At 39.6% G+C, this 214210-nt stretch overlaps 1 protein-coding gene across 2 annotated transcripts; it reads left to right on the plus strand.

Annotated features, from left to right (window-relative positions):
- The first annotated feature begins 89720 nt into the window (after positions 1-89720).
- Positions 89721-205589, plus strand: FAM124A (family with sequence similarity 124 member A). Of its 2 annotated transcripts, XM_043995045.1 has the most exons (5): positions 89721-89855; positions 106861-106892; positions 154807-154907; positions 155031-155540; positions 203944-205589. In XM_043995045.1, exons 1-5 carry the CDS (start codon positions 89785-89787, stop codon positions 204706-204708), a joined length of 1479 nt encoding a protein of 492 aa, XP_043850980.1. In that variant the 5' UTR covers positions 89721-89784; the 3' UTR covers positions 204709-205589. The 2 variants fall into 2 exon arrangements, with proteins under 2 accessions (XP_043850980.1, XP_043850979.1); XM_043995044.1 differs by having other exon boundaries at positions 154807-155540.
- Positions 205590-214210: the final 8621 nt, after the last annotated feature.

Below are 214210 nucleotides of genomic sequence, written 5' to 3' on the forward strand. Positions count from 1 at the left end.
TATTCAGGATATGGATTCAGGATATCCCATTATTCAAAGATTCCCTCACAGTTATCTTGCCCTTCCTTCTGCTTTGTTTTGTATGTTTTGTAAACATACAAAAGAGCAGGTCTTCTCTCAGTTTTCCATAGTGATCTGTCACCCAGCCATTTATTCCTGTCTCCTAATAGATCTCTTTTTATTTTATAAAAAAAAAAAATAACAGGCAAGATGATTTCAGAAAAACCTTGAAAGACTTATATGAACTGATATATAGTGAAGTGAGCAGAACCAGGAGCAGAACCAGTGTTGTACACAGTAACAGCAATATTGTGCAATGAAAAACTCAATGACTTAGCTATTCTTGGTAGTACAATGATCCAAGACAATCTCAAAGGACTCCAGAGAAAGAACTGATATTGATTGAACACAGACTGAAGCATGCTATTTTTCACTTTCTTTCATTTTTTCTTTTATACAAGTTTTCTTAAATAAAACCAAAAAAAATGACTAATGTGGCAATGTTTTAAATAATTGCATAAGTATACCCTGTATCTGATTAGTTATCATCAGGGGGAGGGAGAAAGGGGAAGGGGGAAGAGAGAGATCGAATTTGGAACTCAAAACTTTAAATAAAATGTTTATTATTTTTAAAAAGTAGTTTTAATTAAAATCTTGAAACTGATTTATCCTACAAGATTCCCCCAAACAACGCTCTTCTTGTCAACTGGTTCACAAATCCCCCTATTCCTCTATGGTTAAGAATTTCCCTCTGCCTAGACAAAAACCTCTTTCTCCTGCTGCCTCTGCCCGTATTCTCATCCCTATTTGGCTCATCCCTACCCTTCCCCAGTCCCTGCCCTTATCTGCTTCTCCTTTCATTGCGGCCCTTGAAATGATCTCAATACATTGTGAATAAACTCCTTCATCCTAGAGCACACTTCCTTCATCTTCTGGTGCTCCCAGAAATCTGTATTCCTTATTCTATCTCTTGGCTACTTCTCCCACTCCTATCCACTGCCTTCCCCCTTACCATAACCCACCCTTCAAGCACAAAGCCAAGAGAGGGTGGTGGCATGGTCCTTTCTCCCCATTGCCACTTCCAAACTCTCTCTTTGCTGGCATCACTCAAAAATCTCTCCTCCTTAGAACTTTGAGGAAAACCTACACTTAGGAGTGTGATAAAGATGAAGAACCAGCCAAGGAGCTGCTTGACAAATGAAAATAGAACTAACAGAACATCGTCATGGAAGCTAAGGGAGCAAAGAATATCCTGGAAGGAATTGTCCTTAGTGCCATATTTTACAGAAACATCAAGGTGGAAGGGGACAATTCTATGATTTGGCTCTGAAGGACTGAGCAAAGGCTACTGGATTTGGGGGTCATTGGTGACCTTCCAGGGAGCAGTTCCAGAGAAGTCAGACTACAAGGAGGAGTGAATGAGTGATGCTTTCTAGGTGGTTAGCAGTGAAAAGAAGAAACGATTCAGGGCAGTGACTTTTCCAATCCAATTTTCACAGTTACTAAAACTTCTTGCTGGGGCAGCTAGGCGGTACAGTGGATAGAGCACTGGCCCTGGAGTCAGGAGGACCTGAGTTCAAATCTGGCCTCAGACACTTAACATTTACTAGCTGTGTGACCCTGAGCAAGTCAATTAACCCAAATTGCCTCACCAAAAAACAAACAAAAACAAAAAAGCAGGTTTGACAATGAGCAGTGATCTTCAGTGACACCTATTACTTATAGGATAAATTATAAAAATATCTTAACCTGACATTTAAGGCTCTTTGCAATATGGATTCAGCTGATCTTTCCCCTCTTATTTCATAATACTTTCTTTCATGCACTCCACATTGCACCCACACTGACTGGAATATGACTTCTAAATGTCCCTTGAATATGATATTCCATATACCACCTGTATATATTCACAGCTTAGCCCTCATCCCTGAAATGGACTCCCTCATTATCTCTGTTCTTCTGCATTCTTATCTTTGTTCAAGTCTCTGCTTAGGTGCCATCTCTTCGTGTAGCATTCTCTGATTCTCCCCAGAAGAAAGTACTTGCTCCTTCATCACATACTTCTATAACACTGAGTCTGGATGTCTTTATTGGTACCATCACTCCCTATTTTGTGTAAGGAGAGAGTAAGGTTTTTTCATTGGCCAAATAGAGCACAAAATCCAGAGTTTATTTTGGTTGCTGGTATTCTCTCTCTCTCTCTCTCTCTCTCTCTCTCTCTCTCTCTCTCTCTCTCTCTCTCTCTCTCTCTCTCTCTCTCTCTCTCTCACACACACACACACACACGCACACACACACATACACACACACATGTTATATAGGTATATGTGTATATTTATATTCATACATGCATGTATATGTGTGTATGTGTGTATATATGTATATCTGTGTGTGTATAGACACACAGAACTAGGTGGCACATGGTATAGTTTGCTGGGCCTAGAGTCAAGAAGACTTACTGAGTTCAAATCTAGCCTCATATACTTACTAGCTATGTAACCCTGAACAAGTCACTTAATTTTGTGTGCCTCAGTTTCCTCATCTGTGAAATGAACTGGCAAAGAAAATGGCAAATCACTCCAGTATGTTTACCTAGAAAATCCCAAATGGGGTCATAAAGAGTAGGATATGACTGATCAAGAACATATATATATATATATCCTATCATCTGACCTGCCATTGTGAGGTCAGAAATAAAAAAAAGACAAATGCTTGCTCCTTCCTTTCAGAAGCTGCCTGTGAAACTAGGAACATCCTGTGTACACACACACACACACACACACACACACACACACACACACACACACATCTCCAAGCTAATTGGCTGGTAGTTTTGATAGACAGTACCCACGAGCAAATGTCACTTCCTGACTCCAAGGAAAAGCCACATAGGTTGCCCTCAGACACCTTCTCCTCATGGCAGAGCTTTCCTACAGTAACTCTCCACCAGGTGGTGTCATTCCAATTGTTACTATGTGTGTGTGTGTGTGTGTGTGTGTGTGTGTGTGTGCGCGCAGGAATGTGGCCCAAGAGGCATGGTCTTCTTCAAATAGTTTTTGTTTTTTCATTTGCATGTTAATTGAAAAGGATCTTGTGATTTAAGGGGACTTTGTGGTATTTTGCCTCCTCCCAACTCCTGTGGGTTTTTTTGTTCAGAATCCCTAAAATAAGGGGGAATAATAAATGTTAAATGAATGTTACAATGATTTTTTCTAAACTTGATAGTTTTGGAAACTAAGGACTACAAATCAGCAATAGACACAAGTAGGAAAAAAAGGATAGATAGATCCAAGCTATTAGTAGCTATATGAAAAAGTGTTCTAAATTACTAATAATAGAGAAATACAAATTAAAGGGGAAAGAAAATGGAATAAGTATTTATTGACCACTTATACTATGTACTAGGCACTGTGTGGAGCACTTTTAAAATATTATCTCATTGTATCCTCTCAACAACTTTAAGGTACCTACCACTTCGGAGGTGACAAGAAGGAAAAATGATAAATGAAGGAAGGATTGTGGGAAAACAGATAGCTTGATGCACTATTGGTAGAGCTGTAAACTGCTCCTATCATTCTAGAAAACAATTTGAATTATTCCCTAGAAGCTACTGAACTGTGCATATCCTTTGACCCAATAATACTTCCACTAGGCCTATACCCCAAAGAGATCAAAGAATGAGGAAAAGGACCCATATGTTTAAAAACAAAAAAGCAACTTTTTTGGTAGTGGCAAAGAATTGGAAATACTGAAGTGGTGCCTATCAATTGGGAAATGATTAAGCAAGTTTTAGGATATAAATATCACTTAATACTATTGTTCTGTAAGAAATCACAAAATGCAAGATTTTAGAAAAACTTGGTAAGATTTTACAAACTGATAAAGTTTGTAAACTTCACAAAGTGAAGTGAGGTTGAATTTTATAATAACAAGAAAATTGCAAAGATAATCAGCTTTGAATGACTTAGGAACTCTTATCAACTACAATTCCAAATGACTCATGATGAAATGTGTTATCTAAGTATAAATAGAGACCTGATAGACTCAGATTACAGATTAAAGCAAAATTTCTTTTCTTCCTTTTTTCTTTGCTTTTGGAAATGGCTAATGCAGGAATTTGTTTTGCTTGACTATACATATTTATAATAGGATTTGTTTTCCTGGTCTTCTCAATTTATGGGGAAGGGGAAGTGGGAGAGGGAGAATTTAGGAGATGAAAATTAAATAAAATTGAATTTAAAAAACAGACTATCAAAGCCTGGAGTACCCAAATTACCTTTATCTAGGTGTGGTAGCCTTGCTGATATAGGAATTTGTTTTGTTTACTGTGCATATTTGTCACAAAGGTTTTGTTTTCTTTTTTTCTCAATGAAGAGTAAAGAGGGAAAGGAGACCTATAAGTAGGGTTACCAAAAAAGAGGGAATAAAGAGAAGAGAAGGAAAGGCAAAGGGAAAGAAGAGAAAGCAAGGGGAGAGAAGGGAAGGTGAAGAAGAAAGGAAAAGGAAAGGAGACAGGAAAGTGAAAAGAAAGTCATTAAAATGTTTTTGAAATGCACAACAGAGAACAGAAAGAAGGATGGGAAGAATTATAAATAAGGAGGACAGCTTTGAAAGTAATATTTTGAACTTTTATACTTAAAAAAGAAAAGCAATCTATAGAAAATAGAGATTTGCAATTTTGGAGACAATTCCAAAGATGTCTAGATAACTGAAGTCTCCCATACCTATTTCGGTATGCCTTTGTGTCAACCTTGTTATCAACTTCCTGAAATCCTCATCTATTACCTTTTTCTGACTGGTCAATCTGTAGTTTATTCCAATGACAAAACTCCTTCTGTTCTCTCAACTAAGATAATATTTGAAAGGTGGAGCCAAGGTGGCAAAGTAAAGGCAGGGACTCATCTGAGCTCTCCAAAATTCCCCTCTAAACAACTTTAAAATAATGCCTCAAATGAATTCTGGAGTGGTAGAATTAACAAAAGGACAAGGTAAAATAATTTTCTAGCCAAAGACAACTTAGAAGGTCAACAAGAAATGTCTGTCTCACTGGGGTGAGAGTGGAATGCAGTCCAGTTAATGTAAGGCTTTGGGGGTGACTGAATCAGGGGCTCAGAAGTAGCTTTGAAAACAATAACACAAAAAACCTGAAGCTTAGTACAGTGCCTGTTCCACCACAGGAGCATAGCCTAACTTTAGCATAAAGTTAAAAGTCAAGAAATAAGCTAGGGTAGGAAAGCAAAAACTGGGGGAAATTTTTATGGCAAGGATCTCTGATAGAGGCTTCATTCCTCAAATATATAGAGACAATTTGTAAGAATACAGTCATTACCCAATTGATTACACATTACCCAAAAGAAATCAAAGCTATCTGTAATCATATGAAAAAATGCTCTAAATCACTATTGATTAGAGAAATGCACATTAAAACAACTATGAGGTACCATCCCACACCCATCATATTGGCTATTATCAGAAAAAGACAATTATAAATATTGAAGAGAATATGGAGAAATTGAGACACTAATGCAGTTGGTGGAGTTGTGAACAAATTCAATTATTCTGGAGAGCAATGTGGAACTATCCCCAAAGGGCTACAAAACTGCACATACCCTTTGACTCAGCAATACCACTTATAGGTCTATCCCTAAAAAGACAAAAAAGGAAAAGGATCTATATGTACAAAAATATTTATAGCAGCTCTTTTTATTGTGGCAAAGAGTTAGAAATTGAGGGGATACCCATCAATTGGGGAATGACTGAACAAGTTGTGATATATGATTTTACTGGAATACTATTGAACTATAAGAATTGATGAGCAGGATGCTTTCAGAAAATCTGGAAAGACTTACATGAACTGATATAAAGTGAAGTGGTCAGAACCAGCAGAACATTGTACACAATAAAAGCAATATTGTATGATCAACTGTGAATGACATAGCTCTTCTCAGCAATACAATGACCTAAGACAATTCCAAAGGATTTATGAAGAAAAATGATATCCACCTCTCAGAAAAAACTGATGGAGTCTGAATGCAAATTGAAGCATATGATTTTTTTTAACTTTTTACATTTTATGGTCTGTTTTCTTTCACAACATGAATAATATGGAAATATATTTTGTATGACTGCACATGTATAAACTGCATAAAGCTGCTTGCTGTCTCAAGGAGGAAAAAGGGAAGATAGGGAAGGACATAATTTGGAACTTAATTTTTAAAAGTGAATTTTGGGGGCAGCTAGCTAGGTGGTGCAGTGGATAAAGCACTGGCTGTGGATTCAGTAGGACCTGAGTTCAAATCCTGCCTCAGACACTTGACTAGCTATGTGACCCTGGGCAAGCCACTTAACTCTCATTGCCCCCCCCCCAAAGAGTTAATGTTAAAAATATGTTTGCATATAATTGAAAACAATAAAATATTTAAAATTTTAAAGTTTTAAATTAATTTGTAAAAAGAAAAAATGTGAAAAGATACACTTCCCTGCTTTTTTTAAAAGTTAGAGGCCATGGGCCACACAGAATCTAATATCAGACATTTAAAAAATATTATTTCACTTTGTTGAACTTTTTTGCTTTCTCTCTTTTATTTTGTTCTTCCAAGGTATGGTTTTCTGGGAGGGGGTGGGGAAGGATAAATTGGTTAATATAAGTTATGAAAAAAGAAAAGACATTAATAAAAAATTTTGAAGAAAAGAATGAGATAATATTTTAAGGTGCTTAACATGTTACCTGGAATATAATAAGCACTTAATAAATGCTTATTCCCTTTCTTTTCCCTCTTTACCCCAATGTTCTTTACCACATTTTCCCATTCTGGTTCCTGGATTCCCATTTAAATGTAAACTCCCTGGGTCTGTCTAACTTTTATATTTGTATCCTCAACATTTAACATAGTGCTTTGTACATAGTAAGAGCTTTATAAATGCTTCATTCTTTCATTTTCTTATGTGATAGATTTGGGGTTCTTTAGGTTATATATGTACAATCATGTGAAAAATATTTCCACATTAGTCATATTGTAAAAGAAGACTGAGAACAAAAGGGAAAAGCCACAAGGAAGAAAAAATAAATAAAGTGAAAATAGTATGCCTTGATCTACATTCAGACTCTATCAGTTCTTTCTCTGGATGTGGAGAGCATTTTCCATAGTTAGTCTTTTGGAATTGTCTTTGATCATTGTATTGCTGAGAAGAGCTAAGTCTATCACAGTTGATCATTGTACAATGTTGCTGTCACTGTGTATGATGTTCTCCTGGATCTTTTCACTTCACTTAGCTTCAGTTACTGTAAGTCTTCCCAGGTTTTTCTGAAATCTGGCTGCTCATCATTTCTTTTTTTTGTGTGTGGGGGGTGGTGAGGCAATTGGGGTTAAGTGACTTGCCCAGGGTCACACAGCTAGTAAGTGTCAAGTGTCTGAGGTCAGATTTGAACTCAGATCCTCCTGAATTCAGGGCTGGTCCTTTATCCACTACGCCACCTAGCTGCGCCTTATTTTTTTTTAAATTTTTGTGGGGCAATGAGGGTTAAGTGACCTGCCCAAGGTCACATAGCCAGTAAGTGTCAAGAGTCTGAGGCTAGGGGCGGCTAGGTGGCGCAGTGGATAGAGCACCGGCCCTGGAGTCAGGAGTACCTGAGTTCAAATCCAGCATCAGACACTTAACACTTACTAGCTGTGTGACCCTGGGCAAGTCACTTAACCCCAATTGCCTCACTAAAAAAAAAAAAAAAAAAAAGAGAGAGTCTAAGGCTAGACCTGAACTCAGGTCCTCCTGAATCCAAGGCCAGTGCTTTATCCACTGTGCCACATAGCTGTTCTTTTTTTGTTTTGTTTTGTTTTTGTTTTGCAGGGCAATGAGGGTTAAGTGACTTGCCCAGGGTCACACAGCTAGTAAGTAAGTGTCAAGTTTCTGAGGCCTGCTCATCATTTCTTACAGCATAATAGCATTCCATTACATTCATATAGTACAACTTGTTCAGCCATTCCCCAATTGTTGGGAACCCCCTAAATTTCTAATTCTTTGACACCACAAAAAGAGCTGCTAGAAATATTTTTGTACATGTGGGTCCTTTTCCCTTTTTTATGATCTCTTTGGAATACAGACCTACTGCTGGTATTGCTGGGTCAAAGGGGATAGATTCTTAATATATAACTGCTGTCCTCCTCCTCCTCAACTTTTACCTATTCTGTTTCTTTTGAATAACTATATCCATCCAGAATCATATTTCAGTTGTGGTTTTTATCCCACCAAGTCTCAATGATATTTTTGAGGTTTAGTTTTTTCCTTATGTTAGAAATCTAGTTCTTTCTGCTCATTACCTAAACATTGGGCATTTATGAACAGATATTTGGGGCAACAAGGGGTTTATTGCTGTCTCCTTTCTTAGCTTTTATCTCATGTGAACTTCTCAGTGTCACAAATTCTATCCTTCCTCCATTGTAGTTTCTCTCTATGGTATCTAGTTTGGGGGCTAAACATAAACAATTTTCTCTCACACCTATTCTGTTTATTTTAAAGCCTTTTTGATTAGATTTGCGAGACATCAGCCAAATACATTCCTTTTAAATGTTCTCTATCCCTTACCAGGAATCTGTCACTCATATTTTAAACCATATTCCAAAAATCCAACTCTCATTCTCGATTACCACTTCCTTAGTCAGCTGTTTGCTTCCCATATCATTTTTTCTAATGAGCAGCAGGGAGGAAAATATAGCCTACATCCCCATGGTCTTCAATTTCTTGCCCAAGATGTCATAACATTGGGTAATACTTTTAGGTTTTGTTAGACATTTTAGTTTTTGTACAACTTAACTAATCTGGGGAACCTGAGGTGTTCTTACTTGCCTCTTGGAGGGGTGAGTTGAATCTTTCTAATCTCATGGGGATAGAATTATATCCCCTCAGTATTCAGTTCAACATCAAACAAAAATCAGAAAATCTTAGTCTGTAATTCTACCATTTACTGTCTGTACATTTTTATAAATACACACATCCGAATGTGAGTATGTTTAATGTTTTACTGACTAAGAGAAACTACCAGATTTCCTGGATACTAGTGGATTGTGAACATGAAGCTACCAAAGAAAGAACATAAAAGGGGCCAAGAGCAGGGGGAGAGTAGAGAGAGGAAAGGGGAAGACGTGGGGGAGCCTGAGTAGAGGAAGAGATCAAATAGTCCACTGTAAATATTTAAAGGGGTGTGAGATTACAGATATTGACAACATGTATCCCATGTCATCTTGGTTCATTTGGACAAATGTGTTGGAACATTTTACTTTAGGGTTATTCTATGAACTGTAGGGAAAAGTGGTTTCCTCTGAATACATGCTTCTCTGGCTTTGGGGCAGTGATCCTCTCAGCCTTGGTTTATTTCCTCCTGGTGGGATCTTTCCCTATAGAGCAGCTCTGCTGGTCAGGGTTCACTAGTCAATGACAGCTCAACTCTTTGAAGAGCAAAGCCTTCTGGAATCCTCAGCAGCTCTGTAAAACCACCTGTGCTCTTCATTTCTACCCACAGAGAGCTGAAAGGGAATTATTTATGATCTTTCAATCTCTTCTTACTTTAACTGCTGGGAAAGATAGTTACAAGTGTGACTGCAAACAGACATCAGCAGCAGCCCAAGCCTCTCACCCTTGGAAATGAAAAGAAATAAGGTGTTAGGACCTAAATCCTAAAACTTCTTTGGACTTCAGTTTCCCCATCTATGAAATAAAGGTGTTTTGACTCAATGATCTCTAAAGTCCCTTGTAGCTCTAAATCTGTGATCCTATGATCCATGGCTTCAGACGGTTAGGAATGACATATATCCCTCATTATATTGCCTACTCCTAATTCCTGCAACATGGGAATTACTAGAACGGAGGCACAAATAAGTTTGGGAAAGGGATGAACATCTGGGGCTTTGCTTGATTAGGGAAAAGTTGCCATCTTGAAGAGTGAGATTGTCTTAGAGATTAGAGGAGGAGAAAGAGAGAAATGAGAGGCAAGTGATTGAGAGAGGGTCTCAAAGGACAGGCCATGGAGTTTGAATTTGAACTAATGGAGTGCTTCTTCCAGGTTCTTGAGCAGGGGAACTATACCTACAGTTCATTTCACATAGACATAGAAACTGGAATTGTGATTTTATTGATTTCTCTCGGGTGAGTAAATGCCCTCTCTCAAAGTAGGATGGCACCTTCTCTGTAATTTATAGTCTTAGAGAATTGGCCCCTTATAACTTCTCCTTACATTTTATCTATTTTCTATCTCTGGTCTCCTCTTTTTCTTTTCATCTCCTCTCTCATTTTCTTTTCTCTCTCTTATCTCCTCTGGGGGAAGAGATTTAGAGAATGGCTCAAATATTATTCTAGGTATTGGGGATAGAAAGGAGAATAGTATGGAGGGAGTAAGAGAACCTCTCAAGTTCTTATTTCCCCATCTTAAATTTGCTTCTATGGAAATATTTCATAAACTCTGCTGGAAAAGAAATAGGTTTCCACATAAGGTCAGTACAAGCTACCATAGAAATTTTCCAGAGGAAGGGGAGGAGCAATAGTGTCTATGCCTTCTATTCCTTGTCAAGCCACTCTCACTAAACCACCTTCTCACCAATTTCCAGAAGATGCTCAGGAAAATGGTGGCAAAACCTGATGGTGCTAGTTTGGGGCCTATGAAATAGGTTCAACAAGTATTATTATCCTTATTTTGTAGATGATAAAACTGGGGTTCACAGAAGTTAATGGTTCTTGCATGGACACAGCCCATAAGGAGAAGCAAAATTTGAATCCAGTCCTTCCTGACTCCAAATCTCGCCCTCTATCCACTAGATCTATATCTCTCCTTCCTTTCATTTCAAACTCCTAAAGAAATGGACTTTCATTGCCTCCATTTTTTCATCTTACTCAATTCTCAACTTACTACAATGTGATTTCTTATTTTACCAATCAATTTAAACTTCTTTCTCCAGGTTTATCAATGATATCTTAGTCTCTAAATCTGGTGGCCTTTTCTCAGTCCTCATCTTTCTTGAAGCTATTGATACTGTTGGCCACACCCTTCTCTTGCATTCTCTCTCTTCTATAAATTTCCATGACACTAATCTCTATTTGCTGGATTATCAATCATGCCCCACTCCATTTGCATGGAGGTACCTCAGGGTTCTGTCTTGGAATCCCTTTTTATCTCTCTACTGTCTCCCTTAGTGATGTCAACATTTCCCATGAATTCAATTATATCTCTCTGTAGATAACTCCCAAGTCTAGTTATACAGTCCTCAACCCCTAAACTCCAGTCCCACATTGTCAACTGTATACTGGGTGTCCACTAGGATGTCCCATATGTATTTCATAAAACTTGTTATCATCCCCCCTCCCCCTTACACCCATTTTCTTCATACTGCCATTCTACCAGTAACTCAGACTTGAATCTTCTAAATCATAGTCAACTTTTCATTCTCCCTCACCCCACCCTATAGCTAATCAGTTACCAAGCTTACAACTCTATTTGAACAACATCTTTCCTATCCACCCCCTTCTCTACATCTCTCAGCCATCACCCTATTGCAGGCCCTCATTGCCTCTCACATGGATGACTGTAATATTCTCCTAATGGTTTCCCTACAACCAATTTACTCTCCACACAGATGCCCAATGTATATTCCTAAAGTCCAAGTCTGACTGTGTCACTCCTCTGCTCAGGCTGCCTTGCCTCCAGTATAAAATAGGGAGAGGCTGAGGAGCCAATCAGACAGCTGGAACTCAGGGGGCAGGGCAGAAGAGTAGGGACTGGCTTCAGCGCCTTAGGGACTTTTTGGCACTTCCCTCCTCATCCCAAAATCAGAAAATGGCAGGATACTGTCAATGGAAATGACATCAAAGAAAACAAATTACCATCTACTTTGTCATATTGAAGCCCTTCAAAATCTTACTCTAACCTAGCTTTCCAGAATGATTTCACAATTCTCCCCTTCACACATTCTTTGTTCCAAACTGGCTTACTTACTGTTTTATGCACATCTTCCACTTCCCTGCCTTTGACTGACACCCTATGCCCCTCCATGCTTAGAATATTTTTCTTCCTCACATCTGCCTAATATAATCCCTTACTTCTTTCTTTTTTTCTTTCTTTTTTGGTGAGGCAATTGGGGTTAAGTGACTCGCCCAGGGTCACACAGCTAGTAAGTGTCAAGTGTCTGAGGCCACCCTTATTTCTTTCAAAGCACAGCTCAAGCACTACCTCCCATAAGAAACCTTTTCAGGTCTCCCCAGTCATAATTGCCCCCTTACATACAGGGCAAAATTATTTTGAATTTTTTATATTCATTTATCTGTGTATATACTGTATCCCTCTGGTAGAATGCAAATTCCTTGCGGGTAGGGTTGCTTAATTTTGCCTTTCTATTCTCAATAGAATGCAAGGATAAGAGATAAGAACTGACAGTGTAGCATTCGCTATAAATACTTCCTGGTTCTCCTTTCAGAAAATTGATTTTCTGCAGCCCTGAAATCAAAGCATCACCCCTAGTAAATGGTGATCATATTGGGCAATTTAGAAACAGTCCTGTCCTTTTCTGAACCATGATGATACTAATTTTCTGAACTACTTATGTGGCACTTATTACATATGGCTTTGAAGTCTAGTTATCTTGGGTTTAAATTCCTCCCTCTACTATTTATACTTATGTGACTATGCACAAGCCACTTAACCTCTCTTAGCATATATAGTAAACTGAGCCAAATTTATAAAAAATAAGAGCCATTCCCCTGTTGATAAGTGGTCAAAAGATATGAGCAGGCAGTTTTCATAAGAAATTAAAGCTATCAATGGACATATGAAAAAAATGTTCTAAATCATTTATAATTAGACAAATGTTAAGTCAAAAAAACTCTGAGATACAGCCTTACACCTATCAGATTAGCTAGTATGATAGACAAGGGAAAAGGACAACTGCTAAATCAGATGTGGAAAAATAGGAGCACTAATGCACTGGTTGGTCCAACCATTCTGAAGAACAATTTGGAACTATGCTCAAAGGGCTACCAAATCACACATACCCTTTAATCTAGCAATAGTAATACTAGGTCTGAATCCCAAAGAGATAAAAGGAAAAGGAAAAGGAAACACATGTACAAAAAATATTTATAGCAGATTTTTTTTTTTTGCGGTGGCAAAAACTGGAAATTAAGGGGATGCCCATCAATTGGGGAATAGCTGAACAAGTTGGAGGACATGGTTTTGATAGAATATTATTGTGCCATAAGAAATGACAAAGGGGCTGATTTCAAAACCATCTGAGAAGAAATATAGGATGCACAGTGAAGTGAGCAGAACTAGGAAAACACCGTACATAGTAACAGCAACATAGTATGATGATTGCCTGTGGAAAGACTTAGATACTGATCAGTACAATGATCCATGATGATTACAAAGGACTCATGATTAAAAATTCTATCCACCACCAGAGAGAGAACTGAGGAATTCTGAGTACAGATTGAAACATAATTTTTTTCACTTTCTTTTTCTTTTCTTTTCTTTCTTTCTTTTTTTTTCAACATGGCTAATATTGAAATAAATGTTTTGCATGGTTTTACATGTATAATGGTCATCATATTGCTTTCTCATTGGATGGGGGAGGAGCTGAAGGAAGGGAGAAAATTTAGAACTCAAAATTTTAAAAAGTGAATATTAAATTTTTTCAAAACCTCTCTTGGCCTTAGTTTTTCATATATAAAATAAGGAAGTTGGATAAGATGGATTCCAGTTCCCTTCCATCTCCAAATCTTTGATTCAGTGAGCTGTGGCTGTGTCTTCTCTTGCCCTGGTGACCAGACTATAATATCCTAGAGATAAGAACCCTTGTCCCATAGGTCTATCTTCACAGGGTTGTGCATCTTTTAGGCACCTGATATATATTTATTGACCATGTCTTGCACAGCGAGGAGGCCAATGCAATGATTTAGGAGTTTAGGTCTTGCCCTTTTGCTTCCTTCTCACTTTCCAGAGGAAAGGGAAAGAAATAGTCCCTACTTTTTCATTATGGACTCAAAGATTAAAAAGAAGCCAGACATTTTTTCTTTTATAGGAAAAAGCTTGGATGTTTACTATGTTCCATCTCAAATCTTGGGTACTAAAAATGCCTAAGGAATTTTATGGGCTTTTAAAAGGTCCTGCTAGGATCACTCACCAATCAATACACTGACAATATGTTTTATGGGCAAAGGTACTGGGTTTATTTGTGACAAGTAAATTAAGAGTAGATTTAGTCGAAAGTAGTAAGTTTTTCATATTAATTCAATTTTCAAGAAGGCTGGCAAATGGGCCAAAGACCTGCACATTCTGAACCCTAATTATATTGTTTTTCTTTAATACAATTTTGTTCTCCATGTTGCCCTTTGCAGCAAAACATGTGATTCCCTTCTCTTTGGAAACCTTGAAATGATACAGAGTTAGATTACTGTGTACTAAATGTTAATACCCCCAAAGAATCTGAGTTTCAGCAGCATTTCCTCCACTTGTTAATCTATAGTTACCTTAAATAGGAAACAGATGACCCTTTCAGTGTTGTACCTCAGCAGTCCAACTGTGTTATCTCATTCTCTCTCCTAGTCCCTGTCTAGTAGTGATGGCTATCCTATGTGACAAGAGGAAAAAGTAGCTATTGGAAAAAGTCTAGATCATCCCAGAGGTTCAGTGCATGATTGTTCACGTCATCCAGCATCATTCATCACTGAGCCATTAACATCTATAAATAAACTCATGGAGTCAGCATAATCAATCAATTAGTAAATATTTATTGAAGAAATGCTTGGTTCTAGCCACTGTTCTAGACACTGTAAAGGATGCAAAGACAAAAAGCGTCCCCTCTACCTTCAAAGAACTTATAGTATGGTTCGGAAATTATGGTGTGTGTGAGGGGGGAGGGAGGGAACAGAAGAGGAGAGAGAGAGAGAGAGAGAGAGAGAGAGAGAGAGAGAGAGAAATGCATCTATATGCATACATATAGATGCTTGGTTGGGGGGCAGCTAGACGGTGAAGTCAATAAAGCAGTGGGTCTGGAATTAGGAAGACTCATCTAAATGAGTTCAAATCTGGCCTCAGATGCTTACTAGCTGTGTGACCCTGGGAAAGTTGCTTAACCCCATTTGCCTCAGTTTCTTCATCTGTAAAATGAACTAGAAACAGAAATGACAAACTACTCCAATATCATTGTCAAGAAACTACAAATAAGGGTCACAAAGAAATGACTGAACAAATATATGAATGTCTATCTGTGATTATGAACATTTATACACTCACATAAGAGCTAGCATTTATATAGCTTTTTAAGGTTTGCAAAATTCTTTACAAATATATCTTTTTATCCTCACAATTACCCTGAGAGGTAGATACTATTATTATTCCCATTTTATAGATGAGCAATCTGAAACAGAAAGAAGTTAAGAGAATTGCCCAGGGTTATACAACTAATTAGTATCTTAGGCAGGATTTGAACTCGGGTCTCTTCACTGTGTCATCTAGTTGTCTATATGTATAGGCCAAGGAGGCATATAATTCTATGAAACTGAAATTAACAAAAGATGGAAGGTCTAAATCTTTGTTTACCTTATTTATAAATTATTTGCCATTACATTTTACAAAATAGTTTTTTTTAGTTACTAGATATACTCAGCCAGAAGGTTAGCAGAGATTAATTATTGTAATAATACATTTTGTAAGTTGTTAGCAAAAGGTTATTTTTATATTATATTGTATTTGATTATCAGTCTTAGCTTGTCCTGGTTTTTACAATGTCACAAAGATTCAGTAAGTGCCCTGGAGCAAAATTAAATAATCACATGGATGTTACTTTAACATTTAAATTCAGCTAGATATAGAAAACTATCAAAATCTATGTATATTTTATAATATTTGAACTGCCAATAAAAACAAAACATGTATATATATGTATGCACACATATGTAATATCATTACATAAAAAGGTATGTATAATAACAATACAAAGCAAGATATGCTAAGTGCTTAAATTAATAGTACAGATAAAAAGTACTCAATGAATTCAGAGACTACTGTGAACTAACACAGTTCCAGAAGGCATCATGGAAGGTGAGTCTCAAAAGATTCACATAGGTGGAGGAAGAGGTCTTTCCAAAATGAGGAGAATAGCACACACAAAGGGGAACTAGTAGAAATGCACAAATATATTTTAAAGGGACAGTGAATAGCTAAATCTGCCTGGAGTAGAGAGTTCTGAGGAGGAAGTAATGAAAAGTAAGCCTGTAAGAGTAAAGTGGGGAAAGATTGAAGAAAACCTTGAATGTTGAATATAGACTTGATCTGACAGGCAGTGGACTGTGAAGGTTTTGAACAGGGGAGTTGATCAAGAGACATGATTAAAGTGTTGTTTTAGGAACATTACTCTGGCAGTGGTATGCAAGATGACTTGGCAGGGTGACAGAGAAGGGAAACAGGTACACTCATCTGAAAGCATTGCAATGCTAAGGAAGAAGAATAAGGAAAAGATGAAAAAGAAGGAAGGATGGGCAGAATTTGGTAATCGAGTGGATTTTATAGACAAGGGAGGGAGAAAAATAGAACGATGACTCCAAGGTTTCAATGCTATGACTGACAAAAATAAGTAAGACTAGTAGAGGACCTGGTTTAGGGGACAAAATGATGAATCTCATTTTAGGGATATGTACTTCCAAGTGTAACTGACCAGCAGACAAGTGCTCAGGAGAGGCGCTGACACCAGACAAGGATACTTGGAAATCAGCTTCATAAAGGTGATAGTTATAGCCAAATGGGAGCCAAAGAGATTACTACAGAAAACAGTATAGAAAGAGAACACAGGGCTGAAGACAGAACTTGGAAAGTGCCTACATTTAGAAGACATGTTCAGTTCAACTGACTTCCCACTAGCTTCTGACCTGTTGACCAGAGATCTCTCTTTAGACTTTGGATCTTGGTTTTAGTGGGTTGACTTGCCAGTTCCCAAAAGAAATGGCCACTTTCGCCACCCCCCTCATAACCACTTTTTCCTATTGTCACTTAGGATAGCCATCACTACTAGACAGGTGCTAGGAGGGAAGAATGAGTTGGCCTGCTGAGGGGTGGCACTGAAAGGGTCATCTGTTTCCTGCCTAAGGGGAAAAGAGGGATTTAGAGACAAAAAATAGATTGGCAAGTAATGGAAATGGACTTATGGACCTTATTCAGTCTGGCCCTATCTGCATCTGGTAACCTGTTCCTCTCCCCAATACAAAATGATACCCTGATGAAAAGATTGAAATTGTCCAGAAGTCCCTGTTTGCTTCCCTGCCTCCTTCCACCATTCTTCACTCCCCCACCCCCACCCCCTTGTTTGCCTTTCTTCGGTCAGGCTCTACTGTCCTAGTTAACCACTAAAGTCTTGTGTTCCCCTGGGATATCTGACACCTATCCTCTTCTGACCACTCAGAAGCAATCCTACCACTTACTGATGCTTAACCCTGATGCTCCCATTCCATCTGCACAGGACACCTTAAACCTCCAGAAGCCTCATAGAGGAGAAAACTTTCCATTGTTCCTTTCAGAAAGCCACATTCTAAATTTGTGGAAGGCTTCTCTCCTTCAGCCCCATTTCCAGGTCAGTGAGTCATGGAATTAAGCTCAATGATCATAAAGAGTTACATTCCCAGATATTCGTACTCTCCCTCCCCCCTTTTAAGCTTTGTTTCTCTTTTGCATAGACTTATATACAAAGACAATGTGGTCTGATGAGTGGTGTACAGGTGTCAAAGCAGAAATACCTGAGTTCAAGTTCCCCTTCAAACAGATGTCTTTGTGACTCTGGGCAAGTGATTTAAACTCAGTAAAACTACAATTTTCAGAGCAGGCAAGGAGACAGATTGGCAGGGACCTTTCCTTCCTTGCTTGCTTCTTCCTCCTCCTCCTCTGTCTGTCTGTCCCTCTGTCTCCGTCTGTCTCTCCCTGCCCCCTTTCTCTGTAGCTCCAGTCTATCACAGTTCCTGGCATTTAGCAGGCTCATTGATCGAGTGATATGGAAAAGAAAAGCCATGGCTAGTGTGAGACCACAAAGGCTTTGCACAAGGGTAGGGAATTTGGAATAAGGGAAATTTTGAAATTTAAAAAAAAAAGTTTTGCACACTATTCCTTCAGCAAAATAGAAAACTATGTCAGGGGATGATCAGATGTATCCTGAGATAAAAAGGGCTGGAGATTTGAGTTTCCACCAGCTGTGGGGACAGTAGATTTCTCCCCTGTTCAACTTCTTCCTTTCTTCCACAGAGAAATCCTCCATATACCTTCTCTTCTTTGACTCCCCAGGGCTTCCTCACCTGTCTTCACCGCCTAACTCCAGCAGCAAACAAGACTTTCCCCAAGGGAGGACTATTAATAATCTCTGGGGCAGCTAGGTAGTGCAGTGGATAGTACACTGGCTGTGAAGTTGGGAGGACCTGAGTTCAAATCTCACCTCAGATACTTACTTGTGGTTTGGCCCTGGGCAAGTCACTTAACCCCAACTGCCTTTAAAACATCTGGGGCCATCTTCAGTCTTCCTGAGATATAAATAGATATAGATAGACACATACACATATATATGTATATGTGTGTATATAGATATGTATATATACATATACATATATACAAATATACACACATAGATATACATATGCACACATAGATATAGATAGATGTAGATATAGATATAGATATAGAGATAGAGATAGAGATAGAGATAGAGATAGAGATAGAGATAGAGATAGAGATAGAGATAGAGATAGAGATAGAGATAGAGATAGAGATAGAGATAGAGATAGAGATAGAGATAGAGATAGATATATAGCCATGGGACCCAGATGGCTCTGAAGGAGAGAGTGAGGTTGGGGACCTTGGACAACCCTCCCTCACTAAAATCCAATTCACTGCAAGTCATAACATCATCCCCATGTCATGATACTTTTCGAAAAGGAAGGACAAACAACAACAATGAATCATCTCCCTGCTACTCTGCTGACTGCATATGGTGTAAGAGACAGACTCCCTAAGACCTCTCTGGTGGAAAAGCAGAAAAAAAAAAGAAAAAGGAAACCCTAAACCTTAATGGTTGGACTAGATGACTTCAAAGGTCCATTCCATCTCTAATATTCTACTCTCTCAGCCATTATAATAACTAACTCTCTCATTCAACTGAGCATGTCCTAATTTCTCTATTATTCTCATATCATGAATTACAAAGTTGATTTGAAGCCACATTTCATGCTGTTTGCCCCAACTTAATGTCATTTACCTTGAGCAACAATTGTCCCAGGTACCAAAATAACAAGTTAGGGCTCTATGGGAAAGATATTAAGTGGTGAAGCTGGAAAACTGCAAGGCCTGTTTTAGATGGGTTTTTCATTTGATCTGGCTGAGTGCAAGGTTCTATGACTCCACCAGATGGCCCCCCATTTAATGCAATCCAGTTCCAAATGTGTTTTTCAGCACAGGTTAGAGAACAGCTACATAGGAAAATTCTCTTACAATGGAAGAAAAGGAGAAGAGTGGAAAGAAGGAAGAGAATTCTGTCAAAAGTAGTAACAAGGGGGTAGCTAGGTGGCACAGTGGATAAAGCTCTGGCTATGGATTCAGGAGAACCTGAGTTCAAATCTGGCCTCAGACATTTGACACTTACTAGCTGTGTGACCCTGAGCAAGTCATTTAACCTTCATTGCCCCCCACAAAAAAGTAGTAACAAATCTAAATTATAGACTATCTTTAAAGAAAAGTAGGTTTTTTAAACCTAGATAAATATTCTTCAATAATTCATTTATTGTTCTCCCCCCTTAATGAACAAGTGAGAATAGTTTCTGATTGAGACATTCTTATATTCTAATGGTATTATTAAAGTGAAACAGTCCCTGCCCTCATGGTGATTCCATCCTTTTGACTTCCTATTTTTAAGCACTTAAAAACCACCAGGGCTCTAGATCACCATTGATCAGAGAAATGCAAATTAAAACAACTCTGAGGTACCATCTTATACCTATCAGATTAGCTAATATGACAAAAAAGAAAAATATTGGATGTTGGAGGGGATGTGGGGAAGCTGGAATGCTAATCCACTGTTGGTAGAGTTGTGAACTGATCCAACCATTCTGGAAAGCAATTTGGAACTATACCCTTTGATCCAGCAATACCACTGCTAGGTTTATATCTCAAAGACATTCCCAAAAGAGAAAAAGACCTATTTGTACAAAAATATTTATAACAGCTCTTTTTGTGGTGACTAAGAATTGGACATCAATGGAATGCCCATCAATTGGGGAATGACTAAACAAGCTGTGGTATATGATGGTGATGGAATTCTGATTCTTAGGGAATTATTCTCCTTTTCCAATTTTCCAAGTGTATTTTTAAGACAATTTTTTCTTTTTCCAAGCTATTGACTTTCTCTTGCATAACTCTCATTTCTTTTCTCAATTTTTCTTCTACCTCTTTTATTTGGTTTATAAAATCCTTTTTGAGCTCTTCCAGGAGGGCTTTTTGGTCTCAAGACCAATTCTTCTTCCCCTTTAAGGCTTCACATGTAGGAGTTTTATCATTGTTGTCTTCCTCTGAGTTTATGTTTTGAGCTTCCCTGTCACCATAGTAACTGTCGATGGTGAGAGTTCTTTTTTGTTTCTTATTCATATTTTTATTTTTAGTTTAGCTTCTTTTGTGCCTTCTAAGGTTGAGTTTTGCTCCTTGGGTACAGCGTGCACTGTCTGGAGCTCCTTTTGCTGAGGGTCAGGGGCCCAGTCACCAGCTTTCTGCTCTGAGGCATCAGCAGCTTGCGGCTTCTCACTTCATTGGAGTGGTGCAGCTTAGCTGGGCTTGTTGGGTAGCCTATACCCCAGCTTGCAGATTGCCTTCTGTGTTGGGGTTGTAGCCCTCACAACTGGCCTGCTGTGCCACTAGCTTGCTGTGCTAGGACCTTGGGTCCTCAGCAGCTGATCTGTGTTGTGACTAAGAGTCTTTTGTTGGCTTGTCCAGACACCCTCTGTGCTGAGCTGTGCTCCACTTTTATCCAGATGAAACAGACCTTTCCTGAATATCTTCTAGGTTATTTTAAGTCAGAAGATTGTTTCACTCCATTTCTTTTTGAAGGCTTTACAGCTCCAGAATTTGTTGAGAGGTTTAATTTCATAAGCACACTTTAAAAAGAAATTTGGGTTAGGTTTTTAAGTTTTAGTTCTTAGGTACTTTATCCTATAAGTAATGGGGAACTATCTTTGGTTTTTGACTTGGGGAATGACATAACTTCTCTTACGTGCCATAAAATCTGGCACTTAATTATATTCTGCCTGGTATTGTTCTTTGTCTTATCTACCTACCACAATATGGGGAAGATGGACCATGTCATTTACTTCTCTTGTATAAGTAAGAGGCATTTGAGAATTAACTGGAATTTTTAGTAGAGAGACAAACATTCTCTCTTAGCCCAGAAATTGACTGTTGACTATTGAGTATTTATTTAAGCCAGAAGGAGAACTTGAAATCACTCCTGAGAATTTTTAAAGGGACAAGCACAGTCTGTGACAGAGAGATTGATATACTAGCAGCAGTGGTGGTCAGACTCCCTCCCAGAAATTAATAAGATGAGCTGGAAAGTATAGGCAGCATAGGGGCAAGAGTAGAGGCTGAAAGGAGAAAGCAAAAGCGGGATTAACTGTGGCAGAAAAATAAATGAAAAATCAAAAAGGGCCAATGGCCCACTCTAGGTATCTTGGAGCAGGATGAAACTACCATTTGTAATAACCTCTTCCAAGGTTGGGGAAAGTAAATGTAGATACAGATTTATAGATATATGTGTGTGTGTGTGTGTGTGTGTGTGTATACTCTTTTCTCAGATTCTCCTCACCATGCCTGTCCAATAACTGACATTGTAATATAGTCTGCTTACTTCTTTTTGGTAAAGCATTTCCTATATGCTGAATTTTGCCCCAAACCTAAGGATTAGCTAGAGGGAAACATAAACTTAAAATATGGCAGAGAGCCAAACCTCTCCTACCCGGGGGCTCTGACCTATTGATTATACTCCAATTATTTGTCTAATAGAAACTCCATAAAGCAGTTGAAAAGGGGACCTTGTTGACCTGAGGGGGTCATTAAGCTGCTCTTTGGCTAAAAAATAAGCCAATTGTTCTAACAAGGTGTAGTTGCTTAAATCTCCAGAGATAAAGGGAGTAAGGAAGAGAGATCAATGATGGCCACCTCTTGAGGCAGTGAGGACCCTGTCATTAAAAGTCTTAAGTGGCAGTTGGATAATGCACTTTGTTGGGAATGTTATAGTGAGGTTTCAAGGTCAGGTACTAGTTGAACTGGATACCCTCTCAGGTCCTTTCTAACTCTGAGATTCCATATGATTCTATATAATCAGAATTCAAGATCGATGAGGGCAGGGGATAAGGATAGGAGTGGACAAAGTCCAGAGACAGGGGGATCAGTCAATCTCTAAGGATTTTTTTAACCATTTTAAATCAATCATGACTGGGAGGGTAAATACTACATTTATCTTCTTTGAAAGTTCTATTCTCGTTTATCTGTCAGATTTATGGGCAGGGGAATAATTTAGGATCAAAGAAGAAATAGATAATAAAATTAAATGTAAAATAGATCATTTTGATTATATAACATTTAAAAGCTTTTGCACAAACAAAACTAATGTAACCAAGATTACAAGGGAAGTAGAAAACTGGAGAAAATTTTTTGAACCAAATATCTCTGATAAAGGCCTCATTTCTCAAATATATAGAGAACTGTGTCAAATTTATAAAAATACAAGTCATTCCCCAATTGAAAAATGGTCAGAGGATATGAACAAGCAGTTTTTAGACAAAGAAATCAGCTATCTATAATCATATGAAAAGGTTCTCTAGATCATTCTTGATCAGAGAAATGCAAATTAAAACAACTCTGAGGTATCACCTCATACCTATCAGAGTAGCAAATATAGCAAAAACAGAAAATATGGGATGTTGGATGGGATGTGAGGAAGCTGGGATGCTAATCCACTATTGATGGAGTTGTGAAAAGATCCAACCATTCTGGAGAGCAATTTAGAACTGTATCCAAAGGGCTATAGAACCGTGCTTACCCTTTGATCCAGCAATATACCCCGCTAGGTTTATATCCCAAAGATATACACAAAAAGAGAAAAAGACCTATTTGTACAAAAATATTTAAAGCAGCTTTTTTAGTGTTGGCTAAAAATTGGAAATCAAAGGGATGCCCATCAATTGGGGAATGGCTAAACAGACTATGGTATATGATGGTGATGGAATATGATTGTGCCATAAGAAATGACAAATAGGTTGACTTCAGAAAGACCTGGAGAGACATGTATGAAATGATGTATTGTGAAGTGAGCAGAACCAAGAGAACATTGGACACAGAGACAGCAATGGTGTTTGATGAAGAACTGTGAATGACTTGATTATTCACAACAATACAATGATCCAAGACAATCCCCAAGGACTATTGATGAAACATACTATCCAACTCCAAAGAAAGAAATGATATTGATGGAACAGATTGAAGCATGCTATTTTTCACCTTTTTTCATTTTTTTCTTTTAATCAAGTTTCCTTGTACAAAATGACAAATATGGTAATGTTTTGCATAGTCACACGTGTATAACCCATATCTGATTGTTTGCTGCCTCATGGAGCGGGGAGGGGAGAGAGGGAAAGAAGGATAGAAATTGGAACCCAAAACTATAAATAAAAAGGTTTATTAGTAAACAAAAAGAAAGCTCTATTCTCCCACCCTCCAAACGTGCACTTGTTCAAGCGCGAGCGCGTGCGCGCACACACACACACACACACACACACACACACACCATACACCATAGTAGCAGCACCAAATGACCATCTGTCAGCCGTAGTGGGGTTCCTAAGCCTCAGATCAGATCCCAGAGATGGATGCTTGTCCCCTGGGATGGATAAAAATTAAGGGCAGGCCCTATCATTTTCCTTCAGGGACAAGTCTGTGGATTCAAGTATCAGAAGAATTTTAAGAGGATAAGAAGAGGAAGGGAAAGATTGCAGCTGAGAGCATGGGGAACCTCACCTGGGAAAAGGAGAGAGCTGGGAATCATTGGAGTTCAGTTAACTGCACCAAGAGTCAGGAAATCTGAGCTCAGCCTTGTCTTTGTTACAAGGTTACCTAGTTGGGTAGCCTTGGGCCCATTACTTAGGTTCTCTGGAACTCAGTTTCCTTATCTGTAAAGTAAGGTTGGACTAGATGATCTCTAAGATCCTCCCTATTCTAACATTCTCACAATCCTGTGAAAGGTAAAATAAAGCCAGGGAGGAAGGATATGTGCTGGGATGGGTTGTGAGCAGTTCAGAACTCTGACTCACAAAGAATTAGAATGAGTATTAATGGAGAATGAGATAACTCTAGTTCCAATCTGTCCCCAAATTTCTACCTCTGAATGCTCCTATTGAGAATTTAGACTCCATCATTCTTTTTTTAAATTTTTTATTCATTTTAAACTTAAAAACAAAAAAATTTCCATGTACACAGCACAACATAAAATTCAATATAAAACTATGAATTTCCATTTCACAGTTTACTTTTTTGGAAAAGCTATGTAATAAATGTTACACATCCTTTTCAAAACTACCCTGCTTTTCCATGCTTCCTTCTAAGTTTTATTCTGTTCTCTGCTGTGCAATTTTCACTCTATTTTTTCTTCTTCCCTCCTCACCCCATTCTAGAGAAAGCTACCATTAGACCATACATATTGTATATACCACACATATATGATATAGCCCACATATGTAGATATAGTATATACTGTATGTGTATATGTATATATGATATACAATATTTATGTACAAATATAAAAGCATACTGTACAAATTTCTGTTTATCAGTTCTTTCTCTGGAGGTGGATAACATCTTTTTTCACAGGTCCTTTGTAATTGCTTTAAGTATACTCAAAGTGTCTTAGTCATTCAAAGTTGTTCTTAGAACAATGTTGCTATTTCTGTGTACAACATTCTCTTACTTCTGCTCATTTCACCCTTCATTATTTCATGCAAGTTTTTTCATGTTTTTGTAAAATAAACTAACTCATCATTTCTTATAGCACAGTAGTATACTATCACAATAATATACCACAACTTGTTTAGTCATTCCCAAATTGATGGGTATCCCCTTAATTTCCAGTTCTTTGTCACCATAGAGAGCTGCTATAAATATTTTAGAACATATAAGTTATTTTCCTTTTTCTGTAATCACCTTGAAAAACAGACCTGCTAGTGCTATTGCTGGGTCATGGGTATACACAGTTTTATAATGACTTGGCCATAATTCCAGATTGCGTTCTAAAATTATTTGTGTCCCAATTTTTCCACATCCCTTCCAACATTTGTCTTTTTCCCCTTCTACCATTCTAGCCATCTGGTAGGTATAAGATCATATCTCAAAGTCGTTTTAATTTGCATTTCTCTAATCAATAGTGATTTAAAGCATTTTTATGACTATATAGAGATTTTATTTCTTCATTGAAAAACTACCTTTTCATATCCTTGGAACACTTTTCCATTGGAGAATGATTCATATTCTTATAAATTTGACAAAGTTCTTTATGTATTTGAAATATAAAACCTTTATCTGAAAATTTTTCTATTAAAAATTTCTCCCAATTTTCTGTTTTCCTTTTAATATTGGTTATATTGGTTTCATTCATACAAAACTTTTTAAATTTAATGTAATCAAAAATGTCCGTTTTACATCTCACAATGCTCTCTCTTGTTTATTCATAAATGGTTCTCCTATCCATAAATCTAAAAAGTAATATGTTCCATGTTCTAATTTTCTTATGATCTCTCCCTTTCTGTCTAGGTAATTTATCCATTTTGACCTTTTCTTGGTAAATGGTATAGGATATTGGTCTATGTCCAATTACTGCCAAACTGCTTTTCAGCTTTCCCAACAATTTTTTTTTAAGTGAGGCAATTGGGGTTAAGTGACTTGCCCAGGGTCACACAGCTAGTAAGTGCTAAGTGTCTGAGGCCGGATTTGAACTCAGGTACTCCTGACTCCAGGGCCGGTGCTCTATCCACTGCGCCACCTAGCTGCCCCCCCAACAATTTTTTTAAGCAAATAATGAATTCTTCTCCCAAATGCTTAAATATTCACATTCACCAAACACAAGGTAACTACAATCATTTGCTACTGTGTATTGTATGTCTACTCTGTTCCACTGATCTACCTGTCTATTTCTTAGCCAGTACCAGATAGTTTTAATATATACTGCCTTTGGTATAGTTTAGAATCTGCTACTGCTAAAAACCTCTTTTCTTTTCTTTTTTCATTAATTCCTATGATATTCTTGACCTTTTGTTCTTCCAAATGAATTTTATTTTTTCTAGCTCAGTAAAATAATTTTTGGTAATTTAATTGGGATGGCATTGAACAAATAGATTAGTTTAGGTAAAATTATCATTTTTATTTTATTGGTTCTGCCCACCCATGAACAATTACTATTTCTCCAATTAATTAAATTTGACTTTATTTGTAGAAAAATCATTTTATAATTGTGTTCATGTAGTTCCTGGGTTTGTTTTGGTATGTATGATTCCAGATATTTTATACTGTCTACAATTATTTTAAATGGGATATCTCTCTCTCCTTGCAGGGTATTGTTGGTGATACATCTAGAAATGCTAATGAATTGTGTGGGTTTATTTTATATCCTGATACTTTGCTAAAATTAATAATTGTTTGCATAAACTTTTTGGTTGAATCTTTAGGATTTTTTAAGTATATCATCCTATCATCTGCAAAAAGAGAGTTTTATTACCTCATTGTCCCTTCTGATCCCTTTAATCTCTTTTTCTTCTCTTATTGCTATTGCTAGCATTTCTAATACAATATTAAATAATATTGTTGAAAATGGGAATCTTTGTTTCTCTCCAGATCTTATTGGGAAGGCTTCTAGCTTATCACCATTACAAATAATGCTTGCTGATGGTTTTAGGTAGATGCTTCTTATCATTTTAAGGAAAAATCCCTTTATACCTGTGCTTTCAAGTGTTTTTATTTTGTGTTGCATTTTATCAAAAGCTGTTTCTGCATCTATTTTTATTTTTATTTTAAATTTATGGAATAAAACAACCATTTCTATAACATAGTACAATAAAAAGATGGTTACACATGAAACTGCAAATCTACTGTGCACAACTTGCTATTCCTTTCAAATATATAACATTATCATGTAAATTTTCTCTTCCCTCCCCTCCACCCTAGAGATGGCTACCATTTGACACAAATAGATATAGATATAAATATAGATATAGATATAGACACACTCATCAATGTGTATATATACAACATATATGTATATATACATATATATGCAAATTTATTCTATACATACTTCTATTTATCAGTTCCTTCTCAGGTTGCAGATACCATCTTTCTCCATATGTCCTTCATAGTTAATTTGGATGTTTATAAAAGTCAAAACAACTTATTCACTTAAAGTCATTCTTGTATACAATGTTTTCTTGGTTCTTCTCATTTCACTGTTCATTATTTTATACAAGTCTTTCACGTTTTTCTAAAATCATTGAACTCATCATTTCTTATAGCACAGTAGTATTCCATCACAATCACATACCACAACTTGATATAATCATATGATTTAGTTAATTATGTTTCTGATACAATTATGTTAATAGTTTTCCTTATGTTAAACCACCCCTGCATTCCTAGTATAAATCCCAATTGGTTACAATGTATACTTTTTGTAATATTTTATTATAGTTTCCTAGCTTGTATTTTATTTAGGATTTTTCTGTTCATATTCGTTAAATAAATTAATCTATAATTTTCTTTTTCTGTTTTTATAGGGCTAACTCCTGAGAACCATTGTTAGTATAGTGATGATAAAGGATAAGGACTGTACTGGTATCAGGAACTCCTGGGTAATAAAGCTCCCTATACTGACCCAGAAGTCAGTACCTTCTCTGAATCTTACAGAGCTACCTGAGTCACTTAAATGAAAGGTTAAGTGACTTGTGTAGGGTCACACAGACAATATATGTCAGAGGCAGGATTTATCCCCATCCCTTCCTGGGTCTGAGGCTGGTTGCCCACACACTCCTCCACACAGTCTCACTTTATAGGCAAGTAAACTAAGACTAACTCAGAGGGTTAGGCCAAGGTCAAATAGCTAGTAAAGGGCAGAAGTGAGTCTCAAACCCACATGTCCTGATTCTTAGCATCCTATACCTAGGATGTGACCCTGAGAGGACTTCCATAATGTTGCTTCATTTTTTTTTTTTGTTCAGTTGTTTTTCAGTCCTGTCCAACTCTTCATGACCCCATTTGGGGTTTTCTTGGCAAAGATACTAGAGTGGCCTGCCATTTCCTTCTCCAGATCATTTTACAGATGAAGAAACTGAGGCAAACAGGGTTGAGTGACTTGCCTAGGGTCACACAGCTACTAAGTATCTAAGTCAGATTTTGAACTTATAAAGATGAGCCTTTCTGATTCCAAGCCCAGTGCTCTATTCACCATGCCACCTAACCGCCCCAGTGCTTCATTATTTTTCCCTGTTTCATTTTACTGTGCACCATACAGTGGAATAGGACAACAACTAATTGGTGGCTAAATAATACAGGCCCTTTGGATACACTGGCCTCCCATAAAGGTGATCTTAACATCAAGGGAGCTTTGCATGAGAGAATCAATGATCCTAAAAACAAGAAACAGATTGTAGCTAATGGACCATGTGATTAAATTATAGTGTCAGCTTTGAAAAGAGAAAAAGATTTCCTTAAAACTACTTTTCCCTGATGTAGTTACAAAGCTGAGCCCTTGGCAAGTAGAAGGTTACCCAAACATGATGGTACACCCACACCTGTGCCTTCTTCATGCTTTGAGCTTTCTTCTATTCAAAGATGACTAAAATAAAAATAATAAAGATGTTTTCATCTATTAAAACAAGCGGTTTCATTTTTCCTACTTCCTCAAAAAATCTCTTTAATCTGGGATTGTCACTCACATCTTAAAAAAAAAAGCATCTTCTATATATAACCTATATCAGATTGCCTGCTGTCTGGGGAAGGGGAGAGAGGGAGAAGAATTTGAAATCGGAAATCATATGTAAACAAATGCTGAAAACTATCTCTACATGTAACTGGAAAATAATAAAATACTTTTATTAAAAAAAATCTTCAGGCAGCTAGGTGGCACAGTGGATAAAGCACCCACCCCGGATTCAGGAGGACCTGAGTTCAAATCCAGCCTCAGACACTCGACACTTACTAGCTGTGTGACCTTGGGCAAGTCACTTAACCCTCATTGTCCTGCCCATATTCTAGGTTCTTAATTGCATACCTACCACAATTAGCTTTGGATAAAGAAAACCATATAGGTAGAATCCCTGCCCTATAGAAGCTTCACTTATTCTGTAGGCCTAATACAGTGAGTGCTTAATAAATACTTGCCGATTGATGGATGGAGATAAATATTTTAAGGTTAGTTCATGCAGTGAAGGAGAAAAGGTGGCAAAGTGGGTTGTGTATAATTTATACTGGAAATATAAGGAGGCAGCATGGTATGGTAAAAAGGACACTCGGAGGAGAGTTAAGAGAACAAGTTGTGTTCAGCTCCCTAAGGGACATTCTGCTCCCTGTTCTGCTCAAAAGACATGTCTAGACTGGAGCAGGCCTTCAGGATGTATCAAGAAACATACTGAAAAAAATGTGTTCATCTGTGCCTTGGAGTGTTCTGAAATGGGAATCAGGAGATCTGGGTTATAGCTCCCATCACTAATCTGATGTAGGATCTTGAGGTTGTCTGTGAATCTGTTTCCTCATCTGTAAAATAAGGGGAAGAGGTTACTAGATCGTCTCTAAGATCTCTTCCAGTTCAAAAGTGTGTCTATAATATGAATTGAGTGAAACTATCTTTACGTGCATGTTTCAATCAATATTTATTTGCTGTTGTTCAGTTGTTTTCAGTTGTGTCCAACTTTTCATGACCTCATTTGGGGTTTTCTTGGCAGAGAAACTGGAGGGACTTGCCATTTCCTTCTCCAACTCATTTTTAGAGATGAGGAAACTGAGGCAAACAGGGTTAAGTAATTTGCCCAAAGTCCCACAGCTAGTAAATGTCTAAGACCAGATCTGATCTAAGGAAGACTGGTCTTCCTGATTCCAAGCCCAGTGTTCTATTCAACACGCCTGGCACTTTATGCACTGTGCCACCTAGCTGCACCAAAATATTTATTAAACACCTAGTATATGTCATAAAGAAAGGCAAAAGACAGAACCTGCTCCCCAGGATCTCAGTCTAATGGTGGAGACAACATGGAAACAACTATGAACAAATAAGACACATATAAGATAAACTGGAAAATAATCAGTAGGGGGAAGGCACCAGATTTAAGGGGGATTGGGATTGGAAAAGGTTTCCTGTAGGAGTTGGGATTGTTGCAAGGACATGAGTAAAACTTCAGGAATTTGGCCATGTGATTAGATTTCTGTGTCAGCTGAAAGAGTTAAAGAAGAAAAATGTGAGATGGCAGCCTATTTTATCCTGTGCCATTTCAGACACTGAATAGGGACAGAAGGATAGCAGAATAATACGGTAATAGAATGTTATTAAGTAGTACTTCAAATTTTAGAAGTTTCCTGATACAACCTGGCAAAGTAGGCAATGAGAATATCCATCTGATACCTGAGTGGAAGGTTGGTATGTGCTGTTGGCAGTACAGGAAGAAGAAAAGGATGCCATGAGTCGGGAGACTGAAGGCGCTACAGTTGGCACAGTGTACAGTGTGTGAGAGAGGCTTCTCTTATATATGTATCTTCACTCCTTCAGGGAAGAGCTGAGGTAAGTGGAAGTTAATGGGGCATGGGCATTTCTGCTGGAGTATGGAATGTCAGATGGTAGGAAAGGGGCAGATATATGCAGAAACAGTCCTCCACTTGGGTGAGGTTGGAGGGAATGTGATTCCTGCCCCAGGCTCTACTGATATCTCACAGGGTTTAGTCAAGGTGGTAACAAGTTATGTAATGATAAAATTGAGGTCATATCTTTATGAGGAGCTATGAGCAAGTTCCTTGAGCTATTCAGAAGAGAGCCTCATGATTGAGGAGACAAATGAACCAATCTCTCTGGAGGCTTTAAGTAGTTAAGCCAGGGAAAATTTTAAGGGGAACAGACTTGAAAATGTTTTATGGGTAGAAAAAAAACAACCCTTGTAGGGGTAAGGTGGAAGAGGGAATTTATTTCCCCCTTCCTCCATCAGTCATGGTATCTAGCAGTGCCCAGAGGGAAACATCCTGTCCTAATGATTCAAGATTTCAACAGTTTAACTTAAAAAATAAGCAAAGTAAGCAACTGGATGGTGCAGTAGATAAAGCACTGGCTTTGGAATCAGGAAGACTTGACTTCAAATCCAGTCTCAGACACTTATTACCTGTGTGACCCTGGGCAAGTTAGTTCACCTCTATTTGCCCCAGTTTCCTCATCTGTAAAATTGAAATAATAATAGTACCTACATCCCAGAGTTATTGTAGGGATCAAATGAGATAATAATTGTAAACAGCTAAATGCAGTTCTTAGAACATATACAATATATCATTATATTATTATCATCAAATGAGATAATATTTGTAAGGCCCTTAGGACAGTGCTTGACACTTAGTAGGAGCTTAATAAATGCTTGTTTCTCTTCCCCTTCCCTGAGCGATTTAATCTTTCCTGATAGAGAATCACTCTTGAAGGGGAGGAAGTGGCTTTTCTTTCCTCTCTCTTCTCAGCCACTTTGAAATGGAGTTAGTTTCCTGACAGGAGACTAACTGTGACCCTTAAGGAGTAGAGATTCACACTCCAAACATACAATGATGTGAAGAGATGGTCACTCGAGGGTACAAGCAACTTTGAGGAATTGAGCCCCTGGCAGCAGAGAAAAGAGTCCTCTAAGTAGAAGAGCAGACTCTGGGAAGAAGCAACCTGGACAGAGGAGATATTGTACCTAAAGGGAGCTGCATAAAGATCCTAGAAAAATAATCAGGATTTCCAGGCCCTATAGCCCCAGAAGTTATGAGTTGCCTTGGCCATATGTGTACCATGCATACATACATATTATATTATATTATATTATATTATATTATATTATATTATATTATATTATATTATATTATATTATATTATATTATATATAATTTCTCATGCATGCCTGCTTCCAGGTAACTTGGGAGGGGAGTGTTTTGTAGCTACTGTTTTCAATATGTCTTCTTAGTAAGAGCTTATGCTAAGAGTTAATGGCTGGTGAGCTATACCCACAGAATTACCATTAGAACCCAAAGTAACATCCACCCTCTGGGGACCCAACCCATGAGTGTATGTTAAGCATTCTGGAGAAGGTATTATACTTCTAACATGATCATTGATGAGAGGAAAGTGAGCCCTATTCAATAATTTTCCCGAACTCAGCAACAAAGAGTCAAAAGCACTTTTATTTCTTTCTCATGAGAAAGGTACCTTGAGCAGTGATTCAGTGTAGTAGCAAGTGGCTGCAAAGAATAGGAGTGTGCAAGTTCCTTTTATCCTATTCTGTAACACATGTTAAGTCCCTCCCATGTTCATCATTGGCCAGTTACTAGAGAATTACAATCTGATCCTGAAAGGGAAAATTTAGAAAACCTGTTTACATAATTATTCAACTTCTTAACATCCAATCAATTTAGAGTATTTCTCAATCCATTGGTTTTGCATATCCTCCTCCCATCTAAGTCCTCTTCCACTCAGATTGCCTCATGTGACCATGTCCTGACATTATTTCAGGGAAATTACACCTTACTTAAGCTCATCTCAAAACTTGAATCTCTTGCTTTATGAGTCCTTTTCCTTTTTGAGAGGAGTACAGAGCCTAGTCTCACAATTGAGATTTTGATCTCCTAACACTGCCTTCTTGTTACCCTTTTGCCTACTTAGTTTCTTTGTCTGTTTTGTCCCCATTCTCTGGCAGTTGCTTTCTCTTAGATCCAGTTATTACAAAAATCACTTTTATTTCATGTCATGACCAAATGAAAAATAATTCAACAAGATTAGGAAAAGCAAGGTAATATCCACTAGGCACATAGTTAGAATAGAATGCATCGAACACAATTATTTCTTCTTCCCAATGTACCACCCCCATTCCTAGCCCAGCATCTGCCCCTCAGTTCCAGGAAGTTAACAGGGATAGGGTGTTCAATGAGCTGCAGATAAATGGAAAAAAGGGAATTGTGACCCAATGCTTAGGTCACTGTGCCCTTACAGACCCCTTAGAGTTTATGGTTCATACTGGGTTGCCACCCAGATAATGAGAAATTAGGAAGCAAATGCCATTCCTGAGGCTGCTGTTGCTGCTGCTCCTGCCAAAGAGAGAGGGAGCAAAAGGAAGACTCTTATCAAGGTTGGGGAGCTCTTGCAGAATAAAGCAAGTCACTGAGGGATCTTCCTCTCCTGCTTATTATCTCCTCGGTTGCTTTCATTTTCCTGCTAGAGCTCATTTTGAAAACCTTGCCACCACCTGATCTACTCAGCTCCCATTTCTCCCCTCCTTCCACCAAGCATCCCAGAAAGAAAGAAAAAAACAGTCAGAGCAAATCATTTAAGTATTGGCAAGGTACCAATTTATTTGTCAATGATCAGAGAATTTGGGAAGAGTAAATATAGTCAGTGTAGGATAGAAATATGAGTGGATAGAGTCCCAGTGTGCATGTATCTACAGTGCTTGTGTTTTGGGGGCCTGTATACACATCCTTTGGTGCCATCACTGTGGTGTCATCACCCATAAGGCACAGGACCTTGAGGCACCAGGCTCACTTTGGGAGCAAACTCCAGTCAGGTCCAGTCTACCTCAGGCTGTGTAGAGATGGTCTCTTTTCTCTGGGACAAGACAACTTCTTTATGTTCAGGACTATCCAAGAATTAATCCAACAGTCCATTTAAAGAAAGAGGATGGGGCAGCTAGGTGGCGCAGTGGATAGAGCACTGGCCCTGGAGTCAGGAGGACCTGAGTTCAAATCCGACCTCAGCCGCTTGACACTTACTAGCTGTGTGACCCTAGGCAAGTCACTTAACCCCAATTGCCTCACAAAAAAAAAAGAAAGAAAGAAAGAAGAAAGAAAGAGGATGGATTATGGTCCATCTACTCTTTCCCTCTCCCGTTCTCAATTCTCTTCTCCCCTTCCTTCTCCTGCTCCCTTCCCTCTCTTAGCTCCCTTCTTGTGTGCCTGTTGTCTTACCAGCCTTTAAGCCCCCTGAAAATTCTTTGTCAGTTCAGGAGCACACCAGAGTTAGTGTCATATGAAAGGGGTGGGAGATGAGTAGGAAGAGAAGGGAAGTCATTCTTAAGTCTTCAGTTTCCCTGGCTAGAAGTATACCTTACAAATCACAGTCTTCAGTAAAGGTTTGTTGAATTGAATAGGAATAGTGGTGTGAGTGGGTGTCTCTTTTACCCTCTAGGAATGGTCTTTGAAATTAAAAAGGTTAGGAACCATACACAACCTTAACCTGACATAGCATTAGGAACAGATTTGTGCATCAAGGGGACTCTTCATCTCATTTCAGCATCAATGAGCTATGTTCCATTTGCTGCAAAATGAGCCTTGAGCATCTCCTCAAATACAGACTATATCATTTCATGTCAAGGATGCTGAAATCCTCCTGGGCCATGAAAACTTATCAAGTACAGGAGCTTAGTCGAGAATAATAATAGCACACATTTATATAGCATTTACTATGTGCCAGGCACTGTGCTAACTACTATACACATATCTCATGTAATCCTTGCAACAACCTTGGGAGGTGGGTACTATTATCATTTCTGTTTACAGATGAGGAAACTGAGGCAAGCAGAAACCAAGTGACTTGTCCAGGGTCACACAGCTAATAAATGTCTGAGGCCATATTTGAACTCGAGTGTTCCTGATCCTAAGCCCAGCACTCTATTCATTGTGCCATTGCCTGAGCTTTCTGTACAGGTCCAAGAAGCCTATTTCCTTCCTATGTTAATTTCATGGTTTAAAGTACCCCAACCAAAGTTTATCACTACTCTTTGAGTCCAGGGACAGTTTATTTTATTTTATTTTATTTTATTTTATTTTATTTTATTTTTGGTGAGGCAATGAGGGTTAAGCAATTTGCCCAGGGTCACACAGCTAGGAAGTATCAAGTGTCTGAGGCCGGATTTGAACTCAGGTCCTCCAAAATCCAGGAACGGTGTTTATCCACTGTGCTACCTAGCTGCCCAGTTTATTATTTTTCTGACTCGTCCTGGAGATAATAAACCCTTCTCTCATCTTGTGTGCATTTCAATGACCTTCTTTTTTTTCTTTTTTATTCTTTCTTTCTTTGGGGTGGTAGCCCTAATTCTAGGTTCCCCCACAGACACACAAAAGGAAAACAAAACCTTTGTAACATATATGGCCAACAAAATTAATTTTTTTCATTGGCCATATCAAAAAAATATGTGTATCATTCTGTCATTTCAATCTATCACTTCCTTTTCGGGAGAGGGATATTAGATCCTCATCTTCAGTCCTCTGGAATCAGGGTTTGTCATTCCATTAATCAAAATTCTTAAGTCTTTTAAAGTTGCTTGTCTTTACAATATGATGTTATTGTATAAATTGTTCTCCCAGATCTGCTCACTTCACTCCACATCCTTTCATAAAAGTCTTACCAGGTTTCTCTGAAACCATCTCTCCATCCATTTTTACAGTTCAGTGATATCTGATTACATTAATATTTTATTACATTAATGTAACACATTTCCTCAACCATTTCTCAATTAATATTCACCCCCTTAGCCTTCTTTTCTTCTTCTTTCTATAAGAAAGAGAATAGCTGTAAATATTTTTATAGACTCCATATTTTTTAAAAATCAGGGCAACATTTACCTGTTTCTAATATCATGCTGCTCTTCCCATTATATGGAAAAAGGAGTATTTGGTATTTACAGATCCCTGGAGAGAGTCTAGACCCTACCATATACTGCCCTGTTCAGTTCTCCAGAGACATATCCACAGTATAGCAATCCATATGTGTGTGTGTGTGTGTATGTATGTATGTATGTATAGAAAGAACACGGGGGGGGGGGCAGCTAGGTGGCACAGTGGATAAAGCACTGGCCCTGAATTCAGGAGGACCTGAGTTCAAATCCAACCTCAGACACTTGACACTTACTAGCTGTGTGACCCTGGGCAAGTCACTTAACCCTCATTGCCCTGAAAAGAAAAATAAAAGTCATCGAAAGAACACTGAACTATGACTCAGGACACCTGGGTTCTAATCCTGGCTGTGCCACTATATATCTATGTTATCTAAACTCTTAGAGCCTCAGTCTTGTAAGATAAGGGTACTGAACGAACAGATCTCTAAGGTTCCTTGAGGTTTTAATGTTTTGTGAGTGTGATAGAGCCATATGGTATTTCTGGACCCAGTGGATTCCCCGGCCTTCACCCTCTTTGCCCTTACCCTTTGAGTCACATAATGTTCCTTGGAGGAAAATGGAAATGAAAGTGGATTTATAGTGAATGAAACATTGCATGAGGGAATTAAAGTGCACTTAATGTGTTCCATTTGTACAATACTTTCTTCCAGCTGTGCCTTACAACAAACCCTGTGAGGTTAAAAAAAAAAAAAGTGGGCCTCAGAATGAGAGAATGATAAAGCCCCTTGGAGATCATCTAGCCAAACCCCCTTAACTTGGGCCCAAAGAAGTAATTTGATTTTCCCCCAGGTCACCCAGATGGTGAGTGACAGAATTAAAACCAGTACTCAAGCCTTTTCCCTCCAAGCTCACCACTCTTTCCCATGCACTATCCTGTCTCTTTGTCCACTTATAACGATTGGACTGGTTGTGCTTGGTGCTACCCCAGGACTTTATAGGCCACAGTGTGAACAGGTGTGAGAAATGATTGTTTTTCACGCAGTCATAGGCATACATATACTGCCCGTCCCCGTGCTCATTAATGTCAACCCCCCCATCCCCACACCATCTCAATGTCCTGTGCAGGAAAGAGAATCCTCAATCCCTGTGGATATGTCCCCAAGCTCATCACACAGAGGAGAAACCTGCTATTCCATGAGCACTGGCTACAGAGACTCATAGATTGTTTGTGGGGAAAGGTCCTCAGAGATCATCGGCTTCAAACCCCCTCATTTTACAAAGGCTTGGAGGTGGGAAAAGCTTGACAATTTATCCCCACTTCCATTCTATGTTTGCTTATCCACAATGGCTTTGTGAGCCTCAGAGAAATAGGTTTTGCAGATGTCACCCAGCCCAGGGCTCCAGCTTAAGCTCTTCTTGCAATATTAATGGCAGAGCTGATATGTTACCAAAGCATGGGGAGAGAAGGCCAAGGCCGGTTTCCCCAAGGCTTTCTCCTGTGGAGGACTCTTATGAAATGTCATCTTTCGGTGAACTATCTGCTGCTGCTTCTAGGTCAGGCTGTCATAGCTTGGGCAAGTAAGGCACTTTGCCCTTTTGCCCCCCATCCCCTGAACCTCAGCCCCCTCATCTGTGAAAGGAAGCAGATTGATCTGGACAACCTTTAAGATCCCTTTTGGCTATGAAAACAACATGTAAGTCTATTTGTCAGAGATCAGGTATCTTTAGCATCTTTTCCCTTATATACACACAAAAAAATTCCATTTTCCTTCCCACTGAGAGTTTGGATCAAGCGTAGGCTCTAGACTTCTCTCTTTTTTCTTTCTGGGAAGAGGAGATGAAAAGGCTGATTGATTCCTTCCAAACCCTCTCTGTCACATGGATTAAGAACTGAGGGCTCTTGAGGTTTCTTTCTGGTCCTGGGCTTACTGGATGATGCTTCTTTTCTTTTACTTCCTTTCCTGCTCCTGGGGGTTACTGACGTGATGCTGTTGTCTCAAGGAACCGCAGCAGCCACTTTGTTTTCTCCCACTAGATGGAGATCTTGTTCTCTAAAGTTTGGGTCTCATCATTTCTAGGGATTTAATTGGACTATGAAGGTTTTGAAGAGAATTTTTAAAAGATGAATGTAGAAACACTGTAAACAGGCATTATTGCCCACAGGTCTGAGTGAGGAGTCAGTAAAACCTGCATGGGTCATTGATTGGATATTCAAAGACCAAAGAAAAGACAGAGACATGAGAAATTAGGTTCTTTTAGTTTGTGGGTCTTCTTTAACCTGTAGATTTAGCAAAGTGAGAGATGTTTGCACAGGAAGCCCAGCAAATCTAAACTGAAAATACAAATGAAGTCAGCTAGAAAATTTATTCCCATTGCCACTCTTTGAGGAAAGGCCTTAAATGAACTTTCTCTGGGGGTAGAAACTTTGTCACCTGAAAAGGGAGGTCAGAAGCACTTCTCTGAATAATTCTGATTAGAGAGAAAATAGCAACCAATATTCTGATAGAATTTTCTAATGATTGATTCTGTTTTCATTTTGTTTTACCAATGACAACCTGGCTCCAATTAGTCAACCATATCCTCCAGACATAAAACAAGGTGATAAAGGGAGCAGAATTTCAGAGAAGTGGAGTTTGAAATTTTATTAAGCAACGGAGAAGAAAAGGGCAAACCTGCCTTTCATAAGCCAGCATTTTTATCTGGTATTAAACACACATATATTATATAAATGGATACCTATTATATTATGTGTGTATATACATATATAATACTGTTACATATGCATATATGTATACATGCATACACACACTCATGAACTAAAAAATTAAAATTCATTTGTGAGCTTGTCAAACTGAATGTTCTCTCCAGAGATACAGCCCACAAGACAGGTCAATAAACATTTAGTAAGCCCCTAATGTGTACCACACCTGCCCATTCTGAGTAGCTTTTGTCCATGTCCTCCCCTTAATTTGTAGACCTTATCTCCTGACGCTGTGAGCACACAGTAAAGCACTGGCTGTCTACCTGTCATCTCTCACCTTTGCCATATGACAAGCCCATCTTCTCTTCCTATCAAACATTTCTCTAATGGCATCTTTTACTCATGTCTTTCTTGGTTCTTCATTGATTATATGTTACAGGTATGCTCACATCCACCATATGCCTCTCCATTGCTTCTGAGGTGATAGAATTTTCAATTCCATAGAGAAAGATGCACCTGATGTCTTTCAGCCAAATAACACACCAGTAAAATATTGGTATTAAAAAATATGTACTTTTCCAATGCTTGATAGATATTTAATCAGAAGGTAGGAATAGGTAGTTCTCAAAAGAATTTCAAACTATTAATACCCATGTAAAAGAATGCTCCAAACCATTAATAATAAGAGAACTGTGGATCAAAAATACTCTGAGGTTTGACATCTATGGTAAAAATTAGAGAACTCTCCATAGACAGCTTTTGAAGGCCTTCCCCTTTTGGGGAAGGAAAGATTGAACACTCCCTGAAGAGAGGCAGAGGGTGCTTCCGAAATGCTAGGCTGCTTCCAGAACACTAGGTGTCTTCTGGGACTCGGCCTTTTTCGTGCTTGGCCCTTGTGGTGGTGGTGCGTGTTAGCTCTCTCTGGTGGTGCAAGCAACTGTAAACTTTCAGGTTCGGTGAGTTAATTACAGAAAACCCTAAATTCCTTTGAACTAGCTTAATTAGAAATGGTCTGGGCAATGAATAGGTTAAGCTTAGAGTTAAGAATATTTATCTGTATTTCTATTTTCCTATTTCCTTATCTTTGATTTTTTATTAGTTTCACCTTTGTTGTTTAATTAATTCCCAAGTAATAAAATCTGATCCTTTTGTGAACTAAAGCTTAGAAGCTCCCTTCTTATTGGCCTGGGAGAAATATCTAAAAAGGGCAGTTCAGAGGGGAGGGTGAACCTAAAAGGTCCCTCATATTTTTGGGACCCCAATATTAAGGTGAGTCACCCAAATAACGCTCTGTATATCAAATTTTGGCCCTCACACATCACACCTCATAGATTGGCAAAGATGATGAGAAATAGGAATATTCAATGTTGGATGAGGGTTGGAAAGACAGGATGCTGATGCATTGCTAATGGAATTGTGACTTGATCCAACTATTCAAGAAAGCAATTAGAAATTTAGTAAAGAAAGTGACAAGAATGTCCATAGCCATTAACCCAGAGATCTCATTTCTAAATATATACTCCCAGGGAGGTAAATGCTAGAAAGAAGTCATATACATAAAAATATTTTAGTAGCATTTTTTGTTAGAAAAGAACTAAAAATAAAGTATATTCTTGTTGACTGGGGAATAGATAAACAATGAATGGAATGGAATATTACTATGAGGCAGTTAGGTGGTACAGTGGATGGAGCATTGGGCCTAAATTTAGGAAGACCTAAGTTCAAATCCAGTCAGAGACTCTATTTGTGTGACCAGGGGCAAGTCACTTAACCTTTGTCTACCTCAGTTTCTTTATCTGTTAAATGGGGATAATAATGGCACCTACCTCCCAGGGTTGTTGTGAGTTTCAAATGAGGTAATACTTATAAAGTACTTAGTACTTAGTGCCTAGCACACAGGACAACTTAATAAATGCTTGTTTCCTTCTTTCCTACTAAGCTATAAGAAATGATGATCATGATGAATACAAAGAAGCATGGGAAGAAATATAACCTAATGCAAAGAAAAGTAGAACCCAGAGAACAATATACATGACCTCAACGATGTAAAAAGAAAGGACAATAACAAAAACAACTGAAACTGAATTCTGTGAAATTATAATTATCAAGCTTGATCCCAAAGAAGAGATTTGAGGAAAACTTTTCCTTTCTTTACAGTAAAATCCACTTTATAAGCATGTAGCACTATATAAAATATCAGACTTTTGGGATGTGGCGGTTGGTTTTGCTGAAATATTTTTTTAAATTTCCCTTATTTGTCACAAAGATTAACTCTCTGTAAAATGGGGAGAAGTTTAAAACAAAGGATATTGATAAAATGTATTTAAAAAATGGACTTTGTTTACAGGAGAGGTTTGGGTTCATTAGAGGAACTTTCCAGTTTCAGAGAAGCAGTCCAATCTCTCTTTTTCCCACTTAATTCTGTGCCCACCTCAGTGTCTATTTATTACATCTGTCTCAGATAGATATACTGATAGAAAAGCTCTATAGCCTATCCAATTAAATGTTATAATTTGTGAAATATGCATTTTTTCATCCATTTGGTCTTTCTTGTGTAGATGATCTGGCCAAGTTCTTTTGAATGATTGCAAATATCTTCCAAGAAGTTTTTCAATGCCTTAGGGCTTGACGCAATCAGGACAATGTCATTTGTAAACAGGAACATCTGGAGAATCTCAGTAACTACAGGGAATCCTTCATATTGGCTTTAACAGAAATAACATTGGCATCTATTGTAAAGATTTTATACAGAAGTTTAACCAATGGCTATATACAGTGTATATGTGTGTGTGTGTGTGTGTGTGTGTGTGTGTGTGTGTGTGTGCGTGCGCGCGCGCGTTGTAAAGAATTAATTGTTATTTGAGGTTTTTATTGCCTCAGTGTGCACTGGCCTGGGGCTCCACAAACCACCCACTGGTTGTAGCCATTGCCAGGGCTCTGGCACCTCACGTCATCACCACTCGCTGATGCCTACATGGGCCTGGCAAAATTATAATGATTGGAAGCCTAGTGAGGGCAGTCATGTGACTGTCAGAGCAGCCATCCCATTGGCTGGGACTGTGTGGGGTGTTTCTAGGTTTGGGGGAGGAGAATTGGGCATTCTGCTGTGTATTTTCAGCTGATTCCTGGGCGGTAGTATTTTTTCAGGTATTATAATTTCCCTTTCCCCATTTTATTTCCTTTCCCTTGATCCTACTGATCCTGTTTGTGTTTGTTTTTTTTTTTTTAAGTTCGTTCTTCTTAAAATAAATCTTGTTCTGTTTTGAGGGAGGCTGCCGGTCTCCTTCCTTGCCCCAATATTGTGGTGAGCCGCTTAGCTATTAAAAATTGGTCCCCACAGTTTGTGTGTGTATATACACACACTATAGTATATAGTACTATATGGTATATATACTATAGTGTATCTATATATACATACACATATGCTATGTACCATAATATATATATGCATAGTATATATAGAATACATATGCCCACACATAGAATAGAGACTGTTAATCATAAGAATGAGCCCCCAAATCTGAAATAGTTTAAAAAAGTAATTTATTAGGTTGTTTGGTAGAAAGAGAGCTGGAAAGATGGTTCGGCTCCCTTCATGAGTCTTTGTAAGGTTATACAGATTTCAGACAAGAGTATAAGGACATTTAGGGCAGCTAGGTGGCATAATGGATAAAGCACCAGCCCTGGATTCAGGAGTACCTGAGTTCAAATCCAGCCTCAGACACTTGACACTTACCAGCTGTAGCCTTCATTGCCCTGGAACAAAAGAAAGAAAGAAAAAGACCCTGGGCAAGTCACTTAACCCTCATTGCCCTGCCAAAAAAAAAAAAAGTATAAGGACATTTGTCTGATTGGCCTTATTTAGAGACAGTAAGTTGTCTCCAAAAGAAGGACAATTTGAAGTATATATTAAAAGGTAAGTCAAACTAATTTAGGGAACCCAAAATTTTGGTTGGACCTGAAACAAGGCCTAAGCAGACTCAAAACAAGCACTGGATAGGATCTAAGCATTCCTTCCAACTATCATGCTTCCCTGGAGTGTCTCTGAGTTCAGCCTGACCTCTATATAAGCTTTGGGCTTAGACAATTTTCTAGCCACATAAAGCCAGGGTTAACAATATTAATGAAGTGTAAATGATAAATATTTTCTCCACCAGACAGAGAGGGTGGGCGGGGGGGGGGGGGGAGAGGGAGGATATAAAGCTACCCTTGGAGTCTGAAAGAAACCTACCTCTGACACATTGATATGTACTCACTGTGTGACTCTGGACAAAGTCACTTGACCTAACAGTATCTCAGGCAAACTTATATGACTATAAGTTGCAAAATACTTGCTGATCTGCATTGGTGGAAGTTTCTTTACCAAGAATTCTCTACACTAATGAAATCAGAGATTTAAATTTATATGTAGGGGGCAGCTAGGTGGTGCAGTGGATAAAGTACCGGCCCTGGATTCAGGAGGACCTGAGTTCAAATCTAGCCTCAGACACCTGACACTTACTAGCTGTGTGACCCTGGCCAAGACACTTAACCCTCATTGCCCCACCACGCACAAAACATTGTTAATTTTATATCTACATATAGAGAGAGAGAGTTAGTTATGGTTATATATTATTTGTTATATATATATATATATGTATATATAGTGTATGTGTTCATGAGAAACTCTCTCAAAGTCATAGTCTGTTTACAACAGTGTAGAGGGGACCATGAGTTGTCAAAAGTTCTGTCAACAAAGTACAAATGCTGCAGGTTCTATCAAAGTAGCAAGATTTCAAGTATGGTTGCAGTGACTAACTACATCTGCTCTCCAAGGACAAGCCTCAGTAAGTAGAGTTGCTTATCACCATCAGGTTAGCCAATAGGTGATAAATTTTTTGATTATGGTGCCCCATGGCAACAATCAGATTTTTTTCAATGCTGTCACCCACAACCAATATTATTGGGGGGGAGTGTTGTGGTAAGCCTTAGCAATACAAAGAAGCAATACAAAAAACTTTCAAGGAGGTAATAATTTAGTTGTTGAAACAGGGCACGACACAAAAAGATAAATAGCACCATGTAAGTTTGGGATTTTGAATGTCTAAAAAACAATCCTTAGACATATTCCTATGGGTACAGTGTGAAGTCTTGAAATGCCTCTATCCAGTTTTGAAGAAATAGCCAACCCTCACAAAAGCTACAAACAGTAATAACTCACATTTTATAGAGAGCTTTCAGGTTAACAAAGAACATTAACAACCCTGCTAGATAGGCGGTACAGGTGATTGTCTCCACTTTATAGATAATAGAACAGTCTCCACATGGTCACATAGCTATTAAGTGGGGGTGGGAGAGATGACAAGCAGGAGATTCAAACCCAGGCTTTAGATCTTTTACTTCTTACAGTATGTCTAATAGGTAAGTTTTTAGGCAGAAAGGTTATTATTCTTCAGTTTTTCATTTATCATAAAGCCTGTTTATGGGGACCAGTCATAGTTCCATAAAATAGTATTCTTTTCCATAAACTATTTGAAAAGTTTTAGTCTTCATGCTCCAGTCTTTCCAGAGTTGACATTACCACACAAATGATTCTCCATCCCATAAGAAGCAAGGGATCGGGGGATGGGGATGGGCATGGGCATTGTTCTCCTTTGTCTGTCTGCCTGTATATCTCTCCTCTTTCTCTCTTCCTTCTTTCTTTCTTTCTTTTCTTTTCTTTTTTTTTTTTGAGCTTTCTTGTCTCACCTACCAAGGTTGGAAGTGAAATGGGCTGCCGTGGGCCAAATCTCACCACTGATTGGCATGAAAGCCACAACTATTCCATTTCCAACCTGGACCAATTCACTCCTCCTTCGACAACTTGGTAGTCCCCTGCTCTCCATATTGAAGGAATCTCCTTATTAGTGCCAGACAGTATGGACACATAGTCAGCATTCTCCTTACTATAGCTCAGATCTCAAAAATGCAAAAAGTCCATCAGACTGTCTCCCCCAACATCAAGGACTATATGTATGTGCTACCCTACAAGGCTCCTTTATCTTTCAATAAGGATTTAAAATAATCCTGTGGGAAATGAAATTGGTTTTAATACAATTTAGCCCCTGAGGAATATGGCCTCTGTTAAGTACAGCTCCAACATTTAGCCTGCTTCTCTGGTGCAGTAGCTTGCCACAGATATTCCATCCCAAATGTGACACAAACATCCATATAAATTACATAAAATTTCAGCAATGGGCCAAAAGCATTTCCCCTCCATTGAGGTTACGTTTATATAAAGGCAAGTGCTATAGGACACCATACCCCACCCCAATCATTTCATTGGTTTGGCACAGATTTATAATTAAATGAGAAGGAAAACAGCTCAGTCAGGATCTGCATAGAAATTGGTTCTTTAAATGGCATGCACACATCCATCATCAACAGCAACAACACCATCACCCTAAAAGCCAGTCATTTCTTTAGTTTCACATAGATATAGCCTATGGGCATGTTCTAGCATCATAAGGGCATTACCCTAGAATTTATGGACCATATGTGACTCTTGATAATGTTAAGAAATGCACAAGACATTATTTGTTGCCTCCCTGCCTGGTGTATGGTGGTCAGAAAGTATATCGAAAAAGCCAACCAATGTCTACAGCTAGGCATTCGCCAGCTCCTTTGAGCATTAGTTCCAAGCTATGTAGCCAACCATAAGCTATATCAATCAATCAATCAATCACTAGTATTTATTAATTAATCAACCAATCAATGACAAGGATCTATTTATAGTTATTATTCCTTTTTGTTGTTGAGTAATTTTTCAGTCATGTCCAACTCTCCATGATTCCATCTGGAGTTTTCTTGGCAAAGCTACTCAAATGGTTTGCCATTTCCTTTTCCAGCTCATTTTACAGATGAGGAAATTGAAGCAAAGAGGGTTAAATGACTTGCCCAGGGTCACACAGCTGGTAAGTGTCAGGGGCTAGATTTGAACTCACAAAGAGGAGTCTTCCTGACTATAGGCCCAGCACTGTATCCTCTGTGTTACCTAGCTACCCCCTCCTCCCCTCAAAATGTGAGTTGCAGAAAGGCCATTATTCTAGCAGCTTCATTTTTGTATGTGAGGCAGGAGCAGGAATGATTTTCTGCTCCTCCTATTAACCTTTCCCAAGCTTCTTCAATTTAGCTCTTTCTCCATTCCAGGCACACACATACTCCTACACTGTCTTCCTTTCTCCATCCCAGAACTATAACTAAAGATTTTCGTGCCTGGGGTAGGGAGAGAGGCATTCAGCTGGGTTGCAGCCAATGAACAGGGAAAGGAAGGAAAGCTCACTCTGGGATGGTACTTTTGGTGTCTTATTCACTGCAGCACCCTAGAGGCACATACCCAGTTGTCCTGACAGAGTTTTGGCTTTGTCGTGTGTGTGTGTGTGTGTGTGTGTGTGTGTGTGTGTGTGTGTGTGTTTGTGTATGTGTGAAGGAATAGGTTGAAAGTGAGGGTAAAAGAGTGGTGAGAGCAAGGGTAAGAGTGAGAGTGATCTAATGGTGATGGTGAAAGTGACAAGAAAAACGATTATTAAATAGCCAATTGTTAATATTGGAGAGAGCTAGGATTTTTTCCCTTCCTCATTTAGAGATCAGGTCAAACCTTAATTCTCTGAAGGACAGGATGGATGATGAGATGAAAGCTTGGAACTGTTACTCCACCCAACCAGAGAACCTTACAAAGAATTTAATCTAAGGTGAATTCCAGTCCATTGTGTTTGGTCAGGTAGATCCTTTGTCTGAGTTGCTAGAGGCTGGGTGTGGTCTGGGAGTGAGAGTGATCAAAGTCATGTCACCCAGCCCTTCATTAGAATGGGTCCACCTTTCATTGTTTTTTTTTTTTTCATTTTTTTTGGTTTTTTTTTTGTTTTGTAGGGTAATGGGGGTTAAGTGACTTGCCCAGGGTCACATAGCTGGTAAGTATCAAGTGTCTGAGGCCAAATTTGAACTCAGATCCTCCTGAATCCAGGACGATGCTTTATCCACTGAGCCACTTAGCTGCCCCCACCTTTCATTGTAATATTCATTTTCCTCATTAATCATTAGCCAATCAGAGCTCATTAACAGTCTCAGGAACACCCACTCTCCCAAGGGCATTTAAGCTTTGAGTAGGTTCCATAAGGGATCTTTGGCATTCAAGAGTGTCACTCACCCCTTTTATTAATTATCTGCTAACATGATTAATAAAATGATTAATTAACCAGAAACTATACATCACAGGGAGGCTGATGGTGAGGTTTAGGGATGGAAGTGAACATGAGCTTGGGAGGTGGACAATTGCCGCCAATTCATCTCTGTGGCTTCCAACCCTCTTTCAGACAGGTTGTAATTATTCAGCTTTCCAAAGCTTGACAAAAGCAAGTTTTAATGACTTATCCAACAAAGTCAATACATGTGTTAGGAGTAAGATTCTTGTTCCCTGATTCTTAACATTCAAAACTGTGCTCTTTCTCCCTGCATCCACTTTTAGCATTTGCAAGGACATCCCTTCCAGTAGAGCAGAGGCCCCGTAAGTGAGTTTTACGTAAGCGATTAATTCACTTGAACTTTGTCATTAAAGATCATCAGACAGGGGGGGCGGCTAGGTGGCGGAGTGGATAAAGCACCGGCCCTGGAGTCAGGAGTACCTGAGTTCAAATCCGGCCTCAGACACTTGACACTTACTAGCTGTGTGACCCTGGGCAAGTCACTTAACCCCCATTGCCCCACAAAAAAAAAAAAAAAAAAAAAAAAAGATCATCAGACAGTATCTTATATAATATGAATTCTAATACATTTTACTCACATTGACTCCTCTCTAGATTGACGGATCTCAATCCCATTACAATTTGCTTGAAGAGCCAAATCTTCAAAGCAATGAATACTACTAATCTTTTGTCTTCTGCCAGCAGTGAAAATGGGTCAGGGTAGCTCAGGTGGCGCCATAGTGCACAGAGCGCGGGATCTGGAGTCAGGAAGACTCATCTTCCTGAGTTCAAATCTGGCCTCAGACACTTACTAAGATGTGTTAGCCCGGACAAGTCACTTAACCCTGTTTGCCTCAGTTTCCTCATCTATAAAATGAGCTGGAGAAGGAAATGGCAAAACATTCCACTACCTTTGGACAGAAAACCCAAAATGAAGTCGGACGTGACTAAAAACAACTGAAAAATTCAAGCAAGTAAAGACCCATAATTGTCGAAATTCAACATCCCTGGCTCTGTGCATAGCACCTGCAGAATAGCTGCATCTTCTCTATCCCCTGCACTGCATTAGACTTACACAGAGAGCTGCTGAGTGTCTTTCACTCCAGGAAGGAGAGAACGTTGGGGGGGGAGGGGAGGAATCTGGAACATTCACCATTTTTCAGTGATTGACCTCTCCCCCAAGTGTGGTTACGGTTTGTGTGTGGTCATTTTAAATGATGGCAATAGAAAGGCTGCCAAATATCTCATTTATCCTGCAGCTCATTCACAGTTTGAGGGCCGTGTCATCCTGCCATGGTTACCAAGCCGGGGTCTCCTTTGTTTCACAACAGAATCTGGATTTCTTCCACTAGAGCAGCTAGCTACTTGCAGCTACTAGTTTGCAATGCAGGGTTTGCTTACTATCTGATCTTGTTTATAGACCCCAGCCCACCATGGTGCTGAGCCTTGTCATAATCAAAGGGAATCCTTTGAGTTGATAGCACTGTTGATCTTTTGCCTAAAGATTAAAAAAAAACCATAAAATATTGCCTCCTCTCTAGTAGGTATTGTCATCCCTCTGATGCGTTCTCCATGTGGGCTAGGCATTCTTAAATTTTTTTATGACATGGATCCCTTTGGTGTTCTAGTAAAGCCTATAGATCCCATCTCAGAATCAGGTTTTCAAATTAAAGAATAAAATACATAGCATCACAAATGGAACAATTATATTGAAATATAGCTACCAATTTTGTAAAAAGCAAAACAAATCCAAGGACACCAGCTTAAAAACCTCTGGTCCTAATTCCAAATGACCCATGATGAAAAATGCTATTCACCACCAGAAAGAAAATTGATGAACTCTAAATGCAAGTTAAAGCATTTTTTTCACTTTTTAATTTTTTTTCCTCTTTTTTTTTTTTTTGCAACATGGCTAATGTAGAAATGTTTTGCATGACTTCACATAAAAAGGAACATGGGGGCAGCTAGGTGGTGCAGTGGATAAAGCACCAGCCTTGGATTAAGGAGGACCTGAGTTCAAATCCGGCCTCAGACACTTGACACTTGCTAGCTGTGTGACCTTGGGCAAGTCACTTAACCCTCATTGCCCCAAAAAGAAAAAAGGAAAAAAGAAAAGAAAAAAAGAAAAAAAAAAGGAACATCTGGTCTTGGACAAGAAATTGAGGCACAATTTGCTTTTTCAAAATGATAAAAGTCTAATTCAAAGAATCTGAGAAACAGGTAATCAATCCCTCTCACATATATAAATATATTATGTATATGTATATATATACACATGTGTGTGTTGAGTAGGATGACAGGCAGTGTCTTAGCCTGGAATTAACATCATACTTGTATACATAGGTGCTTCATTCAACTTTGATTCAGTGATACTTTGCAAGGATATGTGTTCCAAAGCCAGAGTCCTTCTCTGCCTCAGTTGATCTTCATACAAATATTCCCCACCGTGTTTCCCCAGTCTTGATCTTCCATTTCCTCGCCTGATTGTAAATCTTCTTAATATACATCCTTCTCATCCTTTACCTCCAACCTATCTCCTCTCCCCCAACACCAACCTCCCCTATCTCTTCCAGATCAGGTATACTCTTCCCAAGCCATATTCCAATCATGTCTTAATGACACCTGGGAAATCAAATTTGCCTTCTTGCATTAGGAGTTCTAGTTCACCCTGCTTGTCACCCCTATTTTGTATACCTCCTCCACAGGATCCTTCTTGATTATACCCTAATTGTTACTGCTTCCTAGTTCTTGTGATTACTTTCTGTTGCTATGCATATAGTCTATATTTACTAATCTGCATACATATTATATTCTCTAGAAGAAAGAAATCCTCCTTGAAATCAAGGACAATTTCATTTTTGTGGGGTTTTTTCCCCTGAGGCCTAGCACAGTGCCTAACATGTAACAGGCATTTAATAAATTTTGTATTTAATACTAAAGGGGAAGCAGTGATACATGATCTTCTTGGACAGTTAATGCAATCTAACTATCCATCTCTGTTTTCTTCTGCTTCCTTCTGGAGTGTTTTCTCTGACCCTCTGCTTTTTGATCTCTGCTTTTGGCTTTTCTGGATTTTAATTGGTGGGGAGCTGGGGCGGTTTCTACTTCCCATATTTTTAACCTTCACTTGAAAGTGCTTTGGCCTTCTGACTAATCACGGCCTTGTTTATGGGATTGTCCCTTGGCACACAGCCTGGGCCTGCATGGCCTTGGCAAGACTTTCTATTTTATCCAGGACGAGGACCTTTCAGGAATATGGCTGGGATACTACCAACAAGTGAAACCTTTAAAGATGTGTTTCACCTCATGATACACTCATATTTCTTTGACTTTTAGAGAAGAGAGAATAGGGCACAAATCTCCCAGATAAGGGTGTTCCTCTTGGTTGCATCAGACACGATGCTTTCCTAAATTTCAGGACAAAAACACTCAAGGGTTTATAAGAGTCCTAGATGGGGACTAAACCTGTGAGTTTAGCTGTTCAAACTTTACATGCTCTGGGTCCATGCCATAGTCGTCTTTGTGGTCTTAATCAGACATCTTAATATAGTTACCAAGGGTTTTCCCCAAAAAAACTGTGCAATGAGTAACTGGCATAAAGTTAGGAAGAGACTTCACTCAGGCTTCTAGCTGCCTGGTCCATAATCCAGCAGCCCTAGTTAAATTTTAAATGTGTTTGTTTAAGCCAGGGATAGCAGTAAAGTGTAGTGGGAAGAACAAGTCAAGAGTCTGAGATTCTTGTACCACCTCTGCCATTTAGTAGCTGCATAATCAACCAGTCAATCAATGAACAAATATTTATTAAGCCTAACTACGCAGTAGGCACTGTGCTAAGTACTGGGGACTCAAAGAAGGACAAAGAAAGTCTCTTACTTAGGAAGTTTGTGCTCTCCTGGGATAACAACATATACATAAATCAGTATATACAAGAAACACGTAGCGTAGGTGAGAGAAGAAGGCAATAGTAGCTGAGTGGATTGAGGAAGGTCTTTTGCAGGAGGTGGTATTTCAGCTAAGCCTGGGAGGAAACCAGGGATTCCAGGAAGCTGAAGTGAGGAGCAAGACCATCCCAGGCCTTGACATAGAATCAATGATACCATGGTACATGTGAAGAATAGAGAGCCAGCCAATATAGGCGGGCCATAGAGTGCACAGAGGGCAATAATGTGTAAGAAATCTGAAAGGATAAAAAACTTTAAAAATCAAACTTAAAGCATTTGCTTTAAAAAATCCAAACCAACCCCTCCCCCCCAAGTTCACTCCTAAATACAGTATTTTTATGGTATTGTAAATACAGTAAAAAAAGCTGGGCCAGTCACTTCCCTGCTTCCAGAGCAGGAGTTTCAGCTACCTCATCCAGTGACCTGCCAGGTCTGGTTGCACAGGAGGCTCCTGGGAGTTGTGCTCCTCACCAGGTTGTGATGCTGGCAAACTCTATGACAGACTCTAGTTTCTGGACCTCTGATGATTCTTCCAACATTTTGGCACTCTCGGGGTCATAGCTTAATCTGTCCCCTCTCCAAAACACATTCACCAAAAATCATGAAAGAATGAGGGGCAACTAGGTGGCACAGTGGATAAAGCACTGGCCCTGGATTCAGAAGGATCGGAGTTCAAATCTGGCCTCAGACACTTAACACTTTTTAGCTGTATGACCCTGGGCAAGTCACTTAACCCCAATTGCCTCACCAAAAAAAAAAAAAAAAAGCATGAAAGAATGAGACAAAAGAGAAAGAGTCACATGTGCTTGTAGCTTCATTTCAACCCAAATATACAGAACAGGCTGGTGGTGCTAATTTTGTCCCTATCCAGAGGCTTATAGCTATCTTTGCTTTTTAAAAAAATTATATCTTTGTTATTGTTAAAATATATTCTCCTCAATTACACGCTAAAACCACTTTTAACATTTGTTTTTCCTTACTTTTATCGCTACCAGAAAGAGATTGAGTTGGTCTTTTGTATATATGATTAGTTTCAGCTCAACAGTCAGTCAAAAAGCCTTTCTTCACTCATCAGCAGACAGGAAACAGTCATTGGGTGTCTGTGTACACCATGGAGTAGAGAATCCAGTCTCCACACTTCCAGAAGTCACATGACTTGGCTTCCAGCAGGGACCCCTGTTCATGATCTCAGATATGGGACTTCACTGGACAGCCTCTATTACTGATAAAAAGAGACCAGTTTATAAAGGGCTTTAAATGCCAAATGGAAGAGTTTATATTTGTTTCTGATGGTATAGGTTGCTACTGGAGTTTGTGATGAAATAATGGGATTTAGCAGATACTCAAAGATGCACCTGGAGATTAATCTAGACTGATTGAACCAAGTGAAAGTGATTGACTGCTGATTAGCCTACTTCAAGTTAACTGGATTGTAATCACACCTGGCTAGCCCTTAAGAAGGTATGGTTCTCAGAAGCTAGACTGTGAACTTAAGTTGAGAACACCTTCAAGTTCAATGAACCAATGGATTTGGAGGACATCAACCAATCAGCTTGAAGCAGTGTGTAAGCCCCGCCTCTGTTCCAGACCTATAAAAAGCTTCCACAATCAATTTGCTAGGGAGTTCGTGGTTGAAGCAGGATGGTGATGGAGGACTTGAGGAGGAACCAGAAAAGGCTGGAACTCTAGACTAGGTAGGCTTTCTTTTTCTTAACTTTCTGAACTCCATGTGAATACCTGTATGCTTTTAATAAATGTTTAATGCCCAAAGACTGGTACTGAAGCTTTTTTTTTTTAATTTAAGGTGATCACACAATTTAGATTTTAAACGTCACAAGTTTATTGAGTGGAGGAAGGGGTAGTGACATGGTCAGAGCTGTGCTCCAGGTAAATCACTTTGACGTTTGTGTAGAGTATTGATTAAAGTGGGTAAGAGACATGAGGTAGAGAGACCAAAAAGGAAGCTATCATAGTAGTCCTGGCAAGAGGTGTCAAAGTCCACAATAAGAATGCTTAGGCATACCAGTTTAGTTTTCAAAGCCTCAATTTTCTAATCTATAAAATGAAGTTGAACTAGGGGGCAGCTAGGGGGCACAGTGGATAAAACACTGGTGCTGGATTCAGGAGGAACTGAGTTCAAATTTGGCCTCAGACACTTGACATTTACTAGCTGTGTGAACCTGGGCAAGTCACTTAACCCTCATCGCCCTGCCCCCCCCCATGAGGTTAAACTAGATGATCTCTCAGATCCCTTCTCATTTTTAATCTATGATACTATGGCCTTTGCCTCCCCCTAAAGCACAGGTCTTTTATCATTGGCAAGCTGTCTTTTGTCTTCCCTTGTCATTGCCTTATACAGGACATGGAAGGCTCTTAGAGGTCAATCTGTCTCACCACCTTATTGGACAGATGTGGATTGATTGATTGTCTTATACAGTGTACTTTCTCTGTGTTTTTGTGGGATTGTATTTCTTGAGCAATAACAGGACAACCAGAGTGGCCTAAATTGACCTGAAACAATCAGTCAATTCAATGAAACAGCTGCTTTCATTGATTTTTTTTTGCCCCCTCTGTTGGTTGTTTCACTGAATTGATGGCTATTCCATTGGATAAACTACATCGACTAGTTGGTTTGCCAGCAGGTGGATACCTGAGTAAGAGTGCCTCCTGGGAAAGGAATAAGTCCTTTTGCAAAAGAGGCTATTTGGGTGCCTTATTCATTTCTAAGATGGTGGCTACTTCCTTCTAAAATCCCCATATGTTCTTCTATGTTTGGAAAGGGATAGACAAAAATGTTTTTTGGAGGAACAAAAAGAAACCAGTGACCACATGACATGCATTATCTTATGGCTCTGTAGATTACAAGTTGGCCCCTCTTTTACTTTCTCTTCAACACCATTTTCAGATACTGACTAGATCACTACCCTTCTAATATGAAAAGCTGTGCCCGTATCTGGAGAAAAAAAAAAGAAGCTGATTTCTAGCATTCAATGGATATCCAGAATTTCAATCAAGTCCAAGTCACCAGCTGGCCTTAGAGTAGTGATGTGCTCTCCTAAGACCTCTGGTTTCTTCCCCTGATGTAGCTTTTCACTTGTCTCAGACATATTTGTCAGTACATTTGTGTTTACTGACAGTCATTTGATAAAGTAGATATCAAGAGAAAGGCTAGAAAGGGGTGGGATGAGAGGGAGGGGTGGTTAAGTGATGGCCAAAGGACAGATGCATTAGAGTGAACCCCAGAATTCTTCTTCAGTTTACTCACCACCACCACCACCACCACCCCCCACCCCCCACCCCCCGCCCCGGGCCTTCTATAGTCACAGTGTGAAACTGAGAGGATGACCTCATCTGAGAAATAGAGTATAGGGATATGATTGGCTGTCAAAAATCAGAAACTGGTTCTTCTTCTTTTTCTTTCTCTCTCTCTCTCTCTTTCTCTCTCCCCCTCCTCTTTCTGTATCTCTTTCTATATCTCTGTCTCTCTCAATTTCTCTCTCTGTATCTCTATTTCACTCTCAATCCCTTTGTCTGTCCCTGTCTCTCTGTCTCTGTCCCTTTGTCTCTCCCTCTCTGTCCCTTTGTCTGTCTCTCTCTGTGTCTGTCTGTCTCTGTCTCTCTGCCTCTCTTTCTCTGTCTCTGTCTCTCTCTGTCTCTGTCTGTCTGTCTGTCTGTCTCTACCTCTCCTTCTCTCTCTGTCAGCCCTTGCTGCTAATGCTGGCATAACTGTCATATCATTCCCTGAGCATCTCAGGGTGACTGTAATTATGAATGCAAATGAGATTTTTCCATGCAATGAGTGGTCCAAAGTCATATCAACTGTGTGTTGATCATGCATTTCGAACCAATGCTTTTTATTCTGGACTGTATGCTTTCAAGAGAGTCATGTTATCATCAGCAGGCCTTAGTAAACCATCTTTATGAGGCACTGTAGTGTAAAAACAAACAAACAAATTAAATTGCCTGTGGTGACCCAATCTAAAAGAGGGTAAGCTGATTCTCAGATTCCCATTCATCCTTGGATCATGTTTGGATCTGTGCTTGAGCACTCTTCAGCTTGGAGGGACCTGCCAGAATTTACTCTCTGCTAAAAGAGCCTTTTGCTAACCAGAGTCACTTTGATATCATCAACAAGGCATTGAATCAGAATTTTAGTGGAGGATAAATGTATGTATAAGGCTTAAATAAAGGATGCCAATTAAAGGACAAGAATAGGAACCTGTGCTTCCATTGGTACAGAGAATTCCAGGGTGAGAAGATGGAGGTTAGAACCTTCTCTGTGGCTTATTTTCTTAAAGAGCCACCTGGACCACCGAAGGAATTAAGTGACATGCCCAGAGTCACACAGTCTTCCTGATGCTGAGGCAAGCTCTTTCTCCACTGGGCCACATTCATTGCCTCTACTTAAAGAGATACACATTTAACACTATATGACATAATTTTTCTACATAAGGTATGTATTTTTTTCACTTGATTGGTTACTCTTTATAAGTATTTTTCAAGTCTTAAAAGTCCCTGTGAATAGTAATTAGTGTTACTATGCTGGTTATTTCTCTATACTCTTTTTTTTTGTCATTACATGCTAAAAACAAGGCAGAGGATGAGCCCAGCTACCTAAGAACCAATAAGGGGCCATAATCTCAACAGAGGCAACTTGCTGATTGTCAAGGCATTGGCTTTTATTGGGAAAATACCTCCTCCAAATTGCAGAAATAAATAATTGACAGCAAAGGTATAGGCAATAACAACATTATTGTCAAAACAACTCTGAAAGACATAAGAATTCTGATCAATGAAATAACCAACCATGATTCCAGAAGAAGAGAGATGAAGCATCTTATTCACCTCCTGATAGAGGTGATGGAGTCAAGATGAAGAATGAAATATACATTTTTGGACATGAATAATGCTGAAATTTGTTTTGATGATGAGTATTATTCCAAGTGTTTGTTTTTCTTTTGTTTTTAATTGGAGGGAAAAAGATAAATTCTCATTAATTAAAAAATGCAATAAAAAAATTTAAGCCAAAAAAAGGAACAAAAACAAAGGTATAAATGAAGGTTAAGAAAAATGATAGAAACCATTTGGACATTGAGATACTGCCCCCAGTGGCGGTGTGCTCCACTCTGTTCTCTGCCCAAATGTTTGCAATGTGAGCATGCTATAATGGCTGGCCTTGAGCAACATGGTACCCCAGACTGCTAACATCATGCTCCTGGAAGCCCAAATTTCCTCTGTAGAATTTGCTTCCTGCTCTGTCCACAGCCTCCTCAATATAGCCAAGAAGCAGATAAATAGCAATCTTACCTTGTTAAGAGTATCTGACACATTGAGTTGGGGAATGTTTCTTTGTTAGCATGAGAAAGCCAACCTGCATTGTAGCCTTGAACCCCCATGCAAAGGTGGCCACTTCATGATTTTAAATTGAACTGCAGCCACTCCACAGGCTATGAAAGTACAATAGCAACATCCTATCAGGAACCCTCATGCATGGGACAGCATGACCATTGTGGAAATCTCCTGGTCACCGCCCCACCAGAGTAGCAGCTGCCTCTAGACCTCCTCCATACTTCATCCTTGGAGCCCCAGCCCTTCTCTGATTCCCAAAATGTTATTTGGGATGATTGTATTTTATTTCAGAGATCCATGTGTTTTCTATTAAACAGGAAAAATACATTAAATAAAGCTTTGTTCCCATGACTTCAAAACATTAGGTCATCAAATTATAAACTTCCATCATTCACAGTTTAACAAAAATATGTAAATGAACTTAACTTAATCTGACTCGTTCTCTTGGTTTATACTCCACTTTCCTGTTTTCTGCATATTTTATAGATTTTATTACTGTTATTGTTATTATTTATGTAGCTGCAATCATTTTGGCTACTGTTATTTTTTTATTCTATTTTCATCACTCTGAATCCCTTCAAATGATCATCACTTCACGCCTGGATTATTGCAACAGCCTTCCAGCTGATCCCTCTACCTCATTTCTCCCTACTCTAGGCCATCATCCACTCTGCTGCCAAAATGATTTTCCTAAAGCATGAAGCTGACCATGTCACTCTTCTATTTAATAGGCTCCAGTTACTACCCATTGCCTCCAAAGTCATTTATAAAATCTTCTGTTTGGCTTTTTAACCTGGCACAACATATGTGTGTGTGTGTGTGTGTGTGTGTGTGTGTATAGTTGACTTGGTTGCTATGCTAATAATTATGTATATTGTAAAATTTACTTTAAATAGACATTTTATAATAATTAAATATTTGAAAATATTTTATTAATTATATAAAACATTTTTGTCTCACTAAAAATGATGAATAATATCTTTAGTGAGAGTGATTTGGCTATGTTTCATTATTTTTGAAAGTTTTGAGCTAAGATTTTATGACAGTGACTCCAAGGTCTGATTTCAAGTTTACTTTATTTCAAAATTTAGTTTTAATAACATTTTGGTTATCAAAGCTGAAAGAAAAACCCCACAAAGATACATAGATTCAAATCGAAGAACTACATCTTTGGTTTTACTTACTAAATCATGGTACTCGTTCTTCAATCCCATCTACCAATTATATTAAAAATTCTGCTGCAATTTGTCTAGTAAATTTTCATCTTTGTCAATGTTGATCAATTGTTCTTACAAACGAATCAAAAATTGTTACATTTTTATATCTTTAGCAAATAAGTTCCAAACCCAGTGTCCAGAGAGGAGAGGATACCTATCCAGGAGAAGAAAGTGGTCAATAGTGTCATAAGTTGTGAAAGGGTTAAGAAGGATGAGAATTAAGAAGAGACATTAAATTTGGCAATACAAGGACCTTTGGTAAGTTTGGAGGAAGAAGTCTCAGTTGAGTGATGAGTCAAAGGTAAAGAAGAGGTTGAGAACCTATAAGACAGGAAGATGTGGGTGGTACCAAGGACAGAAATAGGGAAATACAGAGGAGGGATGGTTTGGGAGGAGAGAAGGGGGAGTATTATAATGAGACCTGTATGTGGTTCTCCATCCAACTATGCCTTTTCATAGTGAGCTCTCTGTCCCATTCAAAATGTAAAGGGAAAGTAAGGAAAGATAGGGCTCTTACTCACCAACCACTGGTCTGGAATGCAGACCCCAAAGAGGAACTGAGTGCAGCTACAAAGTGATCTTGGGGACAGTCTTAGTACCCTGGGTGGGAGGAGAATGGGAGTATTTTTTCCCAATATTGATGGTGCTTGGGTCATACCCTAAGGGCTGACTCTCTGAAGGGAGGGAGATGATGAGACTTGGTACTCTATAGCCACAGAAGGCCAGATGTAAGAAGGGGCAGAGTGGGAGAGTTTTACATGCTAATGGTGAGAGTAAAACAAAGTAGTTGTGTTGCAGATCAGCCCCAGACATCAGTTATCACAGAGAAGGTGGAATGTGCACCATCTTCCCACCTTCCAATCGGTTATCCCTTGGAGTGATGTTCTCTTAGAGCTATGCCAGAGCCTACTGGGAGTATGCAGCCTACGCTTTGGAGACCGCTGGTACGGCAACAGCCAGTCAGGAAACTCCTTCCACCAAAGGAAACCTGCAATTAATCCTACCTCAGACACTAGCTGTGACCTTTGGCAAATCACCTAACCTCTGTTTGCCTCAGTTTCCTCAATTGTAAAATTAGAATAATATTAGCACCTACCTCCCAGAGTTGTTGTTGATATTCCATTTTGCATCTGCTGCCCTGACTGGTTTCAGCTCCACAGAACAAGAAACCCTCTGGTGTCTCATCCCTTCCACCCACTTTCCTGCTTCCTTTTGTGTGTAAGCTCCATGAGGGCATAATCTAGCACAGTACCTGACACATAGTAGGCACTTAATAGTAAGTGCTTAATAAATGTTGATTGGATTGGACTGATCAAACGAGATAATATTTGTAAAGCACTCAACACAGCGTCTAGCACATAATAGGCATTATATAAATATTATCTATCATCACTGTTTAGAATCATAAAGAGCTGAGGGCAGCTAGGTGGCGCAGTGGATAAAGCACCAGCCCTGGATTCATGAGGACCTGAGTTCAAATCGGGCCTCAGACACTTGACACTTACTAGCTGTGTGACCCTGGGCAAGTCACTTAACCCTCATTGCCCCGCAAAAAACCAAAACAAAACAAAACAGAATCATAAAGAGCTGCCTGGGGCAGCAGGAAGTTAAGTGGATGACCAAGGATCACATAACCAGCATGAATCAGAGGCAAGACAAGAACTTATGACTTCTTGATTCCAAGATCAGCTCTCTATCCATTGTACCACACTGCTTCTCTAGAACTGGTCATTATTGAATGTTGGTGATGCCAAAGGAATGACAATCATTATTGATTACATTTCTTCAGCCTCTCAGTTTCCAGGAGTTTATGACCAATAATGCATTTAAGTGACATGGTCTTCAACCACCAGCATCATTCATGTGATCAATATTCCCTAGACACTTTACCTCCTAAATCAACGAAGGTTAGAATTTGTGTGGCCTGATACAGGCTGGACAGCTTAAGAGAATGTGGAATGGGTGGTCATACAGTTGTTTGGTTAAGGCAGTTCTTTAAATGTTCTATGAACTGCTGCTGCCTCAGAGATCAGTTTCCTATCCCCTCTCCCTCCATTGCCTATCTTCCTGACTACATAAAAGCTTCAAATTAGACTGTTCACAACTTAGGGAGAAGATCATTTGTAGGACTCAAGCATTAACAAGTCACCTCTGACTCCTCAAGGGTATCTGTATAACCCCAAAGAAGAGATGTAGCCAGCCTAGATCTGGAAATCTGACTCATCAGTGGGAATGGGAGTGGGGCTAAGGATGCTTAGAGCCTACATGGGCTAACTTCGTTAATAGAGTTGTAAGGATCAAATAAGGTAACATCCATTATGCATTTTGCAGAATTTAAAAGTTCTATGTACATGCCAACTATTATTATAAAAACATTATACATTATATAACTATACCTGATAGCACTCTGAAGTGACTCAAAGTCCCCAAGTTTATCAGTTGAGAGTCATTTTAGTTAGTCAGCCTTAAATAACTTTTCAAAAGTGGTAATCACTTTTTATTGTTGTTGTTGTTGTTGTTGGGGTTCATCCTTTGTTGTCAAAAAGGACCAATGACATCAGGCGGGTGATGTCTTGACTTGCAAGTGAGTTGGATTTAAGTGATGCAGGCCTGTACAAAGTCATCAGCCTCACTCTCTCCTCCAGAATCAATGGAGTCCAGTGGCCAGACATAGTTCAGGATGACTGGCAATGGCTGGTAATTACTAAGGTGGTACAGTAATAATAGTTGGTAGAAAACATCCCCCCAAAAGTCTGTGACGCACTTTTCCATATGTAACAGTGACTACTCTAGACCCTATTGTCTGAAGGTCAAGAGCATTACATCTCACCCCTCCTTAAGGGTTTTCCACTACCTTTAAGGGTGTCTAGTATTTTTCACTGGCTCCAGCCCCTATCACTTTTCCTTCAATTTTAGGGGTCCCCAGAAACTCAGTTCTATTTCACCACTCAACAGTCAAATTACCTTCTACAAAGGAATATTTGTTTCAAAGGGATAATAAGAATAAGTAAGCAAAACCACCCCTGCCCCTTGGGAGAATAATCCCCACCTCCAAACCACCTCAGCCTTTGCGGAAGGAGTAAAAGATTAGGTTCACAATTTATCTCAGTTCCAAGTAGCCTAATTAAACCAAATTCTAAGTCCAGAGCTTCTAATCACGTAGGACTCATTTGCTCAGAATCTTCTAATTTTCTAATTGTTGAGCCAGAGGAACTATTGATGGGAGCGGGAGGGAGCAGAGGGGAGAGAGGGCACCACAGTCAGTTGAAGAAGAGGCAGCTGGTGGCCCTCTTGGATGCATACCTTCAGGTTACAAGAAGTGATTTCAGTAAGGAGTAAAGGAGTGCCCTTCTCCTCCCTGAAATCATGGCGGTAGGAATCATGTGCTCCAATGTGTTCCATGGACTAAACTAGCTGGATTTGTAGTGGGCCTTGGGCAGCCTCTGCCTCACTTCAGCGCCTCCTTCCTGGAACATCAGAATGTAAGCTGGTTAATTATCAGTCTTGCAAAAACTGTTTATGCTCCAATGAGACTTGAATAGTATTAGCCTCCCAGTTGACTGTACTAGTAGTAATTAGATACTGACTTGTATTTAAATTGTTCTGTTGATATACACTATAATTCTCTTATGGTTATCACTGCTTTCTGTTTGGCAATAAATGGCCAGTCCCATACCTAATTCATATTATACATTTGGATGCTTCTTTTACCTCCCCCTTTCAAAGGAAACCCTAATCTTGAGCCCAAGGTGGCACAGTGGATAGAGCACCAGGCCTGGGATTAGAAAGACATGAGTTCAAATCCAGCCTCAGACACTTACTAGCTGTGTGAACCTGTTTGTCTCAGTTTCCTCATCTGTAAAGTGAGCTGGAAAAGGAAATGACAGACCACTGCAGTATCTTTGCCAAGAAAACCCCATACGGGGTCACAAAGAGTCAGACACAACTGAATAATCTAGATCCCAAATAGCAATGGTTCTTCTGTGCTCTTAAGGGAATGAAAAGGACAAATTCCTCACCAGCAAAGAGGTGACTCTTAAGGTTGCGGCAAAGGACTCATGGCTTTATACAAACATAGAGTTATAGAATTCTAATGATGGAAGAATCCTTAGGGATCCAATCTAGTAAATTCAGCCTCCTCCTTTTTTATTCCAGGACTTAATGTAAATCATGGTCACATGTTTAATGGCAGAACCATCCTTAGAACTCAGGTCTCATGACTCCCAGTTCAGTGTTCTTTTCATTGTACTACAGGATATGAGGGAGGGCTTCCTGTGGAGTCAAAGGGCCTCTCTGATTGCCAAGCATCTGAACATAACAGCATGTCCAGTATTAGAGTTTTCTGTTCTACTCCAAGAAAGCTCTACTGGGGCAACCCAACGTGCTGTGTTTGAAGATGGAATCAGAAAGTGGCCTGTCTAGGTACATGACAGTGTGTTCCCAGTGTGATGATATGATAACAGCTGGAAGCAAAGAGAAGAAATGTGCACCATGAGCTCACAATATACTCTGCCTACCAGATGTAGTTGGAACTTAACATGAGCTTTACTTATTTAGGAAAATTTGCCTGAAAAAAATGTAGCGTACATCTTGGGAAATAGAATGTCATGTAGTTCAATTTGTCCCTCAATAATACAAAATTTATCAGCCAAAACAGATGGTTGGGATTCTGGAAGCAGAGGCAGTGTACAGGGTTATGAAATCATTATTCAAAGTATATGAAGTGCATGATCACATGTCTTTTACAGCTATGGGTAGGAGATGTATTCTTAATCAAACAAGGGAAAGAGGCAATTACAAAAGATAAAATAGATCACTTTGATTACATAAGACTGAGAACTTCTTTACAAAGTTAATGCATCTAGGATAAGAAGGAAAGTGGTCAAATGGGAAAAACCCTTGCATCAAATTTCTCAGATAAGGGTTTGGTATCCAAGATATATAGATAAATAACAGTTATACATACACATACACAAATACATATACACATGCATATACATAAATAGCCAAAAGTCATTCCCCAATAGCAAGTAGTCAAATGATAGGAAGAAACAGTTCTCAAAAGAACTTGTGAACTATTAACCATATAGAAGAACACTGCAAATCACTAATAAGAGCAATGCAGATTTTTGGAGAAATCATTCTCAAAAGAAAAATTGCAAATTATTAACAACCATATGAAAGAATATCATAAATTATTAATAAGAGAAATGCAAATCAAAACAATGCTGAGGTTTCACCTCATAACCTCACAATTGGCAAAGATAACAAGCACTAAGAAGAATCAATGTTGGAGGGGCTGGAGGAAGATAATGCATTGGTGGTAGAGCTGTGAATCAGTACCATGATTTGCAAAGTGATTTGCAATTAAGCAAATGAAGTGACTAAAATGTTCATACCCTTTGAACCAGAGACACCACTACTAGGCTATGCCTCAAGAAGGTCATCAATAAAAAGAAAATCCATATATCCACCAAAGTATTCAGAGCAGTATTTTTTGTGGTAACAAAGAATTAGAAACAAAATAGATTTCTATTGGTTGGGAAATGGCTAAAGAAATCATGGCATATGAGTGTGATAGAATGTTACTGGACCATGAAAATTATAAATATGATAAATGCAGAGAAATATGGAAAGAATTACATGATCTCATTCAGAGTGAAGCAAGCAGTGCCAAGAAAACATATATAAACCATGACTGCAACAATGTAAATAGAAAGTACAACCAAAAAGTGGATAGTGGATGTTGCAAAATTACAAAGAACAAGCATGGCTACAAAGAAGAGATATGGGAAGATACTCCCACCCCACTCCCCTGGACAGACAAAAGGTGCAAGGGCATGGCAAACAGCATACATTTTCAGCATTGATCAGTTTTGCTGATTTTTGTCTCTTCTTCCTCTTTTCTTTCTTTCTTTCTTTTTTTTTTTTTAGTGACTTGCCCAGGGTCACACAGCTAATAAGTGTCAAGTGTCCGAGGCCAGATTTAAACTCAGGTCCTTCTGAATCCAGGGCCAGTGCTTTATCCACTGTGCCACCTAGCTGCCCCCTCTTCTTCCTCTTTTTTACAAATATTCCTCATTTATATGGAATAATTCTTTGCAAAGGAAGAAGGATACTGTGAGAAATTCTGGTGACGTAAAAAACAAAAGATATCAATGATTTTTTAAAAAATTTTAATAGAAAGAAATATGTATTAAGTGCAATTCAAGGTATTTGAATTTAATATGTTATATTTGACATGCTAAATACACACCTATACACATATACATGAGATGAGGAGAAAAGATAACAACTAAAACCAAACTTTAAAGCAATCATACAATTGTGTGGTGTTCTTATATTTGTATGTTCACTGTCTGTTCCATAAGATGCTAAATTGTAGGAGTTGGATTGAGTATCTATTCTATACACAACCTAGCACTATGTAGGTGGACATCCAAAAAACAAAGAGCAACAATAGAAGCATCACCTTTTTCTAACAAAATCTCTGATTTCCACTTGGAGTCATCCTTGTGCCTTCCCAACACACCACGGGAAGGGTATTGATGAGATAAGGTAGACCAGGGACCCAGAGAGGCAAGTTAAGGAAGTAGCCACTTTGTGAAAGGAAGAATGCACAACTGTATTCTTCCATCAATGTTGCATGACTGTGAGCCATATACTAAGGAGTATATACTTAGATAGTTCTGTACTATACAAAAAGTCATTCTTTCAAAGACAATGAAGGGGAAACCATTAACTTTTGCTAGGCCATCTCTCTGATTTGACACTCATCGACCACCATTCTCAAAATTGCTTTTAATTTTGTCCTTTTAAAGTGTAGCAGCTGGATCCCTCTGACATGCAGATCCCCTGAAACCTACTCTAGGTTCAAGGTACATTGTAAGTTGACATTCATTTAAATCCTTAATGCATGAACCCCAACTAATATACTTCCTTCACCAGTCAAGAGAAGACATTTTTAAAACAAAAGACATTTAATTAAATGACATAGAAAAAAAATAATACAAATTCTCCCCCATATACTCAAAATTACATTCTCTTATGGGTTACTATAAATGGGCAAGGGTACACACATTGGTTACCCATGTGACTGAGAGACATGAAAAAATAAGGCATACATGGGGGAATATGTGTGTATGTATACATATATGTATACACATACATGGGGAAATCTATATACACATACATATATGTAAAGATATATACCTATATAAAGTTATATTCTTTAAGGGAATGGGGAGGAAAACATGTAGATAATGTATATACCAAATGTATAAAAATGTATATAAAATATATTAAAAATATAAAGTAATTTGGGGAAGGAGTCACTAGTATTTGGGGGGAATCAGGAAAGGTATATGTGAGGTAGTGTTTGAACTGAGCTTTGAAAGCTCAGTTTCAAAGATTTGAGGAAGTAGAGTTAGAAAGTAGTGTCTATGTAAACATAGGGCTATGAAGGACAGCCTATGTGAAGGTACAGACATAGTGATAGAACATTGTATGTGATGGACAACCATAGAATGTATGATGGAGAAGAATGTATATAATAAGACTAGAATGAGAGACTGGAACTACATTGTGAGGGACGAAATGTCAAATAGAGGAGTCTGTATGTGATCCTAGAAAAATCAAGTAAAGACGGGGTCAATTGTGTGTGGGAAAATGAAAAAAGGAAGAGGAGCAGGTGTTGAGTGTGTGTATGTGAGCGCAGAAGTGTGTGTGTGTGTGTGTGTGTGTGTGTGTGTAGTCAGATTATCTTCTGTGAAAATACAGCCCCTAGAAATGTTGAAATCAGCATATTCTCAATGTAGTGTCACATCCTGCCATACACACATACAATGAATGAAATTGTAAAGAGCAATATGGCAGCTTCCTGTTTCTTTGCTCCCCTTCATTTATCCCTACAGTTCCCTTTTCTGATCACATCAGGGTTTCTTTTGGCTGTTCCCGGCTACATCTCTATTGATCATTAGTTATAATAAAAAGCAAACATGGGGCAGCTAGGTGGTGCAGTGGATAAAGCACCGGCCTTAGATTCAGGAGGACCTAAGTTCAAATCTGCCCTCAGACACTTGACACTTACTAGCTGTGTAACACTGAGCAAATCACTTAACCCTCATTGCCCCGCCCAAAAAGAAAAAGCAAACAAATAAAAACTGTTCATATTCAGACAGTTTCCAACGGGACAAAATATTTTTCATTTGTGACTATGTTTATTCAGAGTGTACAAGGTAAGAGCTACCTAGCTAGACAAAGGCTCCCAGCTCTGAACATACAAAGCTATATTAAGCTCACCTCACAGAGGTTAATCATTTTGAAATCTAGAAGCCAGAGTCCTAAAAGAATCCTTTTCAAGTTCAGACCCCAAGGCTGTGTCAACACTAGGACCTGTCAGTTTGGACAATCTGTGGGCAATGACACATCAATTTATTGGATAACCACAGTCATGGGAATATGGAAGTTCTGTGCCACCACCTGTCCTTTGTCATCAAGGTGACCTGCAAATATCTCTAGGGATCAATTGAATAACTTTTCAGAGTAGGAAAGGAAGAAACTTGACAGAGCTTCAGAAAATAGATAAAGTTGCACAGCACCCTTTCAGATTTCATTTTTAAAAAACATATGATATTGATTCCATCACGTAATTTAGTTCTGTGCACACAATACACCAAGGACCTGAGATTTCTCAGGTATAGAAAGACTTATCTATAATTTGTGATTTTAAAGGGTTTCCTAAGGGGTAGGAGAACAACCAAGCCATCTATAACCATATTAAAATGCTCAAGGGAGCAGCTAGGTGGCTCAGTGGATAAAGTATCGGCCCTGGATTCAGAAGGACCTGAGTTCAAATTTAGCCTCAGAAACTTGACACTCACTAGTTGTGTGACCCCCGGCAAGTCACTTGACCCTCATTGACCTGCAAAAAAAAAAAATGCTCAAGCTCCCTAATAATTAGGGGAATGAAAATAAAAGCAACTGTGTAGTTCCACTTCATACACATTCAATTGGCCATGATGAAAAAAAAAAAGAAAGAAAATAATAAATGATGGCGGGACTGTGGAAAACAGGTATAATTAACATCCTGCTGCTGGAGCTGCAGATTAGTCCAGTCATTCTGGAAGGAAATTTGGTCTTCGTTCTTCTCAGTCACATACCCTTTGACCCAGTGATCCTCTACTATGTATATACCCAAGAGAGATCAAAGGAAAGAAGGGGGGAAGGTCCCATATGTAGAGAAATATTTGCAGCATCTCTTTTTTGTCGTGACCACAAATGGAAATGAAGTGAGAGCTCATCCACTGTGTATGGCTGAACATATTATGGTATGGGAATGTAAGGGCCTACTATTAGGCTATAAGAAATGATAAAAAGAATAGATTCAGAGCAACTTGGGAAGACTTGTATAAACTCATGCAGAGTGAAGTGAATAGAATCAGGAGAACAATTTTTACAGTAAAAACATCGTAAAGGTAAACAACTTTGAAAGACGTAAGAACTCCAACAAATGCTATGACTAACCATCATTCCAGAATACTAATGATAAACTGTGACACTCACCTACTGGAAGACTTTATTTTTGGAGGGGGGGGGGGTGGTGTGTGCAGGGCAAGGAGGGTTAAGTGACTTGCCCAGGGTCACATAGCTAGTAAATGTCAAGTGTCTGAGGGCAGATTTGAACTCAGGTCCTCCTGAATCCAGGGCCGGTGCTTTATCCACTGCAGTGCCACCTAGCTGCCTCTGAGATGATGGACTTTAGATGAAGAATGAGACATATATTTTTAAACATGGGCAATGGGTATTTGTTTTGTTTGATTACATATATTTGTTACAAAGACTTTTTCCCTTTTTAAATTGGAGAGAGGTCAGAGGGAGAGGAAACAAATAGTTGTTAATTGAAAAAGAATTTTACAGAAGAGTTAGTTACCTCAGGTAGAGAAGTTAAGTGATTTACTCAGTCACACAGCTAGAAAATGTCCAAGGCAAGGACTTGAATCCAGCTTTTCCTGAGTCCTTCAAGTTTGCCATTCTATGCTCTATGCCCCACTGATTCCCATATATACAATAATTCCCACTATACTCATTGTGGTATGGAAGTAACTCAGATCACAGATGTGGGTTTTTTTTTACTTGCCCAGGGTCACACAGCTTGTGAGGACAGATCTTGATGTGGCTGCTAAAGGAATAAGTCTTATTCCACTATAGCTATTCCTCATATCTGCTCAAGAGCTTGGGGTGAGCATGTTCATTGAGCTACTTACACTAACGTTTTTATTACTAGCATTCCTATTATTACTAAATTAATAACCACCATGAGGCTGCATAATTCAGTAATCCACTTCAGCAAACCGACTATACGGTATTTACTGTGCATGAAGCACTGTGCCAGGCAGTGGAGGAAATACAACATTTAGATAAGCCACAAAATATGGTACCTACCCTTGCGGAGTTTACAGGCTAATAACTCTATAGCCAAGTCATCTAGCATTTATTAAGTGCCAGCTATGTGCTGGGCACTGTGTTAAGCCTTAGGAACAGAAGTGAAAAGTGTGCTGGGGGGCAGCTAGGTGGTGCAGTGGATAAAGTACTGGCTCTGGATTCAAGAGGACCCAAGTTCAAATCTGGCCTCAGACACACTTACTACCTGTGTGACCCTGGGCAAGTCATAACCCTCATTGCCCCACCAAAAAAAAAAAATTAACTATTTAAAAAAAAGAAAGAAAGAAAAGTGTGCTGGATTTGGGATCAGGAAAGACTTGAATCTGAGTGCTGCCTTTGACATTTATCAGCTGTGTGACCACGGGCAAGTTATAGTCTCTGTGACCTTCAACTTCCTCATCTGTAATACCTCTAGTACCTATCATGAAAGCTCTTTATGAGAATCAAAGATTATCTGGGCAGCTAGATGGCGCGGTGGATAGAGCACCGGCCCTGGAGTCAGGAATACCTTAGTTCAAATCCGGCCTCAAACACTTAACACTTACTAGCTGTGTGTCCCTGGGCAAGTCACTTAACCCCAATTGCCTCACTAAAAAAAAACACAATAAAAACAACAACAACAACAAAAGATTATCTATGTATGAATGTGTGCGTATATATGTATATATGTATGCATACCACTTTATAAATCTTAAAGTACCACAAAAAAGTTAATTATTATGATATTTAGAACACAGATTGGGTCATTTTAAATTTTTGCTTGTGCCTTCCATTAGGTAAGGATCTAACTATTCATATTAAAGTATGTTTTAACATACTGTTAAAAAAAAAAATGCCCCTACTAAACCAGGCTCTGAATTTAAATATGATTTGTTCTATGTTTGCCCTTTTCTTCAACCAAGTTTCAAATGCTGACCTAGTTAGCAGGTAAAACTAAGAGATCCAACTGTTCAGAGAATCCTCTTTTCTTCTTTTTCAGCTTCTCTTGATTTTCAGAAACACTTTCCCGTCAGCCTGTTTCACTGAAGTCTTCTTCAATTCTGCCTGTCCTCTTGCAATCCTTGACCTTTGCTTCTCATGCAGTTTTCATTCCCAATGACTGTTTGATCTCTGCCGTAACATCATCACCATTCATCTCGAGCTAGCAAAATTTAAAAAAAATCTTTTTGACAAATTTCCCAGACCCTTGTCTGGCTTTCATCTCCTTTTTGGCTGCCTTTGATTTCTGCTAACATGGAAGCCACATTCCCTGTATGTTTTCGAGTCAAAATCAGAGAACTTGTCCAAATTAAGATTCAGTATGGAGAGATTCATCTGTCATTTACAATCTTTCCTGGCTGTGTCTACATGACACCAAAACATCTGGATAAAAAGGAGAAAAGTTAGCCAATCATCAGCTTCTAACCTTCAACAAGACATGTTAAAATATCTGTTTACTATGCAAAGAGTAGCTATTAGGCGGTAAGTGGGAAAAGTAAAATATTACAGAAATATTAGCTATTATTGTGAGCGATGTTATTATTTAAAATTTTAAAAGATTTGGTCCTAGCCTTCATGGAGCTTCAGGGAGATAGAAATGTGGACATGACACTTCTGGCTCTAAATCTGTGACCCTGCAAGCTATAAAACAAAACAATACCAGGGGCAGCTAGATGGCGCAGTGGATAGAGCACCGGCCCTGGAGTCAGTAGTACCTGAGTTCAAATCCGGCCTCAGACACTTCACACTTACTAGCTGTGTGACCCTGGGCAAGTCACTTAACCCCCATTGCCTCACTAAAAAAAAAATTAATAAAAAAAAAACAAAACAAAACAATACCTACCAATTATTTGGCAGCTAGGTGGCGTAGTGCAGTAGTTCTCAAACTTTAGTCTAATGATGCTTTTATTATCTCAAAAATTATTGAGAAACATAAAAAACCCTTGTTTATGTGGGTTATAGCTATTGATGTTTACCATATTAGAAATTTTTAGCAGCTAGGTGGTGCAGTAGAGTTCTGGGCCTGCAATCAGGAAGACAGTTCAAATATCACTGCAGACACTCACCAGCTATGTGACCCTGGGCAAGTCACTTAATGCTGTTTGCCTCAGTTTCCTCATCTGTAAAATGAGATGGAGAAGGAAATGGAGATACCTCCTGTATCTTTGCCAAGAAAACCCCAAATGAGGTCAATGAAGAGTCAGACACAACTGAACAACTTAACAACAACAACAACATATTAGAAATATAAATGTCTTAGCATTATTATAAAAATAGTTTTAACCTCATAGGTCCCCAACAAGGTCTTAGGGATATCTAGGGATCCCCAGACTCCACTTTGAAAACTACTAATGTGGTAGATATGGCTCTGGACTATAAGTTAGGAAGGTCTGAGTCTGAATCCTTAATCATATGTCTATTAATCATGGGCAGGGAAAACTGGAAAATAATATAGCAGAAACAATGCATAGACCAACATCTCATAAAAAATACCAAGATAAGGTTAAAATGGGTACATTAATTAGACATAAAGGTGATACCATAAGCAAATTAAGAGAGCAAGGAATCGTTTACCTGTCAGATCTATGGAAAAGGGAAGAATTTATAACCAAACAAGAGATGGAGAGCATTATGAAATACAAAATGGATAATTTTTATTACATTAAATTTAAAAGGTTTTGCACAAACAAAACCAATGCAACCAAGATTAGAAGGAAATCAGAAAGCTGGAAAACAATTTTTACAACCAGCATTTCTGATAAAGGCTTAATTTCTCAAATACATAAAGAATGGAGTTAAATTTATTAGAATACAAGTCATTCCCCAGTTGATATATGGTCACAGGATACAAATGGACAGTTTTCAGATGAAGAAATTAAAGTTATCTAGTGTCATATAAAAAAATGTTCTAAATCACTGTTGATTAGAGAAAGAAATTAAAACAGCTTGGAGGTACCACCTCACACCTATCAGATTGGCTAATATAACAGAAAAGGAAAATGTAAAATGTTGGAGAGAATATGGGAAAATTGAGACACTAATGCATTGTTGGTGGAGTTGTGAACTGATTCAACCAGTCTGGAGAGCAATTTGGAACTATGCTCAAAGGACAATGGGCTGTGCATACCCTTTGACCCAGCAATATCACTACTAGTTCTGTATCCCAAAGAGATCATAAAAAGGGGAGAAAAGACTCATATGTACAAAAATATCCATAACAGTTCTTTTTATGGTGGCAAAGAAATGGAAATTGAAAGGATGTTCATCAGTTGGAGAATGGCTGAACAAGCTGTGGTATATGAATGTAATGAAATACTATTGTGCTATAAGATATGACAGGTTGTATGATTTCAGAAAAACCTGGAAAAAGTTTTATGAACTGATGCTCAGTGAAGTGGGCAGAACCAGAAGAATATCATACACAGTAACAGCAACATTGTGTGATGATCACCTATGATAGACTTAGCTCTTCTCAGAAATACAATGATCTAAGACGATTCCAAAAGACTCACTAGAGGATATTCTGTCTACATTCAGAGAAAGAACTATGGAATCTGACTACAGGTCAAAACATACTATTTTCACTTTTTTATTTTTGTGTTTTTTCATGCTTTTCCCCTTTTGTTCTGTTTCCTTTTTTACAACATGACTAATGTGAAAATATGTTTAACATGATTGCACATGTATAACCTATATCAGATTGCTTGCCATCTTGGGGAGCGGGGAGAGAAGAGGAAAGGAAAAAACTTTGGAACTCAAAATCTTTTTTAAAAAAATGAATGTTGAGGGGCAGCTAGGTGGTGCAGTAGATAAAGCACAGGCCCTGGATTCAGAAGGACCTGGGTTCAAATCCGGCCTCAGACATTTGACACTTACTACCTGTGTGACCCTGGGCAAGTCACTTAACCCTCATTACCCCACCAAAAAAGAATGAATGTTGAAAAGTAGCTTTCTGGAAAAATAAAATAAAATAAGAGAGTTGGTCTGTCCAAATCTAAATTTATGATTCTATCTTAAGCAGGGGCATAAGTCTACCTCTATTCTGAGAAAGCAGTTTCTGAGTTAGGTCTGCCTCCATGTTCTAACACAGTAGTTGCTCATTTATATATGACAGGCTATAGAACTTTGGTGTGAATATGGAAGGAGAGGATGGAGAGAGTTATTATAAACAGCAACATTAAATCTTCAACCTTAAGCATTACTTTCAGGAAAACTGGTCAAATCATCTTCCATATCTTTCTTTTTGTCAGGATCTCACCCAAGTCATCTCTAGTAGATGTGGACAAATCCTATTTTAATAACACCCATAAGGGAGATTTTAAATTCTTCCTCACTGACACATTTATTTCCTTCTGCTTCTAAGTCTGGGCCAACAAATAAATACATTGACTGTGCAAAAAATGGAGCCATCAGCATGATCTAATCTTTTGTTTTTAAGTGTATTTTCTACTTAGCAAGACAGTGTGGCATGGAGTCAGAAAAACCTGTTCAAGTCCTATAGCTGACACTTAACAGATATGAGACAATGAGAAAGTCACTTAACTTTTCTGTCTTTTTTTTTTTTTAGTGAGGCAATTGGGGTTAAGTGACTTGCCCAGGGTCACACAGCTAGTAAGTGTTAAGTGTCTGAGGCCGGATTTGAACTCAGGTACTCCTGACTCCAGGGCCGGTGCTCTATCCACTGCACCACCTAACTGTTCCATGTCACTTAATTTTTCAACATGGTAAATTACCAATCTACTGTAGCAAGGAGCTGATGGGGAGGGAGCTCCTTCATTCCAATGAAATCTCTGGTAGGTCTAGACCAAAAAAAAATTTTTTTTCAATTTTCCATGTATGATTTGAAAAGAATAGTAAATAATCAAGGTGCTGAATTTAAGGATGTCATAGATTTGACCATGATTTAACTTGGTGTCATTCCCCTTTCCCCTCCCCATCTCTCCAGTTTTTACAGAAACCTTCTCACTGGCTTGTCTTTGCACCTAAATTTATGGTCTGGTCTAGGTGAAAAATTATAGCAAAATTACTAATCTTGTCATTAAATGACATATCCTAATATTTTTATCTTCCTCCCTTTCCAAACTCCAAGTTTTGCCTTTCAGAAGGTTTAATAATGGTAAATAATATATGAAAAGCAAATAAAGCAAAGTGTGTTTAAAATCTGGCCTTGGAATTAGCCACCTAGCTGCCCCATGAATTTTTTCCCCAATTTTTTGTTTTCCTTCTGCTCTTGGCTACATTTGTTTTATTTATATAAACCCTATTTAATTTAATGTAATAGGGGGCAGCTAGGTGGCTCATTGGATAAGCACCAGGCCTAGAGTCAGGAAGACCACAGTTCAGATCCAGCCTCAGACACTTACTAGCTGTGTGACCCTGGGCAAGTCACTTAACCTCTGTTTGCCTTAATCTACTAGAGAAGGAAATGGCAAACCACTCCAGTATCTTTGCAAAGAAAAAGCCATGGACGGTGTTCACATGGTAACATTCTAACTTAAAATTTGGGGTTGGTTGGAGGTGGGTGATGGTGTGTCTTTAAGGTCTTTTATTAATACCATCCTCAAAGTACCAGTAAGAGTTCTCTCTCCACACTCTCCATACCTCAATCAAGTTTTTTTGGTGCCAAGTGTGAAGAAACAACTGACCTTAGCACCTTCTTATCGTGATTGATTTATTAAAATACAAAGCTCCCAGATGCTCTCCTTCCTCTTCTTGTGGACAGCCTCATGGGGTTCGGGGGTCACCACAGGAACAGACGGATGCCCTGGGATTTCTGACTCACCACACATTCCTGAGTATTCACTCCCTGCCCCCAATTCCATTATACTAAGAGAAAGTGTCTGTTGCTTGTTCTGAACATGATTTGTGATATTCACCCCAGGTACAAAAATTCCTAAGTCTTTATACAAGGACTAGTGATAAGAACTGAGTCTTGGCCATATCTCAGAAGAATAAATCTCAGCCTATATACAAGATAGGAAGGTGTGAGTAGACAGATTCAGAATTGGTTGAATAAGCAGAACCAAGAGTAATGATTAATGGACCTACTTCAAGCTAGAGAAAGGTCTCTAGTTATTGAATTAAATCAACTACCCAGATGGAAAAGAGATGGCTAAAAAGACAGAGATATAAATGGACTGCAAGTTCAATATGAGTTAGCAATGTGATTCATCAGACAGACAAAGCTATTGTGATCTTTGGTTGCATTAAAAAAAAAAGTATAATGTCCAAAAGAAGGGAAATTATTTTCCTATTTATATGTCACTCTGGTTTTAACATATCCTGAGTACTGTGTTCAGGTATGAGTGCCATATTTCAAGAACATTGACTAGCTAGAATGTTGATGTTTAGTTATGTCTGACTCTTCATGATCCCATTTGGGGTTTTCTTGGCAAAGATACTGCAGTGGTTTACCATTTCCTTCTCCAGCTCATTTTACAGATAAGAAAACTAAGGCAAGCAGGGTTAAGTGACTCGTCCAGGGTCACACAGCTACTAAATGTGTGAGGCCAGATTTGAACTCAGGAAGATGAGTCTTCCTGACTCCAGGCCTGACACTCTATCCCCTGCAACATCTAGCAGCCTTTGATGGAGTACCTCCAGAGAAGGACAATCTAGATGATGACAGGACTGGAAACCAAAGACTGGTTAAAGGAGCCAAGGATAATTATTACAGAGAAGAGAAAACTCTGAGAATGAGGGATGAGGTGGGAGAAACGATAACTGTTATCAAGACTGTGAAAGGTTGCTGTACAGAGGAGATTAAACATTATTCTTGGATTTAGAGGTCAGAATTAAGACATCTAAGATGTCTTTATTGTACCTTGAGTCAGCACCAGATGAAGTCAAGACTCCCCTTCCCACTCAGCTATTTGTCCTGAATTATGAAAACTGTGGCTGGTTCTGTGGAAAGGCCAGTGATGAGGACTGAGATTTGACCATATCAAAAGAATAAATTTCAGCCACTTGGCCAAAAGAGCCTGGCCTGGGAGTGTATTTATTAGATTATTTGAGACTAGCTATTTCTAGCTAAAGTGTTGGGGAACTAGACTGGATTTTTTCTAAATTATTGCTACTTATAAATTAATAGCTTATTATACCTATTTTTGGCAGTAAACATTTTTTATTATTAAGGTATATTAAATACTAGAACATTGACAGCATGGCAGTGAACCCAAGCTGAACCACCAACACCCCGCCCCCCATATTTCTAAGAGAGAGAGCGCATGGCCTCAAGCCCTACATTACCTAATGAGGAGAGCCCTTACCACCCAACAGCCTTCTTCACCTAGAGTGCCAGCCCAGAATGGTGTTTGCCTCATGATATCAGTCTTTTTCCTCTTCTGATAGAGGTGGCTCTTACACACTGATCAAAGCTAATTGGCTAGCATCATTCAATTCCATTGGTTGACATGACCTGAGGGTGGTTCATATGAAAATGAGCTCTACCATGATGACATCAGGGTCTAGTGGAAGACATACACCCCACCCCCACTCCCACCCCCAGGGCAAAAGCACATTCAAATAGGTGTGGTTTTAATCTCCTTACTTCACTGAGCTAGTTGGAGTATCATCTCTATTGTACCTTTGGTTTGTCTCTGAAAGAGACAAGCTTAAAGTTCCTGAACTAAACTTTTGAGTGGGGGGGTCCCCCCCAAAAAAACATTATTAATAATTATTTTCTCACAGGAGTTATGAGACATGGTTTCTACCCTCCGGTCTGACCTGAATTTTCGGCCTCTACTTTATCACCCTTTATATTATCCCCTCTAAAATAAGGGATTTGAATAAGGGAGGGGTAAACAAGCTTAGTTTTTTGACATTTCTTTGACTTTTGTTGGCTATTTGGCTGGGTCTAATGGCTCACAGCCCTCAGGGGCATGCACAAAAAGAGTTTCACCCTGGTCCCATCAGCAAGAGCCTTTCTAAGTACTGAACCCTGGTAAGGGCAGCAAAAACAGTTAGGTGATCATGAGGCCAATAGAGATGGCTAGCAGAGATAATATGACCAGGAGCAATGGAAAACGGAAACATGATGCCCAACTGAGAGAAGTAGAGAGCACTGTGATGATGTCATCAGAGGACACTGGCAGCTCCACAGAATCAGAGGTGTGATAAAGATGCCATGAATGGGCCCAAGCTATGCACGTCTCCTACATGTACTCTGCAAATGTGTGCACATGGGGTCTTGGTATGTCCTCCTTTATACATGTTCCCTACATGTGTACCCTCTGTGTATAGTCCATGCTCACACAAGTCCTAAGTAAGTGTGCGCTGCCTCACTGGCAGTATGGTAACTTGAAGATCAGAGGACCCTATTTGCACAAGGGAATGGGGGGAATGGGGTCTTTTCTGGTCATTTTATTGACCATATTGTCTAATAGTAGAATGGGCTGCTTTGAGAGATGGTGGGCAGGTCCACAGTCCTGGAAAGTCTTCAAGCAGAGACTGGGTGACCTTTTGTTGGGTATGATATCATGAATGTGCATTGTAGGAGATGACCACTGACTGAAGCCCATTCTAGTCTTCAAATTCTCTAAGTGAAATAGCTTTTTGTCCTGTGGCTGGTTGGTAGAAGCAAACACATCAGTGGAAGATTCTGAACTATGGTTTTGAGTGAGTTACCAAAGCACAGAAGAGCTTGAATCTTGGGTAGCTTTTCTGGAGCCCTACTGCAAAGGAGGGGGTTACCTAAATGATACTGATATTTCTATATAATCTTGTTTACTTTCTTTTTGCCAATATTCTATTTGTAGTATTGGGGGGGGGGCTGTTTGGTGCTTTGTTGGCATTTAGTTTCTTTCACGTTTCCTTTAAAACTCTGATGTACCACCATTTTTATTGTAAACCCATCAGGCAATTTGGTGAAGCCTATAGCCCCCTTCTCAGAAGACCATTTTAAAGATAATTGAAGGATATATTAAATTTTATTTAGAGGTTAGTGAAGACAAGAGATGTCATTTTTTTCCTATTCAAGTTCATGAACCTCCCACAGTCTCTTCATGGACAGTCAACCCCAGGTTAAGAACCCTAGCTAATAAGACTGCCCATGAAGCTCTGGACAGCTGTGAGTGACCATAGGGACAGAGCTTCTCACGCTTCCTCTAATTCTGGTGAGCCCAATTCTGTTCAGGCCACAGCTTCTGTTTCCTCTTCGAAGAACAGGCATAAGAAGAACCTCACAATAAGGGAGCCTGGCTAGCCCCAGATCCCTTGGAACTTGCCATTACTATTCCTCTGAGCATAGGACTTTTCTTCCCTGTGCTAATTGTGTGTTCAAGGAGTGCCTCACTGTTGGACACAGTCAGGCCCCCAGGAGCTCAGCCAGAATCTTTCCCCCTGCTGAGATTCCAAAAAGGCTCTTCTCCTCTTTGTGACTGAGGAATGCATCGAGGATTACACAAGAAGGCTCCATTAACTGAATGCTTATTGAATCAAATTGAATTATTAATCCAATTCTGCCACTGTGCAAATGGTACTTCAGAGTACTATTTAATAAATTACAGTTTCAGCATGCTATCTGCAGAGATATTAAACATCTTCATTATTGAAGTAAGAAAATGAGAGATGGAGGGACTAGCCCTGTCATTCAGGGGCACAATTGTTCGATCTGGATGTACAACTAAGGCTTTCCTTCAGGCACACAAATGTTTTCAGAAAAAAATCACTTTTAAATCTACCTTTCCTCCTTCCCTCCTCCCTCCCCCTAAGCTGGTGCAGGAGACTGGTAGTAAACTTGAAAGCCTGCAGTCCTAAGGAGGGCATTACTAAATATTAGCCAGTGTTTTATATCACTTTGGGGGTTACAAAGTGTTTTACTGGCATTCTCATTTGATCCTCACTGCAACCCAGAAGGGTAATAATAGGTGTTATTATCCCCCATTTTGAAGGTGAAAAAACCAAGAGGCTCCATTCTCTTACCATCATTAACTGCCTCCTTGCCTCAACCAGGTTGCCAAACCCTTTCTTGAAGCCCCTTAGCTATTAATGCTCCCTCCCTCCACGAATAAACTTGTATTTACTTATCTGTTTACATATTGAAATCTGCAAAAGAATGTAAGCTCTTAGGGGCAGCTAGGTGGCACAGTGGATAGAGCACCGGCCCTGGAGTCAGGAGTACCTGAGTTCAAATCCAGCCTCAGACACTTAACACTTACTAGCTGTGTGACCCTGGACAAGTCACTTAACCCCAATTGCCTCACTAAAAAAAAAAAGAAGAAGAAGAAGAAAGAAAGAAAGAAAAAAGAATGTAAGTTTTTCATGGAAAGACATCAGTGAACTGATGCAAAGTGAAATAAGCCGATCTAGGAAAACAACCTATACAATGATATTGACAACATAAATGGGAAGAAGAACAATCATGAAACAATTGAAAGTGAATGTCGCTAAATTACAAACACCAAGCTTGGCCCCAAAGAAGAGACATATGAAGACACCTGCTCCAACTCCTGTGGGGTAGGGTAGTCTCTAGGTACAGAACATTGAATCTATTTTTTTTCAGTGTATCATTTGATTTTGTTTATTTTTTCTCTTCTTTTATTTTTATAAAAATGTATTTGTTATAAGGAAAAGTTCTCTGGGAAGGCTAAAGGGAGAAATGTGTTGATTGCTTTTGCTTAATTTTTTTTCTTTTCTTTTTTTTATTCTTTGTTATAAGAGATAGCTCTCTTGGAAGAGGAGAGGATACAAAAGGAAATACAGGTGATATAAAGCCAAAATAATAAAAACTTATTTTTTATATCACCTACATTCCACCCAGTATCTCTTCCCTTTCTTCTACAGATATCCCTTATAACAAAGAATTTTTGGAAAAGAGTAAGAGAAAAATTTCAGCAAAACTAATCAACATATCAAAAAAAATCTGACATCATATTCGATGTCTGCACCCAAAGACCGCTCACCTTTGCAACAGAATAGGGAGTATATCTCTTCACATATCTCTTCTTTAGTACCAGGCTTGATTTCTATAATTTCATGAGAGTTTCTATTGTTTCATTGTATGTTTCTTTCCATTGACATTATTAATGTCATTGTGTACATTGTTTTTCTGCCTCTGCTTACTCTTATTTAGTATCAGTTCTCACGAGTCTTTCTATGTTTTCCTATGTACACCACACCCACAATTTCTTACAGAAGCATGGCATTCCATTACATTTATGTACCACAATTTATTTAGCCATTTCCCAATTGAATGGGTATTTTGTTTACAGTTTTTTGCTACAAAAAACAAAATGCTGCTTTAAATATTCTGGTGTATATGGAGTCATTCTTTTTGTTCATGGCCTCTTTGAGGCATAGGTCTAGCAATGAAATCTCTGCGTCAAAGGGCGTGAGCATTTTAAGCCACTTTATTTGCCTAGTTCCAAACTATTTTTCCACAATGGTTGCATTATTGAATCACAGCTCGACCAACAATGCATTCATGTGCCTCTAAGCATTGTGAAAAACAAATTATATCAATGAGAAATCTTTTTTAATGTAAACTTCTGGAGGGCGGGGACTGTTTTCCTTTATATCCCCAACAGAGAGACTATAGTATACAGTGCCTATAGACTATAGTCTCTCTCTTGGGGATATAAATGCACTTATATAGGAGGCACATAACAAATATTTTTTGTTGTTAAGTAATTTATCCAATATTACTCAGGTAGTGTGAGGAAGAGGATTTGAACCAGGTCTCAATACTGGATTGTTCTTTCTACTATATTATGGGGTCTCCTAAAGATGGGGACCCTGAAATTCAAAGAACATAGGGACTGTAAGTTTTAGAGCCATAAAAAACCTCAAAGAGTTCATCTGTTCTAATCCCCTTGTTTAAAGATAAGGAAACCAAGGCCCAGAAAGATTGAGTGACTTGCCCAAGGTCACTCAAATCCAGTCCTCTTTCTAACATACCTCACAATTTCTCAGTTGCCTTAAATAGGGCTGATACATGCTGATAGATGGGTAATTTGAATGATCCTAATGTTGTTGTTGTTTGGTCATTTTCAGTCATGTATGATTCTTTATGACCCCCTTTGGGGTTTTCTTGGCAAAGATACTGCAGTGGTTTGCCATTTCCTTTTCCAACTCATTTTTACAGATGAGGAAACTGAGGCAGAGTTGAGTGATTTGCCCAGAGATACATAGCTAGTAAGTGTCTGAGGCTAGATTTGAACTCAAGAAGATGAGCCTTTCTGACTTCAGGCCCATCACTCTATCTACTGTGCCACCAACTCCGACTGTGATCTCAAGTTATCTTTACTCCCTATTCTGATTCCAAGATCCTATTAAAAATTCAACAGAAAAGATGTCTACATTGTACAATTTTATGGACACATATTTTTTTCTTCCTAAAGCTGACACTGGGAAAAAGGGGGGAAATATATCTTTTTATTTGTTTCCTGAGCATTTTTTTTCAGTGATTAGGGAAACTATTTCATCACTTAGGATGCTGGCAATGCCAAGATAACTGTAGGTCTTGTAAGACTTATAATACTGATTTGGTATTTATCTTAGATTGGACTTCATGCTATTAGAGAATATAGGCATTAATATGTTTATCTATGAGTCTGGGGAAACTGACATTGATCATTCCCTAGTTAGTGATATATGAACCCTGGCATGAAACTGAAGAGGTGGGGCATTGGAGCAGTCTTTTTTTTATATATTCATCACCATACCAAATTTATTATTCCAATGGCACTAATATATCTGTAGATGTTCATGATGACAATCACACTGCACAACATTTTCTTGCCTTTTAGTTTCTGGCCAACTAGAATATATCTCCTTAACTTTCCCCTCACCCTTCCTGAAGATCCACTACAGGCCATTTACACCAGCAAAACCTCTTAATGCACTCATTTGCAATTTGGGGGGCACTATGTTTCCCTTTGAAAAATGAAGGAAAAAAATGTTTAGTACCCATCCCAACTCACCCCCTTGGCCAAATATACCCTGCAAAGAGGACACGGAGCAATCATTTTGAGAAAAGAAATTATGATTGGGAAAGTCTTAAGCAAGGCCAAAACTAAGCTGAATCATGAAAAAGTCCATTAGATGTTTGTGTATTTTGTTTACATGATGCCAAACATCTAGATATTTTGAAACATTCAAATATTTAGCATTGCATGGACAAAAATATGTGGATGTGTTTCTAATTTTTCTTTTAAAATTTTCAATAGCAGGGCAGCTAGGTGGTGCAGTGTATAGAGCACTGGCCCTGGAGTCAGGAGGACCTGAGTTCAAATTTGACCTCAGACACTTGACACTTACTAGCTGTGTGACCCTGGGCAAGTCACTAAACCCCAATTGCCTCAAAAATAAATAAATAAATAAAGATAAATTTTTCAATAGCTCCCTTTCACATGCGTAGAGAAACACTGATGTCTTATTGCATTTAACAGTTTCTTATCTGAAATTCCATATACATGGCCAGTGGCTGTCTGGTAGACCCATAGACATGTCTCTACCTTGCTAGCTTAATATAAGAACTCTGCCTTGATCTTTGGGGTTTATCCATTCCCTAAAACTTTCCCAAACACTATAGTTAGTCACTATTACTAAGCACATGATTAGAAACAAAACAAAACCAAAACCCCATATATTTTTTTTCTCCCAATTTATTCAACAATAGAAAACATCAGAAGCCTCATAGAATTGCTATAAACTGGACCTTCTACTGGACATGGAACTGTGGGATCTTAGGCTCATAGATCTAAAGCAGAAAGGGATCTCAAAGGCCACCTAGTCTAATCCACACATTTTATAGCTAAGGAAACTGAGGTCTAGAGAGTTTAAGTGACTTAAGCCATAGCACAGGAGGAAAGGTTGGAATGTTAACTAATCTATCCCATTTCCTCAGACAGAACTACACAATCCAAGTGTCCCATGGGGATGAGACAGGGAGAACCAGATGAGACTTCTGGGTGTCAGGACAGAATGGGGTCAACAGATCAAGGCAATGCTAGGAATCTTGTCCCTGGGTTGCTTTTCCACTAAGCCGTCTGTGTATGTCAGTAACCATTTCCAACATTTAACAACCTTTATGCTCCTAGAGGGCAGCTAGGTGGCACAGTAGAGAGTGTTGGGGCTAGAGTCAAGAAGACTTATGTTTCTGAGTACAAATCTGGCCTTAGATACTTAGTAGCTGAGTGACCCTGGACAGTCATTTTAACCCTATTTGCCTCGGTTTCCTCATCTTTTCCCAAGAAAACCCCAAATAGAATCATGAAGAGTTGGACATGACTGAAACAACTAAACAACCACCCTCCCAGAACTATGTATGCTGCCACAATTAGAGATGAATGAGCAGAAAGGCTGAGAAGCACCAAAAAAAAAAAAAAAAAGACTGAGAAGAAAATGAATTCATTTGCAAAGAAAATACCAAAACATCATTGTATTTTTAAGGTTGTTTATTTTTATTTTTGGTTATTCTGAACTCAAAAACACCAACAAAGATGAACATTATGCTTAGAAAGAAGAACAGAAAAATAGGACTAGATATAAAACTATCTCAATTGTATACAGGTTATAGATTTTAAAAAATATATAGTAAATTTGCCATACTATTGTCAAAAATTTACTGCTTGTTTATATCTTCCCCTGAACTATATTCTGTTCTCTTTCATAAATCTTTTTTTTTTACAATTCTTTAATAACACTCCTTTCTTTTGTTTTATTTCCATTACTATCATTATACTCCTCCCCTCACACCCAATCTTTTCTTATAACAAGGAAACATAGTCATATAAAACCAACCCACCAAATTGGCTATGTCCAAAAATAAGTGCCTCATTTAACAGGTTCAGTCCATTACTTCTCTGTTAGGAAGTGGGGAGCGTGTGTCATCACCAGTCCTCTGGCTTCCTAGTTGGTCACTGCATTAGTCATTGTTCTTAAGTTTTTCAAAGTTATTTTTATTTACAAAGTTGTAGCCATTGTATAAATAAATTGTTTTCCTGGTTCTGCTCATTTCACTCTCTATTAGTTCATATAAGCCTTCCAAACTTTTTATGAATCCATCCCTTTTGTCATTTCTTAAGGTACAATACTATTCCATTGCATTAATATACCTTAATTTGTTAAAAAAATTCCCAATATTTAGGTACTTCCCCCCCTTAGTTTTCAGTTCTTTGTTAGAACAAAAAGTGTTACTATGAACATTTTCGTATATATGAGTTCTTTGATCTCTTTGAGATATATGCCCAGTAGTGGTATACTTGAGTGAAAGGGTATTCATACTATAGTGACCTTTGTGACAAAATTCCAAACTGCTTTCCAGAAGAGCCATTTCAAATCATAGCTTCACCAACAGTACACCAGTGTTCTTACTTCCCAGAGTCATTCCAACAATAGTCATTTTCCATTGTCATCTTTGCCAAACTGATTGGTATGATATGGAAACTTATATTGTTTTAATTTGCATTTGTCTTATTATTGATGATTTGGAACATTTTATTATTTCCCTTATGGTTGTTGATAGTATAGGTTTCTTCCCTTGAGAACTTCCTATCCATATGCTCTAACCATATATCAAATGGAAAATGGTTCATATTCTTGTGTATCTGAATCATTTCCCTATAACATATTAATATTTCATACCATTATCAGAGAAACTTGCTTTAAAGATTGTTTCCAATTTCCAACTGTTTCCCTTCTAATTTTGACTGCATTGATCTTAGTTCTGCAAATACTTATCAATTTTACTCAATCAAAACTGGCCATCTTATCTCCATTGATTCTCTCTCTCTTGTTTGGTAAAGAAAGTTTCCCCTATCCATAGCTGTCAAAATTATCTCCTCTATTCCTCTAATTTGTTTATTATGAGACTTGCTATATCTTGTTCCTGTATCCATCTCACTTCCTGGTCACATTAATGTACACATAACCCTCCCATTTCCTGCTTTTCAACCCCCTTAAATATGCTTTCTTATCCTATTAGTACATTTCATAAAGTCAGAATCTGTATTGCTTACTGATATACGTATCTCCAACACCTAGCACAGTGATTAAAACATAGTAAACACTTCTATCTACTCAACTCTGATCTTTTTTAGAAATGCTTGAAAACCTTTTCTATTCCATCCAAGATACACTACTCCCCCCCCCCCAGGATTATATTTTGTCTTGTAGGCTAAATTATTATGATTGTAAATCTTAATCTTTTGTCTTTTGGAAAGAAAGAAAGAAAGAAAGAAAGAAAGAAAGAAAGAAAGAAAGAAAGAAAGAAAGAAAGAAAGAAAGAAAGAAAGAAAGAGAGAGAGAGAGAAAGAAAGAAAGAGAGAGAGAGGGAGAGAGAAAGAAAGAAATAAAGAAAGAGAAAGAAAGGAAGGGAAAGGAAAAGAAAAGGAGGGGAGGGGAGGGAGGAAAGGAAGGAGAAAAAAGAAAGGATGGAATGAAGGAAAGAAAGAAAGAAGAAAAGAAACTCTTGTCAAGCACTGATTAAGTGCATGGTAGTTAATGGGGTGATACAATGGCCCTTGGATCCATGTTCTTTCTCTGCTATTTTATGTAACATACAACAGATGAAAAACTCTTAATAAGATCACAATAGCTCAAAGCCCACTTAAGAAAATTTTTAGCATTCAGAGTGAGGTTTGGCCCACTGGTCTAATCTCACTTTTGTCTAGATCATCACTGATTTCTTTCCATGTGAGACAAAATTGAGATACAGGAAATGTTTAAATAAAAGGAGCAGAGAAGATATATTATGGTGTTTGACTAGAAAGGTGCAGGGAAGAAAATTGTAGGCATAGACCTTTTGGAAGTTCCTTCTGTCCTTGAAGAGGCAATTATTACCAGAAACTCTAATCTAAGTTCTCTTTTTTTAAGTCACCTGCAAGGGCCCATTGACCCACCTTGGTCATAATTCCAATCTCCTTTCAAATTCTCATTTTATCTGTTATTCCCATGTGGCTAGTTCTTTCCCACTCAGCTCCTTACGTCCCAAGCTGGGCAAGGACAGTGTTTCTATCCATGCTGTTACTGCTTCTGCTTAGCTCTTGTAGTCCCCATGCCTTCCTTTCAGTCTTTTCTCTCACAGACTGTGGATGCCTCTTTTAAAACCCCTGTGTATGACTTCACCATCTGCCTTCTGGCTCAGAGATTCCCCCAAATGCAAATCAGTCTCAGTGCTTATCCCACTGAATTACAAAACTCAAGTTGCCAGTTTTCAAAACCCTATTATATATCTATATCTCTATCTTTATAGATATACATAAATAGATATCTTCTTGTTATTGTCATTTCAGTTGTGTCCAGCTCTTTGTGACTCCATTTTGGGGATCTTGGCAAAGATACTGGAGTGATTTGCTATTTGCTTCACCAGCTCATGTGACAAATGAGGAAACTGAGGCAAACAGGTTTAAAGTGGCTTGCCCAGGGTCACACAGCTTGTTTCTGAGACCAGATTTGAACCCAGGAAGATGAGTCTTCCTAAATTCAGGCTTGGCACTCTATTGTCTGTGTCACCTAGGACCCCCTACTATCCTTTACAAGGTTCAGCTAGGTCACTCAACGCCTAGCAGAGGTGAGCCTTCACATTTCATTGTCTTGGTTACTTGCCTTTTACATTCTATAATTTCATTAGGTAGACTGGGAAGACTCAATTGATCAGTAGTCTCCTGATTAACATAGCTCTTTGCCCAAGCCCGTTTGTTTTTTCCAAACATTTTAATAAATGTTATTTCGCTGTGTCCCTGGAAGTTATATATTATAAACGTGAGAGTATGGGGCTCAGAATCTAGACTGATACCTTTTCACCTTCTGAGAGTGCCTGGTTCAGGGCTGGATCCACTGGGAGCAGGAACTGAGCTCTCATTCATTAAAAAAGAGCTATTGGTATTGTCCTGAGACTTTGTAACTCTTAACAGCTTCTCTTTAGCTTCATTTATCCTTCTGCCATCTGTTCTCCTTCCGCTTACATGTAGGGCTAGTGGTTTCCTTTGTCTAACTAAATTTGCCAATAGTTGATCATTTTTCTTGTCGTGGTCATAATATTTACGTTCCATGTGGCAGGCTCTTCTAGGACTTGGCAAAAAAAATTATTTTCTGGGTTTTTCTCATTTTTTTCCAAGACTTTATTTGTCTAGAGACTTTTCTAAAACAAGAAAATGGCTCTTTCAGCTCTTCCAACACCTAGCACAGTGCCTGGAATATTGTAGTTGTTTAATAAATGTTTATTGACTGATTCGAAATACTGTTGATTTCAAAGATAATGAATATTCGCCTCACTTAAAAGTGTGCATGGTTACTGCTTTCATGGCATCAACTCAGGTAGCAAGGTTGGAAATATGAAATGGTAGTTAGATGGCACCATGGATAGAGCACTGGGCTGGGAAGCAGGAAGACTTCTCTTCATGAATTCAAATCCAGCCTCAGATACCTACTAGCTGTGTAACCCTGGGCAAGTCACTTAACCCTGTTTGCTGCAGTTTTTCATCTGTAAAATAAGCTGGAGAAGAAAATGGCGAACCACTCCAGTATCCTGCCAAGAAAATCCCTAATGGGTTCACGAAGAGTCAGATACGACTGAAATGACTCAACAAATTTAGCCTGTTTTAACTCCTTAACCCTGAGTTTATCACCAGACCAACTCATAACCTCTTGTTTTTTAGGTTTCTTCTCTCCTCCTAAAATTTTTTTGCTCTAAAATTCATAACCTATTCTTTCACCAAAACAAAGTTTAAATTGCCCAAGGGATATTGGGATGCGGTGGCCAAGGAGTATACTTTGGTTTGGAAAATGACAGGGTTGATTTGGAGCATTTTTTGTACTAGGTTTCTTCCCTGAGAACTGCATGTTATGCTGTATAGCTACTCCATTCCACAGACTGTGCTCTCTATTTTTAACCAGGACGAAAGAGCTTTGAGAATTACAGCACTGTAGTATAAACTGAGGCACAGTTAAGCCTCCTTTGTTCTTACTTCTTTTCATCATTTCAAAACAATGAAAAACTACTCCAAGTCATTATTAATTAGAGGAATGCAAATTAAAGCAATTCAGAGGTTCCCCCTCAGATCCATCAGATTGACAAAGAGAACAAAAAAGGGAAAATGATAAATGTTGGAGGGGATATGGGGAAATGGGCACATAGATGCACTTGGTGAACCTGTGAATGGGCACAACCATTCTGGGAAACAATTCAAAATTAAACACAAAGAATTACTAAAGAGCTCTTCAACCCAGCTATACCCCTGCTAGGCCTGTACTCTAAAGGAATCAAAGAAATTGGAACAAGTCTTACACATAAAAAATATTTATAGCAGTTCTTTTTTAGTTATGGCAAAAAGCTGGAAACTAAAGGGATGGTCATCAAAAGAACAATGACTGAATAAATTATGGTATATAATTGTGACAGAACAACATTGTGCTCTCAGAAATTAGGAAATACATGATTTCAAAAAGACATGGAAAGACTTGTATGAGCAAATGCACTGTGAAGTGAGCAGATAATATATATATAGATATATAGATATATATGTATCTGTTTGTATACAGCCAATGAGAAAACTTGTTTTGCTTGACTATGCATACTTGTTACAAGGTATTTTTTTCTTTTTCTTTTTTCAAAGAGGTGAGGGAGGAGGTAAGAGCGAAAGAAAATAGATTTCTGTTCATTAAAAAAATTAAAAATAAAGAAACTGGGTGAGTTCTGCAGGTTAGCAGAGTTTTGTGGCATCTGCAAATTTGCCAAATATATAACTTTATTTTCATCCTAATCACTGATAAAAATGTTAAACAGTACAGTGCTAAGTGCTCATTTCTGGGACAGAATCAGAGACCTCTCTCCAGGGTGACATAGCATACACTATAGACCACTTGAACTGAAAAGGAAAATAGATGAGAAATTAAGAAAACAGATCACAAACACTTGACATAATAGTGATGAGGTGTGGGGGTGGGGGACTGCCTTCTATTATTTGGACATCTGCTGATGCACTATCTCCTCCTAAAGCAGAGCAGCCAATCATTTATGGATTTACCTTAGTGGTAATTTTGTAGAAAGTAGAGAAAAACTAGGAGGAAAAGTTCGATTCCTCTCCAACAAAGAGGAACTAGGGTGGCAATAATTGGAATCTTTTAGGGAAGCCACAGTCATTCTTTCCACAGGTAAACATATCACCTATGCTGAGGAAGAGAGTTAGGCCGTTTGATTAAATGGTTTTTGTTTAATGCTTCCTCTGGCTTGCCTACTGGCAAAAGGTACATACCGTAGGAGTATGATTTACAGCTATAATTTAGAGTGGGTGCTGACCCACAGAATGTCTCCAAACTGGGAAAGCTTTGCTAGGGGCCCAGGTGCTACATATACAACATCGATCATCAGGAGACTAAGTCCCTTAGAGGCATTTTCTTATTCAACTTCATCAGGTCCCTCTGCTGGTCTATTTTACCGGCTTAAAGTGAAGAATTTGGTTTAAGCTTTCCCCAGAGTCTTAGTAAGAAAGAAAAAGCAGAAGCAGGCTTCTTCCCTGCACATAAAGGCAGTCATTAGAGAAATATCCAAGTCTGCAGGATTTATACAAGACCATATTATGGACATCATCATTGGGTAATTTAAATGAACTCCAACTTGCCAGCTGCCAGTGAGCACTACCCTGACCTCTCCAGGGCTTTTCCAGCAGAGGAGTCTGCTAATTACCCTCAAACAGAGTAGCCTCCCACTTATTAGGGCTTTTTTCTCGGGAGTTCAAGGTGATTTACTGATATTGGTGACTTCATTAATACAACAAGCTCTGGAGACAAGTATGATTCCAGCCTGCTTGTTTTAAAGAATGCTTTTTAAAATAGAGCCAAATTAAGATAGAGAGGGGGGCAATCTTGTGGGGTGGATGGCAGTTAGACTGATCTTGAAATAGGTAATAATGAATTCAGTGTCGCAAACTGCGAAGAAAAAGGGAGAAAAACACATAGGTGTCAAACCAGGTCACTGGTAGAAAAGAGATGCTGGAGCATCTTGTCTCACCTTCAGAGTTCTCCTCTTTTTCTTTTCTTTTTGCGGGGCAATGAGAGTTAAGTGACTTGCCCAGGGTCACACAGCTAGTAAGTGTCAAGTGTCTGAGATCGGATTTGAACTCGGTCCTCCTGAATCTAGGGCCAGTGTTTTATCCACTGTGCCACCTAGCTGCCCTCTCTCCTCTATTTCAAACTTGTAATTTGGGGAGACCAGGGAGCTTGGTAAGGGTTGATATTAGCACTCTCCTCCAACTCTCCATCAGAACATTTGAGACTTAGAGCTAAAAGGGAATTTAGCACCTATAGAGTCCAACCCTTTCATTTTGCAGATAAGACCACTGAGGCAGGGCATCACTGATTTAGAGCTGAATGGAACTTGAGGCCATGGAATCCGGCCCCATTCGTTTTGCACCACATTACAGGTTGAGAGCTGGATGGAATATTAAAAGCCATTGAAGCTAGACCTATTCATTTTGCAGAAAGGGAAACTGAAGCTCAGAGTGATTTGCCCAGGATCACATACCTAGAAAATAAATGGGATGGAATTTGAACTCAGGTCCTCCTGCCTCCAAGACTCGACGTACTACATCATGTACGCTCTCTTACCACAAAGAGTCCTTGAGCTGAAGGAAACTATGGACAGGAGGAAAAATGTACACAGGCGTGGGCAGCACACAAACGTCCGTCCATGCACACGCACGCACGCACACAAATGCATACACACAAACACACTCACAGAGCTCTGGGAGGGAGGAGCGTGGCCAGAGAGGCAGGAGAGGAGGTGGGAGGGGGTGGGAGGGGGTGGGAGGAGGAGGGGGAGCAAGAGGAGGGGGAGGAGGGAGGGGGACGCTCTGACACCCAGTGTGCACAGCCTAGCGAGGAGAAAGAAGGAGGCGGAGAAAAGAGGCAAAGGCGCCGGCCGCCGCCGCCGCCGCTGCCTGAGCACGGGTGCGAGAGTTGTGGTCCGAGAGCTGGGAGCGACCCCAGTGCCCGGACGAGACCCAGGTGGGCCCCAGTGGGAAGGAAGGAAAGAAAAGCTAATGCCACCTCTGCTGCTACCGCCACCCCGGGATCCCAAGGAGGAGTCGTGAGTCGAGCCTGCCATGGACCCGAAGGCGGGCGGGGGCGAAGAGGAGGAGGATGACTGTGTGGACTCGGGAGCTGAGACCGGCGGGTGAGGAGGGATGGGAGGGATACGGATCGCAGAGCGCAGTTGGGACGCCGGGGGAGCGATCGCGCAGGCTCAGCTGCGGCTGGGGACTCGACGAGGGGGGGCGGCAGGGGCTCCCCCAAGATCCGCGGGGAAGCTGGCGTCGGAGGGGCGCGGGGACAGGGCGGTGGGGTCCCCCCTCCATCCTGGGAACTCCCCTACTCCATCACGGGGGGAGGGGGGAGAGCTAGAGTGGAGTAGGGGGAGTTTACATGTGGGTGTTAACCTGCTCTCCGGGCTGGGCTGTAGATCAAGCACCCCCCATGGGGAAAGATCAGTCCTTCTCGAGAAGCAGAAGTTTTAGGGGTGGGGTTGGGGGCAGTCGCTAGGGAAGGAGAACCCCAGACCCGAACTGAAGGGCGACTGGGGGCTTGGGACCTGCTGGCCCGAGGCCTGGGGATAGAGTCTAGGAGTGGGTGTCCAGGGGCACGAGAGTTCTAACACCGTTCACTCCACCACCCACCTCCACTGTCTTCTGTTTCCTGCCTCTGAACCTCCTACCAAGAAGAACTGGAGATGCTGTTGCACTTGTTGCTGCCCATGGCTGGCTTTCTTGCCCAAGCTACTAAATTCTGTCTGGGATGTTTGGGCAGGAGTAGAAGACTGCTGGCATCTGGCACCTATAAATACACACACACACACACACACACACACACACGGTTTTGTATGTATATATGTATACATGCATGTGGAGGCATAGCTGTATATTTCTATGGATACATACATGCTAAGTATTTAGCATTTTTCCCTCTGTCTGGCTTTAGAGTGGGGCTTTAGTGCAGACTTCCTGGCCGCCACCACCCCCCCCCATCCCCCAGGAGTCCTCCCCACCTCAGTCGAATCATTAGAGTGTCTCCCTCCCTTCCTGAGACTCAGACTCTCAACTTTTCAGATAAAGGGGAGGTGGGTTAACCTAGTACAATAGGCTTGTGATTATTTAAATGACATATCATTTCCTATCAGTTAGCAAAATAAAATAATTAGCTCAAAATATCAGTAGAAGAATAATTACTCTTTTCCTAACCACCACTGTTTTCCTGTGTAGGACAAAAGGCTGACTGCTCCTGCCAGTGCTTCCTACCCAGCTCCTATCTCGGGCTGGGTTTCCCCGTGTCTCCCCTGCCCAACCCTCAGGATATAGCTTCTGACCTGGGATGACCTAGAGGGGAAAGGGTGGCATCTTTTCCGGAGGGCTTAAGAATCTTATTTCCAAATCAGAGAATGAGTCTGGGACCGTTCAGGACTCCTTCTGGGGTTTTGCTGAACTTGGGGAGTTCCTAGAGGTACCCTCTAAAAGCCTTTGAATGGGCCTAAATAACTGGACTATTTAGCACTGGAGTTGAACTAATGTGGGACTGCAAGCTCTTCTTGAATTCCCCATCCCAAACCTGAACAATTTAACCATGATGGTATTGGCTTTGCAGGGTGAATTCCCAACTAGTATTCAACTTTAACATCAAAAGTTAATTATAATCTAAAGAGACAATCATTTCTCATTTTCAGCTCTTTTTTTTTTTTGTAAATTTGGGAAGTTTATCAACTTTTAGGGTTTTTGTTTTCTACCTCCTGTGACCCTGAATGTGAATCCAAGAAGTTATACTAACTAAGCAGCCTATTTCTTGGTTGGTTCAAACCTCTGACATTTCAATTCACTTCCAATTTTTGCACTTCCCACCTAAAACAGATGAAAAAGGATTTTGGCTGGGCTGGTGGAAGGCACTGACCCAGATGGTGGCATTATCCTTAAGACTTAGACAGTCAGCAGGACATCTGCTTATGTCTGCCAGCAATGGGTTGTTAATGCTGATGGTTTTATGGAGCTCTTTTAGAGCCCCTGGTACTAAAACTGGGGCTCCCATCGTGAAGGCTTCGAAGACAAATTTTTCTTGTTTCAGCATCATCCTTAAACTTTGAGGAGAGAAGTGAAAAAGATGCATTTAAGTAAGCTATCATGAATTATATTTATTAGGTTGCCTGATCTTTGGCAGGCAGGTTTTATTTTCTCCTCTTTTAAATGAGCATTTGTATTTAAATCTTAGTTTTGTCACCAAAAGAACTCTAGTTTCTAAATTTTTTTTCAGTTTCTTGTCACAAAGCAAAATTTCTGTTTGTCAGATTATACCAGCCTTTACTCTTCTCTCCAATAAGTATTGGCTACTTCAGAATTCAAGTCTACTTAATGGTTATCTCAGTCAAGAGACAAAATTTATTAACGCTTGGATTGAGTTTTGCAGGAAAGCTTTCACGGCAATTTTCTGTCTATCTTATCTACCACATCCCTTATGTAGTTTTGTGGAGACCAGTGACTTCAATCCCCCTGGTGTGAAAACTTCCCCCTCCAATGAATCCGTAACCTATCTACGATATAGGGTTTTTAAAAATAATAAACATTTTTATTTATAGTTTTGAATTCCAAATGTTATCCCTCCTTACCTCCCTGTGCAATTAGGTAGAACATTGCCATATTAGTCTTTTTGTACAAGAATACAATATAGTTTTTGTTTTTGTTTTGTTTCTGTGGGTTTGGGGGGAGGGTAGTGAGGGTTAAGTGACTTGCCCAGGATCACACAGCTAGTAAGTGTCAAGTGTCTGAGGCTGGATTTGAACTCAGGTCCTCCTGAATCCAGGGCCAGTGCTTTATCTACTGTGCCACCTAAATGCCCCACCCTTTTTTTTTTTTTTACAATATAGTTTTAAAGAGCTTGATTTACCCATGTTCACACAGCTCATGTGTCAGAACCTAGTCTTGAATTATAATCAGTACTGCCATTACCTCTGGAAAGGGTCTGCCCTATCATTCCACACAATGTCTTTGTGATTTCCCAGACCATAACACCACTCCTTGGCCATCATTCCACTCCATGTGTAGTCTCTCCCACTAAATGCAAGATTCTTGAAGTCTCTTTCATTGGTAACTTCTTTGTTTCTCACTCCTTCCATCTTCTGCCCTTCAGTGTGACGAGGCTCCCTGCTAGCGACACAGCTCCCTTCACCACCTTTTCCAGTACTTGCCACACTTCTATACCCCTATAATTCATTGGTTGTAAATCAGAATATTCTTAGCTCATCATTGCCATTTCTAAACAACCTTTTTCCCCTTTTAGGTTCATGATTTCCAAATTTATTACCCATTCCAGATGCTGGTGGCTATTGCCTATTGATCCCCAGATTATTCTGTTTCCTTCTGCAATGGGTTCAGTGTTTGGTTCATTGTCTTTCTCACCTTCTCATCTCCTTCTCTTATACTAGGGGTCTTCAACATGCATATCAATATCCCTTCAAACACCTTAACTTCCCAGTTCCTTGGTTTTACTCAGTTTCCATGTTCCTTCACTCCATCTCAAACAGAGATGATCAAACCCTTGATCTTGCCATCACGCAGAAGGGGTCTACTTTTTTCTTCATGGCCTCTGAAATTCTGTTCTCTGATCATAACCTTTTATTGTTTCATCTTTTCCTATGCCTTTTTACTGTCCCTACAACACACATTTCCTCCTCACTATGACCTCCATGCCCTGCACCCCTCAGTTCTTTCTCAGGTAACCACTCTGGCACTAGCTACATTCTTCTTCCTTCTCTCAACCCCTTGTTTAACCGACTCTTTATAGTGAACTTGATAGTGGAAAAATTTGATAGTGAACAAGTCTTTACTATCCTCTTTGGGTTTTTGGTTTGTTTGTTTTTTGGTTTGTTTGTTTTTTTTGCTTTTGTGGGGCAATGCAGGTTAAGTGACTTGCCCAGGGTCACACAGCTAGTAAGTGTCAAGTGTCTAAGTCCAGATTTGAACTCAGGTCCTCCTGAATTCAGGGCTGGTGCTTTATCCACTGCTCCATCTAGCTGCCCCAGCCTCTTTGTATCCCTTGCCTACTTGTCCTGTTGCTGATCATGCCTTACTGAATCCCAACCTGATTTGAATCTCACTGCCTACCTCCTCAATTATTCACATGCTGATAAATGGAGCTGGAAGAAATCATGAACCTATGCAGACAGATTTTCAAATTTTTGTTATCTAATCTCACCTGGGCCCTCACTTCAGCAAGGCAAACATTCTAATCTCTACAGCTGTGCTAAACCTTCTTGTCCCTTCTTAAGTCTCCTACCCTCTCTACTGATGACTAACTCATATTTCACACACATGCGCATGCGTGCATGCACATGCACCTACACACACACCATTTGGCAATAAGTTCACTCTTCTTCACACCTTTCATTATCATGTCCTCTCCAGTCTCAGCTCATGAGGTAGCCTTTGTCCTTACCAAGGTAAACTCTTGTGCCCTTGATCCCAACCCTTCCTGACATCTCTAGCAAATGTCCTCTACTATCACCACTCCTTTCTTCCTAATCTTCAATCTCCCTCTATCTACTGGCTCCTTCCCTTCTGTCTAGAAACATGTCTATTTCTCCCCCATCCTTAAAAAACTCTCCCTGATCCTACCATCCTCACTGACAGTTGTCCTATATGTCTCCTCCCATTTATAGCTAAACTCCTTGAGAATGATGCCCTCACTCATTGCCTTTACTTTGTCTCCTCTCTCTCACATCTAAACATTTTGCAATCTTGTTGCTGATTTCATTATTTCACTGAAATGTCAGTCTTCCAACTTACTGATGATCTCTTAATCACCAAATCTAATGAGTAGGAGAACTGGGCTTGGAATTATGAATCCCTGAGTTCAAATACAACCTCAGACATTCGCTAACTGTGTGACCCTGGGCAAGTCATTTAACCTTTGTCTCAGTTTCCTTAACTGTAAAACAGGGATAATAATATTACCTACCTTTTCGAATTGTGACAATCAAATAGAGAATATTTGTAAAGTGCTTTAACACAGTGCAAATCAATAATCTACTTCCCCCTCATCCCTCTCATTTTAAAACATCTTTTTGTGTTTCTGTCAGAGCACCACCATCCTCCCAGTCATCCAGGCTCCCACATTGAGTGTCATTGTCAACTTCTTGCTCTCAATTGCCCGGCATATCCTATCTCTTTTCAAATCTTCCTTCATGACATCTCACATCCATCTCTTTCTCTCCACTCATATAGAAACAATCTTAGTTCAGGACCTCATTGCTCCTTACTTGAGTTACTACATTAACTTTCTAGTTAATCTCCCTGCTTCATCTCTCCCCCCTCCAATCCCTCCTTTGCTAAGATGCTACGGTAATTTTTCTTATAAAGATAGGTCTGACTGCGCCACTCCCCTGCTCAGTCTTCTCTGGTGACTTCCTATTATCTCTGGGATCAGATTTAAACTTTGTTTTGAGAATTAAAGCCTTGCATATCCTAGTCCCTTCTTAGCTATCCCGTCTTCCTACACTTCACTCTATTCCATGCACTCTGCTAGCAGAGACACTGACCTTGCTGTTCTTCATGCTCCATCTTTGACTCTGACTTGTCACTGGCCATACCCTCAAGTCTAGAATGCTCTGCCCTCTCATCTATACCTCATAATTTCCTCAGCTGCCTTAAAAACTCATAACAAAGTCCACCTTCTGCAAGAGATCTCTTGAGGTCTCTCTATTCCCCCACCCACACCTTTTCCTTCCCCTCTGAGGGTATCTTCCATCTACTCCCTGTATATCTTATTTGTACTTATTGATTTGTGACACAGTAGATAGAGCATTGGACTGGGAAACAAGAAGACTCATTTTCATGAGTTCAAATCTGGCCTCAGACACTTAACTGAGTTAACCTGGGCAAGTCACTTAACCCTGTTTGCCTCAGTTTCCTCATCTGGAAAATAAGCTGGAAAAGGAAATGGCAAACTATTCCAGTATGTCTGCCAAGAAAATCCCAAATGGAGCCACAAAAAGTTGGAAATGACTAAACAACAACATATAATGATTTATATGTCATCTCCCATAATAAGAAAGTATGCTTTATGAAGCCAGGGACTAGTGTTTTCCTGCCTTAATTTGTATCTTTATCATTTAGCACAATCTAGTATATAGTAGACACTTGTTAACTGACTCATTAAGGGCAAAGAGTATCTTGCTTTGGCATTTGTATTCCCAGTGTTTATCACAGTGCTTAGCACATGGTAGGTGTTTAATAAATGCTTTTAATTAATTCATTTTATTCATAAACGACTTGACCATAAGGCCAAATAGAGGTATCTAGTAGCTCAGTGGATAGAGACCTGGGACTGAGGTTAGTAAGCCCTGAATTCCAATCTGCACTCTGACAACTTATTAGCCATCTGACCTTGGGCAAGTCACTTAACCTCTGCCTCAGTTTCCTCAACTGTAAAATGGGGGTCATAATAGCAGTTCCCTTCAGGGTTGCTGTTAGGATCAAATGAGATATTTATTAAAAGTGCTTAGCATAGTGCCTGGCACATAGTAGGTGCTTAATAAATGCTTATTCCCTTCCTTCCCGCTTCCCTCCCAAATCTCTATCTATATTATAATAATAGCTTACATTTATCTAGCAGTGTAAAGCTTATAGAGACATCCCTCAGCCTTTGTAACCTTATTTGCATTAGTCACCTTCACACATGTTGTGTTTTAACTACACTAGTCTTCTTGCTGGTCAGTGCCTGTGACATTCTGTCTCCCATCCCCCATGAGTGAAAAGTACACCCTCCTCTCCTCCAGCTCTTAGAATCTCTAGCCCTTTTCAGAACTCAGCTCAAGAGCCACCTTCCACACAAAGCCTTTCTGCATGCCCACAGTTGCTATCCCTCCCCTCCAATTGTTGTTCTGTTGTATCTGACTTCTCATGACCCCATTTGGGATTCTCTTGGTAAAAATACAGGAATGGTTGGCTAATTTTACAAATGAGGAAACTGAGGCAAACAGGGTTAAGTAACTTGCCCAGGGTCATACAACTAGTAAGTGTCTGAGGATGGGTTTGAACTCAGCTCTTCCTGACTCCGAGCCTGGCACTCTATAAATATAGATTGCAGTTAATCTGTTTGAATGAAAGTGACAGTTTAAAATGTACCTTGTGTAGATGTAAAAAAAGATAGACTTTGTCTTTTCATTAATACTCGACTGGCTTTTCGCCATTTGCCCAGCAGCAAATGTTATAGATCAGAATAAACAAAAAAACATCTTCTGGCCAGTATTATCTCCCCAGCTACCTATATACTGTTCATTTGTTTAAATAGTTGTACCCTTTCAGTCTTTAATTAGTTCTCATGTTTTTTGCCCCAACATTCTTCTCTTTGCTTGGTAAGGCATCACTGCTGCCCAACATATCCCACAAGCCAAGATTGTAAGGAAGGCGGTATTCTTTGCTGGTAATTGATTTCGGTTGGAAGCCATAATTTCCCAAATCTACTTGAAAGCAAGCTTTGTACTTCAAGCATGCTTTTTAGTGCCTACAGCTGACAAGCAGACTGCTAGACAGTAGTAAACTATTTTAAGTAACCGAATCCCCTTAACAAAGGGACAGGCAAGGTTGTTTTATATCTGCATAAAGGACATAGAACAAGTGAGCCCTGGCTTTAGAATGGCCATTAGTAAGATTTGTCCACTGAACCACTCTTTCAAGTAGGACTACACTAAGTGGATTCATTTCTTCTGACACTGTAATCAAGCATTACAGAATCGCCCCCTTCACGTCATTCCTGAACCACTGAATCAAGGTCATATGGTGCCTTTTACGAATGGCTCCTCTCCAGTTGATGATATCATAGAACTAGGAGATGAGAGCCAGGGCCATCTAGTGTTTTTCGAATGGGCAGATAGAGAAAGAATAAACTGAAGAAACCAAGACTGAAATAGATAGGGAGAAATCAGTGTTTTTTCTCTCTGATCAAGAGAAGGTGATACATTTATTACTGTAGACCTTTGTTTTCCTTAGTTAGCTAAATTTACATAGTATCTGGTCCAGTGCCCTGGGCACTTGCTGAAAGGTAACACCAATGAGGTTTGTGAAGCAGTGATATGCATAAAGGCAAAGCGGCTCATCAATTACAATCTTAAGCTTTATGCCAATTTCCTGGAAAAGAAAATTTTAGGAAAATATAATTGGAAACCCAGAGATTAGACAAAAAAAAACCCCTTTACTCTTCACTGTTTGTGCTTACCTAGTGTGCATATGATGTAAGTGTAAGTGAGGGAGAAGAGGGTGATGGGGAGTTCCCAAGTCAACTGGATGACCTTACAAGCTGTGATCTTTGGTGTGGGACTTGTCTTGGCTCTAGGGCACATAGCTAGTCAGTATCAAACATGGGATTTGAACCCCAGTCTTCTTGATTTCAAGACCAGCACTCTAGCCATTAAGCTAAACTGCCTCATATCTGTTATGGACAGATTAATCCAATTTTGTTCCATCTACTAATTACATAACTATGGAGTCAATCAATCCTAATTTTCCACCCCCTATAGTGTTGAGTTGATACTAGGTTATGCCCTATTGGAGGCTTCTCAAGTGGCTCCTGAATTAGAAACAGGCTAGAACAAGAGGCTCTGATATGGCATCTAGCTAATGTCCATATCTATTTATCTGTATCTATAGATATTTGTTTGTAGAAAGATATAGATATATGTATTTATATATTATGTGTATGTATGTATATGTGTATATACAGACACAAATATCTTAGTTGTTGGTTCTAAAACACAACCATACCACTTTGCTATTCATAAAATGTGTCCCATACAAAAGTCATTAAATATATTAATCAATCGATCAATAATCATTTATTATATGCCTACTGTATGCCAGGTACCATGCTAGGTGCTGAGGGTGCAAAGTCAGAAATGAAGCAGGCCCCATCTAAATCCACTGAGACTAACTTGAGATGAATGTGGGGTGATAAAGAGTGAGCACTAGTTCTGGAGTTATAAGACATGGGTGCAAATCCTGATTACTTACCACCTAGTTGATCCTAGGCAAGTCATGTTGCTTTTTTTGGGCTTGAGTTTCTGTACTTATAAAATGAGGGAGTTTGATTCCAATTGATCTTAAAGATCCCTCTAACTCTAAATCCTATGGTTATACTAAGTCCTTGCAGCTAGGTGGCACAGTGGATAAAGAGCCAGCCCTGGACCCAGGGAGACTCATCTTCTTTTTTTTTTTTTAAATTAATAAAGTATTTTTTTCCCATTACATGTAAAGATAGTTCTCAACTTTTGTTTATACAAGCTTTCCAATTTCAGATTTTTCTCCCTCCCTTCCCTCCCTCCCCCCTCTCCTAGACAGCAGGTAATCTGATATAGGATATATAGAGATATAGATATAGATATATACACAATAACATTAAACTTATTTCTGCATTAGTTATGTTATAAGAGAAAAATCAGAGCAATGACGAAAAACCTCAAAATAGAAAAACATCAGCGCCCAAAACAAAAGAAATAGTATGGTTCATTCAGCATCTATACTCTACAGTTCTTTTTTTTTTTCCTGGATTTGGAGATCCTCTTCTATCATGAGTTCCCTGGAACTCTTCTGTACCATTGCATTGGTGAGAAGAATATAAGACTCATCTTCTTGAGTTCAAATCTGGCCTATGATATTTATTAGATGTGTGACCCTAGACAAATCACTTAACCCTGTTTGCCTCAGTTTCTTCATCTGTAAGATGAGCTGAAGAAGGAAATGGCAAAAGCACTCCAGCATTTTTACCAAGAAAACCCCAAATGGGGTCATGAAGAGTCAGACACAACTAAAATATGACTAATCAACAAAATAATTATTATATGATTATTTTATAACAACCCATCTTATATATGTGCAATCTATTGTATCCTCCTATGTGCTTCAGGATGATTTTCGTAATCATTTCAGCTGAAAAAACTAGAAAATTATTAAACATTTGGTTACAAAATTGTTACCCTATTTTATCCCCAAAAGTCATCAAACATCTTAAGAATCTATCTTAATCTCATAATTATATTAGCCAAGTAGATTTGTCATATTTTGGCATTTACCAAAATGGACATTCTTTAAATATAATGTTGCTTTTGTATGTTTAAAATGTTCAAATCTGAGACTGTGGTATAATAAGTCCAGAAAACTTAGCTCTTCCCTCAGCTTCATCATAGCTGACATAGTAAGCTTGGGAAATTTGCTTAAGTCCTTTCTGGGTTTCAATTTCCATATGCATTAAACAAGGTAATTGGACTAGATGATCTCCAAGATTTCTTCTATTTTTCAAATTCTTTAATTACTAAAGAATTTCATTTGATAAGAGAAAGCCAAATGTTATTTTCCTTCCATTCTGTTCCATTGACATCACGTTCTCTGTTAGGTCATTTAAATAAGCAAGAGGAATACTTTTGAAAATATTTTTAGTTCAATATGTTCACATTTTTTTTAATATGGAAAGAACCATGACATTTTAGCTCTGAATGGCAGCTCTGGAGTTGAGAGAGTATAATTGAGTATATACTTCAGTAAAAGTAGGAGGAATCCAGAAATTCGTCCTAATGCTTTTGTCATTGAGTTGCCTAAGACCTTAGTTGACCAACAGGGCTGACTTGGGATCTATGAAGAATGGTGTGCTATTGTAGGCCTGAGTGCATGTCATAATGAGAGAGTGCAGGAACTACAGTCAAAAGACTTAGCTTAGGGGCAGCTGAGTGGCACAGTGGATAGAGCACCAGCCCTGGATTCAGGAGGACCTGAGTTCAAATCCAGCCTCAGACACTTGACACTTACTAGCTGGGTGACCCTGTGTAATGATTGGAATGACGCCACCTACTGGAGACTTGCTATGGGAAAGCTCCACCATGAGGAAAATGCCTCAGAGGCATTGTGGCTTTTCCTTGGCATCAGGAAATGACGTTTGCTCATGGGTGCTGTCTATCAAGGCTACCAGCCAATCAACTTGAGGAGCCTCCTATGGTCTGGGAGGAGACAGGAAGGAGGAAAGGGAGCCTTCGCAGAGAGCGCTGGGGCTTTTTGGCTTCCGGACTTGATGGTGGTGGCGGCAGAGGACTTCACAGGAAATTTGAGGAAAGATAGGAATGCCAGGCTGTTAGAATTCTGTTCTCAATCTTTTTCTTTCTATTTTCCAATAAACCCTTAAAAACCTAAACTTGTTTTATCAGTGATTTTTAGTCAGTTTCCCCCAAACTGGGGGAACAGATTAGAATCCACATTTAGAATCTTAAATGACACACCCTGGGCAAGTCACTTAACCCCAATTGCCTCACCAAAAAAAAATGAAAGACTTAGCTTAGAACTGTAACTCAAACATCTGCAGGCTATGCCACGGGGCAAGTCATTTCACCTCACAAACCTTCAGTTTCTTCATCTATAAAATGGGAATTATATGTCTGTTATTTACCTTACAAGCTGTTGTAGGGAAAGCATTTGGTAAATCTTACAGCATAATAAAGATGGCCCAACACAACAAGCTCTCGTTTTATAGAAATAACAATTTACCTAAGTGACCTTGGAGGCTGAACCAAGGAATTGTGGACTTCAGCCCCATACCTAGAGAAATCTCAGAATATATCTTGTGTCTAAGACTCTATGAATGAGATTCACAGGGTCATAGGTTTGAGTCGTAAGCGACGTGAGAGACCATCTAGGTCATTCTCCTCATTTTACAGTGTCTCCCAGATCCCATATAAGCCCTGAAGGAAACAGGGATTATATTGGGTTCAGGGTTTAGCCCTGACTGCCTTAGTTTTCTCATCTGTAAAATGAGCAGGGGGCAGCTAGGTGGCGCAGTGGATAAAGTATCGGCCCTGGATTCAGGAGGACCTGAGTTCAAATCCAGCCTCAGACACTTGACACTTACTAGCTGTGTGACCCTGGGCAAGTCACTTAACCCCCATTGCCCTGCAAAAAAAAAAAAAGCAGGAGAAGGAAATGGTGAATCACTCCAGTATCTGTCAAGAAAACCCCAAATGGGGTCACAAAGAGTCGGACACAATAGAAATGACTAAACAACAATAACAGGTTAAGAAGAATTTCAAAATTGAAGCCTCTAGCAACCAGGAGGATCCAGATAGGCCTTCTGTAGGAGCACTTGAGTGGAGCTTTGAAGTAAATTAGGGATTTATGAGGCAAACCCAAGGAAGTAGTGCATTTTCAGGCATGGGGACCAACCTGTGCAAAGATCAGAGATGGTTTGTCAAATATAGAGAATAGCCAGCAAACTTGTTGCTCAGTTGGTTTTCAGTCAGGTCTGACTTTTCATGACCGCATTTGGGTTTTGTTTTTTTGTTTTTTTGTTTGTTTTTGGCAAAGATATTGGAATGGTTTGCCATTTCCATCTCCAGCTCATTTTACAAATGAAGAAACTGAGGTAAACCAGGGTTAAAGTGACTTGTCCAGGGTCACACAGTTAACAAGTGTCTGAGGCCGGATTTGAACTCAAGTCCTCCTAACTCTAGGCCTGGTGCTCTATCCACTGTACCTCCTAGCTGCCCCCAGCAAGCAAATAGGCAGGTTTAACTAAAACCTAGAGTGCATGGGGGAGAGAAATGTGCAATAAGCTTTCAAATGTGTACTGGAGTTATATTGTAAGGGGTTTTTAAAGGCAAACAAGTAATGGCCTTGATTAACTACACTCTTGCCCCAGTTAATTACCAGTGGCCCCTGACAGTCAAATAGCAATGCCTTTGGGTGCATTAGCCCATAACCTCAATTTTGAGCCGCTCTCTGGAGTTGTGGAGGCTGCACAGTGTTGGGCAGATCACTTGATGCAGGCGCTTCCATTTCAGAGATTGCTTTCCCCAGAGCTGTCTCTGCATGGAATCCACTACAGTGTCCATGAGACACTATCTACACATATGTGTATATGTATATATGTAGCATGCATGTATATAGTGCTTTAGAGGCTTGCAAAGAACTTTACCAACATCCCATTTGATCCTTATAGCAACCCTGGAAAATAGGTGCTATTGTTATCCCTATTTGATAGAAGAGGAAACTGAGGCAGGCAGAGGTTAAGTGACTCACCCAGGGTCTCACAACTAGTACATGTTTGAGGGTGGATTTGAGCTCAGGTCTTCCTGACTCCAGGCCCAGTATTCTATACACTCCTCCACCTTTCCTTTTTCTGAGGAAAGCAAAACTAAAAAGGAAAAGTGAAACTAGACACTTACATTTGAGGGGGAAAAGGCTAAATGAAAAAAGAAAAGAAGAGACTTCTCTTCAAAAGAGAAAGCATTTGGGGATTGCTAGGGAGTCCATCAACCCCCTTCCTATCGACCTGAACCCAGCAGGAATTCCCAGATATCCTTGTGTCAGACTGTCTTGAGGGTTGGATCTTGGGCACACACTACACCAAAGAAATAAGTTTAGGTCTACAAAATAAAATCAGAACCAAAAAAATCAATCCTAGCTGAACTGCTTTAATTCACATGATGCTAAGGGGAGTAATTCAGCTCCAATGGCAACTCTTAAGTCCTGGACTCAGATTCAGGCTTGGAGGATACCCCAAAATATCACTGAGCCCCATGGCTCCAGTCCTCTTACCAAAGATGTTAATAAGCATGTCCATACCTGCCACCGGCATATACAATCACAAGTCCCAAAGTCTTACCACCCTATAAACTCATCAAAGGGATCAATTCAGCCCCCTCGATCATCCCCTACATATAAGTCACTTATTTTCATGAATCAAGTTCCAAATTGGGCATAACTTTGAATCCATACCCCTAGAGTAGGAACTTAATGGAGATAAAGTCATAAATGTTTCCTAGGCAGGTTCCTCTTCTCAGGGAGACAAATTCCACTCAGCAGTTTTTTCAGTGTGGATTCTTGCAATTGGCAGTTTCCCATCAGCTCTCACATCACCTCTCTCTGCCGCTATTTCCCTGGTATTCTTGCAGTTTCTTATTGAAGTGAAATATGTCAAAATGTCCTTCCTCATTGTGCCAAACAACCAAAGATACAATAGTGGTACCTACCTTCCACTGCCAAAGTAGAATGTTGCATTGTGAAGGATTTATTCTGGCACTCTATCTACAACATTACGGGAACATTTCCAAGGTTTGTATTTGTGTTTCATATTTATGAATGTGTTTCTAATATAACTGTGCTGCAATTTTACATTTCCATAGAGAGGCAGTTGGAATGGGTACTGAAAATATCAAATTAATATTACCTTGGTTTTCTTCCATATTGCTTTCTACAATGTATTTGATTTTATGGTTTACGGTTGACTATGCATCTGTCTAAAGTCACCTTTCTATGCCCTTGAGTTGAGCTCAGGAATTTAGCTTTCCCTATGAGTTAGTTTAAAATCACAGTTAAAAGGTTTTATCTCTATACAGGTCACCCATAAGATGCTTATAGGACATGTTTGTTGTCTTTAAACCCTACAAGTTAACTTGGTACCATCTCCAAAAGATATTTCAGCTGTCCTTCACTGTCTTCGTGCCATTAGGAGAGTTTTTACCTCTTCCAAGGAGACAGTAAGTCTGGTAGTTTTGATCCCCTTGCAAAGACTACAAGATGCAGATGGGTCCCATAAAACAATTAACTTTCCTTAATTGCCAGAGAGGTGAGGTTACTAGTCTTACATGGGTGCTAGCTTGCTTTCTTTGATGTAACCAATCATGCTGTCCCCATCCCCATGATGCTGTCTACCCTGTAACTAATTGCATTGTTTTTCCCACCTACCCAACACTGTTCTTTGTTCTCTTCTATTTCCCAAAACATACAAAGCCTAGAAAGCCCTATCTTGGGGCCTTTTGTTATTGAGAGCTCATAGAGCCAATTTATTGGTTACTGCTAGACTAAACAATAAATTGATCATGTGCAAACCATTGTCCCTCAGTTTACCTTAATTTTCAAATGCAACAGTACACAATACATTGGTCCTGGAGCCAGGAAAATTGGGTTTGAAACCTAATTTACTACTTATGAGAGCACAGCCAAGTGACAACTTCCCTGTGTTCTATTTTCTTCTCCACATATGGATTATGGATGATAATCATTGAACTACAGAGTTTACAAAATTATAATAAGGCAAGCTTTTATTTGTTTTAATACCTTTTGTTTTTTATATTTTACCCATTTGTCTTCCCATAAATTCCTCACCTTTAACAAACAATAGTTAAGCAAAATCATGTCAGATATAAGAGGTAACATTCCACACACGCAGAATCCTCTCCACCTAGAATAAACTTCAAGACCAATTAATGAGTGCAAAAAAAAAAAGCATTAATAAGTGTCTTCTAAGTGGCAGTCACTGTGCTAAATAAACCCTGAGGCTACAAATACAAGCAAGCAGGATAGTCTTTACTTATAGTCTAATGGGAGAAGACAACTCCTAAGAGAGAGCAGGAAGTAGGGAGGGGTGGATTTGAGTACAGCCCCATGGTTTAGCAATGGCCCAGAGGTGGTATGGTGGGTTGGCTCTGGGAAGGTTAAATCAAAGGTCACCTTTCAGAGCTGAGGACCCTGGGGACAAAGTCTGAGTTCCTACTGGATGGGGATGAAGAAGATAGCTAGAGTGTGGGTGGAATGGCTTGGAAATGGCTGAAAAGTGATGGGTCATTGAATTTAATCTGAGTTTGGTTGATATTTAGTGTTGCTTTTAATTTATTTTATGTAGTCATTATGTATATTATTTCACTGTTCTTTCTTTGTTCAGTACCAATAATCCTCCTATGTTTCTCTGAATTCCTTGTATTTGTCTTGTCTTGTAGAGGTGTAATCCAATTACATTCAAATCGCACAGTTTATTAAGCTATTCCCCAGACCCTGGACACGCACTTTGTTTCCAGATATTTTTTCTGGGCAGCTAGGTGATGCAGCACATACAGCACCAGATCTGGTGTCAAGTAGACCTGAATTCAAATCCAACCTCAAACACTTACTAGCTATGTGTCTAGACAAGTCACTTAACCTTTGTTTGCCTCAGTTTCTTCATCTGTAAAAATGGGGATAATAATAACCCTCCCAGGGCTGTCATGAGGATCAATTGAAATAATATTCATAAAGCACCTGCCACATAGTAAGCGCTATATAAATTTTAGCTCTTATTATGTATATAAAAATGATACTATGACTATTTTGACATATGAATTGATCAATAAAAATTTATTAAGCACATAGTATATACCAAGCACTGTGATAAATGCTGACTTTACAAAAAGTGGCAAAAGACAGTCCCTACCCTCAAGGAACTTATAATCTATTGAGCTTGTCTATCCTGGATTTTCTCAGGATATTAATCCATTAGTGGGATATTTCTAGGCTAGCAACCGTTTAGTGACTTTTATTACATAATCTTGAGGAATGTTTACATATCAATTGAATATCAATCATTTATTAGACCAGTCTTGGGTCTCTCTCATCATGTGATCCTGATTGCTGGGGGTTGGGGGGGGAGGAGCCCGACATTAATTGTTTCTCAGACAACTTCAATCAGTTTTTGAGGGGGGCCCATATTTTCCCACAGGCCTCTATTCAAGGTGTTTACATTCTCATAAGAGAGACACAAGAACATTCCCAGATCTGTGCCAAAGAAGTAAGAGATGCACTAAAGACTGAATTCAAAGCAAATGCTGAAAATGCTTCAGGCAGCAGCAGGAAAATAGGGAAAGTTAAAAAGAGTAATATAACCCAATACTACATTTTCAAGGTGAAGCTTTTTAGTTCTATGTTATAGCAGATTGGGAACTGTCTCACTTCATGTTTTTCTGTTGAAAGGAAAACACCTGTCTGTTTAGATTGACATGCCAATAAACAGCCCTGGTTCAATATATTTTTTAAAAAGACTATATGCATAACACTCATGTACGTGAAGCATCAGACGTAGTAGAAACAGCATTGGTTTTAGAGCTGGGAGTCTTGGTTTTTACATTGTGGCTTTGTGATTAGTTTACTAACTGTATGGTAATGGGCAGGCTGCCTACCTCTTCAGAATCCGTTTTCTCATATACAACATGGGGAGGGGGAATTATATTACCACATGAGGCTGTTGTTGAGAAAGTGCTTTGGAAAGCCTAATGTGCTCTATGAGTATGAATTGTTGCTATTGTGTGGATAAAGAAAACTGGATGGTACAACTATATTTACACTAAGGTTTTTATATTTCAGGTCGGATTACAGCCATATGTCCTCTACCAGCAGTAAGTATCACTTAAAAAATCCTTCTTCACTTTCTTAAAAGTTATTCCTCTCCTTGTTTCTATCCCTCTAATGTATATATGGGACGGTGGGAGGACCCGGATACCAGTCACAAATCTGACACCTGCTATTAGTGGGGCTATGGGCAAATGTGTTAACCATTCTGATTATTATTATTACCTTGAAAGTATTTTGGTGGAGAGCAACTAGGTGGTGCAGTGGATAAAGCACCAGCCCTGGATTCAGGAGGAACTGAGTTCAAATTTGCCCTCAGACACGTGACACTTACTAGCTGTGTCACCCTAGGCAAGTCCCTTAACCCTCATTGCCCTGCACAAAAAGAAAAAAAAAAGTACTTTGGTGAAGTAGGCAATCTTTTTTGGGGGGGGCAATGAGGGTTAAGTGACTTGTCCAGGGTCACACAACTAGTGTCTGAGGCTGGATTTGAACTCAGGTCCTCCTGAATCCAGGACCAGTGCTCTATCCATTGTGCCACCTAGTTGCCCCCAAAGAAGGCAATCTTTAAGAGAATTATAGGCAGCATGGAATATGTGGGGAAAATCACTGGAACTGGTGTCAGAAAAAAAATTTTCAAGTAAAAAGGGTGTGCATTTGGAATCAGAGCATCTAGATTTGAATCTTGACTCTGCCTTTTACTATCTGTGTAACTTTGGACAAGTCACTTAGTCTTTCAAGGTTTTAGTTTCCTCATCTATGAAATGGGTATATTGGCCTTGATGGTTTCTAAGATTGCCTCTAGATTTAGGTCTATGACCCTTTGACCTGATTTTAAGCCCTGATCCATTATTTTTTCACTTATTAGTATTTTTTCCCAATTATATGTAAAGATAGTTTTCCACATTCATTTTGTAAGATTTTGAGTTCCAATTTTTCTCCCTCCCTCCCATCCCTTCCCCCTCCTTAAGCCAGCAAGCAATCTGATATAGGTTATAGAGTACAATCATGTTAAACATTTCCAAACTAGTGTTGTTGTGAAAGAAAAATCACAACAAAAAGGAAAAACTTTGAGAAAGAAAAAAGAACAAAAGAACAAAAAAGTGAAAATAGTATATCTCCATCTGCATTCGGATTCCACATTTATTTTTCTGGGTGTATATAGCATTTTCTATCATAAGTCTTGGAATTGTCTTGGATCATTGTATTGATGAGAAGAGCTAAGACTATCATAGTTGATTATCACAGAATGTTGCTGTTACTGTGTATAATATTCTTTTGGTTCTACTCACTTCACTTAGCATCAATCCACTTAAGTCTTTCCAGGTTTTTCTGAAATCTGCCTGCTAATAATTTCTTACAGCATAATAGTATTCCATTCCATACATATACCACAGCTTGTTTGGCCATTCTTCAATTGATGGGCATCCCTTCAATTTCCAATTCTTTGCCATCACAAAAGGAGCAGTTATAAATATTTTTGTACATGTGTGTCCCTTTTGTTTTTTTAATGATCTCTTTGGGATACAGACCTGGTAGTAGTCTTGCTGGGTCAAAGGGTATGCACAGTCTCCTAGCCCTTTGGGCATAGTTCCAAATTGTTCTCCAGAATGGTTGGATCAATTCACAACCCCACCTACGATGGATTAGTGTTCCAGTTTTCCCACATTGCCAACATTCATCATTTTCCTTTTCTGTAATATTAGCTAACCTGATAGGTGTGAGGTGGTACCTCAGAGTTGTTTTAATTTGAATTCCTCTAATCAATAGTGATTTGGAACATTTTTTCATATGACTATAAATAGGCTTTAATTTATTCATCTGAAAACTGTCTGGTCATATCCTTTGACCATTTATCATTGGGGGAATGACTTGTATTCTTATAAATTTGACTTTGTTCTCTGTGTATTTGAGAAATGAGGACTTTATCAGAAACACTGGCTACAAAAATTGTTTCCCAGCTTTCTTCTTTCCTTCTAATCTTGGTTGCATTGGTTTTGTTTGTGCAAAAACTTTTTAATTTAATGTGATCAGAATTATCTGTTTTGCGTTTCATAATGTTCTCTCTCTCTCTCTCTCTCTCTCTCTCTCTCTCTCTCTCTCTCTCGTTTGGTTTGATGCCATTATTTATTATCTTTGGGTTCTTGGAACTAACCAAATTCTTTTATTTGATCACAATCATTTCACCTCTCCGTCTGCCTTGCAACCCCAAACCCTGTTCTTTGTCTTCACCATGATCTCTGATTCCTTAAACCCTCAGTTCTTTGCCAGGCCATCACTCCTGCACTGATTTCACCCTCCTCCCTCACCCATCTTGACTCCTTGATGAAACAGTTCAACACTATACTGTCCTCTTCTCTTGAGTCCCTTGCCCTCTTGCCCTCTTGCCCTCTTGCCTATCTTTCCCTGACAACCCTTGCTTTGGATTATTCTCAGATTTGCTACCTTAACTCCCATCTACATGTTCTTGAAAGAAGCTGGAGACAGTCATAAAAGTACTGAATGGGTCTACTACAAATTTATGTTGCATAATCTCAGCTCTACCCTCCCTGCAGCAAGGCAATAGTCCCTAGTTGATTCACTTGATGGCAGCTAGAATAGAGCACTGGTCTTGAAATCAATAAGACTCACCTTCATGAGTTTAAATCTGGTCTCAGACACTTACTAGCAGTGTGACCCTGGGCAAGTCATTTAACCATGTTTGCCTCAGTTCCTCATCTGTACAAATGAGCTGGAGAAGGAAATAGCAATCCACTGTAGTATCTCTGCTAAGAAAACCCCTAATGGGCTCACAAAAAGTCAGACGTGTCTGAAAAGTGACTGATCAACTACAGTGACAAATTGACTCACTCTCCTATTTACCACAATGTCTTTTGTAAACTTTTTGATCCTTCCTCCCCCCCCCCCCCCGCAAGAATCTTACTTAATATTTCACTGAAAAAAAATGAGGCCATTTGGCAAGAATTCCCTCTTCTCTCGTCTTCTTCATTTCACATCACTCTATTCCCTTCTGCCACTATCTCCTTCACTGCTATCTCACATGAAGAGATTACCCTTCTCCTTGCCAAGGCAAACCCCTATTCCTGTACAAATGAAACCAACCCTTCCTATCTTCTCCAACAGATTGACCCTCTTCATCCTCACTCTATCATTTCTCTTTAATCTCTCCTGTCTACTGGCTGTTTCCCTATTGCTTACAAACATGCCTTTTTCTCCCTTATCCTCAAAAAACCCTCACTTGATCTATCCACCCCTGCAAGCTATTGTCCCTCCTATCTCTTAACTAAGAGGGGGACAGCTAGGTGGCACAGTGGATACAGCACCGGCCCTGGAGTCAGGAGGACCTGAGTTCAAATCCGGCCTCAGACACTTAACACTTACTAGCTGTGTGACCCTGGGCAAGTCACTTAACCCCAATTGCCTCACTTAAAAAAAAAAGAAAGAAAGAAAAAAAGAAACTGTTCTCTCTAAATTTACCTATGATTTCTTAGCTGCCAAATCTAACAACCTTTTCTCAGTCCTCATCCTTCTTGATGTCTCTGAAGTCACCCTCTTCTCGCTGATACACTCTTCCCTCTAGGTTTCTGTGACCCCACTGTAGCCCATCTAACCACTCCTCAGTCTCCTTTGCCGGGGCTTCAGGTAAGTCACACCCAATAACTGTGGGCATCTCCCAGGGTTTTCTGTGTTGGGCTTTCTTTTTTCCCCTCTAGACTATTTTGTTTGGTGCTCTCATCAGCTACCATGGATTCAATGATCATCCCTCTGATGATGATTCTCAGATCTAATTATCCAGCTCTAACCTACCTCCAAACTTCCAGACTTGAATTTCCTACTGTGTATTTAACATCTTTGACAGGATATCCTATAGACATCTTAAACTCAACTTATTGAAAACTGAATTGTTTATCTTTCCCCCCAACCCCCTCCCTTTCCTATTTTTCCCATCACAATGGAGGGCACCACCCTTTTTCTAGTCACCCAGGCTTACAATTCCAGGTGTCATCCTTGACTCTACTTTCTTTCATCCCACACATCCATTCTGTGGTCCAGTCCTGTTGGTTTTACCTTCAAAACATCTCCCATATATTCCCCTTTCTTTCTCTGACATTGTCCCCACCCCGGGGCAAGCCATCATCTTCTCACTCTTAGACTATTTTGAAAGCCTGCTGGTTGTCCTTCCTCCCTCTAGTCTCTCTGTATTCCAGCCCATCTTCTACTCAGGTGTCTAATTCATCTTCCCAAAGCACAGATCTGAGCATGTCATCCGTCTTTTTGATCAACTCCAGTGCCTTCCTATCATTTTCAGAATAAAAAACAAAATCCTCTATTTGGCTTTTAAGACCCTTCATAACCTGCCCCCCTCTAACCTTTCCAGTCTCCTTACATGTGGCTCCCACCTCCCCCATACTTTGTTTATTGATTTTTTGTTTGATTTTTGGTTGGGCAATGAGAGTTAACTGACTTGCCCAACTTCACACAGCTTGTAAGTGTCAAGTGTCTGAGGCCAGATTTGAACTTAGGTCCTCCTGACTCCAAGGCCAGTGCTCTATCCACTGCGCTACCTAGCTGCCCCCCTCTCCCCAATACTTTGTAATCCAGTGACACTGGCATCCTTGCTGTTCCTCTCATAAGATTTTTCCAATTCCTAACTCCAGGCATTTTCATTACAGTCTCCCATGCTCAGAAGGTTCTCCCTCCCCCCGCCCTCAACCCCCTGGCTTTCCTGGTTTCATTCCCAGCTAAAATCCTGCCTTCTACAAGATGCCTTTCCTTGGGGCAGCTAGATGGCAGAGTGGATAGAGTCAGGAGTACCTGAGTTCAAATTCGACCTCAGACACTTAACACTTACTAGCTGTGTGACCCTGGGCAAGTCACTTAACCCCAATTTGCCTCACTTAAAAAAAAAAAAGATGCCTTTCCTGATCCCCCTTAATGTTAGTGTCTTCCCTCTGAGATTATCTCCAATTTATCCTGTTTTTCATTTTGTTTGTATATAGGTTTTTTTGCATGCTGTCCTCCCCACTAGACTGCAAACTCCATGAGAGCAAGGACTGTCTTTTGCCTTTCTTTGTATCCCCATTGTTTAATAGAGTGCCTGTCACACAGTAGGGGCTTAATAAATGCTTCTTAACTTGATTTGAGTTACCCCCTTAAGAATCAGTTTCCTCACTTATGACATGAGATTGTGAAATGACCTCCCTTCCTTGCTCTGTGATCCTTGAGGTTAACTAACTGAGGGATGAGGAATATGCAATTTAGGCTGAAAGAAAATTTGTTAGGGTTTTCAGCAAGGTCAACTTCTAATAAAGCTTCTGAAGCCTGAAGTCCATTAAGGGCAGATGGAAATTCACATGGTTATACTCTCACCTAATTTACCAAGAATCCTTATGGGATTTTCCCCTCTACTGTGTCTATATTTGGAGAGAATTGTGGTTGTGTTTAAAAGATGCTCAGTATTTAGAGAAACTTTTTCCTGCAAATGAGTCCTTTAGACATAAACATCAGTATAGATGGGGAGAATGTAGCCAACTTTTTTTTTTTTACCTTTAACATGATCTAAAACAAAATCAGAAGAATGAGACAGGAGAGAGAATTTTGAAAAAAGAAACCTCAACTAATATGCTTCCATTTATCTCTAAAGTCTTTTCTAAGTCATTCTTAGATGAAGTTGGCTTTTAAATGAAAGCAACAGAAACATGATTGTTTTTGTTAGAAAAGAAGAACTGATTACACTTTGGGGACTGTTTATTTGTCTGGTTTGTTGTCCCTACCTATGGGGACTAGCTTGTCTTATACGCAGTGAGGCTCACCAGGGGAGAGGCCAGTCAGACAGTACTGCCCTGGGTGGGGGCTGGGGGCAGTAAGGAGGGAAGATTCTTCACAGTGGTACTGTTTGGGGCTGTACAGCTCAGCCTCAGGTCTCCTCCTGAGAGGAGTGGTGCCTCCCCCCCACCCTGCTGGCCTCCCTGTCTCCTGTAGCCCCTTCTTGTCTTCTTTCTGACGGTGCTGCTCTGCTGTTATCAGCTGCTCCCTGCAGAAGAGCTCTCTTGGAGCAGATGGTGCTTGCTAGGGACTCTTCCGGGACTCACGAGATGAGTAGATGGGTAGCCCTTTCCAAGCTTAAAGACTTGTGTTCCCATTCTTTTTTGTTTAAGCAGGCTTGGGAGCAAAACATTATGACTACTCCATATCAAACAGAGACATGTCTCTTGTATACCTTGACTCATGAATGCCTGACAGATATTTCTTTTTCTTCTTGTTTACCTTTCTAACTTTGGACTTGCCCAACCTCAACAAACATGAACATTTCAATATGTAGAAAACAGAAGAGACCTGGATATTAAACTGTGAACTTCTATGACATATTTTGGTTTAAAAAATGCAGATCAAACTTAACAATAGCAAATTTTTTTCCTATGCTGCCAATTATATTTTTATTTTATTTTGAACTTATGGAATAAAACCAGCATTTCCATAACATAGTATAATCAAAAGAATGATCAGGGCAGCTAGATGGTGCAGCAGATAGAACACCAGCCCTGGAGTCAGGAGTACCTGAGTTCAAATCCGGCCTCAGACACTTAACACTTACTAGCTGTGTGACCCTGGGCAAGTCACCTAACCCCAACTGCCTCACTTAAAAAAAATGATCGCACAGGAAACTCCAAATCTAACAAATAGCAAACTTAATAGCAACACAATTTCCCTGCTGTCTGTGTCCCTCCTGAATTCCCTTCTGCTTTCTTCTGTGCATACTTTTAATGGCTCATTAGCACTCCTTTCCTTTCCTTCTGTGTTTCATCACTACCACTACCAATTCCTCAAGACCCCCTCTCCCCACAAACAGAAGACCTCTCTTGTAAAAATAAAATAAACATAGTCAAGTGTAAAGTTGAATAAAAGAGTGTTTCTGACATGTAATGTATGAGTCACGGCTCCCCATGATTTAAGAGGCTTGTCCCAGTCTCCTGCATATAAATTTTGAGAAGATTGGTCTCTTTGGGAGAGACTAATAATAATTCCATGAATACTAGCCTCCATGTATAACATAAAATACTGGTAATGGGTGTAGACATGGAGTGAGGGGACTGAGCAGGGTCCCTCACTCTACCAAGTATCTTCACCCATCTGTTAACTGCTCTTTATAGGGGAGGTAGTTCTAGGAAGGGAATCCAGTGTGCACCAGTAAATGATTCCAGGAGGACACTCCTCTCTTTCTTCGTCCTGGTTAGGCTATTTCTCCTTACCACCTACATAGGCTGGCTAAGGAATGCTAGCTATAGCAATGGAACTAAAAAGGTTTGTAATCTTCCAGGGCTGAAATCACTGTTTGACTACTTCCCATACTGTGCCTTATGTTAAGTGCTAGTTGTGCCATTGACTTTTCTCGGGCTGCACCCCCCCCCCCAGTTTCCATTTGCCATTGCTGTGGATAACATTATCCACACAATGGGGGTTAGGAGACACTAATTTCTTCTTGTAAAAATGGAAATAAACAGCAGTGAGGAAAAGAACAGAGAAGCAATGGGGGAAGGGAATAGTCTCTGGGTGCATTCAGGCAGCATAGCATAGGATGCTGCCAACTGCAGCAGAGAACTAGTTGGCTGCTTTATTTAACTCCTTCCTCTCCCAGAGAGAGGTCAGGGCAGTTGTTCCCTTATCCAACTTAAAATTCTGGGAGAGGGATGTTGTCTTTAAGGGGTTAATGAGACCATCTTACCAAACCAGGTCTAGTTAGCCCTACACTCACTATTCACAGACAGCTTAATGTTAACTGCTTTGTTAATGGTAGCCATTGCCACAGCTATCTCTCAGCATCTTTTAGGAAGCCCAGAGGAGCAGAAATCAGCGGCCAGCTAAGTGCTAGACTCTAAAAAAAAAGTCCACACGGGGCCAAGATGGAGGAAGAAACTTCACACTCTCCAGACCCAGCTTCTCCTTTCTTCTCCCAAGATTCACTGCAAACAACCCTAAATACCCTAATCCCATGATATCACAAGCCAATGGATTTTGCATCTCTGCCAGCATGGTAATTTTGACACAAGGTTACACAAATAAAAGAAATCCAGGCATTTGCTGTGTCTGAAAACATATGTCATTCTGTGCCTATAGTCCATCTCCTCTCTGTTGAGAGGGGAGAGTAAAGACTGGCTATTTTCCAAGTTGTTTACATGAGTATAGTCATTTTTTAATTTGTTCTCTTAGTTCTGTTCACTTTGCTCGGTATTAGCTCATATAAGTCTTCCTGAGTTTCCCTCAGTCTACTTGGTATATGTTTCTTCTATACTGACAAATGCCCTAGTAGGGTCCCAGTGATACTTTGCTCTCCATTTCCCTTGTCTTGCTATAAAAATCTTGGTTGTCTGGAACTAAATCGTCCCTAACTTTATCCCTTAATTTTCAGTTCACACAAGAACCAGCCCAGGACAAAGTCTTTAGTCTTTGTTGGAGATATTGGTGAGGTTGAAGGAGAGAGTAAAGCATCCTTCCCTACCCCAGTGATCATAACTCCCCAGTCTCCAGCTCCTGCCATCCCACAGTCTCTTTAACCAAGGGACTTTATCCCTCCCACTTGTTTTCCAAATAGAACACTAGATTTGAAGTCAAAGAACCCACATTAGAATCCCAGTCTTGTCCCCTTACTACCTTTGTGATCTTAAAAGAACACACCCCATGGGGGACGGCTAGGTGGTGCAGTGGATAAAGCACTGGCACTGAATTCAGGAGGACCTGAGTTCAAATTTGAGCCCAGACACTTGACACTTACTAGCTGTGTGACCCTGGGCAAATCATTTGACCTTCATTGCTCTGCAAAACAAAACAAAAACACCAAAAAAAAAAAAACCCCAAAACAAAATGCCCTCTGTCTCAGCAAAATGCAGGGGTTAAACTAAATGATCTTTAAAGTCTCTTTCATCTCAAAATCTATGATTCTTTAACCTTCTAGCAGTCACTCTGCTGGAGCCCCATGCCCAGAGAGTCACTGATAATGTCTTGCAGGGAGGGAAGTCCCTAATCCCACATTTGGTTAGGACAAAGCTTCTTAAACTGTGGGTCACAACCCCGTATGGGGTTGAATAACTGAATGTGAGGGGTCACGAAAAACTTGGCAATAGTAAAAGGTTAAGCATATTTGTTATCTACCTATATATCTGGGATCACACAAAAATTTCTTGGGTGAAAAGGGGTGACAAGTGGAAAAAGCCTGGGTTAGGAGAGAAAGTGGGAAAAGTCACTGGTACCATTGCAGGGAGCAGGATGATGCTCTTCTGGCATGACAAGTTGATATTTGGAATACATTTTCCCATAGAAAATGGGAACCCTTAGAGGTTTATGCTGTACTCAAGTACCATAGTATATATGTCAGGTGCATTCTGGGTCAATTAACTTCTTGTAGGTTGGTCTGGGACCAGAAACACGACTTGTTAACATTCTTTCTGGGAGAAAATATTTTTCAAGTTCCAACTAGATACCATTAGTAAATTCTCTTCTTTTCATGAGGTATTCAGAATGATTACTGTCACTGCTTGGTCATTTTTCTTTAAATAAATATAATGAAATAATTGTGAAGCAATGAAAGATTTGAATCTTTCTTAATGAATCAGTAAACATTGTTTCTAGTCCTGATCTGATTTGGGTTATTTCACTAGCATACTAGGCTATTTTTAAAGGGTAAATACCTAATTAAATTATTTTGTTCACAGAGAATTTGATTTGTTCCTTTTTTTAAAAAAATTTTTATTGATTTTTAAATCACCTTCATTTCTCCATGTATTTTACCGCCCTCCTTCTCCCATGGAGCCATTCTTAATAACAGATTTTTTAAAAGAAAGAAAAAAATACCCAGTTCAGCAAAACTAGCTAATATAATGAAAAATGGCTGACATTGCCTGACATTTCCTATACCCCAAACCCCCACCTCTGACATTACCTATAGTATTCAATACCCCAGACCTCCCCACCTCTGGCATGACCTGCAGTGCCCTATACTCCATCCAGCTCCTCACCTCTGCAAAGGAGGGAAGGAGGGGTCTTCTCATATTTTTTTCTTTGGAGTCAAGCATGGTCATTTGTAATTTTACAGTATTCTTTTCCTCATCTCTTCTCTTTTGGAAGGAAAAAAATGAGAAAAGGTGTCAACTTTGGTGGTTACAGTGGGAATGGGAAAAGAGACACCAAAGTGAAAGACTGCAGAAATACACTCAAAAGGACTTGGCAGCTGATTAGGCATTGAAGGCATGGGATAGGAAACTATCACAAGCAATTCTTGGATTTTAATCCTAGGTGGCTGAGAGGATGGTTATACTATCAATAGAAATAGTGAAGGTCAGGGGAGGGGTAGTTTTTGGAAGGAAGATGACCAGTTAAACTTTGGTGATGGAGTTTCAAATGCCAGTAGGGCATTTAGGAAGAAAGGAAAGATGTAAGCATTTATTAAGCTCTTACTGTGTGTCAGGCACTGTGCTAAGTGCTTTACAAATATTATTTCATTTGGTCCTCACAACAAACCCTTTGAGGTAAGTGCTATTATTACCCCCATCTTATAGTGGAGACATTTGGTAGACAACTGGAAATAAATTCCTGGAGTTCTAGGGAGAGGTTGGAGTGGAAATATAGAGTTGAGGATTGTCTGCATAGGAAATGATAATTAGAGCCAAAGGAGTAGATTCACTCGTTTTCTCTTCCCCAATTAATGTAGAATGTGTATAGAGGCAAGAGGCTTAACAGAAACTTAGTGTGCATTTTCTTGCAAGAAGGAGGAACAATGAGCTAGAATCCATAAAGCAGGGGCAGTAGAAATAAGAAGGAAATCATGAGAGAGCAGTGTTTTTCAAATCTCTTAAAACCCCTAGTTTCCTTTAAGACTCACCACAACCACTACCATTTATGAGAGGCTTTCCCAGACTCCCCATAGCTGAGAGCTCCCCATCCCAAATGAGTTTATACCTATTTCACAGATATTTACCTACATATATGTGTGTGTGTGTTTGAGTGTATGTAGGAATATAGAGAGACATAGTTTTAAAATATATGTGTATATTTCTATCACAAAAATATATTGTATATTCATTTTACATGTTTGTGTATATTTATACACATACATAAATATGTGTATAAAATATCGTTGTTGTTGAGTTGTATCCAACTCTTTGTGACCCCATGAATATGTCCTTGAGGTTTTCTTGGCAAAGATACTGGATTGGTTTGCCATTTCCTTCTCCAGTGGGTGCCCATTTTACAGTTGAGGAAATGAGGCAAATAAGGGTTACATAACTTGCCCAGTGTCACAGAGCTAGTAAGTGTCTAAGATAAGATTTGAACTCAGATCTTCCTGACTCCAAGGCTGGTGCTATATCCACAGCACCACCTAGCTGCCCCATATATAATTATACCTATACCTATAGATGTGTGTGTGTGTGTGTGTGTATCATATTGTTTGCCCTGAGAAATTCTAAGTATCTAGGAAACAGTAGGTACTTACTAAATGCTTGTTAGTTATTCTCCAGGATCACCATTATTTTCAATTGCATTTCCCTGGTTCGGACATGTATGCATGTGATCACAAAGCCACAATGGGTATCAGTGTCCCATTATAAATTTTTTTCCACTTAAAAATCAGTAGAATTCTCAGTTTGGGATGTTGTGTTATAAGTGAATGAGTATGTGCAATGCTCCTTACTGTTGCCTTTACTCCCAACTTCTGGTTATTTGCTTCATTGAACAGAAGATTACAAAGGTGACCATTCCAAAAATTTTTGCTTGGGTGCTCATAACTTCAGCTTAACCTCAGCAATATGGCTCTAGGCATAAGGAAAAGTGTTTTCAGAGTACATCCTTGAAACTTTACCTCCGTAGAAATGAGAACTTTGTTGGGCAAATAATTGAGTGTTTTCAGGTTGAGTGGTCTGAAAGTGGTAGTGTCCAAGAGTAACATTGGCTTTGATTAACCTTCTTATGAGGGGAATAACTATTTTTTATCCCATCAGGAAATTCTGCTTCATAAGCCCTGCAGCTGGCAAATGTAGCTCAGAGATGCTACTTCCTTACTCACATGCACGTGAACACACACACACACACACACACACACACACACACACACCACCACCACCACCACCAGTTTTATCCAGAAGGTAGGGATTACCACTGGGCTTTCACAAGCACCATTTGTCAGTCCTGAAAGGGATTAGTGTTTGGTGCTGGCAGCCTGTGCAGCCAATTGTGCTGTAGACTTCTGCCGTTGGAATTGTTTACACGGGAGACTGACCATGTGACATATTCCGTACTTGTATGGTGACTTCTGCATTGATATAAAGTGCATAATGAGCACATGCAGACTTGGCCTACCCTTTACTGAACAAGATGATGAAGGAAAATGGAATTTTCCCCCTTGTCCCATAGCTGTTCTTTGATATGCATATAGTCCTCCCTCCTTTATACCTTGTGTTTATGGTTTTTCTCTCTCTTTCTCTCTCTCTCTCTCTCTCTCTCTCTCTCTCTCTCTTTCTCTCTCTCTCTCTCTCTCTCTCTCTCTCTCTCTCTCTCACACACACACACACACACACACACACACACACACACACACACACACACACACACACACACACACACACCCCTTAATGTGGAATCGTTTGCCCAGAGCTAACTAGCTAGTTCTAAAGCTCAGCCCACCATGACCTGGCTAGCTCCAGGAGCTTAGCCTCTTCGTTGTTGTTACTTTAGTAGATCCAAGCCAATCACCACCTCAAGCAATAGCATTTTTTTGCCACAACCACCCCCATGTTCATGGAGTGAGATGTCTCATTTATAATGAATGCTTCATAACTTTTGTGCAAATGTGCAGTTTACATACGTAGCCAAATTATATCTAAAAGATGGTGTTTTAAAAATCTCTGTCTTAACAAGAAATTGTTACAAGTTCTTCCTCCAGTATCAGGCATTAGCATTTAATGGCCTCTTTTCTGACACAGCAGTGGATCTCTCTCTCTCTCTCTCTCTCTCTCTCTCTCTCTCTCTCTCTCTCTCTCTCTCTCTCTCTCTCTCTCTCTCTCTTTCGCTCTCTCTCTCTCTCTCTCTCTCTCTCTCTCTCTCTCTCTCTCTCTCTCTCTCTCTCTTTCGCTCTCTCGCTCTCTCTCCCTCCCGCCCTCCCTTCCTCTCCTCATTCTTCTCTTAACTGAATTAGATTTAAATCAATTTGCATGTCATAGAGATGATTTTCTGAAAGACAGAAATCCTCTTTCATATCACTTCCTCCAAGTCAAATTAAAAACCTGGCAGAAGGAAGTTGGTTAGCAGGGTGTGGAAAATACCTATTTTGGCCTTCGGTATTAATGAGAAAGCACAAGGCAGTTCCCAGTGACTCCATATGCTTTTCTCATCTATATGTCTGTTACTATAGCAACAGCATGTGTCTTGGCAGCAGTGGCCTTTTACCTTATTCCCTTTGGTACAAAGATAATATGTGAGGTGAGGATGTGTGAGTGGTGAAGGCTGTGCTGTGGCCAGGACAGTCATTTGGGCCTCTGGCATTGTAGGTAGCCAAGCCACAGGCTTCCCCCTTTCTACTAGGATGGTTCTATCTGGAAAGGCACGATCTCTCTGTTGTCCTTCCCTCCACCTTGGGTGCTTTACTTTCATGGCTAACATCAGTTTTGTTTTGGGTTTTCTCCCCCCCCCAATCCCCCCCTCTAAATGGGTCTCTGTTTTTTTTTTTTTAGATTGACAGACCAGACGGGATTTTTCTTAACATTTTCTGAAAAAGTGAGATGCATCATTGGCACTTGGTGAATCTTTAGTAATCACAATCTGTCCTCAGGAAGATGGGCTGAATTTACCTTCTCAGAATATTAAACTGTTTCCAGAAGGTCTGGTTAGGAGATTAGCAAGCCACAGTGTATAGTTTGGGTTCTTATGGGTTTAAACAAGAGGGGGCGGATTTATAAACAGGACCAAAAGAAAACAACAATTATGCCAAGGAAACTCAGTATTTGCATGTCATGCCAGTAAAATTCTCATCATGATAGGACCAAATACTTCCTCATAAATAAAACTGTGGTCATTAAACTATTCAGAGCTGAATCTGAAGGCTCAGTTTTTCATTTTTTGGTGGGTTTTTTTTTTTGTTAAGGGTAATACAATCTTGAATACCCTACTTTGTATTTTCATAGTAGGCATATTGTTATCAGCATAGGTATTTTTTTAGACAACCAGGTGGTGTAGTGGATAGAGCATTGAATCTAGATTCAAATCTGACCTCAGACCCTTACTAGTTGTGTGATCCTGGGCAAGTCATCATGCCTGTCTCCCTCAGTTTCCCCATCAGTAAAATCAGAATGGTACTAGCACCTACTCTTCCTAGAAGTGTTTGTTTTTCAGTCCTGTGTCTGACTCTGTTGTGACTTCATTTTGGGAGGTTTCTCGTTAAAAAAATATGGGAGTGGTTTACCATATCCTTCTCCCACTCATTTTACAGATGAAGAAACTGAAGCAAACTGAGTTAAATGACGTGCCCAAGGTCTCGAAGCTAGGAAGTATCTGAGGTCAGATTTGAACTAAGGAATACGAGTCTTCCTGACTTTAAGCCCAGTACTCTATCCACTCTGCCACCTAGCTGCCCCTCTTTTGGAAGTGTTATGAGGCTCAGATAAGATACCTGTAAAGTGCTTTGCATACCTTTAAGTGCTTGTAAATGCTAGCTATTATTATTATTATAGAACCCTTGACCTTCAGATCTTAAAACTCAGACTAAGCACTGGGCAAATGAGATTATTCACTTTAGCCCTCCCTTACATCTGAAAGTGTTCCTTAGTGGAGAAAAAAAGAAGAGTTGCCACAATTTTCCCTTTCAAATCTCTGGTCTGGTACCCTATATGTTACCTTCTATAGCATCTGTATAAATAAGGCTTAATACTTTTTAATACACCGTCAGACACAGAAGGTGGGGATGGTGAGTTGGGTTCACTGTTCTGCCCGAAGGAAAATTCCCCAGGGGTGTCCATGGCTCCCATATGTCTGTAAGCACATGGAAACAGATGGTTGTGAGTAGTTACTCCCACACTGTTCAGAAACCAAGTCTATCCTCTTCCACAGTCCTATGTCAACTTTGAGGTTTACCGTAGTCCACTATCTCCCAAAGTGGGAACCTGAGGCACATAAAGGTTAATTGTCTTGTGTTAGCCAATACAGGGGGTCTAGAATTGGCACTTGTGAACTTCTTCTGTCTGGCAGACTGCTTTTTCATTAGAAGTAGCCTAGAAGGAATTGAGATCACACATTGCTGCTTTTTCTCTCACTAACCTCTTTCCCCAATAATTATTGCAGTGGTTCTTTCCCTCACTCATGTTTGCTAACCTTCCTTTAATTACATCATTACCTTGTAATTTGAAGAAATGGAAACATAGCATGCTTTGATAGCTGAAGCTATAATAGGAATTTTGAAAGCGTCAAGTGCCCACATCTGCTTTTGTGCACATCTGCTCAGCTTTTCTGCATTAAAAAGAAATTAGCTAATGTGAGTGAGCTGATTTTTTAAAAGGGGTGGTTGGGTTGGGGGGGGGGTATAAGCAAGGAAATTGAAGAGCTGATTACATGTTGCAAAATTAATGGATGCTTTAGAATATTGTACATGAGATGCGTACAACATCCAAGAGTCAGATTAAGACTAAAATTAATGACAATCGTTTGTTTTTCTTCTGTTCCATAATAGGAAATAGTGACTTACAGATTTTACTCACATACAGAAGCAGCATTTGACACAGATTCCCTCAAAGAGGCTTATAGTAGTCAGATTAGCTTTATATTTCCTTTGTGAATTTAACACAGTGGAAAACATCTTATCTTCTACATGGTATATCCGTGCCTTACCTGGATTCAATTTTAAACAGAAGCTAAAATTCAGCAGTTCTAATTCACACTGTGTGTTCAGCACACAGTGTTTTGCTGAATAATCTCTGTTGTTCTAATCACATAAAATTTAAATAAAATAGGAGCCTGTTTGCTTGCTTTTATGAGGAGTAATTTTGGCCTTGAATTTGCTTAGCTTCAGCAGCAGCAGGAAATTTGGTACTGCTTATGTCTAAGTTTGGGGTTATCTGAAAGGATCCCAGGAGTATTGCTCATCAGTCCATTTAATGACCACCCACTATGTGCTGGGCAATGTGCCATCATGCCCTGGGGATTCTGACATTCTAATGGGAAAGACTACATGGACACAATGAATACTTACAGAATATATACAAAATGGATACAAGGTAGTTTGAGTAAGAGATACACTAGCAGCTGTGGGCAACAGAAAAGGCTTCATGAGGAAGGGGTGACTCTTGAATGAAACCAGGAGGATCAAGAGGCAGAGTCGAAGAGATAGTATAATCCAGGCTCAGGGGACAGCCAGTTCAGAGCCATGAGAGGAGGGAGTTTAGTGAAGCGCAGCATATACAGAACATTACTGGGTAGATAAGTGCGGACTGAAAGAAGGGGAGAATAAAATATAAATAGACTGGAAAAGTAGGAAGGGGCCAGTTGGTGAACACTTTAAATGTCAAACAATGGAGTTTACATTTGATCTTGAAGATTCAACCATGAGACAACATACCAAAACTTTTGATATCTCGCCAAAGCAGTCCAGGAGGATGGTGGGAAGAAAATGTATATTTCTCAACACTTGCAATCAAGAAATAACATTTATTAAGCATTTACTATATGCCAGAAATGGCTAAACTGTGGAACAAAAAAAAAATGAGAAAGAAGTAACAGATTAAGAGATTGGGCATACAACTGAAAGCAAACTAGGAAAGCAAGAAAATAAAAGCCCCAACCAAACACAAAAGCACAAATTCTGAGAATCAAAGAGGAAATAAAATAGAATGCATAAAAATGAGTTATTAATGAAAAAATGAGCTTTAAAAATTACTTTGGGGCCCTATTACAACAAAAACTTAGCATGAAATTAACCTTTGCTTTGTTAAAAAGGAAAGTCCAGGGGCAGCTAGATGGCTAAGTGGATAGAGCACCGGCCCTGGAGTCAGGAGGACCTGAGTTCAAATCCGGCCTCAGACACTTAACACTTACTAGCTGTGTGACCCTGGGCAAGTCACTTAACCCCAATTGCCTCACTTTAAAAAAAAAAAAAAAGGAAAGTCCAGAGTATCCTTTAGTTTACCAATAAAGTTCTATCCGAGTAGCCATGTGTTTATTGTTTAGAGTAGCCACAAGAAGAAAATTTGGCCTAACCATCCACTCATTGGTATTGTTAAATATTCTACTTCTTAAAATTCCACATGGATTAGCCATTCTAATGTGTCTGTCATGTTCCCTTGTTGACATCGTAGTAAAGCTATTCAATTCAAAAATCATTATTAAGTGCTATGTACTAGGCATAGGGCTAACCAATGCTCTGAGAATAGACATCGTAGTTTGCAATAGAGTATTGAAATTTCAGCAATTCTAGTCTATTGAAAGAAGGAGGGAGGGAGGGAGGGAGACAGAAAAGGAGAAAAAGCGCATGGGGGAGGGGCAGGGAGACAGAGTTGTTTAGTTATTTTCAGTTATGTCCAACTCTTCATGACTCCAATTGAGGTCTTCATGGCAAAGATACTGGAGTAGTTTGCCATTTCCTTCTCCAGCTTATTTTATAGATGAAGAAACTGAGGCAAACAAGGCTAAGTGACTTACCCAGGGTCACGCAGCTAATAAGTGTCTGAGGTTGGATTTGAATTCAGATCTTCCTGACTCCAGGTCTGGCACTCTATCCACTGTGCCACCTAGTTGCCAAAAGAGAAAGAGTGTTATTTCGTGATCATCTAGAAGTCCTTTTTCTCAACCCATTCCCTTTGACTTCTTTGAATTCTCTTTTATCTCATGTGTTTTAGGAAGAAGAAATAGTTATGTGATATGAATACCTTCGAATATAATGGCATTTATGTATAAAGCCCCTCTAATCAGTTTTCCTGCCCAAATCTTTACCTTTTGGGATTTTCTTCTTTTTGAGTAGAAACCCCTGTTTGGTCCTACCTCATGATGAATAGTTTAGCTTAGCTGGAAAAATCAAAGTTATTCACTTGTTACCATAGCATCTCCATAGATTGTGTCTATAATTCCTAGAGTTTTAACTTGGACCAGTGTGATTAATGAAAAGAAGACTGGATCTGAAGTCAGAAAACCTGTGTCTAAACACTAGCTTTGTCATTATGTAGTCCTTTTGGCAAATCACCTGACCTCTCTGGCCCTCAGTTTCCTCATCTGTAAAATGAGGAGGTTGGATTGGATCATCTATAAAGACATTTCAGTTCTAAAATTCTCTACTTATTTACATGATTACATTGCTTACCATTTTAGGGAGGGGGAAAGGAGGGAGGGAAAAAATTAGAATTCAAAAAAATTTTAATGAATGTTAAATGTTAAAAATTGGCATTACATGTAATTTAAAAATATATTTTAAAATACTTTTAATGAATCATTAAAAAATAAAATTCTCTTCTTGTATAAAAAAAATTCAAAAGCTAAGGTCATAGTATCTCTTAGACCCTACTTAGCAGCTTCAAAATGAAAAGAGATTTTATTAAGGGAGTATTAAAATTATCCTGGTACACAATACAGAAAGATAATAGAGTATATGTTCTTCTGCATCCCATATCCCTTCAGAGACTTTGTTTAAAACAAGTAACTTGTTGTTTGTGTATTAAGCAACAGGTAACCTAGTGCCTTCTAGGTGAGCAGGGAGCAGCCTCTTAGGACTATAGAAAACAAGAAAGGAAACCTCTGAAAAGAATTAGAGTAGGCCCTTAGAATTGATCTGTGATAGGGGAAAATCAGTGTGTTGGGCTGTGATTCACTAGGGTAGTGCCTAATGCATCAGGGATAGTACCAAGAGCAGTAGACTTTAAATCAGAAAACTTGGGTTAGAATCTCAAACGTGCCGTTTGTTCTGCCTTCGTGATTTTAGGCCAAAGACTTAGCCTTAGTTCTCTCATCCACAAAATGAAGGGTTTGGCAGGTGATCTCTAAGGTTCTCTTTAGCTTAAATTCCTATGATCCCCTCCCTTTTGGGCCTCCCATACTTTTCCCCATCCTTCCAGTTCCATACTCTACCCCTACCCCATCCTCCCAGTAAGTAATGACAGTGCAATTTTGATTCAAAGAACCTGGGTTCAAATCTCAGCTCTACTGTGTACTTCTTATATGATTTGGGGCAAGTTACTTCCTTTATTTTGGTCAGTTTCCTCACCTACAAAATGATGGGCTTGGAGCAGATGATCAATTTTGCAATCTAAAATGTTTTCAGTGCCCCCAGCATCACATAGCATAATGATCTGCACATATCCCATATTGTATATATTAATTAGTGATCTGGAGTGCTTTAAGGTTTATGAAATGTTTTCTTAGAAACAGCCCCATAAGAAACACAGCTCAATTATTATAAGTCCCATTTTACAGATGAAGAATCTGAGGCTCAGATTGATTAAATAATTTGTCCAAAGTTCCATAGCTACTAAGTGCAGAACTGTGATTTGATAAAATTGTCATCTTCTTCTGCCTCTTCCTCCTCCTCCTCCTCTTCTTCTTCCTCTTCCTCTTCCTCCTCCTCCTCTTCTTCTTCCTCTTCCTCCTCCCCCTCCCCTTCTTCTTCTTCTTGCTGAGCAATGAAGGTTAAGTGACTTGCCCAGGATCATGCAGCTAGTAGATCCAAAATCTTCTGAGTTCAAATTCCATGCTCTTTCCTACTACATCATGCCACGTCCCTTCTTTTTTTGTTTTCCAGCTAAAATGACATGATAATGCTCCAGTGCCCCGCCAAAAAAAGTAGAAAAAACAATCTTATCAAGGCAGGCTGTAAAGTTGGATAAGGTTCTGCAGGAAAACTTCCTTACTTTCAGGTTTTAACAAAGTCTATCTTTTTGAACCACTGACTTTTGGGACTCCATCAGAAGGGAGGACGTGACGGAAGGGATCTATTGTGGTAATGCTATGGCACTAACAGCCCCCAGAAGGTGGAATTAGCTGAAGTCCCAGATTCTTGGCACCAATGATGATACGCTTTTGTAAATTCCTATGACATAGGTCCAGAAAATTCAAGATCATCCTGGGAAAAAAAGCGCAGCTCTTAAACAATATAGTATTTGCAACTCCTGGAGAATTGTTTGCTTTGCAAATCTGCATGTGTCGCTCCCCTTATGAATAGATTCTGGTGGCTCCATATTGTCTCTAGGATCAAATGTAAACTGCTGTGTTTGGCATTTGTAACCTTTTACAACCTGGCCCCAACCTACTTTCCCAGCCAAACTGCACAGTATTCCCCTCCCCATTCTTTATGGTCTAGGCAAACTGTTGTGCTCCATTTCCCATCTCCATGCCCTTGCACTCACTGGCTGTCCCTTGTGCCTGGAATACATTTGCTCTTTGCCTCTGACTCTTCAAATCCCTAGTCTTCTTCAAGTCTCAGCTCAAACATCGCCTTCTATTTCTTTTGTTCCGTAATAATTCAATCATCTTCTCCATTGTCTTCTACTTCTTTGGGAGAAATATCTCCTCTCTGAATTCATGTGTGGGTAACTGCTGCCGGATATATATTTACCACAATGCAGAAATTATGGGGGCAGAAGCCTAAGCTTTATGATTACACTCAAGCATAGGTTTAAGCCTCCGAGATAACCTGCACCATCATGAGGATTCTGACAAGGATTCTCCTAGGCAAAATTGCATCAGAGTGATAGAGAGAAATAGTGATTTGACACATCGCAATCTTGTACATTCCTCTTAGGCCATAAAAGTTACAAAGAAGATAGATTCGTAATCCCACATTTTCTTCTGTCATAAAAGTTGAACAAATTTTGTTCAACAGAGTCACAATCTCATGCATCCCCTAAGGAAACAGATTTCTGTTGAACAAAGTCAGGATGGGGGCAGCTAGGAGCGCAGTGGATAGAACATTGGCCCTGGAGTCAGGAGGACTTGAGTTCAAATCTACCCTCAGACACTTGACACTTACTGTGTGACCCTGGGCAAGTCACTTAACCTTCATTGCCCCACCAAAAGAAAAGAGAAAAAAAATCAGGTTACAGATTAAAATACATTTAGAGGATTCAGTTAGGCTGATTAAGAAGGATTTACACATCTGAGGAGCCCTGGACTGTTGAGATTCTTTCTCCAACTTTGTATCTAAGGAATGCCTAAGACTCTTAAATAAATTTTTACATCCTATAGACAACTTTTGTTCAAGAGAGATTAATATTGGGGGGGGGGACAGGGCAATGAGGGTTAAGTGACTTGCCCAGGGTCACACAGCTAGTAAGTGTCAAGTGTCTGAGGCCAGATTTGAACTCAGGTTCTCCTGACTCCAGGGCCAGTGCTCTATCCACTGCATCACCTAGCTGCCCCCAGGTGAGGTTAATATTAAAAGACTTTTTGTTAACTAAAAATTGTAGGAGGATTTCCCCTGAGTCCCAAATTGTAAAGGGAAATAAAGAAATTCCCATAGCATACTTAAGGATTTTTCTGAAACCTACAACTACAAGGGCTTAACTCTTTCATCACCTTGTATCTATTTTATATATTAACATATTTAATTTTATCTCCTTACTGTATATGTATTGATAGAGGCAATATGGTGTAGAGAGTAGAGAGCTGGCCTTGGAGACAGAAAGGACAGGGATCAAGTTCTCCCTTTGACGTGTAGTCAAAGTCCCTTGACCTCTCAGTTAGCTGGACTACAGATGTCCAGCAACTGCATTGTTGCCTACAATACTCTAGAGTTTTCTCCCCTTACCCCCAAGAAATGAAAATATGAGTGGGAAGTATTTTGCAAAATAAATAAAAATACAACAGAACATAGATAATGTTGATATATGTTTTTTTAAGTCTTTGTGGGGCCTGCAGGGATCTTTCTGTATGGAATAGAGACCCCCTTTTCCATCTGAGTAGGATACCACTGCTCTAGACAGCAATCTGAGGCAACATGAAATAAAACATTATCAAAATATTTGACATAATTTGAGAAAAAAGTATGTTTTCCTTGAGTGGTATCAATCAGTGGTGTCAAATTCAAAAAGAAACAGGAGCACAAAACCATAAAAAAAATCTCTGCTTGCATTACATCGATGTAGAAAACCACATATTAATAGCAAATATGTTCTATTATATTTATAATTTATTTTATTAACTATTTTGCATTTTAATCTGGCAAGGGATGGGGTGCTACTCGGAAAGTTGTGGCTACTCTGGCAGCATAATTGACACCTCTGGAATAGATAATTGCCTTAGTTCCTTACTTAATGTAGACATTAAAAGATCAGTAATAGATATTAAAGTTTATCCAGCATATTTCTGGGTTCCTGTTAAGCATGTAAGCCACAATTTCAGATCTTTTTTTGGTACAGAAATTCCAAAAGACAATTTGATTTTCAATTTGCTGCTTGCATAAATTAACTTTTCTAATGTTAAAATTAATTAAAATTTGCCAGATGTCACAGAGCATGCCTGTAATCCCAGAGGCTGTTGGGTTGCTTGAGCTCTGGAGATCTGAGGAACAATAAGGCTAAAGCCAATCAAGTGTCCTTGCTAAATCTAGCACCAATATGATGAGTCCCTGGGATTGGGGTGGGGGTGGGGGTGGTTCTGTGCTGATAAACTGTGGGCAGTGGGATTGGCCAGTGAGTGGCCACTGCGCTTCCAGCTTGGACCTAGATATGGAGAACTGCCTCATAAATAAGCAGGTAGACAGACAGATGGACAGAAATAATAGATGGATAGATTGATGGATGGATAAATGAGTGAAGATAAGTGAATAAATGATAAAATTTGAGAATGTGATATCTTGAGATCAATGATAGATCTAGAAGTGGGAGATTTGGAGCTTCATGTATAAAATGTCAAACTATATAAAACTTAATGGTGTTCTAACTAACATCTTTTGTTGTTGTTCGGTTGTTTTTCAGTCATGTCCTACTCTTTCTGACCCCATTTGGGGTTTTCTTGGCAAAGATAATGGAATGGTTCACTATAACCTTCTGTAGCTCATTTACCAGATGAAGAAACTGAGGCAAACAGGGTCAGGAGACTTGCCCAGGGTCACACAGCCAATAAGTGTCTGCGGCCAGATTTGAATTCAAGAAGATGGGTCTTCCTGACTCCAGGCCCACTGCTCTACCTACTGTGCCAATTAGCTATCTTTTATATTGCTTTAATTCTTAAAGAGATCTCTGTTCTTAGTATTATTGGTAAACAAACATGGCAGAGTAGAAAGAGCATTTGCCATGAGATCAAGAAATATGTGGGAGGGGCAGCTAGGTGGCACAGTGGATAGAGCATCGGCCCGGAATTCAGGAGGACCTGAGTTCAAATCCAAAATCAGACGCTTAACAATTACTAGCTGGGTGACCCTTGGCAAGTCACTTAACCCCAATTGCCTCACTAAAAATTAAAAACATTTAATAACAATAAAAAAGAAATATGTGGGCTCAAATTCTGACCCTGATACTGATTAGCTGTGTGATCATATAGTCATACAGTCTTCCTGAGTCTCCTCCTTTGTAAAAAGGGGTAAAACCTGTATTATCATGCTTCCTTTACAGCATTGTTGTGAGGATTTTGGTAAGGAAATTTTAGCATTGCTGAAATTTTCTTAAGACAGCCAGTCACATCATAAGCCAGAGCTTGTAGAATTTAGCAGAGACATCAGATTTTAGCTTAGATAATTAACTGGTCACTAATAGAAGAATTTCCATCTCAGCTTTATTACGCGTAATTACTTAAGCTGAGACATCAACTGTAACCCTGTAGCTATCTGGTTAGTTTCTGTTTTGTTTTTCTGCAAATTCCTGTTAAATCCCTTAGCATTTTACCTTTTATATATCTTCCCCTTCTGCTATTGATTCTTTGATGTGTAAATCTTTCCCTTTCCCTTTCCTTCTGTAGAATTCCAACTGTATCCATCTCGCAGATAGAACTGGAGACTAGGGTTGCTGAAAATGTCATTGGGGGCCACTGATTGTTGTGTATTGTGGGACTATGCTCTGAGCATATAATAATAGATCACTAAAATGTCTCTCAGTGTTGATAAGTATGACTGGCAGCAGTACCAATCAATGGATCCTTGAGTATTTTCATATTAGGATCAAATAAGATAATGTATGGAGGTATTTTGCAAACCTTTTGGGGACCATCTAGTGAAAGTTACTGTGTTCTTTGAGTCACTGGTTCCAAATCGTACCTTTGCATGCACCATTGTCTATCTTAATATTTATATACCTTGCTTCTGGGTCTCTATCCCCCTGTCTGCCCTGAATGCTGGACACCCATGAGGCATATTCTCTTTCTCTCTCTCTTTCTCTCTCTCTCTCTCTCTCTCTCTCAATGAGATTCAGACCTCAAAAGCATAGACCTTACTCCTGGGGTGCTCCTTCCCCCTGAATAAAACCAACAATGAAGATGTTTTTGTTCCCCATCCCCTTCACTTACACATATTATGATATTGCCCAGCCATTCTCCCATCTAAAGAAATTCACCTCCAGTTCCATACCCCACCAATGAGAATAATATTTGTAATATTATATTAGAAAACAGTTACTAAAATATTAAGATAAGTTCAGGGGCAGCTAGATGGCTCAGTGGATAAAGCACTGGCCCTGGATTCAGGAGGACCTGAGTTCAAATCCAGCCTCAGACACTTGACACTTACTAGCTGTGTGACCCTGGGCAAGTCACTTAATCCTCATTGCCCCACAAAAAAAAAAAAGGAAGGAAAGAAGGAAGAAAGAAAAAGTTCATGTATTAAAGATTAAGAACCTTTGCTCTAGGTGAATTCTCCTTGTTCCATCCTGGTACTTAACAAATGTGAGAATTTTTTTTTTACACTATCCTTGTCTTGTCCTAGCATCCTGATAGTATGGATATCATTCTTTAGTTAGTTTTTGGTTTTAAACTATATTTATTTACCTTTCTTGTATTTCTCTTATTTGATGTATTTGCATGTCAAATAGCTCAACTCTATTTTCTTTTTGAAGAATAATCAAAATGTTTCCCTTTTGCTGACAGAGAATTTTTTTTGTTTCATTGAAATTCAGCTTCACGGGTTATATTATTTTAGAATGCAATCTAATTGCTTTTTTGGAATATCACATTCCAATTTCTTATTCAATTCCTTTTCAGTAAAAAGTAGTCCTGGGTTATTTAAATTAGTTTTCCTTGAAAGCTAAACGTCTTTTTCTTGGCTTGCTCTAATATTGTTTGTCATTTACATTATGAAGTTTAACCAAAAGATATATTTTTGTGAGGCAATTGGGGTTAAGTGACTTGCCCAGGGTCACACAGCTAGTGTCAAGTGTCTGAGGCCAGATTTGAACTCAGGTCCTCCTGACTCCAGGGCCGGTGCTGTATCCACTTCGCCACCTAGCTGCCCCTTAACCATATTTTAATCACTATTCCTTCATGACTGAATCTTGGGGTTTCTTTCTGTTATTAATTGCAAATTCTACCAATTAGTACTTTACTATTTATTTTCAATATTTATAAACAATTTGCTTGTAATATTTATTCCAGTACATTTTTCAGGGTGTTCAATTTGCCATGTTTTCCTGGGAGATCCATGATCCTTAAGTTATCTCTATCTATCCAGTCCCCAAGGTCAATAGCTTTGGATTGTATAGAAGTCACATGTTCTTCCAATGATACTGTCTTTTGTTCTATCAAATTTTCCCCCACATCTATATTTTTATGCTCTGCAACTGCCATTCTCTTTCACAGAGCCTCTATGGTTTTGGACAGATTCTCCTGTTTGTGTTCTAAATTGCTTGCTCTCTCCTATATGATATTATTTTCTTGAGAGCCAGATATGATTTCTGCCTGAATTTTCCCTGCTTATTTCTTTTAACTATATCTTTTTTAAAAATGTTGCCTTTTCTTTCTTTCTTTTTTTTCTTTGTTTTCTTTTTTTGCGGGGTAATAAGGGTTAAGTTCTGCCTGGATTTTGATCCTAATTTCCACTCATATTTCATCTTTTAATTTTCTTATTTCTCTTTATAACTATTCTGGAATTTCTTACTGTTGTTCCATTATTTGGAGTAGTCTTCTTGCTCTTTTTTTCACTGAGGATTTTTGGGCTGCTTTCTCTGTTTTATATATATACATTGTTTTGCAAATTTTTCTAGATTTTGTTTTCCTTTCTGTTTTTATGAGCCTCAGCCCTTTTTGCAGCTTGGGGCTACAGCTTACCCCCAGTCTTTTACTGCCCTTTCCTTTCTGATCATTAGCATTATATTAGGTTTCAGCACAGTTTGTTCCCTCCCCAGACATTTCTGTAAACATTTTTTCCCCATTAGAGTCCGGCAGCTTCAAAACCTTCCTTCAAAATATTCAGAGCATTGAAGGATAGGAGGCTGTGATGGGCTGGAGCCAGCTGATACTGAATCTCCCTGATTGTTAAATTTTCCAGAGCAGTATTTACACCTCTGAAATAGGCAAAACTGCAAATCAGGGCTTGATTTATTGTTTTGTTGACATCTAGATTTAGGAAAGTGATGAAGAAAATGTTAATAATGCAGATTAAACTTTAAAATGAGCTCCTCCCCTTTTCCCCCCTGAGAGTTGGTTGTTAAACCTTTATCAACACATCCAAGTAGCAGTCTGTAATTGACTTCCTATTTCATGAAAGTTCCACTAGGAGATACCATAGCTGGGTTTATACTCCTCCTTCCTTTAGCAGGGAAGACCAGCTTTGCATTGCTGAACCTCAAACACAAAATTGTCTACCCTTTCATGGTGTGGTGGACCAGCACTCACTTCCCTTCCCCCATTTCTTCCTCCCCCCACACACTATTTTTGTGACCCTAGGTAAGTTATTAAACTCCCTAGTTGGAAGGGGAGGAGGTGGCAGCACCATGGGGTTGGACTACGTGACCTCCGATGTCTTTTCCAGCTCCAAGTCCCACAATCTTCTCTGTCACAAGGCTAGACAAATTCCACACCTTTCCCACACTAGGCTACCACCACAGATCAAAATGGAGGCCTGTCTGGTAAGTTGTCTAGGACAGGCTAGAGTGATGATGGTAAGGGCTTTGGTCTTCATTCAGCTCTCTTTTATTTCAGAAGACTCTACACTGTGTGAAATTGTTTACCAGCTTTACTTCTCATTGCAATTTTAATTACTAATATCTGTGCATTTATTATTGGTATGAGTTATTAATGTTTGGGAGTTCTGTTGGGACCCATTTACATTACCATCCTGCAATTCACAAGTCCCTGCTCACTGGTTGCTGTATTGAGCAATGAGGAATTTAGAAACCTCTGACATTTTTCTTGACAGTAGAGACTGGGAAGACGATTGGGTCATATGTTATTTTGCTTTTTAAAAAAAATCTAGACCTGTGATTTCATCAATTTAGGGAATTTAGAGAGAAGCAATCCCCCATCCCAATCTCCATTCCACATGCTATAGTACAGCTAGATTGGCCTTGCTGTTCCTCATACATGACATTCTTTCTCCCACCTCCATCTCCCATCTCCATGCCCTTTTTCTCCTTTTTTTTTCTTTTTGAGGTAATTGGGGCTAAGTGACTTGCCCAGGGTCACACAGTTGGTAAGTGGCACCTAATCTGCATGACTGAGTTTGGGGGAATTCTCTGGGACACTTGAGGAGCAATAGGATCTGTCCATGATCACAGCACTAGCATGTGTCAGGGGCAGGTCTTGAACCCAGGTCTTTGTGACTTTGAGGCTAAATCACTATCAGTGCCTTACTGCCTCTCTTACTTTGCCATTTCTATTTAGTTATCTAGTTTTTTTTTATATTTTTAAATGCTGATCCTTTTTTCTTAGCATTCTCTTCTCTCTTTTCACAGTCTGAACTTTTATGCAGTAGTGACCTATTCACCTTTATGTTACATGCTTGATATGCTGGTACATGGCCTCAACAGGGACTTGACCCCTTTCTGGAAAATGAGTCCTACTGGCAGCATAACTGAACTAATAAGCGACATGATGCAATCAAGATATTTATTCAACCTCTGGCATTTGAGGTTGAAAAGGTCTCCAGCCAAGGTCCGGGGCCAATTTTCCAAAAATAAAGTCCCAGACACCAGTGTGTCAGCAGCTTGGGTCAGCCAAGATCTGTCCCTTGGCTCATTTCCAGGTTCCATTGGCCTCCCAGTGTGTTGGGTGCCGATACCTGGTGTCTGGGAGTTGCTGTACTGATAGTAATGACAGACCTCTTGATTAATGTCTGGGGTCTCTAAAATCCATGTTAAGCAAAGCTCTTCATCTGTAATATAAGCAGTGATCTAAAAGAATGTGGGGTTTTGTTTGCTTTCACAATAATAATGATCACCTATATACAGGGTATCCCAAAAACTAAATGAATTTTAAGATCTTAAAGCTTATAATTAATTGCACTAAGACTTTGAGATACCATGTAACTTTAAAGGATTAAAACTGCCCTCAAATTTTTGGGACACCCTTATATACTCTTTAACACACTGTATAAGTATTTAAGGTATGAAAGCTTAAAAATGCCCTCAGACTTTTGGGACAGCCTCTATAGTGTCTCAGGTTTGAAAAGCACTTTCCTTACAACAACCATGTGTGACAGATAGTGGCAATGTTCTTATCCCTATTATTGCTGTTGGTTTCTAGTGGGCTGTGTCTTTGGCAATTTCTTGCTCAATATGTTTGTGTCAGACATTGGACCCTCTGACCAAGTCATCAGTGACTTGTAAAGCTCTGATAGAGAAATCATTGATCCCTTTAGCCCTCTCCCCTAAGTCAGTGATCCTCACCCCTCTGTGTGGTCTTCCTGGCTTCTTGTCCATTTAGGGACAGACCCTAGATTTTATGTCCCCTGAAGGGATAAACCATTTGCCATTTGCCCACCTTCTGGAAAGCACTTCTGACCTTTTTTCATAAGGACAAAACTCTACTTGTCCTGTCTACTTACTTGGAGCCTTTGATTATCCCTTTTATCTTTCCCTGTGCTTTGTCCTTTCTAAACTTATTCATCCTCTCTGCAGCCTATGGTCATTCCCCTCCTCTCTGTTTTAGACTATCACTATTACTCTAGCTTCACTCTCCTCCCTTCAAAGTCTTAACCCTTTTTGGTCACCAGTTCAACTTTACATAGCTCTCTTCCCTTGAATCCCATGTTCAATTGGTTTCATTCCTTTCCAAACAGTACTACTTCTCTGGGGCAGCTCATGGTACAGTGGATAGCCAGACTGCAGAGGGTTTAGAAAAGAGTGAGTAGAGAAAGTAGGGGCACCAAGTGTATATAACTTTTTAAAGGAATTTAGCCTGGAAGGGGAAGAAAGATAGATATAGGAAGATAGCTAGTGGGGATGGTCAAGATCAAGTGATGATTTTTTTTAAGAATGTGGAAAACATGGGAGTATTTGTAGGCATAAGGGAGGTAGATAATAGACAAAGAGAGATTGCAGATTAGAGAGAAAGTGGGATGATAGAAGGGAACATTTTTGGAGAAGATAGTATGCAGTGGAATTAAGGACGCATTTAGGGTGGATTACACTTAAAAAGAAGGACCACCTCCTCATGGGAGACAGGGGTGAAAGAGATTATGAGAGAAGACATTTGAGTGATATGAGATAAGGAAGTGGGGAGAAGAGGGAACTCACCTCAATGTTTTTTTTGATAAAGTATGATACAAGGTCCTCAGTTGAAAAATTGAGGAAAGTCTCCATGGGAGGCTTGAAGAAGAATGAATCACCATTGTGGTGAATAGGATAATGAATCAATTAGGGTAACAGAAAACAAATCGATTAGGTAGGTATAAAAGGTCGCCTTGCTGCAGTGAAGATCCAGTGGAGATTATGTTACATAAATTTTTAGTTGGTCCATTCATATTCAATCAATCAACCACAAGCAATTATTAAGGTCCTTCTACATTCCAGTTTCCAGGCCAGGTGCTGGGTTTGCAAAGACAAAAATAAAATAATCCTTGCCCATATTTAGTCAATATTTGCTGAAAAATAATTGAAATAAGTGTAAAATAATGTTTGTGTGTTTTTAAAGTTGCTATTTCAAGTCAACCCCATAAGTCAAGTCAAAATCACACAACAGAGAACAAAATGCATGAAAGAAAAATGACACAGAAATAGGAGAAGAATAACCCATTAATCATGCACATAAATGCTTATTTTCTATCTGGGTGCTTGGGAAGGCAGGATCAAATATAAAATCCTCTGGCATTCAAAGCCCTTTACAACCTGCCCCCCTCCCTTTCTAGTCTTCTTAAACATAATAGCCCACCCTTCCATATTATCTCTACCTCCCCCCCTTCCATGTCACTCTTCCATCCAGTGATATTGGCTTCCTTGCTGCTCCTTGAACAAGACACCCAATCTTCTAACGGAGAATTTTCTCTGGCTGTCCTCCATGCCTGGAATGCATTCTCCCTCATCACCACCTCCTGGTTTAAAATCCCAGCTAAAATTCCATCTTCAGAAGAAAGCCTTTCCTAATCCCTTTTAATTCTAGTACTGTCTCTCTGTTGATTATTCCTCATTTATCCTGTAATACAGCTTGTTAGAACTAATGGCCTAAATCCGGTCTGGTGCTTTATTTTGCTAGGTTTTATTCATTACCAGGGGTCACAGAATCACAAAAGTGGATCATTTGAAAGGGACCATCTCTGCCATCAAACCCAAATCACACTTGAAAGAAATCCCCACTATATATTATGCCCAAGAAACAAACGGTTGTCCAATCTCTACTTGACCTCCAAGGACCAGCGAAACTACCACCTCTTACAGGCAGTAGATTCAGACTATCAGTCAATAAACATTTATTAAGTGCCTACTGTCTTTAAAGGACTGTGCCAAATGCTGAGGATAACAAGAAAGGCCCTGTCCTCAAGGAACTTACAATCTAATGGGAGAGATAACATGCAAATAACTATATATAAACAATGGACAGGTCCGAATTATTAGGGAGTTTTTCCTGACATTAAGCCCAAATGATCTTGCTTTCAACTTCTACTCATTAGACTAGATTAGATCTTTATTCTCCCCAAAGGAGTTAAACAATTCAAATTTGTGTAGTGAGATGTTTGTATTTACAACAGAATTATTGTTTTCTAGGTTAAAACTCTTCCATTCTCTAAAATCCACAGTTAGGTCCCCTCTCCTCCTCCACTTCAGATCCCTTTGTTCCCCAGTGAAACCTGGATGCTCTTTCCTTTAGGAAAATGTCATGCTCCTTAGTAACCTAGAGAGTAGAGAGGTATTTTCTTTTTTAAAAATTTTACTATTCCAAAAGCGGTGTCATCATGTGGCATCATCATGTGTGATGTCATGCAACATATGATACCAAAGCATGTGATATCATCATGTGTGACATAAAATGTCATCAAAGTGAGTGACATGATGTAAGCTTGTGACATCTTTCTTTTACAATTAAGACAATGAGGACACTATTGGCCCACCATCGCTAAGCCAACTTCTTTGTGGTATATTTCAGCCCTGATTTATCCACACTCTGACTTGGGACCCCTTGTTCTCCACTACAGGTATTTTCAAGGTGATTTGGTCCTTGTTAAGGGCTAAGATAGGGCAGGGTACGTTGTAAGGCCAAAGAACAGAGCAAAAAAGAGAGATGTTTCCTGTTTTTTAAACCTTTTCTTCCAGGGGGGAGATGGTTCAACTATAGCATAAATACAAACATCTCACACTGTACAAATTTTCTCCTCTGCTCCATAATGGTTGTGATTTTTAGTCTTGGTTATATATATATATATATATATATATATATATATATATATATATATATATGGACAGCTAGGTGGTGTAGTAGATAAAGCACTGGCCCTGGATTCAGGAGGACCTGAGTTCAAATCCAGCCCCAGACACTTGACACTAACTGTGTGACCCTGAGCAAGTCATTTAACCCCCATTGCCCTGATATATAGATATATGTATATGTATATGTATGTGTGTATGTATGTATGTGTGTATATATATATGTTGGTATTCACACTTAATTCAACCCAGTTAAGCCTTTTATAGACAGTTGTCTCCTTAAATTACTTGATAATGGTACTCAATTTCCTTTCCTTAGTCTCAACAATTCTAGTCACATTTACCTCCCTGTCAGCCTTCTTTCATTAATTTACCCCACTCACTAATCCTCTATCAATTTGCTTTGCCTTTTAATTCTTTCACTTACCTTTTCTTATTTACCTTGCCTTGTCTTGCCAACTACCTTTTTCTTTTTCTTCTTGACTATACTTCTTCAAGATCTTTCCCCAATCCTCCTTGATTTTTCTTCATTTTTCTTAATCCTTTTCTGTTCTCCTTAATTATTTTTGATCCTTCTCTTCAACCCCACAAGTAGAATCTCTTAGGGGGCAAAAGGAAGGGGAGAGGAAAGGAGAGAATATAATTACATGGAAAGAAGTTTATATATATATGTGTGTGTGTGTGTATGTATATATGTATATGTATGTGTGTGTGTGTGTGTATATATATATATATATATATATATAATTTTTTTCCTTCTTCATTAGACTGTGAGTTCCTTGAGAGCAGGGATCATCTTTTGCTTCTTGCTGTATCCCTAGCACTTAAACACAGTGCCTGGTATATAGTGGGTGCTTAATAAATGTTGATGTTGATGTTTTGGGAAGATGAGACTTATTTGAAAGCCAAACTCACTGTGAACATACTCCCTGATCCACTATAGAAAAGTTCAGCCAACTCTTCAGATTTTTTTTCTTTTGTGTTTGTGGTAGTGGTGGTGGTGGGCTGTTTTTTCTCCCTCTCTGAGCAGCTGGCATAAGAGATCCTTAAGGAAGATTATAATGGAAGGCATGAAGATAAAATAGCTGTCTCTGCTTCTAGAAAGCAAAACTATTATTAATTATTAATAGTTATTAATTATTGATGAGTGACATTAATTTTCCCTCCTCTCTTTTAACTATAACACTTAGTTGCTGCTGGTTCTCCTGAGAGTATTTTCACTGGTGAGTAGATAATCTTAACACCTAATATGTTGCCCTGGGAGGCCTTTTCACCCTCTGGTGCTGAGGGCTCCTTTGGTTCTAGAATACTAATGTCAAGGCTGATCCTAGTCCGGGTATTCACAGCCACTACTTCTTGCTAAGCAAAGGGAAAGCAGAGAAGTAATTTTCAATCCTATTTTCTTTGCTTGCTTGCTTTTTGGCCACCGATATAACTGTTCATAGGAAAAGTGTCTTAGCTAAAATTTCTTCCTTGTCTCTTTGCTCCAGTGTTCTTGTCTTGATCCCTTTTAAGGCAGTAAGGTTTCATTCATCCAGATGGACATCGAGGATGACCTTTGTTACTGTCTTCTCAGAAACCTGTGTCTCACTAAGAGATGTTGGGAAACCAGGCACATTGATGGCTTTGTTTAGAAGAGAGCAAAATTATCTTTATCTCAATTTTCAAGGCTCTTCATACCACTGGATCGATTCTCTTTGCTTCACTGCTTTATTTTATCCCCAACTTCCAAAGTCCTACTTTCTACTTCTGTATCCCAACACTGCCCCCTTTGAAGGGGTGACATCAATAAGGAAGCATCAGATGAGGAGAGGAGTCTTTCTCTAAATGATTTTCTTGTCCCCCCTCCCCCAACTATTCAGAGGTCTTTGTTCTCCCTGTTTCATTAAGATTGAGCATCAATTAATATATAAACAAACCACAATTATTCATCATCAGAGGAGGCAAAGGTAGCTTAGATAGTTGAAATTCACATAAAATCCCCAAACCTCATTTTTAGTGCATAGTGTCAATATCCTCCCCACAGCTAAATCTCTTGCCACAGTGGCTGACAAGTGGAAAAAATTAATTGGTTTTAGTTTAAGCATTTTTTGTTTCCCATGCTCTTCTGATAGTAGCTTAAGTATCAGTGAAATGGCCAAAGGGCATGCAGCCAAAGGGAGAAGGCAAAGTAATGAGGCTGAATAAACTGCAATTTGGAGTCATTTTTTTTCTAGGAGAGATAAGAAATTTACATAGATCCATATGCATTCTCTCACCAAGTATCCCTTATGACTGAGTACCCACATTTGCCAGGCAGCTGACTGGAATCAAGGACACAACTTGTGGTTAGGAAACAGATGGAAGCCAACTACCCCCCAACACCCGGATGTAGCCCATGACCCTCTTAGCACTGTGATCTTATAACTTGCCTATTTCTGTCAAGATTACTGTCATCCTTCCAGTCACCCGGAGTCCCAGACTCATTTTTATCCTTGTCCCTTTATTCTCCACATAGAGAATCAGACGCCAAACCCTGTTGTTTCTATATACACAGTATCCTTCTCCTCTTCTCTACTCAAAGGACCACCAAAGTAGTTCAGGCCTGAACTGCCTCTCATCTGGACTGTTGCAATAACTCTCTAATTGGTCTCCCTGCCTCAAGTTTCTTCCCCACTTCAATTCATTTTCTACAAACCTACTAAAGTGATTTTCCTAAATCAAAGTTCTGATCATGTCACTCCCTACTCCATATTCTCCATTGGTTCCCTAATGACTTTCAGATAAAATGTAAACTACTCTGGCTTTTAAAGACTTTCACAATATGGCTCTGTTAAGGGCTAAAATTCTAGCTAGTCTGTCTAAAATATCTAATGAGTGGTCGCCAATAAATTATAAGCTTTAGCAAGAGTTAGACTTTTAAGCATTTATTAAGGAGAATAAGAATTTGGTAAAGAGAGAGAAAGGCCTAGATTCCTATCTATTAAAGGGAGAGCACATTTCTAGCTCCGCTCTCCACCCGAGTCCAGAGGAAAGAGCCTGAGACTGAGCGCCAGTCTCTTCCTTCCTCCTCCCACTAGCTGGCGTCACTTCCTGATGCCAAAGAAAAGACTCCTGGTCTTGCCCTCAAAGACCTTCACTTCATGGGCAGAACTCTTCTACAGTAAGTCTCCAGCAGGTGGCATCATTCCAATCGTTACAGTCCCCCCTGTTGTTCCTCAAGAAACAAAATGTTTCCTTGAAGGAACAGTAAAAACAATATAATAACTATTGCTAACTAATAATGTGAACAACAATGTGGAAAAGGAAGAGAGGAAAGTTTTGTCCAGAGGGGCGATTTTTTTTTGTCCTCATAAACCGACGCTTTGACATTAGTCTTGCAAAGGGAGGGCCTCTGCAGAGAATACATGTTACAGATTGTGTATATTATAACAGAAAGAGAAAAAAACAACAAAAACAACAAATCAAAACTGTTCATTTAAAGTCTCTGAAAGTCTTTTCTCAGATGTCCTCTAGGTGTAGTCATGGAATGGAAGTCTTTTCAGGGGTTGATGTGTGGATGCTGGTAATCAGCCAGGAAAATTTCCTACAAAATTGAGCTTAACACAACTTTAAAATAGCTTTGTCAATAATCAAATCAAACAATGAAAGTTCTCAAAAACATGTCTAAGGGAATACAGAATCTTAGTTGTTAACACGTGAAACATACAATAAAACAAAAATTGAACCATTCTTTAAAATTATATTATTATTATAGTCCCCCCTTATGGAGAGTAATTGAGAAGACAATTGCTGCGATATTAATTTTTAAAAATAATTTTTATCTTTGTTTCATCACTTTTTGCATCATCTGCCTAATTATCCTCATGCCATTATGAGAAATTAGAAAATCTAATATAATTGGTAACAGGTGTCAAGGCCAAATTCAACACTGTTATCTATCATGACACCTGAGATAATTATGGGGGTTACCATAAAAGAACAGAGAAATGATGGGATATGAGCATTCCCACACTTGAGCAATATGTACTGCCCATGCAGTATGCCAGGCTTAAAATAGGTGGATGGAATATATGTCCATGCCACCGAACATATTGGAGGAAACTGAGTCAGACTTAATCAGATGCATGGGACTGAGATGTCCATGGCATCAGGCATATAGGAGGGAGCATAGAAGCCAGGTGTAGAAGTGAGATGGGTGGGATCAATACTTCCAGCCATCCGTACAATATTGTGGGGAAAAATAAAATAAAATATTAAACCAAGAGAATCCAACCTCAACATTTGTCAAAAGCCGTTCCCTCAGCCATACCTTGACTTCATGCATGTCTCCCCTCATGTGACAGTTCAGTGTCTGCTTTTGCATGTATTCCTCTTGTGATTGGATGGCATCTTGGCCAACTGGCATCTGATAACTCAGAATAAAGGCAATTAATGTCTTAAATGATAAGTTCCCATAATCCAAGTCTCATATGGATTTAAAAATTGAGGATAATAAATGATTGCAAAAAATGTGAATACATCTTGACTCAGAACACAATATATAATTATGCAACAATTTCAAATAATACCCCCTTTTTTTTACTTAGTATACAATTACTTTTGTGAAAAATCAGAACATATTTAAATACAAGTTAAAGCACAACAGAATCTCAAAGAAAACTTTTTTTTTGAAAAGAGAAAACTTTTACAAATGTCCCCCTCTTTTTTTTTTTTTTTTTGGAATATGCTTATCAAAAATAATACTTCTTTACACTTGCCATGGCAACCAATTTGCCAGGGAAATGCTTCAAAGAGTTTGATCAAATAATCAGTTGAGAAAAAATAATAAAAACAAACAACTCAGAATATGGGAGCACAATACTCCTAGAATTAACATTGTATTATGAAATCAAAACCATCTTGCAATGTTTCAAAATTAGAGATGAATAAATAGAAAAAAATACACATGGAACAATAAAGACAATGAAATCCAAACTAGGGAAATCTAAATGAATATGAACTTAATATTAATAAGAGTATTATAAAATATAAACTTGATCACATGACTATAAAAAGCTTTTACAAATATTCTCCTTGTTTTAAAAACTAAGTATAAGACACAATCTCAAAAGCATGAAAATCTCTATGAAAATAAACCCATACCATTAATTTCAAAATGCATATGTAATAGCATAGAAATCCTATGTAACCTCTGAACTGATACTATTACTCTGAGTGAATTCAGAACACTTTTGATTCCGATATCTAAAATCCCCAATACTCATATCAATACCTTGCTGCTTACTTCTACATTTCTGTAAAATATGTACCCTTCCATGGCAAAAGAAGTGGAGTCTTGAACTATGGTGATGATTGTCATTCTTATTCAGCTTAAGTTTTTCTTCTTTAACCCCTCTATATTGTCTGTCAGTCTTTTCACCATACAAATGCTTTATAAGATTACTAATTAAAGACAAAAGCAGGTTAGCAAAATTATGAACAAATCGAGCATATCTGGAATTTAAAGGGTTTTCTAAGGTTGTCTCAGAAGCACAGCCAGGCTGGGGAAGGGCTGAGCCTAAAGCTGCAAATGCAGGTAGAGAAAGCTGCACATGCGCATCAGATCTCTGGACTTCCCAGGCAGGGGAAGCAATGGGCTTGGCCATGGGAGGAGTAGAGGGTGGGGTTTGGAGAGGAGGGGAGGGACCAGCACAATTAGAATCAGACTTGATTTTGAACTCAGGCCTGGATTCCTCTTCCCCCACTTTGCCTCTAGGTGCTAGGAGATCAAAAGCTTCTAGAGGGTGGGTCATTGCCTCCAGGCATGCAAAATTAAAGCAACAATTAATGTTAGAACTGGGAAAAGCTGCAGGAATCTCTTCAGGTTTCTCTGAAAAAGCATGGTTGGGAGAGGAAGAGATATTTCCTTGTGTGAGTAAGTTGCTGGCTCTTTTAACAAAAATAAAAAGGAAAATAGAAAATCCACAAAAACAAAGCATTAACATGATCTTATCCCCAATTTGTCTGGTTAAACAGACTAAAATCAAAAATAGGGTAATTAGGGAGTTTAAAAGGTCCATTTGAAAAAATTTAAAGGGGAAACACCCAGCAATTCAGCAGTACTTCGGATTTAAAGGGATAGGGTAGGGAAAATTTCTTACCCAACCAGAAGATCAGAAGAAGACTGAGGTTTAGCTTTCCTCTTCGTGGTCAGCCATCTGTTAAGGGCTAAAATTCTAGCTAGTCTGTCTAAAATATCTAATGAGTGGTCGCCAATAAATTATAAGCTTTAGCAAGAGTTAGACTTTTAAGCATTTATTAAGGAGAATAAGAATTTGGTAAAGAGAGAGAAAGGCCTAGATTCCTATCTATTAAAGGGAGAGCACATTTCTAGCTCCGCTCTCCACCCGAGTCCAGAGGAAAGAGCCCGAGACTGAGCGCCAGTCTCTTCCTTCCTCCTCCCACTAGCTGGCGTCACTTCCTGATGCCAAAGAAAAGGCTCCTGGTCTTGCCCTCAAAGACCTTCACTTCATGGGCAGAACTCTTCTACAGTAAGTCTCCAGCAGGTGGCGTCATTCCAATCGTTACAGCTCCAACCCATATTTCTAGCCCATATATATATATATATATATATGTATGTATGTATGTATGTATATGTATATACACACACATTTATATTATATATTATTATATTATATACATATTATTCTCCATCCCACATGCTATAGTATAACCTAGATTGACCTTATTGTTCCACATGAAATTCTTTCTCTCACTTCCATCTGCCATTTCTAATCCTTTTCTTTTCTTTTTGTTTCTTTTTTTTTTCCTTTTGGAGGTAATCAGTTAGGTGACTTGCCCAAGATCACACAGCTAGTAAGTATCTGAGGCTGCATTTCAACTCCATTGTGCACCTAGGTACCCCTATGACTTTTCAATGACTCTCATACATTCCTAGAATGCAATCCGTCCTACATCTATCCCTTAGAATCACTATGTTTCCTTCAAAACAACTTTAAAAGCATCTTTTACATGAAGCATTCACTAATCTCTCCAGCATCTAGTACCTCCTGCCCCCAAATTGTCATGCATTTATTTTGTATGTATTTATATATGTACCTGTTATCTCCCTCATTGACTGTGAGCTCCTTGAAGGCCGAGACCATTTCATTTTGGGCTTCTCATCCCAAGAATCTAGCACAGTGCTTGCATAGATTATGATAAATGCTGATTGATTGACTGATTGGTTGATTCTAACTTCAGAGTTAGGATGAAAACTTAGATGTCAAAGGGTCATAAATTTAGAGCAAGAAGGAGGATTTTGGAGGTCATCTACCCTCCTATTTTACAGATGAGGAAATTGAGGCCCATAGAGGGTATGTAACTTTTACCAGGCAAATAGGCAGTATGTGACCGGAGAGTTGAGCTGAGGTCCTCTGACTCGAAATCCAGTGTACTTCCCACCATGTTATCCTAGCATCTCCTGGAGGGCCTTTTCTCTTTAGCTGTGAACTGTATGGCAGCATTGCCCTGATTATGCCAAAGAATGATGTTTTTTTTCTGTTGGAGATGTAGGACTGAAGGCCCAATGATCAATTTAGTCCAACTGTCTCTGTCTAAATTTTTTAGATGATTTTTATTGCCTCCTTTTGTTGTTCGATCATCCTCATTTGCAGTTAAATGTCCCTCCATCTACCAGTGAGTCATCATCCTTTATAACAAGAATTAAGAAAAAATTTAAAGCTGTTCAGCAAAACCAATCAACATCTCAATCAAAATCTGACAGTATAGGTATTATTCCATATCTGTATTCCTCCACTCCTACAAAAGGGGCTAGGGAGAGGTATTGTCTCAGCTCTTCTCTAGGACCAAGATTGGCCATTATAATTTATATGAATGTTCTTAAAGTAGCTATGCATAAGGTTTAGTGTAATCCAGATGAGTTGTCTGAGCAGCCAGGTGGTGCAGTGGATAGAGTGCTGGGCCTAGAGTCAGGAAGACCTGCATTCAAATCCAACCTCAGACACTTACTAGCTGTGTGAGCCTGGGCAAGTCACCTAACCCTGTTTGCTTCAGTTTCCTCATCTATAAAATGAGCTGGAGAAGGAACTGGCAAACCACTCTACTTTCTTCGCCAAGAAAACCCCAAATGGGGTCACAAAGAGTCTTCAAACATAACTGAAACAACTATACAACAAGAACAAAAAGTCATATATAGGCCACATGATATCTCTTGGGTAAAATCTACTTAATCTGCCTGTAACCCTGTGTAAATTCAAATTAGTCCTCCTTTGTTTAACACATCCCTTGTGGGACAAAATTAACTAAATTAAAAATCTATGGCTCTTGAAACAAGCAACAGTATTGTTTTGGTGAAACATCCCCAGAAGTGTTAGTGTTACAAGGTTAGGCCACTTGAAACAGCTGACTCCAGGCATACATGCTTCCAGGGCTAGTGGACCCTCACTTCACTGATTTGCAAGAAGACAGTAGCCAAGCTATGCAGTAGATTTAGGTTTGGGTCAAATGACACAGAAATCATGCCCTATACCCAGTCAAAAAAATAAATGGACAGAGCATTGACATGGAAGCTTCACCTCTTTCACTCCCAGACTTTTCCTAGCACCAAGAATAAGAGTGGAGGGGCAAAAAACAGAAATGGCCTGCCAATGGTTCCTTTGTGCCTCTCCAGGCAGCACAGCAAATAAAGCCCCCCACTCTGCTGGGAAGCGTTGCTCATCCCTCCCCTGAAGTTGGGCATTTGAACAGGAGAAGTCAAAGAGTCACCACGAATATGGATTTTAATCTTTGACTCTTGATGCAGCACACCAAATAAACATGTATTTGACTCAGCCTCCTCTTCTTTCCCCACCGTGGGATCCTAGACCTTGTTGGACCCATGATTTTGCCCTAAAGTGCAATGAGTTTATTTTTATGTTGAAAATCAATTCTTCCTAATATAGTTATGCATGTGACCAGAATCCACAAAGACATGAGAGCTAGTAAATTGGATAGTGGCCATGAGGGAGCATTTTTCAGCTAATCCTTCTGGAAAGCATGGCTAGACAGCTTTATGTTCAGTAGACCTACAGTTGTCATTGCTGTTCAGTCACTTCAGTTGTGTCTGACTCTTCATGCTTCATTTGGAGTTTTGGCAAAGATGCTGGAGTGATTTACCATTTCCTTCTCCAGCTCATTTTTTAGATGAGGAAACTGAGGCAAATGGGGGTAGGTGACTTGCCCAGGGTCACACAGCTAGTAAACATCTAAGGCTGGATTTGAATTCAGGTCTTCCTGACTCCAAGTCTGGTGCTCTATGCACTGGACCACCTAGACCTACAGACCAATTACACTAATCAGTACAACTGAGTTTCAGATAGTTGGTTTTCCGGCAATAACTTCAGTCTTTAAAGTATCTATTTTTCTTAATATATATTATTTTTATTATAGGGTTTTTTTTATTTTGAGGTTAAACACCCAAAAGAGCATTTCCAAATATACAGCTGAACACAGAAGATGTTTTATGAAACCATGAATCTCCATTTCATACCATTTGCTTTAAAATATGTGTATAGAAGTATAGATATGTAAAATAAATTCCACAGGTTGCTTTCAAAACTGTCTTGCTTTTCTGTGCTTCCTTTCTGAACTTCCTTGGGTTTTCTTTTATGTGTTTTAAAATATTTCAGTGGTCCTCTTTCATGACATCACTATCACTAAACCACCCCCACCCCTACTGTATCCTCCCAATTAGAAAAGTAGAAAAAGGGGGAAAAAATCTAGTAACAACTAAGACAAGCACAATGAATCTGCACAGTGGCTATGTCCAAAACTACATCTCCTTCTGTATTTGAGTCCATCATCTCTATGCCAGGAGGTAGGGACCATACTCCATCATAGGTCTTCTAGAGACATGGTGGCATTGGTCGTAGTTCTTAAGTCTTCTACAGGATTTTTTTCTTTAAAATATTGTTATTCTTATATAAATTATTATCCTGATTCTGCTAGCTTCATACTGCATCAGTTCATACTAGCCAAGATTATCTGAACTCATCTCTTTTGTCATTTTCTTATGGCACAGTAATATTCCAATACATTCATATACTTCAATTTTTTTTAACCATCAAAGGCACTCCCTTAGATGCCAGTTCTTTTTTTCCCCTCTCTTTTACCCTAATTTGGGATCAGGAAGTTTGTTATCCTACCATTGAACATTATTTCCTCTCACTTCTACCTCCACTGGTTTCATTCTTGAGTGTGATGTATTTCTACACCAACCTCTGTGTGTGTATGTGTTCAACACACTTTTGCTTGTTTCAAATAAGAGTGAGACTCACCTGAAACCCACTCCCCCTACTCCTTCCTCCATACACACTTTTCACTCAGCCCAATTATGAAAAAGAACAAGTTACACCTTCTTTTCCCTCCTTTCTATACTCCTTTTTTCATTTCTGTTGCTCCATTTTCCTTCCTTTCTCTTTATCTTTTTTAAGCCATCATAATAAAACCAACCTCCCCCTCCCCTCTGATGTTTTTTTTTTAGTTAATTCCATTAGTACACTTGGAAGATAGTAAGGTTCTGAATAGACACTTGTTTCTTCTCCCCCATTGGAATATTAACACTACAACATCATATGGCCTCTTTCAATTGCTTAAATAAATTTACTTTTCTAGGTTTCTCTTGGCTCTTGTATCTGTATTTTAATTCTGCTTGTTCCCCCCCTCCTTTCTGGAATGCTTGAAAGTTCTCTATTATATTACAGATTCCTTTCTCCACCCCCCCCCCTTCCAATTATAGTCAGCATTACTGAGTAGGTTATTCTTGGTTGTAAGCCTATCTCTTTTGCCTTTTGGAATATTCTATTCCAAGATTTCCTCTCATTTGTAGTAGAAGCTGCCAGATCTTCTGTGATCCCAAATGTGATTTCTTAGAACTTGAATGCCTTCTATCTGGAAGCTTACAGTGTTTTTTTCTTTGATGTGGGAGCTCTGGGTTTTTGGCCATGACATGGCTAGTATTTTTCCTTTAAGGATATTATTGGTGGATCCTATCTATCTTCACTCTGCCTTCTGGTTCCAATAGATCTTAATAGATAATGTTCATTTATGATTTTTTGAAATATAATATTCAGGCTTTTAGAAAAAATCATAGTTTATAGGGAGTTCAGTTATTTCTAATTTATTTGATCTGTTTTACAGGTTAGTTGTCGTGGATATCAGATATCTTACATTTTCATCTACTTTTTTCAGTCTTTGGATTTTGTTCTTTTTAAATTTTGTTTTGATTTTGTAATATGTCTTGATGTCTCATGGAGTAATTGATTTGTTTATTCTTTATAGGAAGGCTCTGATAAAGTTCACCACTTTTTCTTTTAATTATCCTTCCAATTTTTTCCTTTAGGGTTTATTATTTCATGGTTTTTGTTTGATTTTGTTTTACCTCTTGCTCAGTTCTTCAAGGAATTCATGTAATCCTTGTGGAAATTTTTTTTTCTTTTCAGTCTCTGCTTATAGTTCTGTGATAACTATTTTCTCCCTCTTTAGGGGGGAATCTCTAGAGCTATAGTAATTTTGTATACTAATCAATATCTTCTTTGGATTAATAATCCCCCCAATTTTATTTCCTAAACTGGGGCTTTTTCCAGTGCTCTGGGTCAGCTGTTTCTTGTTCTGACCTCTACGTTCCAGGGTTTAGGGATCCCTGGATCTTTGAGATTCAGAGCACTGAATCTTCAGGACTTTCTCCGCCATGTCAGAAAAGTGCTAGGGGCGCTGGAGAGATGTGGGCACCTAGAATCTCCAGGTCTGAGCACTGCTATCTAGCACTGATTATTGCCACTCCCTAGGATTTCCAAGGTGCTTACCCTGGGACTTTCTCATCACCATGGGATTTTCAGAGCTCCCTGGAGCTGTTGAGGAATTCAGGACTCCTCTCTTGCCACTTCTTGACATAATGCCTTTAAAAGCTACCTGTATTTGTGTTTTGTCTCTGCTCATGCTGGAAAGTTATTGGCTTGTTTGCCTGTGTTGGTGTGTTAGGTGGAAGAAGTCACTCTAGTTTCTCATTGAATTTCTTAATCATCCTTAAGGCTGGTGTGAATTTCGGATTCTTACTAGAGAAAGTATGTGGTAGCTAGCTACTTCCTTCCAGGGAGCCATCTTGCCCAGAAGTTCTGCATTTTAAATTTTTTACATGTTTATTATTACAACTTTTTCATCTAGGTCTTTTGAAATGGGTGAGGAGGGAAGGGTTTAATTACTGGTGGGAGAAAAAGAAGTAAGTAACACGTGGGTTTCTCCCTTGTTTCCATGGCATGGGCTTCTCAGCACCAAGTACTTTGCTTACCTCAATGTATTTTAGAATACGATTAAGCTAGGGTGTAGCTAGGTGGCTCAGTGGATAAAGCACCAGCCCTGGATTCAGGAGGACCTGAGTTCAAATCCAACCTCAGACACTTGACACTTATTAGCTGTGTGACCCTGGGTGAGTCACTTAACCCTCATTGCCCTGCAAAAAAAAAAAATAATAATAATATGATTAGGCTTAGAAAGGAAAAGTGATGATTTAGAGAACTATATATTTCTACCTAGCCCATATGTTTGAGAAATAGTTCCAGCTATTAAGATCTCAAATTCATCAATACTTGCTTTTTTTTTCTTTTTTCATCAAAAATTTTATTTGTTTGGATACTTCTTTCAACATCTTGATCTTGTTTTATGTTATGGATTTGAGATAAATATTTTTGTTTGTATTGGATGGTTTTCTTACCTTTTTAACCATATGTTCAATGTGTGTCTATTTTTTAAAAATTAACTGTCAAAGGGGCAGCTAGGTGGAGCAGTGGATAAAGCACCGACCGTGGATTCAGGAGTACCCAAGTTCAAATCCGGCCTCAGACACTTGATACTTACTAGCTGTGTGACCCTGGGCAAGTCACTTAACCCCCATTGCCCAGCAAAAAAAAAAAAAAATTAACTGTCAGAGGCAGACTTGTATAATGAATAGTTCTGAGCTCAGAATTCAGTGTTCACAGATCTGGCCTCTGAACTCTTACTAGCTGTATGACCTTGGACAAGACGTTTAACCTATCTTAGCCTTGGGCAACTCCGGAGGATTTATCTGGATCAGCCACCTGTTCCAAAATCTCCTTTTGGTAGAAGGAATTCCAACACGGAGGAAGCTACAAATCTTTCCCATGACACATTGAAAGTATTTACATAGTTGTAGGTAACATAGACATGACATTGTCTGAAAAGAGCCCAGAGGAGGAAACTGGCTCTGCCCCCTGACTCCTTATGTAACCTTGATCAAATAACTTCTATTTCTTCATTATTTCCTTAACTTCCTCCGTGGGGAAATGAGGAAGATACATGACCCATATTCATGTTACAGGAAGTCTTGATGGGAGTTAATGCAACTCTATGCAAATACTGATTTGAGCTCCTTGGAAGCAGATACTCTATAGTTAGTAGGTAGTAGGGCAACTGGGTGGGGCAGTGGATAGAGGGCCAGGCCAGGAATACTCAGTTTCCTGAGTTCAAATCTGGCCTCAGATGCTTACTAGCAGTGTGACCCTGGGCAAGTCACTCCACTCTGTTTGCCTCAGTTTCCTCATCTGTAAAATGAACTAGAGAAGGAAATGGCAAACCACTCCAGTATCTATGCCAAGAAAACCCCAAAGAGTCAGTCACACAGAACTGAAAACAGCTGAACAACAGTAGGTGCCTATCATTTTAATAGTTTGAATCTGACAAGTATTTCATTTCTAACCTTTTTTTTTATCTTTGGCCCCTGCAATAAATCCCCATACTATCCAGTTCTTGGCCATCATTCTTGGGAAATTGCTTAAATGAGGCAGAGGTGGTCACGCCCTTATTAACTTGGTATTGATTCAGTTGTTTAAATGTAGAGGGACAGTGTAGAGCAGGGGATAGAGAGACACAGTCCTGGAATCAGGAAGACCTGGATTCAGATCCTACCTCTGTCTTAAGCTGGCTTTATGATTCCAATCAAGTTATTTTGCTTAATTTCTCAGTGCCCAAAGGCAACTTTCTAAAACAGGAATTTATTTTATTTTTTTAGTGAGGCAATTGGGATTAAGTGACTTGCCCAGGGTCACACAGCTAGTAAGTGTTAAGTGTCTGAGGTCAGATTTGAACTCAGGTACTCCTGACTCCAGAACCAGTGCTCTATCCACTGAGCCACCTAGGTGCCCCTTAAAACAGGAATTTTTAACCTGGGACCTGTGATGAGCTGGGGCCTTTGGGCATTCCAAAGCCCATTATTTTCTCACATACCCATGGATATATTTCAGGGGATTCATGAACTTGGGTATGAGAAAAAATACATATTTATTTCGATATACACGATTTGTTTTCTGATCCCAGATATTTTATCTTACTTTTTGAAGGCATTATTCTAAGAAGGGATCTCTTTAGGCTGGGCCAGATTGCCAAAGGGGTCCATGACATCAAAAAGCATTAAGAGCACAAGATGCAGGATAGTCACTAACTTGGATTGGTAGGAGGGATTTTTTTTTTTCTTTTGAAATTTTCAAATTTTTTTCCAATTACATGTAATAACAATTTTAATAGTCATTTAAAAAAAAATTTGAGTTCCAAATTCTCTCCCCCCTTCCCCCACCATGAGAAGGCAAACAATTTGATATAGGCTATACACATGCAGTCGTGCAAAACATTTTTTCTGTATTAGTCATGTTGTGAAAGAAAATATAGGGAAAAAACCAAGAAAAATAAAGTAGAAAAAAGTATGCTTCAATATGCATTCAGACTCCATCTGTTCTTTATCTGGAGGGAGATAGCATTTTTCACCATAAGGCCTTTAGAATTGTCTTTGTATCAGGGCAGCTAGGTGGCGCAGTGGATAGAGCACTGGCCCTGGAGTCAGGAGTACCTGAGTTCAAATCTGGCCTCAGACACTTAACACTTACTAGCTGTGTGACCCTGGGCAAGTCACTTAACCCCAATTGCCTCACTAAAAAAAAAGGAAAAACAATTGTCTTTGCATCACTGTATTGCTAAAAATAGCTAGGTCACTCACATATGATCATCTTGCAGTATTGCTGTTACTGTGTACAATGTTCTCCTGGTTCTGCTCCATTTCACTTTGCATCAGTTAATGTAAGTCTTTCTAGATTTTTTTTTTAAAGCATCCTGCTCATCATTTCTTTTAGCACACTAGCATTAGATTACACTCATAATACAACTTGTCCAGCCATTTCCTAGTTAATGGGCATCCCTTCAATTTCTAATTCTTTTCCACCACAAAAAAGCTTCTATAAATATTTTTGTGCATATAGGTCCTTTTCCTTTTCCTTTGATCTCTTTGATCTCCATAACTACCTAGTGATGGTGTTGCTGGATCAAAGGGTATACATAATTTTATAGTTTTGGGGCATAGTTCCAAATTGCTCTCCAACATGGTTGGATCACTTCACAACTCCACCAACAATGCATTTAGTGTTCCTGTTTTCCCACATCTAGGGGGAATTTTTTTCTACATGAACTCCCTATGACAATGAAGTCACAAGTCCAGGCCAAAAAAAACCCAAAAACCAAACAAAAAAATGTAACTAATGAAGGAAAAAATAGATATATCCATTGAAGCAATATTTGGAAAAGACCAACACAAAGAAGGAAAGTAGAAGCAGGAAAAAAAACAGGACGGGAACAAATTAATGAGGAATATATCACATATTAATGTAATGAAGAGGGTGTTGGATTTAAAATCAGGAAGACTTAGGTTCAAATCCTGTCTCAGTAATTTACTAGCTGTGTGACACTGGCCAAGTTACAAGTTCCCTTAGCCTCAGTTTCCTCAACTGTAAAATGGGGTTAATAATAACACTTATTTCCTAAGGTTGCCCTAAGGATCAAATGATATAACTTATGATAAAACAAATCTCAAAGCATATATGCATGTTGGTTGTTATTCCATGACCTATTAACATGCCCAAACTTGTAGATGCTTCATTTTCGGTTGCCACAGTTCAGTATTCCTAGATTGATAAAACACCATCTAAGAGTCCTTCCCAAATAAATGTCTAACAGCAGAGCAATTTTCCCTGGGGCAGTCTTAATTTGGTCACACCTCCCAATGATGTAGACACAGCCACAGGCAGAATTCATGGAGGGCAGCCTGGTGTGTGTTCTATCCCCCTTTCTTCCTAGCCCTTACCAAAAAAGGTTCCCGAGCATACAGATGAGAAAATGTTTTCCATTAACACTGTGTTTCTGATGGTTCTCTCAGGTGAGCTTTCCGTGGAAGACACCCAGGATCCCTTCCTTGTCAGCGTCCACGTTATCACAGACCCAGGTGAATCCAAAAACCTCCAGGAGGCCATTGACAAGGTATTGGCTTGGGTCCACCCAGACCTCCAGCTCTTCCGTGTGTCTGAAAGGAGAGTGGCTAGGAAACGGAAAAGGCAGAATAAGGTTTCCCAGCCAGCCCTTGCTGTTGTCCTCTTCCTACAGGAGGAATATGGAGAAGAACAGATTTTGGAACTCCATGAAACTTTCCAGAGACCACCGTGGCACTACCATCACACGGAGCGAGTCCATGGCAGATTCCTCCCCTACCTACCCTGCAGTCAGGATTTCTTCACCCTGGCCCCAGGAACTCCACTGTGGGCCATCCGCCCAGTGCATTATGGGAAAGAAATTATCCGTTTCACCATCTACTGCCGGCATGAGAATTTTGCCGACATCCTGAAGCTCTATGAGCTGATCCTGAAAAGAAACCCAAGTCAGAGGAAGTCTGACTTCTGCATTTTCCCCATCTACTCAAATCTGGATGTGGACATCCAGTTCTCTCTGAAAAGACTCCCCAGTGGCCAAACACCAGTGCCCACAGACTCCTCTGTGCTAGAGTTCCGAGTAAAGGACATTGGGCAGCTTGTCCCTCTTTTGCCCAATCCCTGTAGCCCAATAAGTGAAGGAAGATGGCAGACAGAAGATCATGATGGGAACAAGATACTTTTGCAGGTACCTGTGTTAGATGTCTGTTGGTGGGTAGGGGGAAATTTAGTCAACTAGCTCATGCCGCCATCTTTAGGTCCTCTAAGAAATTAAAAAAAAAAAACCACTCATTTTTTGTCCACCCACTTTTCTTTCCTGAAAAGCACAAGGCAGGTTGTTCATCCTCTATCTATCTCAAACAAAGTAAGAGGCCTGGAGGAATCTCTCCACTGGATCTAATTTCATTTTCCTGTTGTGCCTCAGGTTGGTGCAATCAGCTTTCTTTGAGTGGCTTTTCATTTACCCATGTGTTTCAGCATCCACCACTGCACTTAGAGAAAGGAATGCCAGTGGGTTCCAATTGCAGAAGCTGTCAGGTTCTGATAGAACAAATGCTGCTGCATGGTTTGCGATGTGACCAGTTTATGGTTTAGATATTCCTTGGAGCAACCTCTTGAATTCAGTGAATTGTCAGCCATTTCAATTCTGGGCCCCCAAGCAGAAACTACAGAAAGCGCCCACCTACTGCTTGTTGATTGCAAAATACAGCATTTTCCATTAGAGGGATGTATTCATTGTTCCATGCCCTCTTGTTCCCCGTTGTTCAGAGGGAGACGTGGGCAGTACTCGTGGTTGTTAGACTGAGCAATATGTTAGAAAAAAAATACTTCTTTTATAAGCATATTTAAAGAGTGAAATATTTCTGAGAAGTTTATGGATTTGATTGGTTAACCTTGGGAAGGGGAGAAATGAAGTTCAATGAAATCTACTCAGTTGACTCTATCCCTCTCTATAATAGCCTAACTCCAAGTCCTCCTCCCCATGCATGTTTCCTAGATCCTTTTAGTCCTTTAGTGACAATCAGTTATGCTCTATTATTCAAAATTTACCACCAAGGGGCAGCTAGGTGGCGCAGTGGATAAAGCACCGACCCTGGATTCAGGAGGACCTGAGTTCAAATCCAGCCTCAAATGCTTGACACTTACTAGCTGTGTGACCCTGGGAAAGTCACTTAACCCTCATTGCCCCACCAAAAAATAAAAAAATTACCACCAAAATCCATCCCACATTCATCTAGAATCTACTTGAATATGTGTGCTTTCCAAATTCAGTACATTTTTTTTAACCATAAGTGAACTAATTCCAATGTTGGAAGGGCACTTAAGGGTCAAGTTGTAAAACTCCTTTGTTGTATCGATAAGGCGATTTGCTGTGGCTCTTGCTGCCATTGCATAATTTGCCTCTGTGGTCAGCTTTTTAGTTCCCATGGGAGAGCTATGGAGAAGAGGGAAACTCTTTGCTATTAGGGAAAATGCCATTCACAGTTCTTACTGCTGAAGTCACAAAAGGTTGACCTGACCCTATTTAGGTAAAGCTCCGTAATTTCTGTTGCATTGGCTTTGCTATGTTCCCATTGAATGAAAGGAAATTACAATTTGGTGATGATGTGGTTAATTGCCTAGAACAGGCAGTCAGGCTACATAATTCAAGCCCAAAATAGGGCCACCCAGTGATCTGAATTATTCAGCCTGATTTGCAATGCTGACTGAATAATGTTTGGGAATTGTACTGGATACATGAAGCCAAGTAATATGACAGTCACATGGGAAGTGCTTAATAAATGCTTTTTTTTCCATTCAGTCATTTCTTCCTTCATATTCAACAACTACAAAACACTATAAATCTAATTTTTGATCTCTGATCATTTTTGTATAGGGATAGAGATTAGACCCAAGATAAGAACATTCTAAATGAGGAACCTCCCTCTACCCATGCATCTGCCCTGCAATTTGTGATTTTAAGCCTTTGCCTGGGGCAGTGAGAGGGTAAGTGACCTGCCCAGGGTCATACAGTCAATATGGGTCATCAGCAGAACCTGAACCCAAATCTTCCAGATCCCTATCAACTTTGCCATGCTGCTTCTATAATCATTTTTATAATATGAAGAAATTTTTCTTATATAATCCAGACTCCTCTTTGTCCAAAAATAAGGTACCCCCCCGGGGTACACAGGCTGACTAGTGTAACAATTGGAATGAAGTCACTTGCTGGAGACTTACTGTAGGAAAGCTCCAACATGAGGAGAGGGCCTCTGAGGGCAAGACCATGCGGCTTTCTTTGGCGTCAGGAAGTGACGTTGGCTTGTGGGAGGAAGAAGGGGAAGGCTGGCGCTCTGACTCGCTCTCTTTTGTGTGGACTCTGGCGGAGAGTGGAGCTAGGAATGCTCTCTCATTTTAATAGATAGATGAATCTAGGCCTTTCTCTTTCTCTTCACCAAATTCTTATTCTCCTTAATAAATGCTTAAAAGTCTAACTCTTGCTAAAGCTTATAATTTATTGGCGACCACTCATTAGATTTTAGACAGACTAGCTAGAATTTTAGTCCCTTACACTAGATTAGCACACCTGGTCTCGGGCTGCCTAAGCTCTTTGTGTACCTGTATCTGCCCCATTTGGCAGTTGCCCCACTGGCATTGAGTCAAAATTCATGAATGCCAGCATTTCATAATGTTGAAAGACCAGAAGGAATCAAATGATCACTAGAAAGACTTCTGCAAATGAGACAGTCCATAAATTGACAATCTTCTTTTTTCCTCTTTGATCCCCACCCCATACCCAGTAAAGGGGCAGAGTATGAAAGCTTGACCCGTGTTTGGTTCAGAGTGACCTCGGAGAGAGATATTTCAAAGAGGAGCCGCACATAAGCCTAGTCCCTCAAATTTGTCCAAGTAGAGACTTTTGAGGCTTTTGCATCAAAGCGTGAAGAACCTGAGAGAAATGAAAGCGTCCTCTGGGCTCAGTAATGCATGACATCAAAGGGAACTTGGTGTGGAGGAGAGAAAAATCAAGTGGACAGAAAAAGAGCAACTGACCCTTTTTAATAACCATGTAGGGTGATAACTCATGCTTGATACTTAGTTTGACAGGGTAACATGGGTGGATTGTGGTAGGAATGGATCCTTTGCTTTATCCCAGAATATAAGCCTGTAGGCTCCTTAAAGGAACCTCCAAAAGTGGTTGGTATTAAAGTATTTGTGAAGGGGGGAAGGTGAATGGAGTGGAAAGAGAACAGTTTATTTGTTTATTTGCTTTTTTTTTTTTTTATTAGTGAGGCAATTGGGGTTAAGTGACTTGCCCAGGGTCACACAGCTAGTAAGTGTTAAGTGTCTGAGGCTGGATTTGAATCAGGTCCTCCTGAATCCAGGGCCAGTGCTCTATCCACTGCGCCATCTAGCTGCCCCTGTTTATTTGCTTTTAAAGACCATGTCTCCCTATCTCACCCACCCTGGAAATGCAAGGACTAACTCAGGGGCCAACACCATTGCTGATGGGCCTGAAAGCTCTAACCTGCTCAACCTGGGACAGTTCAGCCATCTTTAGACCACCTGGTACCCCTGCTTCCCTTCCTGAGGGCTCACCATATTCATGCCACACTTGGTGCAGACACTCTATTGAGCTTGAGCCCTTTCACCATCTACAAGCCTCAGTCTCCCTAGTAACAGGGATTATAGGTGTGGGTCTCAATATCTGGTGGGAGGGGGCAGTTAGGTGGTGCAGTGGATAGAGCACTGGCCCTGAAATCAGGAGTACCTGAGTTCAAATCCAGCCTCAGACGCTTGACACTTTACTAGCTGTGTGACCCTGGGCAAGTCACTTAACCCCAATTGCCTCACGGCCTCAGACGCTTGACACTTACTAGCTGTGTGACCCTGGGCAAGTCACTTAAACCCAATTGCCTCACCACAAAAACAAACAACAACAAAAAAAATCTGGTGGGAGGACAGTAATAGAAAACCTGTTTTATCAATATTTCTCAGAAGCTTACAACCAAACGCATTCCCTCTCCTAAGCTGCTTTTTCCACTATAGTTTCTGCCCAAGTCTTTTGTTCAGTTTGTGGGAATTTAGGGTGGAAGAGTAGCTCAAGTGAATATTGTTTAACTATTTACTTAAAATACAGATTGTATTTCATTCTCAGCCTAATCAACTTAACCCTACTCCCCCTCTCCCATGTTCAGGAAGACTGCTTCCCCTAAGGTAGATATTTGTATTTGAAGTAATATTACATTTCCTCTTCAAAGGAAAGAAAAATTTGACATTAAAATATGTTTATAAATTCTCTAAGTATCGTGTGGCTTAGGATAGGTTAGCAGAGATGCTTTTGTTAGAACTCTTCAGCACCAACCAAAAACTTGAGATATCAGTAAGTCTGGGTTCTGATGAGGTGGTAGGCCCCCCGGGTTCCACTTCTCTCTCTACTTCTTATCTACTAGACAACTAGGTGGCACAGTCAAATACTCTGCCTGGAGTTGGGGAGACTAGAGATCAAATCCAACCTCAGACACATACTAGCTATGTGACCCCAGGCAAGTCACTTCACCTCTGCTTGTCTCAGTTTCCTCATCTGTAAAAAAGGATGATCATAATAGCACCTACCTCTTAGAGCTGTTGTGAGGATCAAATGAGATATTTGTAAAGCATTTAGCACAGAACCTGCCCCATAGTGATTGACTTGTGATTCAGATCTTATCATGGAAAACTGAAGTAAATAGCCTCTTGTGAAACATTCTGACCCTGAAATAGGATGAAAAGGAACGCTAATGGGAAAGTCGTATGAAATGAGCTAACCTGGGAACAGGGGTCATGCGACCAGCACTACTGGCCCCTTTAACTCAGAACCGTCAGTGGAGAACAAAGCTTCCACTGACCTGGCTACATAAAGTTAATTGGTTAGCTATAGGCCCAGGGTCAACTAACAGCAAGACAGACTCAAAAGACTTCAGTAGAGAAAACAGATGGGCACGCAGTCATCCCCAAGGCTGAGGTGATAACATGGGGAATGAAGCAGGCAGCTTAAGAGGCACAGTGGAAATAGCGCTGGGCTTGGAAGTAGGATGTTCAGATCCAGCCTTAGACATATACTAGCTATATGACCTTGGGACAAGTCACTTGAGTTCTGTTTGCCTCAATTTCCTCAACTGTAAAATGGGATAATAACAGCAACTATATCTCAGGGTTGTTGTGAAAAATCAAATGAGATAATATTTGTAAAGCATTTAGCACAGTGTCTGGCACATTGGAAACTCTTAATACATGACTGGTGCCAGATAAATACTAGCTATTTTTATTAGTGTTCAACAAAGGAGCAGCTAGGTGGTATAGTGGATAGAATGCATGGCCTGAAGTCAGGAAGGCTCATCTTCCTGATTTCAAATCTGGACTCAGACACTTACTAGCTGTGTGACCCTGGGCAAGTCACTTACCCCTTGTTTGCCTCCATTTCCTCATCTGTAAAATGAGCTGGAGAAGGAAATGCAAAACCACTCCAATATCTTTGCAAAGAAAACCCCAAATGGGGTCATGGAGATTCGGATATGACTGAGATGACTGAACAATGGTACAAAAGGAGAAACACACCCAAGAAATTCCAAAAACTGACGAGGGCCCCGGCTGTCTTACTGTGTCCGATCCCTGCCTGGGTCTTTGTCTAGATATCAGACACACAGCAGCAGAACCATTGAACTATGGGGCCAAGGTAGGGAAAAAGGAGGAAGTCTTTCTTTTAGAGAATGATCAGCCGCACTTGGAATTGTCCTCTCTAGCTCAAATATGGGGATAGATGACACAGCCTTTTGCCGCTTTTCTTAGGAGAACCTGAGACTTGTTTCGGTGTATGTTTCCCTGTTCTTCCCACTCAAAGGAAGGTATTTTCTGCACTTGGATGAAAAGCACTGACTAGATTGTCTTTGTTTTAGTACTTTGGTAGGTGCTAAGTCCATGATAGTTCTTGAGCATCAATGTGGTGTACTAGAATAAGTACTGACCTGGGCATTGAGACATGGTTCCATCCAGTCTGGGCTCTGACCATTAGCTGGGTGTGTGACCTTGGGCAAGTCATTATCACTTCTCTCATTCTTAATTTCCTCATCTCTACAACAAGGAATTTGAACTACATGGTTCTCTAAGCTCTATTAGCTCTGATTGTATACATGGATTAATTATGCGTGGTGTTTTGAAAAATGTAGAGCACCATATAAATGGTAGCCAAATATTGTTATTATTACTATCGTTAATTTTGCCCAGCCTGGATTTTCTTTTCCTGTACATGATTCCCAAAGTATTTGGAAGAAGCAGTCCCAGACTTTCCAAGAGATTGGTTTAATGTTCCTGCCAAGGAATTGGTGACCTCGTAGCTGCTTCAGACTGGGAAGGTAGAGTGATTCTCTTGAAAGCTACAATGAACCCTGACCACTGGTCTAGGGTATGACTTTAAGGTCAGATTTCCTAAGGAACATTTATAGGATCTTAGAGCTGGCAGGCACCCCCAGAAAACCATCCAGTCCAACCTTTCCTTTTCCAGATGAGGGAACTGAGGCCCAGAAAGTTACCTGATTTGACAAGGTCACAAAGGTAGTAAGTGTCTGAGTAGCATTTGAACTCAGGTCTGACTCCAAGGCTGGCAAGTGCCCTTTCCGCTGTGCCTTGTTACCTCCCAGAGGGAAGGGGGAAAGTAAGAAAGTTTAAAATTTCTGCTTGAATTCTTTCAAAAAAAATATCTCTTTGTCTCACATGATCCGTTTAATTTTGTTGTCTCTAGGGCTTTGGCTCTAAAACGTATCATATTCTGCATGTTCCAAAGAAACAGCTGCTGTCAGTTGTGTGTGGGTGCTCTTAGAATAGCAGGTGATGCTGTGACAGCCAGGCATCCAAGCCCCCCCCCCCCGCCCCCCCCCACCTTCCCCAAGCATGGCGCTTCTCTGCCAGGGAGCACAATATTCCCTTTTCAGTGGGTTTCCAGGAGGGAATAGCATTCCCATCCTTTTAAGGGTGAGTTTTCAAATGGTTTGCTCTCTGAAGCTGTTCGGTGGCATGTTGTAATAGAGAGCAGGTCCAGTGCCCAATCTTTTAAAAAAATCTATTTCGCTTATTTCATTAAATATTTCCCAATTACATGTAAAAAATTTTAACATTCATTTTTTAAATTTTGAGTTCCAAATTTTCCCTCCCTTCCATCCCTCCCCGACCCCTTGAGAAGGCAAGCAATATTATATCAATTATATACATGAAGTCATGCAAAACATAATTCCATATTAGCTGTGTTACAAAAGAAAACATACACAAAAACAAGAAAAAAATTTAAAAAGTGAAAATTAAAAAGAAAGTATGCTTCAATCCACACTCAGAGTTCATCAGTTCTCTCTCAGGAGGTGGTTAGCATTTTCATCATGTCTCCTTTGGAATTGCCTTGGATCATTGCCTCAATCAGAGGTTTGTTCAATCTTTCTAAATGTTGTGTACCTTTAATGGTCTACCAACACATGATGTGGCCATGATTAAGGAGTCTAGATCATAGCAGACACCTGAAATAGTTGGGTAAAATTTGTAAAATCCCTCTTAAAAAATTCCTCAATTGTTTTTGAGCACGTAACTTCACTTTCAATAATGCATATTTTCTTATTTCCTTTCCTTTTAACAAGACTATATTGCTATAGCTATGCAAACTATGCAGTTCCATCTCTGAAAAAACACATTTTTGCTTTGTTGTTACTGGATCTGGAGTCAGAGAACCTGGGTAGGGTTCCCATATTTCCCATGTATGACCCAGTGACTTTGAGCAAGTCATTTCAATTCATTGGAACTCCATTTCCTTATTTGAAAAAAATGAAAGAGTTGGACTTTGAGAGCTCCTGGGTTCCTTCTAGCTTTACAACTTATGATTCTATAACGCAGAAAAATCTCAGAATATTTTTTCATAAAATTAGAAGTTATAATATGTATATTTTTTGTGAGGCAACAAGGGTTAAGTGACTTGCCCAGGGTCACACAGTTAGCAAGTATTAAGTGTCTGAGGCCGGATTTGAACTCAGGTCCTCCTGAATTCAGGGCCAGTGCTTTATTCACTGCACCACTTAGCTGCCCCCCATATAATATGTATTTTGGCATTAAAGTATTCAACCCAATTGTTGTTCTCACATTGGGAAGGACAGATGGTCATTAGTCTCCAAGTAAATATCTTCTGGAGATTTAAACAAATTAGGAAAGAATATTTCCTCTTCTAGGTCAAGATTAAGAACACTTTTCAGAGAGTGCTATGTATAAAACCAAGTTCTCCCCCAAAGTTTAGGGCCATCTTTCACAGGGCAAATATTTTCCAAATGTGGTCATAGTACAGTCCTCAGAAGGTTACTGAATTGAAGGTACCTTTTGGAAGTAGAGTACCAACTTCCAACACTGTTTTTGGTTATGAAAAGGTAAGGGGTGGCATGGTCCTGAAGTGCAACTCTTGTGAGAGTAGGGAGGGGGAGTGTAACCAAAGAGAGAGAGTCTATGAATTACTGAATCTTTTTTGGACAGTTTTTGTTTTATATCACCTTAATTTCCAAATATATCCCTCCTCCTCGCTTACCCAGAGAGCCATCATTTGTCACTAAGGGAAAAAAGAGAATAAAAGCATTTTTAGCAAACTAACCTACACATTATCTTGAGTTTGGACCATTCATGCAACATTGCACCATAACTGCCACCATTGCAAAGAAGAGACGAGTTGCATTATCTCATCTCCTCTTTGGCGACAAATTTGATTCACTGATTCTTCCCAATTTTTCATACACATGTCATAAGTTTCCATCCCATAATCCATCCCCTAAATGATTCTTTCCTGGAAAAAAAAAGCTTCTAGGTTCTCCTCTTCAAAGAGAGAAGACTTTCTCACCTCTGTTTTTGAGAAGATAGTCACCCGGCTTTCTCTCTTGTATGTTTGAAGGGGACAGTTAAGATTGAGACTACACAATAATGCTAAACATAAGCCCCCACCAAAATAACTGTGCTCTATTAATACAGGCTCCTTATTTTTCTGCCTGTCTCAGAGCATCCTGCTCCTCACTGTGCTATTGTTCCTCAGCTGGGAGAGCACTGGCATCTGTTTCCACAGCTGACAAGTCCCAGATGAATTGCCAACAATGACATCCATCACTACATGAGTTACAATGAGAATGTTAATCACACATATAACCATGATGCTAAATTGGTTCAGTGGATTTATGGGTGAGGGAATCAGGGGTGCAGAATATGAATGACTCCCTTTGGATGCAGAATTGTACATTGTCCACACTGTTTAGGAAGGAAGTCAGAATATATTCCATGAATATACTCTCAGCACATTGGGTGGTTTTTGCTACATGATAGAGCAGACCTGGGAGAGGAAGCATGGCATTCTTTTTAGTTGGGAAGACATGGGTTCAAGTTGACTTCTGACATGAATTGGGCCTCTCTGTGTCCCCAGAGAGATTAGTGGAAGGAATCGCCTTATTGGAAATCCCCTATGCCAGTGATATCATAGGTCAGGTTCTTCATTTGTATTCAGTTTTTCTTTAAACAATGCACATTGGCTGCACTAATGTAGACATTCTCTAACAGTGGAATGGAGTGAGTGCCCTGTGAATGTGAGCATCATTTTAACTGTTGTAATTACTATTAAAAATCAAATAAACTCCTCTCAAAGCTTTAGAGGATATTACATACATTTGATACAATTGATATAAAATAGGATCATAGATTCTTGTATTTAGAAACAGAAAGGGACCTTTAGAAGCCATCCGGACAAAACACTCTCTCATTTAATAGATGAAGAAACTGAATTTCAGGAGACATTAAGTGACTTAGCCAAAGTCATCCAGATAATATAAAAGACAGGATTCAAACCCAGGTTCTCTAACTCTACTGTAAAAAAAAAAAAAAAGTTCTGGAGTTGGCATCAGGAAGTACCTGAGTTCAAATTCTACCTCTTGGCACTTAGCATAGACCACAAGTAAGTCATTTAACTTCTCTGGGACTCAGTTTCCTTATCTATAAAATGGGGGAAATGCCTCCTAAAACCCAACTCAGAGGGGTTGTCCAGAAGTTCAAATGAAATAATGTATGTAAAGGGATTGTAAACTTTAAGAGTTTTATAAATCTTAGGGTTTTGTTTTGTTTTTTACACTACACATGAATAGTTTTTGACAAGGGCTTGGGAAAGGGTGGGAAGAGCAGTTAGATGGTTCTGTTCCAGTGGAGAGAAAAACCCTCAGGCACCGGGGTAAGAATAATCATTTGGCCATCTGTGCCGTCCCCACCGTGCCAGCTGCCAGCGCCCCATCCCATGCCTAAAATCACCAACCTTGACTTTCCAACCCATAGTGGCTCATTAGGGCTGTGGACATTCCTAGGTAGCAGTGCTGGATTTGACTGCCCAGGAGGATCCGTTCTCCCTTTGTATGATTTCCACAGGAGGTCCTTGGGCAGGTCTCTGGATCATCTTCCCTCCCTACTGTGGGGGCTGGCTCCAGAGCCAAAGAATATATTTCAGCCTCTGGCTTCTAAGGAAAAATGTTCTGAATCATCTGTCAGTTGGAGAAAAGTGAGTTGAAATTTTCAGAAGATGGTGAAACATTCCCCCTGAACTAGAAACACCTTTAAAACTAGGAAATTGCTTTTGAAATATTTACATGTAACCTTAGGCTGAAAAAAGTCCTTTGAAGGAATCTTTCTTGGTGATTAATCTTTATAGCAGTCATTGAAATCAGCACAGACCACAAATACCTGCTTGCACCTTAAAGTTATATCAAAAAAATCGACCATGCCTAAAATAAATCACAGGATCTCAGTGTTGGAAAGGGCCCCAGAAGGTCATCTAAACCAACTGATAAACAAATAAAAGTCTCACCCACAACACTTCTGCAACCCATTTATAATATCCTATTAAGTTCCTTGAGGGCAGGGACTGTCTTACTTCTATATTTGTATTCCTAGTGCCAGAACCTAGTAGGTGCTTAATAAATGCTATCGGTTGATTGATATCCCCAGTTCTAGGGTAGAGAGTATTCACTTGAATACTCCCAATGATGGGGAACTCACTACCTTATGAGCTCTATTTTTTTTTTCATTTTTGTAATTATCTGGAAGCTTTTTCTTTATAGTAAATTCAAGCCTTAATCTGCCTTTCTAAAATTCACACCCATTTCTCCTAGTTCTGTACTCTGAGGCTGAAGAAGAACAAATCTAATGTGCTCTGCCACATGGCATGCTTGGAATACTTAAACATAGCTATCACATCCTGCATCCCATCCCATCCCCCCACGTCACCCAAGGAATTATTTTTTCCATGGAATAGTGAGCAAAGTTTTGGCCTTGGAGTCACAGACTGGAGTTTTATACTTCCCTCAGACATTTGCTCTCTATGTGACCCTGGACCAAGTAAGCCACTTAACTGCCCTGGCTAGAGCCCTTATCTATAAATACGAGAGGTTCGATTTGATGACCCCAGATGGTCTCTGCTAGGGCTGGATCTGTGGTCCTCTAAGGAAAAACTTTAGTGAAATATATTCTACCTGCCTTACTAAACTCTTAGTCCCTGAGCTAAGTTCAATTCTTCTGGAAAACCTTTATTTCATCTTTTTTTTCTTTGAATAAATTACTTCATGATAAGTTTAAACATTTGCAGCTACTCTGAAATTACTTGGAATATAGAAGCCTGAAGACTTCCAGGAGAAACAAATATGATGTTCTCGAAGAGGGAGGAGAAACCTTTTGCTAAAATAGAAGAGGAAATAAAATACCTAGAGATACTGGGTGGAAGTCACACCTGGATCATTCCAGACAACTGGCTTTCTTTTCTCTTTCTGAACATTTCTAGGAGAGGAAGGTTTCACATCTTCCTAGTCCCATCATTTTTTTTCATTTATATGATATTCAGGCCAGATTTGAAATTACATTTACGCAAATTGTATATGAGTGGGCAGCCATTGTAGGAATCAGGAAAGACCTGAATTCAAATCCAGCTTCAGACACTAGGTTCTGTGACCCTAGGCAAGTCACTTCACCCAATTTGCCTCAGCTGCCTCATCTGAAAAATGAGCTTGGAGAAGAAAATAGCAAACTCCTCTAATATCTTGACCAAGAAAACCCCAAATGGGGTCATGAAGAATCAGACAACTGAAATGACTCAACAACAATATATGAGCAGGCACTTCAGTGCTTCTATTTAAAAAGCTAACCTTATTTTGAGCCCCTGAAGAAGAGTGGCATAGGTAAAATTTAGGAGTGGATGATTCTCCTATATTTGGTATTGGTCAACTCTGTCTTAGGAGGACTGGATCCAGGTTTGTTTGTTACTTTGTAAAAGGTATATGGAAATCAATCAAGCAGCACACCTGGTATGGGTGAGACACTGTACCCGTAAACATGGGGGTCACAAACATAAAAAGGAATCAGTGCCTGACTTCAAGGAGTTTACATTCTATTGGCATAGCATATATGCATATACATATGACATATATGTAAAATAAGAACAATATAATTTCAGGGGATAAATGTTGTTCAGTCATGTCTGACTCTGTGACCCCGTTTGGGATTTTCTTGGCAAAGATACTAGAGTGGTTTGCCATTTCCTTCTCTAGCTCATTTTACAGATGAGGAAACTGAGGCAAACAGGATTAAGTGACTTGCCCAGAGTAATACAGCTAGTGTCTGAATCCAGATATATATGTATATATATACACATATGTATGTGTATATATTTAAATACAAATATACACATGCCTTTTTAAATAGCAAGAAAATGAGATCAAAGGGAAAAGAATGAAAGACCTATTATTATTGTCTAAAGAACTGAAGGGGAAAGAATAACTGGTGAGAGAGTGGCACCTACTGGGAATTGTATTTATAGAGAACCTTAAGGTTTACAAAGCACTTTATAAATATTACCTCATAACCCTGGGAGGTATGTGCTATTATAATTTCCATTTTACCATTGAGGCAACTGAGGCAGAGAGGTTAAGTGACTTGCTCAGGGTTACATAGCTAATAACTGTCTAAGGCAGTATTTGAACTCAAGTCTTTCTAACTCCAAGGCCAGACCTCTGTCCAATGAATCACTGGGCTGCCTATTTTTCCCATATGCTTCAAGTATTTTCTCTTGTAAATTTATATTGATGGAAGTCTGGCGGGGAGGGTAATTCCTTAGCAGTTTCTTGAGAAATGAGTCACCAGAGTAAATCTGGGAAAGTTGTTAGATCCATATAACTGAGATGGGAGGAGCTAGATCAGACACTGAACTCAAGGTCAGTGCTCTGAGAATTAGGAATGATGCTCAGATGGTCAGCAAGTCTTTACAAGGGAACAAACCCTGTAGAAGTCAGAAGCCTTCTACTCAGGGATCCTAAAAAGGTGTGTGACTTACTTTAGAGAAATCGAAGGAAGGAAGACCTACTCAGGTGGTCAGTGGTAGTGGACTAGGCCCAGAGACTAAGGCCCAGGACTCTGGAGAAAGAAGAACAGAATGTAAGCTATGGGCACCTGGCCTGGCTCTGAGAAATCTCTCCCGAGTTTAACATCATCATGGCACTCTGAATGTCCACATACAACTCAATACATTGTTTTCTTCCCATGTTATAAGGAGACCTTTGGACTGGGTTGGGGTTTTTTCCACCATAAGAGGAAGATAACAAGTTTAAATTGGAGTTAAAACATACTCATGTTAGCCACAAAGAAGAACTTCCTGATTTCAGATCAATCAACCAATAATGAACCATTTCCTGCAGTAAAACACAGTGCTAGGCATTGTGGGGGATTAGAAGAACCTTAAGATGGGAGCACTGCCTGAAAGAACTTTTATTTCAACCATGGCTTTCAATTATTCCAGAAAAAAACTTGTACAAACTTAAGATGAAGGTACTGCCTAAAATGTACTTTTTACCCCAAAGTGGTCCTGAGATTCAACTATAGCTTTCTCTAGAAATAACAGGTACACAGTGTGGAATTTTAGGAATACAGGACACGTAGACATGTAAAAAGTTAATGACGGAAGATGATATATAATAGATGACCAATGATTGACGTGGTAGTGCTAGGAAGTCAGGAGAAGGAGAGATCATTGTGGGCTAGAGAGGATAGGAAACCTTTCATGGAGGAGGTGGGATATAGGCTGGATGGTGGAGAACGGGTAAGATTTAATGAAGATGCAAGGCTCATTCCAGGCAAAGTTAACAATGTGAGAAAAGGCAGGAAGGTATTCAGCATAGTCAGAGGCAGTGAGCTGACTATAGAGGATGATATCATATTGGGGAGTATTAGGAGATGTATTTAGAAAAGGGAGTTGGGGCTGCATTGTGGAGAAAGTTGGATCCTAGGGTAGAAAGCACATTTTCTGTACTTTTGGGATTACAGAAATACACATGTACAATTGTACTGAAATACACATATACAATTCCCATCCCTGGGAATGTTTAATTGTAGACAGTCTCAGTTAGTTTAAGTGGAGTTGAGATGAGTAGAGGGACTAGTTGACCGTTAGAAGTTTGTTCAGATCAGGGCAGCTAGGTGGTGCAGTGGATAGAGCACTGGCCTTGGAGTCAGGAGGACCTGAGTTCAAATCCGGCCTCAGACACTTAACACTTACTAGCTGTGTGACCCTGGGCAAGTCACTTAACCCCAATTGCCTCACTAAAAAAAAAAAAGAAGAAGAAGAAGACGTAGTTTGTTCAGATCTATGGTTCTGAAGGCCTAGGGCAATAATAGTGACCTGCACTGATATAGCATTTTAATGAACAATTCTGGGCGATAGGTAGTATAAGTATTATTTATTCCCATTTTACAAATTGGGAAAATTGAGGCTTATGGAAGTTAACTGACTTGCTCAGGGTCAAAGTAAGCAATCAGAAACACAATTCAAACCTAGATATCTTGACTCCAAATACGGTGCTCTTTTCACTATATTATGTGACAATCAAATAATACCTTTTTCAAAACTAGTGCTACACCTAAGGGACTTAAAAAAGAAAATTAACATAAATCTATATGTGTGATTCAAGTAAAGGTGAACTGAATTCAAGAATTTTGCTATTTATTTGTGACTGTTCAAATACAAGGGGGAGAAAAACTTAGCTAAGATACTGTTCATGTTATATAGATACAAGGAAATTCCAATAGTTTTAGCCCTTAGGAAGATAATAGATTTAGAGCCAGAAGGGAGGAAAAGACTCACTTTTAAGTCTAATTACATTATTAACATTTTCTCTGTCACTTTCTTTTTAAAAAATCGACAGAATAATATATCAAGTTCTGATTGGTAGTATTTTCCTATTTCCAAGGTATAAATGCTCACACTGAAAAGTTAACGGTTGGCCCTTGCAAGCTGGTTCAAGCTGGCTCTGGCACACTCACCCCTAGAGCCTATAAGGGGTCTTAGAGGCCATATGGTCCAACCACGTCATTTTATAGATAAGGAAACCGAGTGCCAGAGTGGGTTACACAGGTAGTAAGTGTCACGGCTGAGATTTGAACCAGTATCTCCAATTTGAAATCATTTTTTCTACTGGTTCTTCACTGTAGTTACAACCTAATAGAAGTCAAATGCATATAGACATGACAACTATATGGGAATAAACAGAATTCCAACTGAAGAGATTTATTATAAAGGCTAAATTATTGTGGATTATGAATCGTGAATTAGGTTGCCTAGAAAGAACTCGTCTCTTTATTGATTCACAGAAAACTCTTGGATTTGAATAGAATTTTATTTTCCAAAATATATGTAAAAACAAAATTTTAACATCAGTTTTTTTTATAAACTTTGTGTTCCAATTTCTCTTCCCCCCTCCATCCCCACCCCCCACCCACAAGAACTCAATTCAAAATAAGAAAACTCTTAAAGGAAAACAGTGACCTAAGTTTTGCAGAAATTAATAGAGAGGGGAGCAGCTAGGGGACCCAGTGGATAAAGCAACGACCCTGGAGTCAAGAGGACCTGAATTCAAATCCAGCCTCAGATACTTGACACTTACTAGCTGTGTGATCTTGGGCAAGTCACTTAACCCTCATTGTCCTGCCCCCCCCCCAAAAAAAGAACTTAATAGAGAGGATACTATAAAAATGGGGCAGCTAGGTGGCTCAGTGGACAGAGAGCATGAGCTGGAGGCAGAAGTTCAAATCCAGCCTCAGACATTTACTAGCTGTGAGACCCTGGACAAGTCACTTAATCCTGTTTACCTCAGTTTCCTCATCTGTAAAACAGCTAGAGAAGGAAAAGGCAAACCACTCCAGTATCTTTGCCAAGAAAAACCCGAATGGAGAGTTGGATATTACTGAAACAACTCCACAACAATAAATTAATTGAGTGTCTAAATGTCGTTCTTTAGGTGCTTATGTTTACACAAGTAACTTAACCTTCCCACTCCTTAAAGACAAAGCTCTTTCCTTAACTTTCTTGGAGGATCCTCATACAGCATCATACTCCTGTGTACAAAGAATTTCTGTTACTCTTTATTGGCTGCTCCTTCACACATCTCTGGCAAGTATCACACTGTGTCTCGCCATGTAGATTTTGAAAAGAATAAAGCCGCTAAATAAGACTCTGTCCACAGCTGAGCAGATCTGGAATATACAAATTCCCAGGATCCACAGGTTTGAGTATTATTTGAGCATCCCATGCCTTGGGAGGCAGGGGTGTAAAGAACAGGGTCTCTTCTGCGCTGCAGAGCTCCTCATTTCCTTTTAGGAAATGTTTATTTGGATCACAGAATTTAAACATGCCACTGACTGGGCCCAAGCTAATGAACACACCCAACGGTGACCTCCATTCCCATAGAGCTCAGAGGCTTATGGAATGCTTTCCTAACAGAAACCCTGTAAAGGAAAAAGGTCAAGAATTAGTATCCCCATTTCATAGATAATGGTACCTTCCTTCCCCAAAGACTACACAACTAGTAAGTGTCAGAGTTCAAACCCAAAATTTCTGACTCCAGGTACAAGTGTTGTTTTTTTTTACTACAGTACATCATGCTGCCTCCTACCTTTCATTGGTTTTGTTCTGTGTTTCTGGCAGAAATAAACATTCTTAGGCTTGGAGAATTAAACAAATGAGGTCATATTTATTTGTATCATCTAGCCAAAGAAAATTATTTCTTTTTCTTTCTTTCTTTCTTTCTTTTTCTTTTCTTTTCTTTTTTTTTTTTTTTTTGCAGGGCAAAGAGGGTTAAGTGACTTGCCCAGGGTCACACAGCTAGTAAGTGTCAAGTGTCTGAGGTCGGATTTGAATTTAGGTCCTCCTGAATCCAGGGCCAGTGCTTTATCCACTGTGCCACCTAGCTGCCCCAGAAAATTATTTCTAAAAGCTTGAGAAGTTCCTTTTCAATGGAACAGCAATGGAATAAACATCACAATAACAAACAGAAAGTCCTTCTAGCATAATTCCATTTGCAAGCAGGAAAACACAAAACTTCAAAGAATGTCAGTCAACTAGCATTAAGAGCCTACTATCTATGTACCATGTATTGTGCAAAGCACTAAGGACATAAAGAAAGCAGAAACTGTTCCCTTGCTCTCAAGGAGTTCATATTCTAATGGAAGAAACAATATGCCAACAATTATGTACAAACTACATATATACAGGATAAACTGGAAGTACCTTCAGAAGGAAGGCACTAAGATCAAGGAGGACTGGGAAAGGTTTCTTGCAGAATGTAGCCTTTCAGCTGAGACTTCCTTCAGGAAATCAGGGAAGCTAAGAGGCCGAGATAAGAAGGACATGAGAGACAGCCAATGAAAACCCTGGAGAATGTGCAAAAAAAGAGTCTCCTCATTTATAAATAAACTGTGCCTGATGTCTTTGGAATATATAACTGAGATGACTCTGCATGCATTTTGCTGATCTTGAGATCACAGATTTTAAGATGGGACTGTGGAGTTTATCTAATCCAGCCCCTTAATTTTACACCTGATGCCTAGGGAGATTAGATCCCCAGGTGGTAATTGGCAGAACCGGGTCCTATTGACAACATATCCTATGCCATTTTCACTAAACCACATGACCTCCCTTTATATTAGTCTCCCTTATGCACTCTTGAGTTTTAGCCAAACTGACCTAATTTCTGTTCTCTGTACACATCATTCTATCTCCCACCTTTGCACAGGCAATGTATTCTCCCCCTTCTCCTCCAATTCTTGAGACCCTTCAAGACTGACCTTAGGTCCCCCCTACTACAAGATGCCTTTCCTGATTCTACAATCCCCCAAGTTGTTAGTGCCTCCCTCCCCCAAATTACTTCATATTTATTTTGTTTACATGTTCTATTCTCTTACCAATGTAGAATGCAGGCTCCTTAGAGAATCTGAGTTCAGGCGCTATTTCATCTTTGTAGTTCATCAGTTATTTATTATAATTTAGTCGGTCAACATTTATTAAGTGCCTACTATGTGCCAGAAACTGCACTAAGCACTGGAGACGCAAAGAAGGGGAGGGGGGATTCTCTTCTCTCAAAGAGCTCACAGTCTTAACAAATCCCAAATTGTATCCTAAGAGCTTAGCTCAGTGTCTTGTAAATAGCATGAACTTGTTTAGTGTTTGTAGGATGGAATTGAATTCCCCTATCTGTTTAGGTCATCATTTCAATTTAGTAGGAAATCTCGCATCATATTTCTAAAGTCTATTTGCAAGGGAAGGGAATTATTATTATCCATCTAACCTATCTAATCAGTATTTCTTTGTTTCCCAGTCAAGCAGATTCTAGGAAAGGATTAACTCTGCCTTTGCTATCGAAAGTTTAGACCGAAGTCTGCACATTCATGTGTTTCCTGTGATGGACCTTTGTTCTCTCAGAGAACCAAGCCTCCTCTGATCTCGATGGCGTTTTCTTTCTGGCACAGACCTTACAAGTGTATGAGACAGCTCTGGGTCAGGCTCAAGGGAGGTAATAGATACTGAAGAAAACATCCAAACAGTGAAAGAGGAGTGGAATCTGTTTGGGCTTTGCTACTAAAATGTAGATTTGCAAAGTGGCTGGGACAGACACAGAGAATGAGAGGGGATGGGGTGGTGGGGAGGAATCCATAGGGAAAAGGGCCCTTTCTCTCTGATTTCCAAGTTGCATTTCCCCTTTCCAGCTGTAATGGAACTATGTATTGTAGGAGCCTTAAACACTCAGGAGTCAGAATATTGTAGAGGAAGTAGCAGAAGTGCCCATCATTGTAAGAATCAATGAGGAGGGGCAGCTAGGTGGCGCAGTGGATAGAACACTGGCCCTGGATTAAGAAAAACCTGAGTTCAAATCCAACCTCAGACACTTGACACTAGCTGTGTGACCCTGGACAAGTCACTTAACCCCAATTGCCTCACCAAAAAAAAAAGAATCAATGGGGAAAAAAACCCATATATACTCAGGGGCTCACAGGTTCTAGTCCTGACCCTGCCACTAAGTTACACATTTATTTTTTGTTGGTTGTTTATTACAATGAAGGGGAAAGTTTTTGTAAACTTAAAAGGGCAAATGGTCATTAAAGTAAATGTATGTCTCGGTCATGTGGGAAATAGGTCTCAGATGAAAAGAAATCAAATAGCAGGGTTAAAGAAAATAAATAAGCCCTCTCCTCCCTTCGTCTTATCTCCATGTGAATCTGTTTCTGAGGGAACCAACCCTGAGGATCGTTTTCTGTCAGCCTAATGAGAGGTGTCACAGGAGAAGAAGTTAGCACTAGCTGGGAGTGTAAGAGGAAAACAGCGGTTAGTGTGACTATAGCTGGAGCCAGCTTTGCAAGCCAACTGGCTGTTTTGTTCAATATATTTGCAAAACCAACTTACTGGAACTGGGGGAGATACAGTGATAAGGGCATGGCTCCTGCCGGGAGTCCTGTAATAATAGCTTCCATTAACATAGTGCTTGATGAGCTACAGAGAGAGCTCTTTTCTCTTCCCAACCCTATGAATTAGGTAGATCAAATTTTATACCCCCATTTCAGAGAAGAGGAAGTTGAACCCCAGAGAGGTTAAAAGACTTGGCTTGGCCAAGGTCAGATAAGTAGTAACCAGAGAGAGAGAGAAGGTATCTACTCAAATAGATATAATACAAATTAGAATGTGATAAGTTTATTAGGAAGGTGTAAAATGTTTACCATGAGTTATAGATTGCTACATGCTGGGAGGGAAGCAAAGGATATCAAGGAACATTTTGTGGAATCGGTAACATTTCAGCCAGGCCCTAAAGGTTGAGTAGAAGGACGGCAGGTGTGGGGCAGCCTAAGTGGCACAGTGGATAAAGCACCAGCCCTGGATTCAGGAGGACCCAAGTTCAAATTTGACCTCAGACACTTCACACTTACTAGCTGTGTGAGCCTGGGCAAGTCACTTAACCCTCATTTCCCAGAAGGAGAAGGAGAAGGAGAAGGAGAAGGAGAAGGAGAAAAAGAGCAGCAGGTGGAACTAGCAGACAGATATTTATTCTAGGCATGAGCAATGACATTAACTAAGGCACATGGAATGTGGGCCACAGAGAGGATTCCTATTTAATTAGAGGGTAGGGGATATGAGGGAGAATATGAGTATATGAGTGATAGATAAAGGCAAAACAAAGTCAGAGCAAGATTAGAGAAGGCATAAATGCCAAACTAAGGTGTCTGGTACTTATTCAGTAGGTAATTAGGAGTCATTGAAGACTGTTGAGCAATGGAATGACAGGATGATCTATGTATATGGAAAAAACCAAACCATCATGATGCAGTGTGGCAATTAAGCTCAGTATTTCTCATTTCTATCATAGAGAGAGCCTCTACGTGAACATTCATAGATTGCTGAGCTCCTAGGTCCCGTCAGGCAACATTCTTTCAAACTCCTGGTGGGATCACAGAATTTTAGAGATAGAAAGAATGTTAGAGATGGACTCATTTTACGCCTAAGGCTCTGGAAGGTTAAGATTCAATTCAGTTCAGCGAGTATTTATTTAGCAATTTGCTATGTGCCTAGCACTGGGCGGAATGATTCAGAGAGTGGAAAGGAAGGAACAAAGCAGTCTGGGTATAATGAGAGGAAGGAAGGTGGGTCTCCCTCCAATTTTCATCAAAGGCCATGAAATCACCTTTCAATTCTACAGTTATTTATTTTGTGCCTCACGTGTGCCAGGCTATGCTAAGCACTTTAAAAATGCCCTATTTAACAACAACAGCAGCAGCAACAATAATTATATATTGCTTTCTATGTGCCAAGTGCTTTATAGCTATTATCTCATTTGATCCTCATAACAACCCTGTAAGGTAGGTGGTATTATGATCCCCATTTTGCAGTTGAGGAAACTGAGGCAGACAGATATTCAGTGACTTCCTCAAGGTCATACAACTACTAAGTGTCTGAAGCTGTATATGAACTTGGGTCTTCCTGATGCTAGGCCCAGCGCTCTATCCTCTAAGTCATTCGTGAGTACGTGTTATATAAATTGTGACTCCTGTTTTGTTCTTTTGACTGTATATCTCAGAGGCCCCAAGGCAGTCCAGCTTCTAAGATGGTGGTTATAACCCCTAAAAGTTTCTGCCATGGTAATTAGTTTCTCTCTTAGAAAATCAATAAGTCAACAGTTAAAATAAATTTGCTCAAGACTAATCCCACCTCGGGACCCTTTTGCACATATTTGCTTGATCTGTGGTTCTTTGGTCTCATCCGGTATCTCTTAGTTTGATTATTTCATCTGAAGTCTTTAGGGATAGGGACTAGACCTGTGATTTTATTGGTAAAAAGAACTCCCAGATGAGGAAACTCTTGCTTTGCAGGGTGACATCTACTCTACAACTTATACTCTTCAATCTTGGAAACTCTAATCAACATAGTGACCAACCATAATTCCAGAGGACTAATGATGAAACAGGTCACCTCCCTCTTAATAAAAGAGTAATGGGAGGCAGCTAGGTGGCGCAGTGGATAAAGCACCGGCCTTGGATTCAGGAGGACCTGAGTTTAAATCCAGCCTCAGACACTTGACACTTATTAGCTGTGTGACCCTGAGCAAGTCACTTAACCCCAACTGCCCCCCCCAAAAAAATAATAAAATAAAAGAGTAATGGGGGGCAGCTAGGTGGCACAGTTGTTAAAGCATTGGCCTTGGATTCAGGAGTACCTGAGTTCAAATCCAGCCTCAGACACTTGACATTGACTAACTGTGTGACCCTGGGAAAGTCATTTAACCCTCATTGCCTTGCAAAAAAAAAAAAGAGTAATGGACTCAGAATGCTTCCATCCACCTAGATAGATAGATGGATGGATGGATGGATGATAGATGGATAGACAGAATATATCCATATAATGCACACATTTTTTGGGACATGGCCAATGTGGGAATTTATTTAGCTTAACTATACATGTTTGTAACAGGTGATTCAAAGGGAAGGTGAAAGGGAGAGAAGGCAGATGTTTGTTTGAAAATTTTTTTTTCTTAAGTTTTTGAGAGTTGCTATTGTAGTTGTTTGTCCTTTGTCCTTGAAGAGGACCATGACATTGGGGTGATGTCATGACTTTCAGTAAATTGGATTTAAGTGAAGGAGAGCTGTGCAAGGTCACCAACCTCACTCTCTTCTGCAGAACCATCTGGGTCCAATGACAAGATATATATCAGGACAACTGGCAATGGCCCTGGATGTTTAAGGCAATTGTGGTTAATTGACTTGCCCAGCATCACACAGCTAGTAAGTGTCTGAGGTGAGATTTGAACTCAGGTCCTCCCAACTTCACAGCCAGTGCTCTATCCACTAAGAGTTATATAGATCATTGAGAGGTTAGATGGTTTCCCCAGTGTCAAAATGCCAGTATTTATCAGAGGCAAGACTTGAAGCCAGGTCTTTTCTGCTTTATCCACTAAAGCAAAGTTCAGTAAACTACAACTCAAGGCCCAAATTCTCCCACCACCTAGTTTGTATAGCCCTGGAGTTAAAAATGGTTATTACCAAAAAAATAATAATAAAAACCATTCTTAGCTTACAGGTACAAAACCAAACATTAGGCTGGATTTAATCCTTGGACTATAGTTGGTGGTTGTTGTTATTGTTGTGGTGGTGGTCTCCTACTCTTCTTAACCCCATTGCTGTGCACTAGAGCATGACCCCTTTGAAAAAAATCAAACAGGGACAGCTAGGTGGTGCAATGGATAGAGCACCGGCCCTGGAGTTAGGAGGACCTGAGTTCAAATCCTGCCTCAGACACTTGACACTTACTAGCTGAGTGACCCTGGGCAAGTCACTTAACCCCAATTGCTTCACCCCAAAAAAAGAAAAAAGGAAAATATCAAACAATATAATGTTTGAGAGAAGTGGCAATAGAAACCATTCAAGTTATTGTTTTTTAGAGTGGATTATTTTTGTTTACTTTGTCCAGTTAATGGCTTTTTACTTGCTAGTGTAGGCCTGTCCATAGAACCAAATGAAGAGATGCTCCCTTTCCCTAACTCAAAATATCTAATGGAAAAATTCTGCTCACCCTTCCCGAAAATAGGAATCACTTGATACGTTCAGCTCTGCTTCTTGTGAGTGAGAGCGACAACCAATAGGAAGAATGTGTTATGTCATACTAGAAATATTCAAATAAACAAAAATATCCAGGAATAACTTCGTCAGATTTATATAGATGGAGAAGTAACCTCCTTTTGTGTCAAAGAAATCTCCTCTTTTTCACTTTCTTATTCTGCATGTCGCTCCCTAGCATCAAATATTTATAGTTCAGCCCATTTTCCCCCAGATATATGAGTTAGCTTATTCAAGTTAGGTGTCCTTCTGTTGTTTCCCATTTAGATGTACATGCTTTCTAAATATATAACACAAATTAATAACCTGTTGTTTCTCGGCACTTCAATGCTCATCCTCTTTTCAATTTAATATACTCTGTGAGCCTGACTTAATGCACTGCTTCCTACCTTTTTCCCAAGTGTGATTGTGGCTGATAAATAAGGCTGGTCCCTGTGGCATCCCCACTGGCACTTCTTCTCAACCTGAGAAATGCTGTTTATCATAGGTTCTTGTTTTCACTCTTGCAAGGAAGAGTTTATTCCTCTGACTATTCGTAGCACAATGGGCCATTGGTCATATAGTGGGCACAATAAGTATCTAAAGCAGGGGGGCAGATAGGTGGCACAGTGGATAAAGCACCGGCCCTAGATTCAGTAGGACCTGAGTTCAAATCCGGCCTCAGACACTTGACACTTACTAGCTGTGTGATCCTGGGCAAGTTACTTAACCCTCATTTCCCTGTCCAAAAAAAGGTATCAAAAGCAGGAAGAGATTAAAAGAGTCCTTAGTGAAATGCCCAGTAATAATGACTCTCCTTTCTATAATGCCTTGCAGCTTACAAAGCTTTTATTCATTGCTATTTCCTCAAAATAACAACTCAAAGTATATATGTGGTATAATGGGCCTTTAAAGCCAGAGAGAGGTGAATTCAAATCCTGCCTCTGATGTATATTGCCAAAGAGTTTAAATCACTGAAATTCTCAGGGTTTGGGGCAACTCTCTAAGACTATTCAATGCAATGTACCTGTATCAATGGAGGGGATTTCCTCATCCTATATTAATGAAATCATAGATCTAAAACCTCTCTCTAACCCCACGAGATGAGTAATATTATCATTCCCATTTTACAGATGAGGAAACAGGCTCAGAGAAGCTGATTTCCCCCTTGGGTTTCAGATGGTAGAGATTTGAACCCAAGTCTTCTTCTTCCAAGTCAATCACTCTTTTCAAGAATATTATCATATGTCTTTCATATGAAATGTTACTTATCAAGCAAAAATAGTGTGCCTAGGGGTCAGCTAGGTGGCACAGTGGATAAAGCATAGGCCCTGCATTCAGGAAGACCTGAGTTCAAATCCAGTCTCAGACACTTGACACTTACTAGCTGTAACCCTCATTGCCCTGGAACAAAAAAAGAAAGAAAGCAAAAGAAAAAAAAATAGTGTATCTAAAGGGATATTTATCTAATTATTCACAGAATTATTGAGCTGAAAAAGGTCAGTAAGTTCTAAGTCCTAGTCATCCAGGGAGTTCTAATCACCTAAAACAAGTTACTCTCAGGCCTCTTTTTCAATCTCTCCAAGGCTGAAAATCGCACAACCATCTTCTGTGGGTTAAAGTTCTGAGTAAGTGAGCTCCCCTTTGATTCGATTGTCCATATCCGTTTATGAATACCTATGAGGTTTGTGGTAGAAATGTTGAAAATCCTTGTGAGGAATGTAATGAAAATTAGACAGCTGGGTTATACCCTTTGATACTTTCCTCCAAACTAAGAATTTGATGGAATTTTTTAAGTGCCTGGATATTTAAGGGTAGGAATTCCATAACTAAGTGTGTGATTTTTTTCTACAGGTGCTTAGCACCACCATCCCCCCTCCTATCCCCAAACCCTGCCAAGTTCAGATTTAGAATTTCAAAAATCCAAGATCATAGACACCATCCAGAAAGAAGTGATGAAGAATCCCCAGGACACTGATGATACTCAATGTTTTTCTTATTCTGATAGAGATTAGGCAGGTGGAGGAAGCTTATTGTATATCCACTCTCCTACTGGTCAATGTGTGTGTGTGTGTGTGTGTTTCGTTTCAGATTCCCTGTTGGAGTGTATTCATACAGAAGTTAGGTGTGGCAGATCTCTAACATAGAATACAGGATTTTAGAATTGGAAGGGAACCTCAAAAGTCCTCCAGTTCAATTCACACCCCCAAATAAATTCCTACTATGCAACATCTGAAAAGCAGTCAATTTAGCTCATTTTACAGATGAGGAACTGAGACAAATGGGATTAAGTGACTTGCCCAGGGTCACACAGCTAGTAAGTGAATGAGGCCAGATTCGAACTCAGGTCTTCCTGAATCCAGGTGTGAAGGATCTGACTACTTGTCAAAGCCACCTCTTCCAACTTAGGATAGCTCTTATTTTAGGAAGTTTACTTAATATTGAACCAAAATTTACCTCTTTGCCACTTCCTCTCATTGCTGCTGGTTCTGCCTGAAGAAACTTAATCTCTCCTGAGTGTAGGAACCTCAGTACCCAAAGGTAACTGCCATGTTGCCCCAATAGGGTTTTCTCTCCTCTAGGTCAAACATCCGTACTTCCATCAGCCAGCACCCCTATAAGAGGATTTGCATCATTCTTATTGCCCTCCTCTCTATGGTCTCCAGTTTATCAATGCCCTTTCTAACTGTGGCTCCCCAGAACTTAACAGGATACCTCAGATGAAGTATGACCAGGGCAGGGCAGAGTAAGACTATCACTGGGACACCATTTCTATCTTAAGTCAATGTATGATTCTATGATTTTTTTTTGCCTGTCCTATCATACTTTTGGCTCACATTGGGTATGCAATCTACTACCCATATGTATGGATCATACATATCCAGAAAGAAAGAAAGAAAGAAAGAAAGAAAGAAAGAAAGAAAGAAAGAAAGAAAGAAAGAAAGAAAGAAAGAAAGAAAGAAAGAAAGAAAGAAAGAAAGGAAGGAAGGAAGGAAGGAAGGAAGGAAGGAAGGAAGGAAGGAAGGAAGGAAGGAAGGAAGGAAGGAAGGAAGGAAGAAGGGGGCAGCTAGGTGGTGCATTGGATAGAGCACTGGCCCTGGATTCAGGAGTACCTGAGTTCAAATCCAGTCTCAGACACTTGACACTTACTAGCTGTGTGACCCTGGACAAGTCACCTAACCTGAATTGCCCTGCCAAAAAAAAAATACATTAAAAATAAATCCATAGGGGCAGCTAGGTGGCGCAGTGGATAGAGCACCGGCCCTGGAGTCAGGAGTACCTGAGTTCAAATCCGGCCTCAGACACTTAACACTTACTAGCTGTGTGACCTTGGGCAAGTCACTTAACCCCAATTGCCTCACTAAAAATAAATAAATAAATAAATAAATCAGTCAATCAATCAATCCATAGATGATGAATCTTACATATGGGTTCAAAAAGTCAACTTCACATTTCATCTTCTTATATTTGGCCCAGTGTTCTGTTCTATCAGGATCTTTTTGAATTGTGATTATCGCCCAACGTATTAGCTATCCATCTCATATTTGGTCTTCTGGATATTTAATGACATAATAAATACTTTAGCTCTAGTGAGGGATTGAATATAGGGTATCCCAAAAGTCTTAGTGCAGTTTTCAACTTTAATAGCTTGAAACCACATGAAGGCTTTTGGGACACCCTGTATTTATTTCTTTTAAACTCCATGTTATTCAACTCACCCCAACATTTTATTCCATTGAATATTTTTTTGGATTTAGATTTTAGATTTAGCTATTTCTTCCTATTTTGTGTCAGCACACAGCTTGATACTTATGCCATCTCCAACTTCACCCAAGACATTGATTAGAATATTAAAACCACTGTTTCCTAGGGGTATTCTATTAAAGATCTCCAAGCAGGTTGACATTAATCCACCAGTAACTACTCTTTGGGTCTAACCATTCAGCTAGGCCTGTTTTATGTTATCTATAGCTCTTTGAAAGAAGATAATAAGTTGTTTATTCATTTTAAACTGAAATACAAAATAAGAAAAGACAGAAAGGTTTCCATGTACACAGCAGAACATAAGAAAGGATGAAGATATCTTTTTTTTTTAATTCTTCACCTTCATCTTTAATGCTTCGTAGCTCCTAAGCCCAGCATTATATTAAAAACATAGCTAGGGGGCAGCTAGGTGGCACAGTGGATAAAGCACTGGCCCTGGAGTCAGGAGTACCTGAGTTCAAATCCGGCCTCAGACACTTGACACTTACTAGCTGTATGACCCTGGGCAAGTCACTTAATCCCCATTGCCCCACAAAACAAAAAAACAAAAAAGAAACAAAACCAAAACCAAAACCAAAAACAAAACAAAACAAAACATAGCTGGCCTGATTCATGCCTACTGAAAGAAGTGATGAAGTATAAAGGACCGAGAGGGAAGAAAAAGAGGAAAGGAAGGAGGGAATGACTTGAGGTTTCAGTCATCCTGAAAATCCCCTCCTTCAGAGGACCCTTCCAGATGAGGAAGAATTCTAAGATGTGTAATGTTAACTTTAAACCTCCCTATTCAAGAAAGAAGAATGTCAAAAATGTAAAGAGCAAGGGGCACCTAGGTGGTACAGTGGATAAAGCACTGGTCCTGGATTCAAGAGGACGTGAGTTCAAATCTGACCTGAGGTACTTACTAGCTGTATGACCCTGGGCAAGTCACATAACCCTCATTGCTCCACAAAAACAAACAAACAAGGGGTGTAGGGGGGCAGCTAGGTGGTGCAGGGAATAAAGCATTGGCCCTGGATTCAGGAGGACCTGAGTTCAAATCCGGCCTCAGACACCTGACACTTACTAGCTATGTGACCCTGGGCAAGTCACTTAACCCTCATTGCCCCGAGAAAAAAAAAAAAAGGTAAAGAGTAGATATAAGTGGAATACCTTTTAAATGCACGAAGCACACCTCCATGGCCTTTTAGCAATTCATGTGGATAATCTCCTATCTTACATCCCATAAGAAACAAAATAGTCTGGGCTAGGCTGTTGCTATAACTGAATGACCATTAGAACCTAGGGCAGTGAGGTGGCATAGTGGATAGAGAGTGCCGGGCCTGAAGTCAGAAGGACCTGAGTTCAAGTACAGCCTCACTTACTATCTTTGTGACTCTGGGCAAGTCACCTAGCCCTGTTTACCTGAGTTTCCTCATCTGTAAAATGAGCTAAAGAAGGAAATGGCAAACCACACTGGTATCTTTGCCAAAAAAAAAAACAAAACCCAAATGGTATCACAAAGAGTCAGCCACAACTAATTGATAAAAACAAAAAATTAGAACCTGTTCTTAAGAAGCAGTGTGGTAAGGGCAGCTAGGTGGTGCAGTGGATAGAGCACCGGCCCTGGAGTCAGGAGCACCTGAATTCAAATTCGGCCTCAGACACTTAACACTTACTAGCTGTGTGACCCTGAGCAAGTCACCTAACCCCAATTGCCTCACCAAAAAAAAAGAAAGAAAGAAGAAGCAGTGTGGTATTGAGTATGAGACTTAGAGTCAAGAGTTCTGAGTTCAGATTCTTAGAGATACTAGCTTTGTTCTCCTAGCAAGTTATTGTACATAGATACTGACTTTTTGATCCTGACAAGTTATTTTAGAGCCTCATTTTCCTTAACTATAATTTAGAAGTTATAATACTTGAACTACCAACCTTTCCGGGCTGCTGCGGAGAAAGCTTCACAAATCTTAAAGGGATATAGAAATGTTAGTTATTATTATGGGTAAGAAGAGAAGAGAGAGGAAATTGTAATTTAAAAGAGTTTATTAATCATTCTTTTCAAGCCTACTTGCATCCCAAATCTTTGGGGGACCAATAGTTGCAAGATCTTCTAGGTATAGTCTGTGTGAATACCTGGAAGCTGAATCCCATGAAATAAAGATAAATTGTGCTCAAGAGAGAGAGAAAAGGAGAAAGATTTAATGGAAACTATGAGACACATAGATTACCAGGGGAAATTATTAGCTCAATAATGAAGATATAAATCCAGTGAAAGTTGAGACCTATCAAACACATGGGCTACCCTGGGAAATTCCTGGCTCAATACAAACATACAAATCTATCAAAAATGACTTGTATATGATGAAAACAGAATTTTTTAACAATAATCCTAAAAATATAAGGTACGGAATTATTCTTGAAAAGAGGACAATGTATTAATAATAGATACCTGGTGGGAGTGGGGGGGGGTGTCTACCTTGAAATAAGACTACATTAATTTCCCAACTCCATGTAGAGAGAGGCAAGGAAAGAATAGGGAAGACAAAGACTGCTGGTCATTCTGTCTGTCAGAGGAGTAACCTTCTATCCATGCCCACAGAGAGAGCAGTAGAGGAGCTCACTATATTCCTCATTGTTCTGTCCTCCAGAAGAGCAAAGGAGAGATACAGAGACAGGGAGAGACAGAGACAGAGAAAGGGAGGAAAGAAAGGAAGAAAGAAAGAAAGAAAGAAAGGAGAAAGAAAGTATAAAGAAAGAAAGAAAGAAATACAGAAAGAAAGAAAGAAAGAAAGAAAGAAAGAAAGAAAGAAAGAAAGAAAGAAAGAAAAGAAGGAAGGAAAGACAGAAAGAAAGGAAGGAAAGGGTCAGAAAGAGAAATAGAGACAGAGAGAGAAGGGAGAGGGGGGAGAGAGATAGAGACAAAAAGAGAGAAAGAGAAGGGAGAAAGAGAGAGCAGGGGGAGGGAGAGAAAGACAGACAGAGGGAGAGAGAGAAAGAGAGAGAATTTAAGCTCTGGCAATTCTAACCCAACCAGAAAGGCTTTGAGTACTGGCCTGGTAATAGACCGTTTGTCATCCAAGAGCCTGCCTTGCTCAGTTCATTCTCACCAGAGTTGACCACCAGACAATAATGACTATTATTATTTTGTGTGTGTGAGTACTCCCTCCACCAAAGCATTTAACAATATCTCTAGGCCTTAGAGGGCAACTAGGTGGCACTGTGCATTGAGTTCCAGGCCTAAAGTCAGAAAGACTCACTTTCCCAAGTTCAAATATGACCTCAGACACTTACCACCTGTGTCACCTTGGGCAAGTCATTTAACCCTGTTTGCCTCTGTTTCCTTGTCTATAAAATGAGCTGGAGAAGGAAATGGCAACCCACTCTAGTATCTGTGCCAAGAAAATCCCAAATGATATCACAGAGTCAGAAACAAGTGAACAACAAATAAACCTATATCCATGCATGTATATATGTTTGTACATATATGCATGTATGTATCTATATTCTCTACATTCACTATACAATGACCACTTTCTTAAAACTAATTTCTTGTTTTCTAACTTTTTAAAAAAACACCTAGTTATCAAAAATGATTCTTCCAAAAATTTATTGATTTTTTGTCAAATTTGCAGTATCACTGTTTTCAGTAGAAACAGCATGATATCAAAAGGACATTGGACAAAATATCTGGATTTTCATTGCATTGCCACCATATTACTAAGCCTTGGGTGGCTCTCTATCCGTCTCTGTGGAGTCACTTGTAAAATGAAATTATCACTGGCCCTGCCAACACCTGATGAAATAACAGGTCATAGATTTAGAGCCAGAAAGAGGCGCTTTAGAGTCCATTCTGTAGCACTCTCTATAAACATTTGAGCTATTCTTATTACCAGTATGCCATTTTCTCTCTCTCCAAACTGTCTTCATCTCTTTCTACTGGGACACATTGGGCAAAAGCCCAAGTTGGGCAAAGCCCAAGGACAAAGCCCACTACATTCAAGATAAATGGGATAACCAACCCCCTGCAGGCTATGAAAGGCCAGATAAAGTATATAAATGAAGCGTGCTTCTCTTCTCATGGATGATTTTTATTAATCCCTGTAGCTGATTGCCACTTGACATTGTGGGATTTCCTTTATGTCCTAGGTAGGTGATTTTCTTGGCCAAATCAGGACACAGAAAATGATACTATGATATTGCATTGTACCGTATTTCTTTCTTTTTCCCCCCTGCATCTGATGTTTATTATTTTTTTGATAATAAACATTTTTTTCTTTCAAGTTTTGAGTTCCAAATTCTATCCCTTCTTCTCTCTCTTCCCTGAGGTGGTAAGCAATCACATATAGGTTATACATGTGCAATTATGTAAAACATTACCACATTATAATTTTGTACAAGAAACTTGAATAAAAGAAAAAGTGAAAGAAAGTGAAAAAGAGCATTCTTACAGTCTGTGTTCAATCAATATCAGTTCTTTCTCGGAGGTAGATAGTATGCCTTCATCATTAGTTTTTTGGTATTGTCTTTGATCATTGTCTTGCTGAGAATAGTTAAGTCATTCACAGGTCTTAATCAAAAATATTGTCACTGTGCATGACATTTTCCTGGTTCTGCTCACTTCACTATACATCAGTTCATACAAGCCTTTCCAAGCCTTTCTGAAATCATCCTGCTTGTCATTTCTTATAGCATGATAATAATTCTATCACCAGTATATACCACAGATTGCTTAGCCATTCCCAATTGATGGCATTCCTTTGATTACCAATCCTTAGCCACCATAAAAAAGAGCTGCTATAAATTTTTTTATAATTGTACCGTATTCCATAGAAGAGAACAAAAGAAAATGCTATGTACTAGTGGAAAGGAGAATAGGTTCCAGAGTTGTAGGAGGGAAAAGAAGAGGGATGAGAAGACAAATTAAAAATAATTCTGTCAGGAGAATTATGTGACACAACTAGTTGAAGTTGTGAAATCTCCTTCTTGGGATATTTTTTACATTATACACATAATCATATATGTTTTAGCTGTCCATCTGCAGGGACATGAGCTAGAATGGGAGTTCGTAAGCAATTTGGTGTCATGGCCCCTTTAGTAGTCTGTAAAACCCTTTCTCAGAATAGGGCAACCAGGTGGCGCAGTGGATAAAGTATTGGACTGAGAATCAGGAAGGCTTATCTTCCTGAGTTCAAATCTGGCCTTAGACACTTACTAGCAGTGTGACTCCAGGCAAATCACTTTAAAAAAAATCCTGTTTGTCTCCAGTTTCCTCATCTGTAAAATGAGAAGGAAATGGCAAACCACTCCAGTATCTTTGCCAAGAAAACCCCAAGTGGGGTCATGAAGAGTCCAAGATGCAACCGAAACTACAACAAATTCTCAGAATAAGGGTTTTAAATGTATAAAATAAGAGCATTACAAAGGAAAACGTTCCATCATCATCATCATAAAGCAATAATATAAGAACCCATTGACTAGATGATGGCAACCCCTTTTACTGGCTATAATATTGTCATAAAAGAACCATGAAAATGCAATTGATTCATCTCTGCCCTCTGTAGCCATGTTATAACCTTCTATATTCTAAAAACATTTGCTGAATGTATTTCTACTGGTGTGCCGGCTATCTGCAGAAGTTAGATCAAAAAACTCTTAGGACTTGCCCCGAGTCCAGTTTTATGCTGATTTCTGGGAGGAAACCAGGATCTCTCTGCCAGGAAAATCCGCCTCCGTTCCCCTGGCATTCTTGGGCAGGTAAATTATGGAAAGCTATTTGGTTCCTTAGTGAAAGGTGTTTACTCCGCACATCAAAGGCATTCCTTGAACTCATGAACACTGGAGGGGGGGTGTCTGGGAATGTGAACCCCTTCTCTTCCCTCTCCTACTTCAAAAGGAAGGAAGCAGATTCACCAGTAAATTTGTTAATGTCACTGGGAGTAGCCTGTGAGGAAAATTCTAAGGTGACCCCAGGGAGTCCAAGAGAGATTTCTAATATAATGAAGCTCACCAGTTATTATTCATTCTGGAAGGGCCCACACCGCAGGTGATTATTCACTTCTAGTCTCTATTGGTTTCTTTTTAAGGGTAATTGAATCCCTTGGGCTTATCAGCTGCTACGCAGCTCTGGTCTGGTCACAACCAGCTTACCCTTCCAAGGCTGAGGGTCAGCCCTGATATTGGAACCTTATCAACACAACTCCCCAACCCCTCCCCGAGGTGAAGGTGGACACTCCTGCTCCAGGAGTCTAAAGGCCATTGGAATGCTTTGGCACCCTGTCCATGATGGCTTACCCTGCTCCCGAATCTCTACTGTTGTCTACTCCTGACATTCAGAGAGCATGTAGATTTTTCTTAATCTAGCCCTATGGAATCATGGAATCATATGACCATTACAGCCAAGGAGCCTGAAGCCCACCTAAGTCACCAACACGGAATGTTAGAGGTAGAAAAAAATCAATCAGTCTAATCCCACTAATCTTTAGAGGACATTGAAGCTGAGTAGAAATGACTTGTCTCTGGTCACACAGTAATTAGGTGGAGCCAGAACTACATGCCAAATTCTTTAGAATCCTTCTTCTACAAAGTCCCCGGCTCTTTCTACATCTTCCCCTCATTTTATAGATGGAAAAAACGAGACTGAAAGAGATTTTGATGACTTGCTCAAGACTTCCCAGCTAGTTAGGCAGTTAATAAACATTTACTTAAGCACCTACTATGTACCACACACTCAAAGTGCTGGGCATACAAAAATGGAAAGAAAGTTGAAAAACAACATAAAAGAGTTTTGGTCTTGAAATCAGAAGACCCAGATTTGAATCCTGGGTCTACCGTTTATAGCTGTGTGACTTTGGGCAAGTCATTTCAATTCCCTGAGCCCCAGTTTCCTTCTCTGTAAAAATGGGAGTACTAATACTTGCACTGTCAAACCGCATCATTGTATGAGGAAAGGACATGGGAAACCTGGTCAGTGAAGCAAGACAGACTCAAAATGTTGCTGTATGCTTAGAGAAGGTGTCTTCCCTTACTTCTCTCTGCTCTGTGGGCAGCTACAAGAGAGAATTAACTACTGTTCACAAGGGGCATTCTGTGCCATCAGGAAATAGGCAAAGGACTGGCATATGAGCCATTGTAGGAACTGTGACAGTCAATAAGCATGAATTGAGCACCTACTATGAGCTAGGTACTATGCTAAGCACTAGGGATAAAAAAAAAAAAACAGGCAATCTTTGCCCTCTGAGAGCTCATGATCTTTTGGGGGAGACAACTAATAAACAGCTATGTACAAACAAGCTACAATGCATGATAAATAAGAAATAAACAAAGAGGGGGGAATATGCTAGAATTAAGAAGGGTTGGGAATGGCTTCCTATAGAACACTTGAAGGAAATCAGGAGGCAGAGCACTCCAGCATGGGGGACAGCCAGAGAAAATGCTCAAAGCCTTGTTTGAGAAAGCACAAGAGCTCAGTGTCAACTGGGATCCAAGGGTGGCAGGAAATGCTGGAAAGATAGTGAGGGTCCAGTTAGGAATGGCTTTGAAGGTCAGGATTTTGTATTTGATCCTGGAGGTGATGATAGGCTGCCCTGGAATTTATTGAGAAGACTCATGTGGCTGGATCCACAAGCATGGCAAGTAGGACAGTGAGTGTGTCTCACCCTAAAAGCCAACAGTTATTATTAGCTCATAGTAATTATTAGTTGTGATTATTAGTTCATAGCTCTAGAGTAGGAAGGGACCCCAGAGATCAGCTAATCCAACTCCTTCATTTTAGAAATGAAAAAATTGCAACTTTAACCACGGTCATCAAAAGTAGCAAGAGGCAGGGCCAAGTTGTGAAGTCTGGTCCTCTGGCTTCAAGCACCAACATGCATTTGAGGGGTGCATTGGGTTTAGAGAAAGGGGGGACAGCTAGTTGGCGAAGTGGATAGAGCACTGGCCCTGGAGTCAGGAGGACCTGAGTTCAATCCAGCCTCAGACCCTTGACACTTAATAGCTGTGTGACACTGGGCAGTCACTTAACCCCAGTTGCTTAAAAGAGAGAGGTGGAGGAGGGAAAAGAGGGAGTGGCTGGGAACCCTTATGGTCATCATGATGTACATATGGGGGTGGGGTGCATGTGTGACTAAGGATAAGTTATGGGATTGGTTGCTAGTATCTCCTCCCTGCCCAGCACACCCAGAGCTTATAAAAGTATGAGCAAGTGATGATGGGAGCTGTAAAAGCAGTTTTGGTGTGGATCTGCATCATAGGCAGTCAGGTTCACTTATGGGTTCTTGCCAAGGAAGAGCATCTGCATAAAGACTGGCATCTTAACATCATAAACCTCAAAGTGTCATATAAGCGTGACATTATTATTGTTATTATTATTATTGTTATCATCATCGTTATAATTGTTATTATTATTATTACTAGCAATAGAATCATCAACAGTGGGACTGGGACTGGTAACTAGATCTCCTGCTCCCATGCAAGATAATCCTTCTGCTGTGCTTTTGCTATTTAGCTAGAGTTCACATTCTGTTTACCAGTGATCCTCCTCCAATTGCACAGATACATTCCCCTTCCTGGTATACCTGTCTTCTTTGCAAATGAGTAAAGGACAGGTCATTCCAACTCTGACATGAATTATATGATTAAAAAATTAAACAGCACGCCATTCCAAACACCGTAGCAACAGTTGTCTATAAAACAAATATGCCCAATTCTCCGATAGCGGACCATTACTTTGAGCCATATCAATACAATCAAATTCCAAAACAGTGGAATAATTTGGATAGGCCTCTTGAAAGGTCATGCAATGAACACTGCCCTTTAGCTCATAGTGAACTAATAGCAGCAGGGACTTTTTAAAAATATAGACTCATGGAGGCAGGAATCTTTATAATGATCACATTCTTTGAAAAGCCTGAAAAAATCTGCAAAAGTGGCAAATAAAGACAGATTTTTTTTTACCAAATAGTGAGGGAGAAGGGAACCAGAGAGAACTGACACTCCTGAGAAAGTACAAGAGAGCTTTATTTTTTTTCCTTTTTTCTTTTTTTCTTTCTTTTTTTTTTCCTTTGCCAGCCAATCACAAAGTTTTCTGGAAGCAGAGGTTCATGCACAGTCTTCTTTTCTGGAAACCCTTTGACTTATTTAGCCCAAAGCTGAAATCATGAATCATTTTTTTCCTTCTATAAATATATAATATTCAGGCACCCCTTCCTCAACAAACTATTCCAACCCATACCAGCGAGTCCTCCAAACCTGATAACCTTGGCAGATATATAGGGTGGGCCAAAAGTCACAGTGTTTTAATCACTTTTTGAGAATTATTTTTTCTTTATTTTTTGCCATTTATGAGATTTGATTTTTCACAATTAAATTTAATTAATTAAATTAATTTCCTATATATACCATATATATGATGCTATGATATTGTAGATTAAAAAACAAAAAATAAAGGAATTATAAATATTGAAACTCCTTCATGACTTTTGGCCCAACCTGTGCCTCTTAATCCAGCACTTGCTGATTTGGTGACAGGCCCCAAGTCCCCTCTTGAGAAAATGGGTCTGTCCAAAATCAGGTCCAGCAGTTCCAGTCTCAGATTGCTTTTTGTTTTTTTGGTGAGGCAATTGGGGTTAAGTGACTTGCCCAGGATCACACAGCTAGTAAGTGTTAAGTGTCTGAGGCCAGATTTGAACTCAGGTCCTCCTGACTTCAGGGCCAGTGCTCTATCCCCTGCACCACCTAGCTGCCCCCTCAGATTGTTTTTGATAATCTGGAGCACACCCAAGGAAGCAGGACACATAGAAGACTCCTTGAATTCTGATCTGCCTAAGGAAGTTCCTTCCTTACATGCATGCCTCCTCACCCCACTCCCAATACACACACACACACAACCACACACACACACACCACATATCCATGTCCTAACTTTACATGGTACTTGTACTGCTGGATCGTGGGTCTAATGGCCAAACCCTGTTACTGGAAAGTGCCTTTACACGTACCACGTACAGCCAAATAGCCTGTATTTGAAGTAGGTGGGCTAATTTTTGCAGACTTCAAAAGGGACCTGCCTAGAATAGAGGTGAACAATAAGAGCCTGGACTTTAACAGGAGAAGGTATTACACTAGCTGCACTTGGGAGATGCCTAAGGGCTTTTTGTCAGCCCCAGGTGTCTGCTGTAGCCAAAGCACATTTTTAGGTGACAGTATGCTAGGGATAACTACAAGGCATGGAGTCACAGACTTCACTAACTGCAACTGACCCAAAGGGCAATGAAAAGATGTATGGTAGATAACAAGTGGGCAGCAGTGTAATTGCCAATGGTGTGTGATGTTTAAAATCTAAATTGTGGTCGCCTTAAAATTAGAAGCTTTAGCACCAGTCCCTTGGGCATTAAACATTTATTAACAGCATAACAGGTGTTCACAAGGAGTTCAGAAAGTTAAGAAAAAGCCTATCTCGCATAGAGTTCCAGCCTGGTTGGGATTTCTTCCTCAAGTTCTCTCCAGGAGCCTGCTTTAATCAGGAACTGTCTCCAGCAAACTGATTGTGGAAGCTTTTTATAGATCTGGAACAGAGAGGCGGTCCCTTACACATCTGCTTCAAGTTGATTGGTTGGTATCATCCAAATCCATTGGTTCTGAAGGTGTTCTCAAGTTGTGATTACAATCCAGTTAACTTGAAGTAGGCCTAATCAGCAGTTAATCACTCTCACTTGATTCAATCAGTCTAAATTAATCTCCAGGTGGGTCTTTGAGTATCTGCTAAATCTCATTATTTCATCCATCTCCCCCCCCTTTGTTTCTTCTAGGAACAGGTGTTCCATGATGAAACAGTAAAAGATAGCTTTGCCATAATCAAATCAAACAATGAAAGTTCTTAAAAACGTGAATTGAGAAGACAAGAATTTTTTAAAAATCTTCATTTCATCACCTTTTTGTATCATCTGCCTAATTATCCTTCATGCCATTATGGAGATTTTTAAAATCTAATATAGTTGGTAACAGATGTCAAGGCCAAATCAACACTGATTTATCATGACATCTGAGATAATATGGGGAATTACCATTGAGCAATATATACAGCACATGCAGTATGCCAGGCTTAAAATAGGTGGATGGGATATACGTCCATGCCACCGAACATATTGGAGGAAACTGAGTCAGGCTTATGAGATGCATGGGATTGAGACATCCATGGCATCAGGCATATTGTAGGGAAATAGAAGCCAGATGTAGAATGAGAGGGTGGGATGAAAATTACCAGCCATCTGTACAGTACCTGGCCTTCATAAGTGTCTTCCCGTCTTTGAGAGTTCAATGCCTGCTCTTGTATGTATTCCTCTCGTGGGTAAAGGCAATTAATGTCTTAAATGGTAAATTCCCATAATCATCTCAGATGTCATGATAAATACAGTGTTGGATTTTGGCCTTTCAGTATCTGCTAAATCTCATATATTCATCACAGGTGACTTGTATGTAAAGCACATAACATAAAAGATATTATTATGCATAGAATAACTAGAAAGGAGGGTAGCTCAAACACATAGCAAAAAACGAGAGCCCTGAGGTTACACAAAATATTAAAAGAGAATTGGTTCAACCATTCCTGAAATTGATTTCGAGTTAAGTAAAGAAAGTGGCTAAAATGTTCATATTGTCCTTTGACCTGGAGTTTCCACTGCTAGGCATATATCCCAAAGAGGTCAATGCTAAAAAGAAAGCCTTCATAGACATCAAAATATTTATTGTGGCACTTTTATCATAGTAGAAAACTAGAAATAAAGTAATGCCTAAATAACTTGTGGGACATGAATGTAATGGGATGTTCCTGTGTTATAAGAAATTATGCACATGCTTAATTCAGAGAAGCATGGTAGACATGAATTGATGCAAAGTGAAATAAGCAGAACCAGGAGAAAAGTTTATAAAACAACCACAACAGTGGAAATGGAAATAACATAACAATAGAAACTAAGCATTGTGTAATAATAGCTAGCATTTATATAGTGCTATAAAGTTATGTTGACCCACAAGGCTGCAAAACAGAAAAAGGAAGCAATAGAATTGCTGATAAACCGCAAGATTATATAGGAGACCTCTAGACAACACCCCTGGCAGGTAGCTGCTATTATTGATGGTTTGTAAAAATCAGGAGGCAGAAATTATCTCAAGTTAATGAGAAGTATATTGATTTTCATATTGAGTAATTAGAATGCTTACATGTAGAGGCTAAATACATGCATGTAAGTAGCCTGTGAGAGAGACTACAAAATTCCCCTAAATCACCCCAATTTTTGTGCCCTTGATCAAATAACTCTGGCTTTTTCTTTTTCCCATTTGACATAATATTGATGCAAGTCCTTTTTTTCATCCTGAAAATAATGTTTTTGATACCGCAGAACTTTTCTTTGCTGTCATAGGTCAGACACAGGAAAAATCCAGGAAAGAGATATCACCAAATACGATAACCTTACAAAGGCATCCTATACCATAACAGAGCCATGAGCACAACAGTTTAGTTCAATAAGCATTCATTCACTTACCAAAAACCTACTATGTGCCAATCACTGTGCTGGTCTTAGGCATACAGAGACAAAAACAAGACAGTTTCTGCTTAGAAGGACCTTGCATTCTATTGGGGGAGAAACAACATATACTTAGAAAATTAAATAGAGTTCGTCAACACACAGTATTAGGCACTTACTTTGTGGTCAGGCATATGTTCCAGGTGTAAATGGGGTGTTCAGGAGGACTAACTACCTGGCATAAGAGCTTGCTGAGTCCTTTTCAGGGCTGCTCATCTACCTTTGGTGTTTCCTGATTCACTCAACCCTCACTGTGGCTCTGAAAAGCTTGTAACATTCACAGCAGCCATACCTCAGTAAACTGTCTCAGTGGATGGGCTAAACCAGCTGAGGGTAAGTGACAGGCCTCAAATCTGTGGTGAATTAGGGAGATATCTGCCCCAAGTATGTGAAGTCTTTCACTGGTGAAATGGGTGGACGAGAATAATTCGTTCCAGTGGCCATGAAAGCAATTGAAGCACATGTTGTGGAGTGCTTAGAGCTTGGTCAGACATCAAAGATGCCAAGATCATTCACTGCATCCTGGGCTATCTGTAGTCATCTCTTTTTTTTTAAATTTTAATAAATATATTATTTATTGATTAATTGATTTGAGTTCCAAATTCTATCCCTCCTCCCCTCCCTCCACCCCTCCTGAGGTGGTAAGCTATCAGACATCGGCTATCACATGTATCTCCAGTCATCTGAACTTTTGTCCTGCCACTGGCCTTGGATAAGGCTAAAGATTTTGTACAGCTCTGCTTCACTTAAATCCAATTCACACACAAGTCAAGACATCACCCATGATATCATTGGTCCGCTTCAAAAACAAAGGACAAACAACAGGTGCCGGGCAATCTATTAAGCACGTGGGATATATAGAAAGCAAAAGCATCGTCTTTTCCCTCAAGAGGATCATACTCAAATGGGGGGGAAAACATACAAGTATATAAAAGATTGATACAGTGTGTAAAGAGCTTCGTATTATCTATGGAGGGACACTGTAGAAACAACGAAACATACCAGATATATACAGTGTAGATGGAATGCAGTTTCAGAGAGAAGATCACCTATGAAAATATGGGATTTGAATTGAGTCTTGAAGGAAATCAGGGAAGCCACAGAGTGGAGGTGAACAAACTCTCTACAAAGCAAATAAAAGTAATTTCAGGGGCAATGAAGAGTGGTAACAATTAGGGAGATTTACCTATGGGGGAAAACCATATACTCACCAGAAGTGAGAAGGATGAGGTTTCCCTGCATATATATGTCCCTCAGCTGAGTGACTATTTGCTCCAGATTTCTGATGCTGGTCAGGGCTTGGGGGTCGTCTGTGACCACAAAATCAATCAAAGCAAACTGGCCCAAATGATGCCACCTTGACATTGTTATCAGCACACTTATCAGGAGCCACCTTTAGCTGCTTCTCCTTTCATCCTTTCCTTAGCCAGCTGCAGCCAGCACATCTTACGTACTTGCAGACCTAGATCCATATATACCCTAAAACCTCTTTTTATTTAGGCAAGAAATAGATTCCCAGTACTTATCATAGTGCCTGGCACATAGTAGGGTTTTTTAATAAATGCTGGTTGATTGATTGACAAGTAAATCCGGTTTAACTGCTTATCTGTTGTGTGTGTGTTTTTTAACCTGGAGCACAGCATACAAAGTATATTTTAGAATTCCATAATTTGATCTCTTTTTTGTTGTTCGGTTCTTTTTCAGTCATATCCACCTCATTATGATCCCATTTCTGGCTTTCTTGGCAAAAATATTGGAGTGGTTTGCCATTTCCTTCTCCAGTTCATTTTACAGATGAGGAACTGAGGCAAACAGGGTTAAGTGACTTGCCCAGGGTCACACAGCTGGTAAATGTCTGAGTCTATATTTGAATTCAGGAAGATGAGTCTTCCTGAATTCCAGTTCAGTGCTCTATCCACTGTGCCATCTAACCACCCTTACTTCTTTAGGTGACTGTTAGTAAAATTTTAGTGATAATTATGTGGCATGGCATTTGAGAAAGGAAACAATGGAGAATAAAGTTGCAGAATCTCAGAGTTGGAAGGGTCATCAAATTCCATCTAGGTCAAGTCATATTGAACAAAGAATTCTCTCTAAACCATCCCCAACAAGCATAAGTATATAGAGAGTGTTGAAACAAGTATGCTGTTACAGCTAAGCACACCTGGCTGATATTTTATGCACCTCCTACATAAAAAAGTGGTCATTCAAAAAAATTTTAATTAAAAAAATTAAAATTTTAAAAAATGTTAAGTGATTATTCAGGTTTTGTTTGAAGACTTTAAGTGAAGGGGAGCTCACTACCTTCCAAAGTAGGCCATTCCATTTTTGGACTGCTTTCACTGTTAGGATTGGGCAGGGGAGCCCAATTCTATTGTTTTGGTTTGGTTCTGCATAACGCCTAAATTTTCCCTCAGCTCAGTAATTTCACTCCTTGCTCCTAGTTCTGCAGAACCAGAGGCCAAATAGAATAAGGTCGTGGTTTTTTTTTTACTTTGTTTTTTACTGGTGAGGCAATTGGGGGTTAAGTGACTTACTCAGGGTCACACACATAGTAAATGTTAAGTGTCTGAGGCCAGACTTGAACTCAGGTCCTTCTGAATCCAGGGCTGGTGCTCTATCCACTGTGCTACCTAGCTGCCCCCCAAATAGAATAAGTTTAATCCATCCTCCACATGACCATTCTTCAGATACTTGAAGACCTAGTCTGCTCCAGGCTAAACTTAGCCCAGGTGAAAGAAAAGATGACTGAGTAGATGTGATTCAGTCAGGTATTAGAAGGGATCAAAATGGCAGCATGAAGGGAATATTCAAAGAGCCTGGTGATTGATAGGAAGCCTCTATGAGGAACTTAAAAGGTGCCCAAACGTCTCCACTGTGAAGGGAAAGAGGTGTTGGCAGCATTAGGAAATCCCTGGGGGTGAGCATATAAGACTTTAGGAAGCAGGGTAAAGTTGCTAGGAAATGAAACCTGATTAAACCTGAATAAAGATTTCAGTGGAGATGAAGCCGGTGTAAGGATTACTTCTGTGAATGGTCTGGACCTAGGCAGCAGAAATGCACACAGGTGAAACTTGGAAGGAAAAGAGCTTTTGAATCATGGATAACTCAGGTGTTGTTCACTTCAGAACAAATTGTAAGGCCCCAGATCTTGCTGATGAAGACACAAGATGGTCCAGTAATTAATTGGTGCAAGGTTCAATAAAGTCTTGGCATCTGATGGGTTAAAAACCCACACGTGGCGTGACTCACTTTATAAGACAGATGTGCTCCTAAAACCTTGTTTGTCAAATGAGTTTTTATAAACAAAATAATTTCCCCATTGATTTCCATCATAATTGAGTTAATGGGTTCAAGCAGAACATCCCATCTGGTCATACATCTACTCCTAAACATTCAGACAGCTGCCATTGGGTTCTCTCAGACCCTGAGGTCTGGATCTTCTTGTGTCCCCTACACATCATCTATACTCATATTGAAACTATAAGAATCGGGGCAGCTAGGTGACACAGTGGATAGAGCACCAGCCCTGGAGTCAGGAGAACCTGAGTTCAAATCCAGCCTCAGATACTTAACACTTACTAGCTGTGTGACCCTGTGCAAGTCACTTAACCCCAATTGCCTCACTAAAAAAAAAAATTAAAAAAAGTTAAAAAAAAAGAAACTATAAGAATCGATAGTGGTTTGCCATTCAAATAAATATAATCTGATGGAGACATAGATATCATGCCTCCCCAGTATTACTGTTGCCATGTGTGAAAGTCACTAGACCTCAGGCTCACATGTTTGCTTCCTTCTCAGTCCTGGACCTAGTGAAGAAAGAGCATGCTTCCACACTCATCCTGGTGATCATGCTAACGCCTCTTCACAGAATTACCTCCGGAACTCCTGAAAACTGTCTCCCATTCTGTCTCCCACACACTGGCATTTTTCCTGACTGTTTCCCCACACACAAACTACCTGGGCTCACACTCTCCATATAACATCACCTATGCCTCTTCTGGTCTTATGTTCAAGCTATGGTTTTTGTCTTCCATTCTCTGTACCTACTCGGTCCTCATGACTTGCCTCATTCTCTAGTGAACATGTTCATCATCTCGCATCCAGAAGTTACTATCTTCCACTGTGTGTTTTCTGATACCATTGTCATACTCACTGCCTGCAAGGGAAGTTTTTTTCCTGAGATTTCACAAGGGCTGTGCTTGGGACAAAACTAATGGTGTTGCTGGGTATTCTCTGATGTCAAGAGTACTAGCAGAGGTTTTCAACCCATCAGATGCCAGGAAACATCACCTACAGACTGATTATCTGTTTAGTAGTAAGAACTCTGGAAATGGAATTTAGGAGACTGAATTCAGTTCCTTGCTCCAAAATTTATCTGTACAATCATGAGGTGTCACTTTACCTCTGTGAAATGGGAACAATAATACTAATATAGCAAAGGTTATATTTGTGCCCTAGCTAATCAACGAGTCATAACCTTCATATCTAAGGCCCACCCATCAATAAATCCAAATCAGGATGAAAAAAGACTGATAGCAGGAACACTAAAATATAATCTTAATGCCAGGGAAGGATAAAGCAAAGGACCATATTATTTCTGAATATTAATTCAACCATTTTAAAATAAATTATTGACCAAAAACACCATAGCAATTTATTCAAGAAATCATCATAACCAAGTGGGATTTATACCATAAATGCAAAGATTATCAAACACTGAGAAAACAATCAAGGTAATTAAGCAAAACAAAAACATCTAAAACCATATGTTTACAGCAATCGTTGCAGAAAAAGTTACTGACAGAGTATAATATTGATTTATGCTAGAAAATACAGAATGCATGAATGGATGCAAAGTTAAGTAAGTGGGGTCAGGAAAACCATATACTCCATGACTACCATGCTATAAATGTAAAGAAGTGACATAGAATTCAGCCAGGCAGACATTCAAGGAGTGAAGAGCTCACTGGAGAAATGATAGCTAAAGGAGTGTCTCTCTCCATATTTGAACCTGGGCTTTCATTCACTGCTCCTCTAATCATAAACTGGCACCTAGGATCCTTCGGAAAGAAGGAAATTGCTAAGCATTTATTTAATAAGCACCTGTTATATGCCAGGTACCCTACTAAGTACTTTACAGATATGATCTCATTTTGTCTTCACAACAACTCTGTAAGGTGTATGCTGTTATTATTCCAGTTGAGGAAAATGGGGCAGAAATTAAGTGATGTACCCAAGGTCATATAGCTAGTGAGTGTCTGAGACTAGATTCGAATTTGAGTCTTCCTGATTCCAGGTTCACTGCTGTACATTGCTACCTAGCTGCCTCCATTAAAAGTATAGTTCAGCCCAACCCTTGAGTGTCCATGCCAGAAAACAGTCTTAAGACAGAGTAGCAATTGAAAAACAAAATATGGAGTAGAAAAGCAGTATCACCAAAGGCAGGTTCCAATTTTTAAGTTACTTAACTAAATGGACGTTGACCCATTATGAGGCCAAGCGGTAAATGGCTAGAAGATGTTTCAGAACAGTTGGAAACAGTTGGAAAATTAGACAGGAAATGATTGATAATTTCCAATAGGAGCAGCTAAATGGGGAATTTGAGACTAAGCACATGAACTAAGTCCAGCAACTCCTGGATCTAGGGCATGCCTATAAAATTCCAAAAGGATGCCTGGATTTGGGAAGGGCTGAAGACACAGCCTGCATGATAGCTGCTTTATCACATTTGAGAGTTGTTGGTTTTTTCCTTTTGCTTGTTTGAAGTTAAATGATCTGAAGTTAAGCCACACTTCTGTGTTAATTCTGTTATTCCATATTCACATGATTAGGATCCATTTAAATATGACACAAAACAAAGAAAGTGGTACTTTTCTGATGGGTGGGGTCTGAGCCAAGAGATTAATTGAATAAATCCATATAGATCAGATCCTTACACTCTGATAAGCATTGCCACCCGCATTAAGGGGTAGAGTAAAGAGAGGATGAATGCCTACTCTCCAAGAACCAAGGGGAAGTCAGCATTTTTGCTAAGTGCTCCCTAGTATTGAGCAGCATGCATACCTGCCTGGGTGAACCTCTTCATTTTACACATGAGAAAACTGACTGCTAATGCCCATGCCTTCATCACAGAGGATTAAACTCATGCTCCCTGCCTTACAAGGTTGTGAAGAAAGTGTTTAGTAAACTTTTTTTTTTAAAGTCTGGATCTGATCTACATAGGGCAGTGGTAACTAACAAATCAAAAGGGGGTGCCACTAAACCATACATGAAGTCTCTGAAGTTTGCATATTGACTTGGAAAACCATTAATTTTATTACCTGCCTTATTTTATTAATATTAATGTTATATGCTTAATTGTATTTCTATTTATTTTGTTAAATATTTCCCAGTTGTATTTTAATCTGGTTCTGATGCTAGGGGGTAGGGTAGACCACATATGGGTATTCGACACCCCTGATGTCAAAATGGAACTCCTTATAATCTTAGAGAATTCCCTGGGGCACTAAGAGGCTAATTGACTTGTCGATTAACTTGGTCTAATAGCTAGTATATGTCAAAGTCAGGATTTAAACGGAGGTCTTTATAGCCCCCAGTGTCCTCTATCCCCTCTCCCTTGCTAACTCTCTTTGTAAACTTCAAGACTTTTATGTCTCTGTTATTAGAAGCAGGGAGGTTTACTGGCACTGGACTTGGAGCCAAAAGAACCAGGTTCAAATCAATCTCAGTTCTGACTATCATGCTAGTTAAGTGACACTGAGCAAGCCATTTCACCTGAGCTTTGCCATTGTAAAAGTGGACTATTTTGTACCATCTACTTCACAGGGATGTTTTGAGGCAAGTGCTTTGTAAAGCAATGGGTCAAGATTTAAAGAGCTATAAGGGACTATATGAATTACCTAGAGTAAGTTAGTCCTGGCACTACTTCAAGAGTTCATAAATCAGGAACTAAAGCACAGACAAAACCATTCTCTCCAGCCCCTCTGTGTGGGTCCTCTGTGGTGTGGGAGAGATACACAATCTGTCAATCAATAAGCATTTAGCAATTACTTACTATGTGTCAAGTGCTATGCTGGACTCTGAATATACATACAATAAGGAAAAAACCAGGACTGGAGCTTACAAGTGGCCAAATGGATTTAAGGCAAGGTTTGTAGGTACTAAGCAACAGTAAACAGCCGGTTTCTTTTCTGATTTTCTGAAAGCAGTGGACAGAAAACAGAAGTAAAGGAAATAGAACTAAAGGGAAGGCAAATGTCCAAGTCCCTGCAGAGAATCTTCAGTAGCTGGGATTAAGCCTGGTAATTAATGACTCCCAAAGCTTACTGGACAGTCCTGTTACCATAAAAAGTGGATGGGGTATTAGGGAGAGGGCAATCAATACCTACTAATTATTTATAGGCTTCTGGGACTAAATTCATGGAATGCTAGTTCATTTTTTTTCTTAATTGCACGTCACTCATTTCAGTGCATGTTTAGCATTCTCAGTTGTGGCAAACCCTAGGATCTTATCTTAACCCTGACATAGGCTTTAAAATTGAGTAGGCTGGTTCAGGTCTGGGCCTTCCCAATTTCACTGAACCAAAAATTATATGCATGCATTTCTATAATCCAGCGCAATATAAGATGTTATTGGCTTTCTCCATATTTGCTTTAATAACCAAGGACAGGGAATATAGAGTGAGGAGTCACCATTGCTTCCCTGTGTCTTCTGCCTTATAGAGATGAAAAGAACCTAAGAGGCCATCTTTTCCCATCTTCTCATTTTACTTATGAGAAAACTGGGGGCCAGTGACTTTAAGTGACTTCTTCATGGTCATGTAGGTAGCTTTTATCATCATTCCCTATAATCTAACTCTGTTTTGCCCTCTTCATGATTTCTCACCACCACCACAACTACCACCTCCACCACCACTACCACCACTCTTACCACCACTACTACTACCACCAACACTGTTGCCACAAACACCACCACTACCACCACCACCACCACCACCACCACCACCACCACTACCACTACTACTACTACTACTACTACTACTACTACTACTACTACTACTACTACTACTACTACATATTTTTCCTGGGCTCCTAGGGTCATGGATTTATATTATAATATTATATGTTATAAGGAACTCAAGAGATCATGTTATATACCCCCCTCCCCATTTTATATATGGCAAAACTGAGACCCAGAGAGGTTAAGTAATTTACCTTAGGCCATACAGGTAATAAGCAAGCAGAACTGGGATTTGAATCTCCCCTTCTCTGACACCAAATCCATTGTTCTTTCTACTATGTTATGATGTCTCTGGAAAGAAAGAAAATAGATTCTTCTTTCTCTGAGAGTAGCATTCCACTCTTCTCTGGTGTTTAAAGAAATTTATTGCTCAGGAAGGATGAAATCTCCTTTTCAATACATTTCATTTCACCATGAGTTTGGATCATCCCACATAGTTTATAAAGTAGACTCACTAAGGATTCTTGATACTTGGGCTGGGTTTTGATCTTTCCTATAGAATTTGTAGGCTTTGGGGGGGCGGGGGGGGGGGGGGGGGCGCCTGACATTTAAGTACAATAATACTTACATTATTACTATTATTAACAGTTGATGTTATTTATTGTGTTGCAATATTATTAATTATTAATATTGTTAATCTAAGTGCAATAACCTCCTTTCTATTGAGTTGTCACAGTGTTCCCTTAGGCTCTTCAATAATTCAAGAGAATGATTTATATGTAGCAAGGATAACATTACAAATGAGCACCAGGAGACTAACAATCCACATTAATGGAGTATATTCCGCCTTCCCCCAACAGGCACACAGTTTGTATAGGAAATCTTCAAAAACCAGCAAGCTTCACTGGCTACTCAGAGAAGAATTCTTCCTTCATCCCTTCATCCGCTTCATTTCCACGGAGCCGCACACTGAGCAGCAGCAGCAACAGCAATCAGGCGGTCCAGCCAATGGGCTCTACCAGCCTGACCTACCCCCTGGGAATCAGGGAGGTCGGACTCAAAGAAACAGCCACGGTCGTCACCCTGCTTGGTCATTCCAGAGGAGCAAGTCCTTGTTTTGTCTGCCCACTGGAGGAGCTGCCCTTGCCTCTGACTCCTTGCCCTTGGCTGAACCACTGTGGGTTTTAAACAAAGGCTCCTGGGCAGAAGAGGCATCAGAACAGAAACAGAACCCCAAGCTGTCTGTTGATGATTTAGAGGGTGCCCAGGAAACTGATGTGGACACGGGCCTAAAGCTTTCCTTCTCAGACTTGTCTGTGGTCTCAGCCTACTCAGCTCCTAGTGGGTTTTGCAATCGTTTGGAAACTTTCCTCCCTCCAAGAAAATGTCACCCCCATCGGCCAAAGCAGGGAGTTTCCAAAGGAAGCCCACTATCTGCTTCAAGTGGTGTGCCAGCAGAAGCCTCCTGCACTTCCCTTTCCTCATTCACCGAGGGGTCATCCAGCTCTCCCCCATCATCGGCAGCCTCTCCCTTTGCATCCTCCACCACGCTCAAGGAGACCACTGAGCCCCCCGCTTCCCATTCTTCAGAAGTTAGGGAAACTGGTGACAACCTCCACAAGTAGCAGAGTCTTCTGGGACTCCCAACTCATGAAATAGAAGAGTTCTACATCTGAATTTTTCGTCCCTATCACCCCATACTTGGCATCTCGAAGATTCTCACCTAGCCCTGTCCCCACTGCGCTGCTGAGTTATAAATACTGAGAGTATTTATGTCAGAATGTTTGTACGCCTCTGAAAATGAACTACTTGCCCTGTTTCTAAGAAATTAGTAGCATATGTGATATAATCGTATATCTTAGCCAAGAGCTGCTCCCTTTCCAGAGACAATAGAGAAACATTGACATTGTTATGCCAATAATGCAGATCTTTGAGTTGCAAAATATTGTTTTAAAAAGAGACTCAACTAACAGGCATAATTTATTGTTTGCATAACTCAGACACATCTTTTTACCACCTGAAAGTGGGGGGAGGGGGATAAGGCAACCTATGTAATTATGTTTTGATGATTCTTACAACTATGAAGGAAAAATAATTAAAGCCAGGATGCTGAAATTTGGAAAAGTGGGAGATGTTTTATTACTTTTATAAGAAGTATGCAAAATATTTCATGTATATGATATAATTAATATAATTATGAATATAATTAATAAATATATAATATTTCAGGGGTCCTGAAAATGACCTCGTTAGAGACCGACAAAAGCTCTTTCTGGTAACTAAAAGAGGTTTTATAGGTTTTCAACAAGGTAAATATTTGCAAAATCTGTCACCAGAAAACACCTAGATAACACAGATGTAGGTGCCTACTTATCCATACTGTGCCTCACTGTAAGAAAAGCCAATATATAAAAACAATGAAATTGACAGATGTCAGATTGTCTACTTTTTTTTTTATTACCTTTTTTTTTTTCCTTTTTTTTGCGGGGCAATGGGGGTTAAGTGACTTGCCCGGGGTCACACAGCTAGTAAGTGTCAAGTGTCTGAGGCCGGATTTGAACTCAGGTATTCCTGAATCCAGGGCCGGTGCTTTATCCACTGCGCCACCTAGCCGCCCCCAGATTGTCTACTTTTTAAAAAGAATTTCTTTTGCTAATGAAAAGATTCACAGTGGGATTCCTGTAAGTCACAAGCTGCCTCAGCACATTTAAAATGTGATTAGTTTTACAAAATGTAGATTTGCTTGTATCTTTTCAGGAACATACCTACTATATAAAAGGAGTATAGTAGAAGTTAATCTACTGTCTTAAATTTGTGGTGCTCTCTTAGGCATTGATAATAGGTCACACTAAGCACTATAAGCACTATTGTCCCATTTTACAGATGAAGAAACAAGGGTTCAGAGGGGTTAAGGGACCACTAGTATCAGAGGCAATATTCAAACTCAGGTCTTCCTAACTCCAAATCCAGTGGGTCTAGACACTAGACTATAGGGTAAGTCATACCCTTTGGCAAGGAGGAATTTTTGTATGAGTCACATTTGTGCATGTATGTATGTATGTATATGCACATACATATAAAATAGATCTGGACCCCCATTAACCCAAAATAGCATTCCCTCAGTTAACTGTGAAGTTTTATCCTTTTTTTTTTTTTTTTTTTTTTAGTGAGGCAATTGGGGTTAAGTGACTTGCCCAGGGTCACACAGCTAGCAAGTGTTTAAGTGTCTGAGGCTGGATTTGAACTCAGGCACTCCTGACTCCAAGGCCGGTGCTCCATCCACTGCACCACCTAGCTGCCCCAAAGTTTTATCCTTTTTAAGGCTTTCTTTTTTATATATTTATTGCTATATTTTGTTTTTGCATCACCTTCATTTCCAAATACATCTGCTGCCCCACCCTCTGAGTGATCCCTAATAACAAAGTATTAAAAAGAAAGAGGAAAAAATCAAATCTGCAAAACTAACCAGCCCATCAACAAAGCCTGACAGTATATTCAACATCCTATACACATAACTAGGTGGCACAATGGATAGAGCATAGAACTCGGGATCAGAACAATCTGAGTTTTAATACTGCCTCATACACTTAATAGTTGTATGACCCTGGGCAAGTCACTTAACCTTTGCTTCAGTTTCCTCATCTGTAAAAATGGGAATAATAATAGCACCAATCTTATAGAGTTGTCATGAGGATCAAATGAGATAACACATGTAAAGCACTTTGTAAAACCTTAAAATGCTAAGGGAAATATTAGCTATTACTGTTATTATCATACCCACTACCCCCACTTCTTCATAGGAATGGGAGTCAAATTTTCTCATCTTCTTTGGGTCAAACTTCCCAAGATTCTCTTTAAAGAATGTGAAAGCTAATCACAGTTCAATTATAGTGAGTAACAGAAGTGAAAACTAAAAGTAAGAAATTTAACATTAGTGTCTATTCTCATCCTCAACAGAAACTGTGGAGGTTTCACTTATAGGTTACTGTCATGCCATGCATTCACAGAGGCTTGAATTAAGAACAGGAATCAGCCTGGACATTTCCTGCCTTTTGTCCATGCCTATGATAGCATGAAGAATGTTTAAATCTCATCCTTTGTCCCAGTAGGGTTGTCTTTTACGGCTCTGCTGAGCCCTGGCACTGGGGATATGGGTGGGTTTGCCCCAGAGACTAGTCACCTCGTCTAGGAAGGGAGGATGAATTTGGCCTTGTCAGTTCCAGTTTGGTACATGAAGGTGACATTTTCTTCTCAGACTACAGTGGTATTGTGGGCACAATTCATTCAAGACCACCACCCCCATCCACCAGGGAAGATCAAATAACTAGATTAAAATAGCCTCCAATAATGTAGATAAGTAATGGCTATTATCAGTCTATAATGCCAATAAAACCATCCAAATCAGGATTAAGATGGCAGGAAGCTGAAACTTGCTGAAGACAACAGCTAGCTTCATTTTATGGCTCTTATTCCTAGAGATGCATCTTCAGCTTCCTCTTCCCCCCACCTTCCTTCTACCCTGTAAGCTCGGCACTCAGTCAAGAGCTGGCAATCATAAGTAACACTTTAATGAGCAGGCCAAAATAAAAGTGAAGAACTGAAAAGCAAACGAATGAATGAATGAAAAAGCATTTATTCTGTGCTTACTATATGCAAAGCACTGGGAATACATATATGGAAGTAAGATACTGTCCCTGATAGGAGGTCTCAGCTGCAAGTCAGATGAAAAATTTCCCTGGTCCTTGGGGTTCTTCAGCACAGCAGGTGATAATGCATCTTTAATGTCATTTCCACTGTTAAAATCACATCAGTTTCTGATGTTGAAACATTTAAGAGTGCCAAGGACTTTGGCGGCAAGAGCTGATCTTTCTGGGTTCTCAATAACTGTGGCTACAGCAGCTATAAGAAGAAATTTTCAGGGCACATCTCTATGGTGCCTGTGTGACCTGGGCTGGAAGCATTACAAATAGGACACATTAAAAATACTGGCTCTTGGGGGCAGCTAGGTGGCACAGTGGATAAAGCACTGGCCTTAGATTCAGGAGGACCTGAGTTCAAATCCAGCCTCAGACACTTGACACTAGCTATGTGACCCTGGGCAAGTCACTTAACCCTCATTACCCTACAAAAAAACAAACAAACAACAACAACCAAAAAAAACCCCAAAAAACAAACAAATGAACAAAAAAAAAATACTGGCTCTCTAAGTGAATGGGTGGAAAAGAATGCTGCCACTCCCAAGGCTTGTGAGGTCAAATTCCTGAGCTATTTCCATCTGAGTCTTTAAAAAGATGGTAGCTGAAGGGGTGGTAGTTTTTCATCTTGTCTGGAACAGGCTACCTTGTGTCTTCCTCAGGATGTCTTGTCACTCCAGCTAGGCCGCTTGCCTGACCCATAGGTGATGATTGGTCAGCAGCTGGTGGGGATGGCTGGCCTCAGGATCTTTTTCCCCAGATGATGTCTGGCTAGAGTGGGGGGTGGCAGTGGGGGCACAGTAAGTAGGCAAACACAACTCAGTATCAAAAACCAATGGGGCGGGACAGCTACGTGGCACAGTGGATAGAGCACCGGCCCTGGAGTCAGGAGTACCTGAGTTCAAATCTGGCTTCAGACACTTAATACTTACTAGCTGTGTGACCCTGGGCTAGTCACTTAACCCCAATTGCTTCACTAAAATTTAAAAACAAAATAAAAAAAAACAAAAAAAAACCCAATGGGGCACAAATGCTGTCTTCCCTTCCATTTTCCTGCTCAGTTTGTACCAATGCGCAGCATCATAAATATATTAGTGGACTATCCCACCATCTACCACTCACTGGTCCTACCCTTTACAGAGTACTACCTTCCTCATATCATACCAACCTTATGAGACCCCAGAGCTGCTTAAAGCCAAAGATCCCTACATATGGTATCTTAGGAATATAAATATTGGGCTCAAATGGACCTCAGAGGTCATTTAGCCTAATGCCCTCATTTTACAAGTAAGAAAACTGAAGATCAGGGGAGTTAATTGAATTGTCTAATACTCCATGGGCAGCTAGTGGATAGAGCATTGGCCCTGGAGTCAGAAAGACTAGTCTTCCTGAGTTCAACTGTAACCTCAGACACTGACTTAGCTGTGTGACCCTGGGCAAGTCACTTAACCCAATTTGCCTCAGTTTCTTCATCTGTAAAATGAGCTGAAAAAGGAAAAGGCGAGCCATTTCAGTATCTTTGCCAAGAAAACCCCAAATGGGGTCATGGAGAGTCAGACACAACTGAAATAACTGAACAACAACAAACAACAAAAATACCCCACAGGTAGTAAGTATCAGAGGTGGGATTTTAACCCAAGTCCTCTGACTTCAGAACCCTTCCTTCCACTGTGTCCTTACTTGCCAAAGTTCTATCTTTTGCTGAAAAAAAAATCTATAGTTTATAGGTGAGGTGACTCATAGAAAACCAATTCTTACCATGGAACCATGGAATCCCAAGAGACAAACTGAAAATCAATGGTCATATGGTCGTGGCCAATTCCTGGAGAGGTCGTTAATTCTTCCATGGTCACACTGCTAATAAGCAGCAGAATTTAAGATTGAATATGGGGGCAGCTAGGTGGTGCGGTAGATAAAGCACCAGCCCTGCATTCAGGAAGACCTGAGTTCAAATCCGGCCTCAGACACTTAATACTTACTAGCTGTGTGACCCTGGGCAAGTCACTTAACCCCAATTGCCTCACCAAAAAAAAAATATATATATTGAATATGACTCTTCTGACACCCTGGTCCGGGGCTCATTCCCAACAAGAGGTCATCTGGAGTCTACTTACAGACTTAGCAATGACCAGGAGCTCGGTGCCTCTCCAGAGGTGCATTCCAAGTTGAGACACCTGTAATTGTCAGGAAATTTCTCAAGATCACAGAATCTGCCCAGTGGTCCCAGCTGTGTCTGTCCTCCTTTTCAACATCCTGAACAGTTAGGCTCATCAGGGAGGCCCAATGTCATGGGGAGGGAGGGACCTCACAAGGGTTAATATTCTGGAAGCAGGGGGACAGGTAGGTAGCACAGTGGATAAAGCACCAGCCCTGGTCCCTGGAGGACCTGAGTTCAAATCTGACCTCAGACACTTGACACTAGCTGTGTGACCCTGGGCAAGTCACTTAACCCTCATGGCCCCGCCAAAAAAAAAAAATTCTGGAAGCGAATGTGGTCAGAGGCAGCAGATGTCTCATTATATCCTTTATATACCTAGCTGCTTTTTCCAGGGAAATTGCTACTCAGGTTCCTGCATTGCCTTAGAAAGCACCTACATATAGATTGTTCTCCAGCCCCCTTACTAATGCTCCTTCCAGGTGTTCATTGCATTATACACCCAAGAAATAAATATGGACAAAACACATGAATATTCTCAAGTGGAAATTATTTCATAAGTACAAAGAATACTTAATAATTTATTATGTCTTTGTTGCTCTGAAAAACATATTTACAGATTAAGTAAATTCTAGCTTCTTTGGAAGTTTATTATCTGAGATTTAGTCACGAATACAAAATGCATTTTTAAAACTATCATTTCTGACTATAACAATTGAAGCATTAAAAATGTATAGGTATAAAAATTTGGTTGTAGTGAAGTACTTGGATATGGGTTAAATCCTACATTTAGTACCAAATATTTGACATGTCATTTCCTTCTCTAGGTCTCAATTTTTCCAACTGTAAAATGAGGGGCTCGAATTAAATTATTTTTAATGTTCCTTTCAGCTCCAATGTTCTATGATTCTGTATGTAACATTTTTGCATTTTTATTTTAGCAATAGTAAAAACTACTATCTAGTTCATGGAATGAAAGCCACTGACCTGAGGGTTAATTCACTATTTAAGAGGAGAAAGAAAAGAATTACCTAGAAAAAAATGATTTCTTTCTAAAGTCCCTTCAGACTCTAAACCCATATTCCTATTCTCCAGTATTTTTGCAAAGTGGGGAATCTAATCTCCCCTGTGTTGTTGCTACATTATGCTGTCTGGTCTTTTTGTCTTTCTGATAATAATAATTTGTATAATAGTTTAGTGTTTATAAAGGACTTTATATGCATTATATGTTATTTGATATGCTGAAAACTATTTTATGTATAAATAATATGTTCTTTTATTTATATACTTATAAATAATATATGTTCTGTTATTTATATGTAAAAATGTTAAATTATTTATGTGCATATAAATAATGTGTTATTTATATGTGTATAATTTGTTATACATCAAATATATTGTATTACATATGTGTGTATATACATATATAATGGATTTATATGTGTGTGTTTTTAATCTTCATAGCAATCCTGAAAGATAAGGGCTATATTATTCCTATTTTAAGGATGAGAAAACTGAGATTTAGGTGAAATGACTTGCCCAAGATCATATGGCTAATTAAGTATTTGAGGATTTGAACTCACATCTTCCTGACTCCAAGTCCAACATTCTATCTATTGCACCACCTAGCTGCTTTTTTCCAGGGAAATTCCTGCTCAGGCTCCTGAATTGCCTTAGAAAGTACAGGAAATACAGCTACTTACATAGAGATTGTTCTCTGCCCCCCCTTCTGGGTGTTCATTGCATGATTCTCATTTAAATCACGGATGCTATAAATCTGAGCGACTAAAAATGGAAAACAGCCACCTTTGTTCCCTTCTGAAAGCTTTGCCCAATGCCCAGCACTAAATTGAGGTCAGTTTTAATGGTGACTATATGAAGTCTGTGGGGTGGGGTGTGATGTAGTGTGGTATAAAATCACTGACAACTGTAGAAGCATCTTTCATCATCACCAGAGAAACTGAGGGAGGTCCCAAGGAGACTGAGAATACTAGCCAATTGCTCTGTAGCCCTGGAGGGGCCAGGGGCATGCAGACTTGGGCAGCAGGTCCAAGGGTCAGTTCTAGACCCTCGGCTACGATGTCTCTGCTCCGGTGAGCAGGTGGTCTCTGGCCCGGGGCTCCCAGCCACCCCCTACAGTGCCTGGTCTTTCCTACATCTAGCTCCTCCTGCACCTTGCCTCAAGGGCAAACTTTGCAGGTTACTCCACAAAAGCTCTTAGTGCCATCTGGTGGCTGCTGTCCTCATAGAGAAGGTTCTATTTTTAATGTTAATTAATGTCAAAAGCAGGCAATCTGGGAGAGCGCTTAACCTGGGAGACAGAGAGTAAATCGCATTACTTCCCTTCACTATCTAGGAGTCCTGCAGAGTCAGGGCTTGGGAGGCAAGGGAAAGAATATTGTGTTCCTAAGTTCATACATAGTCCATCCCCCTTGTTGTTTTTTTTTTTTGGTGGGTTTTTTGGTTTTGGGGTTTTGGGGGTTTTTGCAGGGCAATTGGGGTTAAGTGACTTGCCCATGGTAACACAGCTAGTAAGTTTTAAGTGTCTGAGGACGGATTTGAACTCAGGTCCTCCTGAATCCAGGGCCGGTGCTTTATTCACCATGCCACCTAGCTGCCCCTCCCCTTGTTTTTCATATGAGGAGGCTATTGAGTTGGGGATCAGGCTGGAGACCTAAGACGTGAGGTCGTTATTGAAGCGACCCAGGCACAAATCAACTACTGTCCTTTAAGATGAGGTGATTTACCCAAGGTCACACAGTCAGGGCAGAAATAAGATGGGAACTCCTAATGACAAATCCAGCATCTTTTTCTCTGGGCTACAAGATCTCCTGCCCAGCCTTAGCAATGGAAGATAGATGCCCTCAGCCCACCTTCCCCCTGCACCTTGAGGACACCAAGTCATATAAGTTCTATTCTAAATACTCATGGGAAGAAGCAGGTAGATCCACTCAGATTCTTAACCAAAAAAAAAAAAGTTCTATGATACTATTGATACCTCTCTATCCCATGTAGGACTGAAGTGGTTGGTGGTGAGGAAACACAGCCACTATTCTATTCTATGAACTTCTGAAGAACTGAGACTTTTGTTCTGGTCTTCCTTTTGTATTCCCGGCACCTGGTACATAGTAGGTACTTAATTAATGCTGGATGATAGATGTTTGTGTAACTGGGGTTTTCAGTCTGGCATAGTGATTAGGATAGGTTTGGGATCGGGGAGATATGAGTTCAAATCCTTTTTCAGACATTTACTAGGGAAGTGACTTGACCTCCATGTGCCTCAAGCAACTACCTAGGATTTATTGGGTTTTCCCACACCTAGAGTTTCCCAAACTGATGAGATCACACATCCTTTTCATATTCAAGTATTCCTCACCATTAGAGGTACAGGGTAAGGATTCCTATAAGCTCCCTCTGAAGATCTGAGAATTGAGATGATATTCTTAAGGTCTTCCCCCACCACCAGCCCAATAAAGCACCTTGGAAACAGCATCAGTCAGGCAAGTATTTATTGAATACCTACGATGTGTATAGCATTATAGTATGGGGAATGACCATGCAGCTGGGTACCTTTAGGCTCATACCCACTGTAGAGATGTAGAAACAAAAGCAGAGAAGGCAGTGACATCAGAAAAATTGGACTCTCCGCTCCGGCTACAAGGGGTTTTAAACTGGTGAGCCTTATCTTGTCGGGAAGCCGGCCTCCATGACACTTTCTGCAGTTTCTTCCCCATGTTCCATGGGTACCCATGTCCACCCCTTCCTTCCTACATCTGTTCTCTCACTCCTTTAGAATGTAAGGCCCATCACAGCTGGGAACGTCTTGCTTGTACAGGGCTTTGTACAGGGCCTGGAGCCTAGCAAGCTCTTAAATGCTTTGACCTATCAATTACAACTAATAACTAGCAGAGTCTAGGTTTGAATCCAGTTTTTGTGACTCCCAGCTGCATGGTCATTCCCCATACTATAATGCTATACACATAGTAGGTATTCAATAAATACTTGCCTGACTGATACTGTTTCCAAGGTGCTTTGTTGGTCTGGCGGGAGGCGGGGGGGAGACCTTAAGAACACCGTCTCAATTCTCAGATCTTCAGAGGGAGCTTATAGGAATTCTTACCCTGTATCTCTAATCCAGAGATGCCCGGGGAGGCCTGTGTCAAGTTAAAGAACCTGTAATTCCACCCACAGACTAAAGAGAAGGGCCTTAGGATACTCAGAACTTCTCAACTAAAAGAGTTGGAATCATCGATCCCTTATTTCCAGTTGTTTTTCGGT

Source organism: Dromiciops gliroides, chromosome 3, assembly GCF_019393635.1.
Source record: "Dromiciops gliroides isolate mDroGli1 chromosome 3, mDroGli1.pri, whole genome shotgun sequence".
In the NCBI taxonomy this organism is placed as follows: domain Eukaryota; kingdom Metazoa; phylum Chordata; class Mammalia; order Microbiotheria; family Microbiotheriidae; genus Dromiciops; species Dromiciops gliroides.

Coding starts and splice junctions, on each gene's coding strand:
- FAM124A (XM_043995044.1), top strand. CDS start 89,785: ATGGACCCGAAGGCGGGCGGGGGCGAAGAGGAGGAGGATGACTGTGTG. Junction 106,893..154,806: donor CCATATGTCCTCTACCAGCA/GTAAGTATCACT, acceptor TGGTTCTCTCAG/GTGAGCTTTCCGTGGAAGAC. Junction 155,541..203,943: donor GGAACAAGATACTTTTGCAG/GTACCTGTGTTA, acceptor TTCCCCCAACAG/GCACACAGTTTGTATAGGAA.